General features: G+C 48.8%; 1 protein-coding gene, 1 long non-coding RNA gene and 1 pseudogene across 6 annotated transcripts; 1 reads left to right on the top strand and 2 right to left on the bottom strand.

Moving 5' to 3' along the window:
• Window positions 1-47,528: 47,528 nt before the first annotated feature.
• LOC107507567 lies at window positions 47,529-235,330 on the bottom strand. 3 transcript variants are annotated; one of them, XR_004954555.1, is made up of 5 exons: window positions 235,174-235,330; window positions 214,019-214,415; window positions 51,009-53,004; window positions 48,588-49,963; window positions 47,529-47,994 (listed from the first exon to the last, which is right to left on the bottom strand). It is a non-coding gene; the product is annotated as an uncharacterized LOC107507567 (long non-coding RNA). The 3 variants fall into 3 exon arrangements; XR_004954556.1 differs by having other exon boundaries at window positions 47,529-49,963; window positions 51,009-51,381; window positions 51,596-53,004; XR_004954554.1 differs by having other exon boundaries at window positions 47,529-49,963.
• Window positions 177,208-177,325, bottom strand: LOC118612110 (annotated as a pseudogene).
• Window positions 235,331-235,558: 228 nt separating the features above from the next.
• On the top strand, window positions 235,559-254,974 carry RIPK2 (receptor interacting serine/threonine kinase 2). 3 transcript variants are annotated; one of them, XM_016138678.2, is made up of 11 exons: window positions 235,561-235,929; window positions 238,666-238,819; window positions 241,104-241,259; window positions 244,019-244,176; window positions 244,992-245,041; window positions 245,428-245,589; window positions 249,333-249,418; window positions 251,027-251,113; window positions 252,185-252,281; window positions 253,775-253,906; window positions 254,405-254,974. In XM_016138678.2, the coding sequence occupies exons 1-11, from the start codon at window positions 235,757-235,759 to the stop codon at window positions 254,782-254,784; spliced, it is 1,635 nt and encodes a 544-aa protein (XP_015994164.2). In that variant the 5' UTR covers window positions 235,561-235,756; the 3' UTR covers window positions 254,785-254,974. The 3 variants fall into 3 exon arrangements, with proteins under 3 accessions (XP_036088636.1, XP_015994173.2, XP_015994164.2); XM_036232743.1 differs by lacking the exon at window positions 251,027-251,113 and having other exon boundaries at window positions 235,559-235,929; XM_016138687.2 differs by lacking the exons at window positions 249,333-249,418; window positions 251,027-251,113; window positions 252,185-252,281 and having other exon boundaries at window positions 235,559-235,929.
• The last annotated feature ends 3,094 nt before the right edge of the window (window positions 254,975-258,068 follow it).

Here is a 258,068-nt window from a genome sequence, read left to right as displayed (position 1 = left end):
TAAATAAACCCAGCATCACATTAACCCAAGGAGTCAGGAACATACATTATGTCATGGCTTAGATGCTTAGTTTCCACAGGGCAACCAAACGCACTGCCCAGAGGGGCGAGTTAATTGTTGCCATCATAAGATCTGGAACAGGAATGTACACGTGGAAATGCTTTTGGAATTTTAATTTATCCATATCAAAGGTTCATCTGCATTCACTCATTTTTAATTACTTTCACTTTAAAAAAATTCTTAGTGCTGTTATTTTAAAGATAACTTTTATTTTCTATCTTTAAAGAATCTTTACTCAGATGCTTGTTTGACCTTGGACAATAAGATAATAAAATTAGCTAGATATTGTTTACATTAAAAGTTGCTTAATTTTCAATTTTCATTTAAATTGGATTGAGATCAAATGTCATAGGACTGTGAAGATTCAACTGTTAATCCAAAAATTACAGAACGCTTCGTTGAGGGGGAAAGGGGTGGATGCCTCATTCTGTGCTCTCATCCAATGAAAAGTTCATTCTAAATATTCCTAATAAGTAAGCAGTCAGAGATGGGAGTCTGACTACTTTACAAAGAAAATATTGAGTGGTGTGTCCAAGGGCACAGGACCATTGGGGTTTTGATCAATTTGTCTATAATCTGTCCAAATTGAAATTGTACAGTTTTTCAAATCTAAAATATTTTTTAAAATATATAATACCCTATCATCAGAGTCACTCAGGTATTTCCATTTAAAAATAAAATTAAAAACAAAAATTCATGATTTTGGATACTGACCAGGAGCAGAAAAACATATGTGAAATCTGCTTACAAACTTACAGTTGGTTTAAACAAGATAATCCATAAATTGTTACATGTCCCATAAAATGTTAAATCTTAAAATTTCTGATGACATTGTAGATAGCTATTAGTTCAGTTTCCTATCCAAGATTTGAATCCTCTCTATAATGTCATCAAGTTCTTTAATTAAAGAAAACACTGTTATTACAGAATTATTTAAATATGTATAAGATCTTATTAAATTCATACTAAAATTGAATGTAAAATATTGTCTATGTAAATGAAATCTATATTTTCATAGTACTGTATAGTTATAGTGCTTGATCCTTTGTTATTATAATGTATTGGCTTAGGGTTATCAAATTTAATTTTTAAAAATTATCCAAGTTTTGTCATTGATATGCACACTTAGCTATACCATAACATTAATAAGAATGTGAGACCTTATTTCTTGCTTGTTAGGATATGACTATATTCTATAGACAATAAGATTAATACCTTCCGTCGCGGAAGAGATTATAGATTTCCTTAATGAGTATTAGGTTCCTATGCAGAGCCACACTCTTCTGCTCTGTTTTCCTCTTCTAGCAAATGCTGTGATCTCTAGCAGAGGTACACGAGTGGGTATCAGCACTGCACTGAGACGGCCGTCTGCAGACTGTTCTTAGTCCTGGCGCTGCCAGGACCAGCTGACAGAATCCACAGAAGCCTGTCGGCCCTCCATCGCTCTGCATGTTCTATTTGTGAAATGAAGAATTTGAATCACATGCTTTCTGAAGTGCCCAAAACTTCTCAAACTCTGTGAATGCATAAATCAATGTTAACTCAAAAGTCATAATCAGTACCTTCTGGCTATGAAGTCAGAATTTAAAACATTGGACTAGATATAAATATATTTAACCTAAAATTTTTTTCATGAGATTAGTAAGATTTATATCCTGACAGTACTAAGTAAACAAAAGTATTTTTAGATTACCCTGAATTAAATTCAGAGCAACACGCGGGTTGATGGCAGCGAGGTGAGTTTTTATGCCTACACCAGGCTTCGTGATTAAAAGCTGATTTGCATGTGTCCGGTTGTGCACGTGGCACGTTTGCCAGCTTGGCCACTAGGGGTCACCATAACGCGATGTCTCGAGGAGGAAGGTTTAAGCAGGCCCCTGCTTTTTGTTTGTTTTGTTTTTTGAGTAGGTACAGCAACACATGACATCTACCTTTTAAATGAATTTAAGAGGGAACCTTGAGGTAAAAATAGCGTTCATGTTGGCATATGTGTGAAATTGTTCTACCATAAGAACTACTGTTACGGAAAGAGAGAAAAATCACGTTTTGTTTCCCATCCCCCATTTAACTGCTTCAGATTTGGCATCTGCTTCTCATTACAAACTTCCTGTATTTGGTTTTTCTTCTGTATTATCGGTTTTTTAAGGAAATCAATAAAATTTCCAAGCATCTTACAATAACTCAGTATGCTGGTTTATTCTCAGGTAGCTATTTATCTATTTGTAAACAAATATCTGATTTTATTTTCAAAAAATTGAATTAGAGATCAGTGATAATAAATAATGCTATGTAATACTCAGGTACTATAAGAGTGAAAATAAGTAGTTTTATGGTGACAAGTATAATATATATCAATAAGAATTTTGTCATTAAATTTGGCAATTTTCTTGATGTAATATTACTCATAGCTCCTGGTAGATAACTGAAAGTTTTAACTTTCAAAATTATAAAATGATTTTTTAACACTACTTGATTGAGAAATCTGTTTATCAGACCTGCAAAAAATACTTAAGATGACCAAATTCAGTAAACAAAAATACAAGATTCATGGTTCAGTTTGAATTTCAGATAAACAACAAATCATTTTTAGTATAATGATAGCCTATGCACTATTTGGTACACACACTGAAGAATTATCTATTGTTTATCTGAAATTCCAATTTGACTGGGGATCCTGTATTTTTTACATGGTGACTCTTCTTAGGATATAAATATATAGAATCAGTTAAAGCTATCTGAACTAGACATACATATATATCATATGTGAGCGTATGTATTATATATGTGAGATAGAGTTTTATCTCAGTTTCTGGAAGTCAAACTTTTGACTCCTTTAAGGCTAAAGAAAGATGTACAGGCGGAATTACAGACAAATTGGCAGCAGAGGAAGGAGACTGGAAAGGAGGGAGGGAGGGAGGGAAGGAGGAAAGGAAGAAAGGAGGGGAAGTAGAGGGAAGGAAGCAGGAAGTAACCACATCTCCGGCTCTGCAGAAGCGGCCTGTGACCACCTGGCAGAGAGCGTGACCAAACACAGAGTGAGGAGCAAGGGACTGCGCCTCGCGCTCCACAGCGGCTCCAACGCTGACCAGAGAAGCGACCCTCGCATCAGCGAGCAACTGCACGAAACCTGAGGATGGTACAGAGGAGGGGCTGGCAAAGCAAAAAGGCCAAAGGGGAAGTGATGGAGGCAAGATGCCAGGGAATGACAAAGAGCCTAGGCGATGACCACAGGTGCGGCAGCCTGGCCAGGGTCGGAGGTCCAGTGACTTAAGCCAGCCCAGGCTCTGTGAAGGTGCGCGGGGCGGGTCAGCCTCTCCCTCCCAGAAACCACCCCAAGCATCGGTACACCGTGGTCAAGCCATATTGTCGCTGGCCCACTCTATACCACAGTAAGAGCAGAGATCAGGAGGGTGACGGCAAAAACATTTTTAGTCCAAGTAATCACCAAAAATACAAATCTGTCTTGCCACAAATCTAAACATTTCGATGGTATAAGCGAGGCTGTGTAACTCGCTGAAAGTCACACAGCAAGCAAAGGAGTAGTCAAGAGGCGACTCTATGTTTTACAAGAAAGTCCCACAATTATTTCAGTTGGCCTGATTATCATACCAAGCCAGGGATTTAACCATGCAGGAGCGACAGTCACCGAGCTAAAACAATGCGGTGGAGCTGTGTGACCCGCATGGTGCTTTACTCGCAGAGAGCAAATTCAAGTTAACCATGTGTTAGAACCCAACTAGTGGAAAGACTAGAGAATATCGTTGCCGTGATTGCGTTCTAAGGGAAAAGACAGAAATGTTTCGTGTGAGAATACGTAGGAGTGAGTCCTGTACGCAGAGATCCTAGGACAGCCGGGGAGGTGCTGGATGTCACTGCATCGCGAGTGGTGACAGCGTTGCATGTGCCCAACCCACGTCCCTTCGACACTGAGCAGGTGCAGTTCCGAGTGTGCGCCAACAAAGCCGTTCAGAAGAAGCGCTCGGTTGAAACACTTCCATTCAAGAAATACAAAAAAAAAAAAAAGAGTCATCAATTTTTAAGAAAAAAGGAAAGTTAGTTTTAAGTGGAGAGAAACAACTATCAACCCATGAAATTATAGAATTATGGGCAGTTCGGGAGAAACTGAATGTAGAATGTACAAAATGTTGGTGAATTATTGACCAACTGGACATGAACTAAGGCTGCGATTATTAAGTGTCCTCAGCATAGTTTCTGCCAGGACCACAAAGCCATTACCTACATGTCTCGCTATTCATAGTTTGGGTTATTCTCATATCAGCACTTAACACTTAATAAATCGTATATGGTTTATCAAATAATAAGTGTCCAAACACATTGACTAATATTTAAATTTACTGTTATGTTGAAAGAATACTTTAAATATTGGTTAATAACACCACCTGAATTTTTTTTTTTTAATTTAATAGAGATTACTGATCATTATCCCAATTTCTACCCTTGGAAGAAATTATCTGTATTATTTTACTACAGTTTACCTAGCCTGGTATCTTTCTTTTAAAACCACAGCAATGACATATTTAACTTGCTATCCATGGTGCCTTGGACTTTTTCTTAGGTCCCGGCCTGAGGCCAGCATGGCCTTCTTGTATTTCTGCAGAATGTTCTTCTCTCTTCTTAACCTGGCTACCTTCTATTCATCTTTATGGATTTTATCTGGATTTTATATGCTTTATGTCAGCTGAGGTTGCAGAAATCACATTTGACCTTCTATTGTTTAAATCTGCAACTTTAATGGATGAAGTTAAAAAATAATAACCCTAGACTTTGATTTAAAGCATCTAACCTTTAAAATTCCACTGCATCCTCAACATCCGTAAATTAAAATGCCAGCCGTTTTGCAGCAGGCACAATGTAAGTCTACTCAATGAATGGCACCGGGCTGCAAGATATAGAGCAAAGCAGACAGCTGACAGGGACCGGACCCGAGGTCCAGCGGGGGCCGCACCCGCGGGACCCGCCAGCACGGGCGCCGGGCGGACGCTGGCGGCACGTGCCGGCCGCGGGCCCTTCCTCGCCAGCTCCTCGGTCTGCGTGGACGGAAACCGCACGTGTGAAAGTGGGTTTATCCTCGTGCTCTCCGTCAGGCCGGCAGGGAAATGAGGAACTCTCAGGAGAGAATGAACGCGATCAGGCGCGTGACATCGGTCGTTATGGAAACGGTCGGTCCGCATCATGCCCGCCGCAGCGACGAAGCCGCGCCGCCCCTCCCCCACCCCGGCCACCTGCGCCAGGTGTGGCGCATGCGTGGTCTGAGCGGAAACCACCTGGCAAGCAGGTGTCGCGGCCCGCGGCGGGCTCTGCGCGTGCGCAGGGGGCCGTGCAGGCCCGGTCCCCGGGCGGAGGCCAGCAAGGGCGACGCGGGGACCGCCCTCCGCACGGCGCCCTTGGGAAACGCCTCCCCGCCCCCTGCCGGAGCCCCGCTCCTGGCTGCCTTGAGCGGCCGACCCGTCCTCGCCCCTGACGTGCGGTCCCGGGCTCATCCCTGACCCCGCAGCCGGCTGCCCCCCGCTCTGCCGGAGCCTCGGCGAAGGGTCCCCACGCCTGGAAGGGCCGAGGAAGAGCCTGGTGCGGGCGCGTGCAGGCGGCTCCCGCGGGTGCAGGGACGCACATCCCGAGTGGTCGGCAGCCTGCGACCCGACGGAGGCGCGACGGCGGCCCCCAGGGAGGGGGTTCGCCTCGCCGGTAGGCGGCCAACCTCTTAGTCACCTCCGCGTGAACAGATTGAACAGTGCGCACCCGCCGACGCCCCGCCGCCCTCTGAGGGGAGACGGACGCCGTCCCCGGTTTGAAAACGAGGTCGCGCGGAGGCCCTCGGGGCGGCGGGGGGCGCGCGTGGGCCCGCGGCCTGCCGCCTGCCACTGTCCCCCCAATGCACGAAGCACGCACCCTCCGTCCGCGTCTCCGGATTCAGATGCCGTATTCCATCTCGATGTTTCTCAAAACTCGTCCCTCCTACCCAAACCCAATGCTATTCACGGTGCAGATCCTGACCCCACCCGAGAGCAGCCGAATCAGCACCGCGGGCAGCAGGTCGGAGGTTCGCCCTCTAGCCAGGTCCTCCTGAGTTCCCACGTACACCCGAGTCTGAGCATCACTACTGCTGGGCTTCGGGTGAGGCAACGGGCCGTTAGCGATGATAGTGATGTCCTCCATGACGTGAAAATATAACATCAAGAAAGGAGGCCAAAGGCAAAAGACAGAGTGAATTTGCATTAGCTTAGAGTGGATCACTGCTCCCTCTGGGAGAACTCTGGGCTCCCAGAGGTTAGAGGTCACCTCTCCTCTTCTTTGACTCTGAATAAAGAATGAAGCAAGAAAAACAGGCTAAGGAAAACTTTTTTTCTTGAATGTGTTCAAGACATTAAATTTAACAGAAATTGTCTTTAGTGTAAATGCTATGAATTATGTAAAATTTCTCATGTTCACTGATCCTTTTTTTACTTTTATAAATGAAAACTGAAACCGACTGGAAAGCAGACTGTCCTTTGAGCTACAGTAATTACCTGAGAGAAGAGACCTACATAAAAGGAAGAAGGAAGGAAGGAAGGAAGGAAGGAAGGAAGGAAGGAAGGAAGGAAGAAGGAAAAAAGGAAATGGGAAAACTTTGTATTTCTGAAACGAAACACTTTTCTTTCAAATATTATCTCATTAATTTTTTCCCTATATTGTCAGACCTTCTTTTCACCAAATCTCATTATTCTAGTCTTGAAAGAAAAATTTCTTAAACATCAGTGTTTTGGAACATTAATTGAAATGGCGAGTTTCAGTAAATACTCGATTACAAACTGAGAAACAAATAAGCCCACATTTATCTAAAAACACAATCTTTATAATTCCTATAAAGAGACAAATATAAAAACATTATATTCGTTAAACAGGCGCGGAAGACTTCATGGAGGCTACAGTAATGGGAGAAAGACTGAACTGAGCTGCGCTGAGATCAAAGACAGGGGCGTTTGCCGCTGAGGGCAGCTCCTGGAAATCCCTGTCCCGCCTTGGGGGTGGGGCCTCGATGCGACAGGCCTTCTGTGTGTGCCGACTGCCATTCACAGAAGTTAGGCTCCTTCCCTCCCACAGAGACTGGGAGACAGGGCTCTGTCTTTCTCGGTAATTACATTTCTAAGTGACAACCCCTGAGTCCTCGAGAAAGATGACCCCTGGTCATAAAACTGGCTAAAGCCTGAGAGAAGACTTACACCGTAAAGGGTCAGAGAAGGAATTTACAATTCCAAGTCTTCCAAAGTAATGCTCTGTGAAAAGAGAGGTCAGGGGCCTCGAGTCAGAAAGAAACTGTCTAAAGTTCTGTCAGTCCGGGAAGAATGTTAAGGCCATCTTGGTCAACTCTTTTGAAGCTTTCAGATGACAAAGAGTTTTCAAATGCATTAATTCATGTCTGTAAATCTTCGTAAAACAATGAGTTGCATTAGCCCAAACTTTGTTCCTTCTGGGTCTTATGGACATTGACTCATTGCTTAAGTCTACAGGTAATCAGCTCTATCCAATTACGGATTATTTTCAGCTATACTAAAGTTCCGTTGAATACCTAACTTGCCTTATTGTTGGTTGATTTGAGCAGAAATTGCCTCCTTAAAGATTATGATTTTTGGTTAAAACTAGCATTTGGCAAACAGTGTCCCTAGTATAGCCTCTCCTGATCTCTCAAGAAAATTCCCAAGAAGACACCAAAAAAAAAAAACATAAACTGTCACATCAACTCCAGTTAAGGAGGAGGAAGGAAAGTCTGCCCTTCAAAATACTCTGGCAGGAATTGCAGGAAACTGTTCCTACCTTGTGTCCTTGAATTGAAACACGATAGCTAAGAGAGAATTAAAGTCACCTGCCACACCCCCGCTAACTGTCCCCTGGCCCCCAAACCCAGGGTTTGTAAAGAAACTTCAGTAGCCTTCCGTCCTGGGAAAGCATTGCTTTCTGAGACAGTGAGAACATGATTTGCTCATTCTTCCCATCACCCCCACACATCATTTGGACCTTCAAAGCTCAACAAGTGACCAGGCAGGAAACAGGATAATGGCCACAGCCCTTTGCACTCTAGGGAAGGTCCCCAAGGACAGTATCATCAAGCTCTGCAAAGCGAAGGGAATTTGGTGGCAGAGCGTCAGCACCTAACTCTACGAGCTGACAATGGCACCACTCGGGCCGGAAGCTGTGCGCAGGTGAGGTTCCACACGCCTTTGTCCCCCAGCACCCGGCGAGGGTTCACGGTCGCTCCTGAGGACCCCAGGCAGAAGCACCCCTACCCTCAAGGGCTGGTCTCTGACATTTCACACGGTTGATGTTAACGATTGGTCTGCAGCTCCTGCTAAGATGTGGTATATGAAGGGGACAGTGTTGAACTTCACCTCACTCTTCTCCTTCCTCTGTCCCCCACCAGTTGACTAACCCAACCAGAAGCCACTGGGCAAGGAAGCCTGTTGACAGCCCAAACTGATCAGGGGTCAGCGAATGATGGGCCATGGACCTGTGCACCAAATCCAGCTGGCCACCTGTTTTTGCATGGCCTGCAAGCTAAGAACGGTTTTTGCATTTTTAGAGTCGAAAAACATTTTGCAAAATATTTTACAACATGTAAAAATCCTATGATGTCGGCATCCATAGCCGAAGCTGTGTCACACAGCACAGCTGTGCTCGCCGGTGACGTGGTGCGTGTCCACCTCTGGGCTGCAAGACGACTCTGGCCATCGCAGCGGAGACCACGCAGGGTGTTTCCCCCTCTGCCTGGCTGCTTGGAGCACTGCAGTCACAGGGACACAAGGTCACACGGTGACTTGACAGGCTACGAATGCCACATGCACCTGGGTACGGTGCTAGTTTATTATTTATTCACTACCAGTGCACACTCATCATGTCAAAACAAGAAGAAAGACAACAGTGAACTCTAAGCGACGTGCCTTCGCGGCAGAGTGGTATGTAAATGATTTCGTTATAGAATTAGATGGCGAAGATGTTGTTTATTATTCAATGGCATTATAACTGTGGTAAAAGAATACAACACACGTTGATGTCACATAAGCACTGATGACAATTCCCAACTCACAAGAAAGTGACAAAAAAATTAATTAGAAAATTTTAAATGGGGTATTTAGTAATGGTAGAATGTCTTCATAAAAAAAAAAATCTGAAAATGGGGCTATAACAAAATAAGCTTCTAAGTGGCTCATTTGTAAATCAAGCAAAAAAAAAAAAACACTAATAGATAGTGAGTTAAATCGTGTCTGACTGCTATGGCCAAAGGTACCCAGAAAAAATAAACTCAGTTAAGGCTCCTAGCTTTTTGGTGAGAACAATCGTTCAGAGGCTTGAGCACTTGGGGAAAAGGCCAATAGTCGATTAAAAGACATAGCGATTAATTTCAAGTGGTTTCCCTTAGCACCTGGTGCATCAAGAGGTTCATCTGGTCCTGCCCAGATGTCATTGTTTATCTGGGGAGGCAATGCCAGGTTTGAAGTGGCTGAAGAATCAACCTATAGGAACATTCTCTGTGGACACGTAAGAATATTTTCAAAGACATTGAGAAAACAGGAATTCGGTACAACCAGAAGGGCAATCTGTGAAAATATATTATGATAGCGACAAAAACCTATGTGTAGTAGAAAAAGGACCAATCAGACAAAGTTTCGGAACTTGCGAAAGCGTAACGCGCTTAGAGTCTACGGACACTTACTGTCGCTCTCATGCAGGTACTTTGCAGAAACGCATCTGACCTCCATAACGTGTGACTGTTGTAAATGTGAGCTTCATTTGCTCTTGTGAACCTAACTACTGTCAGTTCTGTCCATTTTTGTTAGAAATAGAAGCTGCATAATCGGACCTGCCTGACTTTACAAAGGTTTAAATGCCTTGGTGGTAAAATCTCACTGGGATCCTTTGAGCACAGGAACAAAACTGATTTCTTCTGAATGAACATAACTGCCTCAACCACTATCGGTTACAGACATGAGAATATTTCTTAATGAATTCAACATAAATTAAAAGGCAGAATGCTGCTTGTGTGTGGAGCTTATGCTGCAACAGTCATATCAGCAACAACCGGTGCTGTTGGAATCACGAGTAACGTCAAGCTGCTTTACACACTTCTCACGCTGTCAAAAATTAAAACAAGCAGCGAGATCTCCACTCCCATGCAGATCCGTAGTGGATCTATTACCTAAGCTCCAACTACGGATCCAGCTGTGTTTTTTGTAAAAAAAGAAAACCTGTATTTCAAAATACATTTAACCATCCAATTGGGGAAGTTCCACCTAACCTTCAAGTAGAAGTGATTAATCCACAATATAATAATACACTAAAAGGTGAATATCAAGAGTCTTACAGAATTCTATAGATGGCTTTCGAGTGGTAAAGATGTTTAATTAAAATTATAAGCTTGTAGATATCAGTATTTAAAAGTGCTTATTTATATGGAAAGACATTTCTAAAATGAAATACGTGCATTATTACATAGTAGCATTAAACACTAAATTTCAATCTCCATTAAGCAAAAGGTTACCCCCCAAAAAAGCTGAAATCAGATTTTAATTTTCATTTGTTACTTCTAATTTCTTCATGAATTTTCAGATTATTTTCTTTTTCTTTGTTTTAATTCTGTACCTTTAATCTTTCCTTTGAACTTTCCAAATTTTTATGTTAATATCTGTTCCATTGTATCTTCTAACTTTTCTTAAAGTCCCCTCCCAATCATCTCCTCTTCCTCTGATTTGAATTCCTGTCCCCAGCTTTGCAGTGCAGCTGTCATCATGGACTCCAAGCTGAATCTCTCCACCTTTTCCCTTCTCCTTGTATGGGTCTGAAAATGTCTTTGTTTTGCCTTCACATTTGATGACCTTTTGGCTCGGTATAGAAATCAAGATTGGAACTTTTCTTTTTCATTACTGAGGGGTTTTCTCCACAACCTTTTAGTTTTTACTAAAATAACAAACACACCTGTCATTCAGACCCACATGTATTAATGGATATCTCATGATGATTTATATTCAATCTAGGATATTTCACTTTTAAAAACTTGAATGCCAGCATTTTACAATCATAGACCTAGATGTGAGTCTCTTCTGCACACAGCTCTGGCTTCCAGTCTCTGCTAATTTCTATCTCTCTGATAAGTAGTCAAATACAGGCCATCCTGTATCATTCCTGAATGTCTTCTATATTTTTTCTAAAATTATGTTTCCCAGCTATTTGTTTTTGTTCTACATGTTAGGAGAGTCCTCGAAATTAACTTCCTCTTTTGCATTTTTATGGGTTAATGTCTAGTTACATGTTTCGTTTCTTAGAACTCTTTCTGGCTCTGCCTTCACATCTCTGCGTCCCCCTTTGCCGAAGCCGTTGCTTTCCTTGGTTTCTTCCCTCAATGCAGACACATTCATTCGGATGCTAGACTGGCCTCCTCTGCTCCCACTAATCAATCTGTAATAGTGATTTCCTTGTACTTTTACAGACATATGTCGAAAAATGTATTCAGTAATGGAATACCTTTATGTTTCCTTTGTTTTAATTCCTTCCATATTTTTAGTGGGTATTAAGAAAGAAGAAATGAAGTCTCAGTCTGCCATACTGAAATAGAAATACATATTCTTTATATATTTATCAAGCACCTACTGTGTGGCAGAAATTTCCCATATTTTTATAAACAGAACAAAAATGGTCTTTAACCTCATAAGTTTTACTTTCTAGTAGACATATAAATTGGTAAGTAATCAAATAGTTACAATATAATTAAAAATTATACACAACATGAAGAGAAAGGACAGATAAGGAATGACAAAAGAGACCAAATCTATATTTGACAGCCAAGTAAAAACCTAAGTAGAAAGCAATTAAGTCCAACCTTAAGAGATAAGCAGGAGGCAACTGCACGATGAAAAAGTGGGTAGAATATTATAGGGAAAAGGAAAGGATGTCTATTTGCAAAGGTCTTTAAACGGTAGAGTAGAAATGAGTCACTGAGAAGCAGCCGAGAAGTCTGAGCGTGAGAGAGCAGCCAACCAAGAACAGTTTAGAGATGAAAGCGGAAGTCGCACCATTCAGATCACTGTAAACCATAGAAGAGTAAGAGTTTATGTTCTTTGAAACATTTTATTCAGGGATAGAAAATAATTCATGTTTTAAGAAAATCATTTTGCTTTTCTGAGGAGAAAGGTTGCAGAGGAAAGGTGGGAGGTAGAGACGAGTGGCAGGAGCCCATCTCAGCAATTCAGGTGAGAGACAGTGGAGGCCTGAGCAAATATGGCAGCAGAAGGGAAAGACAGGGCTCAGATTTCAGTGGGTGTGAGAGAAGGAAGCACCAAGACTTACAGATGGATTAAAGTTATGAGGGTAGAAAAGAGAAGAATCCAGATGACTCTCAAATTGTTTACTTCAAAACCAATTGTCACATGGAATTTTTGTTGAGTGGGGAAGAATTTTGGACTCATTAAGTTTAAGATGCCAATAAAGCATTCAAATGCAAATGCCAAGACAACAAGTCTAGACTGAGAATTTAAATTTTGTTTTATCACTACATATGTGATAACAAAAACCACGTAACCCAAGAAGAAAGGAGAGGAAGAAAAAGAGAGAACAGAACTGAATTCTCAGGTCAGAGAGAGGCCGTGGAGCCAGCAATGGAGACTGAGAAATAATGTAATCAGGAAGGTTTAGGAAAAAAGCCAGGAAATTCTGAAATCAATCGTGAAAGTGAATTTAAAACAGAGTTCCAAGAAGGAAGCTTTCAAATGTGAGGCAGAGAGGTATGAATTAGATCTATTGATTTCTGATGATGGCATTTGAGAGAAGGCAAGTTGATTGGAGCATTTTGAGGAGTAAATGAGAGATAAGGAAGTGGCTGGAAAAAACATGTAGAAAATTACTTAAGAATTTGAGATATGAAGGATACGAGAAAGGAACGGAATGGGTATGTGGGGTACCGGAGGGTTTGCACATCTGCTTATTTGTTTGATCATGTGATGGAAGGTGTTACACGTTATCACGCTCCGGAGGGCCTGAGGCAAGGGCAGCCACTGCCGTAGGACCTGCACAGCCTCACCGGCTTTGCCCAGTGCGACCGAAAATGATTATATAACTTTATTAATGATTCAGGAAGAGGAAAGAGAACCAGAGACCACATCACAGAGCAGGCTGCATAAATGGGATGCCCTACCACCGCCTGGAGGAGGCCCAGGCCCCCTCTGCGTCCACTGAGACAGGGAAGCAGTTCCTGGCAGGTATGGGTCATTTGCAGATTTGGGCAGGAGAAGACGATGGGCATCTTTTGGAATGATTTCCATCCTCCATGTAAGATATGAGTCAAAATTATAACATGAAAGCGAGGAGGGAAATGCAGGGCATCGGGAGAGCAAGGAAGACGTGCAATAGCTCTTGAGAGGGAAAGAAGTGCGTTACTTGGCAAGACGGCTGAGCGCCCTTTGGGGTGTTCCTCTGTGCGGGACTGCTCTGATGATGCCGACGCAACCCCCCAGGCGCAGGCGCAGCGCCCTCTGTTTGTGAGGCGTAGATTTCCGTTCACCGACAGTGCGGACTCCCGGACGCCACCTCTGTCCTAGGGCCATCCCTGACGTGCTGCGCAAAGAAAGCACAGCGTACACACTTGTTCAGTGAACGAAACAATGAACAACAGCCCCAGATCCTACGAAATGACTTTATGAGACCAGGACATTGTTCAACGCACTGCAACACGGCTTGTCGAAGGAAAAGTTACCTTTTGTCCAATTATTTATTTCCTCCATCTTTTCCTTCTGTATTGACTTCCTTTAGTCCAAATAAAATAAAACACTGGAACTTCCATTTCTAGCCAAATCCTTTTTTTAAAAAATATTGCTCCCTAATGCAAAGGTTGATTTTCAGCCAAAATGCCTATAACTGATTTAATTGGACAAATATTAGACCAGATTGAAGTTTTTATCATAAATCCTCCAAGTCAGAACGGCCTTTCCAGCATACTTCCGCCGGGGCGGGCACTCCGCGCAGAAGGCCGGAGTCAGCACTTTTCTGGGCCGGGGTCCCACACCCCGCCGCACGGCTTCGGCTCGTTGCCTCGGCCAGCGCTTCTGCTCCGAGGCAGGCAGCTGCCGGGGAAGGGGCGGGGTGCATACTGACCGCTGTCCTTGCAGGTATACGAGGGGCCCGAGCGACGCCTGAGCACAGGTGCCGGCCGCAGGCCCTAACCACGCCCAGCGGGCGCACCGGGTGGGGCGCGGGCAGCGCCTCCAGCGAGTGTCGGTACCGAGCCGGCACCCACGTGGCTCTGCTCCCGGCTGCTGCCGGGACAAGGGCTCCGTCTGCGCTGAGGGGTTCCGCGTGTTGGAACTCCCTGTCTAAACAAGCAAGCGGGTGCCGCGGCATGTTTCGATCTTCCCCAAGTGACCATACAGCCATTTTGAGCAGTCTTGTGATTCCTTAGACTGACAGGACCGGGGCATGGCTTACGGTGCTAGCCAGAGGGACTTCGTCCTCATCGGCTACCTGGAGGTCTGCAGGCCGGCCTCCCACTGGAGGTGCTGTGTGGGGGGCCTGGCTCAGATTTCAGGGAGAATGTGCTCTCCCAGCCTCCCTGCCCTACCCCCTGTTCGTGAAAGAGAGCTGCGGCCTTGGGGGGACCTCACCCCTTCTGTGGCAGCGGAAGGCAGCATCTCTCCTGCCCTCGAGCCCTTGGGGCGAACACCAGGGAACGCTGTGTCAACCATGGCAAAAGAAGTCGTCCGACTACACCGAGTCTGCTCCCCTATCGCTGTAAATCACAGAGGCCAGGCTAAAACCCACCCTGGGTTGTTGCGCAACCTAAAATAATGGAAATTGGGAGTCTTATCTGCAAATATGACAAATTGGATCCGATTATATCCAAATATAAGTGTACACACTTTTCATGCTCTGTCAAATAAAAATATTCTGAAATATGATCTTCACATATTACACTAACTAAAAAATATCCTGCTTATCAAAAATCCGTTTATATTAAAAAAGTTCCAGAAACAGATCTGACAATTTCCAAATAGTGCCTTAATTCATTCTTTCTTAATTTCACAACTTTTAGTATTTTTATGATTTTTGCTAATTGATGGAATCAAAATAATATATGAAAAAGTCCAAACCACTTAAGAAACAAAACATTTCTTTCACTTGAGTGCACAGATATCGTCTAACGTTAGAATAAATGCTGAGTGCCGGGTCAAATCTCAACAGCTGAAAGTGTCCCCTCTATGATCACAGCGTCCGACTTCAGAGCCACAGTGGAGGTCAGAGCTTCACTGCGCGTCAGACAGTGCAATAAAAAATGACCTGGAAACACCCGAGTCACACTAACGCCAAGCGTGGATCATTATAATTATTATGCATTTGTAGCTACATTTATGCAGAGATCTGGATTATATTTGATATTAGTTAATATATCAATATTCCTATTTGTAAATAAAGGATAAATTATCCAAATAATTTATCTAAGAAACAATGTAAAACAAAGCTGATTATATAATTCATATATAGTATATATAAGGTTTACACATAGTTTTACATATACAATTTTTATTGCTATTACTTATTAAATAGAATTTGAGTACTTCAGATGTCACTAATAAGTGTGTATTCTGTAGAATTTTGATACATTATTCTCATTTTTTTTAACAATATAAAGCTATGTGTTAATTCATAACTTGTTTGAAAAGAACTGCCAAAGATGCTTCTATTGTTATACTTTGAAACAGGCATGTATTCAAACAACTGCATTTAAATGATCATGTCTGACACCTCAAAGTCTTTTTGTTGTGTTATCCATCACTTGGCCAAGAAATTGCATTTGCACATAATTTTGGTTACACGATTAGAGAAATAGGAAAATTATTATTAGTTACTTAGGAGAAAAAGAGCCCACAGGGGTACTTATTATGAAAACGAAGCCGACTGGGCCTATCTGCTGCCTTCTCTGCGTTGGCCCTGGCCTCCCCCTCCCTAACAGCACCTGGTTTTAGTTTCAGATTCCCACGTGTGACCCACTGGTTTCGGGGTCCCACCCACCCCTCCTGGTACGGTGACTGAAACATACATACACACACACACACACACACACATACACATACACACACACACACACACACACTTGTAGAATTTAAATATTAAAAAGTTTAGACTATGACTTGATAGGTAATAAACGTTCAGATGTTTTCTAGCAGCTGCAGTGATGTTAATGGCCACAGAATAAAGATCGAATGGCTCCCATGGAACGTGCCAGGTGCTGCCTGCATTTGCTGCTTTATGTATATTCTTATTTAATCATCAAATGTCACTTTAATGAAAGAGAGGTGGCATCCTTATTTTGGGATGAGAGAATTAGAAAACAGTGGTTAAGAAACGTTCCCGAGTCCAGAGAGCCTGGTGATTCTGCGACATGAACCATGGTCTGCCAATGTGGAGACTAAGATGGCGGCCACCACTCCGGGCCACTTTCCTTGATGCGGTCTTATTTGGGCCGGATAGGTCACTGAGTCTCACATAAGGAGACATGACTCTCATTTGTTCATACACAAATATTCTATATCCTTTGAACACAACATATTCCTTAAAATAGAACTTGCTCCTTGAGGAAGCGAATTAATGATAGCATCATTTTTAGGAAACTATTAAACCGTTGCTATGATTTAAATGGTGTCAGAAAAAATGACAGGCTGTATCAGTCTGCGCGAGCAGCTTGCAGACATGTGACCGCAGGCAGGGGAAGCGCAGCGAGGCAAACTTCCATCTGTGCCTCTGCTCCCTCGGAGTGCAGGGCCAGAAAATAACTTGTCGGGTAATGAAAGCAGGTAAACTCGCCCAAATCCGCACCTGAAGCACCCCTGATGAGGCGCTCACGCAGTCACAACTACGGAGATCATCGTGGGCACGTATTTGACCACCCGGTCTCCCAGGACAGAGCCTCCCTCATCCTACTGTCCCTCACGACATCGCCAGCATCCGTGCACTGCACCCCAAGGACACCTGCGCCCCAGGAAGTCTGGGGACGGCAGCAGGCACGCTCCCGGACCCAGGTGGAGCCACCTCTCAGCTCTGTGCTCAGCTCCCTTCCTGTTCATTCTTCTCTAGGATATTGCTTCTGAAATTATGTTTTTTCTCTCCTGCATCAGCAAGTTCTTTTTCTCTCTTGGCTGGATCATTACAATTGGCACACAACAAAACTTAATATGATCCTTCTTTTAAAAGAAGTTGTCACATAGCCTCACATTCCTTCTGGTCACTGCCTTATTTTCTTCTTCCTCTTTCACACAAAGCTCCTGGGAAAGACTTGCTCTCCCCACTCCCGACTCCCCGCTCTCCCCTCAACCTCCCCAAGGAGGCTGCCCTGTTCATGGCTCCGGAAAAGCAGCTTCTCCAGGTTGTGAATGGTCAGTACTTTCTGGAAACGCACACTTCCCTTGCCCTGAGGGACCCAAGACGCCTGGTTTCCTTCCTACATGGTCAAGCGCCCCTCCCTGGGGCCCTGCCCTACCACCCAGGCAGACGTCACAGGGCCCGGCACCTTCGCCACCAGCACTCTCCCACCAGGCCACCTCCTCACATCTCGTGATGGCAGTCACAGTCTGTGCAGAGATGACACCCAGCTTTACCTTCTCCTGGACCTCATGACCCAGTTCCGGTTTACGATGGCCAAACTGGTTTTCCAAGCCCTCCTCGTACCAATAACTGCGCCATCCTACTGAAGCCCGTGTTTACTCCCCAGAGCCCCATCATCGTGGATTCCCCCTTCCCAGCACCGGCGAGTCTCCCTGGCTCCACCTCCAACGAGCTCCCTTCATCCACTGCTCTGTTAAACCCGAACCCACGAACCCACGTCGCGTCACGCCTCCCCGGGACTACGGCATGGTCCCCGCACAGCACCGGCTCCTCCGCCCCGGCCTCATCCCATCCCGCCAGCTACGCAGCAGCCACACTCTCCTTTCAAAGGCACGATCGGATTACGTCACTCCACTGCTCAAGCTTTCTAATGGCTACACCCGATCCTTGGAAAAAATGGGAACTCGTGATGTGTGACATTCCTGTGTGGCCCTCAGGACCACACATGACCTGGCGCCTGGCCGCTTCTCAGGCCAGTCCTGGGAACACGCGCTCGCTCTGTTCTAGTCACTCCGGCTTTCTTCACAGAAGACAAGCTCACTGCCACTGAGGGTTGACCGCAATCTGACTGAAAGCCCCTTTTTCATCCCATTAAATGACTCACTTCTTCAATTAATTTATCCATGTGGGCAGGGGACCTACCCAGAATCTTTTCCTGATGCTCTAAAGCAGCTTACCCATCACTTCCAATGATTTCACCTGGCCTCATTTGTTCACAGCATTTATCACTATCTGAAATTAAGCTCTGTGCTGATTCATTCGTTGTGCTACGTGTATATTTACTCACTCGCTGCACCATGCTGATCCTCAGCCACTGGAACGTTAGGCTCATGACCGTGAAGATCTTGTTTCATTTACTCATCTCTCTAGTCAGTGGACAACAACAGATTCTTTGTAAACCTAGGGATCAAAGGATAATCAAGGGAAAATTATGGAGAGTAAAATAAAGAAAAATAGAGCATCATTGCTACTGAGAAAAAATAATAGCCACGTAATTATGTTAAACTTAAAACTCTCCGGATGTGTGCACATGGAGGCATGGTCCGGACTCATCACTGCTGGGTCACCGTGATGAGACCGGCAGCCTCTGAACACAAGGCACAAACACGGGGGGACAAGGCACTAGAAGGGCGCGGGGCATGGAGCACTGGGAAGGTAGACGGAGCCTGGAAGCAGCCTTCTCTCTGCCTCCGTGCGTCTTTTTCCTTTAGAAAATAGTTTTCTGACAGCATTTGATCCCACTTGATTGATCCTCTAGATATTTAGGCCTCAGTCTTCATCATCATTCTGAGAAGAGGTAATATTTGTTGAACTCTTACTAACTTTTTAAATTCCACTAGATTTTAAGATCCATATAAAAGGATCTTGGTATATTTAGCTTACCATTACAATTCTGCTAATTAACACAGCTCTTAGGACCTGAAATGTATCAGAATATTTCAGGAACTCTGTTCAGCACTTTATTGTGCTGTCTCCTTATCTTCATAAAAACAATATAATTTAGATTCTATTGTTTTCTCTTTCACCAAGACTGAATGTGCCAAGGAAACGGAAGCATAGAGAGGTTAATTTGCCTCATACAAATGACATGCTTATAAATAAAATGGGACTCCAATTAAGTTGTATGCTTCTAATGACTCATGCTTTTAATCACTAACCCAGTAATTCTCAAATTGTAGGGTGCATAAGAATCATCCACTACTTCTTATAAAGGCCGATTCCCAATTCTCAACTCAGGTGTCCCCTTCAGAAGTTAGTGGGCAAGGCACATGGGTCTGTACTTGAATGAGGTGATACTGACCTCACTGCAGGAGGGAAGGGGACCACTTGGAGGAACAGTGTAACGACTTACACTAGCCCATGGGACTTAGACACATTGTAGGAATTAACACTTACTACAGAAAAATAATTTGGGAAAATGGAGTCTTTGACATTAAATCGCTTTTCAGCTTAAAAATATATCAAGCATTCTCACAAATATCTTCATGTCATATACGACATATCGAAAATATTTTATGAGCAACAGCAGGAACACTAGCATCAACCCTTCCAGAAAACCCTGCTCATAACACCACAGGCTTCCTCTTCAGACAACTGCCACGAAGCCTCACGAGCCACACAGCTCAGAAATGGACATTAGCCTCGCTGCCAGCGCACTGCCAGAACCTTCCCACACCACCCTACGAGGGAGCCCACGGCCCCATATCCGTGCCCTTCAAAATCGCATGATGGACATGAGGCAGACCTAAGTGGTCAGTATGCTTTTTATTTATTTATCATTTTATTTTTATTTGTATTCGGTCATATTCATATTTCACTACCTTCATTTGACCTACTAGAAGACTTCTTTGCTGATCTGTAAAAACTTTTCACTCTTGGAAATGTAGATCCTAAATAAAAAAGATGTAGCACAGATTGAGATTGTTATTTTAGGTGTTTGCCTATAAAAAAGTTATTATCAATGTTGAATTTTTACTGCATAAAATCAGAAAGAGTTCATAATCAGAGTTTAAAAGCTTTTATGGTTATGTTGGCAGGTAAAAAGAAGTCTAAATATTGTCTATTTAGGATCCATGTTGGATAAAGGCAAACCCATTCACTCAAATGATGGTTAAAGTAGGAAATAAAAGAGCCTTACTAACTCAGAGAGCAAAGGCATAAATCATGCCTCTAAATGTGGAGAGACAAAGCAATAGATATAAGACAAGAATGCCATCATACTGTTTATAAATATCTCTAAACTAACAAGCATACGAAGTTCAAATGTAAGCGAGGGCCTTTGCAGTGTCCCTGGAGAGAATGCAAATATATTCATAACCTGCTAATTAAAACGATTCTTTATTACAGGGTACAAACTTCCTTTCCTCTGCTCTTTTTGTGTTAGTGATAAAGATAAACATATAATAAACACAGCAGGACAAAAAAAAAAACCTGCGCCCTAATTTTCCATTCCTGAGAAGCCATCTGTAATTTTTAAAAGTACTGATCAACTGATAAATACTAGCCAAGAATCAAACATGCCATGTTTGTCATATCAGAAAAAAAACAGAAAATACAAAACATATTTTCCATTGTCCAACAGCTTAAAGATTAGTTGAAGCACTTCATTTTGTATGTTTTATGTTCTAATAAATTAAAGGTAAAATGAGAAATAAAAACAATCGTATTATAGGAAGGAAGAAAGGTATGTGTCAGGCTAGAAATGTCCTCATGGAGAAGGTAGCACTGAAGATGCACCTCGCAAATGAACTTTGAAAGATGGTAGCAGGAAGTTGTATGTGAAGCAAACACATGGGCAACGTCACAAGAACATACAATGAATACGTGGGGCAGCGGAACTGGCTGCAGCCGTAAACGTCGGCGTTTAGGAAACTCCAAAGAAGAGTTCAAGAGGGGCCATGAGAGAGGGTTCCACCTGTCAATCTAAGGAGGTAGGACGAGCACTGGCACGGAAGGACTTCGAGGCTGGAAGTGAGTCTGAAAGTACGACGGGAACACGTGAATGTGGGAAAACTGTGGGAGAGGGGAGCAGCAGGAACACTTGGGGACTAGAAGATTCCAGATGCAGGAACGGTCAGTGTGGAAAGGAAGGAGAAACACGGCCACACCATGCCACCGAAGATCTTTTGGACCATAACCTAAGGAGTCCCGAAACCTCAGACACTGCCACTCGAAGATCTTCACTTAATTCCAAGGGAATAGAGGGCCCTCACGGATAACTGTCACCCTCAAGGAAGCAACCAAATGTCTGAGACTTTCCCCCACAAGTCTCTAACTAGGATTAACAAGAACCAGCCTCTAATTATTTTGTTTAGGTATCCTGCTTTCTTTGTCTTTGGATGTATAAGCCCCCAAAAATAAATTATGGAGGAATTACTTATTTTTTCCCCCACAATAAAAAAAAAAAGTTGAAATAAATTTCACTATAATTCCATATTTTCTACTCTAGGCACAATAATACCAAGAGAGCAAATGTCCTCTTCTTTGCTGAGTATCATCTATAAACCCTAGATCATCTCCCTTAGTTCTATTCCACTCACAGAAGAAGGTGTTCTAGCTCAGTGGCCTGGGCCCTTGACCATGAACTGTCCTCCTCAGAGGCCTGAGGGGTGAGAACAACATCCAGACCTTTGTGGACGTGATTGGGATTAAGGGGTATGTGAAACTGAACTTTTTATCTCATTAAGAAAATATACTCAGAATCTGGCCCAGACTGGAAAGGCATCCTATGTTTAGCAGTTCCCAAAACATCTTACAAATAAAATTTTAAAAAGAGAATTAGTTATTAAATTAGAATACTAAAAAACATGGGATATTTCAGATCTGAGCATCTGGGGGAAAAGCAGAGACATCAGGAGAAACAACAGATTTTGAGTAGACACTAATGAGTTCATTTTGGACATTTCAAAAGTGAGATAGTGAGGAAATATCACGCGCTAAAATATAGAAGGAATTTAAGAGCGACGAAATGTTAGCAGAGAGATACTGAGATAAAAATGTTGAAGTCACCTACACAGAGGTTAAAATCATACACCTGGATAGAAAGAGAATTTTGAGAAAGATTGGCAATGATCCGCAGACTAAGCGTTGATGATTTTCCAATGGGGAGTGTAAGAGGAGCTGTTATTAGCAGAAAGGCCTGGGAGGAGAGAGGAGAAGCGGCATCTGGTAGGGAAATATTTGTTCATTACCTTTGCCATCTTCTGAAACTTTCTTTAAGCAATACTAATACTTAATATGAAAAGCTGTAGTTACACATAATTATATTACGGTAACTGGTTTATGAGTGAACATGTGAAAATTAATTTGTAAAGGAATCATCACCATTACTGTTACAATCTTCAAATGCTCAAAATGTGCTCTAGGGCCACATGACACCATCAATCTGTAAAGAAATGCGTCCTAGTCTATTTCATGCACTGTCGATAGTGGAAACCAGTTACAATTTGTTTTTTGTTTTTTTGTTTTCATTGTTTCAAGGCTACAAAGAAGACATGGTACAGAGTTCTTGCCACATAAGGCTAAATTCCAGGGCCTTGTATCTGGACATTGGTTATCCCTGCTCACAGAAGGCAAGATTTTAAACAAAATGCCCAATCTAGCTCCCTGGAAGACTAAACCCACACACTCTGAGGAAGTGAAGCTGAGCCTCAATCTCCTGGAAAGTGAAGTTGTCTGTGACATTCTACATTGCAGGAGGAAAACTTTAGTTACTCTAATAGACACATGGTTCTGGTCATCATGTTTTCAGCAAAATGCACAGCCCTGTGTCTCCTACAGTACAGGAAAAATGCACTATGTTCTGGGGAACCCCTAATTTGTTTAAATACAGACTAGCTTTTCTATTCCCTGTAAACTGACCTGATGGTGACTGACTCCTGCATACAGGAAATCTAACAGCATGACTGAGTATGATGTGACCTTAAGAGTATTTTAATTTTCTATTTAACTCTGAAAATATCAGCAGAAGTGCCCTTTGATTTGTTCTGACTCTCAAGGTTAGACATAGGTGCTGCCCATAAGGTGTCACCTTCAGCCACCAAGGGGACTGCAGCAGACAGTGGGCTGAGGGTCACCTCCCTCACAGGATACATTCCTTGTCGATTTTCTAGGGCCTGAGTTAGTGGTGATACAAATTCAACTCAAGCCCCTCAGAAACACTTGAACTCCCCAGGCTTGGTCTTTTTCAGATGAGCCCTGTCTGACTCATCTCTTTGTACTGATGATAACGACATTTCAGTCGGTCTGGAGGGATTTTTTCTCCTTTGGTTGTACATGATGATCCTTGTACTGAATTACAAAACTAAGTCCAGCAACTCCTACAAACAAAACTGAGAAATATATTGGTAGCTTTGTAATTTGGTGCATGCTAATATTCACATTTATATTCATATGTAATACATTTCTGAAATGTTCAATTATTTTAGAATGACCCTGCATTTGACCCCCATAGGCACCACATAAGCAAGTGCAACAGACAGCCCAGAAGAGACAAGTATAACTTTGATTGCTGTATTACAAATATATGCAAAAACTGATTACTCTTAAAGGTATTTCACAAAAATATTCATATCGTTTAGTTATAGAAATAAATATCTTAATGGGTTACATTCTAATGTATGCTTTTAGTCAAAGCAAGGTTATTTTCTATGATACTCTAAATTTCTTATTCTAAAAATTCTCGGCAAACTAGGAGTCATCTGATGTCACATAAAGAGAAATTTCATAATTTCCTAGCTCATCCTTACAGGTGAGAACTATTATAAGATCAGCAAACTCTACAACAAAGATTTTATTTCAACTCCTTTTGTGCCTACCTTCGCAAAAAGAAGAAAAAAATCCTGCCTGATTAATATGTGAGGCCTGCTATCCACCTTTTATAGGCTAATAGATAATCAAGACAAAAAGGACTGTTTTATTATTCTATTTCACAGCAATACAATAGCAGTCCTGGTGAAGGCCTTTATAGGATCTTTAAAGGCTCTGCTATGCCCTGCCCCTCAATTCGTATGTTGAAATCCAAAGCCCCGAAGGTGATGACACTAGCAGGGAGGACCTTGAGGAGGTAGTTAGGTCACCAGGGTGGCACCTTCATGAATGAGGTTAGTGCCCTTATAAGGAGACAGCGCACAGAGCTCCCTCCCCACTTCCACCAGGTGAGGACACAATGAGAGGTCATCAACCTGAAAGAGAGCCCTCGCCCAACCATGCAGGTACCCTGACCTTGGCCTTCCAGACTCCAAACTGTGAGAAATTAATTTGTTGTTTTTAAGCCACCTAGTCTGTGGTATTTTATTATAGCAGCCCAAGCAGACTGAAACAGGTTCACACAACAACAACAACAAAAAAGAAAATGGGCTGAGACATGAATGCAGTATTTCTCCTCATTCCAAGGATTTAGTCACTACAGGCCACCTATCAGAAAAAAACTGGGTCAGGAGAACTTGAGGATACTTATAAGCAAAGAATTAGAAATGCTGTTTTCAAATTTTACACTTGTATGCCCAATGTTAGATTCTAAGAACATAGATTCAAAGACTGTCAACGAGCAATGATTATAAATACCTTGTACATAAAACAAGATTACAAGAGAGGGAAAGTTCCTTCCTTAAAATTGTTCAGTACTTGCATTTTCCAAAGTGGTTGCACATATAAGTCTGTTAGAAGAGGAGTCAACTATTGCTATATCTCAGATTTGTTTGTTTTCTTGAATGGCAAAAAAGAAAGGTATTTGCTAGAATCATTACAGTTGGTATTGACATCCCCTGAATTAATCATTTTAGTCTCACAGAGCTAGAAATAAAATTATGGTCTTTCATTGTCATGTGCCTACTCATCTTCCATTAGATATATATTTTTTCAAAATATTTTAATACATATTTTTCCTGATACAAATAATATTACTTCAATGAAACATTTGCGTTCCTAAAAAATTCCTTTTTGAAAATCGAGCACTGAAAATATGAGCGTAGGGGAAAACACACTTGTGTGGATCATTTAAAATCTACACAACTTTGTAACCACGGCTCAATCAAAAATTAGTACTAATTTAGAACATTAACACCATTGAAAAACACGTGAGCCTCTTTCTGCATGAAGCAGTGGCCCTGTGGCACGGGCGTCACCTAGGAAGGCTTTAGGAATGCCCATTCCCAGGCCCGCGGAGCACCCGGGCTTCTGCGTTCTGTCACCCCCCGGCGACCGCCGAGCAGTCTGGGCTGGCGAGTCCCCGCGCTCTCTGACTGTGAAGCAAAAGGAGGCGAAGCTGCCGGATGGCAGCACAGGAGGGGACACGCCTCAGCCTCCTGGCCTCGGCACCTGCGGACTAGCCCGACACCGTGACCCATGGATGACAACACAGCAAAAGCAGTGGGACAGCCCTTCGGAGACGAGCTCTGTGCGCTTCTCGTGTCCTTCCTGCTGTTGCTACGCGCTGAGCGGCTCTAGGGAGCGCCACCTGGCGGGGCACCGGGCCAGTCAGCGCGCCCTGAGGCCTTCGGCCCCAAGTCCCACCGCTGACACCACGACAGCCAGGGCGCCTTGAGGTGAAGTCCACCTGGGGACCCAGCTCAGCCGCACTGGTTCCAGAGCCACAGCACCTGCTAGAGTAGCGGTCCCCAACCCTTGTGGCACCAGGGACGGTGCTCCCATGCGACTCTGGTGCCTGAGGACCTGAGCTGGCGCTGGGGCTCGCGGCCGCTCACCTCCTGCTCCGCGGGGTTCCTAAGAGGTCCCGGATGGCACCTGTCGGCGGCCGAGGCTCAGGGACCGGGCACTTAGGCGAGGCTCCTGTTTCCAGGCCAGGTGCGTGGCGCCGCAGACCCGCACCTGGGACCGCCTGTGGCACGGGCGCGGCTGGCATCGCTGGGCGACCGGCATCCGAGCCCACACCCGTGTCCGCACGTGCCGCACGTGCACGCGGCCGCTCCGCCACGCGACGAGGCGCTGGGGCCCCGGGGCGCACGGCGGCCAGGCCCCGGGGCGCTTCGTCAGGGTCGCGGGCCCCGCGCGCCCCCACGCAGACAGCGCAGCTGCGGAAACCCCGCCGCCCCGACGTCCCGGCGTGGGCACGTCGGGCGTGGGCACGTCGTGGCGGGAGGACGCCCAGGCGGTCCTGTTCCCGCGTCTCCGTCTATCCCTCGCGCCTCCGTCGGCCAGAAACGCCGGGGCGTCACCTGGCGGGAGCGTGCCAGGGACGCGTCCCTCTTCCAGAGCGGCAGGACCCCTGGACCGACCCCTGCATCCCTGAGCTTGCAGGGCGCCCTTCGGCGACCACCACGAGGGCACCTGAAGGACAGCGGCACACTGCCTACCGAGGGCGGGAGTGCGAGTGGCGGGCCAAGGCCGACCTGAGCGGTGAGCAGAGCGCATGCGCGCGGCAGTCACGCCTCATTGGTGGGCTTGGGGCGGGGCCTCGGCCGTGGTCGCTCCTCATTGGTGGGCTTGCGGCGGGGCCTCGGCCGTGGTCGCTCCTCATTGGTGGGCTTGCGGCGGGGCCTCGGCCGTGGTCGCTCCTCATTGGTGGGCTTGCGGCGGGCGCGAACTGAAGGCGCGGGAAGCGGGAGAGCCAAGGCTCGCACGCAGGTGTGCGAAGGAGCCAGGGTCTCCCAAACGGGCACCGTGGTGCGGGCGCAGGGGCGGCCAGGCTCTCCGCCTGGGCCTGCCCGGCGGTTTGTTTGTGCGGACCGTTCAGTTTGGCGATGCATCCTCCACGAGGATGCCGCTTCGCAGTGAGCGGCGGGGGATCCACGCTGAGGCCAGGCGCAGGCCGCAGCTCGCTGCGTGCTTGGGTGGCCCTGGGCGGCCACGCCGGGCGCTCCGGCCTGCCGCCGGGTCCACGGCAGCACCGTCTCTGGCTGCGCCGACGTCCCTGCTCCCCGGTTGCGCGAGCTAGTTCACGTCACAGAACGTGAATTCTATGCGGAGTCTGCTATGCCCCTAAGAATGGCTCGTTAAAATGCTTCTCACTTTCTAAAGTTTTCCCCACCCCTGTGACCCCTTTATGGACCGTGTCCCGGGTGCGACAGGAGAGGTGTCGTGGGAGGCTGCCCGCGCCTGCCCTGGTCTCCGGGCCTCTTCAGGAGTGGCCGCGTGCACGTGACCGCAGTCTCTCTCTCTTCTCTCTTTCGTTTCCACTCTCATGGAAAAGAGTTCGTTGGTAGAATGTTAAGGAGAAGCTTTTAGCATAATAATGCATCAAAAAAGGCTCACTCTTAACAGGACAAACAACAGGACTTGCCTCACGGTAGCAGGAGTGCCACGATGTCCCAGACTCTCCTCCTGCACGGCCAAATCTGTGTCCTTCCAGGAAGGAGAAAGGCTCTGTCTAAGACCAGGCACGGGTGGGGGAGGGACGACGCAGGTGAACGTGGCAGTAGTGCGACGGGGACTGAGACAATGGAAGAGAATCCTAGGCACATTTTTGAGGAGGATTCTGTGCACAGAAATGTGACTTGGTGGAAGAGAAGGAAATATTTTGCATGACATTTTGGGCGCTCTGTGTGTTCACAATCAGTGGTTAAACGCTGTGTTTGGTTGGTTGGTTGGTTGGTTGGTTTTTGGTTTTCTCATGATGACCTACATATGCACAAAGCTTTCCAGACACCGTTAAATCCTCTGAAGAGCAACCTATGTTCTATTTCCATCATTTCTTATTCACTACTTTCAGATGCCAAGTTGTAAATGCATTAATGAGGCTCGTTTAAAGGAGATAATGTGTGCAAAATATTCTGAGAGTGCTCAATAAGTATGAACGGTTAACGTCATTATTTAATTTTAGGATAATGCCTTCAAGTTTAAAGATATGACTGCAGCAATTCCGTAAACTTCAGTCTATTAGCATCCAATTGAATAAGCTGACTTTTGTTTTTAATCTACGATTTACTATTATTGAAATAAGCTAATAATAGGAAGCTAGCTAGTTTATACTTCCTACAAGAAGAATCTGAAACTAAGGGAAGCCTGCCCTAGGTATGATTCTTTAGGGATTTAGAAGTTTGTACTGACGGCCCCAGCGAGCAACAGGAAAGACACTTGGAGTCAGTGACTCTTTCTTTAAGTCAATAGCATTTATTTAATACCTTCTATGAGCCAAGCACTACGCTAGAAACTAAGAAAAACAAGAAGACAAAACTGACAAGGTAGCCCCTGACACCCTTCAGCTACGTCTGGAGAGGAAGCCAGACCTGAGTAAATGAATGCAGGCCATTAATGAAGGAACAGGAAAGCGAAAGTACTTCAAGAGTAACGCGCTTGCGCAGCACAGGACTAAGTCTGATTGCTGCCCGCCTGCGCCTCCAGCAAGGCCAGTGGCTGCGTGTCGGAAGGGGCATCGTCCTCCCGAGCCATGGACCGAGCACCTCTGGCCCTCACTGTGAGGTGCTCTCTGATAATGAGGAGGCGTGCTCCTCCCTTTTTCAGAAGGGACTGTGGCGGTGTCCATGGGACCCCCGGGAAGGACCGTAGTGGAGCCGCCACCTTCCTACTGCTTTGGGAAGGCTCGGTCTGGTCCTAGCTTTTGCGTAACCACTCTGGTGTCCTCTGGTCTTATTCCTTCTTATTTTGGGGGAGAACCTGGGGCAATTAAACAACTCCTATCTCATCACTCCTGAATCTGTAAGCCTGTACTTCACCACAATCATCACCTGCTTCCCACCCGCTACCACTCCACCACCCAGGCCTCTCTTGAGTGATGGATGAGACTCCAGTAAAGAGCTCGCCTTCAAAGAGGACAGTTTATCTCCATCAGTAATAACATATTTTTTAAACAGATTCTTGGTGTCAATATGCATTCAATTTAATTATCCTAACTTCTACAATTTTAGTATGATTCTGTAGTATGATTAATGATATCGAAGGAGAAAAAAAGCATCCAAGAGCACTAAGAAATGGAGAAATAGATTATTTTCAGTTCATTTAAAAGTACTGCCTAAAGCTAGGAACTGGAGTATATTTTAGAATAATTTTTAATAGCAGATTAAAATCAGTGGTATTTTCTGGCTTATCTACTATTCTGTCTGTCCCCTCAGCTACTCAGCTAATCAGAGTTAATGTAGTAATATGAAATTAATATAGGAATTATGTTTTAAGTCATGAATAGGTTCCAATAGATTGTTATGTTATAACTGAATCAATTTTATCAGACTAATTTTTAAAAAAGGTTGGAAAACCCATGTAATATCTTGCAGGATAAGCAGAGTCAGCATTAATTTGGAAGTGCACTGTGAAGCTTATGCTGAGAATAGATAATGGATATTAATTCAAAAAACACAATGACTATAAAGTGCACTCTAAATGGGGTACTTTTTACCATTTTAACTACAATCAATATTCAAAGTTTGAGGTTTTTTCTAAAGAAATAAAAAGGCAAAAAAATACAGTGTTTATATTTTAAACAAAAGGCTTGAATATAAACTAGAAATTTTAATTTAAAAATAAAGCATTTATTTTTTTTCTGAACATTAAACCTAATAATGACCACAACTAACAGTCCTTATTTCAGAATGAAATGACTCTTGGCATATATGCTAAACTAAAGGCATATGATTTTATACCATTTTTAACAGAAATATTGAGTTCAATAATGAGTTCCAAGAGCACTTATTATAATATCACTGACTCTTTTAAACATTGAGATAGATGCAATGTGTCTGCTGGGCTCATGAAATCGGCTTCTTGCTTTAGATTATAAATCCTAGATGTGAGGAAGCAATGTTGGGTTGTAAAAAGTAACATAAGAAATTACTTAAAATTCTGTATTTTAATTTACTTTAGTCTCCCTGATCTAAATGTTAACACTTGAATCACACACAGAGCTCTCCGTTTGCTAGAAAGAGTTATGGTATTGAAAGTCCTTTGGAATATAGGTCAAATCTTGTAGTGACAGAATAAACTTTAAAAAGAATGCATTTGACAGGCTTGACCGTCAAAACGCACCACGGTGCTTGTGAATCACACTTTCAAAACTTGTCCGCAACCACAAGGTGGGCACTTTCGCCGACTGCCTCACTCTCTAGAACGTGCTCCGTTCCTCAACCAACGACTATTCCTTTTATCCTTCTCAGCATTGCTGAGTGGCCCCCTAATGACTTTATGCTGTGCAATTATATCTTTGAAAGCTTTACGTTTAGAGCACTATCTTTCCTTGTGAAGACATACTCGAAGAGCCTTCTTACTTGTAGATTTAATAGTTGAATTAGTCTCTAAACTTGGCTGTTTGTTCTGTATTCCTTATGTTTTTGGTATCAGAGAGTATCTCTTATTGCTTTTAAGAAAGAATGTAATTTTAAGAGGGAAAGGATAAGGAAAAAAGAACCGATGACATTTTCACTGCCACAGTCAAACTTGTACATGGGCTGCATCTGCCAGTCGCAGAAGTTAAAGAAGAACTTGGCCTTTCACGTCCAAACTGTTTCCCATTAAGTTTCTGCCTCTTCATCTCCCTTTCTTTATGCCTCTGAAGTTTCTTCTTGGAAGCTATTAATGTGGTGGAAAGAGAAAAACTTGCTTTAAGCACTCATCATACAAATTAGATTTTAAGTAAAAGCAATTGGTATTGCTGCTGAGTAAGTTCTTCCTGTAGATTGCTCAAACACTCTGCAAGATTGCCTGCTGACCTGCTGCCTGGGCCAGAGATGCCAGTGGCCTGGTAGCCAACAGTATCTATCACAGGCGACGTTTATGGTGGAGCGCTGTGCAGTCGTGCCAAAAGTACACAGCAAGTGCAGACAGGCTATTTGCGATGAGATGACATATTAAATTATATGCTGCACCTTCGATTGAAAAATGGGCATCCTGGAGAAATAAAGCACTCCTGAAAATCAAGCTGGAAAGAAATTAGTACTTGAAAGTAGCAAAGTCCTTTTCTTATCAAAAGTGTACGTAAACATGCATAAAAGTGGCATGTGCACGTTCGTGACATGTGAAGTGTGTCCATCCTTGCAATTCTTTTTTAGTTTTGTGGAATCTGCAGTATCATCGCCATCTACAGATGAGAAAACCGAGGCTTAATTAAGTGATTTGTCTGCATTAAACCAGCTCTAAAAAGGGATCACATGAGTAGGACGTGCTTATTCAATTTGATGAACATTTCTTTCCTTGTTATCCTGTTTTACATGACGGAGTATTATTTAGTTCCAAAGACTCTTGTTTATGAACTGTTCCCTGAGAATGAAAGTGACTAAGTGTGCAGTGTGATTTCAGGGGCATCAGGAAAGTCCATAACTCCCCAGAGCACCCACTGTGTGGAGATCCGATGCAACAGACCTGGGGTAGATGCAGCAGAACACATCTGGGATTCTATCGGGAAACGTCGAAACTGAAGCTGCCCTGATGATTCACACAGTTCTGCTCTGTCCTTTTACCCTTGATGGGTCCAGGGCCAAAACATCTTGCGTAACCTCACTTAAAACTTGGTTTCAGACTCAGGGATAGAAATAGTCTTAATTTTAAATTTCGAGTTCTTGTCTTTGCTTCATACCATTTGGCCTTATCAGTAATTTATAAAAATTTGATGTAGATGCTCATATGTCGAGACTTCGGTGAATTCATTACTGCAGTCTGACTTTTTCAGTCTTGATGTGGGACTCCAGTAACAGTCCTTGCAAGAGACATGCTGAAGTAAGACCCACTGCTATATGAATGAGGAAGAATAGGTTGGCTTGAATAATTCTTTAAACTTTGCTCAGCCTCAGAACCACGTGACGGGAGAGTTGTCACTTATATTTTAGAGCTGCACTTAATACTTGTATTTAAGCTTTCAGTAATGGGAAATGAAACTAATCAGAGATGGGGACATGATTATATATAATCAATTTCCCTTAGATCTTTACTAAGATACTTATAGGCGTGGCTTTTGTTTATTTTTGCTCCCCAAAGAGAATTCAGTTTAAATTAACCAAATTTTTTAATGTTCTCAGTTACATTCCTAATGTTTGGAGATGCCTACTATAGAAGTGACAATGGAAAATATAATCATCCAGAATTAGCCCTTTGGAAGTCATGTGTGTGACTTAGAAGGGGACAGCAACATAATCATGAATTGCCGACCCCGTCTTCCAACTTTCCTCTGCTAAAGAGTGCCTGCTCACATCTGCACCAGAGACCCACACGCCATCTGAGATCCAGAGGGCTTGGGAGCAGTACCACTCCCTGAGTTCTGGGCAAGAGCAGAGGAAAGTGAGGAGGAAAAGGATGCGTGTGTCTGCTCACCGTGTAGTTTCTTCCCACTGCAATACCCAGAGGTCCCTGGGGGCCTGTGGGGACGCTGCTCTTGGAATGGATTGCTTCTGACTCATGTAGCTGGAAAGAACCACCTGTAGGTGCCGACATCACAGACCCCTCCCCCTTGCATCTCCGCAGGGGAACAACAGCTGACTCACTCCCCTGCTACCGACCGCATGGTGGAAATCCGCCACGTCCCCCGGATGCGTGACCGGCTCTTTCAGGAAGCCCTGAGTTTTAATTATGCTGCCGAAATCTCAAACCACGGATGACTAACAGCCAGCTGAGGGAGCAATAGCAAGATGAAAAATTAGAATTGTTGGCTCCTAGCATGGTAAAACCAATGAAAAAATCGAAATATAATTTGAGTAAGAGATCCCAAAGGAATCCAGACGAAAATTTTTAATTGAAAAGTATGATTTCCAGATTTCAAAATTTGGGAAAAATGTTCCGGCACTTTGGTGAGATAGGCGTGGAGGGCGCGAAGACAGCCACGACGCCAAACGCAGGAGAGAGGAGGCGCCCATCTGCGGGTCCCCGTAGCCTGCGACCTTGCGAGGTCCATTTCAGGCATATGTGAACTCAGGCAAGTCTCATCAATTGGTGTAAATGCCTCTGTGATTGTTATTTTTATCATTTATGTCACCATAGCTGCCAAATAAATCCCTACTTTTTATCTAGCCTATGCAGTGGTTTCCTGGTGGGCCGACATGATCTCCAAGCTTTGTCTTATGCATTGACTTTGTAATAACATAAAACTTGTTCATGTAAAATGCTCTTGAAAACACCACTCACTTCTAGTCCAAATTTGAGTAAGAAAACTGTGAAAGTGTTCTCATGGGAAAAAAAAAAAAAAACAATGGAGTTAAAGCCAACAAAATATAATAATAGGCAAAATAATTTTAATTTCTATATTATTCTGGCACTTTTACCTGACAAAATTTAATCTTTTTACTATCAGATAACTTATTTGTACAGTGTTGTTTAGATAGCAATAGTGTTTGAATTTCTAGTATGTAAGGTCAAGTATATATGAACCAAGGTAAGAATTTTCTTAATGTTTTCAATATCCAATATCCAAATTCAAAGTAGAGTTTCAATTTTATAAAATATATGACTTAACTGGCTCCCATGCCAAAGTTAAATCTTAAAGTGGTTGAAAATCAGATAGAAAATTCATAAACTCTTGGATGGCAGGTCTGTGTGAACTCGTTTGTGAATAGTGGCCCTGGCCTGAGGCAGGAGAACATCCAGCATGGACATATGAGGAAAAAGCAGGAAAATTTTTGGATTTCTAGTCACGCTTTCCCCCAGCCATTGCCTTGAGACAACAGAAGTCACTCAAAGCTCTTGCTCGGTCAGATATCCTCAGGAGTCGCATTAGGATGGTGCTTGAGAGGCCTTGAGGATACAGGGTGACTGCCTTTTCTCACTCACTAGCATCCCATTCTAGCCCTCTGAACATCAGGGGTGATGAATTAACTTTAGGATTGTTTTCTCCTCATTTGGGGGTCAAGGGGTATTATAAAAGATTTTAGAAAGCGTGAAACTATAACCCACGGACTAGTCTGGTCAGTAGAAAGCAGCCGACTGAAACTTTCTGGAGCCCAGGTTGCTGGAATGCATGACCCGTCCATTGGGTTGACCATCCATTGCCCACTCCCTGAGCTGTCTGGGGCTAGGCTGACCAACCCCCATTATTCCACAGGCCTCTCAGAGTAACTGCCAAAAAAAAAAAAAGGCATTTGTAAGTACCATTTTATCAAATAACACACAAAGAAAAGATTTATAGAGTCTTATCAGAAGTGAAACTATTAAAGCATAAAACTTAGAAATTTAAACTTAGCTTCGAAAGCATGCAAAAAGACAAGGGGAGATAAAATATAATTAGAAAGCATAAAACTGAAACATTAAACATGAAAGGATACTAGTCGAAATACACAACTTAGGACAAGGAGAAATAGGAAATATTAGTAGACCTCTACTGATTTAAAAAATTGAATTCATAATTTTAAAAAAATTCACAAAGAAACTTTTAGGCCTAGAAAACTTTACTGGAAACTCTATTAAACTTTTAAGAAATTATACTAATCTTAAGCTTTCAGAACACAGAGAGAAAAAAAAGATTTCCTGATTTATTTTATAAGGCCAATACTGCTACGATATCCAAATCTAACTTTGATAATTTACTTAATAATGAAAAATAGCATGTCTTCCCTCCAAGGTTGGAAAGGACAAAGAATGCCTGCATGCTCCACCTCTATTCTATATCCTACTGGAGAGTTTAGCTAGTGCAAAAAGGCAAGCTAGAGACATACAGATAAAGTTCAGAAAGAAAAAAGTAAAACTATTTACAAATGATATAATGTATAAACAAAAAAGCCCATGGAATCTACCCCCCAAAAACTCCCTGGAACTGATAAGTGAAGGTATCATGATCACAGTATATAAGATTAACATCCAAAATCAGTTTATTTCCTTATATTAGCAAGTTTCAAAAATTAGAAGTTTCAAAAATTACCACTTACAGTAACATTTAAAAAATATTTAGAAATAAATTAACAAAATTTGTGTAAGACTTTACTTGAAGGTGAGTTAATATTATTAAGATGCCAATTCTCTTGATATTGATAATTTCAATATAGTCCTAATCAAAATTTTTGTTGGCTTATCTGTAAAAATTCACTGATTCTAAAATGTTGCCATTTTTTTGGCAATCTCTCGTAATGTGAAACATATATCTACTCTATGACCCAGCAGTTCTATCCTTAGGCATTTATCCAAGAGAAATGAAAATATCTCCACAAACAAACAAGAAGTCCCTGAAAGATGATATAAAACATATCCTTTTTATAAATTAAAAACAAAATAATTTATACGTTCAGTTCTCTAAATTTAAAAGTGATTAAAATAATGTGTTATTTTAAAATTCTTATACTTTCCAGGAGTGTGTATAGATACGATGATGAACACAGTCCAAAATAATGCCTGCCACAGGTGGGAGCAGACAGAGGACGCACAGGCCCCATGATGAGATCGTCGCCATGTTCTCAGTTTTGTGCTTGAGGTTTTTCTTGAAACCCACCAACAAATAAGTACATGAGCATCAAACTGTGCCTGGATCAATCATGAGAGCACCACAAAGCTAGCTAACTAAATGTGTAGCATTTATTTATTCAGAACCTCTATCCTGCTGAATTGTAGTTAGAATGAAAATTTAACCCGTGATTTTGAATAACTCATTTCATCTCGTTTCTGCATTTCCGAGTTATTTTGTATAGTCTCTCTATAGTGGCAGGCCCTAGGGTTTGATCTCTGGAACATGTATTCTCTCTGATTATTGTCACCTATACAAAAGTACCTCTAATTTTGCCATTTCCGCCCTAAATCTGTATTCAGTCAATAATAAAAGACATGAACAATATTGAAACTGGACAGAGTATTTTTGGATAGTTTTAAATTTACAGAAAAGTTGCGAAAATGGTAGACTTTCAATGTACTCCATCCCGTTTCTCTACTGTCAACATCGTGTGCTGGCACGATGCGTTTGTCACAGCTAATACAGCGGTATCAGTACGTCGCTGTCACCGAAGCCTGTTCAGGCCATCACGGTTTCACCGATGCTCTGCCTTTTCCTGTCCCGGCGCCCGCGCAGGACATGGCGCAGGCCGTGCGCGGGTCTCCCTGCAACGTTTCTGATTCTCCTGGTCTCTGATGGCCGGGCGGCTCAGAGGACGGGCCGGGTCGGGAGACACAGTCAGTCTGGTGGGGGGTTCGTGCAGCGCTTCCTCACGGTAACTCGGGCTTATGGCCTTGGGGAGCAAGACCGCAGAGCCTGCTCCGCACGTCACACCGGCGCGCGGGGCCGACGGGGCCCACCCGGGCTGGCCTCAGCCTTGTTCACGGGCCAGGGACCTGTGTTCTGGGCCCTCCGCTCGGAAGTGACTGCGTCCCCGTTTCTGCACCTGCTCCCGGAGGGGACACACTTATGGGGTGTTTTGAGGGGGGAGCGGCTGCATTAATCATCAGGGATTCTGCGCGGGACGGCTGTCTGTCCTTCATTTCCTTGTTGGTTCGATCATTCACTGAGCGAGTGTAGGTTCACTGATATCACTTTGACACCTTGGGCTATCATTTAACACACCGTTATAATGCTGCTCGGATCGGTCCAGCTTTGGCCCAAGGGAGCCCTCTCTAGTGCATCCCTTTCCCACGCCCCCACGTGTGTGGTGTGTTTGTGGTGTCTGCTGTGTGTGTGGTGTGTGTGTGGTATGTGCCACGTATGTATGTGTGTGCTGGTTATGTGTGTGTGGCGTGTGGTGTGCTTGTGTGTGTTGTGTGTGTGTTGTGTGTGTGCGAGTGGTGTGTTTGTGGTGTGTTTATGTGTGGTATACGGACTGTTTATGTGTTTAGGTGTGGTGTGTTTCTGTGGGGCATGTGTGTGGTGCATGCTGTGTGCATGGATGTGAGTGTGTAGTGTGTATGTTGTGTGCGTATGGATGTGTGTGGTGTGTATGTTTGTGTATGTCGTGGGTGTCGGCGTGTGGTGTGTATGTGGACATGTGTATGGACGTGAGTGTGTGTGGTATATGCTGTGTATATGGATGTGAGTGTGTGTGCATGGATGTGTGTATGGACGTGAGTGTGTGTCGTGTGTGTGTGTCGTGTGTGTGTGGAGGTGGGTGCGGGCGTGTGCTGTTCGCTGGGTCTGGGTGTGCGTGTGTGTGCGCCGTGTCTGTGTCTGAGCACCTTCTTCTTTTCCGCTACTATCAGATGCTCCAGCCTCGACCCAGACATCCCAAGCCCCGGCCAGAATCAGCAGCTCCTGCGAGGAGCCCTGGGTCCTCCTCCTGAGGAGGAGACGCTGGCGCCCAGGTGCAGGGCTTGGGTGGGCCGTTGTCACCGGGGCTCGACTCTCTCTTTGCAGTCTGACTAGAGGTGTTGGTACCATGAGATAAAAGATAATTCCACCGATTTCCTTCAAAAATCAGCAAACCCCACGGGGCATGAAGTTTTTGTTTCATAAAGGCAACCAATGTGGCTGTGACGTGTGACACGGTTAACTCTAGGGTCCGCGACGTGCTTACATGTCACAACATGCAGAAAGGCAGCGCCGTCCGCAGTCTGAGCGATGCGCGCTGGCTGCTGGGTGTGCCGGACCCTGCACGGGGACCAGCGGTCCCAGTCTCGCTGACCAGCCGCTCGGCAAAGCCCAGCCTGTCCCCCTCGAGGGGACGCACTTTGGTCCCCAGGATCTGTGACAGCAAAAGCTCCTCCCTGGTCGCGTCTGCGCGAGCATTTTGCTGCGCATTGTGTTTCTCTGAGTTCTTGCTAGATCACTTGTTCTTTGGGAAATATAACATAAGGATATATTTAATGGATAAAGGCAACAACTTTCACACTGGGTTTTATGTTTAAGGGGCCTCGATTCTGAGATTTTGACAATTTGAATCAATCTTAAGAAAAAGATGTATCTACCTCAAATCTATATAACCCAAATATTTTCCTTTCTTTTTCCATCCTAGAAAATGTGTATGTATGTATGTGTGTGTGCGCGCGCACACATACACACTTTTTTTGTTCAGTCATAGTAAGTTCTTGAGAGGTATTTTAATAAAGATGCGACGAAGTGTACATGGCATGGGAAGAGCGGCTGGGCGCCGTTTGCTCACCTGAATGGGGCTTCCTCACTTGAAAGGCTATTTCCACTGAGTCTCGGCCCACCGCAGTCCGCAGTCTCTTTCCCTCCGAGCTACAGTCACAGGCATCTGGTGTCTTGTCATTTGGAACGCTCAAGAGATAAAGCAGAAAACTGAGAAGTAAAAAAAAAAAATCCTTTCTTGCATCAGGACTGGCCATCACTGAGATCTATTTCAAAGTCTAGGAAATATTTCACAGCAGAAATAGAAAACCAGGATGTGAACTAAACTTTAAGCGGCCGGCTGGGACCTCTGCCAGGCTCAGGGAGGGGCGTCGCCTTTCTGTGACCAAACTGCTACCCCAGCCGAGGACGGACGGAAAGGAAGCATCACCGAAAGGTTCCTTCCCAGTGTCGTGCGTCTCCTTCCACCGATTCTGGCTCCCGTTACGTGTGGGACGATCGGCTGACGCGGTGGGTGGCCGCGCCAGAACTGGTTACGGCTGTGGCTGACGGACACGCTCTGGAATTTGCTAAGAGGGGACGCGGCCGGGAGGCTTCCTTGGGGACTGTGAGAAAGGCTACCAGATGTCTCGGAGGTGGAAAGGTAGGGTGTCCACAACCCGGGGAGGGGCGCGAGCGCGCTCGCCCAGCGGTCGCGGGGGGCGGGTCAGCGTTCGCTCCGCTCGGCTTCTCGCGCGGACCGGCGGCGTTACACGGCGCAGCTCGCAACTCGGGGAGCGGTTTGGGTGTTACGAACAGGAACTGCGCCGCCGAGGCTGCGGACGCACCGAGCGACGGAGTTTCACCCACGTAAGTGAGTGATCCACGCGCGCGGAGCCCTCGACACGTCCAGAAACACGGACGGGAGCGCAGCGTCAGCCCCTGACCTTCCTCCGCCTCCTAAGCCGTCTTGGCCAAAGCTGCTGAACACAGCCGGACGGACTGGCTCCCCCCGACGTGGTGAGCGTTCCGACAGGCTCTACCGCTACTGCCGGTATTGACGGCAGGATAGTAGCAATTTATGTCGCGGCATTTCTAAGTTAATCAATTAGTGGAACCAATTCTTGGGAAAGGTTTTTCTAAGTAAATTTGGCAAAGTTTATATAAAATATTTAATTAATTTTGTTCTTTGATATGAAAATCTTAGGGACTGTTTTATCCATGAAACGTGTAATTATCTTTTGAATAACTGAGAGCTGGATAGTGTAGAATAAAATATTCATTATCGAATCATTTACATTTCAAAAATGTTTGTCTGAAGCAAGAGATAGTAGTTCTTTACAAGCCCAATTCTTCTTCTTCCTGTCGGACCAATCTGCTCTTCCTTCTGTATTGTCTCTTCCTCATCTCTTGCTTCCCCTCCTGGTTTACCGTGTTTATTTTCCTGTTATGTGGCAAGCGCTGAGTAAACACCAGAGAAGAAGCCGGCTCCTTCTGCTGCCAGCTCGTCCTCAGTCTTGGAAGTGTTCCTTTCCACAGGAAATGGTTTTCTTTAAAGGAATGAGAACTCCAGGCAGACATTTCCTGGGGGGGTGGAACACGTCCACGCCCCCTTCGGCTTACTGTTGCCCCCCCATGCCCAGGACCCCTGTGCCCCCTGCGGCGCCCTCTGCCCTGTGCCCCCTGGGATGCCCGCACCCATGGGTTTTGGGAAGGCGACCTGTCTAGCATTTAATTCTTGCAGACGCACCAAAGTGCACGCTGTGAACAGCCTGTGTGCAGTGATTACTTTTCAGCTGCCTAAGGCTGTCTCGTCTTGAAGTTTTTTCTTCTTTTTGAAAATAACAATGAATCATGTCTGAAATTAAACTGAGGTATTTCAAAGCGATTCGACAAAATACTGCTGAGCTCGGCGCCCCGATGGTGTCTCAGGATCGAGGCGAGCGGTCGAGGCGGCTCCGTGCGTTCAACTCAGGCCTTTCCCCGCCGCTGACCTTCTGTGCGGTTCCTCGTGACAGAGACAGAGACTCCGAAGGGGCTCGGGACAGGCTCCTAGGATGCGCCACTTCGGCGTATGGACTCACAGGGAGCTGCTCTTCCCTCTCCCCTGGAGGATGTGAACTGGGCCTCCCCGCAGCGAGAGTCGTCGCCAGAAACTGCTTTGGTGACCCACCCGCAGGGCAGGGCACCCTGCTTACCACAGAGCACCCGCCCTCCTGTGGCCCGTGGTGACCTTCTCTGCCTCTGACACCCACCGCTGGCTCAGAGTGCTGGGCACGCCTGCCTTCCCGTGTCCCCGAATCTCTCAGGTATGAGGGGCTCGGACTCCCCGCTTTGTGTGGGGCTCCCCGGCGCGTGTGCGTGGATAGGTCCGGTCCTTTTCTCAGTTGACCTGCTTCATGCAGACTCCGTTATCAGACCAGACAGAAGGACCCTGAGGGCAGGGGACGGCCGCTCCCTCCCCCACATGCCCACGTGACGTTTTCCCTGTGTACTTTTCAATATACACAATTCACGTTTCATTTCATAGCAATATTCTGTCATTATAAATATAGCGATCTGCTTCACGACAAATGCATCTTTTAATGTTTATATTTATTACCATTTGAAATGAATTATTTCTGTTTTACGTATGTGAATTCATATTTAATACGACCAAGCCAAGCTGATACACTGAGAGTATGATGCTCATGGAAAGATTTTCTATTCACGACTTAGAGCAATTGAAATTTATTCTTCTTTTACAATGCACACTTTATTTTTAGTAACACATTTTTAAGAGAAACTGTTATTCATTGTAATGAGCCAGCAGGCCGCTTCCATCAGCACGGTGTCCTGAAGGTTGTGCTGATGCTGGGGGCCGCGGACTTGGTTTGGAGCGCCTGGCCATCGCGAATGGTGTTCCAGAGGCACGGCTCACACAGCCGTGGACTAAGAAAAAAAGAATCCCAAAATAAAAAAGAACCCCCTGAGAACACCAGATTTAATCTCCCTTTATAAAGGGGGGAAAATTAATGGGTTTACTGTTGAACAATTAATTTTTGTCACCTTCAGGCTGGAAGCCAGTTTCCTTATCTCCCATGCCTCATTTCATTTTTTCCTCCCAGGATTATGCATATTCAACTACAAAACCAAAAGGCATAATATCTCAAATAACAAAATTCATTTTTAGTTCTTACTCCGCTCAAATCCCAATTTTAAAATTAGCTTTTTCTTCTGTTTTCCCCTTTGTGCCCTCATTTACCATCCCCCTCCCCTGGAAAAAATAATTGTAATTATTATCCTATTGTTTTATGAATTATAAAACAGTGATCTTTGAAAGTAATTTGGATAAAATGAAGCTTTCTGTAAAAAGCAATTTCTGCCAACTGGGATTATGTAAAGAACAAGGTATGACGTTCCAGTTTAAATTTTTTTATCACATTTGTGTGGGCTTAATCAAGTGGCAGCTATAATGAAGTTGCATTTTATCGAACGCGTCCTCTGCATGTGTTTAGATTATTGTATGATATTCCTCGTTTTGTTTGTTAATACGATGAGTTCCCTGGGTGATTTTCACATGCGTGAACCGTCACTCTGCCCGTGCCCTGTGCCCGCCGCGCCAGCGGCCCCTCCCGCGGCTCTTCCTGGGCTCGGGGTGCTTTCCTCGCCCATGGGCACGCGCCAGTCGTTGGCTGAGTCCTCGGGGCAGACCCTCCCCATGTCCCGGGGTCCCTTCTGTGCAGCTGTGTCCTCCTCGGCACGGCGTCTCGAGGACGCTTGTCACCTGGTCTCCCGGAACCGTCAGCTGCATCTCTCAGCCCAGGAGACCGCTGGGGCCCCTTCTTCCCGCACCGCCAGGCGACGGGCTCGCGGGGACCGGGTCCCATGCTCTCATGTTGCAGCTGTCCCAGCCGTGTTGCTCCCTCTAACTTTCTGATACCTTGAAGAAATATAGCTGGCATATGCTAATTTTTAAAAACCTCATATCTTGCCACCTTAACGTTTTCTCATTGGTTCCTGAGTTGAGGGAGGGGCTCCTTCTGAACCTTTCCGTTTGGCCTGTGAATCACTTCTGCAGCCAGAGTCCCCCCAGCTGGTTTGGCCATCGGTGGGTTCATGATAAATAGAGCGCTCGTCTCCTAGTGAGTGTCTGCATACCACGTGAACAGCTCATGGAAAATTAATACCCTTCTGTTTCCTTCCCTGACGTTCTTGGCGCCACAGTGCCATGCACCCCCCCCCAGGAAGCCCTCCGAACTTACTCCGTCTGCAGAGTACCCCGAAAATAAACATACGATATTTGCAAACCTGTCTTTGAACTCACTTCATAATGGACAGTATTGATCATTTCGCAGGCCATTCAGAGTCCTTGACAATTTCGAATTCTGAGAACATGAATTGTATCGCCATTATTAATTTTCACTTTTATGTTACATATGACTGTAGTCGATGCTAACAACATAGTAGAAATTTGTGGCAAATGGAAACAAAAATGTACTTATGAACACACTATTAATGGATGATTAGAGTTAGGGGGAAAATAAATTTCATGATAGCTGCCACTTGATATTTAAAAAATCGATTCTATGGAGATCGACATTTATCAGGTCAGTTTGTAATTCATTATTCAACATAAATTAAGTAGTAAGATTAGAGAATCTTCAAAAAGTAGTAATGTCTAGCTATTTATTATACACAACTGCTTTAATATTTTCTCCAAAATTGAGTGGTTTGTATTTGCTCACCTATTTTCTAAAAACCTTGTAAAAAATATCTTTATAGGAAACATTTTTTAAAAGGATATAGGGGCAAAATAATTTATATTTCTATCCTTGAATAATCTTTATCTAGTTAAATGCAATTAAATGTTTGCCACACAATGTTTTAATCTATCATTCTACTTCAGTACTGTTTGTCGTCAGGGAACTTTTTACTGCAATTTCACAGAAATGTGGGTTTTTGGCAGGATGGGGCAGCACATTACCGAAAGATCATTGCACATATTTTCTCATTGGAATCCCTCTTTTCTCAGAAGAAATTAAAACTCAAAGTGACCTCCTGGTTTGGTCCAAGGAGATTAAGAAACTACTCGTTCTTCAAATTGAAATTTACTTTTTGAATTGACTTCTGTGGAAGGAAGTTAAATGGCAAAAAGGATTTAGGAAACTCTCATATTGCCTTGGATATACTGATTACGTTGGATAAAATATAAAAAATGTGAAATTTTGGCATTTATAAAAATAGTTGGTTAAAGTGAACTAGTGAGCACACAAGTCAGATGTCATTTTAAGGATGAGTAGGACCAAAATATTTCTTGAGTGCCTGAAACAGGTAAAGCATTTTACAACTCCTTCCGTTCAATCTCACTTTTATAATAAATCAATCCCTCCCACGAGTTCGGTCATCACGCATAGGCACTGCTTGACGCCCTGCTCATTACTGATGCATCGCCCACCATTTGTGCCGTCGATGCCGTCGCACGGCGTTTTCTCCGCGTCTGCCGCGTGCCGTCCGCACGGGGCAGACCACGCCCCCGCATGAGGCAGGCCACGCCCCGCACGGGCAGGCCACGCCCCGCACGGGGTAGACCACGCCCCGCACGGGCAGGCCACGCCCCCCACGGGGCAGGCCACGCCCCCCACGGGGCAGGCCGTGCCCGCGGGGACCGGTGCCCCCTGGAGAGATGGCCGATTGGGTTGGGGGAGGGAGAACACGACGGGGCTGGGAAAGCAAGCGGCGGAAACGTGCCACAGGACACGGGGACCAGTCAGAAGTCCCCGCTGGCCGCGTCTGGGGCAGTGGCGGGTTCAGCACAGAACGAACCAAGTGCCCGCGAATGCGTGTCGATACGGAAGTCGATAAAATAAATAAAGGAAAGTTCTTTGTGGTAAAAGTCCACTTAATAAAGGTAGTAAGATGCTGAACAGGAAAATGGCTTGGCAACGCCACTGTCACACCAGTCCGTTCTGATCTGAGAGCGGCTCTGCGGACGCACAGCGTCAGGTGACACGCGCCCCCGCGCCGGCCCGCGTCCACCTGCAGGACTCCGCGCTCTTGCCCGAGGCTGCTTGACAGTTCGCTGCGCGCCCGTCGGGAGGTTCGGCCGCTCCCCGGGACCGCGACGCTCCCCTCTGGAACCCCGGCTCCACACGCCGTCTCTCTCACCTCTTACGATTCACCGCCTTATCACTTTTCCGCCATACTTAATTTAAATGTCTGTCTTATTCTTTAGAGACCATAAACCCTCCCAGGAATAGAATTCTGGTTAATCCCATGTATATCCTTAGAAATAAGTACAGTGCTTGAGACAGAGGCTTTGAAATTGCTAAGCGCAGACTACACATCCAACATTTATAATTGCTCGCTAAACATAGCAATGGATGAGTAAATTCGCTGGCGCAACACGGAGTGATACGGCGAGGCCGGAATCTGACCATGTCACTCTTGGAGACCATAGAAGGGAAGAGAAAGACATACAGAAGGAGAAGATAAGTAATTTAACAACGATCCTATGAGACTGGTTTCTATATGTGTGTGCTTTGAGAAAGAGCCGAATTCTGTTTTGATTTTGCCTTAGGCAGTCAGATATTTATGAGTTCAAAAGCTTCTGACTGAATCCGCCTCTGTTTATGTTAGTGTAAATCCTATGTACCCCTACCCCAGTGTGGTTGGTGTGAATTTCAAATTCTTTGAAACTTGGAGTTCAAGTTTAGACATCACTAATTAGGCAGCAAGTTTGGATTGTCTTTTCTAGTGCAGATAAATGGAGTTGTCACTGTGCGCCTCGCTTTTAAAACACTTTTCTGTTTGTCTCCATCATTCCACTGAGCCTCGCTTCATCGCAATTGTAAAATTGGTGGTATGGGGTCACTCTGGGTATCTCTGCTCTTCCCCAGCCCCACAATAATAAGCAAGTGATTATGGTTTGTGGTTAACTCATGGTGGTTTAACCACAGAGTGATCCAAGCACAGTGTTCTCAATAAGCGTTACTCTGTATGTGATACAATATTAGGAGGAAGTGACTACTTACAACATTCAACTATGCAGCATGAGGACGAAGGGCTTTGGTCAAATCACTACGGTCCTACTCTGTCCTTGAACGTGCCTGCAGAAAATAGACGTGACACGGATACTGGGCTCTGGAGTCCCCACTGTAGACTGTAGCCCTTATTTGGATAGATTTCCTCTCACTGAAATGTGTCTTCATTTAGCTCGAGTGTCAATGATTTTAAGTTCATTATATTTTTAAAATTTGAGTAAGTTTTAATAGCCACTGTTGAAATACACTATACATTCTTTTTAAAAATTTAACAAGAAAAATACCCCATGGAGAATTTCAGAACTTAGTTTCCGTTTTTGATGTAACAGCTTGCTAACATTGTTAAAGCGATTGCTGAAGGACAGATAATTAGCTCCACCGTGGACCCAAACAAGAGGGAGGTAGAAAAAGAACTTCCGAAAAAAGGGACATGCAAAATTAAAATCAAGACATAAATGTCCTCATGATGGAGAAATTGAACAAAATTGGATGCAGGCAGCTAGCTGAGCTCATTAATCAGTAAACTGAATCCATTTTATTTAGGATGAAGAGAAAACGAAACGTAGAATGGGGTAAAGAAAATGAAAATGCAGGCTCACCGACTGAGATAATTATGCTGCTAGATTATTACCAAAGTTTCTGACAATTCCTTTACAACTGCTACAAAAAGCAAAATCACTGTAAAGTTTCTGATACGGGAGCAACTTTTCAGTTATACACCAGACACATGAGACAGTAATCAGGACAATAACGTGAGGTTTAAAAGAAGTACCCTGCAAGCACGTGAAGTTTACCACAGTTAATAAAATCCAAGGAACGACCCGCACATTAGGAACGTCACTAAACACAAAAACGTTTTACAGAGTAATTTTATGTCATTACTCAGTTCTGCAAGTATACTCTTATGAGAATTCTAAAGCTAATTTTACATAATTTAAAGCAATATTTGGGTTTTCTAGATTGTGAAGTCCATTTACACCTTAGCAGAAAACTAGTTTCTTTGTGGAGTAAAACTTAATTTACACACTATTTAGTAATTTACTTTCTATACTGCTTGTTGTGGACAAGCAGTTGTACCGAGGTCATATTTTATTATTTATGAAGGAAAGCTTTTCTATTTAAGAATTCAAACAATAAAGATAAGTACTTTTAAAATATTATTTTTATGTTATTTCAGCTGTGTTATTACAATAATATGCTGGAAGACAATTATTTTATTGCTGCATTAAAATTATACAATAAAGTTCTCTCCTTTTTATTGTTAGAGCACATTTAGTCTTGGTCTAAAATAAACTAAATTTTATTTCATATCCTAATGTGGTTAGGTAAAATAGAAAATATCTTTCAAAAAGTAAGTTTTGCTGAACACAAGTTGTAAAAGTTCTAAATTTTTAAGTTACCGAAAATGAGTGATACATTTGCATTTCACCAATACTTAACAAGCAGAAATTAAGTCAATATTTTATCAAAACAGGGATTCCTCTCTACAAATTAGGCATACAGTATGCTTCTCTTTAAAGTTAAATTATCAAGTTCTCAAATAGCCAATACTGAAACTCTCGAACCCTGAAAGGTGAAACCAGTGACTTTATCATTATAGTTGAGGTAAATTTTGTCTCTAGTCCTCAACCTCAATGTCTGTTCTGATGAGGGTGATGAAGTGGAGTAAGGAGGAGCAACACAATTACTCATTTTTCTTTTCAGGAAATAAAAATAATAAAATTCTATTTACCTGTCTCAGTTGAAAGCTGAGGTCCTGAATACCGCCCAGTAGTGTGTAACAAAAGGCACATGCCCACATTTCCATGAAAGTTAAGGCATATTGAAAAAATAGGTCTCTTTTGTTAAGAAGATACTGTAGATCACATTTTAAAACACTTGGTGGTAGAAAAAATGGTAAAAATGTCAAGTTCCTTTTCTGTTAATGAGGAAAGAGAAATTGTTTCATTACCACATTGGGAAGTAGAGAAGCACAATGCACACAAATGTGACCGTAAGTGTGTATTCCTTTCAAATTCTCACAGAACCAGAACACTCTATCTAAGACTCCTGGCAAAAGGGAATACATAGCAGCTGGGTCAAGTTTCCACTTTGCCAAATTGGAAAGAACATGAATGTGGAAGAAACATAAGCCGAAGTCTACACGCCAATTCAGACACACAATTCCCAGTGCAGTAAAAACAGTTTTAAGAAAGTGACAAAGAAACGAGGGAAACAAAGCATGAAACGAGACAATAGAAGACAAATATATCCTTGTACAAAGGAACAAAACGCAGTTCTAAAAATAATGTTCACATTGTGATGGAACGTGGGAACAGTACACAGAGGCAGAACACTCTTTTAAACATCGCCGCCCTCAGAGCAAAGCCGGAGCGGGTCAGAACCGCGCAGGCGCCAAGGCTGAGTCTGCCCAGGATCTGACCCTGGCCCCGCCACCGGAGGAAACCTCCTCTGAGGCCTACGTATAGAAGCTGGCCACATTTGTCCCCGCAGTAAACACCAGCAAGACGTAATCCAATTTGTAAATCCTTGAGCTTTATTTTTGACCATTATGAAATAAAAGTAAAAATAACAAATTTCTAAAAACGCTAATTAGAAAGAGTGCCCTGCCGTTTTCCATGCCGCTCGAGCAGTTCGTTACTGCTGAACACGGCACGTTCCGGATCTCTGCCTGCCTGAGGACGGCTGCAGTGAACATCTTTGGACATTGTGAACTGTCACCGTTTTCTACGAGGACTCCGCCCGTCCTTCTGTGAAAGCAGATGCAATTAGCGGGGTGCCGCTGTCCCTATGGAAGCCTTGCCCGGACGTGTAGCCGGGCCCATGCGGGCCACGTGACCGCGGGGCGGGGGGGCTTCCAGGTGGCTCCGCCTGCACTCGCCTGTGCCGGACTCCTCAGGTGTCTGTCCATCCATCTTGTTCATAGAAATAACAAGAGGATTGTTATTTCTCATTCTCTCAAATATTTCTTTTTATTCTCTAAGGGGAAAAAAGGAAGAAGAACGTAGGTTCCCATGGTCCCGCGCGTGGGCGCTGAGCTCGGCCGTGCTCACGGGCGCTGGCGCGGGCCTTGGTGGCCCTCGCCCTCGCGGGCCAGCCCGGCCACCGCACGCTTGTCCCGCTCCCGAGCGCGGCACCACTCTGCATTTTTAGGTGGTTAAAAAAGCTTAAAGAATAATATTTCGTAAAATAAGAAAATTTAAATCGCGTGGAATTTCAATCGCGATGCCTCTGGATCAAGCCCCGTCGGGGCGCAGCCCGGATGGACCGGGGCCCTGACGCCGGAGCGGATGGCGCCCGGTGCTCAGGGCCGGCGCGCTGGGAACACTGGGCCCATCCCCGCCGGCTGCCAGGCGGCCACTGGGAAGCCTGCCCGGGGCCGCTCGGCCACCGCCGTGTCTGGCACAGCCAGAGACCACAGGGGGAGGCGCTGGTGTCTCGTGTGACGATGAGCAGGAGGTAAAAGAAAGTGAAACCCGTAGCCAGCCGCCTCGGCTCCCGAGTTCCCTGAGCGCCCGGCGTTGTGACTCCGTGTTGAGAGGCATGTGGCACGTCCGGAAAAGTGAGCTCACCTGATCATTTCACCTGCACGGTAACGTGTCAATGTCGATTGCTCCATTTGGTCAATATTCTTACTATAGGAAAAAAATGTAGCAAACCGGAAGTGTTACATATCTGTGGCACCACAGTCTGACACTGCGTACCTCTCTGGCTTACATCACACGAGGATGTCATTCTCTGCCCAGTGGTAGTTAACAACAATTCGGCCATACTCCTTCGGGTTCGGCGTGAGTGTAACGGGTCCGTGCCTTGTGTTCTGACGTATCTGATGACAGCGAACACTGCCACGGCCCGGCGGTGCCCCAGCTGCAGAAGTACCGAGTTCTGCCGACTTGATTTCCAACGGCATCTTTAGCCACCGCTCCTTCAGGGAACACTCGATCCTTCATCTTCTTCTCTTTCCTGGGCTGCTCCAGTTTCGTCTATTCTTCAAGCACTGGCTAAGGAGAGCCACGCACAAGAAACCTCTCTGTAAACAAGCCAGAAAGGTCTGTTTTTGGCTAGTGGTTTAGACGACGCCCCGGTCTGCACGTGGGACCAACGTGGCTGTTGTGCAAAATTTCCTCTTCATTTTCCTCTAATTGTGGTCCACTTATCTCAGAATTGCTCAAAACCGAACCCTTTGAAGGTCCGGGAACGCTCACTTTCAGTAGGAATTCCTTCCACACTCATCTCTGAGTGCCCGCGGCACGCCTGTGGCAGGGCCGTGCTCAGCCCCAGGCTTTCGACCCTGCCACATCGCCCATTCGTGTGGACTAAACAGCAGTTACAGGCCTCTTGTGAGTTTGGCACCTCTGGGTGATTCTGTGTAACGTTTGTGTGCTGCAGAAATGTAGACATAGTTCCAGAATTTTTGCCGAACAATGTTGAGATGTCGTTCTTAGCTGAGAGGGTCCGTGGAGTGCCGGGAAGTGGGTGGGGGGCAGACCCTGGGGAGGGGGAGCTGCAGTGAGGGGGAGGCTCACGGAGAGCTCGCCACGCCCTGCGGCAGTTCTGTCTTAATCTATTTTATGTGCTGAACGTTCTCGGGTATGTTTTATATTTCATATGACGCTTCTTTTGGAAACGGTGCTGTGCTCTGAGATGGGAGAAGGTTTGAAGTGGGGGGGAAGCCCCCAGCTGTGCCTTTAAATCTGCAGGTGCTGTCCTTTGGAAGGCAGAGAATGTGTTCACTGCACCGAGCTGGAGTTGCAGACGGTAGCGCAGCACTGCGTGAACCATCCCGGGCACGGTGGCCAGTCACCATTTGGGTCAGACCAGTGCACTGCGGTCGCCGTGGCCGCCACAACCTTCCGGACACCCGTGGCCCTCGGAGCATGGCAGGGTCTCCGGAGCTGCTTCCCATGCGTTGCTAGAGGTGGCACTGCGGGTTCCCTTTGTAGACCTCCTGTGTTTAATTATTAAAAGAAACACGTTATTCCTGTTGTAGGATAATACTTATTTTTTGTTAAAAAATTTTAGGGAGTTGCTGCTGAGTTAATCTGACCACCCAGAGATAAGCATTAAACCTACTTTCTGACATTGACACAAACGTGCAATATTTTTCATTGTGCGTGCTTCATGGAACATATTTCATATATTTTATATTATGTAGTTCTTAAAAACAACGAATTTATTTTCAAAACCCACATTACAAACAGAATTTTTGTTTACGTATATTTTAAATAAAAATACCATCATCACTAAAAAATGTCATCACATCTTTTTAAGGCATACATTTTCTTTTAGTATAAATACCTTCTTTGTCAATTTTTGAGCACATAATTTTTACTGGCTGCATTAACTTCCATTGTATTGACGTGTCTTGATTTATTTAGCTATTTATATCTCATATTGGATTATTCCCATTGCTTTACTATTATAAATATTACCTCGATACACATTCATCTTATATAGGTTTACAATATTGTAGTAAGATGTTTTCCTTAGAACAGAGTCGTGGTGTTGAGGCGTATGTGATTTTGTGGCTTTCGTAGTACACTGTATCGACTGACTCCCACAATGCTTGCACCATCTTCTCTTCTCATCAGCAGTGGATAATATTTAAGGCCAACATGGATTCCCAATTAAAAAGAGATAATAATACCACAAGTGTCACTAGACTTTTCAGGATAAATGATCTATGAAATTTTATGGAAAGATTATTTGAGTAAAATAACCTTTACTCTCTAGTAAATAGAGAGGTCGCCCTTTAATGAGTATGTTTTATAGCATTTAAGTAAAATTCGTTCCTTCTGCTATGCTTTGTTACCCACAATCCAGAAGAGTTATTTTTAAATGGATGTCAACATTGTTCCTAATTGAGAAATATAAATCATCGGAAAAAGAATTTTGGTAAAAATATATGGCAAAATATATCGTTCCAAAAAGCAGTTCTACCACATAATTACCTCTCGCACTTTAAAAATAGGTCTAGGTGTGAAAACACTTACAAATCTGGAATGTGCCTTTCAGAATTCCGGTTGGTGAGGGACACGTCCGTGGCAGGAATCCTCGGGCTTCCTTGTCACTAATTAGGCACAAAGGAAATTTCCTGATGGGGATGAAGGCAGCCGAGCAGGTTTCAACCTAAATGTGTGGAAATTGTCCGAAGAGACGGTGCTTGGAACTGTAATTCAGAATGAGTTTCTCAGCCAGGGTGTCGCTGAGCCAGAAAGCTCCACAGTCGTCGCTTAACTGAACATTCTTCAAGCAGGTCATCTGTCAGCGAGGCTGTGCGGGTGGTTTCGTCCGGGCCTCGTTGTTTACTGCCTTCGGATCATAGTGAGCACGTAAAGGATATGTCTCATCACAGACAGGCTGCGGCTGACACATTTGGAAAAGCAAGCGGAGAGTTTGTGTAATTATGAGAAAATATAATGAACTACATTTTTCACTTGATCACAAATAGTGTCAAGGAAATTATGTATATACGTATGCGCTTTGTTAGTTACGGATGTATATAAAAATACACACATGTTGACATATTGGACATCGCACATGTATGTTTATCCAGGCGTCCTTTGTTATGTATATATACCTAAGAAGGTAATTCGGAAGCACACATGTCAGGATTCGTGTCTTGGCAAACATTACACAGAAATCCGAGACAGGATTCTCTCTGTCGGCCAAGGCGGGAGCCCCACGTCGGCCTGTGAGCATTGGACCGGATTGGAGATAATAGATGAAAATCGTAACTGCCGCGTGTTCTGTTTGGGGTGTGACGGCAGCAGTCACGCTGCTGGGCTCTGGTGCGACTTCTGTTACATGAGCAGCGAGTCGCCCGTGCACCGCTGAGCTGTACCCCGCAGGGCAGCGAAGTCGTCGCAGGGCTGCGGGAGGGCCCCGGGGCGGGGTGGGGGGCGGTGACCTGCTTGGGTCAGCAGGTGTTCTCTGGGGAAAAGTGCTCGGACTCGTGGGGGAAGAGGAGCGGGAGTGTGACACTCCATCGGCCCGCGGAGGGGCTTCAGGGGACGCCACGCGGCAGTGAGGACAGTGTCTGCCTCCGCCTGGGCGCTTCGTGGGGCCCTCGCACGTGCACCGAGCCCTTCAGGCGGGGGCTCCTGGACTGTCGCAGGAGGTGAAAAAGCCTCGAGTGAGATCACGGCCCTCTGGGGACAGGACGTGGGGGCTCTGGTCACGCAGGGAGCAGCGAAGCGCGGGGGACCAGGCGGTGCTGGACTGACGTATGGAGAGCACACTCGGGGAGGACGGGGGTGTGGCACGCAGGCCGTCCGCACGGCCCGCGCGGCCCCTTTCATCAGCGCGTCTGCCGCCGCGGCCAGTGCCCGCGTGCGCTCCAGCGTCAGAGTCATTCCTCGGAGCGGAGCCGCGTGTGGGACCGGACACGATCCTCATCGCTCATAGGGCTCACGTCACCGAGGCATCCGGCACGGTCATTTGAAAGAGGCCGCGTTCTACACGGGCACTGCTCATCCTGTTCTGTCACCAATTGTGGAAAAACAAGGTGCAATTGACTCGAATTAATTTATGGCAAATAGACCGCCCCCCAGGACCAGAAACCCCGCCACACATTCTAAATTGTCCTTGTAATTGCAGGCTTAATCTGAAAACCCAGATGCGGGTCTCCAGGTCTAAAGGCAAATGGGGCCGGTTCCCATTAAAAAGACAAGAAAAAGATGAACAAAATGTCTAGACTCAAACTAATTCCCTAATGCTGATTGGGGGCTTCACGGCGACTCTGAGCGGAGGACTCAGGCCACATCTCTGGGACGCCTTTGTGAGCGTGAACTAGAGGAATGCGTGTGACAAGGTCACAGAAGGCAGAAATGCAGGGACGAAGAGGGTTCCAAGGGGGACTCCAAGGGGGCCCCCAACGACGTCTCGGCAGCGAGAGACGCTCAGCGAAGCCAAGAGCGAAGTCCAGGCATCTCGTAGACGCCGAGAAGGTGTTCCGTCGGTGCGGCGTCCCTCCTCAATTAAACAAACCTACGTAAAATAGAAAAAAGTCACCACTTTAATTGGATTAGGGTCACTTATTTCAAAATACCCGTGAGGGTTACCAGAAAATGCTACCCCAAAATATAACTCTTTGGGTTTGTGCGAAAGCCATTGAGAACCAGCAGGAAAAGCTGTAGAAAGAGGCAAGTTTTCTTTCTTGTAAAGAAAATTTATATTTATTAGAACTTAGCATTCATCAAGGTGTCTCTCTCTGCAGGACGAGGAGGCGGCGGCGGCGGCCTCGTGGGGAGGCGCAGACTAACTCCGCGGAACAACCGGGCTAAGCGCCCGCGCCCCCCACTGGAGGCCGCGACCCCTCCTGCCCTGGGTGCGCCTGCGACGGCACAGCCCGGGTGCTGACGGCGGCCCGCAGGCTCGTGTCATCCCTGCCCCCCCGCCAGTCTGCCAGGGCCCCGGGGCGGGGGAGTCCCGCGGGTGCTGCCCCCCAGGCGCTGCCCAGAGGCGGCCGCGCCCCTTCTGAGGCTCGCAGCGCAGCGCGCACGCGTGAACCGGTTCAGACGCCTCGCTCAGACCTGAGCCGGCAAACGAGTCTCCTCTGCACCTTGGAGTCCTGAGTCATTTTTCTTACTGCGACACAACTTCAAAATCTCCCATCCTTTTGTGACGCGGTGTTGTGACTAATGCATTATGCAAACTGCTGACAAACACAGTTCCAACCTTCCAGCTGCCGCGGCCGCTGCCAGCCCCTGCCGGGCCTTCGCCCTCCCATGTCCTCGTCCGCGCGCCTGAGTCACCACCCGAGTCACGGTTAATGGAAGGCCCTTGTCACAAGGTTAGACGAGGCTTTAAATTTCTTACAAAATCTGGTTAAACTTACGTCATTAGGTCTTAAGCGTTCTGCACTACCGCACACACAGAACCAATCACCTCTCCTTTGTTACTAATTTCAGATTAAATAAAAATGACTCAGACCTTTAAAGATTTTTTTCCTGGCTTTGTGGCTTTTACTTGAGTCATGATTTCTGGTCTAGAAACCCTTATAAATCAGGCAGATGAATCGCAACCAGAATCCTCCACGGCCAGTACCTGCCACTTACGGCAAATGCAGTGACTGCTCGTTTTCATTCCCCATCCGAGAAAAGGAATGAAGGAAGGAGGGGTTCGTGTCCTCTTCAGACCCGGCGCTGAAAAAACTCCCACTCAGCCCCCCGACTGACGGGGAGCGGCGTGGAGACGCAGCCTCGGCACGTGGCGGGGCCGAGGACGGTCACCGCGTCGCGGTCCCAGCGCGGGAAGGCGGCGGCAGAAGCGCGACGCACGCCAGGGTGGCCCGCGGTCCGCTGGCCACGTGGAGGGAGGAACCTGGCTGTGTAGACACCGGCGAGCCGAATCGGGAGCGTGTCCGGGCGGTGCGGGGGGCGGGCGCGCCACGAGACGCCGACCACGCGCGCCCGGCTGCTGCCCAGGGGCGCGGCGTTTTAGCAGAGAAGGAACCCCCCCCCCTTTTCCCGTCCGCGGACGGGTGGACGCTGCCGGGCACGCGGTCGCAAGGTCGGTGAAGCCCGGACGCGCCGCGGTCCCTCCGAGCGCGTGATTTCCTCTCCGGACCCTTCAGAGGACCCGGGGCACCGACCGCGTCACACGCACGACGGGGCGGCACGCGACGCCTGGCGCGGGGTGACCGGAGTCCCCGGGGGTAAAAGGGGCCTTTTCAAGGCAGCGGCGCGGACGAGCCGCTCCCGCGCCCTCCCGGCCCCGTACGTCCGGAGGCCGCCGTCGCTGGCCCTGGCGCCTGCCCGCGGGGGAGCGCGCACTGGCCCCCGGCGGGCGCTCGACGTCTCCCCCGGGAGCCGCGACGCCGACGCGCCCGTGCGGGGCTCTGCTGTGCGTGTCCGCCGGGCACGCGCGTGACCATCTTTGCGCAGCGCCCAAAGCCCCGTCCACGCGCGCTGCGGGGCCCTGCGGGGCCCTGCGTTAGGGCGGCCGCTCCGCGCGCTCCACCCAGCAGCGCCGCGTCCTCCGCGGCCGCGCGTCCAGCGACCGACCGCGCACCCGCGTCACGGCGGGTTCGTTTTCGCGTTCAGGTGGCTGAAGAACGTGGACGCAGATTCGCGTCGCTCATGGCATTGGAAAACACTTACTTTGCGGCGCGCCTTTCCAAACCCACTTCGGTTCAGTGCGTTGTCTTTTTTGGTGTCGACTCTGACTCACATGTAAAATCATTTGTTGGAAATGAAAATTGCAAATAATTTTTCTAAGTCCATAGCTTGCCTTTGAACTCCATTAACAGTGCCCTTTTAGGGACTATTTAACATTAGAAGTTCTTAAGTGAGTCTGCTTTATCACATTTTCTCCTTATGGTTAGTGACTTTTAAGAAAAATTTTCCCTCTTAGTACTGCTTTTGCTGCATCCCATAATTTGGGGTATGTTGTGTAATCATTTTCGTTTGACCCATTTTTTTGTTTAGAAATGCGTAGTTTAATTTTCACATATTTTTGAATTTTCCAGTTTCACTGTTACAGATTTCTAGTTTCATGACGTTGTCATAAAAAAGGGATTTGGGACAATGTCCATATTAAGTTTGTTAACACATGTTCTGTGACCTAACGTGTGATCTATCCTGGAGAATGTTGTGTGTGTACTTGAGAAAAATGTGTATTTTGTTATTGGGTGAAATTATCTGTATATGTTAATTTATTTGGTCTGTCGTGTTATATATGTCCTGATTCCTTATGGATTTTCAGTCTAGATGTTCCAACCATGGCTGAAAGTGGGTCACTAAAGTTTCCCGTCATTATTATATTGCTGTCTTTTTCTGCCTTCAGTCCTGTTAATAGTCGCTTTATATACTTAGGTGTTCTGATATTGGGTACATATATGGTTACGATTATTTCTTTCTTATGAATTGATCCTTGAATCATTACCCAATTTTCTCCTTTATCCCACGTGACAGTTTTTGACTTAAAGTCTGTTTTGTCCGATTTAAATGTGGCCACCCTGTCCTCTCGTTTGCCACTTGCTTGACCATCCGTTCACATTCATTCTGTGTGTCACTGAAGGGAGTGTCTTGTGGAGAGCATATAGCGGGTCTTCTTTCATTACCTACTCAGCTCCTCTGTTTTTTATTGGAATGTTTAATCCAGTTACATTTAATTATCATAGGGAAACACTATTGCCATTTTGTTCATTATTTCCTGTTTTATAATTTTTGTTCAGATTTTCCTTCCTTGCTATTTACCTTTACATTTGTTGATTTTTTTGTTACCGTTGTAATAATCTTTGATTCCTTTCTCTTTCTTTTGAGTAACTTTGAGAGTCTATGTGTATAATTACCACGAGGCTTACATAAAACATTTTTTACTGTATCGTAAGCCAATAACAATTTAACATACAAAAACTCAGCATTTAGACTTTTATCCCCCCATATTTTATCATGATTTGCATCATTTTATATTGCAAATCCATTAACAGCATTTTGTAGTTAGTTATTTTTCATATTTTTGACTTTTAAATACTAAGAATATTGTAATACTGTAATAGTAGTGTGTAAAGTTACACACCACCATTACAGTATTACAATATTCTTAGTATTTTTATTTCAGCACTTTGAATATATCGTCCCATTCCCTTCTGACCTAAAAGTTTCCGCTTAGACAATCACTGATAACGACGAAGGCTTTTTTGTATGTGACGAGTTGCCTCTCTCACCACTTTCAAAATTCTGTCTTTTAATTTTTACAATTATAATGTGCCTCAGTGTAGACTTCTTTGGAGTTCATATTGAGTATTCTTTCAACTTTATAAATCTGAATGTCCATCTTCCTCCCCAGATTTGAGAAGTTTTCAGCCATCAATTCTTTAGATAATTTTCCTGCCCCCTTCTCGCCCTTCTCCTCCCGGGACTCCCATGATGCATACGTTGGTTCTCTTATGTGTGCGCCGTTTAAGTCCTGCAGGCTTTCTTCGCTTTTCTCGTTTTGCTTGAGTTCACTCATTTTCTCCTCCGCTTGACCAAATCTATTGTTGAAGCTCTGTATTGACGTTTTGCGTTCAGTCACTGTACTCTTTTGCTGAGGAAGTCATTTCATTTTATGGTTTCTATCCCTACTGATAGTCACACTCTGCTCATGTGTCACTTTTTATTTTTATTTTGTCGAGTTGTCTGTGTTCCCTCATAGATCTCTGAGTTTCTTTTAGGTGATTATTTTGGATTCTTTGTCAGGTAATTCATACATCTGTTTCCTTAGGGTTGTTTGGCAAACTCACCCGTTTTCTGGTACCATTGCATTTCCCAGATTGTTCACGTCCCCTGCAGGTTTGCGTCGGTTGAGCATTGGAAGCAGCAGCCGCCTCTTCGCGTCTGCTCGGCCGGGTTGCAGCGGGGGGACCTTCGCCAGTCGGCCTGGGTGGAGACTCTGGGGCCTCTCACATGTTTCCTGCGGACGGGCACACCTCCCCCCACTGCCGAGGGAGGAGCTTCGAGGTTGCGCACCTTCCCCCAGCCTTGCAGAGCCATGGCGACCTCACGGCTCCTGTCCCTTTGCTCTGGAGCAGGGCATAGAAGTGCAGGACCTTGTGTGCGGGTCCATTTCTCCCCCTTCCTGTTAAAGGAGAAGATTGTGTGCGCCTCCCCTCTTCTCCACTGAGCTGCGCCAGCTTCCGAGAGCCGCCTGCCCCTTCTCCCCGGGAGACGCTGACATGCCAGCGTCGGGACACGCCCCACTTCTGTCCTCCCTCCCCGAGGACGCGTCTCGGGCGGTGCCGCTGGCTTGCGTTTTGGCTGGTCCGAGCCTGACCCACTCACTTTTCAGAATCGAGCCTGCTACACATTTCCCATTTCCTGCTGCTTGTTCATTGGTTATTTCCAGCCCCTAAGAATCTACGAAATCCTGTTAAGTACCTGCCGCCCAACCGTTCGTGCTCCATTTTTCTTAGTTTTTCTCTGAAACCTTTGTGCTTAGGTTGTCACATCTGTGGCTTAGACTTCCAGCCCCACACTCCCTTGTCCTGGCCGAAGTTTGAACTCCTCTCTGTCCCCGTAGAGATACTAAAGTATCCCACTTCAGCCCCAGAAGTGTTCTAAGACATCTCTTGAATTTTCATTTTTTTATCACAAGTGAACAGAATTGCAGTAGCATCTGTGCACTTTATTGGTGTTTCACAGTCTGGGATAAGTTCTACCCGTGCTCATGGGAGATGTGGCACCGGATCCACGGCTCCCCAACAGCAAGATGGCGCCCTATGGCGCACTACTAGGGCAAGACACTGAGCTTTTATGCTACGTGCATATCATCGAGACAGGTGCAAGTTTTTATCCAAAAGCTGACATTTCACTATGATTAGTTTGTCAACTCACTATAGCTCATTATAATAATAGAAAAATATTATGGCTTTGTAAAAATGCAAATAACATAACAAGATGAGTGTCATTTTTTAATGAGAATTAGTCACATCGCATATAGACCTCACCAACAGTCCCAGGGGGCCTGTGAGCAGGTCAAGGGCAATGAGGAACCTGTTGTCTGTAAAACTAATGTCACAGTCACATCGTCTAGCAGGAGGGTTTTGGGAATCGCCTTCGAAGGAATGGATGTGACATTCTTTGCCACTGAGAACCGTGACGAACCATTGGCCCTGTCCCTCACCCTCGCTGCGTCTCCGCCACTTCCTCAGAGCCTGACCTCAGCCTCCCTCGAACCTTCGTCTGAGCTCGGCTTTTCCCCAGACTCCTGAAATACGCGTGATTTAATGAGTTCCCAGTTTCATCGTGATTGATTTGGTTTCAAATGTGAAGTTTGGATAATGCCAAAGATCAGGGGAAATATGTTAGAAGGAGAAAAGTCTATAAGGAAAACTCCAGTAAGTGGTTTATAAAGATACAGTTTTGTAAACACATAGGACCAGGCTCAGCGTCTCCGACCGGCTTCGGCTGCTGTCCCCAGCCCTGCCTAGTCCGGCACTCTGAGATGCCGCCGGCCTCTGTCGCTCCCCGCAGCGTGTGCGCCCAACCCTCTCACACCCCCTCGCTCCGTCCCGCTGCCCGGCTTCTCCCAGCACAGAGCTGTGGGGCGCGGCGCCCCGAGGAGTACCATTACTCGGCTTTCGAAGGCAAGACGCCTCAGACAGGGACTCAGCAAGAGTTCAGGGAGCGCCCGCCTGAGGAGGCGCTGGCCGGGGCGCAGGCTGTGGCGGGCACGGGGCGGACGTGACGGGGAGCCACGCTTGGCTGGGGCAGGGACCGGGAGGCGAGGCGGCGGACCGAGAGGGGACTCCAGCTGGGTGTGTCCACCCAGACGCCTTTCACAGGGGCACGTGTCATCCTTTTAACTTGCAGCTGTCCACATAGGTCAAGAACATTGACACAGCCCCAAGGGCCCCGGATTAGCAGCGGGGACGTGCTGGCGGCAGGGAACACGGAGGTTAGCAGAACAAATATGTCCTTTTGCCAAGAGAAAGAGAAGGAGAACGGGGCAACTTAGCACTTCTATTATTTGTGGCCACGTCAGAGTAGTTTGCAGATTTACCTCATAAACGGAACAAATTAGGAAAACGATCGGCGAGAGGGGCCTGCAGCTGAAGGAGCCCAGGGTCCCGGCCGGACCGGCGGGACGGATCGGGCAGGGAGTGTCCAGCTGTCAGGTGGCGGCAGAGCAGGTGAACAGGTGAACAAGGCTGCGTGCTTGGGGACAAAGCGCCTTGTAGCTCTCACCCCCTCCGAAATGAAAGTGGGCGACGGCGCACGAGGGCGAGGGAGCCCGGGACGAGCACCCCGTGTCTCGCTCACTCGCTGTTCCTTCTCGAGGTTATGCCAATGAGATTGTTCCAACGAGAGCTAACGGCGTTGTCCCGTCACAGTGCAATAGAACGGCGGCTCGATCCACTGGCGAAGGCTTAACTCTGCGTGGTGCGACGTGCGCCAGGAGGCGGTGACCAGGACCCGTGGGGCGAGCCGCGGGGTGTGCGGAGCGGCCGGTAGAGGTGCCTCGCGGCCCTGGGCACACGCAGCCCCGACCCAGGACCCGTGGGGTGTGCTGTGCGGTGTGTGCAGCAGCCGGTAGGGAGTGCCTCGTGGCCCTGGGCACGCGCAGCCCCGACCCAGGACCCGTGGGGCGTGCCGCGGGGTGTGCGGAGCGGCCGGTAGAGGTGCCTCGCGGCCCTGGGCATGCGCAGCCCCGACCCAGGACCCGTGGGGTGTGCTGTGCGGTGTGAGCAGCAGCCGGTAGAGGGTGCCTCGCGGCCCTGGGCACGTGCAGCCCCGACCCAGGACCCGTGGGGTGTGCGCAGCAGCCGGTAGAGGGTGCCTCGCGGCCCTGGGCACGCGCAGCCCCGACCCAGGACCCGTGGGGTGTGCGCAGCAGCCGGTAGAGGGTGCCTCGCGGCCCTGGGCACGCGCAGCCCCGACCCAGGACCCGTGGGGTGTGCGCAGCAGCCGGTAGAGGGTGCCTCGCGGCCCTGGGCACGCGCAGCCCCGACCCAGGACCCGTGGGGTGTGCGCAGCAGCCGGTAGAGGGTGCCTCGTGGCCCTGGGCACGCGCAGCCCCGACGGCCTCCATGTCGCTCACTGCCAGCGGCAGGAGGCGTGGCGTCTAAGGAAGCTCGGCTCAGGTCGCCGCTCAGATTTGGGGGGTCCCTCAGATGCCTGTGCTGTGGTCCGTCCCCTTCACCCCGCCGAGTGCATTGCATTTTTCCCTGAGGGTCCAGAGCTCATCAACTGTTAGTCCCTGAGGGCGGGCTGACCATGGGTCCAGGGGTGGTCCCAGGGGCCAGGCCTGGCTACTGAGGGCATTTCATTCTCCTAGCCGCAGACTGGGTGGTGCGTGGGTGGGAGATGACGCCACCGATTCACAGCCTGCGGGGTTCAGCTTGTGGACCGGCAGGGCGGGACGCCTGGACGCGAAGCGGAAGCCAGAGGTCCCCGGCTTCAGCCATCCGGGCAGAGCCGCCGTCCCCTCCGGAAGTGGCTGCCGCAGCACAGAAGGGGCCACAGGGACACCCGGCTGTATCCAGCTGCCGGAACCTTTGCCCAGGGGACGAGCCGAGCTCGCCCGTCTCCCCGCGACTCTCTTCCTCCATTCTGACCGTAAGAATGTTTGGGGCGATGGCCACCCCCTCTTTCTAATGTGTCACCGATGAGGCTGAGTAAGATGTATGTGTTAAAAGATAACATCCCAACCACAATGGTGTTGATTCTAAACTGACCCCTTAGTGCAATTAATCTGCCTAGTCCAATTTTTGAATCTACCCCCGTCTGCTACTCAAACTTCATTTTCTTCATTTACTCACCAGCGTGATTTAAATATAATCAGAGCTTTCAAGAGCAGTCACACCAGATGCAGCTTCACTCAGAATTTATCAGATCAACCCTGAGACCACATTAAATGAGGTATAGAAAGGCCATCCTCGCTCACGATTGAACTAGAAGAAAGTCCGTGTGTGATGTGTCATCTAGAACTAATTACACAACCACGCCACAGGCAATGGTCTCAGTGCAGGCAAAGAAAAGCAAAGAAAAACCAAACGAGACTGTGACGTCTGTGAAATATTTGCGAGTAGGAGCCAATGTTGTCGACCCGGGTAAAGTCATTAGCTGATTATCCCACCTAATGAGACACTCGGAGTGGACCCTCGACGTCCAGTTAGTGCGCCGAGGAATGACAGGCGGGCAGCACAGGGCCCCCCGCGAAGCTGAAAACACTGGAGCGATTTCTCGGTCGACTCCAAAGCTGCTTTGATCACTGAGAAGAAATGGAAATTGATCCCTTCTGATAAAGCTTGGGCTTCAGACAAGGAGCGGTTTTTTGCATCACGTGGAGTGGTGAACGAAACCTTTTAAGACTCCTCAGCGCGGCTCCGTGGCTCCCAGCGGCTGCAGAAGGAGCTCGTGCTGCACTTCTATCCAGACGTGCGGCAGGCCGTGGGCTCCCTGCCGCGTCCCTAAATCAGCGGGTGGACCTCTGGGAGCAAGCCCTCTGGTCCTCCTCCCGTGGTCCACACGCACCCTCTGCCCCCAGGACTCTGGCCGCCGTCAGGGACCGAGCCCTCGGCAGGACCGAAGCCCTGTGACATGTGACTTGCTCCTTGCTCGGCTCTGTTGAACCGTGCTGCGAACTCATTAGCATGGTGTCTATTCCCCCGTAGATTCAGAATAAACGTTAGCCACTGTTGCCGTCGTCACTTTTCGGTCTTGTGTATGTGCTTTAGTAGAAAAAGGAACAGGCAGTGAGGCCCGGGCGTCCGACCCCGCGGTCTGAGACCTGGCTGTGACGTTGGAAAAGCCACTTTGTGACTCTTAATCTTACCTCCCACAGCTGCAAAGTGGGGACAATAAATATTAGTCCTTATCTGGGTTAATGACACAATCCACCCAAAGAATTTAGCAAAATGTCCGACCTTCAGAAGCGTTAGTAATAATAAAAATATGATTTTTTAGGCTATTTCATTTTAATGAATATAAAATATTTATAAATGTTTTGACAGGTTGACTTGGAACCTAGCTCTCCGAAAAGGTTCTCTGGTTTCGTTTTGCTTTAAAAAAGAAATAGATCTGACAATTTGTCTTTAAATTCTTTCCTTGTTCTTTCCGTTGTCTTCAGGAATCCCACCTGAAGGTCTTCTCTCTATATCAAAATCGAAGTGTGAGGCGGCCTCTGTCGTATCCTCGGACGCGGCAGGTTTCTCTGCAGTAACCAGGTCTCCTCCACAGCCTCAGCCGTGTGAAGGTCCTGGACGAGCGACTCTCCGGAGAGCAAAAGACGTGTCTGAGACGTGGCGCCCCGCGGTGGGTGGACGCGGGCCCTGGGCGGCGGAGCAGGGCCCGAACTCGCCCATTCCGTGTCGCGAATGCGCATGAGCTGCTGACGGCTCAGTCTGTCACTGACGAGCGCATGTTTCTTCAAGACGCATGCATACGCTGTGGTGGCCTGTGATGATACTTGCAATAATCGCTTAGAGCACAAAACAGTCACCCTCATACTTGCCTACCTGGTCCTCGGTGAATGACGACATTCTCGAGGACAGGGGATGGTGGTTTTTTCTCACTGCCCTTTTCGCCCTTAAGTGTTTTTATTTTATACCAGCTGTAATAAAACATAATTTGCATACAAGAAAATCCAGCCATTTAAATGGTACAACTTAGTGTATTCACAATGTTGTGCAATCATCACACTCTGTAATGAAAGAATATCGTCCTGGTCTCAGGAGACCCGCACCCCTTCACGGTCACTCTCCCTCCTGCCCCCCTCAGCTCTGACGAGCCCCAGTCCACTTCCTGTGCCTGTTCTGGTCACGTCACGGAAGGGGAATAATGCGACGTGTCCTTTTTGATTTGCGTCTTTCACTTATCCTAACGTGTTTTAGGTTTACCCGTGTCATCACATACATTTGCATGTCATTCCTTTTTATGGCCAGATAATATTCCATTGTCTGGGTGTGTACATAGGAGCGGGTTGCAGAGTTGTGTAGTGACCCTGTGTTTAACATTCTGAGGAACTTCCAGACCAGATTCGAAGTGGCCACACCTTTTACAGCCACTAGCGGTGCGCGAGGGGTCCGATCCCGCGACATCCTCAGCGACACTGTCGTCCGCCTTCTCGATCGCCTCTACCGCAGCGCGCACGAAGTGGGTCACACTGTGGTCCCGATTTCCGCTTCCCTGATGACTAGTGTTGTTGATCATCAGTGCAGATGCTTGTCCACCATTTGCATATCTTCTCTGGGGAAGCGTCAGTTCATACGATTCACCCAGTTTTAAGTAGGGTTGCCTTTATTGTTGAGCTGTAACAGTTCTTTGTATATTTTGTATGTAAGTCCCTTATCCAAAATGTGATCAGAAAATATTTTGTTCACGTTTACAGGTGCCCCCAGCACCTGATGATAAGCGCAGAGCAGCAGCTTTGCAGTAATTAATTAAATCGATAATCAGTACCGTCCTACTCAGGGCATCCAAGGCAGGGCGTGCCTGCCCCCAAGAGTCACTCCATGTCTTCTTCTCTGAAAGTCAGAAAGCCACAGTTTTTGTGGGCACCTTGCCTCCCTTCTGACAAGAAACATTTCCACTTTCTCTTGCCGTAAGTGACTGCTATTGTCATTAAGATGTGAAACTATGTGTAGAAATGGAACAGGAAACTCTCTCCCACGCTGCCGCCTGGACGCGTTGCATGGTCTGGAACTTCAGCCCTCTCGCGTCCAGGAATCAAAGCCACACCCAGGGTCGCAGAGGGACGCTGGTCCCTACTGTCCTCTTGGAAACTCCAAACCAGTCTGCGTAGTTTACCAAGATATTCTTCCACCCGACAAAGAAATTCCAGTCATTTAAGCTGTCTTTATTGTGTATCTAAGTCAGCACCTGAGAAAGTACCAAAACTCTTTATTTAGACTAAAGCGAGCCTCTCTCCAGCGAACGGGTTAAGTAACAAAGCGCAGGCTTCGCCAATTTTGCGCCCAGCCCAGACTCCCATGCGCCTCTCGCTCGTCCTTGGTGGGTGGCAGCGCGCGCCGTGTCTAGCTCCGTATTGATTCTTCTGCGCCTGGAGGAAGCCTCGCCTGGTAACGACGGGGGCGGGCGGGGAGGGGTAGAAGGGGAGAAGGGGAGCCTCTCAGCAGCTGCATTAAGACACAGCGGAGCCTGGTCCTCCTACCTGAGAAGGTCTCGCTAAGAAGCGCGCTCTCTCGGTAAGTTTTAGTTTACCGAGGCGCAAAAATCGATGTCACATCTAAGCCTGAACACTGGGTCCGAGTGAGGGCGGGCCCCGCCCGGTGCTCGCGCAAGGGTTTCTTTTGCTCCCGCACTGGTCTGCCACGGAGGAGTCCCCTCCTCCGTCCTCGCCCCGAGTCGGGCTGTGGTTAGACTCATTACCGGCTGGAAACCCATTCGCGGGACTGTGAGGCGCGCTGACTGCATGTCTCCTATAGGTAAGAAACGGCCAGCAAGAGGGAACTCCAGCCCGAGCGCGCTGGGTATCTGTTAATTGTTAAATGGATTTAAAGAGAAATTGTCTGCTTTTAATGTTGGTAGACTTTGTGGTTAGTTCAAGAACAATTTCTTGCATGTCTGTGCATCCTGGGCACGTTCTAGCACTTAAGACAACAGGCAGTATTGTTATCCCGCGGAGCAGCGGGCCCCAACCTTTGTGGCACCAGGGACCGGTGCACCTGCGAGCATCGGGTGCCTGAGGAGCTGAGGCGGCGCTGAGGCGCCGCTGGCGCTGGGGAGCGGCCGCAGACCCCGTGGAGCTTTGGCGCCGGCCCGCCGCCCCCCAGCGCCAGCGTCACGTTTGGGTACGTGCGGGGACTGTACGCTACACACGGACCGACGGTGTTCAGTGGAACAGCTCTAGTGATGTTTTTCAGTAATTCTCAAGAACTCCTTCTTGATTTTAGCAGACTAAAACTCGGGGAATAAGTTCCTGTCTACCCTATCCATAAACGTCACGATTTTAAGTCCTTATCTACTTCTCCGCCTTTATCGCTCCAGCTGGAGTCCTCATTTGTAGCCTGTCAGTACCGAGAAGGCTTCCGTACCCTTGATCAGCAGGAGAAAGGTTAAGCTTCACTTTCTAAATCGAGACCTGAAGGAACTTGATAAGAGACAGCCAGAGTCAGGGTCGTTAATCACTGCCATGCAAAAAAAAAAGAAAAAATTGAGAAAAGTATCAAGAAACACAGCATTTTAATTTGGTACCTTTCTTTCCTTCGTTTTTCCTTTTTCAAAATTTGAACAACGTGGGATGAGAGAATTAAGATTAAAAGAATTTGGGTTACTAAATAAGGTTATGATGGAAATTTGTATTTGAAGTGATAGTTTTTCAAAACAGTACAGACTTTATAAAAGTTCATGAATTTGGAGTTAAATCATTTCTCTTCAGGCCTAACAGACTCACACAGACTTGAAATTCTGGAATTTTCTTCACATCCCTCCACTGCTCCCTCTCCCCATCTCCCCTCTCCCACGAGCACGGCCTGGGCCACCAACAACATCCAGCACCTGTGCGAAACACCTGCCCCACGCGTTTGCGGTCTGAGGGAGAAAACTCCCAGGACCCTCCGCGCGCGCTCGGCTTGGAGCAAAGGCCGAGTCACTGGGGCGCCGCAGGAGCTGGACGAGACCGCGGCCGGAGCAGGGGAGGGGCACGGGGCGTGCGTGACGCGCAGGGCCGCCCGGGGACGAGGACGCCGTGTCGTGGGAGGGGAGGCGCCCGGAGCCCCGCTGGCTTCCACTGGGACGGCGAGTCGGCGAATCCTCCCTAGTGACCGCGTCCCGCCGCGCCGGCCTGCGCGCGGTCACCCCGCGAGGGGCTCAGTGTCCTGCGGCGTGGACGCTGGGACGCCTGGACGCGGAGCGCACACGACCCGCGGCCAAGGTGGTCAAGCCGGACGTGTGTGGAGGTAGGAAATGGCTGACACGGCCAGAGCGCGCGCGGCCCCGGGACCCGCCCCGCAGCGGGCCGGCCGCGGCCGCGGTGTCGGAGGCCCCGCCGCGCGGAGCGACAGGTGCGCGCGGAGCGACAGGTGCGCGCGGCCCGACTCGTGCGCATGCGCGACGTGCAGCGAACACCAAGGCCAGCGCGTGCCACGGGGGCGCGACGGTGGCCCCGCCACGGTGGCCCCGCGCACGCAGCGCGGGTCCTCGCCCAGGGCCAGGGCGAGGCCGGCCCGGCCTGGTCCGCGCGCGGACGTGGCGCGCGCCCAGCCACCGCGCCGCGCTCGGCCTCCCGCGCGTCTCTCTCAGCGGTTCACAGTGTAAACGCATCATCAGTTCATTTTGCGTTTGTCATTAAGTATGAAAACTGAGGTTACGGAGTTGACAAAGTCGCATTATTTTGCGTGTGTGGCTCCCCTGCTGAATCTTTTGGATGATTAGTTCAATCGACTCAATTCCAACTCCTTTATTTCAGGGCTCACTGCATTCTAGAGACCACAAGTCTAAAACTCCTGGACCGCTTCGCAGTTTCTATGTCCAAGCCCTCGCCAGCCTGACCCCCGCCTCGAGGCGTGAACGCGGCAAGCGACAGGGCCGCCGCGGCCGTGAGTCCCACGCCCCGTGGCGGAGGCCGCGCTGTCAGCAGAGGAGGGACCAGGCGGCGGGCCCGGACCGGGCTTCGCCGGCACCGCCCAGCCCGGGGAATCGCGTCCGGGACGTTTCCCGACCCCCGGACCCTGGAGGAGCCGGCGCGAGGAGCTGGCGGCCCACCTGTGTCCCTGGCGTTGGGACTTCTCCCCGCAGGCGCGTTCCGGGCGTTCGTCGGGGACTCGCTCCAGAGCTCCTTCTGGAGGGTTCGTCCCCGGCCGGCCAGAGCAGCTGTCAGGATCTCCGGGCATCTTACTTGCCTAAGTACTGTCCGAAGACGCTTGCTTTAGTGTCGAACTTTTCCGGCCCAGTCTAAACACACGAACGCTCCCTCGCGGATACGAAGCTTGCCTTTCGCATCGGCGGTAGCGGCTCCCGGCGCACGCGTGGACACCCCGGAGCCGCGCGGGTCGCCATTCCCCGCGGGCAGTGCGGTCCCACGCTGTGTACTGCCCTGTGCCATGTAAATCATTGCATTCAGTTTCATTTTTACTATTTTTTAAGAAATCGGTAAGCATCCTGTGTTCCTTGCATTTTAAATAATAGTTCCCAGTAATCCACGGGAAGCACACACACGAGAATACTTCCGAGCACAGAGCCCAGGCTGACGCGCTCGACAGCAGGTGTGCGAGTCTGCGCACAGGCATTTTGCGAGCGTCTTCACGCGGGCGAGCGGTGGAGCCGAGGCCTGGGTGGAGACAGCGAGAGAGCATTTGCAGGAACATGTGTGTGTTTAAACTGGGCCGAAACAAACATTTGTTTTATCGTAATGATGGAAATAAACATTTTAATTTAGGTAGTGTTTGACACCAAAACAAGTGTCTTCAAATAAAATAATATTTAGGAAAGAGTCTTGCAAATATGTTTCTTGGCTGAGCATACTTTTTTGCCAGCACAGGTGCGACCGTGCGTGTTAAGTAAAGCGTGGGCATCACTCTTCGTGGTAAAATAAGGAATATTAACCTTTGTTAAAATGCCTTTGCTGACTACGGCGATGTTGAGTGACAACGGCGTTTTCGATGAGACGTTAGCACGGCGGTCAAAGTCCTAAAGTTGCGCTGTGCTTCAAAACACGTCGGGCCAGGCGTGTTTGATGTAACCGTGCACATCTGTTCACGTATGTGGGCTGAGCACGTGTTCCATTCACAGCTGCCGGAAACGATCTTGGGGGCGGCGGGATGAGTGCGCGAGCGGCCCTCGGCTGGGCGGAGCTTCCGGCCTCGGCTCCCACCTGGCTGCTGGGCGCCTTTGTGCTCCAGTCCCCACCCGGTCCCGGGTCCCGGGGGTCGCGGAGCACAGGGCTCCACTGGTCCAGAGCACAGGGCTCCACTGGTCCAGAGCAACTCTGGTAAGGAACCAACGACACATGTCGGGACATCCCTGAGCCAGAGGAGCCTGAAGACCATCACCACGAGGACACGCAGCCGACCTCCACGAGGCCCCCGCGTGACCTCCACGTGGCCCCCGCGTGCTGTGGCCGAAGCAGGCTGCTGGGTCGTTTCCAGTCAAGAAGGGACGATGGAGTCGCACTTCACGCCCTTCCTGGTCTCGAGTAAGAGGAGAAACGCAGACAGCGCCTCCGACGATGGAAGCTGCGGTCACAGCGCTCCTCACGGGGATGCTGCGAAGCGCCCTGCAGCTCCCTCCGCACGGGCTTGGGGGGCGCCATCAGACAGCCCCCCACAGATCCCCGGGGAGCTCCCGCCCTGTGGACCTGTGCAGCGGGCTCCCCACGCCTGGGCCCCCGCCCCAGCTGACTCCCGCCACGTCTGCAGACGGCTGGGAACACGTACAGAAAGGCCGAAGGCGCGGAATTGGGGAAAAGCTCACAAATGTGAACATTTTAGGACACGTGCTATAGAAACCAAAGCAGGAGTTCTCATTACTGGGCCGTCTTTGTAGGATGGACAGAAAGCATACAATTTTAAGAATTTACCCCAACTATGAAACAAGAAGTGTGGGTGGTACAGCCATAGAAAAGTTCTGAAAAATTCTCAGGATCTCTAGCCAGACTGACTGGTGAAGATACTCCTCACCCCGAGCCAGAGTTGGAAGGGTGGGAGTGGTGGCTGGTCCTCCGAGTGTGAATACAGGATGTAAAACTTTAACAAACATGAAAACATCAAAAAGACACAATGTTCTAGTAACTTGCCTCCAAAACGGAGATTATGTGCCTGACAATTCAAAATACTGTTCTAACGAAGCTCAGTGAACAAGAAAACACAGACAACTCCATGGAATCAGGAAAATATATGAACCAAACAAGAGGCTCAACAGAGAAACAGAAACCATAAAAATAGAACCCAGCAGAAATCCTGGAGCTGAAGAATACAATGAATGAAATTTAAAAGATGCAAAAGCATTAACAGACTCCATCAGGCAGGAAAGAACTATCCACTAAGTTACCGGGGACTATCCGACAAAGGAGAAAAGAGGGTGAAAAGGAGCAGAAGAAACAGCCACCCTCGAGAACCAGCTGAAGTCTGGCTAGCAGAAGTCCTGTACCTGGGGACACACAGCAGAAGCCGCCTAGCGAACGGAGGCCACAGGGGTCCCGCCAAAGGAGCGAGGGGTCCCGGCCCCGCCTCGGGCTCTCAGGCCAGGGTCTGAGGGCTGAGAAGGGAAGTCTCCACGTCTGGCTGTAGAGACCAGCAGGGATCCCGTCTGGGGCGGGCGGATGGAATGACAGGCATCGCCCTGAACGGCCCGCGCAGACTTACTGGCTTGTGGACTCACTTATTCCGAGCCTGGTGCTGGGGCGGCGGCTTGCAAGGGGCCGGGACACGCTGGGGCAGGAGTCGTCGGGCTGAGGGGCAGCGTCCTCCCCGGCAGAGGTGCGGGCGAGACCCCCCCGCCCCGGCACGTGGGCCCAGGCACCACCACCCCTGAGTCTCGGTCAGCCTGGCTCGCGCTGTTCCCCACCCCCATGTGATTCCTTAAGACCCACCCGAGCTGCGTCCAGGGGTCTCATGCAAACAGCCTGTCTGCTTCGTTTAGTAAAGACGTCTGAAACACGCTTAGCACGTGTTTATGAGTGTACGTGAGAATCACATTTTTAACTCATTAGAAGTCATACTTTGGTGACGCTGAGAGAGGGCTTAGATCACAATGACGAAGATGAAATGCACAGAGAGTCGGTGGCCGGAGCCGGCGTCAGACACACCGAGTGCAGGTGCAGATTCTAGCTCATTCTCAGCCCCCAAACCTGATAGGCACAGCTCGGACCGATCACTGGTTCCAGGAGGTTCCTTGCTCCACAGAGACCCCCACCCCCACCAAACACTATGCTGACCGTGAGCGCACGGTACGGGCCTCAAGGACCTAACAGGTGGTGGGACCAAGCAGGCAGCTCTGGGCTCTCAAAGCAGCCTGGTTACGTCAGCGGACGAGACTGTTAACGGACCTGATGCCACTGTCTTGAGTCATGCAGATGACTGGGTACTTAGATAAGTATCAGATCAGTTACATAAAAATCAGCCTTATTTTCTTTGTACAGCTGGACAGTGAATGATTTTGTGATTTGATTCAGTATAATAGAAAAACCATATGGGGAAATAGATCTCAACTAAAGGGACCAAAAAATAAATATCAGTTAATTCAGATAAAAACCGTTGGGTGCACGGAGGAGACAGGCACTGGGCTGCGTGTCGTCACGGAGACGAGAGGCTGCGTTCAGCAGAGGAAACCCTTCCTGAGACATGCGTGTGAAGTCACGACGTGCACGGGCAGCCCCACACATGGCTGAGGGCACGGGACGCCTGACCTGACCCAGAGAGTGACAGGAGAGGCTTCCTCAGCGGGGCGGTGGGCAGCTGAATTTTATAAAACTAACAGGAATGTTTTAGGAGAATAAGGCAAAGAGTAGGGAGGGGACATAAAACGAGGGTGTCACCGACACACAGTTCATTCCCCAGAGACTTGCTTCTGCAGGCTCTGGGTCACCCGAAAGGGAACAGTGACTTGCGGTTCAGGACACCGCAGACTCCATAAGCTGCATGGTGTCCACCCAGTGCTTTGTCTCTGGGGCCAGACGATGCCGTGAAAAGTCTGTGTCATCTTCGACAGAACCCATCCAGGTCTTCCTGTGCCTCCCATCCCGGGAGGAGTCCCCCCAAAACGAGGAGGAAGGCTCTCCACGAACAGCATGTCCAGTCACCAGTAACATTCCGCAGCTTTCCATCGGCACGTGCAGGACCCTGCTCTGAATATCGATTACTCCACCGACACTGTCTGCATCGTGTGGTCAGCGTGCCAGAAAAAGTAACACCTGACTCTTGTTCACACCCACAGAACGAACACCACCAAGAGTTAACGTGCACCGTGGGCTCCGGTGACGAGGACGGGGCAGGGCGGGGTCACCCCCTCCGGATGTCCCCTCTGGTGGGGGCGCCCACACAGGGCAGGCTGTGCCGCCCAGAGGTGACGGTTGCCGGAAACGCTGCTCTGCCCGCTCAATTTCGCTGTGAATCTAAAGCTGCTCTAAAAACTACAATCTAAATTAAAAAAAAAATCATAAAATGAAAAAGAAAGAAAAAATACAATAAAAATAGCAGGAATGCTTAAAGCAGTTGAGAGGCGGTGGGAGAAAGTGCTAGGGAGAAACTTTTTAGGGGGAAGTAGAGACATTTTTATCTCTTACCAACTTCAAAACAATAAATAAGGCAACTTAATTTTTCATCCTCTGTGGACAATGTGTGGCTTTCAACATTTTCTCAAATATAATTCACAGCTTAGAAGGAGGAAATCTTTTTCTTCAAATATTTTCATATTTTATTATTTTTTATCTTAGAACATGGGCCTAATCATTTTTTTACAGAAAGTTAGTGCTCATCCAATTTCATGGGGTTACTGGTTCATATCACAGATGTAAAACTTCAAGTGTTAGTTATTTCATCTTTTCTAAAAATACAAACCACTGCGGCTCGGGGAACGGCACGTGGCTTATCTCTCGAGCACAAACAGAACTTGCGGACCACTGATGCATTTGAGGGAAGTGGCTCCAGGAACTGCTCCTGTGAAACCCCGAAGTTATTACTGTCTTCTTCCCATTCCCTCTAAATAATTACCAACAATTGCCAGACTGCTATTCTTTAAATTAAAAAGAACAGGTATTACTTCCTACACTCTGCACCTGCAAAGATTAATTTACTTACAGCAAAAGGCAGTACTTAAGACTGATTACAAACCATCCCAAATCTTCTTTCCTTAAGCTCCAAATTATTTTACTGATAATTTACGTGCCAGACTGAAGGTCACTATGTAACTGATGAGAGTTTGGTACGTGTCCCATACTTGTCCCAACAAATAAAACCTACGGCGGAGTACAGCATGAGGGAGACAGCAAACCCTATAATCCCTGTGCGTGGTGTCGGGCGGTGGCAGACGCCGCGGGGTCACTTCATAAGCTGTGGAGACATCTAGTCGCTGACGTTTATGTCAACTCTAATTGGAAAGTAAGTTACTTTTTAAAAAACAATGTAACGACGATAGCATAATAATGGCGCCTTTACGAGACACCTGGTCTGCCCAGCAGTGGCGGAGGGCTTGGTCTTGCCTCTGACCCTGGGGTCGGGCTTGGCCACGGGCCTCGCTCTGGCGGATGGACCCCGAGCAGACGTGACAACGTGCCGCGCCCCAGCAGAAGCGTGTGGCCTGCAGCCCTGCCCGCCCTGCAGCATGGGGACACCTCGTCCCAGGGATGACCCCTCGCTGAGCCTGAGTTCCACAGCGAGATGCCGTGGCCCGTGGGGCAGCGGCCCACCCCTAAACTGACCGCGGAAGAAACGTTCTCACGTCCCTGGCATTGGATTGATTTTGAGGTAGAAACAGCTAAATAACATAGCAATTTATGCTGGAAGCTGACGACGCTACAACAAAAGTCTCTAAAACGCGAGTGTCTAGGTTTGGACTGAGGACAGGTAAGTGGTGTGTCAGGTAAAACCGTGGCGGCTTGAAGGGTGGAAAACGCGCCTAATGGAATTGCTGCCTTGGACAGAGCTTTCTTTAAAAAACGCTGGAATGAGTTGGTTCTCCTTAGCTGAATTTGAAGTGCTTTACAGGAGAGAGATTAGTAAGAAAAGGACTGGCTTGCTTATAAGCAGGAATAAAACACAAAAGAAAGTCTAGAATTCACGGGGCGTTTCAGACTTGAAAGCTGCCTGTTTTCCTCCCCTCTAGCAACGCTACACGGTGACAGGTTCTCAGGACGCGGACGCGAACCACGGTCCAGCCCGGAGGACGCAGATTCAGCCAAGGGCGCGACCTCCGACCCCTCTGCGAGGGTCGGCGAGCGGGTGCGTGAACGTGGCTCCAGAGAGCACTTCTCGGTGGACAAGCGGCCCAGGGGAAAGGACACGGGCGCCCGAAGCCGGAGGCTTCCGGGGCGCGCACACCCGAGATGAAAATCGCGACCCTCCGACCCTCCGAGGCGCCGCCGGCTGGGTTTCGAAGGGGCCGCGGCGGGTTCCGAACGGCCCGCTGAGGCCCCGCCGCCCGGGCAGGTGCGGCCGGAGCCGCCCGCCGGGGACGCGTCGGTGGCGGGGAGGGGCGGGCGCACGGGGCCGCGGGGGACCAGCAGAGTCCCGGGGGTGTGGGGGGGGGGCGACCTCTGCGTGCCGGACGCTTCCAGCCTGGGGCTGCGGCCGCCGCGGGCTTGCCGAGCGACACGCACATGCGCGCGCACGGGGTTCGCGCCGCGCCGCTCCCGCCCCTCTGCCCTGAAAGCGTCGGGATTCGGTTTTCCTGCGACCGCGCGGGGATTTGGGTCGACCCGGGTCGCCGCCTCGTTTCGGGGCGGAGGGGCCGGACGCACGTGCCGCGGATGCCCGCGAGCCAGGCCGGCCAGCGCCAGCTGCTCCCCGGCCGGCGGGCGGTGGCCGTCGCCTGGCTCGTTTGCCGAGTGTCCACTCACTGTGTGCCCACCACGTGGGCTCTGCGGTCAAGCCATGCAAGGAAAAAGTGCTCGAAATTACTCTTTGTAGAAAACACATAGGACGGCGTGAAAACATCCCTTCCCCGTGGACATCCACAGGACTCTGCTGGAAGCCTCTTACTTCTCAGGAACTGTGACGATCGCTGTGCTGTCACTTGGTAGGCGTGATTGAACTGCAGGGGACAGTCCAAACCATGGTCATGTCACACGTTTGTTGTTTAGACTATTGCCAGAAACGATATACACGTGTGCGTGTGCACATATGTGCATCGTATGTGCACGTATGTGACTGTTAAATTACACACACAATCTGTTAAGCAGACGTGCGGGTTTTTAAGACTTCACTCCATAGGAACTAGATTAAATCTCAATGCCAAAAAAAGCAACTCTAAAAAGCAGAAACAGGAAATTCTTTAGCTTTCTAGAAACTTAAAGAAAATACTAAATAATCCTTGAGTGTTTAACCCCGAGACAGATTTGGCTATGTGGCCCCCAAAACAGTTCGCCTGCGTTTGCAGAGAGAAGACGGAGGCCGTAAAGTCAGAAACTGACGATGAGCGACGTCGCCTTCTCCTCTGAAACTCACGACCCGTGGGGAGACATTCTGCGTGACGCGCACCGACCTCCCGGCTGAGAGGGAAGCTCTTGAAAGGGACGTCACTCCTGGTGAAACGTCACGTGCCCATCGTCAGCAGCTGGAGTAAAGCGTTTCATTTTCAGTCACACACTTGAAGTCTGCTTCTGCTCGCGAGAGCGTGGACGGATCGGGAAGGCGTGCGGGAAGAAGGGGCCCTCGGAGGACACTGCGGGCCCTGCCAGGAGCGCTGTTCCCCTAGGCTCGGAGGGGACAGGTCAGGGAGACCGAGCGCTTGCTCCGGGCCACAGCCCGATGGTGTCACCAGCCATGTGACCGTCATGCCAGTCCTGTTCCCTTCCTATCCTCAGGATGCCTGTTTCAAACGTTATTTTAGAATATTGCGTATACATTTAAAGTATTTTTTTCAGTTTCTCCTTAAAAAAGAAAATGTAAGTATGAGAAAATTACCTAGTATTTTGAACGAAGTTGCATGCACATAGCATAGATACTTATACATAACTCACATCCAACACTAGACTACTTTTTCCATTTGTCAGGTTCATTTTACATTTGATAATAGTTGAAGTCATCATTTTGGCCTATTTTTTATATAGGAAGAAAGACTCAATGAGAATTCCAGAGACGGTAAGTTGTTAAACAGATGTATTGATTTTCAAGGTTTCACTCCACAGGAACTAGACTAAATCTCAATGCCAAGAAAAAGCAATTTAAAAAGTAGAAACAGGAAATTCTTTAGCTTTCTAGAAACTTTAAGAAAATACTAAATAATCCTTGAGTGCTTAAGCCCAAGAAAAATTGGTTCGTGTGGCTCCCTAGGCCTTACTCCCCTCATCCCCCAGGCGGGGACAGTAAGTCACCTGTCAGGGACGCAGGGAGGGCTAGGCGGGTGGCTTAGACGAAGGCGGGGACAGTAAGTCACCCTGTCCGGGATGTGGGGAAGGCTAGGCAGGCGGCTTACAAGAAGGCGCGTGCTGAGCTCTTAAGGAACGGCGCTACTTCCCCCCAACACCCCCGGGGCCAGAGGCTGCTTCGCCGTCCCTTGGCCCCACGTGCGGCTTCAGATGGAACGCCGTGCGCTTACTCATGATGCAAGACCCCCTCATCAGTGTGAAGCAGGTGGGCTGGGCCGCTCAGATACTTGTGTGTGACCACCATACTGCCATGCCCCCAAAGGTCCCTTGTGTTCCTATCAGTCTTGAGCGACCATTGAGCCGCTTTTAAAACCATTAAATTATGATAAAGCCCAAGTTATTTCCTTGCATGGCCCACGCTTGCGGGCACGCCTCTATGTGGACCAGACGAGACACCAGGAAGGCAGAGGGCCCCCCACAGGCCTCCTGGAGCATCGCACTGCAGGACGCACGTCCGCCGATCCCTGGGTGTGGCCTGAGCCAGTCCCGTGTCCTGTGCATCGTGACAGGCTTACTACATCTTGGAATGAAGTCCTCGAACTCTGTCCTTCATGTCAACATTGTTCTGGGCATTCCAGATTGTAAACTTCACAATCAACATGATAATTTCTCCAAAAAGCAAAGTAAAGCAAATATATATATATATATATATATATATATATATATATATGGACAGTCACATGCAAAAGCACAAAGCAGGCCACCGTTTCACACCACACGCAACCGTTAACTCGAAACGGATTGAAGGCTAGAATGTAAGAGCTGACACTATAACATCCTAGAGGAAAACACATATTGCAAAGCATATACCTAATAAGGGACTAATATCCAGAATATATAAATAACTCATACCACTACTACTCAATAGAAAAAAAAAATTTTTTTTTAAATGGGAAAAGGACCAGAACAAACATTTTCCAAAGAAGACATGCATTTGTCCAATGGGTACATGAAAAGATGCCCAACATCACTCATCAGCGGGGAAATGCGAGTCAAACCACAATGAGACCTCACCTCACACATGTTACGATGATCGTCTTCAATAAATCAGCAAACAGCACGTGCTGGGTGAGGACATGGAGAAACAGGAGCCTCGTGCACTGCTGGAGGGAATGCAAATCGGTGCAGCCACTACGGAAAGCAGTGGGGGGCGGTTCCTCAAAAAAACTAAAAATGGAACTGCCTAGGACCCAGCAATCCCACTAATGGGTATTTACCCAAAGAAAACAAAGACACATATTAAAAAAGATAAATACACCCCTATGATCTCTGCAGCATTATTTACAACAGCCAAGATATGGAAGCCACCTAAGTGCCCAGTGATGAATAGACATAGAAAATGTGATGTGTACATATACAAGGAAATATTACTCAGCCATAAGAAAGAAATCCTGCCATTTGTGACAACGTGGATGGACCTTGAGGACGTTATGCCATGTGAAGTCAGAGAAAGATAAAAACTGTATGATCTCATTTATACGCAGAATCAATAAATAAACAGGCAAACAAAAAACAAGCTTATAGTTATGGAGGACAGATTGGTGGAGGCCAGATATTGGGAGTGCAGGGCCGACAATATGGGTAAGGGAGTCTGAAGGTACAGACTTCCGGTTACGAAATAAACGGCATGGGAATGTCACGTCTAGCATGACGACTATAATCACTAATAGTATATTGCATACTTGCAAGTTGCTAAGAGTTTTCACCACACAGAAAACCCGTAACTATGTATCGCCACTATGTATCATCGCGGATTTCACCACTTGCTGTGGCATCATTTTACAACATGTAAAAATATTGAATCGTTACATTGTGCACCTATCACGTGTCAATTATGCCTCAATAAATACAAATAAGTTTTTAAAATCCCACAGAGATTTTGACTGGCATTGTGCTGACTGGACCAATTTTAGGATATTAAGTACCGTAAAAATGCATTTTCTAATTTATAAACTTGGTATATCTCAGCATTTATTCATGTTTTCTTCAGTTTCTAACAGTAGAATCTCATGTTTTGTTACACAGGTCTTACACACAGTTTTCTAAATTCATCCCTATGTATTTCTTGTTTTTAATGCTATTTTAAATGACATTTTATTTCATTTTCTCTTGTTCCCTGACAATATAGAAATATAATTGACTTATGTGTGTTGACCTTGCCCTATGTAACCTTACTAAATTACAAATTTTATGTCACTTTAGCGATTTCTTTGGAGTTTTATCCGAAGACTGTCTATCATGTCATCTCTGCAAGTAAATTTATTTCACTGTTTTCTTTCCACTCTCGAGGGCTTTCTTTCCTTTCTGCTTCGTCGCACTGACATAAACCTCCACTGGGCCACGGGGCTGGGGCTGCGGACGCGAGCTCCCTGCCTTCGCTCTGGTCTCCCCACTGCGTGTGGCCTTAGCCGCGGGGTCTCCGCAGGTGCCCCTGACCAGGCTGGAGAAACGCCTGCTTCTCTGGCAGCTCCCTCACCGACGCGACGAGTTTGTGAGACGCTTTTCCTGCATCTAGTGGGACGCTGACGGGGTTTCCCCATCATTATGTCAGCATGATTAACGTGTGAGTGCCTTGGTCACAGTGGAAGTGGGCACGACGGCCAGCGACTCTGACTGCAGGTGACAAATAGTTTAGCCTACCCCGGAGTGACTCCCGGTATTGCATGTGTAGGTAATCGGCCAGCACCCCCTGAATCCCCGCGGAAGGGACAAAGACTCATTCCTACAGCCTTCCGGGTCCTTGGGGTTCTCAGGTGACTTCCAGGTGCCAGGCGTGGGAGGAGAGCCCCTGACGAGGTCAAGGCACCCAGAGCGCACTCTCTTCTCTCCGACGTGACAAATGCTGGGTGGGTGTGAGGACCCCACTCGCCGCTGAGGGAAGGGGTGTGAACTCACTCCTCACACCTGGGAGCTGAGGGTGGGGAACATTCTACCACGTCCGGGCTTCAGCGCTTTCTCGCTGCTGCTGGGCCCCTACTCCTCAACACAGCCCGTTCACCTCCTGCTCAGCTTCCCCGTGGCTGAGGAGCTTCTGTCCGGGACACCCTCCCCCAACCCTAAACCCTGCGTGTCAGAACCCAGCTGAGCTGCAGAGCCCGGCGAGGCCGACGGTGCGGCACGGACTCTGCCCGGGAGACAAGACGGGCCCCCGGGAGACGGGTCCAGACGAGCCGGCCCGGGAGACCGTGGGCTCGCCCCAGCCAGGCGGACGGCCCGCATCAGCGACGCGGCGCGGCGCCCACCGTGCGCAGCGGGGCTGAGAAGCGTCCGTGACGCTCTCGCTAGCTCTCTGCAGCTGCACCTGCCGCGCAGACGGACGGGAACCTCCGCCACTCAGTGCTCCGCGCCGAGGACCCGCGGCAGAGCCCAGTGGCCTGTGGACCAGTCAGACACCTTGGGCGGCAGTTCTGGCCAGTGATGATCCCACGCCCAAGCGAGCTTAATGATGCGGGGAAGGGAAAGGACGGGCCTAGGTCCCTGCGTGGGGCAAAGGCGAAGCCAGCCTGCTTGCTGCCTAAAAGACATCTTCTAGGTGAAATTCAAGCTGAAGATTTATACAGCTCCTTCTAGGAAGGATTAAATGTGTGAAGTGCTTATGCACAGGAAATAGTCATTTAATCAGATAATTTTAGGGACGTGAAATGACTTAAGAAAAAGATTGAAGACTTTCTACATTGATGATTAATTGTGGGAACCTGAAACCTTACCTTCCTTCTGTGATGCATTTTTAATTTGTCACCAGAGCCAAAACACAGTCGATACGAATAAACACGGCCATGGTGCCGGAGAGAGGTCCGTATCCGTGAACTCTGGGGACAGTGCAGAACACGCAAACGCCCTGGAGCCGTCACCGCGAACGCCGCAGGGCCGGCCCAGCTTCGTGTCTCTCAGTGACAGATTCCGGGGATTAGCGGGTTTAGTGACCGGGAGGCCGGCGATGCTGGAAGCTTAGCTGTTCCCCAAATGCTGAACTCACTTGAAGATGAATCGGCAGCCACGTTCCCAAGGACTTGCGCTGGTCTCAGTGTTTCTGTTTCCAAAGCGCAAGGCTTTAGCGCCTTGTAAACTGCGCCCTGATGCTTCCCCTGTCGGCGCCTGCTGCGTCATGAGGCGGCGTTAGCAGATACATGCTTCAGAAGTACCGGAAAAGGCACACGCTGTGTGCTTGTGTTATTAAGGGCATCTATTTACGATCTCTAACTGGGCTCTCAGGTCCTGGCGGGGCAAATCTGAATTGCGTGGGCAATAACATTTGACACATACTGGAATATGTGGTTGGAATACGGCCTGCAGCACCTCGTAAGAGCCCCCTTCACAATGACGACATAACTGGTATTTCCCAGAGGCCTCTGCCTCGCGAGCGAAGGCCCTAACGGACAGCTCTGCCCCTCCGCTGCTCCCCACCACCGTGACCAGGTGTGCCGTGCCCTAGACATGCGAGGCCAGCTCAGCCCACGAAGACCGCCGCACGGTCACGCCCCTGGCCAGAGAGACCACGGCCGACGCCATCCCAGCCCGCGGCACCCTCCTCCGTCGGGGCGTTCCCGCGACACCCCCCGGAGTGTCGCTCTGCGGGTCACTCGTCTTCTCAGTTTTAATGGGCTCGAAAATGTATTGAACCCACATGTTGAAAATATTTTTGTTGCTTAAGAAGTCTCGTTTGGCCATTTTCTCCGCAATGTTTCAAAGCTGTTCCTCGCCGTGCCCCGTGCGGACTGTCACCATGAGGGGGCGCTGCCGTTCTCAGGTTCGTTCCTGGGTGTGTCACATGGCACCATCTCTTCATCTCTGGCTGCTGGTCCACAGTGTCTCTTCTTAGCACAATTGTTCCGTTAATGTACACTTTAATTACAAGGTGCCCTTTGCCGTCTTTTGCATGGGCTCCGTTAAGCTTGTCGGGCCTCTAAGTTTATGGTTTATTGAGCTGGGGGGCATCTGGCATGGCCTCTCCATGTCTGCTCCCCGCCCACCCCCCTTCCCCAGCCCGAGCACGTGACTGCTCCAGGATCTGCCCACCCAGTGCAGGTCCGGATGTCGCCCGAGCTCTTTTACCATAAAATGGTGATAATAATATTGAGCTCATGAGAACAGAGCACCTGGTAAATCCCTCATAAATAATAGCTATTATTACATAAGGAAATGAAAAAAATATCCTCATAAATATGAAAGTCACGAATGTAGTTTAAGGGCTCAGCAGTGTTTTCTAAGGGCGTAGTCAGGAGCCACACTCAGAAAGAAAGCTGTTTGTTTAAAAAAGAAATTATTTTCTCTTTGTTTTTTTTTCTTTTTTTTCATTACTCACCATCTCTGAATACTAAGTTGTATGGATTTTAAAATTTATATGTTGCCAAATGTCAACAAGAAAGTGTCCAATCTTCAGAGACCTCTAACCCTTAATTAATAGCACACGCATGTGTTGGAGGGAAAGTTGGAATCAATTCCTAATTTACTTCAGTCATCGAAGAATTAACTGTAAAGCATTTTTAGAGCCCTCTGCCATAGCTTTATATGACTCTTAATTTTATTTAAAGCAGTAATTATCTCCTTAGTGTAACAACAAGTGCTTTGGACAAAAGTCTCCCACACAGACTGATCAGAACGATAGTTCTGGAACCCCTCCCCCATATTCCAGATTTTTTTGGGGGGGGTCAATTTGCATCAGAGAAAAGTCCCACATATTTTTGGAATTTCGAGATTAAAAAATAATGTTGAACTTAGAAAATATTGTTCAGGGTTATAAGGTTCCAGTGTGTCACCACAGATTAAAAGATCAGGCTCTTCACGATGTACTGATATAAAGGATAAGGAAATGACAATTGAAGAAAAGGAGATTTTCCTCAAAATAAAACCCATGATTGGTCTTCACTTTCAACCTATGTTCTCAGATCGAACGAACCACAAACCAGAATAATCTTCATCACACCTAAATAGCAACAGAGAACTTAGAATTAAGCTGGGTTAAAAAAAAAAAAAAGAAATAAATAAAGAAGAGAAAAGCCGGCACATGCTCATTTGTCATGAAAAATGCATCCCATCCAATTTTTTTTAAAGAAATGAATATGACGGGTTTTACCAGGGAAGTAATTCGACACCACGTCCCTGTATACACCCGAGCGAACGTTTCCTCCTCGTCGGCGTCTGACAACTAGGAATCCCTCGGACCCGGAGAAGCGCCCGCGGGTGCGGGGTGCGCGGAGGAGCGGGCCATGCGCGGAGGCAGGGGCCCCGCCCGCCCGGGGCCTGGCCACGACCCGCCGGCGGCGGCAGGGGGCGCCTCGGGGACATCGCCGCTGCAGGGGACATTGGCCGCGACTTCGCGCCTGAGCGCATTCCTGGGCGGCGTCTCGTGTGCAGTGGGACAGCGAGACAGCGAGACAGCGAGACGACAGCGAAAGCTCCTTGGGGGCGTGAGCCCGGGACGCTCGCCCGGCTCCGCGGAGGCTCCTTCCTGGCCCCTGGCCCCCTGTCCCCCTGCCCCCTGTCCCCCTGCCCCCTGTCCCCCTGTCCCCCTGTCCTTCCTGTCCCTCTTTACCCCCGTCCCCCCTGACCCCCTGCTCCCCCTGTCCCCCCGACCCCTGTCCCCCTGTCCTCCTGTGCCCCCTGCCCCCCTGCCCCCCCGTCCCCCCTGTCCCCCTGCCCCCTGTCCTCCTGTGCCCCCTGCCCCTGTCCCACCTGCCCCCCTGTCCCCTGTCCCCCCTGTCCCCCGTCCCCCCTGTCCCCCCTGACCCCCCTCTCCCCCTGTCCTGAGTCCCCGCCCTGGGGACAGGCGGCCGGGCTCCAGACCACAGCGACTGCGCCGCCGCGCGGGGAGCTGGCGTCTGCCCCGCTGTTCTGACTTCTTTATTTCTGAATTTAATTGTCGTTTAAAACTTTCCCTGAGAAAATTCGATCCTATCGCGTTACGCGCTTAAGGCGCCGGGACAGAGCCGCGCCCGGACTTCCCGCGCTGCAGGCGAGCCGAGGGCGGCCGCAGCGCCTGGGACGCGCGCGGTCCTGACCGCGCGGCACGGACGACGATGAAGCGGCCCGTTCTCTTTGCTGCAGCATCTTTCGGACCCCGCGGGACGCGCGTGGCCATCGCCGCGGCTGAGCCAGAGCCGGGCCCGGGCGCGCGCTCCGCCGCCATCGGCCTCAGCCTCGGCCGCTCCGGGCGGGCAGCAGCCCCGGCCTCCCCGGGGACGGTCCGGCTGCAAGGGGGGTCCTCCGCGCCCGCGCCCGGCCCGCTCCACGCCACGCACGAGACCAGAAGACGGCGACACGGCGACGCCCGTCACTCCTGACGCCCCGAAGACGAGCGGCTCCCAAGAGCAGAGTCCGCGCCCGCACCGCACCGGGCCGAACCCGAGCGTCGCTCCCGCCGCGAGACGCCGCGCGCATCTGTCCCCCGCCTCCGCGTGCCGCGCCCGTCGCGGAGTTGGCGGGCGGCATAGGTATTTTACGTATTCTTTTTTTTTTTTCCCAACCATACTTGGGATATATGGGGTTAGATTCAAATCGTATTGCTCTCCAAGCAGTCTAGAGTTGTATTTTGAACCTCTGGCTGAAACGAAAGAAAAACCTTCCCGGCATTTCTTTTAAATCATCTGAAAGGTAAATGTCAGGACAAATTTTGCCACGATTGAGGATGAGCACTTTGCAAAGTGAGAGCAACCAGCCGTCTGCAGGTAGTAAACGTCCCTGACCCTCTACAGTGATCGGCCCTTCGATGACCCGCCGAAACTTGGACCTGAGCGCCTTTTCTCCAATAATATGTCTGTTATTTGGCACCAAATCATTCCGGAAGTATTCTCTTCATGAAGAAGAAATAAATGTGAAAAACAGACACTAGACACAAAGGGTAATTTCCTTCTGCAAAAAAATTACTGTGCGTGGAGAGCGATCGAAAAAATACCCTGCCCACGAAAAGAGCCCTTTGCTGTGCGGTTTTGCAATGCAAAGGCGGCTGAGACCCTGCGGTAACTGAGGAGCGTCGTCTCCGTGGTTTGGGGAGGACGTCTCTAGACGGCAGAGTCATCAGCGTTCCTGCTCCTCTGAGGACGATTTTGCAGTTGTTCTGAGATGGCCGTGTTGGTGGGACACACCCTCCTCTCCCGGGCAGGGCGGCCCGAGTCAAGGAGGCGGGTCAGTGACTCACCTCCGCTTGTCCCTCGGCTGCACTGCGTGAACATCTCCCCTGCCCCGTCCTGGATCCCCAGAAACCCCACCCGGCCCCCACCTTCCGTCTCGGGGGGCTACCAAAGGAGACTTTTACAGCTTCCCCGGTCCAGTCGTCGGGACTGGATCTTGCCACTGCTTCCTGAGGCTCAGGCAACGAGACGGCATGGCGGAGGCCCCTCCATCCACGGCCCCGGCGCAGGGGACGCCGAGGGGGCGTGCCGACAGGCAGCGTGTCAGCCCGGACGGGGCCCTGGACCAGCGACACCCAAGCAAAGCGCGGTTCCGACATCCCCTTGCTGATTCTGACAAACACGCACAGTCCCATAAAATGCTGGCCAGTCCAGGACGGACACAGGAGGCCACCGGCCAAGCTGGGGTGGACAAGGCCACGAAGCAGGGGCCAGCGAGCCCTCGGCGGCCAGTGCTGAGGGCCGTGAGGGGGCCGCAGCCGCCGGCAGAGGGGGCACGTGGCGAATCCGGGGCGGGCGGCGTCGTGGCTGGAGAGGTCGTCAGCGGCTGGATCAGGAAACGTCTTGGCTGCCACAGATGCTGCCCTTTATCTCGAAGGTCAGAAGATGCCACCGGCAACCCTTAAGCAGGAAAATTACAGGGACAGACGCTAAGTTCTAGGACAACAACCAGCCACAAGGCAGAGAGCGGGTCAGGTGCTGGAGACTACGGCCGAGGCCCTGTGCCAGCTCGCAGAGGAGAGGAGCGAGTGGTCACTTCCACCCGCGGTGCCAGGGAAGGGGGGGGGGGTTCTGCTGGGATCGGGGAGAAAAATCAGCGAGACTGTGCCTGGCTGACGTGGGTGGGGAGCGGGCGCGGTGAAATCTACTTCCCGAAGGCTAAAAACACGGTTCAGGCATTGCTCCTTGCAAGCTGGTGCCCAAAAACACTAGGTAAGATTTTAATTCTGTCTGCACCACGATGTCCCGCCTTTCGTCACAGGGATGGAGTGTCTCCTCGCCGTGCGACACTGTCTTCCCCTTAGTTCACACTCTAAAAAGCAGCTTCACGGACACGTGGTTGGCCGAATCCGCGGTCGCGTGTGCCCCGTCTTTGCCCAGGGCCTGGTACTGTGCTGGAAGCCTCTCCTGGTCGTGGGCGCGGAGTGTGTCAGCCCCCATCTCACAACCTGCCACCTACTTCCCGGGCGCTGACCACGGGGTTCGCCCCGCTGGGGTCCGAGCTGAGGGCAGCCCCCTCCTTGCACGACTGCTGGACTCCCTGTGCCACAGCAATGGCTGTTCGCTCTGTTGGGGGGGGCGGGGGGCGGGGGCCGCATATTTTTGAACCCCTGGTACGGTGGACTACATAAACACGGTACGAGGAAAAATTTAAAGTAGTATTTTTATGAAGAAATACAGCAATCCGCATCCTACGAACAGAAGTCCTGAGGAAAGGGCAGCCTCCCCTTTGTCTGCCGGGAAAGGCTAGATTTTACCGGCTTCAGAGTCTGTGGAAAGTTACAATATGAAATGGAGTTTTAAGTGTCCTCCCTTTTATTCTTTTAAAAATCAACATTTTCCGCCTCTTTATTTTTTAAGTGTTAACCCACAAACTGAATACAGCCTGTGCTTGGCAAGTGAATATTAAATGCTTTTTCCTGGAAAATGTGTTTGCTCATTAAATTTGACAGTCATTGCTTATGTGGTAAATGTTGTCAGTGCCAAGAACTCTCTGGCGTGGCTGCTGGCTACAGGTCCATTATTTTAATTGCCTTTAACCTGTAATCAATATTTACTGCTTTCCATGGAAAGAGACTGCACAGCTAAGCAGTATGAAAAGTGAGTCTGCTCTTCTGCACCTCAGTTTCTGCTTTTACATCTAAAAGATAACATGAAATGCTTCCTCTGGGTCCCACTTTATCAAAACTGTTTCCTACCACTTATTTCGTGAAACCCTCACATCAGCCAAATCATGTCTATTTGAAGTGAAATGCTTTGAATTCCCAGCTAAGTGAGACGCAAATTCTGCCTTGCTGTGACGTTATCTGTGTGTTTTGGTTTCTGTCATTGGAAGCAGGTTCTGAAGTTTGATAGCGTTCACTGGGGAATGCATGGTCCAGGCACAGAATCGCCAGGGTTTGCTCTGGGACACTGGAAAAGAGCCCGCGGGTCAAACTCAAGAGCCACTCGCTGGGAGGACAGGGCTCTGAGGCTTTGAGCACGCAAGCTGGCAACAGGGAGCCACAGGAGGTCACAGAACCGAGGGGTCCATGACACAGTGCGTAACGGGAAGAGAGACGGGACGGCACCGCCAAGAAGATGGCACAGGGTTTGATATGAACAAAGGCAGTAACTCAAAGAAATACTGCAGCACGTGCGTCACAACTACGAGTGGGTCTGTGTGTGTGTGCAGACCGAGCCCCGTGAGTCTTCACTGAGGGTTTTTAGTACAGTGACAAATACTTGCAAAGAGCTCGAATTGTTTAAAAAATCAGAGATTGGTAAAATAAACGTGCCACGATCCAGTTCTATGAAGCCTTTGAATTTGATTCTTAAGATGTATATTGAGCGGCATAAAATAACAGTCACGACACATTAGGAGGAAGCTCATGTGCACATGATGTATTCCCATCACCTGTGAGTAAACGCATCCAGAAGGAAACACGAAAATGTTACCGCACATGACTTGTCGCTTTAATTTTCTTTTATTTAGCTTCATCTTCCAAATTTTTGCGGTGAGTGAGCCTTGTGCACACACTACCTGCAACCGCCCCCACGATAACAGATGACAATACTACGGACGTGATCATGAAACCTGACAGAAGGTCGAAAGCTTGGAAGTCGATGTAGGATTTAACTGGAATCTGATGACCTTGAATTCACTTGGGTTTGTAATAAATTTCAAGTGTTTGGCCAACATTACCACAACGAAGCTCTACAGTGCACTTACCCCTTGAACGTAACCTGATGCATGTCATAACCTTAGCTAACATCGAGGCGCTTACGTCTGGTGACTTCCGGCAGCCCAGCCACTAGCTACCTGGCATAGTTACTCTCAACAAGGAGAATCTGTCACCAGCAAACCAATGAAGTTTCAGCCAGTCAGAAATGAGTGTCGTTTCAGCTCCCTTATATTCCAACAGAATTTTCAGCTGAAATGGACAATGGATGAAACAAAGTATGGCATCAGACAGTCATCACATAAGCTTGGTGCAGAAAAAAAATGATGGGCTCGAGTCACAGGCAACACACATCAACCAGTGCATTGATTATTCAGAAAGTTTCGCCGGCTCTCACGGTGCAGCACTGGGCTGAGCCCTGCAGAGCGTACCTGAGCTGCGAAGTGCGCCGGAGTGCGGTCGGATAGATGCAGTGGCAGAAGAATCGACAGCAAGAAAGCGGGGTGGGCACGGCGAGACTCTCAGAAATGTGAGACCCAAGGAGAACGGCACGGACACGTGTTTGTGAGAAAATGCATGCGCTCAAATCAATGAAGGAGCAAGAAAAACGCGTTAGTCCAATTATATGGACCTACCCGGCTATACCTAGCCACGCTTGGCTGATTTTAACATCCTATCCCGCATAAAATATCTGAGCATCTTGCAGTGATAGGAAGTTCTTTAAAAATGTATCTACATCTTCTGTTCGCAAAAGACACATATTCTTACAGAATATTCCATCATTTCAAAAACTAATTTACCGAAGATACCAGGTTTATGTCACTCTGTGGCCAAGTTAGGATCTGTCCTAATCAAGAAAGTTTAACTTTAGACACTTCTTATTTCTCTCAACATTCTAGTATAAAGATTTTCAAATTTCAGAAAATGAAAAGAATAATATAATGAAAACCATGTACCTTTTACTTGAATTAACAATTATTAGGATTTTGCCTCGTACCTTCTTTTTTGCAGAGAAATTTGAAAGGATGCATATAAAAAGTACTTCATTCCTATTACTCCAATGTGACTTGTTCTTCCTAACAGGAAAATTTCCAGTTCTCACCGAATTATTTTATTTATCTAATAAACACGAAATAGTTTTAAAATTACAGTACTAAGGTCTATGAAAAAATAAAGCTACTGAATAGAAATTCAGGATTTCTTTGCACCCCTTTGTACTCAAAATATACCCCACCACGTATACATGGTCAGACTGCGACTGAGTTACTTGAATGTTTTTTCCTCCATGTACATGTAATAGCAACTTGCTACATAAATAAGTTTCTTTCTGATTTTTTTAATCTTGAGGGTTTTAACATTCGATTTTAGTCTTCATTTTAAATAACAAATTAGAGCAAATTGTTGCTTCCATCTCTATTGCCTCCCGCCCATTCGCTCCGACCCCGGAGGTGGTTTTGTCATTAGTGCGTGGGTGGCCCCTCCCTCCCGCGAAGCCCACCCTGCATTTCCCTTTGCAAAAACGAGCGAAGGCGCGTAGAGAGAGATGCGCATGCGCACACATGCACAGAGCCGGGGACGCGGCCCCTGCTGCAGATGTCTGGCTCGTCCCCGGTGTTAAACTCCGTGCGCACAGATTCTCTTTTTCCAGAGGAACACCTTCAAGGTAGATCTCTAACGGTGCTGATTTTCTTCCCGTTTTACCGAGATCTAATTACAAACGCAATTCTAAGATGCTGTCCCGCGTGCTGATTTGACGTGGGCTCGCCCCACTGAGTTTGGCGACACGCGTCGACCTTTTCTCGGTGCGAACACGGAGGCTCTGTGCTCTGGGGAAACACCGGCTCTGCGATCCGCGTCCGCCGCGCGACCCTCGGACCTCGCTCGCCTCGGAGCTGAAAACTGGCTCCCCGCATCTGCCTCCCCTGCTTTCACGCTCTCCTGTGTCTGTGAGTTTAACTGAGAGGTGCAGATGAATTCTTGAAAATCAGCTGTCCACGAATCCAAGCCCCGCCTGCAGGAAGCCCCGGGGCCCTGGTGCGCGGCGTGCGGGCGGGTTTTCAGGAGGACAGTGTCGTGGGCAGGGGCTCCCTGACTGATCTCGCCGAAGAGCTTTCCCATGAGCTTCCATAGGCCCCTCTCAGAGGGGGGATTACACGGAGCAGAGGCTCAGGGGAAACTGCCCAGTCAGGGGACTGTAGAAACAGGACAAAGAGCCAGTCTTTACACTTTCCGTCCATGGTTATTTGACACCATTCCTGGCTACACAAAACCTAAAACAAATAAACGCCTCGACAATGAAGGGAAAGAGGCAGGGGCCCAGGCACCCAAGGGCACCTCGAATTGGTGAGCAGCCGAGCCACTTCCTGCGGAAACACCTTTAGCGGAGGTAGTAATTGGATCCATCGTGCAGTGTCTGGACCCTGGAAATGCCACTGCGTTTCGTTTACAATCAAACCGACAGGGTCTGAAATGACATTAACTGTGCCAGATGGGGAGAAATCCGAATGGGTTCCTACAGAACGCCATTAACTTGGGAGCGGTTTGGGGAGCGTCTGGCATTTCACACGGGGGCTTCGACGCGCCGAGTGAGTTGGAGGGAGGGGGCGCTGCGTGTCTTTGCCATTTTAACGGAAACGTCTGTCGCTTAGGAACGGGGCTGAGCTGCTTCAGTCCCCGCCTTGTGGCCTTCGCGCTGTGATGCGGGCAAGTCCGGTCTCGCTCCCGCTTCTCCCGCGGGCGAGGCTTGTCCACCTGAGCAGTCAGCGACAGCAGGAACGGTGAGGCAGTGACGACGCGGCCACCTGCAGATCGCCTCGGCCTTCCGCACGGAGCCTCGGCACCGCGCATCGGGGGCGAAGGGCTCCGCATGCTCGTCTGGAGGCAAGTACACGAGTGAGGCGACAGCCATTTTCGTTCATGAGGCGGCACCAAGCGAAGAAAGAAGCAGAACTAGCAGAAAGAGCAGAGTGCAGGGGGCGGGCGCAGGTGAGCTAAGAAGGGGAAAGCATTTCGGAGAACAAAGGTCTGAGGCGCAGCAGAGACAGCACCTTGGTACTGGGCCACCCCGACGACGAGGAGATGCCTGTGCACCGCCTGAGTCATAAACGCCCTGAGTTCTGCCACGTGTCACGTGGGAGGAAGCAGAACTCTGGCCTGGGGCTTCAGAGATGTGGGTGACAGTCTCCAGCTCTGACTGTGACCAGGTGGGGGCTTCGGGCGAGGTGCTCAGTCACAGTCACTCGTTGTCCCCTGCTCTGAAAGGCACACAGCCAGGTCATGGCGACTGTCATGGAGCTTACACATGGGGAGGCGGTTGCATGGCGGACAGACGGTGAGAAACACACACACACAGAGAAATCGCAGGAGTAAACAGGCTGGTGAAATGCAAATGACAACTTGGTGTCAGCTGAGCGGCCGCTGAGGGCACCTCCGGGTTCAGCGTCCCGGGTGCGGAGTGGCCAGGGGGGTGCTCGGCGCGCAGGCCCTGAGGTGGGGAGGGAGGCCCGGCAGGGGGGCAGGCTTCACTGCCACCCGGACCTGTTCTCACTCACAAAGTGAGGTGTTTGGGCAAAACGGGCCTCAAGAACTTTTCCAGCACAAAAGCCTCTGATCCGGTGATTTCGATGAGCTCTCATGAGTGCACGGGAGGAACCAGGGGATGAACCAGGAAAACTCAGGATGCTGAATGGAGGAGACGGGAGGAGAAACAGACAGTAGTGGCCGTGGTTTTGAAGAACTGTCATCAAGAGGTTTAACTATAAAGCAAAATGTAATAAAAATGCAATGCATTACATAGTAGCGGCTTAAACAAACCAGCTTTGCTATATTTCTTCCTTGGAACTGTTACATATGAGGTTACATTTTATTCGCAAAAGATGAAGCTGCTTTGTCGTCATCGAATACTCCACAGCGTAACGCATTTCGGTTCAGTTGCTTATTCATCCCTATCACCTGATCTGCTGGACGAAGGCGGAACGGTCGCCAAGGCGCTCCGCAGAAACGCCCATCACATCCTCAAGCATGCCTTGCGGAACAGGGGCTGGGGCGTGACACCACGCGGGGACAGTGCCCGCCTCTGGTCCTGCGGGAGAAGCTGGGCGCGCAGCTGCCTGGGAGAGAGGAAGCGCGTGGGGGGAGGGGATCCAACCGTGGCTGCTGCTGCCTCTCGAGAGGCTTCCGCCAGCTGCTCTGGGGCCATGGGCTGACCTGTCACTCACAGTTGTCCCAGACGGAAACAGGAGCCCGCCCCTTCTCATCACCCCGCCGTCCACTTAGTGGGTGTGGGCCGGCCCCAGCCCGGGGGACAAAAAGGCAAGGCAGCTTCCTCTGCCTGAGGACAGTTTACAGAGAGGCAGCTCAGGGCCCCCCGGGAGCCGACATCCCGCAGCCCGGACGGAGATGGGGCCCGACCCGAACGCACCGCGCACCTGCCACGCCTGGCCGCTGGGGGCGCCAGAGGGCAGCACGGCGCAGAGCACGCTGCGCCGGACCTGCTGGAAGGGACCCGGCCCTGCGAGGCTCTGCGGCAGGCGTGAGCGGCCTGGCCTGCTTCGGGCTTCGGAGGGAGATGTCGTCGCATGTCAAACAGCTCGTACGAAGACCACCTCTGCCCCCTCCCTGCTTATGTCACAGTGGAGAGCAGACGTGGCAGGCACCTCCTACACTGCGGGAACTCGCTGGAGCGTCCAGACGGCTCCGCGTGCCTCCCACAGGGTGCGGCCCCCCTTTCCTCCCACCGTGAAGGGGTGACAGGTGAAAGCCAGGGAGAACCAGACCCCTCCCGAACGGGCACCAACGCAAACGCCACCCTCGCTGCGCCTGACGTACAGGGAAGACTCCGTGCCGGCGGACGCGGGCATTGTCACAGGGTCTGGGGCTCCGGGAGGGGACAGGGCGGGCCAGCCATTCTGGGCTCTGCAGGAAAATCCTGCTCAAGAAGCCCCTCCCGTCCACTTAGCCCAGCCTACCACATTCCTAGAGCCAGGCCCAAGGTTCAGGTGTTTAGAAGAGTCAAGCTGAATTCCCTGTGAAACATTTTGTTGGTATTTTAGTCTTCTGAGTCGTTGAATCTTCAAGTGCATGTTGAAGCTGTCTATGGAGGTTCAGAAGGCACGCATCAAACACTCTCCTCATACCAGGCCCTGGCCCGGGGACAGTACAGTGACAACTCAGAGGCAGCCCCTGTCCTCGAACACCTCCGGGGGAACTGCGAAGGCAGACCACGGCGAGAGGCAGAGTCACGATCGTGGGCACGGAAACCACTCCTGCCCCCGAGCTGACTCTGCCCCTAAGGCAGAAGCAGGGAGACCGGCCAACGGGTCTGCCGGATAGTTCTGCTGGATAGTTCAGCCCAAAGACAGCGTCGGGTGGACTTCACAGCGGAAGACAGGCGCTTGGCAAATTACGGGGTTCTGGACATATTGTGAAGGTAGGCTCGATAAAATGGGCAGACAGAGAGATACAGACAGACAGAGAGAAAGATCCCACTATTAAATCTTCTTCCCTTGCAAAACCAATCTTGAATCTGGCCATTTAAAAAATAAGAAGAACGTTATTTTTCTTACTTTTTTGCTTCATTCTGTCATACCAGTGACAGTGCAGACATTTGGGGAACCAGTCTGAATACAGCATTCTAACTTTTCGAAGCTTTCTTAGTGAAGAGTTTTACATGAGTTTTAAATTTATTTCAGAGAAATAATAAAATAAGACAAGTTTTGGCTTTTACCTATCTTTACTAAAAATATTATTAGCCAATTTTCCAGGAATTCACAGATAAAACTTGAAAACAGTAAATTACATGGAAACTGTGCCTTGTCGGCTTTTAATAATTTGGACTATGGTGGAGAGGAAACAGGTTATTGTGAGAATCTCTGAACATGTCCTTCTTGTCCTGATGGGAAACGGAAATCAAGCTTCGCTCCCTGCTGGATGCAGACTTCGTGTGACGGCCAGACACGGATCCTCTCCTCTCCGGCCTCACGCATCTGTGCCCAGAATCAGCCCGTGGGCTTCCACTTTAAACTAATGTGCTTTGCTTTTTTTCTTAACTAATACTTTTCCATTAATACTGACAATGGTTCCAAAAGACCTTTTGATTTCTAGGCAGCCAGTTTTTGGTTTCCAAATCCAGTCAGTTTCCGAATCTCCAAACCAGTGTGGCGCGGCTCGCCCCGGCCCCTTACTCCGCTTTCAGAATCCATTCCCACGGGTTTTTTACTCTTTACAGTTTATCAGCCAACAAAACGCATCTTAGCGGAAACAAACCGGCAGCTTTCTCCTACGACAGCCCCGGAGATTATTTCAAGATTCAAGATGACAAAAGAAGACGTTCGGGAACTGAAGTTTTGAACTACTTGAACACAATGCATTATGCGATATTATAGTTTTCTTTTTTCAAGACGTAGGGCTGTACAATGTGGTCCAGGCCTGGGAATGTACATCACAATCGCAGTGACTGCGGCCACCACCACGGCAATGGCCTCCGAGGCGCACGACCTCTGAGCGCGGAGAAGACGCCAGAGGCCAGAGGACGCCGCCCTCCTGACCACTGAAGAGCTTTCCGGGCGCCTGCGCGGGACGCCGGACGGAGCCCGCGGCCCGGAGCCCGCGTCCTCTGCCGCGCCCCGTCACCCCTCCTCGTACCCGCGCCCGCCGGTCCCCCCGCGGCCACGCCGACGGCGCCCACGGCCGCCGCGGGGCCCGAGCCGCCGCGCCCCGGCGTCCCCTGCACGTCCCGCCCAGGGCCACCCGGCGAGTCGCCCTGCCGCGGCGGTCTCAGCGCCCCGCACCCCACCCGCCTGCGGCCCAGTACTCGGAAAAGAGTCCCTCACGCGCTTAACCGCCCTCGCGCGCTTAACCGCCGCGGGCCGTTTCGTTTTGTTTCGTTCGTTCGATGTGCGCACCTCGCCTCCCTCCGACCTGTCGCCTCCTCCGCACCCCGTGCTGTCCTCGGCTCTCGGAGCCCCACCCGGCCGGGCCCGTCTTTCTAACCAGCACCGGCCGCACTGCCCACTCTCAGAAGCTGCAGCCCAGCATTTTGCATCACCTGGAGTCCGATTGCGGCAGACCCTGTGCTTCTGCGAGCTTCGATTGCACCTGGGAAGTCCGGCCTTTTTCTGGCCAGAAAGCAACGACCTCTCTGGAGAATTTCTCCTCGTCCTTGAAGCCTCCGAGTGATGAGCAGCTGGCCCGGGCAGCCCAGCTGCGTGGGCTGAGGCAGCCGGCCCCTCCATGGTCCTCCACATCTCAGGCACTCTCCCCGCACAGGTACCATGGCCCACGGTCCTCCCGCACAGGTACGCACGGCCCACGGTCCTCCCCGCACAGGTGCGCACGGCCCACGGTCCTCCCCGCACAGGTGCGCATGGCCCACGGTCCTCCCCGCACAGGTACGCACGGCCTTGGGGTCTCAGACACCGCAGTGTCCAGCCCAGCTCCCGTGGCCACCGAGACTCCAGCGCAGGCTGGCGTGTGCGGGCAACCCGGTCTCTACCCTGCCATCTCACCGTGCTGCTGCTCGGCCAACATTTGCAGAACCAGAGGTGAAGCTGCAGACACCTTCCCGGTGGATTTTACCTCAGAAATGCAGGTAAATCTGACACATGTTTTCAAAAAGGGACAATGAAATAAGCATGCTTTGGCTTTAACGAGAGGACGTTAACAACAATAAGATTATGATAGTCACATATTCATGACAACGAGCTTGGTAATTAAGACAGTAATCACAGAATGCCAGCGTGATATCCAGGACATTTACAGAAAGGAAACGGGACGATCAAGACACAGTCCCTCGGACCACAGTGAGGGCTGCGACGGCAATGCTGGGGACCTTTCTGAGGGGTAGGCACCAGCCGAGAGAAAATGACACGGTATTCTTAAATAAATGAAAGCTTTTATTTGTGCAGTTCTTATATAGTCGCAAGTCCTCTATGCTTTCGTTTCAAAGGAAATTGTGATTGTTATCTGGCTCGACACTGACAGCACAAGAGGAGTTTTGGCTTCAGGGCGGTTCCAAAACAATATCCCAATGAAAACTTGCGTATCAGCTTTAAAATCCGTTTTTATGAAACTGCAAAAGAATCTTCCTTCAAATAGTCAAGATACCAAAGAGGAAATTGAAGATACAGCGGTGAACTTTTATTCATACTGTCAAATCTATGCACCAAATAACAGATATTGGTAAACTTACAATCAACTTTAAAACACATGACTTTAAAATATTACTTCAAATAAGGAAAACTCATATCACTTTCCAAAGGATTCAAGACACCACCCAGAGCAGGCGCCCACGTTCTGCTCGTGACCTCCCCCCTGCCCTGCTCCCAGGGGCACCGACATCACGCGGCCACCTCCACGATCCAGCTCCCTGCGCTTCTGACCAACAAGAGACCTAATGACCACTTTTCACCAATTCAGAGGTGCACTGTTCTGCATTTTAACAGTTCTGAATTGGAAATGCACAGAAAAATAGGCAACAGGCCATGGTGAGCTGGCAATGCTTATTCACTGGAGGGACGTCACCGTCCCAGGAGAGCTCGAAGCCGGGAAGACACCGCTGAGCGCCTGGATCGGGTCTCGTTCTCGCCGTCAGTCCAGGTTGTGATACCTGAACTAACATTTCCAGTTCGTTCCACCCCATGTCACAGGATATATGACTCCATCTCCTCCCGTCATTCCAAGAAAAGTCCATCTGAATTTCTAATCACTAGTTCAGTAAAAGCTAAATGGACATACGGCTTTGATTCTGCAGCCTAACATAAGCATCACCGCACTTCAGGAAGGCCACCGGGATGCTAAGAAGAAGCGGTGCCACCTGAGACGGTCCCCGCGCCGCGCCCCGCCCCCGCGTCCCCTCCCGCGCTGGCCTGCAGGGCACGCGCTGGTGCTGAGAAGGCCCCGTGGGGCCCCGTCCCGGCTGTGACTCCCGTCACCTCCCTCACCTCCCCTGTCACCGTCCCAGCCCCTTTGTCCACGATGCTCCGCCCCACACCGCCCCGGCTTGGTCCCTCCTGGCCTGGGGCTGTCTGCATTGAATCTTTCCGTTGTTTCGTGAACCACGTCCTCCCTCCCTAGGCTCAGCCGTCAACACAGCAGGAGCCGTGCTGCGAACCCCCACCCCCCCTCCCGCGCGCGCGCACACACGCACACACAGGCTGGTTCTCAGGCTGCTAAGGGACCTTCAAGTGCAGCCACTCCTGCTCCATCAATCGGATGTTTGTTTACACTTTTCTCATGTAAAATACCTTGAATACAATCTACCTACCACTTTAGAAAGAAATGTCCAAGAATGGAATATGTAAAGATTAATCTGATTAATCGAGGAGCTTCTGATGTGTATATTTCTGGGTTGCTTCCTATGAAGGGAATAGAAATATCACTTCCCACCACTGACCTGTGCAGTTCTGTCCTCACTTATCTTTAATATCACTCGATATTGAAATTTTTAAAAGCCTTTGGGAATTTGATAGGCTTAAAATATATTTTGCTTTTAATTTGTAAGACTTGATTTAAATTTGGCTTAAAAATATATCTTAATTTTAAATACCTCATTTACAAGGATATAATCAGTTATAATTTTACTCCTGTCAATAGCCTGATCTGATGCTTTAATCATTTATCCATTTAGATTTTAATATTTTATGCTATAATTTGTATAAACCCACGGTAGCATAACATTTTGTCAATTTTTAAAATTTGTTTGATTTCTGAGTATTTCCTCATGAAAGGCTTACATTTATGTAACATATTTCTTAATTCCATCATGATTTTTAGGCACCGAACGTCCTTCTACATCTGGAGAGACAGTACACGTTCCTATGTTACTCGTGTGGCTTTATTTCCTGAGTCTAGCTCTAAAATTCTCCTGAAACTTATCTTGTATGAGCCGCTGATCCTGTTCTCAGGGTTGTGGGGTTGTGACCAGCTGCAGCTCAGCCGAGGGTGTCGGATTTCACGGAGATTCTCGCCCCCCAGACAGGTTTCCACAGTGAGGACAAAGGGGCCCAAATCACAAAACCTACGAAGAGGCAGAAGAGGGAGCAACACGGGAAACCGGGAAATCGGGGGAGCAGGGGGGAGTCAGTGGGTCTGGGAAGGCAGCTGAGCCGTGCAGCGGGGGGCAGGAACCTCGCTGCCCCCTGAAAGGCCCAGGGCCTTGGGGCCGGAGGCAGAGCCTCCCCCCGCCCCCGGCAGCGGGCAGGGCAGAGAAACAGGCCTCAGTGAAAACGCCGCCGCTCTGGCTGGGAAATAAGCAGCACCGAACCTGGGGCGGCCGAGCCCTGCCCGGGGTTGCTCTTGGCCAGGGCCTCCGTCCCGGGGCTCAGGGCAGAGCTAGTGACCACTGCGTGGGAACGGGGGCTGCGGCTGTCAGGGACATGGAGCCAACAGGGCGAGTGTGTGTGCGCTGAGACTCACTGAGGGCGCCCGCCACAGTCACGGGGCGGGGGACAGGGGGTGACGGGGGGGGGGACAGGCGGGTGACCTGGGCGGGGGACGCGGGTCAGGACGCGGCGCCGCTGGGCCGATGCGGAGCGAGAACACACGCCAGCAGCCCCTGCTCGACGCCACCCCCGGCTGGGCGGCGAGGCCCATCACTCTGGGAAAGGCCGTCTGCTTCTCTGAGCCCCCGCCAATGCGAGCCCCGCCAGGGGCCCCAGAACACGCTGCAGCAGCTACCGGGGGCCCCACGGCCCGGTCAAGTGGACACGTGAAAACGACCACCCGATGCCGACAGGCTTTCTGTGAACCCCGCAGCCCACCCCACCCCTTCCACAGAGCTCCCAAACCCCACACACTGTCCGGGCCTCAGGCAGGAAACAGGGTGCCCTCTGGTGACCAGCCGAAGAGCCCAAGACCCAAGATCACTGGAAGTGAGGATTCGCGGTGACGGTGCCGCTGCAGAGAATGTCACTGTCCACAAGCCCCGCACGGACGGGGGGACCCACACTCGGGGCCGTGGGGCATTACACGGGGACAGACTCAGAGCCGAGCCTCCCACAGACGGGGACGATGCAGCCAGGAGCGCATCGGGCTGCGGTGCCTTCGGTCGGGTTCCCCGTGGCTCCCCACCGAGAGGTCGCACGTGAACACGCGGCTGCAGCTCGCCACCTGGGGCCTCGCGGCCGCGGCCATCACTGCCGAGGGCAAGGGCCAACGAACAGCGACACTCAAAGGTCGGTCTGAGCGAAGCAACGCCCTCCGCACTGGACGGCCGCCGCCGCCGTCCGGGCCGCGCTTCTCCGCCTGCCGCCTGTGCCCCCTCGCGTGGCTCTCCCGCTTAGCGACCCCGGACTCGGGCGTTTGTACAGACGCGCGGGACGAGTCAGGGGAAATTCTCCCGGCGGATGAGAGCAGGTGGGGGCCTCGGCGCAGGCCGGAGAACGTGTCCGGGCGGACGACGGGTGGTGAGCAGAGCTGGACACCGAGTCCCGTGCCCAGTGCCTGCCGCCCGCTGGGAGCTGCTGCCACCAGGTCCCCCAACAAGGGGGAGATGAAGCCCGATGCTTCAGGCTGCCTCGGCACACACATGCTCAACAGTGCTCGTCGGCTCCGCCTGGGGAAGAAAACTGACTTTTCCCAGAGTCTCACATTCCTGCCCCAAAGGAAAAGGGGAGTGTTTCCTTGCGTGTCTAGTATCGTGCTAGATATATTCATGTATGGGACCGTGTCGGTGACACGGTCGTAACTGTGCTCGGTGCCAGCCGGGTCGCGAGGGGCGGGCCGGCCCCCGCTAAGCCGTGTCTCCCCGCCGCGGGGCACCTCTGGCGGTGCGCCGTGGGCTCCCGCCTGTCCCCCAGCATGGCGTGTGAGGGGCGCACGTCTTCCCGGACCTGGACGCCTGCCCCTCAGGGACCCAGCTGTCACCTCTGCCCGACACGCCATGCAAAGCAGGAATGGGGAGGCCGCTATGAAGCGCAGGAACGTAGAGGCAAAGCGGAGCACGCCCTGGCCTTGAACGCTGTAAAACCAGACGAGCGCGGCACCTGCCTCGCTGAGGGGCCGAGAGGAAATCGAACCGACGGGCACGTCGGGGAGGACCGCAGCAGGGCCCGGCCCAGCGGCAGGGCCTCGCCGAGCCCGCGCTCCCCCTCCTCGGGGGGCCCTCCGCAGCCCCCGCACACCCAGCTACCGCGTGAGCCGTACCTGCTCGTTTTCACCTCCTGCATCTGGAGGCGGGCGGCCCGGGATTTCACCTGTGTCCACCCAGCCACTTAGTCAATAACCACTCTCTGAACAAATTAAACACAAATAAAAGCCCTTTAATTGGATAAGGTTTGTCCCTAACGAATTACACTTTCAATAAAGCCGATGGGAAACTACGTGCAAACTCGGGTACAAACAAGGCCGCTGCCTTCGGCCCGGGCGGCCTCTCAAGGAGGTGCTTCGGGCTCCGTCTCTAGACACATCGTCCCCTCTACGCACGGGCCTCAGACATGGTGCCACGCTGTCACAGACTGGAATTAATGCAAATCAGATTTCGGAGCGTAAGGCAAACTCACCCAGGGGAACCGGTGGGGAGGCCTAGCTGCTGATCACGATCGTGACCTGCGGAATCCCTCGGCAGGAGTCCTCCTGCTTTACAGAATTCGTTTCTATTCACTATCTAAATACACAGCCAGCAAGCGTTTCTTTTATAAAATAGGATTCAACAGCCCTGTTTACATTTACATAAATATTTACATGAACCCGGCACTGATCTATGTGACTGTGTGGCACTGGTGAATAGGACTGTCCTCTACTGAAAAGCAAACTTAATCTGGGACATTCTGTGCTCAGAGCAGAATGTTGGGGGCCTGTCGCCCGCTCCGAAAAAGGCAGGACTCGGCCTGGAAGCGGCTCGTTCCGCAGCTGGAGGAGACAGGTCGCAGCTTGTGGGCACCCGCTCACCATAAAGACTTCCATCACGCGAGCCTCCTCCATCAGAGAGCCTGCTTCCACGTGGGCCATCACGAGGGGTGGCCACGCACCCAAGGACAGGGTTAGGGTGGAGAGTGTCCCGCCCACCTCGCCTGCACGACCGCCTCCTGTTACCGCCACCTCCGTCTTCATCGATCCCCTCCGGATCCGATCAATGCAACACGGGCGCATCTAAACAGCGCCAGCTAGAGCCCGCGATGCTGACGCGCAACCTGTGGCTGTAACAGCGCCAGGACATCGGCTACTCCGCCCCTCATCGCCGGGCCAAGCGCTGCCGGGGGAATCTGGCGCTGGCTTTGTTAGGTGGGTCTGGGCGAGCACGCCACCGCAGAGAGCAGGTGCACCCCGAGGGCCCTGGGAGGGAGGGCAGTGTCGCATCGGACGCTCTGGGCGGCCCTTGCGCCTCAGCAACTAGCAATCCCCAGCAACAATTGTGAATAAATATTTTAAAAGCCGATTCATAAAATATTGACAGGAAGAGGAGAACGGAGAGAAGCGTCATAAAGGTCTCGTTTATACAACGTGTTATGTCTCCCCGCCCTGCTGTCTTCCTCCTGTTACCTGCCACAGACATCCATTTCGCGGCGTGATGTCTCATGCTACCTGCTTCCGCTGAAGCGTGTCGGTTCTACACTTGGATATAAATCAAAGTGTCCGAGTTGTGTTGTGATTAAAGGGAGCTCTTTTCCCCTTGTTTAAGTCGTTCCCACGCAGCGAGGGCCTCGGAGTCTCGGCCTGGGCGTCTGGGGCGGCGGCACGATGCGCCGGCAGACGCGCGCGGCCTGGCAGGTGCGCGCAGGTGGCCGGCGGCGGCGTCACGACGCGCCCGCAGACGCGCGCGGCCTGGCAGGTGCGCGCAGGTGGCCGGCGGCGGCTGCGCAGAAGCGTCAGGGCCCGGAACGGAACCAGGGACGTCGTTGCCACGTCACGCCTCAAAAGCCCTGGCAGTTTTCAGGCCTCGGGCTGAGAACGGTGCCTCAGGCGACCTTAGATCCCCTGCGAGCGCCCAGAGGCGGCCCCGGAGAGTCGGTGTCCCGCGTCTCTTTGTGGCCCACGTGGCTCGATGAACGTCGTCCTGTCCCTCCGTCTGTCCGGCCGGCAGGCCCGCGGCGAGGTGACCACCGCGCAGACGCGCGCAGGCCCGGCGGCCGCCCCCGCACCTCCCCGGACGGCGCGCGCGGGGCGCGGCGGGGGCGCGTCTCTCGCGGGACGGGGCGCCTGGCCGGGGACCCAGGGGCCCTCGCTGCGCTCCGTGTCCGCCCCGGACGCCGTCGCCTGCACGACCCCACGGGCCGGCGAGGCCGTGGCCTTCGTCTCTCCCCGACTCCTCCCACGCGGCGCGATGACCCCCACGTCCGTCCTCGTGGCGAACGGCGGAGTGGTCGTCTTCAGGCGGAAAAGCATCCGCCGTGTGCGCACCCCGTTTTCTGTCCGCGCCCCCGGCGGGGACGCCCAGGCTGCGTGCGGGGGAGCGAGGACGCCGCAGGGGGCGCGGGGCGCGCAGCTCGGGCGCGGGGTGCGCAGCTCGGGGGCGCGTGTCTCCCGAGGACGCGCCCGCGCTGGCCGGTCCAGGCAGCCGGCTGGGGCCGAGGCCCCTACTGCCCGTCTCCGCGGGGCGGCGCCCCGACAGTCCCGCCCGCTGCGAAGTGGCCCCCGCCGTCGGGCGCCCCCGGGGTCCGCTCTTTTCGGTGACCGACAGGCTCACAGCGGTGGTTTCGCTTCCCGTCTCCCTGACGCTTAGTGCCATGGCGCATCTCTTCGGGTACCTGCTGGTCGCCCGTACGTTTTCTGTGGAAAAATGCCCATTCAGGTCCTTTGCCCATTTTGTCAATTAGATTACTTGGGTTTTTTGTTATTGAGTTTTATATTAAACCCTTATCAGATACACAGTTTCTAGATATTTTCTCCCATTCTATAGGCTGCTTTTCATTTTTTGATAGTTTCCTTTGTTGTGCAAAAGCTTTTAAATTTGATGTAGGTGGTCGACAGCCCCTCGCAAGACACAGAAGCAGCAAGAAATAACGGCCTCCGGAGACGGGGCCCGACGTCATGGCGGCTGTGGGCTGGGGGCGGCCACCTGCCTGTGCCCACGCAGGCTGGCGGATCCGGGCTGACCACCTGCTGCCCGGCCACGACACCCGTAGCTGAGAACTAGGTGTCCCTGTTCCTTAGTCTCTCTCTGTTCTTCCCACTTCGAGGAATTGCTCTTTGCTTGAGAAACTATTTTTTGATTTAACCATTTGCTGGACTTCTTCCAACAGTGTTTGTCACATGAGACTGCAGGGTGAGTGTGTGTCCCTTGAACCACCCAGCTCACCTCCCACACACTCTGCTTTCACATGGAATGGGGTTGGCCCCCAAACTCTTCCTGGAGATGCTTTCCCTGCGAGGCGGCCAGACCTTAACGTAGCTGTCCCCACCTCCCGACAACGCCAGAGAAAACCTCTAACGTCCCTGCGTGTGAGCTGCTCCTCGCCACTCTGTGCAAACAAACAAACGCAAGAGATGCGCGCAGCTGCAGGTGTGACCACTGACCACGCCGCATTTTATTCTTGCTAACGAGTAAATGTGCAATCACTGTCATTAACCCAGAATACTTGAACCGTGAAAAAGTGACCTTTACATTATTATAAACCTCACCGTGTCGCTTGGGAATTATAATAGAAACATTCCAAATATAGATAAAAATATTGCAAGTACTTAAAAATGAAGAACTCATTTTGATAAAATGTTGCTAACAGTTCTACTCATAAAAATGAAACACATATTTAGACATTCTACAGTAAAATACCTTTGGTGTAGTTAAGTAGACATAAACATTTAGTAACCACAGTAACCACATTTTAAATTATTAGCCATTATATTATTTATCAACTAAATCTTAGGGGATATTTTCTGCACAACTAGTAGAAACTGGAAATCTTATATGTTGTAACCCACATCCTAAATGACATTATTAGGTCCTGTCTGAAGCTCCAAGACTATGTTTTGTACCAAAAAAAAAAAAGAGAGAGACAAGCTTTGTCTCAACAGCAAAGCCAGTTGTCCCCACAGACATTTTCGAAGCTGCCCTCAAGCGCCCCCAGTAGCCGTGCAAACTGGGCACGTCACCGTACTCCCCTGGGCTTCAGACTCGTTGATTGGAACACACGCCTCTCGGGGTGCTCCCTGCAACACACGCAAGGAGCAGACGTGGCACCCACATATCAAGGAGCAGAGCAATCCACCCAGGTCGCCTGATGCCACTGCGCCGGTGGACCCCGCCCTGGGGGACCTCCCGGTGACAGTGCGCCCCGCCCTCTGCAGTGCCCCCCAGGTCCCAGTGCTCAGCCCCGCGGAGTCGGTAAGGCCTAGGTTTCCCTTTTTTTTTTTTTTTTAGGTTTATTGTGGTAACATTGGTGAGTAAAATTACATAATTTTCAGATTTCTTCTTGGTCAAACAGGTTCTCTGACAGAACCCTCCAGAACTATAGAGAAGTGCATGATAAATGTGTAAGACAATCAAAAGGACGAGACTTCTGCGTCTCACGCGGCCTCGCAACCCGTGTGGCACGTGTGCTCTCTCGACTTCGCTCGCCCAGCGCGGCTGTCTGCATGACCCTCAGACACCGGGCTTGCTCTTAATTCGATTAGTTATTTATTATTCTCTCATTTCGGTTTCCCCAACAAATGCGATGCTTTTTGAGAGCAGGAAAGATTTCATGCATGCGATTCCTCGTGTATGCACGCAGCGGACGTGTACTGGGACTTGCCGTGTGCAAGGCGCACGAACAGGCAGGGAGCGTCGAGGCTTTCGGATCCACCCAGACTCATCGACCATAACGTGAAGGCTGCTCTTCCCGGAGAGGGAGGCTGGACCGCAGGACAGTTTCCCGAACGACGAGAAGCGCTGGCGAGACGTCTCCCGCACAGTGACGCGTTTCGGGGACGGTGACGCAGGCCCGGGAACCAGCCCGTTCCTAACAGGTGGAAACGCGTCGGGGAAGCGGCTCGCCCCCCGTTTCCCGTCGTTGAGGACGCTGGCCCTGCGCGCACGTTTTCTCAGGTCGCTCGAAGTGGCGGTTTGTCAGCTGATGCGTCACACCTGCCGACCTGCACATTAAAATATCGATGTCCCCACTTCTTACCGTATTCGTGTTATTATGGCGTTTTCCCTCAAGGACCCACTCATGGGTGGCAGCCCACATGTCAGGCAAATGTAATTCACGTACATGAAATAAAGTGCATTCCAAAGAGAAATGCCAAATAACGCGAAAGGGACGTAAACCATTCCGTAGCTTGCCGCACTGCCGCTTGCTTTCGCATCTGGTCAACGTACTTCTGGCTCCGGCCACACCTGGCCTCTGTGTTTTTGTCGAGACGACACCTCCCGTTACATCACGTAGCTCGCTGCTAAATGAGGCGAGGTGTGGGCCGGGCGGGCAGCCAGCGCACGCCTTAAGTCTACCGCGGTGGAGCCGGATGAAAGGTTTTATCACCAGCCTCTCCGATTTCAAGACAGAATTTAGTGGAAATCAATATTAGAGAATGCATAATTGCTAAATCTTCTTAAAATAATAAACTCATTCATTAACACAGTCTTCCGCCAATTGTTACACTGTAAGTTATTGATATTGTCTAATTATTTAGCAAGGAGCAAATCCTACCTAGCTCTGCTGCCTCGGGCAATTATAAAAATTATAAAACACAGTCCTGAACTTGAATTAATTTGGGTATGCATATAAAGTGTGTATCCATACATTGATTAGAGGGACGATGGGTACGCAAAGAGGAAAATGGTAGCAACTGCTGACACTTGGCGAAAGTTCTGGAAACCAGCAAGCTGTTTAACAGGACCAGAGCGGGAAATGCACCGACAGGCTGCTCACTGAAAAATAACAGCAATCTTACACCTTCTGAATTAAAAGATACTGCAACGTGGGTCAAACTACGTGCAGCGTGCACATGCATTATCTGTGAAAGAGGGGACTCTCCATTTGTGCTTTCATAAGCAAGATTTCTGGCCACAAAAAAGAAAAAAGAAAAGAAAACCCTCTTTAAAAAGCTCAAAATGCAGGAGACTAAATTATCCTCGAGTTAGTTTATCATATAAACGTTTCTTCATGGGCTCGGATGTTGACGTGGTGGAGGACAGTGTGCAGGCGCCAGCGGTGACGGCGGGCCAGCCTCTGCGGCCTCGCCTGCTGGCCTCCCTGCCCGAGCGCAGTGGCGGGTGTCCCCACGGTCAGGGTTCTGCACGTCCCACGCTCGTCTGCGTGCAGAGAAGCCCCTCTCGTTCATCACCTCCCGTCAGGGAATCGACCTAAGCCTCGCCGCTCACCTGGGCCCAGAACAGGCTGCTTTCCGGTACCGTCTGGACCGACGGTAGCTGACGACGCAATTAAGGACGCGTCCGTGTGCATGGACGCGCGTGCGTCCATTCATACACGGGTATCATCACCGTGTATTTATCTGGGAAAAGCTACAGAGAGATAGATAATTGGGGACACATACCCCCAAATAAATACCTCACTGGGAGAGAAAAGCGAGATGACCGTGTGGGAGGGGTTCCCATGATCTGAGTGGCATGTGAAACCCCGGTTTAAGGCTTACCTTCTATCGCGTTTCCACGGAGGAAACTAAGCAGCGGCCGTGCCGGGGAGTCCTGACTTCTCACGGTTTATCCGGGAGGATCCGAAGTGTGCTGTGAGCCCTCCCCTCACTCACCCCCCTGGCAACTCCACTCCCACACTTGAGTGTGGCTTGGCTCCCGACCCCGTGGCCACGCAGGATAAAGCGGCCACTGCGCCAGAGATGCGCGGGGCACCAAGGCGCGAGGAGGAAGGACCACCCGTGGCAGACGTCCTGGCCCAGCGGGAGTCACCTGTGCTTTCGTGCCGTAAGATCCATCACCTTTAATGTCTCTGCTAATTCTTGAAAAACCGACCCGTCGCAGGGCACCATATGAGATTACACACATGTAAAGACCGAAACTTAAAAAGCAAAGTCCAGGAAAACCAGCAAAGCGCATCGAACAGACGGTCTCCGAAGCACATACACAATGACGGCACAGAAACTCATCCGCGACTCCTGAACTATTCTCTTCATGGGGCGCTTTGAAAATGATTCGCATGCAAACAGTAGTAACAATGGAAGAAGGTAAAAAAAAAAAAGAAAGACATCGCACCAGATCCTCGTCCCTTCTCCTCTGAACCCCAGAATCGCCATCTCTGATGGCCAGCCCCACGCCAGCCCCCACAAACCAGCCTGGTCACAGGACAGGGGCCCCGACGTTCAGGCCTGGCGCTCGCCCCGAGACCCCACTGCAGCCGCCGGCAAGCAGAGACCCCAGCGCCGTTGCCGGCACGTTGAGCCTGTGCAGCGGCCGCGGGACGGCGGGGAAGGGGGGGACGGCGGGGAAGGGGCCCCCCGCCGCCACACTCTCCGCCCCGCAAAGCCTGAGCGACTCTACTGCCCTCGGAAGACTAGCGCATGATGTAGCAACAGAGACGAAGGGCCTCGCAGGACACGTCCTCTCACTGGACTGTGGGCCGAAGCCAGAGGCAGCCCGCGGGGCTGACCCGCGCGGCGCCCGCTCCACCCGGGTCGGCCCCGCCCGCATTCCACGCCGCTGTCCACCCCGCGGCCATCGGGAGTCAGATCCCAGCGTCTGAGCTCAGGTCCCCTGACCTGTCTTAATAACGCCACATCCACGGAACTTTCATTGCGGTACCTTAATACGTATGCTGTTTTGTCATGAGCTGCCACTCTGGTCACTCGCTGTGGCTTTGTCACGGGTGTGCAGGAACATGGGGTGGGCGCTGCCGGGGCCCGGACGGCCACCGGGTCTGTCTGCGCCTCTCGGCCGAACCCGGCCGCTGCCCGTCGTGCCTGGCGTGAAGCAGGTGCTCATCCAAGGCTGTGTGAACTGTCCGTAAGCAGCGTATTAAAAGACTAAAAGATAAAGTCTTGTTTCAAAGTCCTAGGAAAACCTGAGTGATAAAACATGGATATATTCTTTTACTTGATAATAAATTTCCCCCGAGGAAACTGCAGCCCTTGCAGGGAGAGCGCTCATGCCCGTGGGGGAGACAGACTTCATGGCAGGTGACTGCAGGTGGCCTGGCACTTCCTGCCGCTGTGACATCTTCCCGAAAGCCAGATTTACATGATGAAGGGGCAGGAGCCAGTGCTGCTTCTGATCCAATTGTGGCTTTTTGCGACTCTAGTCCAATCGTGGCGCACGGTGTATTTTGCAGTAAGTGCCAAGGTGGCTCGTGTCAGAAGCACTGGATTCGGGACAAGCTGCCTCATTACTTACTAGCAGGGAAGACAACAGAAATGCCACCTCCTCACCACTCGGGTTACGGACTAGACTGCCACCCGACAGCGTGGACTTGCGCATGGGGACCTTCTAAGGCAGTGGGAGCAAAACCCGGGCGGCCCACGTGCTCACGTGGCCTTTATCACATGAGGATTTTACTGAACTCACTTAATAGTTCCAGTAGTTCTCCGTAGACTATTAAGGATTTTCTATGTGGACGATCATGCTGCTGCGAATAAAGGAGATTTTATTTCTTTCTTTTCAGTCTATGTCTCTATGTCTTTTCTTTCTTTTTCTTGTCTTATTGCACTGGCTAAAATTTCCAGCACGATTTCGGATAGAGGTGGTGAGAACGGATGCTCTTCTCGTTTTCTGTTTCAGGTGGAAAGCATCTAGTCTTTAGCCCAAGGGTGGCGCTGAGTGGTTCGCGTGGGTGACCTTTTAGGGTCATTACAGTCTCTCTCCAGCCCTCGTTCATTGAGTTTTCATCTGGAAAGGATGTTGACATTCTCCAAATACTTTTTCTGCATCTACTGAATAGGTGATCACGTTTCACTTTTTTCAGTCTGTTGCTAAGGGGGAGCCTGATTGATGTCTGAATGTTGAACAAACTTCACATTCCTGGCATACGATCCCACTGGATCATGACCTACTGTCATTTCCATACATTGCCGGCTTTAATTATATCGTGTTAATGACCGTTCTGTCTGCTTTTATGAAGGATACCGCTCTGCAGTTTCCTGGTAATGTTTTGGCGTCGTTTTAATATCTTAACACTTGTGGCCTCGTTGATTTAATTCGGTACTTCTCTCTTTTCTGGAAAAGCCTATAGAAAGGATACTGTGGTTCTTTAACTCTTCGATAAAATTCACCAGTGGACCCTCCTGGGCCGAAGTCTTCTGTCGTTTTGTTGTGGTTGTTCACAGGAAGGTAAAGTAGTTACGAGTGCAGCCTACTGAGCACAGAGGACCCCTCAGATTGTCGGTCTCCTTGACTGAATCTGGCAAGCGGATCTACCGAGGAATCTGTTCATCTCGGTTACCAGATCCGCTGGCACGAAGTTGCTCCTAATCTTCCGCGTGACCTGACCATGCGTGCGGGATGTGCACCGATGTCCCCTCACTCATCGCTGGCATACGTAATGTGTGTCTTCTTTTTCCTCGATCAGTCTAGCTGGAGAGCTATAATCACATGGATCGTTTCAAGGAACCAGCTTTTGGTTTTGCTACTTTTCGCTATTTTTCTATGTTCGATTTCTTTAGTATCTGCTTTCATTTTGATTCTTTTCCTTAATTTACTTTGGGTTTAATTTGCTCTGTTTTTCTAGTTTGAGGAAATTTAGGTTTTGAGATCATATCTTTCTGAGCAAAGCACTGACTGCTATGCATTTCCCTCTGAGCACGAATTCCGCTGCGTCCCACAAGTCTTGATACGCTGTGTTCATTTTTCAAAGTCTTTTCTAATTTCCTTTTGGTTTACTTTTCATCCATGTGGTGTGCTTTTTAGATTCCGAATATTTGGAGATTTCCCAGATAACTTTATTATTGATTTCTAGCTTAATTATCTTTTGTTCGGTGAAAATACCCTGGATATATTTTTTCTTTTAAATGTATTGAGGTTTGTATTATAACAAAGTGTGGTCTATCGTGGTAAATGTTCCATTTCCACTTGAAAAATGTGTATTTCGCAGTCCTATGGAGTGTTCTGAACACGGTCGATTGTGCTGTTCAAGTTTTTATATTCTTTGTTCAGTGAGAGACGGAGAGGAGGGTCGCGGTCTCCAACTACAATCGTGAATTGTCTGGTTTCAGTTCTGTTTTTCGCTTCTTGCATATTTTGAAGTGTCGTTGTTAAGTGCACACACGTAAGGCTGCTGCCCCTGCCCGAGGCACTGACCCCTTCGTCACTAGGTGATGTCCGTCTGCATTTTCACCCGCGTTCCTAACCCTGAGACCTGTTTTCCGAGGTGACAGACACGCCAGCCTCCTTTCGGTTAGTGACCGTGCGGGGTAGTTTTCCCACCTTGTTGCCTTCATTTTCGCCTTGACAGTTAATGTGGGTTTCCCGTAAGGAGCACGTAGTTGGGTGTTGCTTTATCCTCTCCAAGGCGAACATTTCCTTCTGCCTTTCGATGGGTTTTCCAATCGCTTACATTTAACGCATCGTGATCATTGGTGTGGGTGGACTTTACTGCCTCGCAGCTGTTTTCTAACTATCCCACCTGTCTCCGTCCTTCTTTCTCTCCCTCGTTTTGGGCTGCGTGTTTTTTAAGGACCCATTTGGCATCCACTACGGACTCTTCATTGGTTTGGGGCTGAGCCAGGGCTGCAAGATGAGCTGCGAATTCGCCGCAGCAAACTTTCGATGCGCCCAGTTCACGACGTTCTGCGCTCCCGCGCCCCCCTCGGCGTCCGAGTTAGTCCGGTCATACGCTTCCCTGTACGGTACGGTACGCACATCGCACGATAGCGTGCTTGTATTTTAGGTCAAATATCTTATGAAGCTATTAAAAAGAACAAAATGGACTTACACTTACATTGTTCTCATTTTCCCCATTTCTGACATCTTCATTTGTGTAGATTTATATTTCCTTCTAGTACCATATTCCTTCCACCTAAAATGAACATGTCTCTTACATTCTAGCTGACATGATTTGCTCTTTATTCTCACATAAAAATTTTGAATTAGAAAACTACTTTAAAGCATGCTATTCAAAGAAATCAAAAAAAAAAATATTTTTCCTACTACAGCCCCGAGCCTCACCGAGCCCTTAACATTACAGATAAATTCACCGCAAAGGGCACGTGACAGAGGAGGTCCCGGGGGTAACAGTGCAGAAGGCGACGACATCCTCTGACCAGCCGGATAAAGACTCACGCTGACAGGACCGGCAACGTCAGCTACGACGACTAGCCCTGCCCCGCGACGCAGGAAAGCCTTGAAAGCTTCGCTGGAACGCACCGCGGCAGCCGCTGGGGGAACCCCGCCTTCCCGCCCGGAGCCCGCGGACGCCCGCGCCTGATGCCCGGGAGAGCCTCTCGGCGTGTCCCTCGGCAGCTGTGCTTCAGCCGAGCGGGATCGACTGGGGCGCACATTCTAACACCCCGAGCGCGTCAGGGGAACCCCACATCTGCTCGTGCCCACCACCCGCCAGGAGCCCCGCCAGGAGCCGCCAAAACACAAAGAAAAGGGAAACGGGGGGTTCGGCTTGTTTCATGAAACACCAGGAGGCTGCAGATAACAAGAACGTGAAGAAAATGTGGAAACCGGGGCAGAAAGCGACCAGGAATACGTTGCACTGACTTCGATAACGGTGCTGGTCAGAACAGTGTGCCGCCGCGCACGCGGGCCCTGCTTCCCGAGCTTGCTGCGGGACGCGCGCTCAGCGAGCACCTTCCACCTGGTCGGACTGGCCGAGCGCGACGCCGACGAGCCGCTTCGGCTGACGAAGCCTCAGTGAAGATCGCAGGCGGAACTTGCGAGGCTCCTTCCTCCCCGCCCTAAGGATGCTCAGCACTGTGTCAACGGACACGGCGGTTGTCCCCGCGGTGGCCTCATGGAACTCGAATTACGACGGTGGACGAACACCGTGGGCGCCGCAGCGGACACCGCCCGGCGGGCTGCACGGCCCTGTCCCCGGCAGGGCGCCTGTCGCCTCGTCCGAGGGTGCCACCGTGACCGTGCGGGACGGGGCGCGGCCCTGCTCCCCCTCCGCGTACCGCCACGTCAGCCCCCTGCCGGGCGCCGTCCAAGCAGCTGCCCGAATCGCGTGGCTCAGCACTGCTGCGGCGCTGGCCACGCACACCACAAGGACATTCACAGTGGTAGGGTCAGAAGCACCTACGATGTTTAAGAGAAAACAGCATCGCTCGTCTATCAGCCACCTGTGACAGGGGCCTGGACCCAGGTGCCATCAGCACACGGGTCCCCACGCGTCTCCTGACACAGACTTTCTTCTTTTCTGTTCAGCCCGAAAAGGGCTGAAACTTAAATGAATCACGTGCAAACAAACCCATGTCCCCCTGACTCTGAGTATGTTGTTGAATTTCTGTTCTCTACTCAATGACCTTGTCAGCCAGGACCAGGAGACGGACTTGGCTCACTGTCTTCAGGATGCCCTGTCTGCACATGGTGCCTAATTTAAATGCACGAAGGTACGCAATCCTCCTTATAAGGTTCAGAGGCTAGATGTGCGACACCGAAGCACCCTAAACCATTTGCTTTTACTATAAACACTCATAAATTCAAGCAGGAAAATTGTGGTAAGTGGCCAGCTTTCTCTCTATTTTAATAACATTTAAAAGTACTTTTTAAACCTGGAGAGATATTCTTTATCCTGCAAAGTGTTTCCTGAATATGCTATCTATAAGAAAGAATGTATTTTTCTCTAGAACTCTCTTTAGAAAAGTCACCGTAACTTCGGTTCAGGGTTTAGCTTTACAGTTTTAGAAAAAATCCACGACTAGAATTTACGAGTTATATTTGTCTTGAATGATTTTAACACTTATAACAAACCACAGTTATCTAATTGTGACATAGTCTTTCAATGCTGAAACCAGTTCCCTGAAAATCTCACTGTTGCCAGCCTCAGGGGCAGCTAATTAGCAACTCAGAAGGAAGGGACAATCTACAGACTACAAAGAACTTGTTTTAAGAGGTAATCAGTCCCCAGGGATCCCGGATAGGACAGCCATAAGCAAAGACGGGCTTCCCCTCAGCCTCGCTGACTTTTACCCTGGTTCCCCACTCTCTGTTGTTCTGCAACTTTCACAGTAGATTGACACTTGGCATCAAAAGTATTGTAAGTGCCTGCGTCTACCTTTCCGATTATTTTGGGTTACACTGTTTTCCTTTGGAAGCAAAGACTGCAAAGTCAAACTGATAACCTTGAAGTGCATTTGTGTAAGAGTTTGTGCTTTTTTGGTGTGATTTCTTCCTTTCTGCAAGCTCATCAAAATGGCCAATGTCACCAAAACAGCAAATTTGCCAGGTGCATCTGCTCTATGTTAGCAACACACACGAGTTTGGAATACTAATGTCTTCTAAACATTTTGGGCAGGATGCCACAATCCGAGGAAAACATTTTTTTTAATCTACAGGTTTATAGCTTTTAAGAGACACTCGATATGTCCAGGATGCCGCCGGTCGCTCCAAGCCGACGGCTCCCTCTCACGCCAGCCGGGGACGCGTTCTTGACCGGGTCAGGCGCCAGGAGGCAAAACACCGTGCGGAATGCACTTTGCATCTGGGGACACGAAGGAAGGAAAAAGAATTCTTTTTTGACGTTACAGTCAAGGCGAGGAGGGAATTGAAGTTAAAGAATAAAAGTACCATTAACAATAACATCAAAAGAAAAAACACTTAGGTATAAATCCTCCAAGATATGTTTAGGATCTCTAGACTATAAACTACAACACAGATGAGAAAGATCAAAGGAAATTTAAATTAATAAAAGATATATTTATGGATTGGAAGATTCGATATTCTCAATAGGTCAGTTCTCCCCAAATGTATCCCTAGAGTCAAGGCAATCCCAATCAAAATCTCAGGTCTTTTTTTTTTTCAGATAACCATAAAGTTATTCTAAAATTTATGTGGAAAGATTTATCCACTTTGAAAAGAACAAATTTGAAGGACTCATCCTACCCAATGTCAAGACTTCCCATAAAGTTAAGGCAATGAGGACATACGGTATTCATGATGGAAGGGCAGAAACAGAAAAACAGAACAGAATGGAGTCCAGAGAGAGAACCATACAATATGGTCAATTATTGACAAAGATGCAAATGTAGCTGAATAGAGGAAAAAATGGTCTTTAAAACAAATTTCGCAAGAACAATTGAAGGTCCATATGCAAGGAAATGACGCTAACCTTACAGAAAAATTACCTGAAAATGGGTCGTAGATATACATGTAAAATGAAAAGAAAAAATCAAAACAAAAAAAACAATTTCTAGATGAAACAGAAAATCTTCAAGACCTTGGGTTATGAAAGGTTCTCAGGAAATGATACCAAAAGCATGAAATCAAAAGAAGAAAAATTGGACTATACCGAAAGTAAAAATTGTCCTCATAGACACTAACGGGAATAAACAAGTCAGATTATCAGAAAATATTTGCAAATCACATTTGTGACCAAAGAATTATATTCAAAATACATAATTAAAAAAAAAAACAACTCAAAAAACACAACAAGAAGACAATCCAATAAATGAAACTGAGCAAAAGATCTGCGCAGATACTTCTCCCAATGAACACACACGGACGGCACGTAGTACATGGAAGGGTGCTCAGCATCCTGGTCATCACGAGAACTGGAACTAAAGCAAGACACCAGGACATTACAATAGCTATGTTTTTAAACACTGACAAATACCGAGGCCCGGAGAGTACACAGAGCACCTGGAATTCTTCTACTTTGTTAGTGGGAATGCAAAATGACACAGGCAACTTTGGAAAACAATTCAGCAGCTTCTTATAAAATTAATCGCACACTAATCATATGGCCCAATAAACCCTCTCCTAAGTATTAGCCAGAGGAATGAAAACTCTCGTTCATACAAAAATCTGTCCATGACGTTACGAGCTTTATTCATAATTGCCCAAAGCTGGAAACAACCCAGATACCGCTCGGCTGTTCGAGGGATAAACTAGCACACTCACGTGAGGGAAAACTCATACACGGTTACGCCGATGAGTCCTCAATGCGTTCGGCCACGTCAGGCACAGGCGTACATATTTTCTGATTCTATTTATAAGACAGTCTTTAAAAAGCAAAACTATGGGGACAGAAAACCAATCAGCAGTCATCGGGGCTGAGCGCAGGGAAGGGTTAAGCCACGGGGCAGCAAGGGACGTGGGGGGGCGGAGCTGGCTTTGCAGTCGCCAAGGTCTAGTCACGGCTGCGTGAATCTGCCTGTGCAGAGACGGGGCCTACATGAGGCTTGCGCAGTACAAATCGTGTTTTTCAAGTTTTTATTCATTTTTTTGTAGAATTTTATAGAGTCCTTCCTTTTCAATAGCTGACACTAAAGAAAAAAAATATTTTTACGTTTGGAATAGAGAATAGCATTAAAGGCGTCTTGCTTCTAAGGACTTAAGTACCACAAATGGTGACTGTAGTGTTTATAAATTAAAAGACATCAGTGGGAGTATGGAGTGGCAGTGAGAGGCCCAGAAATGGAATCCAAACTCTAACAAGTGAGAAAAACTTAATTCAGCCGAACTTCCCCAGCCCGGCGTGGTGTAGGACGGTGTGCTCCCGACGGCTGCGCGGTGACATGTGACATGCATGTGTGACGTGACTCTCCCCAGGACTATTTCTCTACCGAGGCATGAGTTGTCCCACATTTGGAATGCCCGCCCAGTTTGGGGATCATTTACCAAGTTCATAGTTCTTCACGGAAACAGCAAGTATCACTTTGAGCAGTTAAAACAACTCCACGGAGCTTTTCCTACCTGACACAGGTTAAGAGAAAAACCTGAAGTCTGAAAGAGCTCTAGATATATCCGCGTTTCTCTGAGCAGGAAACAACGTTGGAGCCTTTAGCCAAAACTTCCGTGGGAGTTGGAGGAGGGAAGACGTTTCTGACGATGGAGTGTGAGAGCCTGGGACACAGATGCGGACAGCTGTGGGGAACTCAGGCCTGGAGCGGGGCAGGCTGAGGGCCGGGCTGAGGGCCGGAGAGCATCGCCTCACACACGCAGCTGAGGCTGGGAGGGGGCTCACGCATGGCGGGAAAGGGGTGTGGGGATCGCTGGACGCAGTGGTAGAAACTCCAGGGATGTTTGTATTTATTTAAGGAACAGAAGCAGGAGGACAAACTATTAATTAAACATGAGAGAATCAGGTAAATAAGAATAAATTCAGGACCACACAGAAGAAGTAGAGAAACAAGGAGGCATAAAATCTAACACTTTTCCGGGGCTTCACATGTTTCAAATTAATGCTCAGGACCACACTGGGTTCTGTTTGAGCAATGTAGCCTTAGACTTAACTTTCTAACTTTTTAAACTCTGCTCACCGACCCGATAAACCTGACCCCAGCGTCATCACTGCACTGAGAGTTTTAGCAACAGAACCTCCCGAACCACCCTCCCCCCCCGGAGGAACCCTATGGGGTACAGCCCCCATGGACAGTGCGTTCCCAGGATGACATGCAGTGTGTCTGACCCCACGGGCTCAAATGCAGTTCCGTTCTGGGGTGCTCTAGGGACTGCAGGCTGCCCAAACACAGGGCGGCACTGCCGAGCCAGCCTGTCAGCCCACACCACGGTCCCAACTGCCACAAGCTGCCAGCGCGCAGCTCGGCGGTTCCTTCTTTAATTGGCTTGTAAGTCTTTTGCTGTTTTGAAATGAAGGGTTCGGCTAATTAACATTCTTGTGGGTCCTTTCTTGTTCTCTAGCTGGAAATGAAAATGACTCATTCTAGTTAGTTTGAAAGAAGTTAAAGGAAACTCCTGTCTGGAAATATCTATTACAAACTTTACCGAAATGAACTTAAAGAGCTGACAAATTGTGTGTGTGTGTGTGTGTGTGTGTGTGCATGTGTGCATGTGTGTGCACGTGTGTGTGTGTGCATGCGTGTGTGTGGAGGGGGAGGTTGGGTTTTGATGTGAGTAACACCGCAAGCGCACGAGGCAGGGGTACTCACTGAGCAGAGTGTACTAAGTGCTCTGGTCGCACCAAAAGGCATAAAGTATACGACGTGGGTCAGGTCCTCGAGGACCTTACCGCCACCTTGGCCAGGACTAGACTAATAACCATAAAATTTAGAGCAACTTCAGGCGCAGTCATGAACATTTACAGCCATGCCGCCACTTCCCAGGACCTCGCAGGAGCCTCCACGTCGGTCTGTCCTCCGCCCCCGCATCCGAAGCCGGGCCCTGCTCACACGCGGTGCAGTCACGTGCGGCCAGCAGCCCGGAAACCTACAAGGCCCCCCCTCTAAGGGAAAGCGGATCTCGCCTTCTGGGGTGGCACAGAGTCCCCCGTGACCTGGCTGCTGGCCACCTCGCACGGCCATTTCCCAACCACATAAAATATGTGCATTATATGCATAACAGATACGATGAATATTTAAAAATATATACATTACATCAAATATAAAATATACTTATGTCATATATGAAACATACTATATCAAATATAAAATATATTAAATATTTTACGTATACTAGAGAAACGTATTTTATTACATATAGTGAATATTACATATAAAATGGAACTATTCATATTGTAATCATCATGCACATTGATATGTATAATGTGATTATGTTTGGAGAGAGAAATGTAGACACAATGTCTTTATATGCAGTATATATAAAACCAGGATACAAATATGGTTAATCACAGTAGTGCAAGGCTGATTTAATTCAGTGTATTAGCAAACTGAAAAGGGTAAACCACACGATCATCCAGACAAAAGTACGGAAAGCACGTGAAAAAGGCTGCCATCCATCATGAATATGCCTCGGCACCCTTGGTGAGTGCCACACCTACTGCCCAGGTAAGTCCTGCCAGGTGACATGGGCTAGGCTCGCTCTCACCACCGCTCTCAACGTTTGTAAATACTGGACAGGGCAGAAAACGATAACTTCCAAACGATGACGCAAAACTATATATTTGCAGACATGAAAGTCTATGTAGAAAATCCAGTGGCATCTACACATGAATCTACCAAACTAAAGAGTGAATTGTTGGGAACCAGGCCAGCTGCTTCTAGACACCAGCAACAAGGAACCGGAGTTCGCAACTCAGGAACAGCGCCGCTCCTGACGGCACCGGAGGCTGAGTGTCGGGGAAGTGCTCACAGCGAGCCGGGCCCGCACGGACAAGCCAGGACCCAGGCACGCGCCGAGACGCGCCTCCCTCACGGCCGGGGGCTCTGCGCTGTCAAGCTGGCCGGTCCCACATGGTCCCAGTCAAAACTTCAACCGAGTCTGAAACGTGTGAGGAGATGCGGAGGGCCTGGGAGCGCCACGCACCCGGAGGAAGAAGCCTGAGGTCCCACCGCCAGTGCCGCCTGATTCCCAGATACCTTACAAAGCTGCTCTGATGACAACCGGGGGGCATCAGCTCAGGATGGACCAGTATGTCCACGGACCAGAAAAGTGAGTCCCGTAATAGCCCTGCTCATGTGTGGAGGTCTGATCACCAACAATGGTCCAAAGGCGTATTTCTGGGGGAAAAAATAGTAGTGTTTTGTAAAAATGCAACCAGAATAATTGGATAAATGTGTGCAAAGAAAGTCTATCCATGCCTCATGCCATTCGCAAAAATTCAAAATGTATCATAGACCTAACTATAAATCTAAAAATTATAAAACAATCGCCTCTGTGACCTTTGGCGCCGCCCCAGACTGGCAGTCTCGGCCACTGGCCACCAAGACCCGGCTTGGGGTGGCCGGGCCTGTGGCCCCTCAGGCAGACCTCTGCGAGGCCCTCTTAGTCGGCCAGCTGTCTGTCTTGCTGTGCTGCTGACGATCACAGCACAGCTATAACAAGCAGCAGCATCCAAGTGTGATGTTCCGAAATCTAAAATAATCATCGCAGACTCAGTCATGTGCCGGCTGCTACGCGATCCCTTCTCCTGCGATGTCTGGCCGTCTGCACTGACAGCTCGTCCTCCGCAGCCCTGGTGGGTGTAGACCACCTCCGCCTGTGACTGTCTGTAACTGAATGCTTTCACTGTACTGACGAGATTTTAAAGAAATCAATATCGTTCTGACTGCAACTTAGTGAACCTCTGATTTCATTTGTAGCTACCTAATTTGGACAATTCTAAGTATTTTCTTATCAGTAACAACCATTTTATTTTGGAATATGTTTGGTTATCCCTAATGCAATAGAATACGAATGTTTGTAACTGCTCCGGCGAATTTCCTCCATATTTTAAGGTGCAACCATTTTTTCCCTCGGCATGTTTATAGGTGTATTACTTGATTTGTAGCTTCGCTTTTATGAAGTTATAAACATATGATAAGCAAGCACCCCAGCAGATTTCCAGACAGCGCCCTCCTCTACTGTTTACGCACTGTAAGTCCTCGTGCGGCTGCTTCTAGCCCGTTCCGCGCCTACCCTGTGCCGTAGCCCTTCTCCTCCCTCGCTTAGCGTACGCAGAAGCTCTAACGTGACTTGATTTCTCGAGCATATTCCGTGGATCTATCGCAAAGAGCCAGCACTTCTGCTGTCGCCAACAAACTGCCTAATACTTTTTCAGCCTTTATTCCCCTTCCGCACTGTTTAAACCAGGATAAGCACAGCCACGTGGTCGAAACTCGAACACTGCCGCGTTGGTCAGAGAAACTGAGAACTGCCTCTTTAAATCTTAGTAATTCACCCTTCATTAGTTTAGAATTTGCAAGAATACAGTCCATGCTGAGTTAGAGGTAAAACTTACAGTACATAAGACTTGTTATGCAGAAGAGTTCTACAAGCATTATTGTGATGGAAATTTTTATCAATTTAAAACAAATTTTATGTAATTGTAACATAAGCACGATACAGTCCAACTTAAACTATCGCTTTGTTATGCTAATTATAGCTTTCTAGCCATTGTATGTATTTAGTAAGAGGGGTGCGCATTCTTAGAAATTGTAACTGAAGTTATCTTTTGAGAGTAAAAAAAAGGCAAAGAACATATCAACAGCTACATCTAAGTATCCGAAGAATGTGCATAGAGCACTATTTGTATGTTCACGTGCTGCCAGGAACTCTGAAATTTCATAAAGGTGAACAGAAACACTTAACCAAAGAAACCTGTTACCTATCCTATTATGCACCAATATAGCCGATGTAATGACATTACAAACATTTTTACAGTGTGCATGGTGTATGTAGCAAGCAAAGGTGGATCATAGAGATTTTCTTTCTAGAATTCCCATGAGACTCACTGACAGCTTGCTCCGTGATCCTGCCTGAGGGCAACGGTGACACCTGCTGGGTGGGGGCCCAGGTGTGCAGAAGGGGACATGGTTTACTTGGCTCCTCCATGGCCCAGTTTTATTTTTGAAACACTTGACCCCATGTGATTGCAAACAGGTTCCCTAAGCTCTAGGATATTGGGCCCAGGGCGGCCTTTGTAAGGAAGGTAGAAATGTTTGCTCCTGGCTTGGAAGAGCATGCTGGCGTCCGACGTGTAAGTCAGTCAAACGTTCAAATCTAAGAGGCCTCGCAACGAGTGACTGCGACCAAGCCGCCCGCCCGTGGGTCCAACCTGAACCACCGAGGCCTCCTATGGCGGAGTGTTTGTCCAGCCTAATCCTGTGCCCACAAGCTAGAGAACGACTCGACAGCACGTGATCGCACACGTGAAACGCGGCACCGTGTGTCCGCCTTCCGACCACCGTCCCCCAGTGGCCGTGAGCAGAGGCAGCTGCGCTGAACACTCCGCTGTTCCACGGGGCCGCGTTTTCCCACTGGCTTTTTCTGCTATGTGAACGCCACTAAACAGATCTAAAAAGCGCACGAATTCAGTGTCTGGAAGGTTCCCAAACAGGCTGGAAGGTGAAGGAGAGGACGCAGGAAGTGGCTGGAAGACGAAGGGACGGGGAGGGAGGACGGCGGGGCGGCCGCCGCCCGCGCGGGGTCGGGACCGGTGCAGACGCCACCGAGCCGGCCCCTGCCGCCCTGCGCGGCGGAGGAAGGAGACGGGACCTCACCCACGTCTCCCCAGACCGCGTTCTCCAGGAGTCAGCCACCTGGGGTGCGGCGTGTCTCCAGCCGAACGCGAGGCTGAGCTTTGTCCCTGGGCCGGGCGACACCTTTGCGGGGACGGCAGAAGGGCAGACCCCCGTTCTGAAAGTCCTGAACACCGGCACTCTCTGCTCACGTTCATGGCTTGACGGAGCATTCAGCGATCAAGACCCACCGGGTGACCGATTTGGTTTCCAAGGCCAGGGAGAAATCGATCAGCCGTGAGCAGCAGGCAGGTCGCCTCCTGCCTAACCCGCCGTACCCCTTACAACAGATACAGCCCCCTCGTGCCCGCAGTGGGTGTGGCCTGGCCTGAGGCTGTTGGTGGCTGCCCCTCCCCCAGCGGCCTGGGGCTGCCCCTGGGAGGCACACGGAGCAGCAGAGGCTGCAGTGGTGGCCGCAGCCCGAAGCGACAGCCTGGTGCTGGGCTCAGGCCTGAACCGCCTGATCCTGCGACCAAAACCAGGCAGGTCCCTCAGGACCTGTGTGTCGCTGTCACGGGCTGAGGGAGAAACCACGTGACCCTCGGTCCCTTCTGAGCCTTACAGCCAAGTAATCCGGCCGCGGCCAGCCCACCACGGCCACGTTAGACGGAAACAGCCCAAAATTGCTCCCCAAGCGCCAACGGCCGGGACCGCAGGACGGTCCTGCGCGTCTCCTAACAGGGGCCGCGTTCACAGAAGTTAAAGGTGTCCCCCAGCACCCTAGATGCTCCGAGCAGACAGGGGGCTCCCCCAGGTCCCGAGGCCGGAGCGCGGGGGGCTCAGCGCTCCTGGGAAGAGAGACAGGGAGCTCCGCCGCCCACCCCACCGGCCTCTCCCCTCTCTCCACCACCGCCTGGGGACCCAGAGGACGGCCACCTGCAAACCAGGAAGAGGCCGCTCCAGACACCAGATCTGCCCGCACCTTGACCTCGGGCTTCCAGCCCCAGAGTGTGAGAAACGCAATCCCGTGGTGCGAGCCCTGTCCACGTGATTTTTACAGCAGCGCAGGCTGGTTCAGAAAGACAGAAACACACGTGTGAGTTTGCAGTCGGGGGAGGACTCAGAGCCTTTCTGCTCCTGGCTCGACTCTGCTGAGACACAAATTATGTAAAATAAAATGAAAGCATTTTACACGCGGGGTTTGACACACGCACGCACGTGTGCGACCGACACCAAGACCTCGGCGGAGCGCACCCCGCCACACAGCCGCCGCCCCGGGTCCCCCGCACGAGTTCCGGTGGTGGCCGCCAGGGCCCTGGCCTCGGGCGAGCGCGGGTCTCTCCCCACCTCGCGGCCGGTTTGTCTGCTCCAGGGTTCCCTGCACCCCGCGTCGCGCAGCAGGCCCGCGCGCATGCGCCGCCTCCCTCACCCTGGCGGCGTGGCGACCAGCGTGCCCCGCAGTGGGGGGCTGGCCGTCCAGCTGGGGCCCCCCCGGCAGCGCACGGCCGCGCCCCACCTGTGAGAGCCGCCTGGCTCTGCTGCAGCCGCAGCCGCGAGGCAGCGAGTCTTCGTCTGCAGACGCGCCCCGTTTCTCCCGGGGAGATGCAGCAGCGGGAGCGCGAGGTGTCTGCCCACGCGCCTGGCACAGGGCTCAGGAAGCCGTGGGCGAATCCAGCAGAGAGTGGGCGCCGCCCGGCCTGCCGCTGACCCCCGCCCACCACACCTGGCTGTAAGGGGGCAACACTCCCGCGGCTCCCCCGCTCCTGCCCCTGCAGGCCAGTTTGCCTGTGGTCGTCCCAGCCCACGGTGAGGCCGGGAGGTGACTAGAGCCTGGCTGGGGTGACGAGTGCAGTCTGCTGCGCTCTCTGGGCCTCGGCTTTACAACATCTTTCTTCAGGGTTTATTCCCCGAGCTCCTGAGACTAAGCGGGTCACTACAGTGTGGCCGTGTGGCTCTTCTCTCTCTACGCTAGTCATTCCGTTGTTTGCCTCTTACTGTTTCTGGTCCTTCACCGATACAATGGACACATAAAACGTGCGTTAAAGCAAAAAAAGCACAGCCAGGTTTTTCACCGCAAAGACAACCGAACGGTCCCTCGAGTTAAACGTTTATCTCCCGCATCTCCCCCGCTTAGCAGTTGGCAGCACTTCCGGTCTCATTGAATTACTTTGTTTGTTTAAGAATTGACTGATTTGCGGTTTCTACGCACACGCAAGTCTTTCTTTCCCGGGGAAAACGCGTACAGAAAGACGGCCACGCGGAGGCCACTGCGTGGCAGGTCACCGAGCCTCGACCTGCCCTGAGGCCCTGGGTTTTCCTCTTCCTTACTCGTTCCTGCTGCGTGAGGTCGATAATAAATGAAGGCCAGATGCAATGCAATATTTCCACTTAAAAAATATTTTCACTTCGTTACTTCAGGGAAATGGAAGGTATAAACGCGCATGCACGGTCCCCACTGAGTGAAATCGGGGAGCTCCCGCCAGCTCCTGCACCTGCTCAGGGGGTGCTTCTCACGAAGGACAAATGCAGGGGACGAACGTGTCCTACACAGCAGTGAAATTCTCAAGGTTGTTTTCAGCACAACTGTTTTCTCCCAACAGCAGTGTCTGCACTTTGTCGAACTCGACTGTATAAGTAAAATGAGCTTCTGGGAAGTCTGGACTGCAACGAAGTGTCACGTGTGAAATACGTCGGGAGCACTGGTTTTGCTGGAAAAATTTTTGTCAAATTTTCCCACATTTCGAAAGTTTTTCAATGTCTCAAAACGAGACGTGGTCGTAAGTATTATATTAAAAGTTCTTTAACGCAGAATGCTGTGCCCCGCCCCCGTCGGTGGCCTCCCGGGCTGGTCCCCACGGCCGCGCGTCGAGCGGACAGCCTTTCAGCTCTTGCAGTCACCCTGCCACAGGCTGAGACATGAATTAATATCAAGATGGTTTTTCATCTGTGAAAAATGAACTGTGACTTTTTTAATAAAAAATAAATCGGGCGTTATTTATTATATTTGACAAGCGACTCAGCTAGCTGGGCCACATTCACAGATGTCCCCAGATAAAGGTTTGTACGACACTCTATAAATGTATGAGTCCCTGGTGGATTCTTAGGACTTGGCACTGTGTTTAATTGTTAGTTTCGTGTCTGCCTCTGAAAAATGGCAAAAAATGAATCAGTTTGTTAAAAGGCTGTCAACCAACTGAAATCCAGCAATGGACTATGACTGGCAACTAAGTAAATACTACCTTATTTTAGTACATCGGACACCTTAAATAGGTTGCAAAAATTAAACAATAAACTTAATGTATTTTTTCAAATCGACTAACAAAATACTGCACAATATTTGAAAGAAATGACTATAGTTAAGACTTGGAAATTATTCCCGAAAATGGAAATCGAATAAAGCACTCAAGGAGCTTCTCCCTGCCTTCCCTCACAGCCGGCAGTGTTGCTTTTAAAAGCTGCTGGATAAAAGTCATCGTCTACCTTCCTTTCAAACAACGTGTGAAGAGCGGGCGCTCGCTGAGCAGTCACACTGCTAGGAAGCCTCTAGGGTTGCACATGCGAGGTCATGCTATCCCAGGAGGCCGTCCCTCCAGTGTGCCCCCCACGCCGCGGGCCCCCACGGGCACTGCCACACCCCGGACGCAGTCAGCGCAGGGCCGCGAGGTGCAGGGACCCGGGGGCCGTGGAGACTGAGCCCCACGCTGCAGGGCTTGCGCTGGAGAGAGGCGCCCCCTCCCCCACATCCTGCCCCAGGCTCAGGACCAGGTGCAGTTCTGAAGGGCAGGAGAGGTGGGGGCGAGGGAGAATGTGGGAGGGGCACACCGGGCGGGGAGGAGGGCGGGACGGGGCAGAAGGGCAAGTTCACTGTCACCTCTTGACCCCCGGCACTGTCCAGCATTCACCTGTGTCTATGATGTACTCGTCTGTCCACACATGCCTCAGTGTCCACGCCCGGCCCCTGGGCACATGAGTCTCCGGCCCCTGAGTGAAGTCTGGTGACACTTACGAACCACTCGAAGGGGACGGAGAGACCGGTGAGTGTCCCAAGGGCTGTTAGGGTCATGAAACGTCACGGGTGAGCCCTGGGAACGCCTGCGTGAGGCAGCCGGTGCTCACGGGTGGCCGCGGGGCACCTGCACACGCGCCTCTGCCCCCCCGGGCCAGCCACACTTCTCGCGCTTTCCCTCACCCCCCGTCAGACCCAAGACACCCCCGGGTCTCCCTTCTCCCTCCACCCGCGTGATGCCCTGTCTCCCGCGGCTCCTCCTGCCTTCTCACCCTCCCATCGTGGGCTGCACCCCCGCTGGGGACATTTTCACCCCTTCATCCGTAAAAGAGAAGAAGCAGTACTTAGACAGAAATGATAATTAGGATGCCGCACGTCAGAACTTGTGATTTGCACCTTAATTAAGACTTAGAAAATTACATTCTTACATGTTCACGTTAGAATATAACAAAGATCAAAATTTAAATTGTTGAATCCAACTTGAGAACTCTGAAAATAGATGACATAATAATAAACCAAAGAAAAGAAAAAGAAGAAAATTAAGAAAGTAAATATTAATGCAATATTTGCCCAGCATGTGAAATCCAGAATTTCCGCATTGCGTGGATAGCGGGGGTTACCTGCGCATCACGCGCGTAAGTTTAGAACCGTGTGAACTCTAGAGGGCCCAGCGCCCTGCGCTTCCCGCCACGCTGACAGGTGCGGCTCTGACCGACCAGTGTGCTTCGCGCCGTTTGTCCTGCTTTCTCCCCTTGTTTCCTTCCTTTGGAACCTGTATTTTTTTTTCACTTCATTCTGTTTTTTCTTCGTACTGTTTTGTAAGTTACGCACCCCATTCCCACTCTTTCAAAGGTTCCCCCAAACGTAATATGCACGTCTACTTAACAAGTCTACATTTAGCCAGCGTGTTCACTCGCCTCCTGAAGGGGGCCAGGATTTTAAATGCTCAAGCCACCATCGCTCTCTCCTCGAATCCCTTACCTCTGTCCCGCGCTCCTACCCAGAACAAGGCGCCCCTCGTTTAACATGTTTAAAGTCACTGGATGGAGTCAATCGCAGAATGGCAGTTAAGGGAGGAAATGATAAACTTGCAGATATATGAAGAGCAATCGTCCAGTATGAAGACGAGAGTAAATAAAGATTTTTTTAAATGAACAGAAATTCGGTTCCTGTGAGAAAATATCAAAAGTCTAGCATTCATGTTTTTCTCATCTCAGAAGAAGGAAAAAAAGATTGGCACAGAAAAATCATGGTGAAAAAACTTTCAATATTTGGTGAAGGACACAAATTTACAGAATCGGGAAGCTCAAGGGACTCCAGAGAGTACAACACAAAGAAAGTCATGCCCAGACACAGTGAAATCAAATCGATAAAAACTAAAGACGAAGCAAAACTTCTGAAAGAAGCCAGGAAAAAATGACAGATAGCCTCTAGAGACGAACCATTTTAATGACTGCATTTCTCAAAAGAAAAAAAAAACAACAAAGTTCAGATGACAATGGGTCAACATCTTTAAAGTAATGAAAGAAAAGACTACGAACCCATCATTCCATATCCAGCAGCAAGATCTTTCATCGATGGCAGCGGAATACGACTATTCTCAGACGAAGCAGAACTGGGTACATTCGCTCCCAGGAGAACTGCTGTAAAAGAAAGTCAAAAAGAAATCTCGAGGGCCGAAGGGAGGCGACAGCAGTGGCCAGCCTGGAGCTTCATGGATAGAGGACAGCAGACATGGCGGGCCTCTGGGTAAACGCGGCGGACCGTTTCTCACCTGTCGATGCGTGTAGGTGTGATACACAGACAGCTATGCCATGACACAGGAGAGAAGGGGCCTGTGTGGGAGCAGGGCTCCCACATTTTACTTGAAGCAGAAAAGTATTAACTGTAAACCTCAGGATACCCCAGATGTCAGGATTATCGGACTGTGAATGAACATATTTGGGATTCTCCAGAGAAACGGAACCAATGGGGGAGACAGACAGACAGACTGCCTGAGATCATAGAAACTGGCTCACATCATCATGGAGGCTGAGACGTCCCGTGATCTGCTGCGTCCGAGCTGGAGACCCAAGAAAGCCGGCTGTATAATAAGAGTCCACAGGCCCACGTGTCACTGGGCGGATGGCTTAAATCACAGTCTGAGTCTCAGGCCCCCACACCAGGAGTGCCGTGGCCGAGGGCAGGAGGAGGAGGCCTCGGCTTACGCAGAGGGCACGAACTCGCCTTTTTGGTCTGCGTGAGCCTCAGCAGTTAGATGACTCCCGCCCACATCAGGCCACCATTTCAAATGCGAATCTCCTCGGGACGCGGCCTCACACGCACACGCGGGAACACCAACGCACCAGCTAATGAGCACCCTTTAGCCCAGTCAAGTCGACAGTAAACTTAGCCATCACAGGGGTATGTATGTATGCATGCATGCATGCATGCATGTCGTAAATCCCTAGGGAAAACACTGAAAACTAATGCGATGATAATTAAACAAAATGCCAACAGATATATTTAAATGTCAGTAGCTATGATAGAAATAAATGCGAAAAATGTTTGAATAATTCAAAAGAAGGCCAGATGGAGAAAGAGAGGACAAAAGAAGGGAAAAAAACCAGATGAGACGAACTAAAAAGAAAATTAAATGATAAACAAAAATCCAACCGCATTAATAATTACATTTAATGAAAATGGTCAAAACACAATTAAAATGCAGACTGTCAGATTGAGTAAAAACAAATCAGAATCTAAGTACATTCTATCTTCAAAAAAGCCAATTTAAACGTTAATGACATACAGATATAAAGGATGGCGAAAAAATTAGTAAACACAAATCAAAGGAAAGTCAGAGTAGCTATATTAATGCCAGAAAAATAATGAGATTTCAGAACAAGGCAATTTACTGAGGAGGAAGAGGGCCATACAAAAGTTCAATTTAGCAAGAGGAAATAAAAGTGCTACATGTATATGCACCTAGCAACAAAACTTCCAAATTCATGAAGCAAAAATCTAGTAAAATTGAAAAGAGAAACAGACGCGGATATCCGAAGAGCAGCGGCCACCAGGGCCGGGGGGCGGGGCGGGCGGCACGCACAGGCGCCGGGGAACTGCGGGGGTGACGTTTGACACCGCGAATCTTTCAAAATCCATGGGAAAATCCGTGTTTAAAATCAGCTTTTCTTTTGTTGCTAACAAAATGGCTCGGGGCAGAAGGCGTTCGCGTGAACAGCGGCTGCTCCTGCCGCCAACGCGACACGCGCGCACCGCGGCCCCCGCATCCGCGGCCCCCGCGTTTGCGAAGGCGGCTGCCCGCTGAACGTGCGCGTGCCCTCGAGTCAGTGCCGCCGGCACGGCGCAGGCCCCTGTGCGCCCCGGAGTCCCCGGCACGCGCATCCCGGCCGGGCCGGGCCGGGCGGGGCGACGCTCGGCCTCCCGCTCCCTCGCCCGCCCCGCAAGCGCGTCGCGTGGCTCGGCGCCCTGCTCCCCGCATCCCTGCGCCCCCGGCTGGCGTCCCGGGGCGAGGAAACGCACCTCGTAAAGTAATTATTTGTTGCTCTTTCTAGAAACAGGAAGCTCTTCCTCATAAATGAGGGCTCGAAAGGACACCCCGGAACAGCAAAGCTGGCAAAGCTCAGCGTCCTGGATTTTTGATGGACGCCGCGCGCGCACACACACACTTCCTTCAGAATTTCTAGAAATTACTGCAAAGGACTGGGATTTCAGGTGCACGAGCAGACTTTAGAGATACCTGACTGTCAGTGTTTAACAACTTGCCCCTGTACCCCTGGGCTCAGGAGGTGTGTCGCGGCCGCCAGGCGCCGCCCGCGGGCACGCTGTCTCAGTAAGTGGCACCCCGTCCGCCCGGAAATCACGGCTGCACCCCCGATTTATCGCTCTTCCTCACCCTTCACGTCATCTGAAGTCCTGTTGCTTCTACTTCTGACAAATCTTGGAACCCCTCTTCGCTACATCCGCTCACTCCCCACGACGCGCGCGCCGCGGTCACCCCGCTCCCCGGTGTAGCCGGCGCAGACTCCGTGCGGACCGGCCCTGGGCTCCCCGCCTCCCCCCGCGGCCCGCGGCCCCTTCTGCTCGGCGCTGCAGTCGACTCTTTAAAACGCCCGTGGATCGCGACCCTCTCTGCGCAGAGCCCTTCTGTGCTTTCTCTTCCTCCCACAGACCAGGCCGAACTCCCCGCCTGGCACTGGGTGACTCAGGCTCCGTCTCCCTGGCGGACCCTGGGGAAGACTCCCTGGCCGCACGGCCAAGGGGGAACCCCAGCATGCCACACTCTCTCCCCCACCGGTGGGTGCTCAGCCAGGTCACGGTGCACGTGACTATCCGCGCCACTGTTCACGGTCTTTCCTGCTGAACTGTAAGCTACTCATAAACCTGGCTGCATTTTCCCTCGGTTCATTCCCAGGGGGCCTAGGCAATGCCTACATTGATGCTATAGCAGACAAATATTTACTATACGAATGAAAATGTCGAAATAGCGTGCACGCCCCATAAGCAGCTGTCACAATGGAGGTCTGTCCCACCTAATCCATTTGCACTTTCCAGCTGGGAAAAAAAGTTGTATTAAAGAGACTTTCAAAAATTTTAAGTAGATTTTATATTCTTTCTAGGAAAATTTATTTGAATATTCACACCTTCTTCTGCCAACATGTCTCAAAGTCACACGCTGAGAAAAAAATCTGAGAATTCGGAGAACAGCTGGTTAGCATATTTCTTGATTTCTTTAGCTTCCAGAGGAGAGGAGTACAGATAAAAGCCAAGAAGATCAAGCCTGAGGACTGTCTTCTCACAGACGAGAACCTGCGCAGAACCCTTTCGGCTGAGTCGGGTTTCAAGACGCCAGCACTGACAACTTCCTCGTGCAGAGGCCCGTGCCGAGGCCCGTGCCGACAGGAGGCCCCAGTCCCTGCCCCATCGTTCCACGGGAGACACGGTGAGCCGCGCACACGGAGGCCACTGAGGGCCGGCCAAGCCGCTCCAGGGAGCAGAGCCAGTGCCCGGGGCAGGCGGGGTCACGTGCCCCCCACTCACGCCAGGGGTTTTATTGCTAATCAGGGCGAAAGACAAGAATAAGAAACACGGCAGCCTTTCAGGAGATCAATTGAGCTTACAGTAATATCTAATCATAAAGAAAGAGAAATCCCTAAAGGAATTATTTTGAGTCCCTTACACGATGATGCTGCTGGATGTGATCTGGGGGCTGCTGCCTCACTGGCATTGTGTGGACAGGTGTAAACAAACAAGATGCTTAAGAAGGGGAAGGCGTGTCACCACGGGCGCCCGCCATGGAGACGGCTCTGCCTCGCGTGAGCAGGCCTGAAAGAAAGCACGCTACAGCTGGTCCCGTCAGACAGCGCGCGCGGCCGGCCGCTCTCCACGACTGCCCAGCGACGCCGCACGCTGGGGGCCTCGACGGCAGCTTACTTCCTCGCGGTCTGGAGGCCGGGAGGCCGAGGCCAAGGTGCCGGCAGGTTGGTTTATTCCGAGGCCACTGTCCTGGGCTTGTAGAGTTCACGTCTTCTGCTGCCTTCATCAGCTCTCCTCTGGGCCAGTCTGTGTCCTAAACGCTTCCTCTTATAAGGACAGCAGGACTGGACCGCGTGGGAAGCCACCTGGACGACCTCACTTCACCTTCGCTACCTCTCAGAAGCCTGGTCTCCAAGAGCAGTCACCCTCTGGGGGCCTGAGGGTGGGGCCTCCATGTAGGAACTTGGAAGGGACAGAATCAGCCCATGACGGCGTGTCTGTTTAAAAAATGACCTCAGGGTTTCCTTCTACTTTCCATTTGTTTACCTTCTTGAGTGGGACGTAATGCACGCGCCACGAACCCCGCCGTCTGAGGGGCACGATGCCGCCGCGGGGTTCTCAGGGATGCAATCCGCGCACACCTGCCCCCGGAGGGGAGCTCCCTGTTGTCTGACGTACAAACTTACAAAAACCCAGCAGCTGCGTAGACTGATGTGAAGAACGGAGTTGGGGCGCGGGAGACAGCGAGGGGGTGCCATGCAGTATCAGCCGCTGAACAGCATTTTCATACACATCAAATTTCGAAATGGTGACTTCTTCTATGTTCTGCATTTAATTTCTTACTTCTTCTGCTCAATGGTTTATTTAAATGTCGGAGTTCAAATATACATGAATTTATTGCCCAGACTCAACCACCGATTGGCTAAATGGTGGCAGGCGTGCCAAGGAATGGCCCGCACCCACTCGCCTCCCATGACCGGAAGGTGGCACTGGGAAGTTTGCGAAGTCAGGGGGTCAAATGCGAAATGGGGGTAGAAATAATGAACAAACTCAGAAGAAGTCTCAAGGGTCACACCCTCTGCCATGGACAGGGAACAGCTCCTCAGGAGGATGCTGCCTGAAGCAAATGTGAGGTCACTAAATGTTTTCTACAGCAAAAGCTTCAGAGCATGCAGGCGAATGCCTCCTCTGCCCTGCGGCCTGTGTGGGCGCCGCTGCCGACCCCCGTGAATATATTCCTTCTAGAAATATAGCCTAAAGTACACAAAAACGAGGATAATGAGAGAAAACTTCGGCTGTTCCACGAGTCCCGCGCACGCCTCCCGCTGCGCCGGTAAGCCCTCCCACGCGTTCCTGGAGTGCGGAGCTGGGTCTAGCGCTTTCCGGTCCCATATGCTTCTGTGCACTGAAAATCAGCATGGATGGGGCTTTATCATCCTGCGTAAATTAGGGGTGTGATTTGCCAGGATGACTAGGCAACAGTCCAGCTGTCTTGAAGAATTAAGAAAAGGAAGAGAAGGAGGTATTTTTTTCTTTCAACCTGGGAAGGGAAGACACAAGTTTGAACTACATGGAATCATTTAGTATCTCAAAGTCAAAGTACCGAAGCATCTGTGGCTTTGGGGAGGAGGAAAAGGAGAGCCATCTGGTTCAAGCGGCAGCCAGTGCTGGGGACCGATGTTGAAATGCCTATGCCTGGTCACGCTGTGGCCAAATTTTACACCCACGTTTCCTGGTCATCGAGCAGAGGATGGTACGGGGTGTGAAGGAGGAACCTTGGGGTACAGTTTCCTTCTCTCTTTGGGTTTTATACCCTTGAACATCATGCCGAAGTAGAGGCTAAGGAAACCTGGTCACCCCTCGTGTGAAAACTCAAGCGCACCTGGCATCGGGAGGGACGCACGGCATGGGGAGCAGGGGACGCCTCGACCCCCCAGGAGAGCCCGCAGTTGCAGGGGCCCGACCGAAAACGACCAGGTCCGCAGCGAGAAAAGCTACTCTCACGTCGCGCGCTTCATCCGCGGACCTCGGAATCCCAGCTCCGGGGACGGCGGCGGCATCCTGGTCAGTGAGCCGGTCCTCCCGAAGCCGCGTGACAGTCACGGAGGCAGAACACCACAGCCTAGGGGACGTTCCTCCAGCCCACACGGTGCTGCCACCCAGCCAGTACTCGAGGTATGCAAAAAAAACCCACACCTACCCCACTGATAAGGTCAGCTGCCTTGGGTGGGGGCAAAATGATAATATCAGTAAATTCCAATCTCACATTTTCCTGTAAAATTCATTTCTGTGTCGAAAGCAACGCTGTGTGAATGACCCGTGAATGAGGCATCTGAAGTCCATGGGCCGTGGTTTTTGAAGAAGCGTTCAGGCAGGGAAAGCAAACGCACATCAGCCTATCTATCCGATAACTTCCCGCGGGCCAGGCGGGGCTGCTCTCCTCGGCTCAGGGAGAAGGTGCGTCTACCTGCCACTGTGAGGTTCAAGTCGCTCTGCACCATTAAGACCAGCCCGTGTGGTCCACCCGTCTCCAGGGCCCTCCTCCTTCCCAGTCGATCATTCCAGCAGAAGAAATCCCGAAAGGCTGGGGTGGCTTGTGATTCAGCCCTGTGCAGATCAGACCTTGGGTCTGGTTTTAAGAAATTCTGTGGGACGTGCGAGTTCCTCTGAGAGCAACCTCAGAAGCTTTCTTATCCCGCACCCAGACCTTGACCCAGAGATTCGAGCCCTGAGCTTATGTTCACTGTTCAGTTCCCAGTGCGTTCGCAGCGACTGGCCATCACCAAAGCAGCCGCTTTCCCCGCAGAGCTCGGTCCGCAGCAGCGGCAGCCGTGGGGAGACGCACGGCCTCGCCTTCTGCATGCTCTGTTACAGGTGATAGCTTAAGACACTACGTCAACTGCCAGTGTCCCCTTTGCTAGTGGCAACGAGAACATTGGTGTCTGTAAATCTAATGGGATCACGGGACCCGGCGTAAATTACCGTCTTTAACACTCTGTCCCCCGGAGCCGCTCCAGCACCCGCAGCCGCAGCGGTCAGGGTTCCACCAGGAAGGAACCCGCACGGTTGTTTCGAGTCAGAGACGTCTCAGGGGAGTGAGAGCGCCGTTAACTGCTGAAGAGGAAGAAGTCCCGGGCCAGAAGGAGCTGCTGAAGGATCCGTGAAAAGGGCCTTCCCGAGTCAAGCACTGGAGTGAGCGGACCAGCGGGAGCTTTCCCAGGAATCCAGAAAACCAAGAGGCTATCCGGCCGCCGGACGGGCCACGAGGAAGCATGGAGGGAGAGGGGCCGCGTTTGCTTGCGAGTCCGGAGTCTCCGCTGGTCAGGACGGCGTTTGGGAAAGAAATCTGGACACGAGCGAGGGCGTGAGGAGGCACCTGCAACACGCGCTCGGTCGGTGGCCACGAGGACCTTCCGCGCATAACGGCTCCGTTTCACCGCCACCCTCCCAGCCGCGCAGAAGTCTCTCTTTTGGCCGCCTCCAACCGAGAGCCATATGGGGAGAGGAGTTCTGGGAGAGAGCTCCAGCTCAGCCAAGTTTGCACAGTGTAAAAATACCACAGCATATTTTCCACATTTAAATCCTATTAGATTTAAGTCATGTGTCACTGCTCTTAAATCACGGGCCTGCTGGCTTTTAAATCATGTGCCAGCTCTGACTGACTAGCCCTGGTATTGATCATGATGGTTCTGGTTGCAGGCCACAGACACGGACTCGGGCAGCTTCGGGGAGGGGAGCTTCCTGCAGCAACGACTTCGGGCAGAGCTCGCAGGTCTGGCGAAGCCGCGCGGAGGTGCCTGGAAGCCAGGGAGAAAGCGGAGAAGCCGCGGGACGCCCTCCACGGCCTCGCGGGGCTGCTGCTCGGGAAGGCACACACCGCTTCCTTTCGTTTGGTTTCTTCGATCTGGAACGCCCAGTGCCCAGGGGCACCCCGGACTTCCTGCAGCGCCTCTGGGGGCTCCGCCGGACCGACACCCGTGACAGGCTTCCCAGGCTTCCCCTGGGGCTGCCGGCTTCGAAACCCAGAGACCAGGGCGGACCTGGACCGGTGTCCACCTGCCGGAAGCTGCCGGCAGCTGCAGGAAGCGCGGAGAGAGGCCCTGTCCCCAGAGACGGTGCGTTCATCACAGGGAGCCCGGCAGAGCCGGCCCGGACTGCTGCCGCCACCTGCCTCGCTCCCCCGACGTGACTCGGCAACACTGGTTTGGGTTTTGCTTTTTGGGAGGCGAGGAGCGAGGACCCAGTCCGCCTGCCTCGAGAAGTCGGGAGCTGACTTTAAGGAGACGTGGAGGCGCAGCCGGACCGCGACGGCGCCGAGGTCGGGGGCTGGTGCCGCTCGCGGGAGCAGAGGCGGGCGCAGGCCGCGGATGCGAACCGGGGCGCCCCTGAGCCTCCGCGGGGACCTAGCTCAGTGCCCGCGCTCTGTATGTGAAACACTTTTTGATAGTGAACAGCTGAAGCTTCCCGTCTTCATCAACGCCGGACACTGAATCCTGTCACTTCGTTCCCCGGAGCCTGTCGGAGGCTCCGCATGCCCCACGCGCCACTCCTGCTGGGACAGCGCGGGCTCTTTCCACAGGGCCTTGGACTCGTTCCATTTTAGAGGCGACACTTACGCAACTCGGACTCCCTGGAGAGTCTGAAGCACACGCCCAGGGGGATCGCCAAGTCCCCGCCATCGGCTTCCTCCCCGAGTGCCCGTCACACAGACCCGCATGGCCGCGGAGCCACCAGACACCTGGCAGGACGTTAGAAAAGCCGACGCAGACCCGCGGGGGTGGCGCAGCGCTGCGACGGCCACAGGTGAGTAACCGACAGCGCCCCGCACCCGGGTCCCGCGTCCCCCGCTCCCGCGTCCCCGGCTCCCGCGTCCCCGGCTCCCGCGTCCCATCTCCGAGTTCCCCGTGGCCCAAACGCTGATCGGAGTAGAACTTCTCCTTTACTGCTCACTCTGCTGGTTCTTTTCCCTTGACATTATCTTCTCAAGAAAGAGATAATATTGCCTAATTTAACCTAAACTCAGGAAATTCTTATTCCGGGTCGGGGTCTGTGGGTGAGAGGTGACGACCGGGGGGAAGGTCTGTGTCCCCAACGCACTCCTGCGCCGGGGACACTTGCAGCGAAGTCAGCGCGGCGTAAGGAGCGCGGACGGCCGGGTGCCCGGCCCGATGCCCGGCCAGAGACGCTTCCAGGGCCGCGTCCCCGCTCCCCACGCGGTGTCCCTAACCTGCCTCGATAGGATCCTGGTGACGACGTCCTGACGCCGCAGACTGGTACACAGCAGCACAGCGGCCGCACGCCTGCCCTGCGTGCGGCCCACGTGCGCCCGCTGGCCCGGGCCCACCTCGTGCTTCCAGCTCCTCGCACTCGGCCCACGTCCCTGCGGGGCACGGTTTCCTGCCGGCCCCTCCCAGGTGGACAGCTGGCCCGGAGGCGGACCAAGCCCGTCTAGTCACCGCAGCCCGGGCCCCCACAGGACGCGGCCTCGAGGGCGCGCGCGGAGTCCTCAGCCTGGCCCGTGGCTCAGCGAGGCCAGACCGCGCGTGCGGAGCTGCCTTCGCAGGCTCTCATGCCCCGTGAATGCCCGCCACCCGCCACCTCGGCCACCACCGGCTCGCGCTCTCCCCGAGCTCCCTCCCCCACCCCACATGCATGCCCACAAGGACCTCTGCATGCCAAGAGCCGTGTGCCTGTCCATCTCCTCCATGAGGTCCTAAGTCCCTTTGCCTAGGAGCCAAGTCCCCGCTCCAGAGTCCACCAGGTGACGCTCGCCAGCAGTGTGGTCACCCCGCAGTGCTGGTGAGGAGACAACTAATAAAACGGTTTTTCAACGAGTTAAGGGAGTGGCTTTCCGGAAGCAGGATTTAAAGCTGGGCCCTGGGTATCATTTGCCGCGTGTCTTAAAAGAGCTTGCCGCCCCTTAGGTTGGACTCGCTCCGCCAGCCGGTGCCCTGACCACATGGTGTCCTTTCTCAGTGAAGCTGTCAATGCCCAGCTGGGCTGCTCGGCGCCTGTCGCGCTGCTGTGACACCCTGTCAACATGACACTCTCTGCTCCTGCTGCAAGATAAAGTCAGTGTCTGCGGGGAAAAGAGAGCCACGCCACGATTAAAACGAAGAGTTTTTTTTAACAGAAGTTTCTACAGTCTTTGGGGACAGCCCAGGACAAGACCATATAAACTTCTAGGGCCACTTACACTTAATTTGCTTATCCCATAAATATGAAACTCAAACCCAGATTTTGATAACTAAGGATGGTAAGAGATATTAGCTTTAACTTTAAAAGAAACATCCAAAAAGGACTTTAATTAGAGACGCCTATAGCAATATGATGCATACTCACGTTCTCAAACTATTCATCTGCCACATAACTTACATCTTAAAATCCAATTTATATCATTTAGGTTTCACAAAGTAGAAATGCTAGCCAGTTATTTATAGCACGATGACTGTTGTTAAACATCTCAAACATGACAGTGACCTTTACGTTACTCTGTATTACTACCCAGAAAAGGCAATTTATTGCACAGCCTACTGAATATAGAAGCCATATGCAGATACATCTAGCTTAAGTGGTAAAATTGCAGAAAATTACACATACAGCATGATAGCTTTTTTCCTACTCTAAGAAAACCACCTAAATGCCCTCAAATTCTGTAAAATCTTTGCTCTTTTAGAATCGGTGATTTCCTAAATTATCATAAACTGTCAGATTTTACAACCATATGAGATTATTTTATGGTTAATACATATTTATTAATGTCCCTGATTTAACGTAGACCATAATCAGAAACACTCTTGCCTAGGAAAATCTCATATGATTACATCTAGCATCATGCTGCTGAGAGGGGAGAGAAAAAGGGAAGAAATGAAGTGAGAAAAACATCCCTCATAAAAATAGCCTTTTTGAAACCCGCAGTAAAGAAGGCCCGGGGGAGGGGGGCATGATCCGCCCGCGGGACTTCTACCCCTCGTACCCTTCACCTCTAAATTCACCTCAGTTCTCTAACTTTATTAACTATGCTGTGCTGCATGCTTCCCTCATAAGTCCTTAGAATGACGACTTACGAGCTGGACAGGTGCCCCGTAACCCTAACGCTCAGAGGTGGAACCAATGCCCTGCTGATCCTTTCAGTGTTGCTGATGCGCGAACTCTTGGTCTTCCATTCATCAGCATTTGGCTCCTCCAGCTGGAGTTCGATATTTCCATCCCCTCATCTCGCAGAGTGTAAGACTCGCAATCTCCTTGATCACTTAAATCGCCCTTCCCGAGAACTTTCTAGCTCTTTTAGTTTCTAATCACTACCTTACGATTTTAAAACCTGAAGTTATGGATTCTAAAAGACGGTGTCCCTCTTACAGAACAAAAAATGGAAAAAGTATTAACCCAGGTTCCTGAGTGCTAATGCTTCATCTGTGTTAATTTATCCTCACGATACCATTTATACATATAAGAAAACTGAGAGCGAAAGAGACTACATAAGACACGGCTGCCAATAAATAATGAATAGCATGCAGTTGCCAAGCAACGGAGCCAAGTGGGAACCTGGGTGTCGGCATCGAGCGTCGCCTGTCACCGTGACACGCTCCCACGTCCCCGACGGCAGCGTGCCACTGCAAGAGTCCACGTTGCCAGTCCTTCATTTTGGCTGAATCCATTAGTTGCAATGGGCAGTGATTTATTCTGACCTATTCATTTCTCTGTGATGGGATTCATCAGAGCTATAGATTATCTGGCCCCTGGTCCCTTAGACAATCATTTTAGCCCATATCATTTCCATCAGAAGTTTTAAAGAAATAGAACCAACAACAACCCATCAGATTTGTATGGAACCACAAAAGACCCCAAAAAGCCAAAGCAATCCTGAGAAAAAAAGAACAAGTCCAGAGGTATCACACTCCCTGACTTCAAACTATACTTCAAAGCAACAATAATCAAAAAGCTTGGTATTACAGCAAAACAGACACACAGACCAGGGGAGCAAAATTGAGAACCTGGAAATAAACCCACATATATAGATAAATAAGTTTCAGAAAAGGAGCCAAAAATATACAATGGATAAAGGAAAGCCTCTTCAATAAATGGTGCTAGGAAAATTGGAAACCCACATGCTAAAAAAAAAAAAAAAAAAAATGAAACTAGGCTGCTATCTGTCACAATACACCAAAATTAACTCAAAATGGATCAAAGACCTAAATACAAGACCTGAAACAATAAGGTGCATAGAAGAAAACATAGGAATTAAACTCATGGACTTGAGATTTAGAGAGGAGTTTATGAATTGTCCTCAAAGGCAAGAGAAGTAAAAGCAAAAATAAAAGATTGGGACTATATCAAACTAAAAAGCTGCTGCACAGCAAAATAAACTATCAAAAAGACAAAGAACCAACCAACTGAATGGGAGAAGATATTCGCAAACGCCTCCCTCCGATAAGGGACTCATATTCATAAGATATAAAGGAGTCAACTCAACCACAAGCTCAACCACAAAAAAGCAATTTAAAAATGGGCAAAGGTCCTGAACAGACACTTCTCCCAAATGGCCAACACTCATATGAGAAGACACTCAACTTCGCTAGCTATTAGGGAAATGCAAATCAAAACCACGATGAGATACCACTTCACACCTGTCAGAATGGCTGTCATCTACAGGACGCATAATAACAAGTGCTGGGAGGTTGTAGGAGAAAGGAACCCTCGTGCACTGCTGGTGGGACTGCAAATCGGTGCAGCCGCTACAGAAAACAGTATGGAGGGTCTTCAAAAAACTAAGAAGAGAACTACCAGGTGACCCTGCAATCCTGCCTCTGGGTATGTGCCTGAAAAATGTGAAAACATTTACCCGTAAAGATATATGAATCCCGATGTTCACTGCAGCGTTATGCACGGTGTCCAAGACATGGAAACAACTGAAGTGCCCTTCCACAGAGGACTGGATGGAGATGTGGTACATATGTACAATGGAATATCCCTCGGCCGTAAGAAAAGATGAAGCACTGTCACTTGCAACAACGGGGATGCATCCTGGGATTACCGCCTTAAACGAAACGAGCCCGAAAGAGCTGAGAACCATATGATTTCACTGAAGTGGGACATAAAACTAGAAGCAACAAATGAACAAACGAGGGAAACAGAGACTCATGGACACAAATGACCTTATGATGGTCACCAGAGGAAAAAGGAGATGGGGGAGGCAGAAAAGGGGACAGGGGGTCAAATGCAAGGTGACGGAAGGTTTGACTTCGGGTGGTGGACACACGAGGAATACGCAGGTGATGTAACATTGAACTGTACACTTAAAGCCCATATAATTTTATTACCCACTATCAGCCCAATATATTTAGGAAAATTTTTAAAAAGAAGTTTCCAAGCATGGGGGCGCGAAGAGGGGTTGGAAGAGGAACAAAGAAAGGAAGTCGTGCTTCGTGGGGTAGTTCTGGGCGACTCACACCAGTCGGATTTCCCTCACGTCCACGGGCCCTGACGGGTGGTTGGCTCCACCAAAGGGTCGTCTCCAGAACCGAGACAGACATCTCCCTGTCTTCGTCACCTGGTCTGTCAGCAAGGGTCTCACTCAGAGTGTAGCTGAAGTTTCAGTGAAACACACATTCCTTGCGTAGCTTCAGAGCTATGGCTGGGCGAAAATGACTGAATTCTGAAATCGTCTGTTGTACTTTGTCTTCTGACTGGACAAAAAGACTTTCTCATAACCAAGAATCTGTCATTTTATGGCTTTATAAAAATTCAGTTGTCAACAAATTCTCCATCAAAAGCGCTCCTCAACCATTCTATTGCACTCTTAAATAAATCAGAAGAGCATTCTACTTCAAATGAAAAACAGATTGAATATGCTATAAATCCCTTCTTTTATGTCAATTTTCCCTGGAGCTGTGTTTATCAGTACCACTGAGATACTGCAAACTTTTGTTGCAGATCAAAAAGCAGAAGAGCCGATACAGTGACCATATAAAGCTTTGTTCTCCTTTGTTTGAACTTAGAAAGAACAATGTGGTATTTAAAAAGTAAAGTAAAGGAGACAGAACCACTGGCTAGTCAATAATTTAAGAAAAAATAATAGGCCAAGTCCTTTCCTCAGGCCTTCCGAAACAAAAAGAAGAAAAGAAAAACAGCCAAATAAAGTTCTGACTGGATCAAAGATGTAAATTCAAGAATAAAACCATAAATAACGGAAAAGATATGGGCACATTATTTTATAATCAATGGCTGTCCTAAGTATGATACCAATCCAGAAGCTATAAAGAAAAAGATTGATATGTTTTACTACAAACAAATAAAAATTTTAAATCACAGCAAGGTCAAAAGACAAAGAATAAACTAGGGAAAAGGTCTTCAACAACTGTGAAATATATGGAATTATGTCGATTTTTTAAGATCCCTAAGAGTGGAATGGCGAGGAAAACAGGGAAAGCAAATGTCCGTATTTCGCTAAACATCCTTCCGAAACAGAATTCTTACAAGGAGCATGTGCTTTTCTTATAATTCAGAAGGAGAGAGAGTAGTAGAAGAGGTCAGATAAGAGTGGAGAGAAATAACTTTCCAACACATCGCATCCCCCATGCATAAAAGACGGTGGCAGTCTAACGGTCCTCGGCCATGTGATCGCCAACGGCCACCGCGGCATCCAGGGGCGGCCACATCTGGACTCGGTCAACGACACAGGCCCATCAGCAGTCTTGGTTTTTTCCCACATTGCTAGAAACTTATCTCAGATCACACTTCTCAGAAAAACAATTGGATTCTAAACTTCATAATCAACACTGAAGAGGGCAGCCAATGAGATCAGATTTCAGAATGACCAACAGAAATTGTAACCTCAGATCATGGATCAAGTTTTGTAAAGCAGATATGACAATTACAAAGTCTGTGTCATGAGGAGGTAGAGAGAGATCAGCTCTGGGAAAGAAATCAATTTTTTTTCAAATTTCATCTCTCAACTTCCTTTTCATACTTGTCTTACAAACATACAGTATCATGTTTTAAAACATAAAACAAAAGAAGAACACATGGCTTTATAAGTGTAATTATATGAAACCAGTACTATCTTGGAAAATCCAGGATAAAACATGAAGCAACATTTATTCTTCTAGGGTTAAGTATGAACTCTAATTTCCAACTTTGCCAAGGGATATTTCTTGAACAGGTAGATATAAAATCGATTAAGAAATAGTCACAGGACAGGTTTAGTTATGTACATGAACCAATCTTAAATGACTAATTTGAATCACTATTGCACTATCAGATTTTGGTTATATTGAAACAAAATTCCTAACTAAAGCGATTTCCGTATTTTCAATTGTATGTATATTCCAATGACAAAGATCCAGGATCTGCAATTCTTTTCTCAATGGTGAGGACTGTCTGTTGAAAAGCACCTTATCACATTTGTTTAGAAACTTCTGATTCCATTTACATCTCTAAAATATACCTGCCTATTCAGCAGAAGGTCATATTATCAAAACAAACTTTCACCCGAGACATTTAGATACATTATTCTCACTGTTATCAAAATGGCAACAAATGCTCTTCCAAAGAAGCACATTTAGATTAAAAGCTTAAAGACCGCTCTCTTGGTATGGCAGCTGATCATATGCAAGATTTTGGTAGGAATGGGCTTTTCTCCAATCTGCTGGAAAGCGTCTAACATCGTAACAGATACATCCTTTGAACTCTTGCCCAGAATGGGATTGCTAAAGAAAAATGATGCTGAAGCAACACTGACTTTGAATATTTTTTCTTGGAGACCATAAGACATGTCAGGGATTTTTTCCTAAGCGAACTTCTTTGCTTAGACGAGGACGTGTCGCGCATCTTGCTGACAAAGTGCTGACCCCGCGCCCGACCGCCCAGACGACACAGACTCCTCGACCTGGTGACGCTGTCCGTGCGAGCGCACATCGAAACCGACTGGTTCAGTCCGTCTCGGCTCTTTTGTCCGTTAATGCTCAGTGTCACAAATCCAACCAGCGAACTCCCCAATTTTCACCAATAATTACAAACAACGCCAGGAACTGTGGCGGGCGCTGAGCAGACCTGCCCCGTCGCCCCCGGGGCGCTACTGCGGTGCGACCGGCCCCGCACTCAGCGTCTCTCTGGGTTAGTGCGGCTCAGTTCTCCCAATGAGTGCCTTTCGGTCCGATGAGACACACGCACCCCTCCCCAGGTGGCCAGGGAGGCCCCTTCGGCCGTCCTGCAGACGCCCCTTCTGAACGCAGAACGTCCGACCCCCAGGCTGCAGGAGGTTTGCTGCAGGCGTGGGGTCTGCTCTGAGACGCCCCAGGGTGGTTTTTCAGAACATGACCCCAGCCCTGTGAGCAAATTCACCTTTTCTGTTGAGAGAGGAGGGAGGCCTCAAACTGCAGGCCCCTATGTTTTAGGGGAGAACCACGAGCCATCGCTCATCAGATATTCTGTCTGGATTATTTCACATAATCCTCAAAATAGTACTATGCAGTGGTATTTTTACCACAATTTTGCAGAATAAAAGATGGAAAATTAAAGAGGTAAATAGACTACCTGAGGAATTCTGGGGTTCAAACACATATTGAATTGTACCGCCATAAACAAACAAACGAACAAACAAACAAATAAATGAGAATGAAGCGAGCCCGTTTTACTGCTGTTACACCGGGTGTCCTGACAACAGGACAGCAGATGCAAACGAGTGCGCCGGGTGCCGTTCCCCACGAGGCCACGCGGTGCAGATAACGCAGACCCCTGACCCAGAAAGCGCACCTGGGCGTGTGTGCTCTCTTGGCCCGGGGACCGGGCACACACGCCGGAGCGAGGGAACCCTTACGTCACGGTGGGTGTAGGTGTCAGGAATGGAGGGATTCAGGGCTCGACATCAGTGAAGGGACCGAAATGTGCCCTCCGGATCCTATGGGATGAGTCCACAGACGCGTGCCCGTTGGTCAAAAAAACTCCACTGCACACAGGTCAGGAAAGGTCTCCAGTGAAAATGGACATCCCGGAGTGGGGCACTCGAAGCTCATGGTCACCTAACTAACAGCTTCGGTGATTAGAACCGGCTAAGGTGACTAGAAGTGTTTAGTTTCTCTGGTCAATTTTTAAATATTTATTAAAGATTTACTTAACACATCAATGAGGGAATTAGCAAACTGGCAAATGGAGTTCCAAAAAGAGACACTCGTATTTGTAACCCCCAAAATAAAGAAGGCTAGGGTAAAGAGATGCCAAATAATATACAAACCAGCTAATGGCTCTAGGGCAAACTACTGTAAAATGTATCTTGTAAAGTCTCTGATAAAAAAGTTCTACTAGACAAAGTTCATTTGCATGATTATGTTTTCCATATGTTAACGGTTAACCTTACAGAGGTGTGGAACACCCTAATCAACAGGCAAATAATACGCCAACCAGACACAAGTACACAATCCGGAACCAGTAGAAAATTCTTAGGCGGACCCATCACATTATGTTCAGGAAGAACATTGAAAAGATATGCATTTATCCTTTTGCCTACTTCCAAATTTTGGATTTTTTCCCTTAACGTTCCCCTTTGTGATAGAAAATGATCACCAACGATTACTGTTGATCACAACAATGCTGGACTCACTGTTTTTTGGCTTGCTTTCCGGACACAGGATTGCAAAATTTGTTAACTTGCACAAGCCTCTTAGCGGCATGGCCAACAAATCTAGAGTTACAGGATGATGAGCAACTGCTTTCCGCAGGAAATTAGCCCCTATCCGAAGGTTCCATGAAAACGCGGACGGCATTTCCAACAGTCTCCATCGGCAGAGGTTCGTTGCGAGTCACTTGGCACTTGCGAAGCCCCAATTCCTCGCCGGTCCCTGTGTCCGGATCCCCTCCATGTGACTGCGCTGCTCGCCCTGCGCTGGCCTGGCAGGTGCGCAGGTCGCGGGCAGGGCGGGGCCGGGGTGAAGTCCGGGAAAGACAACACACTGAGGAGCGCTCGGCACAGGAGGGCGGGCTCCGTGCCGAGAGCGAGGGGCGGGGCGTCCCCGGAGCTCCTGAGCTGTGTTAGATGTGACTCCTGCTTCGCGGAAGCAGCTCTGGGTGCCTTGTGGAGGACAGACGGCGGAGGTGGCAGTGGGAAGGGGGCTCACTGGGGGGCTGTGGAAGCTGCCACAGCCCGGACGCGAAGGGAGGGCGGCGGCTCAGAACTGAGGAAGGGGTCGATTTCATCCAACACTTCTGACAGTCAATGGAGTGGAGACGACAAAGAAAGCAAATGTAAAATAATTTGACAGCAGATATCTTCGGAAGAAATATAAGGAATTGTATTCAGAAGCTGTAATGGAAGATTGATATATTTTACGATACAAAAATAAAAGACAAAAAAAACTTTTCAAAAGCAAAAGATACAACACATATAGCCAAAACAAAAACAGACTGTGAAAATAGTTTCAATACCATTAATACCCGTAATATGAAAGAGTTTTAGCGAATCAATAAGACAACCAGTAGAAAGAAATGAGTAAATGTTATAAACTGGAAATTTACACAGTTCGCAAATCAGACATCCATTAAGCATATGAAAAGATTCTCACCCCTACAGGTAGCGGAAAAACAATGAAGATAAAATGCTATGCTTTGGGAGGGGAAATTTTTACAATTTTTGAAAAATAATCTGCTGTTTTCAGTTTTTCCAGATCTAGAAATCAACCTCATATGGAAAACACACACCCACAATTTTAATTGGTACGTAGATCTAGATAGTTTAGCACAGATCTGGATTCTCCATTGAAAATATATACATTTAACTCAGGTAAAGTCACGTCATCCCACACATCACAGTATCAGCATGTTACATGTGGTATCTGCTAGAGCATCGTCCCAAAGGTCAGGTCAGGGAAGGGTCAGAGGTACCAGTGGATTTGAAAGAGCACATGCAGGCATCTTATTGGGACGGTATTGACAAGGTCATAAGAAAAGGCACGTAAAATACCTAGATTAGAACCAATTTATAAATGTCATTTTAATTCTCGAATGGTCGCTTGCCCACGGACTTCAACTGGCATTACATAAACGAGTTCGTGAGTTTTCCAACATTCTCCTAAAATAGGTCATTTATTTCTAAGAGTCCTAACAATTTTTTTGACAAAAGAAGAGAGGATAAAGGGAAATATTTCCAACTATAGTAAATTAAAGTCGGATTCTGACATATAACAAAAAATAGCCTAAAATGTTTACTTCAAACAATTTATTTGAAGTGGCCACTTATATCAATTTTCTTCTCTCAAATAGAAATATAAAAATAGAAAATGATATAAAAAATGGTCTATAAGAAACACAATCAAATGATCATCACTGATCCCTAATATTAAATAATCTAGTGACAGCTAAAATAACCATCGTAACTTGGCTCTGTTCAGAGATGGCGTTAGGTTTTCATTTCATTCATTCAATATTGCAAAATTGCTCGGTAGGTACATTTTCATGGTTCTAAATACCTGCAGAGTAAACCTCCCAGGTGTGTGATTAAGCAGGTGTACAGATGTCCTCAGAGACAGGCCCTGGATTAGAGTAGAGACCAGTTCTCAAAATCACCCACCAGTCCCTATGTCTTTGCACTGATCAAGGTGACTTCCGAGCAGAATAAAAGACCACTTGCAACCAATGTCTCCAATGTATTTTGAGGCATTGATTTCAAATTAAATAATTATTCTAATGACTTCTTGAAATACACGACAACAGCGAGACCGAGGCGGTGACATCGTCCTTCGTTCCCTCCCGTCTCCACTACCGGCCCTCCCCAGACCCCGGGGCCGCCAGGGGCATCTCTCCATAACCTAGCGCTCAGTGTCTCCGAGACAGCAACTGTCCACAACTGCCACAGACAGTAGCTAATGATGCTCCTATTTAAATTTCACACAAGAGTCGAAAATACGAAATCCATTAGGGTCCAAACAAGTCGTCTTGAAATGCTGTGATTTTTAACACGACATCTATGAGCATATTTTGGATGTACGGTTAATACTTCTCACTCATAAAAATGATAGGTATGAAAATTTGTCATAATAGTCATTCTCATAACTTGCGATTTACTGTATAAGAACTGGCAAAGCCTCTGCGTTAAATAAATTCATCCATTTAAGGCACTTAGAGTCTGGAATGCAGTGAACACTTGGTAAGTGTCAGCTATTAGCTGTGACATTTGTTCACACCTAACGGATCTTTCCAGATCCCGTTGGTCTGTTTTACTTTACACGCTTTATTCGGAATTATAGCAGCGACTCGTTCATTCTGTAAATATTCAAGGCAAAACAGAAGCATCTGAAGTGACGTGGGAGACTCTCCCTTCACGCTCCCGTCGCGTTGGCTAACACGGACCCCACAGGTTGATGGAGAAGGAAATGGCGTCTGTACCGCGTGGAATATTCTTATCCAAGAACAAGAACTGTTTTCCGCATGCTCCACACCTCGACTCAGCAAAACTATAAATTCCATTTTTCATAAAGGTTCTACACATTCTTTATTCAATTTATTCCTTTTTGTTTATGTCGTTTGCTGCCATTTAAATGGTATATTTTCTTCCATTGTGTTCCGTAACAACTTGTTTGTAAATAGAAAAATCGTTGTTAATTTTTGTACATTATTTTTGTAACCGACCTTCTTTCTTAGCTTTCTTACAGTTGGTAAATGGATCTCAGTGAAGTCTGTTATGTGATTGCTTACAATCATACCACCTTTTAGTAATGCGCATGCCGAAAGCTGTGTCGTTTTCCTGAGCAGAGATGTAATTGTATGCCATAAACTGCGATACGCAGTGTTTTCATTTTCTGTATTTTCTAGATATTTCTAAATCTTTGTTTTGAATCATTGCTCAAACAAAACTTGCTTAACGAGAGGCTTCTGCTTGTTTTTTCTAACTTTTAGCTGGCTAAGGTTCTAGGTTCCTATTTTTGATATTTCCCTCTACTTTTATTTATTCATGGTCTGCACTATTTTTACTATTACAATTTTACTATTAACAACATTATTTGGGGCCCAGTTAGGGGTCTGACTTTACAACCGTGGTTTCCAAGAGCTGTTCTCTGAATTCAGGGCACACTTTGGCGCGTCCCTTGGAGCTCCCTGGTGACTCTCCGCTGATGTCCCACGCCCGGAAGTGGCCTCCTCTGCCTTCCTTGTCGCGCGGCGTCTGCTCCGTGAAGGCCATGCTCTGCTGTGGCACATTAAGACTGAGGGCGCAGCTCGCTCGTCCACTCTACCCTCCCGAATGTTCTGTCTTGAAGCCGCCCTTGTCTGACGTTCGTCTTTGTGTTTGCCTCTGCGTTTCTGGCTTTCCTTCTCACGCGATCTTTACCTTGCTTGACTTTCTTCACCGCACCACACTCTATGGTTTGTTGGGCTCTGATCCCACGGAAACTGCAGATCCGAAAGGCTGGGACCACATCCACCCCCAGCACTGTCTCACCTCGCAATTATGGAAAACAGCGATGACCAGATGGCCTTGTTCGAGTACAAGCTGCCCATCTAAACTAAGTGCCATACCAATGCAATTTGAAAGCGATCTATTAGCAATGCAAATGTCGAGCCACCTCTGTTTTTCGAAAGCAAAATAAACAAAATAAATGAGCCATTAGGTGTTGCAGGTGAGACGCCCAGGCGTGAAAGGCCCCGCTTTGATTACCTCGAAGGCAGAGCAAGGCAGGTAACAAGTTTCTCCTTGAACAGAGTGTGTTTATTCCGCTCAGTGCCAGGCAGAGGAAATAGCCCTAATAGTTTTGAATTGCTATGAAAAGTTGTACTTGTCAGATTCATGCACGTAGGCCATAGGAGCAGAAGATTCTTACAGAGGCATTTTCCTATTCAGCAATGTAGCACACATTCGGGGTAGAGAAGAACGGCGAGCTTCGCACACACCACAGCATGTGCCCGCATGGCCTCTCGTTCATTTTTCCACCCTGAGACTTCCTCTGCAGCCTCCCACACGAGCTCGAGGATTTCTGCCTCCAGTGAAGCATCTTCTGACACCTCTGCCAGCTGACGGCCTGGCGACAGGTACGTGCGTCTGTCCGGGAACCGCTTTGTCTTGGGACTGTTTACTCACCTCTCTCTCTCCATTCTGTGATCTTTTCAAAGCAAATACTGCACACTATTCTTGTCATCGAACTTTTCATAGATGAGATACTAACTGTGACTCATCGCTACCAAAATCAAGACTAGAAAAGAGATAACCCTTAATTCTTTAAAGTTTACTGACTTTTTAGTGAGCTCGTGGTGGTTCTTAGAAATTAGATAAGGCAAGCACATTAAAAGATAATTGTCCAAGAGGAGTAAAATAATGACTCTCATAAAGATATAAAATGAATACGTATTAAATATTTTATTTAATTATTAATGAGGTGACCAGGTAGATGTTCCAACTGATTCAAAGAAAAAGTCAAACAAGCACAAATATATATGGAGCAAAATTTCCTCGGTAAAGAAATATCAAAATGAATTGACAAATGGAGGCAAAGGTGGCTTTTTCCCGTGGGAGGAGAGGGGAGGGAAGTCGATTGACCCTGCACCACACGGAATTCACTCGCATGTCTAAGAACGGGAGTTACTGTGCATTGCTATCAGCAATCTACAGTTTGCAAGGCTGCAGAATAGCTCGAAGGTGTGAACGGCTAGGTGCCACAGCCCTGACGCATGCTCTAACCTAAACAGGCGTAGTCTCCCACTGGGGACATCAGCGATCTTTGGGGACATCGGCGATCTTTTGATGCTTGTTCCAAATTTCCTTACAATTATACATATCATCTCAAAGATAGAGGGTGGGTGTCCCATGTTATTTAATTAAGGGATCAACTCATGATCAAAACTTGGTTTCCTCAGTTTGTAAGCAAAGAAGTCTAACCTTCTCAGAACACGTTCAGTCAGATCATTAGCCTTTCCTTAATAACACGCACTGAACACAAAAACTAACATTTATCAAGAGCTCACTATTTGCCAGGGAGTGATTCATACTTCACCTGGAGCTTCTTTAACCCTCATATCAGCCTGATGGAGGAGGATTTGACTATTCTCACTTTATAGAGGAGGAAACTGAGCATGAGCACAGGCTCTCCGTCCCACAGCTCGTGCGTGGCTGCGCCGAGCACTGAGCAGAAAGCTCTGGGTTCGTGCTGTATGACGCGGTAGCTAACAGCCACACAAGCCTCCTGAGACATGAGGTGGCCAGTCCGAACTGCGACGTATTGTGTATCTACACTACACACTAGATTTTTAAAACTTAATATCTATCTATCTATCTATATGTATGTTTTGAAACGATAGTACTTTGGATATGTGGAAGAAGAAAGACTTCCCTCTGGCTTTCTAGGTACTCAGAATTGAAGGAGAAAGTTTTCCAGACGAGCAAAGCTAAAGGAGTTCATCATCACTAAACAAGCCTTACAAAAAATGATAAAGAGACTTCAGAATGTGAGTCTCGGCCCTGCCCTGTCCTTATGGACACAGAGCTCACTCACTCTGGGCCTGTTTCCTTGGCTGCCAAATGCTGAAAATAATCCTTTCCAGGCTTGTTCCCAGGGTTGTCATGGGGACTGAATGAGATGCAGAAGCATTAGTGTTTTGTGTTCTCATTACAAACTATACAAATGAGAGTTGCTATGATGACTGTAACTATTAACAAGAAAATTTTTGACATGAATGAAAATCAAGGAAAAACTTTTCATAATCATAGAAACGTTACATAATGACCGATTTGCAACATCGATCAAATAAGGTGATTCTGAAAACCATCAATATGACTACTAAAATGTCTTCTTCCAATTATAAAATATTCAATGATAAAGAAAAAGTCTAGTAAAATATAGTACAGTACTTAATTAATTTGTAAGTATCAAAAATTATGAGAGAAAATGGAAATCACAATACCCTCCCCCTTTTTTACTTTACTTAACTAAGAAATAAATGAAGCAAAAAAAATTCATTCACACAAAGACACCAGGAAATATTCTCCAAGGCCTACCTTTGGAATGTCAGGAGGATATTAAAGCTGGATATAAAACAAATGAGTTGTTGCGGTAGAATTCTGTCATCAGGAAAAAACTACGGTCTTTCCAATCTCGGCAGGTGGGCAATTCCACATTCTCACCTAAAGCTAGATCTGTTTTTGTCAGATCAATAAAAGCAAATCAAACAAGGCCTTTTTTTGTTAATCCTGTTCCCACAGTGGCCCCAGCCTGACTCTGTCACCAGCAGCCCAAGTAGAAGAGAGACCAGACTATGATCCAAAAGAGGATGCTTAGAGGTGGACGCTGGAGCATCACGGGAAGGAACGAGTTCTGAGTGTCTGGAAGAGCTCCAGAACGCAGGACAAATGTAGTGGAACTGCCACCTTGCACTAAGGACAGTGGAAGGTGGACAGATGCTTTCCCAGACAGCAGCACAGGCTAGGAGGTAAAAATTCTGCAGCATTATTTTCTAATTGTCTCATTCTCTTTCTAATGAGACTCAAATGCATACGATTCAACAGGAGGACTTAGAAAATGATTGTTAAACTAAACTGTTCACACCTTTTGGATATTTTTGGTAGGCAGAGTCTAGAGTAATAATTAAAATTTACTATGGAAAAGTCCATTATATTTGAAATCTACAAATAAAAAATTTTATATCATTATAAGACTACAGTTTTCCATTCCCATTCTTTTCTTCTTTATCGCTTGCCCTATAATGTACCATGAGAATATAGCATTCTTTGGGGAGAAAAAGGGGGGAAAAATAATTTCCACAGTCTTACTTGTAACTGTGGCCTCAAGCAATGGAAGAATTTGAATGTGCCAAACAGTTAAAAGTCACCGTTGCGCCAAGCGAACTGGCCTAAATGGAATTCCACCTTTCATACCTGGTGGAACCATTACATCTCCCTTCCTGAGAATGAGCCCGCTACTGATAATTAATTACACGTAGATCCAAGTTAAATCACACATTAATACTAAAATATATTTGCCACTAAAATTCCTACATTTATGAAATCATCCCTATCTAATTAAATTGATTCCCACCATTGCTCAATGAACACCGCCTGCTGCAGGCAGAGCCCATTAGGAGAACAGCTCCACCGGCACGGACCACAGAGCCAGGGAACATGTCCATGCAGCATGTGGAAGGGCAGGCTTCAGGCCGACGGGGGGGTTCGAGCGACTGCCTCTAATTAAATGTTAGGAGCAAAACCGAGCTGATACTCTCCTAGATGAGCAATTCTCTCTGTTGTCATAAAGGGTCATGTAGTGTGTGTCTTACTCATTTCTTTTTTAATAAATAAACTGAGTTAACCGTCAACGGCATAGCTTAACCCCTGCATAAGGCAATGAAGACAGCTTGACCAGACAATGCATAAGTATACATACGACGCGTATTCTAAAATAGAATACACATAAGGAGACACGCCACTGAAGACAGAACTAATGAATGCCGTCACAACGAATTTTTGTTCACAGTACTACCCTCAAATAGTAAATAAATCTAAATTTGTTTTCATTGTATTAAAATGGTATGATAGTTAACAAAAAGATTGATATAACTGATTTTTAAATTGTGTGTTTATTATATTGGTGGGAGGTATTCAACACAACTCAAAGAATCACACTTTTATTCATTTTCCATTTTGAATGTTTAACCAGGTATCTTCTTCTTTTGTTCTGATATTTCAACAATATTGAACTTGGTCTGGAGAAGAAAGAAGGTTAAAACGGGCTGGCTCTCCCGTACAGAGGCGCCACAGGACGGCAGCTGCGCGCATGGCTCTCACGTGGCGTCTTCAGGTCGACGGAGAGAGCGAGGGAAGGAAGGGGGCAGGGTGGGAGCCATGTCGCGGCCACGCCCGCTCATCAGAGGGCGAGACGAGCAGCGCGAGTGAGAGAGGGGAGAAGGGTTGAGGCGAGGAGATGCCGCCCGGAAAGGAGCAGCCGCCGCCGAGCGCCCTCCCGGAACGCGCCCCCTGCACGAACGGCGTGACGGCGCCAGCCTCGGCACCGGGCATCTCGCGACTCCCCCACCCGGGCGCCAGACCCCCACCGGCCCCGCACCCCCGTTCTCGGCCCCAGGAAGCTGACTTATTGCCCAGGCTCCTTCCCCCTCGGCTTCCAAGTGAACCGGCCTAAATGGAATGCTGCGGAGTGGCACACTGTGGGCAGAATTCACGCCCGGACAACTAGAGGCCCCAGCCCCCGCCGGCAGTGAGAGACGGCTCCGTCACGGGGGCTGCCTCACGTGGCCCCTCGCCTCTGCCAAGCCAGCAAGGGACAGTCTCTAGAGTAAGTCTGCTCGCAAGACGGGGTTCTACAGGACACAACGGGGTCGCAGGAGCACCGTCCCATCCCCTTTGCCAGTCCCGCTGGCGAGGGGCGGGTCACAGCTCCACCCCCACGCAGGGGAGGGGCTGCTCAGGGTGTGAGCGCCAGGCTGCGGGGACCACGGACCCTTACAGTATGCCCCGCAGGGCCTGCCCTCTGACCCCCGCGATTGACACCCCTCCCTCACGCACACCGCGCCCATCCGCCCAAGCTTCCTGTCATGGCACCCCAACACAGCCCAGGCCGAAGCCCCCCAGCTCCTCACCTAAATCAGCCCAGGAGAGGAGGACGGTCCTGGGTGTGATGGTCCTGGTGTGGCAGCCGCCGGGCACGACGCCTCTCTGTCTCTGTCGGCGGGCCTGGGAGACTAAGACGCTACCTGCCCTCCGTGCCCTCCAGCCGAGGTCTGCTCGGGACGGGAGACCAAGCCGAGCTCGTTCGGGGTTCTACTTCTGCGTGAGCGCGGCGCCTAACTCACAGCAGAGGCCGCTGAAATGCCGCTGAGCGGCGAGTGTGACCGGAGTCTCAGCGAGCAGACGGCCCGCTCCAGAGCTCTGAGGAGAACTGAGACCCAGAGAATGAGGCTTGAGGCTGAGAAGCAAATAATCAGAACCAGGAAATAGTTTACACGTGAAACGAAGGAGGCGGGAAGGGGGGAGGGAGGGAGATGGAGAGAGAGCAGGACCGGAGCGTGGGACCAGACGAGACCGGAAGCAGAGCGCGCGTGCCGCGGCACCAGGTGCTCACGTTAATCGACGCCTCTGCGGGCCTGCTGTAAAGCTAAAACCCGTGGTACCCGGGCTGCGACGCGGAGCAAGGCGCCGTCCCTGCCTTCAGAGAACCTTCTGCCCAGTGGAGAGACCCAGCGCGAATAAACAGAGGGCTAACGAAAGCGCATGGCACAAACGGCCGCCTTGGCGCCAGGGCCGTCACGGTGAAGACCACGGGCCCACAATGGCGGCACTGTGCTAAAGCCCACGAGGCCAAACCCAGATTTAATACCGACCTAACTGCGGTTTCAGCCTCTGCCTGCCAGAAACTGCTCCTGACCACCCTCTGGGGTTTCCTGGTCCAGCGCAGGAAAGTGACCTGGCCCCTGGCCCCCTCCACCCTACGGAAAAGGAGGTCCCTGAAGGATGACACCCCGGCCGTTCCCCTCCCCCAAAGGAAGACATCCCCTTCCCACGCTCTGCCGACGCCTGCCCCGCCCCACACTTCCTCCCAGAGCCTTCGCTGTGCAGACCCCTGGAGCCCTGGCTCACGCCCCATGGGCAGCAGCTGGGTCATGAACCCCCGAACAAGACAATGAGATCACAGATTTACTCCATTGAATTCTGTTCTTTATCAGGGTGTATCAGAGAACTTGTCCCTGGAAATATGGCTCCTAACTGCGGTCTCGAAGACAAGGAGGAGCTAACAGCTGCTCCCTGGGTTGTGCTGGGAAGGGGAAGGGACGTGATGTTCCAGAAAGAGAGGCAGACGATGCTGAAATCCTGCAGCTAGCGGGAGCAGGGCGCGCTCAGGGACTAAGCGGGCTGGGGTGTCGGCAGGTGAGGCATAGTGCTGAACGGTGAGGCCGGACACTTGATTAAAGGGGACCAGATCACGATGTGAACTTTTGAGGACAGTGGTGAGCCACTAAGGAGTTTCGCATAAGAAAATAAGAGATCAAATTTATGTTTTAGAAAGGCCACTCTGATTTCAATGGGGAAAATCAGCCCAGCGGGGAAGACCTCAAGGTGGAGGCCAGCTGGGGACAGGGAGCTGGGGCTCGGTCACAGCAGGAAGTGGGGATGCACTCTGTCTGCAGGAGCTGGGTGGAGGCGGCACCACCTGCCGTGTAAACCAAGAGACAGGGCTGGGGGCTGGGCGAGGGAGCCGTGCAGAAAAGCTTAGTTCTGAAAAGCGGTTCCGGAGGTCACGGGAAGATGCGGGGGTCCGGGCCAGTGCACCGGCACGTCCCTGGCGGGGAGAACGCGGCTGCAGGGCCCGCGGCCTAACGCAGGGCCCGCGGCCTAACGCAGGGCCAGCGCCGGAAGAGCGACGACGCACACCGCCCGCCGCCTGCCCAGCTGCTCCTGTGGCCCTCAGCGCCCGCGAGCAGAGAGGACGGCCGCGCGGACTTCCGGCCGGATGCCAACGGTTTCTGTACCTGCAGTGCCAATGGCGGAGAGATGGCAGCACCATTCAGAGAGAGGTGTGAATCCTAAGAATAAAGGAAGGACAGGGGACAAGAGAGTCACGCCAACAAACGTCAACGTGTAGAGAGAAGATCTGCGGTGGCCACCGACTGGGAGAGGCAGCCAACGGGGCTCCCAGCAGGACACGGTGCCGAAGGGCAAAGGGCGGGCTCGCCCGGACCCCTGCGGGCGGGGCCTGAGGTGCCAGGTGGCTGCCCGGCCACGGGACGCACTGAGCGGAGCGGAATGGGATGCCCTTCCTCCCATCCCCGCCCCACCCCGCAAGCTTGGTCATGTCACCTTCTAAGTCCCAAGAAAGCCAGACGCTTGGTGTCTAAGAAACTGTCCCCGGGGACTCAGCCTGCTGAAGTGAAAAAGAGGGTTATGTGTGAACACGTCTTTGGGAATAGTAATTTGCTATAAGCTTTAAAGCATTCTTCTATTATTTAAGTATTACAGAGGTAATAATTCCACGGAAGTTTTAATTTGCCTAATAAAGACGATCGAGTCATCCAGGAAGACACCTTCATGTGATTTTTTTTCTTATATTTTGAAGGAAGAAACATGCAGAGCCACCCAGGGTTCAGGGCGGCACGTCCCCCAGCGGCGTGGGAAGGAGGCGCAGAGGCCCGGACCCAGGTCTCCGCAGCAGGGGGGACCGGGATCCGCAGGCACCCGAGTGCCGAGTCCCCGATGTCATGGATCTCCTGGAGTCCTCAGCCTCCGGTGGAGGGTTCTCCCCCGCCAGGGCCTGAGGGGGTGGGCGGAGCTGACGGGGGCAAACGGGGTGCGAGTCCTGCTTGCCCATGAGGGCTGTGCATCCCTCTCAGCTGCATGCCAACCCTGGGCTGTCACCGCAGGACACAGACGGTGCTGCCGGCCGCCCTGCCATCCGAGCTGGCCACCCCGTTTCCGTGTGTCCTGGGACCCCAGGTATGAACAGTGGCTCCTCGCCTTCGCCGGCCTCCCTGGAATCCAGGTCCCCAAGGGCGCTGTCCGAATCAAGTGCCGCTCCACCCCAACCCAGACAGCAACCCCCAGGCCATGCGACTCTGCTCAGCAGCAGGGGACAGAGACGACCCTCCGCTTTTAGCTACATGGTCTCGAGCAAGGCGGCCACCGTGGGTACGTTCCTGCAGTTCCTGCTGTCACGGTGGAGACCCCGTGCCGGAGCCTGCACGCCAAGCCCCCCTTCTAAGTCCCTGTTTCCTCGCGCCCGGTTAACTCTCCGTCTCTCCCCAGATCCGCCCGCTGCTCCCTGCGCCCCGTCTGCCCCTTCCGCAGCTCATCCCAGCGTCTTCTTCCCCCTAATCACGGGCTCTGAAATCACACGCCCAGAAGTGCTCCTTCCCGCGGCAGTGGCACCGTTACCATAGAGACGTATCAGTTTCCTATCAAGTGAGGGAGATGAGTCATGGCTCATGAATATTTATTTCATTTTATATTTGATTATTCCATTTTTAACATCTGTGGCAAAAATGGATATTTTGTTTTCAACATCTTCTCAGTTCAACTTTTTCCTTTTAAAGATAGCACTCAAAAAACAAGGCAATGAAACTGGCTAACACTACATGGGCCATTGCACTAATCAGCTAATTTCTCGATAAGTCGATAGAGAGTTAATATTCACAGGTTTTTGGCACGCCATTGAGTATGACTCGACATTGTACATTTGTTACCCAAGACGCTCGCCCACAAAATTATACGTTATTGGTAAAGACTCTTCTAATTAATGACAAGACGTGTGTGCCTCTTACTTGCCTAACGACTCCTGAGTTGGTGTGCATGAAGAAACTCAGAGAACACCCCTGAATCAGAGTACGCCAGCCACACTCCCCAAGTCTTGGGGGCGATGCATGGCTTTCACATTCCTTCCCTTTCTGGATCACTTTTCCATTCGCGAGCCCTTTCACGCATGTGGCAGGGTCTGAGCATTCGATCTGCTTCGTTACAGAAGTGACTGTTTGCTCATCTTTCTTTCTGTGCTCCGTTAGAAAGACAGCTACGTATTTCCCCACGCTTCCCAAGAGTGCTTGACGTTGAGCTTTTATTGACGTTGAAGAAATAAAACCAGCTTTTTGTTTGATGCTAATTCTGGCTTAATGGATCACCGAGGACTTTGAGAGAACAAATGAGAATGGAGGGTGTGGGAGGGGAGGAGCTTTCGTGTGCTAAAGCAGAGGCCGGGAGGGAATGAGGCAGAGGAGCAAGGTTCTCCGATGACCTATGACCGTTTGGGTCTCCGGGGAGTCCGAGGAGGGAGAAAGGCCTCGGTCACAGAGAAATGCAAATCGAAACCACAGAGAAGTTATACTACACACCCAGCAGAATGGCTAAATTTAAAGGCTGAAATACAAAGCGTGGACGAGTGTGCGGGACAATGGCAAGACTCACACTACTGATGGGAGTGAAAATCTGTACAATCGCTTGAGGAGCAGTTCAGAATTTCCTACTAAAGTTCAAAATACACACACCCTATGACCCAACGGTTCCACTCCTAGGCACATACCCAACAAAACGATAACACATACGTACCATGAGTACCCCCAAGAATGCTGACGGCAGCATTCTCTCTTGCAGCCAGAAGAACAGCTGAATTATCAATACTTGTGGAAACTTTGAGAGAAAAAACCTTATTTTAAGAAATGTCCAAGCTTTTTGACCATGCAGCAAAATTCTCTTTTGTAATACTTGCTAAACTCTGCATGCTAAAATTGTAGAATTTACAATAGTTCAATAACTCTTTAATTGGAAGAAATTGCCTCACTGATGAAGACTTCATTTGTAAGAATCAGAAATTTTCTAGGAAGGGAAAAAATGTCATGTCGCAGCTGTAAAGTATAAGGGCTATGTTTCACCCTGAAGAAGACACAGAAATGACTGTTTTTAAGTATGGAAGCTACCCAGGCTGTTACAGCATTTAAGTGACACACACTAGCTGGTATATAAACACTAGATGCCAGGATAGTCACCGAAATGAGTCTGACATTTTCCAAAGGAAGAAATGAGCTCGGTGGCTTGCAACACTGTTATCTACCTATAATTTCATTTTTTATTGGTATATTGCACTTACCTATATTTTAAACAGAAACACAGAAGACCACTTTTGTAGGAAGAAATGCATCAATAAAGTAGTAAAGACTTGTCGCCCTTTCTAAATGCTGTTGCTTGAGAGGAAAAGACAGCTCAAAATCTATTTAAAGACACATCCATGGCCACTGCTGCTGAAAACAGGAAAGTGGACAATCAGAATCCACCGTAGTGGAAGGGAGCCTCTTCACCCTGCTGAGATGCTGTTGGCCAGGCTTAAATATTTTAAGAGAAAGAGCAGAGAGAGAGTGCTTTCATGTTCAATCCCTAAATGTTTGTCAAATATGTTAAGAGAAAGCAAGAAGAAATAAAAATAATGTGCTAAAAACCCCAAAGATAAGGAGTAGGGAAAATGCTAAGTCTTCTTTTTGATCCCTCATCGACTGACTCACTGCCGAGGGGTTTTGTAGTGCTGATCCCCTGAGAGAGAGCCGCCCACCGAGAATGTATAAATTAGTAATGAGTGAAGAATCGGCAGATGGAAAAAAATCATGGAAAAGGAAGTAAGAAGTATCACTTTGCACAGATTACAAAACAGAAAGTTAGATATTTTCCCAAGGGAAAGCAAAAGTTGAACTGGCTTGCTAAATCAGAATTTCCACCATAGGAGCAGATATTATTCTACTAACGAAACACGAAATCATAACACTGAGCGTCTCCCATGATGTGAATACTGGGCCACGCTTCAGGCAGCCCAGAGGTCTGGTTAAACTGGGAAAAGCGTCATGACTTTGCGACGTGCTTGAGCCTAGCAACACTCTGTCTATGGCCAAAACAGGCACCTTAATGCGAAGAAATGGAAGCCGTCTCGGGAGCACAAGGCATACGAACGTGGTTGGCCATGACCGAATGAGTTTACCAAGACACAAAACTCCATCGGCATCACTAAGAGCACCACTTTCACCAAAAAGACCTCGTTAATTAACACATTAGGAAATACAGGGAGAGCATCATAACCACTGGACACCCTGCGGCTGGTAGAAGCATGGTCATAGATAACTAGCTTCACTGTAGCCGTTAGCAATAAACTAACTAAGGAGAGCTATGAAGAATTAGGAGAGAGCGAAAAGTCCCAAAGGATAAAATCGATGGGCAGCAAAATGAAGCATTTTTAGGATATCACCAAGAAACCAAGTCTAAACTCTAAAATTAACCCACAAGGGACAAACGAGCAAGGGGCAAGGTTTTCATACAAAGTTTCCCAAAGCAAAATAAATAAAGCCAAAGACAGCTGGAAATGCCCTAATTTGAGAATACTGCTACCTCCTCCTTAACATAGAGTTGCTAAACTATTCTGAAATACAAATCTCAGATAAAATCTCGTAAGACACATAGGAACTTGAGAAATTATGTTATCCAATGAAATTAGTATCTAAAGCACATTCTGATTAAATAGATAACCTAAAAAATTTTAACTGGACAATTCCAGCAGCTCCACCCATGATAGAACAATTGGCGTCAGGCTTACTCTCCCGCCTTCGACAATCACAAATATGTAAATCAGTCATTTAAAATAATTACGACGACAGACGTCCCAGGTCTGTGATCCTTAAAGGAAGGACACATGGTTGCAAACGGCAGCACAGAAAAGTAGCTTGAACGAAAAGCGCTGTTCTTGCTGGGCCGGGGAAATACATCCAAGAGTTAAAGCTGCTGAGACAACAGAAACTTCTGGATGAGATACTGGAGGAAAGTAAGCTGTGCAGAAAAGGATCTCCAGACATCTGCACAGATGTCCGGTTGGATGTTTGGGCCAAAACTAACGGGCATATGTTCAGGGCAAGACTCCATCCACGAGGCGCTGTGGAGAACAGCACAGAGGACTGTGAGCTGCGTGAAGGACCCAGAGACCCCACAGCGCTGAAGGCATCAAAGTTCTACTCATCCAGAATAAGTGGCTTCCCCAAACTCCTCATGCACGCAGCCGAGGCCCCAGAAAGACCAGACATTAAAGGCAGTGTTATTTTGGCTCTAGGTTAAGATCTACTCTAGACCTAACAAACACAAGCCTCACATAGGAACTTGAGAAATTATGAAACTTATCAGCCAGGAAATTGCTGCCAAAAAAACCCCTCAACACTCTAATAAAAATCACAAAATATGGGCTCTCAACGATGTACCATTCATAATGTTCAGAATAAAATCAAAATTACTCAGCATGCAAAGAAACAAGAAAACATGACACACAATCAAGAAAAAATGTTTGTTGAAAAATAACCAAAGAAGACATGTATATTGGAATTAACAAATACTTTAAGGTATTAGAAATGTCAATGATTTTAAAAAGTATGAATATAATAAATAAATGAATGGAAAATCTCAAAAGAAATAAAAATTTACATAGATCCCAATGGCAATTTTCTATATTTGAAAATTACAGTACTTTAAATGAAAAAATATTACTTGATCTAGTGACTAGTGGATTGAACGCTACAAAAGAAAAGAAAGGAAACTAGAACCTCGGTGATCAGAACAGTATCAAGGGGCCTCACGCACACGTGGTGGGAGCCCCAGAAACAGAAGAGAGGAAACGGAGCAGGAAGATACTTTAAAAAGTAATCTTTGATAGGTTTCCAAATTTGATGAAAATTATAAATGCACAAATCCAAGAAGCTCAATGAAACACAAGCAAAATAAACAGAAATAAAACACCACCAAGGCCTGTCAACCAAATTGCTGAAAACCAGTGATAAGGAGAGAATTTTAAAGGGAGGAAAAATCACATTACATAGAGGGAGAAAATGATGAGCTAGTTACCTTTTACTTCTTATCTGAAACGGTACACAGCAAAAGTCAATGAAATGACAAAAATAAAATACTGAAAGAAAATGAATGTCAGCATTGATGTCTACACCCAGCAAAAACATTTTTCAAAAATGAAGGTAAAATGAAGACTTTTCAGACAAAAATAGAGTGAATTTGTTGCCAGCAGACCTGCACATCAATAAATGTTGAGAGAAATTCTTCGGGGGAATGAAAGAAACAGCAGACGAAAAACCAGATCTATACAAAAGAATGAAAAACGCTAGAAAGAGCAACTATGGAAGTCGACAGAAAAGACATTTATTTTTCATTTGTAAATCTTCCTAAATTATAATCCATTGCTTAAATCAAAACTAGTAACAATGCATTTAGGGAGTTATGGCATGTAGAAGTAAAATGTTTGGCAATAATAGCACAATAAACAGTAAGAATAATTGGAGTTTGTAGTAGGCAGAATTATAACTATGCAGATTTCCTGTGCTAAACCCCGGGACAGTATTGTGAAAATGATGAGACGTCACGGCCATGAGTCGTCTGTTATGTGGCAAAAGGTATTCCGCAGGTGTGACTGTGGTTACCAATCCCCTGACCTTGAAATAAAATAATTATCTGCATGAGCCGACATAAATCACATGAACCCCTTAGAAGCAGAGTTTTTCAGACTTCTTCAGAGCAAGACTCTGAAATTCAAAGACCTCTGAAACTTGAGGAGTATTAGTCAGTTTGTTGCTGACTACAAGAGGGAGGCCATTGCTTCCAAGGAAGGTGGGGGGGGCGTGGACGCCGAGCTGACAGGCATGACGGAGACGGGCCTCAGAGCGCAGAACTGACTTTGGCCAACAACCCAGACGAGCCTGAGCGCCAGTCTTTCCCAGAGCTTCCAGAGAGCAGCGGCTCAGCCGGGCTGACAGCCAAGCCCGGCTCCCGGGCAAACCCCCGGTCTACAGAACTGTGCGCTGACACACGGGTGTGGTTTCAAGCCACCAAGACGTGGCCATTTGTCAGGCAGCAATCAAAAACTCGTAGAGAGTATGCTTCGTGATGTTCTTTCACTGCACTTGAAACAACATAAGATGATTTAAATAACATTCCCGATAAGGTAAATGTTCGTCATAAACCCTAGGACAATCTCACTCAAAAAGAGAGTGGTGTGGTTAGCAATACAGTAGCTGAGATACAATGGAATATTAAATACCCTCAATGAATTCAAAAGAACGCTTCAAACCTTCCCAGATGGGAGTCGGCACTTTGCATCTCTTAGTTTAGGACAGGATAGGGCCTGGCATACAGCAGGCAGTCTCTAAACCTCTCTGGAACGAATAAACGAATCCATAAAGAATGGTCAAATCCATGAGTAAAGTAATAAAAATCCATTAGTTTGGGTTCTAGAATCACAAATACCCAGATGAAGGCACATTTTAGCCCCTAAGCAGTATAAAGAACAATCAGAATGGAAATCACCACTGAGGCAGAGAAAACAGCGAAGATTTGAGCTTTTATTATTTGTACTCAATTTAGATCTAAAATGGATTTAAGGTCCCTGAGAACAGTTAAAAGGCTGCACCAATAATCCATATGCATAATGGCTGCAGAAATAAAGACAGAAAATCAATCTCACATTTAACTGTAGAAGAATCCATTATAAAGACGACATGCAGAGACGCCCGTTCACAGACAGGAAACAAACACGTGTTCCGGGCCCGGCTCTCTCCACGCTGCATTTTTGTCATCACACCACACACATGAAGAATGCGTGCAACAGCTGCGAATCTAACTACCATATGCACGGTGGACAGCAGCCCAGGGAAAGGCTTAGCAGGAGTGCTCGTATCTCCACGGACACAGCAGCTCTTCGGCAGAGTGAGCCAGGGTTGTGCGAACGCCATGTCGCTCAGCCGGCCACGTGTGACTTGCCGCACACCACAATCTGTAGCAGACGGTGAGGCGCAGGGTGAGAGCGAAGGAACAAAGCCACCCGTGTGCGTCCCTGGACAGGAGAGGACTCGCTAGAGGCTCGCCGAAGCGTCGCGTGTGCGTCCTGCCCCCTCCGGGGGAACACCTGGCACAGGGTCCTGCTCACGGGGCGCCGGCCGGGCCCCCGTCCGCCCTGGGCGCAGTGGCCGGAGATGTTCAGTTACTCTGGGACCAGGACTCGGGCACCGCTGTGGGGCTGTGCAGCCGCCCCCACATCCACGTGTCCCAGGTAAGAGTCCACAGGGCTCAGGTTAACAGGCTTCGGACACACGGTCTCCACCCCAGATGACGCGCACGAAGGCCTCGGCCCACGGCAGGAAGAGGGGGAGAAGGCAGCGGGGTGAGGGGGGAGGCGGGGACCCCGCTGTGGTGCCGCCTTCCCGATTCCGGGTGGAGAAAGGACGGAGGGATGCGGGGTGCCCGCTTCTGATGCAAACGTGAGGCTTGCGGTTAGGGGCGCAAGGACTCGAGAGTGGGCCCTCCTTCAGACGGAAAAGACAGCGGGAGGACTGCGCATCGGTACAAGGAAAACACCGACGAGAGGAAGAGGACGAGAGGAAAAATCAAGAGCAATGAGATGAACTCTTTTCAAATTTAGACCAGAAAAAGCAGATTTTCAAAGGATGCCAAGACAGTATACAAAGAGGAAAAAAGTTCATTTAAATGTAACTAGTGGAATGACAATAAGGAAATATCTAAAAGTGAAGATTTATCTGTCATAAAATAGGGTGAGAAACTCAGAAGTTGTCAGAAAAATTTGGCTGAATAATGAAAGAGAATGTTTGGAAAAGAGAAAGCAGGCAGCTCCGAGCGATGGAGCGAAAACGTCCTCAGACCCGAGGGCACAGGTGGGCGGTAGCCTGGGACGGGGCCGCCGCGGACGCAGTGGCAGAGTGGCGTGACGGCTGCCCAGGCGTCCTGCCCGGAGAGGGCCGCCCCCCGGAAGCCCCTCTTTCCGACTCACTGGTCGTGGCTCCTAACAACGCTGGAGAGGAGCGGCAAACAGCAGTGCCGTGAGGCGGAGGTGACTGAGTTATCTCTGAGACAGGTGACGCTAGATCTCTGCACTCTGGGTGCCCTTCGGCGTGCTGCGAGGCCGCCATCCTGGACTGGCCCAAGGAAGCTGCCACGCGGTGCAGGGAGGGGGCGGCCTCACGCCCAGGCGCACTGCGAAGGAGCGAGCCGTGGCAGAGGGTCTTGAGGGCAGTGCGAAGCCTCACGCCGCCGGATGCTGCGCAGGCACTGCTCTGCTCAGTGTGCGTCACAAAGTTAACGGTCCCAGCGAAAGGGCTGCTCCTCGGGGCCAGGACGCCTGGCACGTGGACACGCGGCATGTGCGCCAGCCACGCGGAGCTTGCTCTCTGCCCCACCCGCTCTGCGACTTCCGCCACGGGCTTGGCTTTATGCGCATTCAAAACCTGGCTTCATAGCAGCGTTGGTAACTGTGACAAATACGTCCAGGCAAACGAGATGCCCGTGGAAGCTTCGAGCGAGTTCCCTTCACTAACGGTACATGTCGTTTTGCCTCTTGAGGGAGAGTTCATGTGTTAGGGTTCTGTATCGTCAGCATATTCCTTTCAAAATGGCATAGTATCTAACAAGTGTTTAAAAGTTTGTAATCACAGCCTGACACAATGGGCTGGACCTGGGACTGTCCACGCGGATTTTAACTGGCCAAAGTCGCAGGTTTCTGCCTTAGGTGGAAGCTGGTCAGTAAAAGCCCATTTATCTCACAGCAAATCTTCTGCCTACCACGTACCTAACGGCAGGTCCCGACCACACGGAAAGAATTTCCGACCTCCAGCCTTCGCTGTACGACTCCCGACAAGGTGGAACTCACACACGTTTGTTCATGGGCCGCCTGCGAATACACTGCATACAGCGCCCAACCACCTGCCCACGGCCAGGGAAAACTGTGTCAGAGCTTCACGTCACCTGGGGTCTGAAATGACAAAGCTAAGTCCAAAATAAAATGTACTGAGTTGCAAAGCAAAGTTAACTGTATTTCACTATATTTTTAATTCCATGAAAGCTTTAAAAAATAATTTGTTTTATAACACACCATCTGTTAACTCATTGAAAGCAGGGTTTTAGAAATATTTTGAAATTGCTTTAGAATGGTTATCTTTTTAAACAAATGAGGGAAAATTGATTTTATTACATTTTCCACTCGGAGTCTAGCTTTCTTATGCCCCTGAACCATTAAATGCGCTTATTTGCGAAAGACAATTTAGTGGTTACACAGTTAAGTCTGTGCCCTAATTAGGAGCCAGGAATTTAACAGAAAAGCCACTGTTAAACTGGTGCCCAGGGAATATTCGCAGCTGGGCAGAGAAACCGAGGAGGGACCGGGAGGCCAGCCCAGCACTCGGCCGCAGCTTGCACTGTGGTCTCCCGCGACCAGCAGAAGGGAGGGGCCTCGACAGCGCACGAGCCTTGTCCAGCAGTTCACGCCTCTGTTTTAGGATAAAGTGCTCTGCCGCGGGGTGCGAAGGACCGAAGGACGTGCCAGCGCGTGGACCCGTCAGGGTGGCAGGGCCATGCACGAACAGGTGGAAAGCTCGACGTTTGATACTATGATGCTTGATGACTGGTTTCTGTTTCACTGTCTCATTTTAATTAATTTTTAACTATGTAGAAAATAAATTTACATCTAAAAAGTGTTAATTGACCAAACAAATTTAAAGTATCTAATAAAATAATAATAATACTTTTCCGTAAGCAATAAACTTCCACTTGGCGGTACACAAATACTATTTTGAAATAAGAAAATTTTAAAAATACAGAAATGTATTTCTCTAAGCTTTCAAATATATGGTCTCTTTGATCAGCTTAAATTTTTCCCAGTAAATGTGCCCCCTTAACGAACCTTAGAAGCTAATATTCACATACGAAAGCACAGCTCCGCGCGTCTGGCAATCACCCTCCTCGGATGGAAAGGAATTTCTCAAGTTCCTAACACTTGCACATTCTCTCCCATCAGGCACTTTCTTCTAAAGACTGTTCCCGTGGTCACTCTGCTTGGCCCTGCTTTTGTAAAAATGCTCAGATGAACTTTCATACTGTCAAAAATACAGACCTCTGATTCCGAATCCTAATTAATATATGACGTCCCAATCTCAGTCTGGACTCTTATTCTGCATTTCATACAATTCAGTTCTGCATTTAGAAGACATTATTATTATACCATTCAGTGTCCTGGATATAAAGCCCCACATGAGAAATTTATTTTAGAATGAGGGAGAGTCTCCCCAAAAGAACTGAGATGTTTCCTCTTTTCCAATAACAAGGGACACTTCTCTTTTTGCTCTGATGACCAGGAATCTCAGAGCCAAATTTAAAGTCCTATCGCAAAGATATTATGTGCCTGCTGCGATGCCTCGCCTCAGCGCCCGGCATCTACGGAGCACCGACCTCGTGCTGTGCACTGGGCATGGCCCGTCACACGCTCTCCACACCCGTCCCACACGGACACCGGGCGCGGGCTGCAAAGCGCAGACGACCACCCAGTGGTGGGTCCGAGGTTAATTCTGAAACGGATGCTAGCCATCACTCGAGGTCTGTTGTCCTCGGTGTGTTCGGCTCACAGATACCGGTAAAGACAAAATTGTAAGCATTTATTCACCTTAAGGATACTGTGCAGACCGATACTCATTTCAGCTCTGATGCTGATTCCAGAGACGGTGTCCGTTTCTGGAGGTCACTCCCCTGTGTCACTTTGGGCGGGAAACAAAAGCCGTTCTAACCACCGGGTATAGGGAGAGGTTTAAACAGGACTTAACGCAGAACCCTTGGGAAGTGACAGGAGCGCGTATTGGGGAGAGTCTCCCAGGCAGAGGTCAAGGGCTGAGGACGGCGTCCTCCGAAGGGCTCCGCTGCCTGCAGACCAAAGGGACAGGCCCTCAGGATGACGACCAAGAGTCACGGCCTGACTGTGACGGTGCCCCAGGCCTGCCCACACTGCGACCGACACCAGTGGCCACCGCTCCTGTGTCCCGGGCCTGTGCCTGAGCCTCTGACGGGCGGACTCTCACTGGCGCCTGCCGGCCAAGCGATGTGGTTCCCAGCCTTGTCCTGCTCCCGCGGAAGCAGAGCTGACAGTGTCAGGGGGGACTCCGAGACTCGGCGACAGGCGGGGGAACGCCCCGCTGTGCCGATTCTATGTCTAGCCACTGTCTCCGGCCCATCGTTGATCTTCCAAACAATAACAACATCGAGGACGTGCTCCCCGCTAACAGACATACAACCACCTCTTTTACTAACAAAGACACACTCAACCTTTCTCCCAAAGAAGACAGAAAGTCCCCAAAATTATTGGATCACTGTCTAGATACCGTTCTTTTACTTTCTAGGTCAGGGACAATCCTTTGATAGATGGCTTGTAACGTTAGCAACAAATAAGAATGGCGATCACAACCAGTGCACGCGAGAAGGTAGAGAAGGGGGAGAACCCGTCACTACGTTCGCGCGTGCACGTGACGCGGGAAGGAGAACATGCCGCGCACTGGCCGCTGCCCTTGGTGCTGAAACTGCCTCGTTCCGCAGTCCCTTTTGCCTTGGCCTTTGCCCTCACCCCGCACCTAAGCTGGTCACTGGGCGACGGGGCCATGGACGTCCCGAGTTTGGACACGTCCTGCAAGCAGAGGCCTGGCAGCCCTAGTTCCAGGACTGCAGTTCTCAGGAGAGCGGCGGAACCCCAGTCCTCTGTGCGACCTTTCCGGACGTCCCTTCTGCACCCCCAGCTATCACAGTGACTTCTGCTGGTCCGAAGGCCCAGGCGCTGGGCACCTCCCCTGCCCGCAGGCCCTTCTTGCGCTCTGGGAAGAGATCGGAGCTGGAAGCTGCCTGGTCACCCACTCAGTACATCGGAGTGGCACGGCCCAGTGTTGCCCAGTGTGGTGCATGTCGACCCAGAGACTGTCAGTTACGTCACAAACCACATAAAGCCGTGTGTGCACAACTCCAGGGACCGGGTCCACCTCCGCGGGGCCGGGGCTCGGCGCGCCTCATCAGGGCGGGCCGGGTGGGCCTGTGGCTGCAGCCAGCTCCACTGCGGCTCCCCCGGGGACCGCACCAACCATGCAGACTCGCTGTGTTCGGCATTCTGAGGCGCTACGGGAGACTGCTGGAGTTCCAAGCGGAACACACAGAATAAAATGGAACCGTTTACTTCCTGGTTCCTCTCTTCGGGGCACATCGGGTAAGCTGTATTGAAGCACCCTATGACTGAAACATTTGTCTTCTGTCCGAACACCAGAAAGTACAAGAATAGAAGCCTTAATGCAAAAACCATTCTGAGATGATCAGGTCTTGATAAGCACTGAAGTTTCCATGTGCATGCGAGGTCCATTGAGAATCTAGTGAACGCTCCATTGCCCGAAACCTTCGTTCTGGACCTACTGTGATTCCGGGGTAACTGCTTCCAGACGGCAGCACTGGTGACAGCTGGGAAACACTGCACACTGTACCTCTCTCACACGCGGTCACTGGGATTCTCCCACACGATGGCCTTATCTCGGAATCAATGTCCTTCCTCAGGAAAGCGGAGGACCGTCAGTGCCCCGCGGCCTCAGGTTGTGAAACAAATCATCGTGCTCGTTCCTGAGCCCTTGCTTTGGACTCAGAAAACAGAGTCGGTCATCTTCACCTCCGACCTGGAAAATCTCCCTGAACAAATCCTGCTGTAATCACACCAGCAACATGGCATGAGGCGCTGCTGATGTCTGAGCGGTTTTCAAAAAATGTCAACATGAGCAGCAGCTTTCTGAGAAGTGGCACTGAAAGACGACATCTTCCTTTGCATATCACAGAACGGAGGTCTTCTTCTTCTTTTTTTTTTTTTTCAACGTGTCTTCAGGCAGTGGTTACCTTCATTCTAACCTATTAGCTACTGATTACGTGGCAATGAATACTGATCGGCTAAGTAAGCAGGAAAGGAATCTCCCAGATTAAGTCGCTCTGACTAGCTGAGTCAGGTTTTGGAGGGAACGTCACTCATGAGCTGACCTTGCCAGGCAGTACTGCTTACAGACCACGGCCGCCTTTGGGATAGGCATATAAAATAACTCACTCTTAAGTTGTCTCATGTCAGTGAAGGATGAGCAAAGTGTTTCCGCAGAGAGGGGAGATTTTTAAAGAATTCATGACGGATTATTGAGTTACAGTATCTATCTTTACAAATGAGAAAGATAAGTCACAGATGGCCATGAAGATAAATGCTGTCATGCTTCATTTCATATAGATCATTAAGCCTAATATTCTATTGCGTTCTCCATTCTTTAAAATTCATTTACATTGAAAAATTTCCCCTTTAAGCACCAAGATATTAAAGCAAACAACCACCACCACTATCAGAGGAAGGCGTGCTAATAAAGCGAAACTGAAGCAAGAACAAAAAGCTCTGCATTGGCTCCTCGCACCTTCCTGCCGGCTCCGTCACGACGTACAGTGAAGACAAAGCGGTCAGTCCGCTCCGAGCCTGTGTTCCTGCCCCTTGAAACTGAAAGTAATGAAATTATCATTTTAAAACCTATTTTGCTTATGAGTTTCCAAAGTTTACTTGGAATAGATTGTGTTCTAAAACACAAAGCTTCTTTTCCAGCAACTGTGTTAATAAAAACACAAGGAGGGAGACATCCCTGAGTAGCTCCTTTAAACAACATCGTGCAAATAAGAGTTTGAGGTCGGAGTAATTTGCAAAGTGTTTTAAAGTCGTTACTACCAAATAAACATGAACTCAAAATCAGAAATTTCCCAAACAGTTCAGATTTCAGTGAGGGTCTCGTCGTTGCCATGGTCCACTTGTTTGCGTGACTCGCGTGTCTAAGGAAGTCTTCCTCGTTTCCGCGCCGAGGGTTGAAGAAGAAAGCACATATCGTGGGAGACGCACGTCCAGACTGCATCCACTCGTTTACACGGCGCCATGTCTCAGCTCACGGTCCCTGGGACCTCATCTTCCTGGAGGGTGCCTGGGGCGGAGCTTCTGACGCTTCAGCCGCCCTGCATCCCGCAGAACAGGGCCCCCTCCCCGGTTCCAGCGCAATGGGATCCGAGGCAGGTCCCCGCATGCATGCCGATACCTGGGCGCACAGCGCAGGAAGCCAGTTTAGACATCACCCGAACGCACGTGCTCCCAAACGCCCACTCTCAGACACAGGAAATAGCCAGACCTGGTTGCACAGAAGGATTCCTGGATTAAACCGTTCCACTTTTAACCCCCGAGTGCTTTTAAAATCTTTCTAAATTCTACTGGTAAACTTCACTTTCTCACCGCAGTAAGGTCACTTCCATGACATAATGGATGATTAAGATCCCTGGGACCTCAAGGGAGTATGAAGACACACATCAGAACTTGGAGAAAAGGTCCCTACATGCAGACGTAGACAGATAAAGATGGGTTCAAGTCACGCTCCACAGCAAATGCTGAAGGTCTCCTACAAACAATTTCACCAACCTGAGCTTGCTTCCCCTGCCTGCCTACTTCCACTACTTCCAACAATAAAATTGCTGTCGGAAACACATTAGACCAAGGAGCCGGTGACACGGCCCGAGCTCTGACGATGGCTCTACCACAGCCACGGCCCCTAGGCACCTATATCACCTCCCTTCACGGGGACCCTGGCAACAGGAGCCAGCATCCCAGCGTCATGGCGACGGGGAGGGAGGCCCAGGAAATCCACAGCCGACAGATGAAAGGAGCAGTCTGTTTCCCAAGCTCCTTATTTCCAGCGCCCACGGCGCTCTGTGATCTAGTTAGCCCGCCAGCCAGGAAGGCTTTCGGCATTATGAAAATACCATCTGCAACTGACCTTTGCAAGTTTTTCAATACTTTCATTCATTTTTTTTAACATTATTTACTGAGACGTTTGTACCAACTTTGTATCAGTTACCATGCTCGGCACGATAAATCCAACAGTGGGCAAGACATGATCTGTACTCTCATGAAATCATTTAGATTAACCGGAAAAAGGAAAGACGACCGAATGGTCACACACAGTCAGAACCGCTGGGAAGCGGACAAGCAGGAACGCGGACCTACACCGTGTGGGCGTCAGGAACCGGCCGGGGGCGGGGCCCCACCTCCCCAGGACTTGGGGACGCAGACCGATAGGACAGGCGAGGGGCCGCGCCGAGACCGCTATGCAGGAGGCCGACCGACCGGCTGCAAAGCCGCGCCGGAGAGAAGGGAAGCGCGGCCGCCTGCGCCCCGGAGCCCGGGAAACCGGGAGACCCGTCGTAGGGGACACGGCGGGGCCTGCAGTCCAAAACCCCCACGGGGGGCACGAGGGGCCGGGCAGGGGCCGTCGTCGCGGCTTCAGACGTAGAGAAACCGAGGCTCGAGCGAGGCCTGGGCGCGGGGCGCGCGGCGCGGCGGCCGCGCACGTCCCTCCGCTGCGCGCCCCGCGGCCAGTCTCCCCGCCGCTCCGCACCCGCCGCCCCCCGGCTCGGGGCGCCCGGTCCCCGCCGCGGCTCCGTCACAACTCGGGGCGCCCGGTCCCCACCAGCCGAGCCGCATCGAACCTGCAAACGCGCGGGGCGCGGCGGGTGCTCGGGGCGCTGTCTGAGCAGCGGCCACACGCTCTGCACAGAGGCCGCGCCATGTCCGCCCCCCCCCCCCCCCCCCCCCCCCCCCCCCCCCCCCCCCGGCACCGCGGGGACGACCAGGGTCCCCACGGCCCGTCCAGCGCTGGGGGACAGCGGGCCGATCCCCGCCGACCGAGGGTGACCGGAATCGCACGTTCCCTCCTGGTCAGGGCTCCGTAGTACGACCGAATCTATTTTCTCGTATTTGTTATCACTCCAGTATGAATGTGCAGTCATGTTGAGTATACTGTTTTGGAATGATCTAATAAAACTGGAATAATAAATAAGCCAAATGCGGTTTTTAATTTACTATCCACCATCTGTCATTCTTTAATTATCCTGCCATTTCTAGAAATGAATGGTTAGAAAAAGGCGTTAAACCTGTGATTCATTTCACCTTAGGAATTCTTATGGGGCCTAATGCAGTAGACAAAACTCCCAAGTAATTGATGTATAACAGAGTATTATGTCTAAAACTTGGGACAAAGATTTTGAGATTGTGAGGACACAACCTAGAAAAAAAAGTTATCATTTAAGAGCTGCAACATTTCCGTCTCAAAGTAAAATGCCCGTTTCCTCTGAGGGACACTTTCATCATCCCAAGAAACCAGCTAACAGGCTCCGAAGTTGCTCAGGCTGAAAACAGCACCTGCCGCATTTGCCAGCGGAATCCCTGGCTCAGGGTCCCCTGTGTGGCTCGGGGTCACGATGAAGGGACTCCTGCGTGCTAAGGCGGAGCCAGGTTGCCTGCCGCGGGCCAGGCTCCTGGCTGGCTGCACCAGCTCGCACTGTCCCGCAGTCCCTGCTGCCCGCCACCACCTGCATGAGCTCAGCCTGCGGGCCACAGACCCGCCCCACGGCCCAAACCGCCACTGTCAGGCACTGCTGCGAGGCCAGGGAGGAAAGGCCAGGTCACTTCTGTGGCTACTACATCTCAGAACTGGGACAGCAGTGAGGACCCAGAGCTGCCATTTCAGAAAAATTATCTTTCACAAAACACTAGGAACAGTTATCATAACAAATTCTTAAGTGTCAATAAAATATGTTGTTTTATATTTTTAAATCAACAATTTCATTTTCTCCATCAAAAAAAGAAAGCGTGTCGAATGCCAACTATGCCTGAGAAATAAAGCCATATACGAAACTCCAGGTGAATTTACGAGAACGAGCCTGTTCCAGGTACCTCCACGTGGAAGGGTTTTGAGATTCGTTACTGGGACTCATATATCTACCAGACGGTCTTTCTCACACATGAAATCTGTCTGACGCCATGGATTTAGAAATAAAAGTCTTCTTAAATAATAATTATGCATGTAATTCCTACTCTTGTCTGCTGCAATTGGATTGTAAGTCCTTAATTTATACATTTCCACAAATCTTTCCTAATTGTTATTTTATTAACCTCCCTATTTACTTTCAAATTTTATAATTTTCATATATATTTATTTTTGACATATCTTAATCTGCATGATTCTCAAAAACTACACAGTTTATTTTGACTTTTCCTTACTTAGCTAAACCAAGTTATTTTTAAGGGTGGGGAGCGCATACTTGTTCCATGGGGACGCTTGATTCTCTGCGAGAACATATAACGTTCCAAGTGATCAGAGCTAGTTTTTGGAAATTCGCTTCCACATACCAACACGACAGGAGTATTTTCGTTAGCTCTGAGCCCCGTTCACATCATCGCAGAACAAGGATTTCAAGGAACAATTAGAGCTTTAATCTCAGAGTTCACAATTACAATCAATTTTACAAAAACATTTCTGAAATATGCTTCTCTGTTTTGACTTAGAGTAAGATATTATTTATGAGCTTTTAAGGTTTGGTGAGTTCTCAGCTGTGAATACTAGACCAATATTTAAAAGAAACATTTAACTAAACTTTTGAAGTAAGTGATTCACAAAATTGCTTAATATATGCTCTCAGGATTTTTTCCTCTTCACTTTAACTAATGGCACTGTAAATTGCAAAATTCTGTCACTGGCACGAGAGTAATTGCTGATCGGATCAGGAGCCATGCTGAACTATGAGGAAAAAGGCACCAGATGAAAGCTGCGATTTCGGACCTGACCAGTCGCGACGGAGCTGAGTGGAAAGCGGAGGTGGGTCGCCCACGTGGCTCGTAGCGACCAGCGCTGCGGGCATCAGAGGTGACCCGTTAGCGGAACGGCAAGTCACATCGATATGCACACCCAGGAGGCTCTTCTAAGAACCGTTGATCTTTTGAAATAGTTTCACCTTCAAGGCGTCTTATTATACCAAGTGTCATCGGAAATTCTTAGCCTTTCCTTTTGGAGCTCTCTGAATTTTTGCCCTGGTTTGGGTTCAACGGACCAGACCCATTAAGAAAAATTGGTACGTGTTCCTCCCAGGACACGACGCTCACACTCCCCTCGCTCCTCCCGGCGCAGAACAGCTGCCGCGCCCTCGCCAACACCTTCCTCGCGACTCTTCGACCCCGACGCTGCAGGCACGGACAGCGGAACGGCAGACTCCCGCGTCAGGCACGTGCTTCTTTGGCTTTACACATTTAAGGACATTTGCTCTCACCTGCCTTTTGAGATCATCAGTGTAGCGAAAGCAGAGCCAGAGTCACGAGAACGTGACCCCTACGATCCTCATGCGCAGCAAGACACAATGACCCTCATGAAAATACAGCCACGTTGTCTGAACCAGCGTCACGCTTCCTGTTAAAAGGCCAAGGCATCCTGTCTAAGTACCTTATTCCCTGGAAGATTTTCCTAGCATTTTATTTTCGTAATGACAGCAGCATTTCTACTGGAGACTCGCAAATGACTCTGTATTGTCGTCTGTGCTCATCTTCCTCCTCGGGGTGGCTTGTCCAAAGAGGCATCGGACAGACGGGGCGCCGAACACAACTGTCACGGAGCCCGGACTCACCGACAGTCCGCCTTGAGTGTCCCTTTGAATTCCCCCTTTGAAACAGAGTTGGAAGTTAGGAACTTTTTCTCTAAAAGTCCTGACATCATTTTCCTCAAAAGCCTCCACTTACATCCTTCCGAGGGTTTTATCCACTGTCCTGTGCAGACGGCCTACATCCCTTCTGAGGCCCAAACTGCTTGCACTACTGTCAAAATTCACACAACGCGGTAAGTGCTCTGTCCAGCTGTACCTGTCCTATAATTGTGAAGCTAGCCACCCCAAACTTTGTATGAAAAACTGAAATGGGGCTCTCTGCTTTGTACTGACCATATAGAGCGGCAAATCTCTAAAATCTGAGTATAGATTTTTAAAGTGATAGGCAATCGTAAAAAATTATGATAAGGTCTGGCAAAATATTTATGTTTTGTTACAATGTACGCAGTGTTTTTTTCCGCTTCCACCGTAGCATTTTATAGTTTGCGATGGCACACGAACATTGCCACACTCGATGTGTCAGATCATTGTTTGAGATTCAGTCTTCATATCTATGATATAGTTTTAATCATATATATTTATTTTTGACATATCTTAATAAGTCACTACCTATTTTGTTTTTTTCTTATACATTTTGAATTTTCTCCGATATTTTTAAGAGTTGCCTTCTCAATATATCAGGGAGAACTTTTACTTTTAAAATATTTCCTCAAAAAAATTAATTATTCACAAACATAACTTATATGGAGCATGTTCCCTCTGAGCTAAATGGGGTTTTTATCGCATGGTTTGTATCTAAATTGATTTCCAAAGTATCGAATGTCTTGTCCTTTGCTGCGACATTGTTGCCTTTCCATTAAGTTCGTTTATTGGCACAACACTCGAATTTAGAAAATATAACAAAGTATATTGTTACATTTCATGAGTTGATATCTTCAGAAAGCAAAATGCTAAGTAGTGAGGGTGTGCACAGGCATTTGGAAGATGACTCAGTTTTCCCACAGCTCTGTCATGACACGGGTGTGGTCGCCACGCCGGCGAGCTGAGCGCAGTGCACTGGGAACGTGTTTGCCGAGGTCCTGTGGTGTGTCTTCCGGCACCTTATGAGGAACGATGTGCTGCTTTAACTACACAATAACACTCTCGTAATAAACGCCCTGACTGCCAAATGTGACTACTAAAGAATTTCTGCCCAAAAATCTCAATGAAACCTAACACGAATGAGCCCGTGCGCAATAAGAACATTAAAACAGTGGCCACTGTTACCGAGGCCCAGGCCTGCAAGCTTTGTCCGATAAGCTCAGGGCCCTAACCCACCCACGCTCTCTCACCAGGACCCGATTTTATTTACTGACTTGTTCCTGCGGACCGCAGGACTAGTCTCGTTGGATTACAGTTCACCAAATGCACTGTCTGTTGGTGCCAGTAAGATCCGAGGTTATCAAGGGTGGGACAATGTTTTTCATCTCTGCACTCATATGAACTAACAGTGTCTGAGACAGAGAAAGCACTAACATAGCGACTGGGGTGAAATGGAGTAAAATTCTTACACTAAGGGGCATGAAAAATAGTCTGTATGAAGGTATATTATTGTCGTGACCATGGATGTCTCCAAACACCCACTACAGCGTCTCTTAGTGTTTCTAGCTTCACCCAAAATCCCCAGATTGGTAAATTGGGGATAATCTTGCTGTGTTCAGCAAGATTCCGTGGGAAGCAGCAGAGCCTGCAGGACCTCTGAGGAGGTGACCTACGAGAGGACATCCGTGACGGCCGGCCTGCCCGACAGAGCGCGTGCCCTCTGGTGCTGACGCTCCCCAGGCGGGACTGCGCGGAGCGCTCGGCCCAGAGACACGCGGGAGGTGGCCGTGAGTGCGCGCCCGAGCCGAGCGCGAGCCGCCAGCCGCCGGGCAAACACCTTTCGCCGTGCTGTCACCGGACCGCCCGGCGGTTACTGAGAACCGCGTTTTTCAAGCAGCTGGGAACCCATGCGTCCTTGTGACAGGAATAACAACCCTGACGCTTTACACACCTCAGAAAGACCTCATCTCACTCGCGTCCACAGACGGCGTAAGTCCCCTGTGTCACACTTGCGACAGCAACTTAGTTATAACCACCCATTTATTCTTCTATCCAGCAAAGATTAAGGAAGCACCAACTACGTTCCCAGTAACGTCTGGCACAGGTCACAAGCAAACGGTCCTCTCTCGCTTAGAGCGGACCTTCTAGGGGAGGGGACAGACAATTAAAAGCAAACAAGTATTGAGACAAGTTCATCTCACACGACAGTAGGATGGGGCTTGAGAAAGCGGCTGGCGTGCAGTGCAACATTAGGGGGCGAGACTGGTGTCGCAGAAAAGCTCTCTGGGGTGACATTTGCTCCGAGGCCTGAGCGCGAAAAACAGCCCCAGCCCTGAAGCCAGGAAGAGGCGTCTGGAGAAGGAGCAGCAAATTCACGCAACTCGTAAACACAGAGCAGAAGATCAACTCGGCCCCTGCTCCTTCCGCAGCACCCCACTCTCTCCTCTCACCTGAGAAAGAACCAGCTGTGACCAATGAGTAGCAACACACTCCCAAGGCCACGGTAAGACTATCGTAATGAAAGTTATTTGCAGACTTAAAAAAAATCACTATTGAAATAGTTCATGTGTTCCTTGCAAGATCTAAAGATTGTAATTTTAATACATATAAAATCGTTATAATAGAAAGCAACATCGGTGTCCTTAGTAAGGCCCATATTTGATATTTAAATGCAATTTTTGTTCCGCAAAGTGTTTTTATCAGCTTATCATTTGTATTTCAGTAACCTAAGAATGAATATACAAACCCTAGGTAAAAAGATAGCTTCCTTGCTGTGAACCTAAAATGACTCTAAAAAAAACCCTATGCAACACATATAACATAACCAATAAAATAAAATATTATTGCCTCAGAAAAACCTTAATGAGATTTAGGAGTCTAGAATTCTGTAGTCTAAATTTCACCCCACTGATAAAATTAAAGGGTGGGACAAACACCTAGAGAAGAAATCCCAAAAATGAACATAATTTTCGTTCTTTACTTTTCTATAATTTCATAAACCTGTACACTAAAGAATATATAATTTTAGTAAAAGTAATCTGGTACATCATTCCCCAACATGAATTCTTTAGGTTCAGATCAGAACTTACTTGCAAAGAGAAGAGAAAATGCAACATACGTGATTATACGCAAAACCGAAAGTACCGAGAACACACAGCAGGAGCATCAAAGCCAGAGGCTCCCGCAGGCGGCCGGGTGACAAGAGGTCTGGGTGGGCACTGAGTGGAGCTGGCATCTCGTTTGACCTTGGGAAAATTGATTAACCTCCTTGAATCTCAGTTTTTTTACCCGTAAAATGGGCATACAAATCTTTGTTCTACCTTCCAGGGTTGTCATTATGTGGACCAAGAGCAGTAATGTAAATCGAAGAGTTTTCAAAACATAGTATCGCCCAGTTTAAGTCAGGGAGAACTGCTAACCCCCTGCCCACACATACATCCTCCTGCTAAAAACACCACCTGGACCCACGGCCGATGGAAAAGCAAAATGTGTTGACATGTTTTTTTCAAGTTCACCTACAAAAATCAGGAGTTGCACAGTAAACTATAAAGTTTATGCATTTTATTTCATGATATTTGTCTAAAGCTCTTCACTAATTACAGCAGAATAATTAGAGAATCAAATTCATTTGCAATTCTAGACCGCTGGTTCTTTAAACACTTAAAAGATTTTCAACGCCCCCTCCTCAACATTTCAGTAAGAGGATTGGCTTATGTGCTGTGCGCGTCTGTGACTGACAGAACCGGCTTGGTTTTTTGCTGGCTCTCCTCGCTGGGGCTGCTGTGCACTAATCAGTCACTCTGATGCCTCATCGCCTGGGAGGAGAAGCCTCGGGTTACACAGCCTGGGGCTCAAGGGACACCGGGAGCCTGCCTCCGACCAGCGGGGAGTCGCCGTTCTCTCCTTCCATATGGGAACAGGGCTGTGTTTGGGAAGCTGGACCGTACTGCCAGTTGTCATCGGTCCCTCGTGGACAACGTGCAAAACCAAACTAGACTTTGTCCTTGCCTTGCCAGTCTTTTTATCCTAGAAATGTTTAAGGAAATGGTATTCACAGAAACTCTTTATTTTGAAACACCGGTAGCAATAAGCTGTTTTGCAGAAGCAGCTGCTTAGTAGTCAACTCATGTGGCTTTACCCTTGAACCCTTTGAATCTTTAGTCCTAAGTATCATCTGGATAGACTATGAGGCTCTTCGAGGCAAAAAATGGATATCTTTTATTCAACTTTGTATCCTCAACACGTCACCCAGTGCTTGTCACATCAGCAGGCATCCTTGTTCAATCAGAGATTTTAGGAAGTTGAATGTTAATTACCGAAGTGACCTACAGTCAAAGCTTCTGGAATGTTCTGCCTTCTCAGACTTTGACTAACATATTTCAAGAACTAGATTCCTCACTGTCAATTCTCACTAAAACTAAACAGTTACCATGTACATAATTACAATTTTAAAAAATGTTTGTCTAAATGAGGCTGAAATTTCCGGATAATGGGTGTGCTAGGGGTGAATATATAAATTTGTTGTATTGAACCATTTCACTGTGAGAAATTTTAAGAAAATGTGGCTCTATCTTTAACCAGTGTAAATTTCCTAAAGAAGATATCTATATGGTTTCAAGTATCGATCTTTTCTGGTGGGGAAAGGCCTATTCATTTTTAGCTGATGATTTATCACTTACATTAGCTACTGTTTTGTTTTCTTTACATACATGGGTTTTCAGGTCTCCATCTTGGTTTTATTTTATTTTATTATTTATTTATATTTTATGCCTACAGCACCCGGTATTCCCAGGCGGTCTCTCATCCAAGTACTAACCAGGCCCGACCCTGCTTAGCTTCCGGATCAGACGGGCTCGGGCGTGTTCAGAGTGGCATGGCCGCAGACTCCATCCTGCTTTTGAAGTGGGTATTATGTTAACATAAAGAGGGACTGTGACCCCGCTGGCTTGGTAACACGGAGTACCAGGAGCCTGAGGCCACGTGCAGTGCGAGACTCTGCCACCACCCCTCCCGGACCCCGGGCCCCTTCCCCTCACGCCCAGGAGAGCACCGCGGTGACGTCGGTTCTCACGTCTGACCGCTGACGGCTGCAGCCACATGCCCCCCTTCCCCTCTGTCCCCGCGCGCCTGGTGAGGGCGAGCCGATAAGAAAGCACAGGCTCGCCGTGCACGCTTTCTGAATGCATGCGTGGATAGCATCGCTCTCGATATCTGAACCAAATTTCGGGTGGAGGATCCATTTCATCTTAGCGAGGTGAACCCAACACTTGTGCCAAGGAAAGGCCAGAATTCCCAGAGAAAGCTGCGTCCAAATGCGTGAGAAGACATGAGATTCCTGCGGCTTCTGAGCAGCTCCTTATAGACCTCTGACTTTCACACCACATATGGAGACAGCTGCTAGAAGCTTCCAGAGGATCTCGAGATTTGCAGTGGCCCCCAAGTGAGCCCTAGGAGCCACCCACTTCAGCGATGGGTGAGTGGTGACTTTCCTTCCCTTCTCCCCTGCCCTTCCAATGACTGTCCAAACCTCAAACACCCTACCAGCCCCCTCCCCCGCCCCGACACTCTTGGAATGCGTGGGGGACTTCCGCACTGACTCCACTGGTACCGGGGAGAGCTGAGTCTCAGACTGAGCGCACCGCAGGGCACTCAGTAAACACCTGCCCTACAAGGGGGGACAGCCCCTTTGTGCATTAGAGTGAGTCTGCAAAACGAGGCTGTGCAAGGGAACCCCAGCAAGCAACCCAGTGCGGCAAGCCCGGGTGGTTTTGATCAGGAATCTACAAGCACAGGGCAGGTGATGTTTCATGGGCGAGATCGAGCAGGAAGGCGAGGAGGCTGCACGCTGAGCTGGCGAGGGACAAGGTGTTTCTCTGAACACGGCGCATCTTTGACAAGCTTGTGGAATAGCTCGCCGTGGGCTGGCCAACTTTCCTTGGCCAGCACTCAAATCTTGCAGGTCTCTCCCAGGGATCTACAAGCAATCATACGGCTCCCGATTTGCCTCAACCATCACGCCCTGCGTGACAAGACCCGGCAGACGTGCCCAGGAGCAGAGCCAGCTGTGGGCGCCCAAGGAAGCCTGGAGGTGAAGTGTGCTTACACAAAGTCTCTGGAACTGATCGTCAGAGTGTAAACCCAAGACGAGAACCAGAGAATCGACCTGTTTCCAGACTGCGATCCTCTTGCTCTTCCGTGTGTGAACTCTGGGCACTCCACTGCCGCCCGGGTTGGCATTACACCCACGAGCCCCCTGCGGGGAGGCTGACTGAGGTCAAGGCCGCTGGGTCACTCCTGGTGTTGCTCTGTGAACGTCACAGCGCCTTGGCTCGCGGGCCTGCAGAGAGCGGCACCCACCCTTCGCGGCATCCGCGAAGCCATCTGCTGCTGCTGTGAGCAGTTGTGCTGCTAAATATACCAGTGACTCAGATCTTCATCTGGTGTCTTCATGGCAACATCGCCAGAAATCGTCTGCTGGTTACCTTCCCCGGATTCCTCCCCTCGCACTTCCCCACATCTGCTCCAGCTTCCAGTCCAAGACCAGTGGCTCCTCTTCTCCGAGCTCAGGCTCTGTTTGACACTAATTTTCTCCTCATTCACGTCCAAGACAAAGAGAGAAGGTGCTAGAAATCGCGAGATGTTCTGGTTTAAGTCGCTGAAGGAGCAGGTGTGGGCGAACCGCGCAGGGGGTAGCGCGCTGCCAGCTGCGGGCGGAGCTCAGCTGGGAAGGCGCTGCGCACAAGAATAAAGGAGTCGGCGGTGACCGCTGCCGGGGCACTGGACACACCTCCAGCTTTGTCCTTGGCTCTCGAGGGTGAGGCCGCCACCGGCGTTGCCCTCTGACTCCTGGCCGACCCGCCGTCTGCGGAGTCTGAAGCAGCACAGACTGACTGATACCATTTAAGCTCCGTCTTGGTCAAGGTGAGTGGCCAGGATGGCAGAACGCTAAGCAGGATCCCGGCAATCAATACTGGCAACCAAGCGTTTTAAAAACAATAACTTCACACAAATACGTAAGAACATGGCCTCCTTCCCACGCAAAACGCCCACCTGAATGCTCTCTGATATAGTGACCTAGACACAGAGTCACATGCGCTCGTGCTTGGCCTCAGCTCACGTTTGCTCACGTGACATAGGACGGCCCAGGTAAGTTCAGAGCAGAGCCCCCTCGACCGCACTGACTGCAGTTCGCAAACCCCTGGGCACACACGCGTGCACATCCAGGCCCACACGACCCCAGCACACGCCCACGCAGACAGGCGACGACGGGGCGGCCGCACACGAACCCTCCCTGCCACACACACTCATCTGCAGGGCAACTGTGCAACGCAATCGATGTTTCCCTTAAGTATTTTGTCTCTTGTTCCCATAGAAGGTTATTTTGGCAATTTTATTGATGACAAATTAATAAAAACTGAAGCACACTTCAAATGTCTGAGCACAAAACACTGAATCATCTTTCTCTGCCGTGGCAGTGCCGAGTCACGCTCGGCCCTCCTCTCCTCCCCTTCTGGACGTCCCATCGTCTGGAGCACCTCGGGGCAGAGCAGCCATCTGAACAGGGCGCCTCTCCTCTGCCGTGGACTGCGGGCTGCGAGCTGGGACGCACCCCGCCCTCAGCAAAGTATGCAAACACTGCAGGCCACCTGCCGGCATGCGACACTGCTCTTCGATTTTAGGAACTGAGAACCCTCGAGAAGAAGTAAACACTTGTGCCAATAAATAGTAATGACTGAAAGAATTACGGAAAAAACGGTCAACTTGTAATAAAATACATGCTAGAAATTTAGGAAAACCCCACAACTTGTAGAAATAAAGATCTTCAAGTATAATAACCAGACTATTCAATGGACATTGTTGGCCCTGATAGACCAGAGCGTTTAGCCAAAGGTCCTTTCGTAGGGTTCATTCTAGGTTTTGCTTTGTATTAAGAAATGGAATTTCATATATGTTAATTATGCTATTCCTCTGCTGCTTTTAGCGCTAATGCAAATTCATAAGGCCTGATGTCCCTTCAAAGCAATTGGGATTTCAACCTTCAATTCACCTGCTGACATCATTATGTCTCTCTTTCTATTTATTTATTTCTATGGTGACATTGGTTAACGAAATCCAGTAAGTTGCAGCTATACACTACAACAGTAAGGTGTGTGTGTGTGTGTGTGTGTGTGTGTGTGTGTATACACATATATATGTATATATATTTACACTGTGTGTCCACTTCCCATAGTTAGATTTCTTTCTGTCACCAGCCTCTGTTTCCTTATTTCTAAATAAGGATGATAACCGCCTCACAAGGCAAGATCTATTAAATTAGACCTTATAGTCTTTCCCAAAATCAAGCGTAGAGTTGGTCCTCAAAACATTAGTCTCTACTCTTACACAGATCATGTCATTTACAGCAAGTTTCCTTCCAGGAGTGTTAAATACTCAAAAAACAGTATTTTCCCCCTTTCCTGCTCACAAATATAATCTCATTTAAGTTGTATCTCTACTGAAGAACACGTATTAATTCTCTTCTGAATCTATGAATGTAAGCACCTACCAGACGACACACATTAGGTTATCACTAAATGAATTTGTTAGTGTGTGTCCAAACATCGCAACATGATTATCAGTTTGTAGCCATCGGCCCATGTGCTTACTCCTTTATGCATTATGTAGAGAATGTCAAGGGAAAACACAGCTTACAAAACGAGGGTTTGTAATCCAGACACCATGAAGCTGCCCAACCACTGAGCTACCATTCACTGTGAAGAGCTAAAAGCTAGTGTTTGCTGCCTTTCTCTCTGACAGTTTTTGTACTTTAAACATTGTAACAACCTTTGAGGTGGTAAAATAGTCAGGAGTGTGTCGGGGTCCGGCCACCTCCACCACTACGGCCCTAGGTGTGTACACAGTGGCCTCCTTGAACTTCGGTCACACTCACACGCGAGGACACCCAAAATTCCTATTTGATAAGGCTGTTGAGGGGGCCCAGCAAGCCACGCAGCCTTGTAACCCCTCTCAACGCAGCACGCTGGGACTCCTGACTCCCAGGCCGGGGAGCGACACTTCCACTAAGCAACCTGCTTTGCTCTGCTGCTCTGTGCCTTGAACTTCCTAAAAACCAGATCCTCGCTAGGTGCGCCGTGGGCCTAGAAAAACACCGCTGCTCTCCCCGACTTTCTCCCGTCCCTCTTCCCCTCCCTGAGGATTCTGGAATCCAGGACCTGTGATGCTGCTACCAGATGTGTGTCTGCCTTAAGATGTCCCACTGTGCACCAGAGACAAAACAGAAGGGAACCTGTCCTGGCAGGGCCCCAAAGGGTGCGCCCAAAGCCTGCTGGGCAGACAGCCAGGTCAGGTTCCCCGTTAGCATTTCCAAGGCTCCACCCATCAAGACAAGTGCCCAAGAGTGTCCTGATGAGCTGGCCTTGCTCATTCTCTCCCGGTAGACGAGCCCACAACTGTCGACAAGGGCACACGGGGACACTCCTCGTGGGGCCTGAGCCCAGCTCTAGCTGTAAGGGGTGAGTAAGACGCCCTCACCCCATCTCGGGGAGGTCACAGTCCAATACCAGCAGCTTCGTGCAACCCGCCCCCCTCCACGCCCCTCTCTGCTTTTCACTTCTGTTTTGCTGGCGGGAAAATGTCCAAATCTAAGTAATGCACATGGCCAGACCACAGTCACTTCGCTCTGCTTTATGTGTTTTGACCAGGACTTCCCTAGAATAATACTGGCCCTAGAGCTGTTATTCCAGTAAAAATCTGGATTCTGAGTGAAAACTTGCTTCTCTCCTCCACGCCCAGCCTGCTTGTGTTCGGTTTCCCAGCACTTACCAGAGCTGTCAGAGACGACGTTCTGTGGCCCCCGATCAAAGATTCCTTCCGGGACTCGAGCCTCCCACAGACCCCTACAGGCTCTGCTTAGGTGGACCCTGGTGTCATAACTTCATGAGAGCAAATGCTACCTAAAGGAAAAGCAAGCTGGGGTCGACGGAACGATCCAGGGTTCGAGGCGCGTGAGGGTGTGTTCCCCGTCCAGACACTACACCTGACATTTCACCACAGAGATGTGTTCCCTTGGTCGCCTTCCTGGCCACCTGCTTTCAGCGCTAATTACGTCACGCTGACCCACACTGAAGAGTCACAGGGTTATGTTCCAGCAAGGTCTTCGCTGCCGCGGACGAGGGTTTTTCTGACAGCCTGCCGCACCCTAAGGCACTAGGCAGTTCACAGTTCTGTTGTTTAATCCGCACACAGTCCTGTGGGACTGGAGTCCGCGTCATCCATATTTTACAGATGAGAGGAACTTTAGGACAGCAGCGACAGAGGAGAAATAGACACAGTAAAACTTTCAAGTTCATTACTTACTAGCAATGTGTCCTTGGGAAATGTATAGCTCCTTCGCCTGTAAAAACAACGGCAATGGAATTTTTCTCCTGCTCTTGCTATAAAGAGCAAATGTGCCCGAGACAGAGGCAACATAAGGGTCGGAAAGCAAGCCAGGGCGCGGGGCGAGCAGGCTGCCCGGTCACAGCCCACGAGCCCCATGGCCTGGCCTGCCCACCACGGCACGGGGCCTTCGCGGCGAGTATGCGCGTCTCCAAGCCTCAGAGTCGCTCTTCCAAAACAACCTGGGTAACCAGACACAAAAGGGGAAGGCAGCAGAGACACTGTGACGGCCCCCACCACGATGGGGGCACACGCGCTGCGGGTGGAGGTGGCGCCGCCTCGGAGCAGGCCGTCCGCCCCGGCCCCGCGGCGAGCAGCGCCGCCTCCTCCCCGGCTGCACGTGGCGCGTCTGCTCGTCCGTCAGGGGCTCTGCGAGTCGGCGCCGATGCCAGGGCTGTGCCACGCTGGCTGAGTGGGGACGCAGCCCTGCGACACTGGAGGAGGCGACTTCAGGTGGCCCGTGCGGCTGGCTGAGGTGTCTCCTCGCCGCTGGCTCCGGCCGCCAAACCGGGATCTGCGCAGCCGGCGCTGCGCGGCTCTCAGCAGACTCCGTAAGGGCTGCGTGGGGAACGACACGGAGCAGGCGCTCGTGGCCCGCGCGGACAAGACCCGCCACCTTGCTTTTGAGTTGGTTCGGCTCAGCGCCCCGGAGAGCTGTTCACTTCCAATTCAAACTTTTCAAGTGCTCATAAAAAGACTCCCTTTCTCCCTTCCTGACATCTCTTTTTTCTCATTTATCCATTTATATTGCCCGCACAGCTAGTCTTTTGTGTCTGATATTTATTTGAAACTATCGAAATGACCAAACATAAATTCCGAGAGAAACCTCGCTTTGCCCTCCTCTCTCCTATCACCTCCTTGGGACACGAGAGACAGTCTCTCTCCGTCAACAGTTGTAGACTGTTCTCACAAGATCTTCCTCCTTATACGCGAAGGCTGTGTTGTAATAGTCACTAATGTGACTTCTCAGGCTTGAATGAGTCTGATAATTCAGCCTCCAAAGTAAGAAAAGAAAATAGAAATCATCAACCAGTTCTCTTCTTACTGAACATTCTGTTTCTTTGAAGAAGAAACCTTTTCATTGGTAAAAAAAAAAAAAAAGAAAGAAAGAAAAAAGAAAAAAATGCCAGTCACTTCTGATAAATACTTGTGAAACTCGTGTCTTCTTGAAAATAGCAAATATCTAAAACCTCACAAAATTTTTCGCAGGTTATAGGAAATTAGTGGCAACAGGTTCGCTCTTAAAGGCCAAGCATCCTGGGCTCTGGCCCGGCCTTCCCAGCTGCCTCTCCCGCACCCGCCGACAGTGTGAGCTCTGCGTGTGGAACCCTGGGACCTCCGCCCGGCATGTCCCGGCACCCCCTCCCCCACGGATGCCCGCCATCAGCCTCCCCACGACCTCCGCTGTCCAGCGGCGCACAGTCAGCCCTCAGCCTCGACAGCTCTGGCCCGTCTCCTCTCCACTGTCACGGTGTGGCCCTCGCCACCTCTCAGATGACAGGAACCTGGCAGCGGTCTGCTTGCCCCCCCCCCAATGTCCTTCGTACCAGCGCCAGCGCGGTCCTCCGAGAGGCGAACGGGGTCTGGCTGCCAAGGGCGCGTGGCGGGGGCGTAACGGGCGGCGCTGCCCCTCCGCACTGGCCGCACCTCCGCGTGGCGGGGGCGTAACGGGCGGCGCTGCCCCTCCGCGCTGGCCGCACCTCCGCGTGGCGGGGGCGTAACGGGCGGCGCTGCCCCTCCGCGCTGGCCGCACCTCCGCACGGCGGGGGCGTAACGGGCGGCGCTGCCCCTCCGCGCTGGCCGCACCTCCGCGGCAGCCGCCAGCATCGCCGCACCGCACTGTCCTCGCGACGGCCGCCCCTCCGCCCGGACTCTCCCCCCGCACTTGTCGACACGCCCGACACGGTCAGGCCCGCTGTCAGGCCCCAAGAAGTGCGCTTCCTCCACAGTCCCAGCTCGGTTGCACGAACCGCACGTCCTTCCCGGCGGGCACCGCCACCGACGGCGGCCGTCACCTCGCGTGCGGACGCTTGCTTCATGCCTCCTTCCAGCAGAGCGCAAGCTCCTCGAGCGCGGGCTGCTTATGCTTTTGTTCTCTGCTCAGTTCGCAGCACCTGACTCAGAGCCTGGCGCACTAAATGAATGGCGTCGAGTAGAAAGAGCTAAGGGGAAACGCAGCATTCAGCACGGATCGCCTTCTACCTCAGAAGTTGTGCGCCCGCACGCCTCCTGCCTGCCTGAGACCTGACTATATATTAATTATATTTCTATTTCCCACAGCACCTAGCATATCCGTTGTCATAGGGTTCAATAAATCTTCCTGACGAGAACTGAACAGAGTCCCTCTGCCCTCCACTGAGCTATACTCATCTCCCCGGAGGCGAGAGCAACGGGTCCAGGAAACCTCGGCCCTCTACCTGCCATGTAGAGCAGTGTGACCACTGTCAAGTTGCTTAACTTCTCTGAATCTCTGATTGATCATATGAAAAACAGGGATGATTCAAACGCCCCTTTCTAATTCATGAGGTAGTTGTGAGGATTAAATGAAATCGTGATGTGCATTTGTCTCGGATTAAAGTATTAACTATTCGAGGGCAGAGCTAGCGCTTGCTACTTCTTCGCCTCATCTGTACTAAATAGCCTCACTCTATGGCACACAGATCAATCAATAACAGCTATCATTTATTGGTCACCTACTCTGTGACCAAAGTTAATAGGCACTTTTCCAACAACACCTTATTTAACTCAGCCCTCAAACCGCAGTGGTATCCCTGGTTTGCAGAGGAGAAAAACGACCTGCACGGAGATGGGGAAGTTTGCACAAGGCCGTGCAGTTAGTCACTGGTCATGCCGAGACTGGACAGCGAGTCTGTGTATACAACTAATTTTAAGTGCTAATACGTATTTATCTTTTTTCTTTAACTAGCAAGATTCACTCCTTTCCTGAGAGTTCTCGACGGCCCTGATAAATCCTGGCGTCTGCCAGAAGCCCAGGGGAGCCCTGCAGGCTCTCCCTCACCCCTCCCTCTCTAGGACAGCTGAGGGGCCAGCCCACCGCCCGAGTGCGGCCCCGTCCTCCCAGGGCACTGAGTCTCCATCAGGGTGGAAATGGATGGAGGCAAGAAGGAGCTCGCTCTCACCGGCGTGACCCTGGCCTGCCATCCCTCCACTGACCTCGTCCAGGCCATCTCTTTTCCATGCCACGCCTGGTCCTCCAGCCCTCCCCTTACTACAGTGAGTCCTGCGACTGCCTTCCAGTAAGTCGTTTTTGCTCTCAAATTTGCCAGTTTCTGTTGCTAGCATAAACAGAACTCCAACTGCTATACTGTGCAAAAAGAAAAATGATATGAATTATAATTAATTCTCAAAAAACATTATAATGAATAAATAATAAGTATGCTAATGAATGAATAGAATATCCCTATTCATATGTCAGTATGTAAAATATTAAATAATAGACTAAGTACCACATAAAAACACATCGCAAAGAGGAATGCCACAAGACAGCGCATGATTAATTGCCAAGTGAAGAGCCCGGGCCGCGGACGCCAGAGGAGATGGGAGGAGGAAGGAACGGGCAGGCTGGGCCTGTCCGGGAGTCTTCGCTGCTCAGCAAACACTCGCCGAGCCAAGGCTGGATGTTTCCGATGCGACCTGAGGAAATAGGGGGACGCGGTCCTCGTTTCAGAGACACAAAGGGCGGAAGTGGGAATGACTCAGCACACGTCACTCCACTGACTCCTCAGGACTGTGCGACCCAGCAAAGCCCCGCCGAAGGGCTCTGTGTCAGTGGGCACAGAGATGCCGTGAGTCTCACGAAAACGGCATGTGGAGAATGGCCCGATGGGCGAGGAGGCTCTCAGAAGGGACGTTACCCATGGGGCGCAGGACGGCTGCTCAGCCAGGTCTTAAAGGATGGATCGAATTGACAAAGAGGTGGCAGCGGAAGGACACCCCAGGAGACAAATATGAGCAAAAACGGAAACGAGAATCAGCACGGTGTGTACAGGTGTGGTGTGAGGCAGGTGTGACAAGAGATTAGGTCCAAGTAGGAAGCAGGAGACGGACCATGGAAGGTCCTCACGTGATGACACTGTGGACACGAGAATATAAACCCTCACTGACCACACCGGAGTCTGACGCCCACCTCTGGAGGGTGGGGAGGAATCGGTGTCGCTCGAACTGCGTGCCGCACAGTGAAAGGGGAGTGGTCACCTGAGGATGACAGGGGGCTGTTCCCAGGAGGGCAGACGGCACTCAGCAGGAAAGAGCTGGCGATCCCTGCTGCTGTTTCTCTGGAAGGGCGTCCTTCAACAGCTCCATTGCACACTACTGGGCCGAAGAACTCAATAATAATTACGCCTCCTACTCACGAACAGTAACGTAAGCATCACAAAACAAATCTGTGTAAATCTGCCGGACAGAAGGCGCCACTGGGGCAGAGGCAGAGTCTGGCTTTAACTACGACGCCAGGGCACAGCAGGTGCTCAACAGCTTGTTTGTAGCTGAGTGGAAGGATGCACGTGATGCCCCATTTCACGCTCACCATCAATTTTATAAGGTGGACATTTTTATTTTCACTTCAAAAATAGTTGAATTATTTAGATAATTAAGAAAATTTTGGCAAAGAAATATACAATCAGATGACTTATTTTGAGGACACTGAATAAAAATAAATGATTCAGAATCCAGAAGACAGAATTTTGAGTGTATTTATTAAAGAACATCCTGACTATTAGGCTTGTGAAAAGCAGAGCTGCCTCTCAGAAAGGCCGCAGACTTCCTCGTCCCAGGGATTTCAGAGCTGGCTGCATGAAGACTCTCACCTCAGAGCAAGGGGATGGACATGTGGAGCCTCCACAAGGGAGCGTGGCCTCGCTCACCCTGTGGGGATGTATCCTGGGGAAAATGCCTCTGCATGGCTGGTTTCCTTTGCTATAGTGACACCTACTGTCATTACCAAAACTTTGTCTTTAGTAAAATATTTGGAAAATAATGTTTGAGAGCTAATAAAAAGACTGTTAATATGAATTCTTTATTTTAGCAGCTTAACTTATGAATTATAATATTTAAGAAGGTTCAAATAAAATGTATATAATGTATACACCTTTGAAACATGTGTGGATGAAGTGTTATAAAATACTATGAACTTACTGGCTTAATAAAATGGTCCTTACCAGATCTACATACATGTACATGTGTACATTCACATTACATGTGGCTGTAAAGCATTTTAAAGAGTAATTCCAAAATGAACAAACGAAGCAGAAACAGACTCCCAGGTGCAGGGAACAAGCCAGCGGTTGCCACATGGCAGGGGTCTGGGGGACCGGGTGCAAAACGGGACGGGATCGAGACGTACAAATTGGCAGTTACGAAATAGTCACAGGGATGCGAAGTGCAGCACAGGGAACACAGCCGATAAAATCACGATAACTGTGTAATCGCGATAACGGTCCACACTAAGGTGTATGTCTAACCACTGAGCTGTACACCCAAACTACTACAAAATAATACTGACTGTCAACTGTAACTGGAAAATTAAAATGATTTAAAAATAAATTTAAAAAATAGTGATTCCAATCATCTTAATACTAAGCTCAGGAAACTTCATTTTGTCAAATTAGCGAGACTTACACGTCTCACGTGTTGTCTTAACCAGTAGAGTGTTTAAAGTGTTAAAAATATCCTAAAATGTCCATTTTGAACAGTATTAAATATATCCTACATACTCATTTATGTTCACTTTAGTAAACATCTAATTTTTTGTTCTCTTTTTTAAGGACTGGAAGGGGTCGATTCGCCCAGGGGGGTAAGTGCCCCTGTATTTCCATAGCTCGTCGGAAACAGAAAGGGGACATCTCTCTCATGTGGTAAATATCAGTGTTTCGAGACATCTTCTTTGGGTTTCCATCTAAGTGAATGAACACAATCATCTACCTCAATGGTCTCGGTTAGCTGAGCGCTAACGCCATTAGCTAGCTCGCTGACGCTCCTTGTCAGAAACACAAACGCCATCAGAGCTAAAATGGAAAAAAAGCTCAGAGCTGGGGGGTCTTTCCCAGCATCTTGGGAAAGAAACAGTAAAAATGAAGAGTCCAGGAAACATCCTGCAAAGACAGACTTCACAGCTATCAGCGTTTTATTCATTCGAAGGAATTTCCCTGACACAAATGTATTCATAGACATGTAGACAAATACATATGATGAGATCTATATGGAAATCTATATCTGAACTTGGCCTTCCTGCCTGGTCTTCCACATTACCACAAAACTAGAGTAATAAGAAAACCACCAGTCAACATGCGTATTTTGAAGAGAACAGCAGGCAGGCACCAGGAAGGACAGAAGCAACTCGAGGACGAGGACGAGGAAAGGACAGAAGAAACTCGAGGACGAGGACGGGGAGGCACGCGAGGCACGCGGGCAAGTCGGCAGACATAATCTTCCCCTAAAAACAAGTAATTAACAATAGCGGACAGAAAACAAGCTTTCGTATGTTAAAGAGTAGAATTTGGGAAAGAATGACAGCTTCTAATGTGAATTGTCACAGAGGAGTTCTAAACAGGGCTGGACTAGGAACTGAATTTCTTTTTATTGACTGTATTTATAGAGACAAAGAACAGGAAGAACTTTCTGGGCCGGGTGGTGGTGAGGAGTCCAGTTTGGAAACAACAGCGTGAAGTCAGGACTGTTCCACGTGCATTCTGAAACGGGTTTGCTGAGGATCCCACAGAGGCTGCAGGATTCAAGTTGGAAACGGTGAGTCCATGACTCCCCATGAAACATGCTGGATGCCGGGCAAGGGAGGCAGACTCCATGCTACTAGATTTGGAAAGATTCTGACACAGGGATGCCTCTATGAAAGCAGTATTTTGGGAATAATATTGGTAGAAATGGAAGAGAGACCAAGGAGGAGAGAAAGAGAGATGCGGCCCACTGAAGGCTGCCACATTCGCTCAGGTATGAAATTGTAAGCGTCTGGATTAGGTTGGTCATGCTGCAGGTAGTAAGGAAAAAACATGAATGTGAGAGACGCTGCCAAGACTGAATTTAAAAGATCTGGCAAGTAGAGAGCATCTTGGTGTCTGGCTCTAGCGTAGGTTCAGGCTACAAAGAGTGAGAACAAAGACCGCAGAGCAGTCGCTCTGGTAGATCAGCTGTCCTGTAGCCCCAGCATGGCGCCCAGCCAGGTCGGGCTAAGTACCCTCGGAAGATGAGAGGAGAACAACAGCAAAATTGTTAGTAATGGAAGAGCTGAAAATTATGCAGAACATGTAAGGATTGGCCGAGTTGTTCCATAGAACGAAAGGATATTCTCTAAATAGTAATGACTAAGAGCCAAGCCAATTTGTGCAAAAGCCAAGCCGTCTGGACCAAGCAACAGAAAAAGATGCAGAAGAGAGGAGAAATAAGAAAAATACGCAAATGGCGAGCAGCCAAGAAGACGAGCAAAAGCAGCGGCAGGGGAGAATGGAGGCGTGGGAAGTGGCAAACGGCTGCCACCTTGACGAAAGAGAAGAGCGGAGTTAACGGTGGAGACGGAGGTGCTAGCGCAGCTCTGAAGTCCAGCGAGACTACGAGGTTAAATGGCCGTCATTCAGTCGCCATGACAGCGACTGTTTCCAGCCTCAGGAACGAAGAGCCCATGTGGTCACCCGTCCAGGCTTACTTATGGAGAACACTAGATACCTGACATCGGACGTCCAAGAGGGGGGAGGAGAGAAACGAACGAAAGGAGAACCCAGGCTGCGCGCTTCACCTGCCAAGGCCCTGCTGCCGCCCTGGAGAGGCGCCCTTCCCTCCATCTCCCCGCAGCTCACGGCTTTCACTCAGCCCCTGCACGAACGCCACCTCCTGACCTCGCCAGCTAGATGACGTACTCTCTCGCGGCCCAGTCGCCCTGTAACTCCCTAATGTTTGTTTTCTCCGTCGAACTCCCCGCTACCTGAATTTATGTTATACCTTTGAGTGTTTTATTTTCTGCCTTGTCCTAGGTCACAGGAGTCCCTGACACCCGGGCTGTGATTGGCACCCATCTATGGCCCGTTAGGAACTGGGCCGCACAGCAGGAGGTGAGCGGTGGGGTGAGCGAGCAAAGCTTCGTGTGCACTTGCTGCCGCTCCCCGGCACTAGCGTCACCGCCTCAGCTCCGCCTCAGATCGTCAGACGTTAGAATCGCACAGGAGCCCCGGTCCCTGGTGCCACAGAGAGTGGGGACCGCGGCCCCAGGACATAAGCTCCATAAGGGCAGGCACATCACCTCTCTTGTTCCTTGCTGCGTTCCAGCACTTTGAGAGGCGCCTGATGCTTGCTGAGTGAGTGGGCGAGCACAGTTCCACGCTGATGTTCTGATTCACAGGCACCCAGGTGGGGACTCGGCCGTCTACAGGTACGCGGTACACACGTGCTCTCTTTCTGCCCAGCATATTCTAGAGAGCCTCCCGTGTCCAGTGACAGTCCAGGTGGCTCAGGAGCCCGGCCTACCTTCCGGCTCCAACGGTGGCGCCTGAGGCAGGTTGGGTTGCTCAGAGTCCAGTCACCCGGCCACAGGGCTTGGTGCGTGGGTTGGCATGGCCTCCAAAGTAGGTGAATTCGGACTCAACCCCAGGGCTCTTCCCAAAGCTGGGCGACCCATGTATTCTCTGGGGTCGCATCTAAGCATAACCTAAGCCTGGAACCACCAGCAACCAACCTTGTTACCGAGTGGGAAGTAAAAATGAGTCTGACACGGAGGAAAAGCCGAGTTATGTGAAAAAAGAGATGTATTTCTGATGACAAGGTTGAAATCCCTGGGTCCGAAGATACCTAAAAGTTAATCTTTTCAACTTTCCAACCTTTGAACCTTTGAACAGGAGATAATCAAAGCTCTTATTTAAGCTAATTTGAGTTGGATTTCTCTCACTTACAACAGAAAGAGTCCTGACTAGTGGAAACTGTGAGGACTTGGACAAGTCTCATTTCAGCTATTTGTGAAACGGTGATAATAATACCTACTGTGTGTGTGCAAAATTAGTAAGAGTTTAAATTGCAAAAATAAATAGTGGCTACTTGATAAGTGGGGAGGCGGCTCGTGGCTGCGCTTGGGGCAGCAGCAGAGCTCGCTGCTGGAACAGGGCTGCGAGCACTGGAAACGAACGAGGCAAGGAGCGTGATCGTCGGCTCTGTCCACAGAGAGGGCTGACGCGAGCTACACTCGGCCCTCAGCACGCGAGAAGTCTCAAGACCACACCCGCAGGGAGAGATGGTCACAGAAGATGTACGGATGGAAGGAAACAAAAGAAGGCCAAGACTACCCATGAGGTAAGAAAATTAGAGACACTGAGTTGTTAGGAAGTCAGAGAGAAGTCAAGTTTGACAGACTGGACACAAAAAAATATTCTGAGGTACGGGCGAGGGAGGGGTAGCTGAGAGGGTATCGTGGCCGTGTGCTTTGATCCTCTCATGGGGACCCTGGGCCGATTCTCACAACCAACAATATGTCTTTGAAACATCAGATACTTTGTTGTACTATATCTTGAATTAACTCACCCAATTAACAAATCAAGCTAGGTACCTACATCCTCTTCAAATGCAAATTCCTTTCCTTCCCAAGCCAAGAGCTGTAGACCTCACCCTCACTCGCAAAGCAGGAGCGACCGCCTGCACGTGGCTTGAGAAGAGGCAGCCTGGGACCGGCTGACGTTCAGCAGCGCGCGGTCTTCCACGTTGTTCGACATCGAAAGGGCAGCTTGTCAAGGCATCTGTCATCTTCTCATCAGCTAGACATTGTTCGGCATGACTGTACCAAGCCATCATGTGAGCAGTTCTCAGCGAGAAGATGGCTGTAGTTCCCTATCGCATGTTCAAAGTTCATTGAGAATAAATGCAAATGTTCATATGAGCAAACGCAATTAATGTATTGACAAGCATTTTCGGAGCAGCGATTTGGTGTTCTGAAATGAGACACCTCGGAGAAGGCTAGCAGCATCTCGAAGGGAGTCAGAAAACTTTGAGGCCAAAGAAGCACAGCTTTCCAGGGAATCCAGACGCATGTCAAGACCTTGCTCGCCCGGGAAGTGCCGTGGGCGCCAGTCCCCGGGAGGCCTTTCCGGCCCCTCCCCCAGAAGACCTGGTCTCCCCCGCAGCCGCCTTTCCCACGTCAGTGCGCTGTCTGCTGCACGGGAGTTCTTCCCTTTGGCCTCCCGACCCGCCTCCACCACACACCCATCCCAGCGGCGCACCCTTCCAAAGAGCGCACCCCTAAAACCCTCAGCTCTGCGGAGCGGGGACCAGATGAGGGACAACAGCGGCCCTATAAACCTCAGCCCTGCAGAGCAGGGACCTGCAGGTGAGAATGAGGGCGATGGCCGAATGACAGCCTATTTGAAGTGTTTGCATCGCTACTCAAATGATTCTGTCGTCATCCCGACAGCTGCCAGTGACTCAAGTTCACCCAGATTTTAAAAGAACGAAATTGAACTGCTTGTCCCAGCACCTGCTAATCCGGAATTTCTCTGAACTTAGACAACCCCCTCCCCTCGGAGCTTCAGGACATCTTCTCCCTGCGGCTCGCGCAGCGCGAGCCCACTCACGGACGCACGGCCAGCGCTTCCCATGTCTGAGCGTCATGTCCCGTGTGGAGCGGACGGGAGTTGGCACTCCAGGCCTGGCCGAGGACACTCAGCTGCTCTGCGGCCACGACATGGAAGGGCTCCCCCCGAGGAAGCGGGGCTCCTGTCGGTATTTTTAGCATTTTCCCACTGCCCACTGTTACCCCATTGATTCAGCCAATGGACCAGAGTGTTTTTCAAAACATGAATGCTATTCGGCAGAGTTCTGAGGAACGTTGCTTCATCTGAAGGAGTAATGGGAGTTCCGAGCTCATTGCAATATGAAAGACATAATTTCTGGGATATCGCTTATGCTTAGAAGGCCATTCAGTCAGGTGTTATGGGAAACTCAGGGAGACATTATGGGAAACTGAGGTCAGGTTGCGGAACAGCGACAGATGGATGAGTGCTTGAGGCGCGGGCGGCGGAGCCGGTGCGCCTGAGCCCAAACCACCACCAGCAGCTGTGGGACCTGAACATCTCTCTCGATAGCTTCGTCCTCTGCAAAAGGAAAGCAACAGGAATGACCGTCTCCGGGTTGAGTCCGCCGGTCCCTGGGGAGCGGGCAGCCGCACATTCTTAGCTGATGCTGGCGTTCTTAATGCACCATGGTTCTGCAGGTGTCTCAGGCCTGGGGCTTAATCAAGTCCTAACGCCTCCTGATACACACGTTGGGATGACAGAGGTTGACCCTCCTTCGCACCATCGGAAATCTCCAGTGAAGTAGACATGCTTTCTGAGTCACTAACAAATAAATAGTATAGAACTGGATAATATTAACAGATGAAAGGACGCTGGCATCTACACGGAAGACATAAAACAGGAATTTTTTCCAGGCGGTGAGAGGACCGCCTGCAGCTCAGAAGCACGGAACGCGGAGCCGAGCGAGCGCTGACTGCCAGCGTCGCCGGGAGTGTGCGCGCCCGCAGGCGTGACTGCCGGGTGCGTGGGGCGTGCGCTCGGCGAGTCCACCTTTCATAAAGGGCGCGTGGGAGGCGCAGACCCAGGAACGCCGGGCAGGGGTGTCCGACCAGCAAACAGAAGCAAGGGGCGTGCAGGCGCGGCTGCGTCTTAGATGCGTTAGCACAGGCGTGCCCCGCGCAGGCCTCTGCGTCAGCCTCCTGGAAGGTGGGGGGCTCTACATCAGATAAACACGGTGCACCCTGCCCCAGACCCAGCGGAGGAAGGTGAACTGTGTGAAAGCGCCTCATTAAATGAGGCTCCCAAAAACAGGTCAGAAAAAAGTAGGGCATCGTCAGCACGCCCGCCTCGGTGGAGGAGAGACTGCAGGGATGTCCTCCAACAGTACTGCCAGTTCTGAGACCACGGAACACAGCAGACACATAGTGGGTCTCAGTAAACACATTTTTATTCAATAATTAGAAATGAAAGTATCATTCAACTCTAAGGTCCCTTTCTCCAGGAAAACGGCAGTACACCTTTGTGTTCAATTGGTACCGAAAAGTTGGCAGTTGTTCAAGAAAGGGCCCTTCACTTCCCCGATTCACAGCTCCCCCAGAAGTTTTTGAAAACAATTCCCCTCCCCAGCCTGGGCCCGCGCCCCGGAGGCGGGACCCCTTCCCCCACCCCCGCGGCTTTCGCAGTCCCAGGGCTGCGAGGGAGCCAGACGGTGTGTTCGGAGCTGAGATGAAGCCCCCGCGGCTTCCAGCGAGCCGGGCTCTGCCACCCCATCACCATTCGGCACCGACGCCACGGGAAGAAGCAGGGGGCGGCGACGCTATGGCGATGGCTGAATGACCGGCATGGGACGCAGGTCTGCAGTGGCGACAGAGCTGGACGCTCGGCCACACGCGACGCGGCGGCACAGAGCGCACCTGAAATCGGGCCCCACGTGGTGATAGGAGTTTCGATTTTCTGACTTACACAGAATTCTGTATTATGTTTGACAGCTCTGTTTCACTCCAATGGCTGGTTGCATAATGCTAACAAAGTACAAAGATGAGAAAATGTCACTAAAAAAAAAGAATGCAGAAAGTATATGCAAGCTTGAAGCCGTAAAACCTAACTTCCTGTGGAAAATTACCGTTCTCTCGTGGTGATGGCATTTTGGGGGGACAGCAATGGCAAGTCTGGCTCTTCCCGCACGTCGACTGGGACCGGGGTGGGCGCAGTGAGCTGGGGCTGCTGCCCAGTCTGTGGTCGCCCCCACAGCACCTGTCCGCCCGTGCCCTGCTGTCACCCCCACATCCGCTCTGAAAACCCAGGACTGTCTCATTCACTACGAGGGTTTTTCCCCAGTCAGGTTAAAGCATGATATGAGGTTCCGGCAAGACAGCGACAGCAGACCAATGTCATTCATTGTCCCCTCCACCCGGCTCCAGCAGCGTCCACATGTGGAAGGAACTGAGCCAGGCTGCTCTGCAGGCGGAGGTGAGCAGCCAGCTCCCTGTCCGATGACTCATGTCCCCAGGGCGGCTGTGGCTTCCTCCTTGCCCAGCCACACTATCCAGAGCTGTCCCCTTGGTGCCCAGTGCCTGTGATGCGCAGAGTGGCCCTCCCCTGGCTGTGTACCGCAGGGACGTCTCCAAGGACACGCGGAAGCGTAACAGGGGTCAGGACCTCTGAGCCCATGCCATCGCCTCCGCCTTCTTTTTGCTCTCCGGCTGTCTTCCTGCATCAGCCAAATCGACACCGGCGCCCTGGGTCCCCTGCTTTCCGGGCCTCCCGATTCACGGCTGGGCTCCTCGCTCCTGTGCAGCCATTTGTCAGGCTGATTAATTATCTGGTCACTGCTCTTTGATGGGGCCTCCGGCCCCGTCCCGTGAGCTGCTCCCAGGGGCGGGGGTTCTGTGCTTTCCTGGGTCTCGCCTCCTGATTCTGGTCCCAAAGGCTTGGAGGTGGACACCTGTTGTCAGTTCATTAAGAACGATGCCTCGTAAGAAAAATTCACTTCACAAGGAGGCAGGACAGCATCGTGGGCAGACTGCAGGCCTCGAAGCCAGACAGTCAAGCTGCGGAATCCTGACTCAGGCCCTAACCAGCCACGTGACCTCGGCAAAGGGATGTCACCTTCCCCATATTCCATCTCTGCCCCTGAAAAACGAAGGTCGTAAGGCCGTGCCTACACAGACAGTAGCGAAGCGAAGATGTGTGGAGGACGCGCGGGAGCCGCGTCCCCCGCTGGGATTGCCGACTGCAAACTGCCTTCCACTTTATCATGCCTCTGCCTCACGCCGTCCGTCCTGAATGAGTGCCGGTGAGACGGGGCCCACCGTCCACCCACTCATCCTCTGTGCTGCTGCTTTGTACACGGATGAACACTTTTTTCTGCAAGGCTGTTGAAGCACTCAGAGTGACTCAATGGGAAAAACCTAATGATTCCATATCACTGCCCCAGTGGAATATCCGTGCTTATGAAATGCGTTAGTCTCATGGGTTTCCTGCCTTTATATTATTAAATGTAATTTTAATCTTCTGACAAATGAAAGGTTATTCATTATTAACAGCAAAGATCTTTTATTTAAAAAGCAGCAGCCTGGTTGCCACGTACGTGGTTGCTGACATGATCTTAAGTCACTAAGTCCTGCTGTGTTACGGCCACTGTCTGCGCCCCGCCCCCGCCACCTATGCCACTAAAGGGGCGCAGCAGCAAAGCCATCGATGAGTCACGCTTCCACAGAAACCCAGGCCACGAAGCACCTCGACCGCAACGTGTAATGACCTTACAGGGGTTGGTCACACTGTTCCCTGCCAAAAAAATACCCTCCTTTAGTCCCTTCAAATGTTTATGGGAATCCCGTGTGTCTGGGTCCCGGGCACTTGTCACCAATAACAGGAGACACCCTGAGGAATAGAGACCATGTGGCCAGAGACCATATATCACATTCCCTGCCAAGAAGTCATTCCCAGAAACACTTCCTAGAAAGTGCATTTCTGAAAATGGAAGCAATCCAAAATATATCGCCGTCATTACTCATTGAGGCTAACTGCTGTAACGACCATGTATATCGCGCCATGAATATTTATTTTTATAGGGGTATTTCCATTAGCTTTCTGTCCCAAGCATGAGTATTTGAAAGCTTACTTGACGGGGCTATAAAAATTAGGGTAACAATAATAATAACTTCTACTATTGATTATAATAATATGTACCAGATATCCTTTAATTTGATCCTTACGACAATGCCAGTAGGAAAGAATTATTGTTATTTCTACTGCTTACAAAAAAGGAAACTTATTTTTATTTATTTTTACTTATTTTATTCATTTATTTTTTATTATTTTCTTCTTATAAAAAAGGAAACTGAGACTTACGGAAGATAAGTAACTAGTCTTCAAGGCTCCTGCTAAAGCCAAATTCAATATCAGGTTTTAAGTCTCAAGTTCGACTACCAGTCACACTGTTATCAGTTTGGTCATTTGAACAACCAGTTCTTCCTCAATTCCCAAAGCAAGGGTTAGGCCTGAAACGTCTCCATGAGTCGCACAGATAAACAAATGAGTTCGTGCTGCACAAATTACAGGAAACAGTAGGGTCTCTGGCAGCCCTGGAGTGTACGGGTCCCTCCAAAGATAGCCAGCATCTCCATGACACTAGCAATCAAACTAACCGCATCCAGCAGCCGCTTTGATCCAAGACAACGAGCTTAACACTCTCAGTTTCTAAACTGACTTTAGGGAAACTTCAGCCATGGAACATTCTTTGCTTTGTATAAACACTGAATCTCTGACGAGTGGAAATAAAGCAGATATGGAAACGGAAGAGAGTAATGCTAGCTTTCAAGGAATAGATGATTAGGAAAGAGTATCGGTATGGTCAGAAATGACTATTACACTCATAGAAGAGTCAACAGTAACCAGAGATACTAAAGAATAATATGACAGAGATGCAAAAGTTGATGCAAAAAATAATAAGTATTCCCTTATTTGAGACGGTTACGATGGTAAGCAGTTCAGCTTATTCCCAACTACCAGAAAGAGGTTCCTGTGGGAGGAGAGGAAGGAGGCGAGGTCGTTGAGGAAGCCACTAGCATGTATTGAGCACCTGCTGTATGCTATGCTTACACAAGAGGTTGTACCCATTCCGAGAACACTAGCAAAAAGACGAAAGAACCCTAACAAGAATTATGAAATCCCATGTCAAAATCCAAAGTCACTCTTAAAATTAGGAACACGTACAATTACAATAATGAAAATATTATTAGTTCGTTTGCCACCTCCTATAACACAGAGAACACAGCTAAAGGAAGCGTCAGGAAAACCTGCCACAGAACCTTGGGTACAAAATATTTACATTAACATGTTTTTACTGCAAAACATTTTATAAAAATCCTCCACAAACCAGCAGTAACATGTAATTGGTAAAATTTAGAAATAGTTGCCTTTTTTAACGGCTTCCTTTTAATGTCAAAAGATTAGTACCTTAATTTTCATCAAGTATTAGCTAATAGCACACCTGACCAACATCTTCATCTTACATTATCTCTGCATAAATGACACCTTTTCTTTTCATGATAAAAGAAGTCGACAGAAGTCCCACAAGCTTCCGAGGTTAATGGCTGCTGCATCGGGATCATGAAAAGCAAATGGGGCTTCAGAATTTGCCAAACCGAACAAAATTGTGTGTGTGGGGGGGGGGGGGCTCTTGGACACTCACCATGACGAGGAGTCATAGTGTCCAAAAAAAGACACTGAGGAAGATACCATGGTCACCAGGTAGAAAGACTAGCTTTTCCATTGTCAAAAGAGAGATGAACAAAGTATAAAGTGGGATGTTAATTATTATAGGAAAATGATCTATGAGGAATAATCTTCAAGAAGTGTCTCTTTTTAAATTAAATTTACCAGATAAAAAAGAGGGATTTTACCATATACTGTAATCCAACGAGGATAATTGTTTATGTCAATATTTTTCTATGATTTATATATTAAAATGATGCTAATAGCCAAGCTGGTAATTTAATTCACAACTCGAGGCTAAGTGACCAAGATTCTGGTTTTCACGAAGCCACATCTCTGCAGGATGTGCAGCCCTCCTTCTGCCTCCTGAACAGGAATAACGCTTTATTTTGAATTAAGCAAACCAAAGCACATCAAGCAAACTAGTCCTGCAACCCAGCTTTACCACTGGCAAACTGTACGACTCTAGACCTAAGCCCCTGCGTCCCAGGCTCCTCTTTAGTTAAATGGAAATGATGACAGTCAAGTCACCTTACACAGTCACGTAGACCAACAGAGAAAAGAGAACTGTCTGTCACACGCTCTGAGGGATTAACACACGAGTTCATGTGGGTGCTCATCCACGCAATGGATGAGTCCTGAGACCCTCTGGGAGTCAGACCCTGTCACTGGTGCTGGGGACATGGCAATGACAATTCAGGAACGGTCCCTGCATCGATGGAATGTACATTCTAGTGGGAGACACGGACAATAAATGAGAAAGGAAATGCATAATACGATTCCAGGCGGTGATGAGTGATTTGAAAACGTGAAGCGGGATGAGGGGGGCACGATGGGTGAGGGGGCGGTGGAAGCAGAATTCCTTAGCAAGGGCAGGAGCCGAGACCCGAGCTGTGGGAAAGAGTGCGCCCCGTGTGACCAGGAGGGAGAACATCCCAGGCACGGGAAGGGCAGATGCGAAGTCTTTTAAGTCTCGGACAGGTTTGGCGACAGAAGAAAGCCTGCAGCAGAAGCGCCATGATGGGGGGCGGGGGAGAAAAGGAGATCAGACCTCTCAGGTAGTCACTGGCCAGCTCAGAAAGGGCCACCTAAAGGGTCACGTTCTAAGAATGACGTGAAGCCCCTTCATGGTTTTAGGCAGCGGAGTGGGTGGCAGTGTTCCCTGAGTCGTGACTTTATCCATCGCTGACCCTAACTACCTGCCCGCATTTCTGAACCCAGGGGTGGCGGGGGGCGGGGGCACAGTTCGGAAGGGCACCGTTCACGGCAATGCCACTCATTAGCCCAGCCCCTCCGGAGCGTGTCACAGCTCCAAGCACCCTCGCTGCTGGGTGCTCCATCGGAGTAGACGGTCACACTCACGCCTGGACTGCGTGTGAGCAATAGTAGCCGTAAACTGGAAACAGCAGAAACAAAACTGCTAGAGAAAAAACTTGAAATTTGTAACCAAGTAACCGTGGTCCTCCATCTTCTTTGAAACGACTGTGACCCTTCCACCTGCTGAGAACCTATTAAATGACTGATATGCATGGGTTCAAAGGAAATATGCAATAACACTAACAAAACACACGCACCATAGACTTCTCTAGTTCTAAAAAAATGTGTTTGTCCCTTCAAAAATATATCTTTACTGCCTGAGGAGAAGGAAAATAAAGGTGTCATGCTGCATAATTTTGAATTCTTAAGCATTAAGAATAAATTTAATAATCTTGATACATTCTATTTATTTAGGTAAAGAAAGAAAACCATAAGACCCTAATAACATGCATCAATGAATAGGAACCAAGTGCAAATTACCTAATTTCGTGGGTTTGAAAGTATGGAAATAAAGGCAGTTTTAAAATCAAAGCTATTACGTTAACAACGCATCATGAAATAAGACTGTTAAAAAGTGGATCCCTTTCCCACTGTAGAATGTACCGGAAACAGTTGTTCAAAGCAACGCAGGGTCCGACGTGTAGCTAGAACACACCCCACCACTGCCCATCAGCAGAGGGTTCTGGGGTGTCTGCCCAGAAGGCACAGCTCTGGTCAAAGCGCGGTCTCCACCTCCGACCTCTGCGGCAGCTGCCGGCCCGGGGCACGGCGCGGGGCACAAAGGCGAGGACCCTGCAGGGCTGGTCTGTGGCCGCACACCCCCGGAGGACGCAGCCACCCGGGCAGGCCACTCTGCAGCAGCCTGATGCGCAGACCGCGGCAGGGACTTGCCCATGCAGATCCAGGGAAATCCCACCTACGGAACAGGGCTGAGTTCATTTAACAAGTCTGGAATTTACCCAGCTACCGATTTAACTTTTTGAAAACTATACTCCTGAAAACTGAAGGCAAACTGTGCAACTAGCTATTCTGATCACTTTGGAAAATTAAAGATAAAGACCATTTCAGAGCAGGGACTGGAAACAGGTTAGCATTCTCCAGGTTTACAAGGAGATCGACCCTTTCTGTGAGTATTAGAGCGAAGTTAAGGCCACTGGTTACGTAGTCCTGACTCCATCATCATCACCATCATCATCCTCCTCCTCAATAACAGTGATCGAACACTAAAGTAGTCCATGCACTGTCTCGTTGACTCACAGTGCCTCTCGAGACCGACACTGCACAAAAGCACACAGTGGGATAGATGTGCGTTAGCGAAACACATCATCCACGCGCGTGTGCAACTCCTAGGACCTCCTCAGCAGTCCTTGGCAGGCCCCACAGTGCTGACTCACACCGCCTGTGACACACATCTCGTTGTTTATCTGCGCCTGGGAGGAGTTCGGTTTTTTAAAAAGGCCACATGTGCCATTAGGAATGAAGGAGCGATGCAAGACCCGTTAGCACACGGTTACACGCGAATCAGGCTGTATCATAAATTCCGAAACATCACACTTATCGGTTAGCAGGTATCTGCGAAATGGCATTCTCCTCGGCCAGCTCCGAGTGTGTGGTACACACAGGACAAACGGGCTCTGCTGAACGTTGTACTTAAACACGTGAGACACACACTGAGATGGTCAAGAACACTTTTCAAAAGTGACTTTCAACGCATTTAAAGATAGCGACTCGAAGAGTGAACACTGATTTTAGACCCGATTTAAACGACCCATTCGGTGGCACGCCCTGACACTAGCGGTAGGAACAAGGGGCGTTTACGGTGAGCGTGGCGGTTGCCCTCCATGACATCAGCCTCGAAAGGCTCGTTTACTGTCGCAGCCGGGGTGGTTCCAACAACGGTCTGCTGTGAAAAGCAGCACTGGCGCTATTTCCCCTGCTGCGACCTCCTCTGAGCGCTACGATTTGCTGGCGTTCGGGCGTCCGGTGGGCCTGTCTGCACCGCACGTGTGTGGTGCGCCGGTCCACGGCCCGGTCGGCGCGGCTCCGGTGAGCGCGTGGACAGCGACCACGTCCCCGGCCCTCGCCTTCGGACCAGCCCGCGCGTGGAAGCAGCTCCGCCCCGGACCCGCCGGCTCTGCTCCCAGCATCTCTAGCACCACTGTGTCTTTTTCAAGTGGCAGCCGCTCGACACAAGACCTTCCAGACGCACGTAGTTCCGGTTTTTGTTTAGGCTAATGTTCAAAGAACTTAAGAAAAGCGACAGACACGGCCCTAAACAAATAATTGAGGTTCTTTACTCTCACGGAGGTAAGTGTTCCCATCTTGTTATTCTAAAATATTCAAAACACAAGCAGAGCTCTGCAAGAGGCTTGCATCATACTGTAAGCCCCGCAAAAAGAAGCCGAGTTCGTTTGTTTCAACCTCCAGCACGTAGCAGATCCTTTATATTTTTTATCAACTTAAATTTGTATTGTGTTATTTGAAACAAGCAGAGCATATAGTCCACAAGGAATTCATAAGGTTCCTGTTAACCTAAAATGTCAACTCTATCAGAAGCAAAGTATTTGGCATTTTACTTGATCTCCAAGACCGTATCCTTTTTTAATTAAAAAAGAAGAGATAGAGATGAATAAAATATCATCTATAAATATGAATAAAATAAAATATGTTAAGAAATGAGAAGGAAAGAAAGTAAAGAGACGGGCCACTGCACCCCCAGCAGTCACCATCTCCCTGCCCCCGCCCACGGCCGGCTGTGACGCGTCCCCCCGTCCACAGGAGGGGTGAGGCGACCGAACACGCGTGGAGAGGCTGCCCTTCCTACAAGGAGAGGCTCCTTACAGAACGGAAATCACAATTCACTTGATGGAATAATTAAGGAAAACACGAATGGAATTTTGGATATGAATAAAAGCCAAGAGATTCTAAAAGTAACCCTGGATTAATGAAAACTACTGTGACCTTCTCTCAAAATAAGTCCACACTTCAAAGGAGCAATTAAAAGAGCTCACAAAATGCAGACTGCGTAGCTAATGCCACGGAATGCAAGTCTGAGAATTTACAGGGTAATAATAAAAATCTCTAATAAGCTGCTGCACTTGAAAAGGCAAAAAGATGGTCAATGGGGTTAATCACCAGACTGCAGAATAGAAAATGTCTGCTAACGTGAAAACTGATTAAACAAGCGGCTTTGGCGAAGGCGACCCTGACAGTCCAGTAGCTCAGAGCATCTGAGCTTCATTCCTCACGTGCTTGCCCCACGCACGGACACCAGGGCAGTAAGGACGGCGCGGGGCAGCGAGGGCGTGCGCAGAGATGGCCAGGCCGTCTACTGTCCGCGCCCCCCGCCCATCCCCGCTTGTGCGAGCCCAAGAGCGTGTTCCCTGCTCCCATCCTGGCAGTGGGATGTGGGGGCTGCCGATGAGCGGAGGGGCCCTCTCTGCACATACAGGAGCACCCTTGGGATGCCTCTCTGCCAGCTACCCTACTCCCCAGTGCAGCCGTGAGAATGAGGCACCGGCGCTGAAGGTCTGGATCGACTGTGGTGCTGGACAGACCCACAGGAAAGAGCCCTCCACCGAGCTTCGTGAGGGGAAGAGAGGACACTCATCCTCTGCCGTGCAGTCGACAGCAGAGTGTCTCCCTGCGCCTGCTGGAAGCTGACGTCTCCTGTGGGGGCTGTGCCCTCAGTGGACCGCGGTCAGGGCAAAGGCGCCAGGCTCGGGGCTGCGACCCTGCAGAGTCCCCCGAGAGGGTGCAGTGGCCCTCACGCATGGCCCCCGGGGCTCTGCTGAAAGGAGGGGGAATGGGGAGGCTACAGGGAAGAGTGGGCACTGACCGAGCCACTCCTGGTCACTAGGGACCCAGGCTTCTCAGCGTCGGGCCAAGTTAAAGAAGAGAGAATATAAGTAAAACTTAAAAATGAAATGGAAACAATGCTCTTGCAGCTAAACGAAGCATTCTTTTGAAAAATGTAATACTATTTCCTTACATTCAAGTAACATGCATTCACCATAGAAAAATCAGAAAACCTAGCCTAGCAAAAGGAAAAAATGACTAAGAGACTCATAACCAGAGACAAGCAGCAGTAATCTGTTGGTCCATCTCGGCTTTCTTACACACCAAAAAACAGTTCCGTTGTTATTGTTTCATAAAATGGGATCAGACCACACGTACTATTTTATAATCTTTTTTCCTCCACACGGAACACCTATCCTGATCAAGTAATATACAGGTAACTCATTCTTTTTAAACGGTTATCTAGTACATCAATTTTTAGGTTATACACTAACTTGAAGATTCAACATTCCCAAAGTGTCTGACCTGAAGCGACCACCCTGCTAGACCCGGGGTCCACATGTTAGGAGGCCCGCGGCATCCGTGCCCCCAAACCACCATCGCGGCACACTGCCTAGCAACGTCTGGGGCGATCAGTCCTCAGAAGACTGGGGGTAAGGTGGCGGGGGCCGGGGGGAGAACCAAGCGTCGATCTGAGTCAGTTCTAAGACCCGGGCCCTGTCACTAGGGATGGGCTGTCACCGGGAGAACCATGAGGTTCAGAGGTTCTGCCTCCGTGGAGTAGGAGAGGCCAGGACCCCTTCCACCAGCAGGAGGAGTCTGGAGCCCCTGTTCTCCAGGGCAGGTAACAGCTAAGAGCCTGAGGCCGAAGACCTTGCAAGTAAGAAACCATCATTTTGCTAAAAAAAAAAAAAAAAAAAAAAAAAATCTAATTTCTAACAATTTCCCAGGTGATGACACTACTGATCTGGAAACTACACTTAGAGAATCATTGATTCGGGTAAAGTGGAGCTATTTCTGAGAAAATATGATTAGCTGACTGACTCAAAAAGAAGTACTAAAAACCTGAAATACCAAAAAGTTATTGAAGAATTATTTTTTAAAATAATTTCTAAGCTACATAATTTGCCTGTTAAGTTCTTTAAAACTAATAAGAAACATAATGCCCATGTCAGAACAACTATCCCTGAGCATTGAAAAATATAGAAAACTTTCCAATTCATTTGGAAACTAGTAGAACTCTGAAGGCAAACCCTGAAAAAACACGAAAGAAAAAACTGTAAACCTGAAGTTGTTCAACTGTTGATGCAGCCGTGGGACCTTGCCCACGCGAAACCTTACGCGGGAGGCCGACTCTGAAGCCACTGAGCGACATGCTAATTTGACACAGATGACCGCTTAGACTCTAGATGTTGTCCAGTTACTGCAAGGACAGATGCCAAGCCCTCCTCTCAGGCGAAGACGTTCTGGAGTGAGAGCGCGGCCTCTGTACGTCGCAGGGCGTGGCGGGTTTTTTTTTTGTTTTGGGGGGTTTTTCTGTATATTGGCTTATTTAATTCTTGCAACAGCTCTCTCTTGTCCCCATTTTATGTATAAGAAAATTGTAGTTCAGAGGGATCAGGTGACTTGCCTGAGGCGAAGCACACGTACAAGTGGGAGCCGCGGCTGGAGAGCAGGTGTTCAGGTAGCCGCTGGCTTTGGAATTGCGAAGGCTCCCGCACGTCAGGCTGAGAACAAGACAGAGAAACGGCCTGGTCCTGCCTCCGGCTCTGGTTGCCCTCGACTTCTGTGCGCTCCGCCTCCGCGGTACCCACAGAGCGCAAAGCGAGTGGATCCGCCGCCCAGAGCCACAGTCTCACTCCGGCGTCCGGGGTTACAGACCTCCCTGTCAACGGTAACTGTCAGACACGTCACTAGATGGGAGCCTTTATTCTGTTCCACAGTTCAGCTTTCAAACAGAAATAAAAATTTACCAGGAAATGGACTCCGTCTTTTTGGACTTTGCTAGGCACTGGCTGGGTTGGACAAACTTGACATACTTAATGCTTTTCTCGGTCTTTCCCTCTTCGTGTGCTGTGAATGTGTACGTGCATAGGGTTAACCTGTCGCTGGTAGCGGGCAGCTCGACGCGTATGTCCAGGGCCCCCGGGAGCCATGTATATGACAAGGGTGGCCGAGACAGGGGTGACACATCCTAGGGGTGATCTGTAACATGCGCTTAGGTGTGAAAGTCCCTTGGCAACACCCTGTGCCAGCCTGTCTATGTTGTCTGCTGAAGAGTCACAGTGTCACACGGTTGGGCCAGGGGCTGGAGCTATGTGACCAGTGGGATCTCTGATCTCGGAAGCCTGGGACCCAGAGATGGAGTGTGCCCTGTGCAGCAGAACGAGGCCCCTGGGGCTGCGCTGGACGTCTCGGACCCCCCAGAATCTGCTGTCTTTCTCCCGTTGCTGTTTTGAGCCCTTTGTCCCTATGAAGGCTGGTGACAGCATACTTGCTGGGCTCTTGTGAGTCCTTTCCATGAGATGACGCCATGTCACTGCTGCAGTATATATGCTGGTTTGCTCTACCAAAGCCCAGAAAAGCAGTGAATTCCGTCACATTTAAGAAAATGAGGGCAAACCATGTGTTTGAAGCATGCCTAGGGTTTGGAACCTGCCAGCCAGGTCTAGGACTTCAACGTTGACCCATAATCCCTCTCAGCTTTCTTCTTCCTCTGTTCCATGGAGGCCACACACACTTCTCATGTGGGATTATTTTAGACGCTACATGACATCGCACACACATGCATCCATATGCACAGGTGCTCCTGGAAAGGCAACGGAAATAACTTCTTCATCAGGTGGTACCGGATGAGCCGACACCCCATTCCCACCCCGTAAGGCCTCCTTTTATTATTAAACCAGTGCTGACAGAGCCTCATCTTACTCTTCAACTAAGCATTTCCTTTGTATTCCGGGTCTGTCCCCCAAAACTGACGAAGCGCTGGTATCATTTCCACGCTAGCAAAAACAACTTATTTATACAGTAGCAGTTCAACTGGTCACTCCCACTTGAACCAATCTGATGATCTTTGTAGATTTAAAAAATAATTTCTCAAAGGAGTTTTCGCGAAACCACACAAGGTCAAAATCTGGCCCATGAAGATGATACTTGGCGATGACGACACTGTCGGCTGCATCTGCAGCGGTTCCCCTGGACAGCTGGCTCTGCGCCAGGCCGAACGGCACGCAGTTGCCACGAGCTTTCCCATCGAAGGCCTGCAACGTGATGAGGCAGGCACTGTCACCCTCCTCATTCTAAAACCTAGAAGATCGAGGCTCAAGAAAAATTAAGGGATTTAGCTAAGATCCCCATTGGCTAAGATCACCCCATTCACGGAGTGCAGATCTGGGGTGCAGCCCATGGCAGTATGACCCTACAGCCCATCCAATCACCATGACGGCTTCTCCATGATACTTTAAAAAGTCACAGTTTAGATATTCCACCTATCCTAATGAGTTTTATCGGTGTCACATTGAGTTTTACCTCTGGTCGTGGATGCCTTATGGAAATATAAATTTTTAAACGATTTTTCACTGGATCTTTTCCTATAAGAAAAAGTTCCAAACACAAACCTTTCACGACATGAGTTGGCGGTATTTGTCTAGAACTACAGCTTTCCCTTCTATGTGAACTTATTAATATAAACACGATGCCAGCAGTACTAAAACTAAATCATTGCTTGGTCCCTTGTTTCCCCAAGTTTTATGGAGTTTTTACATAAGAGAGTACAGATTTCTCCTGCAGCAACATTTGTTGGCCTCTGAACGTCTGAAAGTGTTTAGTGAGTAATTTTAACCAACCCAAGGTTTTCCATGTCTTCACCAGATGTGCTGGTAAGTTGAACCTAGGTGTCATGCCAAGTACATTTCACATTGAAATATCTACATGGAATAACTACGTGAAGTAGAAACAGCGGCTGCACGTAGTAAATATGACGAGTCGCGTAAAGAATGTGTGAATCCTAATCAGGCGCAGATTCCTGTCTGGCGACCCTCCGCCAGCCCCGCGCACGGCCAGCGATGCCCCGAGCAGTCGGGTGAGCCCACCGCGGGAAGAGGGGCTCTGCGTTGTGAAGACATTCAGTGGGACGCTTCGAAAATGCAAAGGACAATCCGCCCCAGACGCCTGCCACCCGAAGCTCTCAGCGACCACCAGCTGTTAGCTAGAGAAGCGAGGACACCCACAGGGAGGGGCCGAGCCCCCACTTGACACACTCACAACTCTGAACGAGCGTGACGTCCAAATTGACATCACCATTTCTCGTCTGGACTCCAAATGGGCATTTTCGACTGCACAGAACCTGGAGACTTGGATTCTTGTTCTAAAAGCACTCGCCACCTCCCCTGAGGCTCCCTCTCTGTCCTGCTCTGATTGACGACAGCACCGTGTTAGCGACCCTGGGACCCTCCTGACGCCTTGCCCTCTGGCACCACCCGTATCCAGTCAGGCACCGACTCCTGTGAATTTTACCTTTTAAAAAGTGTTCCAGTTTTCGTCATCTCAACCCGAAATCTTTCCGTTCTGACCCTCAATCTCTTGTTCGGAGTATTCCGAAAGCTTCCGAGGTGGTTCTCCTCGCCTCTAATAAGACAGCCTCATGGTCCCTTTTCATCACACGACACACCCCTGTCTGAGTGTGTCCAGTGGCACATCTGGCTACAGGTGGATAGACAAAGTCCTGCTTCGGCAAAGCTGACGTGAGGATGAAGCCCGCTGGAATCGCATACCTGGCCCTTCCTGCCGGGCCCTGGTCCACCTTCCAGCTCTCTCCCGCCATCCTCCCGCTCACACTCTGTGCTGCTCACTGAAGCAGGGTTATATCCTCTCTCAGAACACTCTGCTGTTCCCTCTGCCTGAGATTCTCATTGCCACGCACCCTTTTTACTACCTGATAAATGTCTGCTCATCCTTCAAGACACAATTCAAATGTCACCTCCTCAGTGAAGCCAATGATCTTCCTTCTTCCAAGTGCCCAGGGACTCTGCGCCTCCCTCTGCTACAGCACTGCTCACGCCGCCTTGCCACAGAGGGCAAACGCGTGGCTGCCGTGGCCCGCTGGGCGGGGGACTCTTCCAGAGGACACCTACTTATCTCTGAATCCGAGCAGAATCCAGCATGCTGTTCATCACACAGCAGGACACCAAGACTTTGAAATGGTGATGCATAAATAAAGAATAAAAGCAAGTATACATTCTCTCTTATTCCTAACTCAGAAACAAAAAGGAGAAGGCATAAACAATGGGTATTTCGATTCTTTAGCTTTTTCTGTCAATTATTATCTAAAGTTAATGATGCAATTAAATTTTAACAACTAAATGTTTTTAAAAAGGATTATTTTATCACATGAAGTAATAATTGTCCATTTATTTGTATAATGCACCATAAAGCATTAAATTACAGAGAGAAGATCAAAAGTGTCTTTCAAAATGATAAACACCAAGAATATAGAGAAATACGTGCTGGCCTTACTCACCCAGCTCTGCCCCTGCGAGCTAGAAGCAGCGAACAGGACACACCTCCTCCCCGAGACTCTGGTTCATCACCTGTAAACTGACCAGCATGGACCCTGCCCCTTTTCCCTCTGATAATCGACAGCACTGTGACACTCCTTAGACCTGTCAGGAATGACACCAATGCCTAAAAATGAATACGAATGTTACTGACAAGGGACACTCACCCAGGGGCCTCCTTGACTAACGCAAACGTGACCACAGAGACACAGGATGACCTGAGGATTCCGGCAGAAACCCCAACGGCTCAGTGCAGCTGTTCCAAGTGTGCCCAGTGAGGTCGCCAAGGCTTAAAACATCGTGGGGAAGGGGAGTCTCACTGAGCTCGACCAAGTGACGCCAGGAGGCAAAGCTCCTCCGAGGACTTAAGGGGCCTGCTCACGCCTTAACCTCTCCTGGTCCTTGTCCACTGATGGAGGGGGAAAGTCCAAAGGCTGCGATTACACACTGTCTCTGCAACTCGCTTAGCATAATGTACCATTGTTTAGCCGCAGCTGGGCTCCTTCCGGTCACTGAAGCCCATGACAGTGAGTAAGGATTGAAGACGAGCAGAGGCAGAGCCTGACTGCAGCAGACCGCGCTGACAATCTCGAGAACCAGTTGCATGGCTAAACGTCTCTGGGTCACGTGTTCTGACGGGCAGAGGGACACCACTTTCTGAGTTTCCCCACTGTCCCTGAATGTCACGCCCTGTTCTCCCGACAGCTGTGCTGTCTGTCGACCTGTTGGCCTCTGAGCTGCTCGGCGTGTGACTGGTGGCCAGCGGAGGCAAGGGCGAACAGGGATGAAGAAGGCGGCAGGGCAGAGCCGGCAGCTGCCGGAGGGAAGACGTGCCACTGCGCGGTGCGTGAGCAGACGCGGCGACAGAAAACCAGGCACCGGGGAGTGGGACTGTCCCAAAGGTCGACCAGCAGGGGCCCCGGGCACAGGTCTGCACCTCCACTGCACGAACTCAGTGTTCCGATCGGCCTTCTGAAAGGGAACTCCGTTTCACTCTAGTCGGAAGGAGACGATCACTTAAAAGCAGCAGGAACACCAACCGCGCTCTTCCAAAGAGCGGCGTTCTGTATTTTAAGGACTCCTTTTATTCAGCTTTAGAAGCATAAAATTGACAAATAAAGCTGTAATATATCCAAAGTGTATAATACAATGATTTGACATACAGTCGTGCGTCCCTTAACCGTGGGGACGTGTTCAGAGAATCACCACCAGGTGATTTTGTCACTGCGTGGACACAGCTGGGTGGCATGGCCCGCTGTGCGCCGGGCCCCTGGGCCGCCGGCCTGAGCGGCAGCACTGAGCACTGCAGGCGGCCGCGGCTCCGTGGGCCACGGCATGTGCCTAAACACGTCTACACACATGGAGTTTCTAAGACAAGTGATTCCAGACCTCTCTGAAAATGCCCTGTGGCTAAGCGACTGCCCATGTCACTGCATGGAGGTCCCCAGCTCAAGAGCACACGGCCGCGTCCTTGCCCTGCACCCTTTCTGCCTCGCCGTCCCCACCCTTGCTGCCCTGGGCTGCAGGCCCAGCAGAGCGGAGATGCAAATTTTGCCTCACACCGTGAACCGTGCTGACCCCTGCCCCGCTCCAGGGAAGGGCCTGGAGACCCCGTGTTTTCCAGCGTGTGACTGGACAGCAGCCTGCTGCGGCCGGCGTCCGTCGCCGCTGAGCACGCGGCCCTCCCCGCCACCCGCCCGTGCCTCTCCCTCCCTCTCCTCCCTCCCGCCCATGTCCCCTCCCTCTCGTATCCCTCTCCCTTTCTCTCCCGACCCCAGAACAGATCTTCATACAGTCAGATAGAGGTGACAAAAGGAAGCTTTTTAAAAATGTAACCAATGCGTGTGACTACATAGGGTGACGTGCTAAATAGACAATAAAATGAAATAAAAACATTTAACGAATATCTACTAAAGAAAATTTTAAAATACAAATTCCAGGTGATTTGCAATGCAATCCATGTCAGTATACCCCACGAGTCTTGAAAGGATGGAGAGCACGACTTTGAGAAATATTTTCCCAGATGTTTCTAAATATATGTGCTCTGCACACTAACATTTGACACTTAATTCCACAGCACAAAGTGTTCTTGTAAAGATAAGAAAATAGACTTTGGCCTTCTTCATGGAGGTATTGTGGATTTTTTAAATTCTAGATTATCCTTTTCCCAGAGATTTCCAATCTCCTTTGCCTCACTGTGGGCTTAGAAATCCCATTTATTAACATGAAGAGTGAATGGGATTCACATTTGCAAGTTTGCTGCTCAGTCACTTCTTCCCTGTGGGTTTAAATAACCACCCAGTAGAGATTGTAGCTGCACTATGAATGCAACCAAGGAGGCTGACAAATTAGAAATGGAAAAGAAGAATTAATTGGTATTGGACATGAAAGGGGAATTTTATTCCTGAACATGTGTGCTGTAACCTCCTCTAAACTTTAATTAAAGTCTCTCAAAGTTTATCATCTTAAAATGCATTCATTTTCAATTTACCCACTCACCAGAAAGAGTCACTGAAGCTGTCAGTTTTCGACCTGAAAGCATTTCGTGGTCAAGCGACCAGTTCCAGTCATCATCCTTCTGACAAGGCTGGTCTTTCAAAGCTGACTCTTAGAAACTTCCGCACGACAGGCCGGCGTGAGTCAGTGCAGCCACTTATCACCACTGAGCGTGACAGGGGAGGGGCGTGCACACTCCCGGCAGGAGAAACTCATGCATGTGCCACTGGGAACCACGACGAGAGCTCCCAGACCATGGCTCATGGCAACCACAAACGGAAACACTCCAATGTCCACCAACGACAGAACAGAGACGTGAACAAATACGTTCAAACAGTGAGTGCTATGCATCAGCGAAAATCCCTGCGGCCCATGCGTCAGCTCCTAAAAGCATCGAGGTGGTAACACAGCGCCAAAGAAGAGGATCGCGTCATCCATAAAATCCAAGAAGAGGCAACATAAACGGTATTTCACTTAAAGATATAAGTCTGCCTGGCAAAACAGTAAAGAAGGCAGAGTAACGATCGACAGAAGACCGAGGCGACTCGGCCGTGACCCGAGAGGGTCCCTCGGCTCCTCACTGGGCTGCACCCGGGGACGTCCGCCCTGTCATCGCACATTTTGCATGTATATTCGGGAATAAACATTTAATTTAAATAAAAAGCGCCGTCAGCAAAGCGGAGATGTCGGCTTCCAAGCTCGCTCCCTCCTAGAAATGTCAATCGAACAACTACACAGGACGCACCTGGAGCCCCGGGTTCCAGGTGAAGGACGACAGCTCCTGGGGGAGCACAGAATTAAAGATGCACAGAGGCCGGCAGAAGAGAGACTCACGTGAATTAAACTCATTACAGCGTAAACTCAAAATCAACTCGAGACTTAAATCTAAGACCCAACTGCAGACTACTGTACGAGGAGGAGGACAACCCCTTGACAGCAATGGGCCCTGGCCACAGTTTTTCGAATCTGATACCAAAACCTCTGGGAATGAAGGCCAAAAAACAACAAGTGGGACTACATCAAATCGAAAAGCTTCTGCCCACAAAGGAAACCATCGGCGACGTGAAAAGAAAGATGTGTGGACCATCTCCTGATGAGGGTGAATTCCAAAGTACATAAGGAACTCGTACAACTCAATAACAACCCCCCAAAAAAATTGAATTAAAAATGGGCAGAGGGCTTACATAGACTTTTTTTCTGAATAAGACATACAAACAGCTGGTAGGTGCTTGAAAAGATGCGCCACATGCCAACAATCAGGGAAATGCAAATCAAAACCACAGTGGGACCTCGCCTCACACCTGTCACAATGGTGTCATCGGAAAGACAAGGAACAACACCCCCATGGCCTCTTTTCCCAGCGTCCAGCACAGGCACTGCTCCCCACAAACCTCGCACTGTAACCTCTCCTTGACATCTGTGTCTTGGAGGACCCAAAGGACTCATGTTCTCGGAGTCAAAAGCCTGAACTCTTAGCGAATGCAGTGTACTACCTGCCAAGAAAAACCTGTAATTTTCCAGAGCATTGCCCCACTTTTTAGCACAGAGATAAGCTCCCCAAGGGAACAAGGCTTTCGCATGACCGTCTGCCCCAAAAGTGCCCATTTCCTCCTCTCTGATGATGTATCTGAACACTGACGCACGACCTTCCAAGCCTGAGTGAAGATTTCCCCAGAACTTCAAGCCCAGGCCGGCGACTCTCCTTTCTCTCATTCATGGGGTCAGAATTTGTGGAACACTCACCGAGTAGAAGTCACTGTCCCAGGTCCTGAGGACGTAATGCTGGCAAGACTTGTGCTCTACACCCCCTCGCGACTCCCCGCACATCGCAGAGAAGTAACAGGAGTGCTTTACGCTGAAGAGAGCTGGACCGATGTGACGAGCATCCGGCAGGTCACGGAGACAGGCACGCCCCAGGGCTATCGGGTTCGCTCCCGGCCCCGGTCATGAAGCGGGACTGCAGCGAAGCAAGCTGTGGTCTTTGCGCTGGGGGAGGGCCTTGCCTTCGGTTTGTGAAAAACACCAACACCTGTGAAGCGGTGAGGCGCCGTCTGCCCGCAGGTGCTGCCTCTCTGCTCCCGTGTTTGTTGCTTTCGCTGCATCTCCTGGTAGTTACTGCGTGCCCAGCAGGATCCCGGTGCTGTGAGGTGACAAGATACTCTACGTAAATTTGTTTCTAGAATTGTCAGCTGAATATTTCCTATATATTTTGTCAAAATGCTTAATCTGCAATAAATCATAAAGACCCACAAGTCATGAACTGCATATGTTTACCCTTTGAAGACCAAATCCAGCATAGATGTAAAAAAGCAAGCTTCTGGATAACAATTATAAAAATGATGATAAACGTTTACCTAAAACACCTGTCTACAGTTATTCCCGGGTAAAGGCATGCCTCATCTTATTATATTTTGCTTATTGCTCTTCACAGATGTTGCATTTTTTACAAACTGAAGGCAAGACCCCACCCCCCACCAGCACAAAGATTATAATTCACTTCATTGGGACCCTTGCTTTATTGTGGTGGTCTGGAACCAGACCCGCCATATCTCAAGGTGGGCTTGCATTCTCTGAGCACAGAGGGGAAGAGGCTGGCCCATGCCCACCCTCATCGGGCCTCAGACCTGCTGACACCCTGACACCGTCTGTGTAGTCCAGATGTATTAACAGTATTCTCTTTAATTAAGAATTAAAAGATACCAGATACTGTGCTAAGTACTTTATACCTCTTAATTTTTACAACAAATCTTCCAGACAGAAATAATTATAGCTACTTCATAAATGGGAAAAGCAAAGGCCAGAGAGATTAAGTAAACAACCAAACTCATACCAGGTGGCAGAGACAGGATCAGAACTCAGCCTCACTCAGAGACTGAGCCCTTAGACCGTGCATGCTGCCCGAGACACCCCTCAAATGCACCATCTGGAAGAATGAGGAGCCCAAGCTACCATCATGTGTCAGAAGGGCGCATGACACCATATCAGGAGGAGAAGCAGTGCTAGCTAAGGAGCTACTGAGGGCGAGCAGGAAGATGGTGACTAGAGGACAGTGGACATGCCACCTTTCTCCCCTGACCATGGGAGCCTGCAGAGAAGTCTCCCGGGAACCACTCACGATGGCCCAGCCTCTGCCTGTGGTGGCAGGAGAACATAAATGACTGTTCCCTTGCTGCCAGGGGACACTGCCTCTCCTTTGGTTAGGTCAACTTACTGTGAAAGTAGTTTTTAAAAAGCACAAGACTTGTAAAACATACCAACAGGGGAAAAATCAGATCCTGAGTGACATTAAGCAGGTTTGGCAAAGCCACAGAGGCTCAGAGACAGGAGAATATGAGAGAATATACTGAGAAGTTCTTAAAAACGAATGGAATAGAAACCGAAAAGACAGTATTTTAGGTTTTGTAACTTAAATTCTTAAGAAGATGAACGGGTAATGATATAGGAAAAAAATAACCCAAGTAAGAATCTCCAAAACACACCTGCATGATTCCATGTTCTTCGAACTGCAGAATAAAAGCTGTCATTGGATTGCATTGGGAAGTCTTTTATTTGGATTTATTTTATGAGCAGATGTGTTGCTACAGATCTGAAGCCCAACTCGGATTCCACCTTCACCCAACTCCACCTCCTCAGAATCAACCCTATGTGCTTCCATCTGTGTGACAACAGTGACATCCAGTGGCTAACTTGTTGAAGTGCATGTTCGCGGAAAAATGTCTGTAGGCTCCCCTTCACGAGCCGTGTGCCCTTCCCATTTCCAAGTCACCCGCAGTGCGCACTTCGAAGGAGCGTGGAAAGGGTGAAGGGGAGAACTGTGCCCTCTGACCGTTCCGACCGCGTCCCCTCCTGCCTGGAGAGTGATGTGTGAGGCAGGGGCATCGCGCACACACACGCAGTGGGCAGCGAGCAGCCGGGAGGCAGTGACAAGCGGCCGTTTTAGTTGAAACACTTAGGCTTCCTAATCACTCACGCTGTCCTGTTTATCTGATCAGGCAGAGGGAAATGATGACGAATCGTTTGTTTTCTGTTTCGTTCTCTGACTTAGAGTTCCCTCTAACTATACGTGGGGGTCTGAAGACTAGATGCTACACAGTGGCATCACGGTCCTCGAGAGGAAGAAACAGAAACACTTAGTGAGGTGCGTTGATGGTCAGGAATCGAGCCGGCTGTGGGGGGAGGAGCCCTGGCAGGACCGACCGCTGCTGCGTGCGCACATTCGCTTCGGGAAGAGGTTTCACTCCTCAGTGCCTTCCCTCCAGTGTGAAGAGCTGAGAATCAAGCCTGCGAGGACCAAGCATACACGCTGGCCCCGCTCAAAACTGCAGGTGCCAGCAGGATGCTGCGGAAGGCTGGATCACGGTCCCAGCCCATCTCCAAGGCATTAGTATAAACGCGACACTAAATCACATCAGTGCGGTCCCAGGAAAGAGTGTCTCATTTCAGTCATGTGCACATATAACATAATCATCACTTTAACTAAAGCAAAATCTTACAGAATACTGATACTGTGCCATTTGGTGAGGGGGAGGGATGCATAAAGGGACAGACTACAGAAAAGAACGTCAGTCTGGGGTTGATGTGTGTAGCCAATGCCGTCCGTCTCTGTGTTCCCTGGCCTTCTGAGAGCACCCTTTTCTGTTTAGAAGTTGGCCCAAGCCCTCATGCCATGTAGAAGGAATGTCGCACGCTTCCTACCCCTTCCCCCATCACCTCGTAGGGTGAAAGCGTCTCTCATTCACCTCTTGCTATCGGGTCCTGCCTCTGCTGCGTTCTCCCGAGCTCTCTGCACCTCCAGCTCCGCTTCCCTCTCATCCCAGCCAGACTAAAGTAAGCAGTGGAAGCGCAGGAGCACCTTTCTAGAAATCCTGTTCCAGCTCTGCCCGCAGTGTCTACGACCTTCTCTCTTTTCTCATTGGAGCAGCTCGGCCGCGCTTCGCTTCTGTCTCCCTTCTCCTTCCAGACCGAGCCCTGAGTCCATCCACTCACACCCAAGTGCCTCCTCAAAGGGACTCAGTGAACGCAACGACGCTTCCTATGAGCAATTATGTCACCACAATGTTCTCTGTACTTGCATATGGTGTGTTGAAAACACATCTAGATATAGTGGGCTGATCTGTTACATTTTACCTCTTCAACAGAAGCCGAAACACACTCAGTAGAGGGAGAAGACGACCCTGGAGCAGTCTGAACACCTGTTCTGAAAAACAGATCTCCCTCCTCTGCACAATAGTCAGAGCACTCGGCACAGGCGGGGGCGGATGGCATGGGAGCTGGGGGTGGGAGGAAAGGGTGCAGTGGTGTCCTGTAAAGTTTAACAACCAGCTCTTCAAGTTTGGACATGAATGTTGGTTAATCTTTTCATTTCTGTTAATGAATGAGACAAAAATAAAACAGTAGAGATGGACAGCGGAACTCGTCTGTCAATGATACAAGTCACTCTTGCTAAAATACATACATGAACCAAATTAAGTATTTTGGGATCTATACCATTCTCTTTGTTATAAAACTGTAAAACCAAATTTTTAACTGTAAAGTGTCCTTTGTCACGGTACCCAGCCATCTAAAAATAAATGGCCTATGCTATATACATGCTTTAAAGTATTAGAATAATATAGCAGAATCTTTGTCTTTAACATGTACCTTAGAGTTTCTCTAAAACACAAACGAGATCATTTTCCTTTCTGCCAATAAATACAATTTTCTGAATATACTCTCAAGTGTTTCAAGTCTTATTTCATTATCAGCAGTAACAAGCCACTCTGCCATCTTCCTAATGACAATTTTCATTACAGAGATAAGAAAAGCCATTACATTTAGAAACTCAGCATCTGAGGTAACTCCTTTGTGAATATTTCCATCAGTTCACCTCGTTTTCCTGTTCGACATTAATCAACTCTTAACCTACAAACATGCTGTTTCATTTAGAGCTAATGTTTAAAGTTAATCAACGGCCTATGTCCTTGTTTCACGTCAGGAACCATTTAGGTATGCATCAGGGGGACACAAATATTAAAGCTGTGAGCACATTTCTTAATGAATTTATAGTAACATTTCATTAGCTTAAAGCCCTTTCATACAAAAGAAGTGCAGCGATAGGGAGAGCCCCATATTCCATCGAAGCTACTGCACCAGGAGAAGGTTTTCTGGGCACATTTGAAGAGCAACGCAAGGAAGGTCACCTTGACTGGGCTTGGGATGTTTTGGTCCCCCAGCTATACAGAATGGTTCCACTTTGATAGTGTTCAGTAAATAGCCAAACCTTTCCTTCCATAGAAAATTCAAAGCAGCATAATTGATTTTCCCACTTAGCAGTAATTTCTGACCTCACCTTGTCATTAGATCTGTCTCAGCATTCTAATTTGTCAGGTCAGTGTAGTATAGATGTCACACAGCGTCATAATGACTCTTCAAGGAGTTCCTAAGTCAGGAAACTGAAATCCACAACAGTGGGGCTGTGCAGGGTCAGTGCGCCCCACGCATCATTCACTTAACAAATGCGAACCGAATTGTCACTGAGCGCCAGGCACTGGCTGAGCGATACTCTACCTGTTCCTTGTAGACTGTAATTCCTGTTTACTTTATTTGTTCCAACATTACTGTTATCTTTTAAATGTCCACTTGAATGATCCGTTGAGTAATCTGGCTTCTCAGCTGATTCTCCCAAAGCAGATCCTGAAATGAGTACTTGGTTGCAGAGGTGATCTGCAGGCTGAACTAACGATAACACAGCACAAATACGAGGCTCCATTGCTATAAACAAATTCTCTCAACAGGGCCACCACCGTCCTGCGAGGGCGAGTCTGATTTTCAGTCTCTACCTCCTCTGAATCCAGAGACTACATCTAGACTGATGAAAACATTCCAGGATCCCAAGGAGCTTTCAAAACACTGTAAGAACTTTTTAACTAGGAAGGAAGAATATCTTTGAGGAACTTACTGCAGATTTAAAAGTTGTACAAACGGGAATTAAACAATCAAGGAAACTCTAGAAAGAGTACATGTTGGGACACTTGATCATTTAGAAGTCAAAAATACATATATATACACACACACACACACATATGAATAGAATTACACATAATATATGTGATATAATCGAGTTTCCTTCTATTTTAACATGCATCTCTCATATAATGAGAACAATGAAATTAGGTATGTGAAAGTGCTTTGTGACGTTTAAAGGGAATTAAGTTAAAAAGAAATGTGAAATTCATCGTTTACATCTTTAACATGATACTAGGTCAGGTGGCAGTTTACCTTGGCGCCCGAGAGAGGACACACAGGCCACACAGTTGAGGGGGCTGATGGCTGGAGACAGCGGTGTGGGAGGGAACAGAAGGCAGCTCAGTTCCATTAATCAGGGGCAGGAAAATTCTATCCCGAGGTCCACACCACGCGTCTCTAAACCACAGGCTCTCCAGCATTAGCGACAGGCGTGGTCCGAATGCCCGGCTTGGGAAAGCACTGCGCCCAGCCCAGCCGCTCCCCGTCTTCCAGCTTCGTTTCCGTGCTTTCTCCGCAATGGCCAGAAGGTGGCGTGCATGACGCTAATCCCAAAAGCATGTACCCTGCCGCCCGCATGCGTCAAGGAGTCCATCAGCCGGCATGTGTGCTTTCAGTTTTCGGGGGAGACAGCACAAAAGACGGATGAAAGTCTGAGAAAATGGACCAGAGAAAGGCCGCACAGACCACGACCACCATTACCACCCAAGAGCAGCCCATGGGCTAACACGCATTCTGAGAAATCCTTCTCGTGAAATTCCAATATTGACAGCATTGGCTTACAGATTATTCTGCAATTCATTCATTTTTTTTTTTTTAATGTTTGGTTACTTGCTTGCTTTTTAACTCTCTGTCACCTCCTAAGTTTTCCCTTTACAAATGGCAGTGATGGGAAACTAGACTGTAGCATTTTATCTCCACAGCCCACAGGACACAGCGTTCGTGACAGGCATCCCAGACAGGCCTCTGAAGTCAGCGACTGCTCGACCAGCAGAGACCCTCCTCGTCCCCAGGGAGGAGAGGGGACGAGCCACAGAGGAAAGGGCTGCAGCCTGGGCAGTGTGAGAGGAAGCGAGCTGCCCGCCTGTGCTCCGGTTCCCAGTGTCCTGTTTGGGAAGGACAGGTGCCGTCTGCTCTGCACAGTGAGCCTCGTTGAGGGATTGGCTGTCGCTCTTTCCAGTGAAAGTCTCTGCTGTGATCCCTGGACCTGCAAGAGGAAAGGGCAGTGTGCCAGCAACGCTGTGGTCAGGTCAGGAGGGCTCTGTGCCCTCGGCTAGGCCTGGGTGCTAACGATGGGATGGCATGTTGACAGCTTCCCTCAGGGCCTGAGGGTGGCAGCCCCAGTATTAGTGACTCAGGGCCGAGGACAGGAGCCTGGGTGCGTGGCAGCCGCCCACCGAGGATGGCGTGCTGGTGACCAAGGACACACACTGCCTTGGCAGGGGCATCACACTCTGGCTCTTCAGAAGTTCTGGAGGGTGGATGCAAACCCTGCATTCTCAGTACCCTCGGCATTCCCCATGACACCACACCTTTTGACAAGTTCCCTTCCACAAAGAGCACAGCATGTCCCTAAGGGTTCAAAACCATCGCCTTTCAGTCAGGTTACGTGAAGCAACGCCTGCTGGCCCTTGGTGCGGGAGGAGGGGCGCGGCCGGAATGGTGACAGCGCTCACTCTGGGCTTCCTCCGTAACGACAGCTGCCGCACGAAAGGGCTCCACTTGGCTTTTCGCGGACAGAGGGCTCAAAATTGAAGCCCAAAGTAACACAGAGCATGTGAAATATGAAAAACGTACCAGGAGAGCAAACCCTCGTACGAGCTGGCACGTACTCTGGCCCCCTCCCTGCTGGGAGCCAGAACAGGAAGGCGCACCTGGGAGCCACCGAGTGACTCGCACAGGCACGGAGCGTGCTGGACTCCCGCCCGCTTCTTTAGGTCTCGGGGAGGAGACTGAGGAGAGGCGGGCCTGGGCAGACGCCTGCAGTGTCTTCTGACCTTATCGTTGACATGGAGCTGGTTCCACACGTCTGGCCTCTCCAGCTGGTCGGGTGCGCACGTGAAGACTAAGGGAAACACACTGCTTGCTGTCCACGAGCACCGTGCAGGGCCACAGCGGGCACCCTTCCCTCGGGACACTGTCGGCGCATTCATGGCCCCACAAAGGCACCCGAACCTCTGCACCTTCTACTCTCCCCCAGGTCTGAGTCACTGTCACAGATTGCACTTCATGACGTTAACTCTGCAGTCACCAAGGTAGTCTCCAGTTCTCTTCTGATATACTAAATTATGATAATTAATTAGGAGATTCTGGCCACCGACAGCATAAATCTCCTTAGACTTCAAACTCAAGACTGGGCTTTATGAGATGGAGCAGGGATCTGCCAAGTGCTGCCACCTGCTCACCATGTAACAGTGGGAAGTAACACTAACTGAGCGCCAGTGACCGAGACACCATCCTAAGCCTTCCCTTGGACTGACCCCTCTAGTCCTCAAAAAGACCTGTGAGACAGGACCCTAGATGATGAGGAAACAGAATGAGTAATGCGGTCAAGATTACAGGGCTGGTAAAATGAAGAATGGGGGTCAAACCCAGGTGGCCCTGTAGCTCGAGCCTGTGCTCTCAACCACTTCACTGGTGGGTTTTACATTGTTAAATATAACCCACTGTAAGAATTACTTTTTAATATAATCCATTGTAAGATGTATGCTGCACAATACAACCCAGTACACACCATATATATAAAACTGAAACTAAAATTTGATGAGACTATACTTACTCTTACTTCATTCAAAGCACTAATATTTTCTATTGTTTTATGTTTAAAACTGCTGGTTACTCCCCACCAAACTTATTTCAAGATCCACTGAGATTCATGACCTCAAGTTTGAACAATAAGGCACCACATTTCTTTTCACCACGTAGGAGTTTGTGAGGATGCAATAGGGTGTTGTGTGCAGAACATGGAGCTCAGTGCCTGACACACACTGTGTGCTCAATGCACAGTAGAGATCATTGTTGGTCTTGTCAACTGGCTGTAATTACGGAGGCAGGGACACTGAAGGGGAAACCCTGGCCGGGCTGTAGATGAATATCTTGCCAGTTAGGATCTGGACCAGGCAATAAGACTGGGAATTTCCCCAGTATTTTTAACTTTTACTGTAATAGACATCCACATTCAGGAAGAGAGCTAGCTGTGGCTAAGTCCGGTTTCCTTTTCTCCCTCTGAAAGGGAGATTTACAGGTTGATGTGCCACCCTGCTGGGACCCTCCGTCTGCCCAGCTTATTGGTCTCTGTTTACACTCAACATTGTTCTGGACACTATCTGCTACACAAAACTGGTCTTCAGACAAGAGTTCAGCTGAGGAAGATCCACTCGTCTCCTTTACAAATGACACCAGCTTAGTGGCTTAGGCAACACAAATTTATTCTTAGAAACTTATTGCCTTCCGGAGGTCAGAAGTCTGACTGGTCTCACCAGGCTAAAAGTAAGGTGTCACAGGCAGCATTCCTTTCTGGAAGCTCCAGGGGAGGATCCATTCCCTCGCCTTTTCCAGTTTCTTTCCAGGGGCCACTGTATTTCTTGGCTCGTGGTCCCTTCCTCCTCCTCCAAAGCCTGCAACAGCAGGTCAAATCCTTCTCACAACAAATCACACCGATTCTGTCTCTTCTCTCCTCCGAATCTTCTGCCTTCCTCTTCCATCTTGCAAGGACCTTTGCGGTCACATTGTTCCACTTGGATAATTCAGGATCATCTCCTTGTTTTAAGATTCTTGATTCAATCACACCTGAAAGGACCCGTCGCCATGTCCGGCAACATCCAGAGGCGCCGGGGATTAGGTGCTGACATTTGGAAGGGAAGGGGGCAGCTATTCTGCCTACCCTAGGAGAGAAAGCACACACAATTGCGCGTAGATAGGACACTGACAATGACGCAGAACGCTGCGAGGCAGGTGTTGTGCTGAGCGCTCAACTCGCATCAACTACTTCCTTGTCGAGAAACCAGGCTCGTGAGACAATGCACTGCCCAAGTCACACAGACAGTTCACACCCAGGTTGCTTGACTCCGGGTCACGCTCTGGACCCTTTCACTGCATAACTCAGGACTCAGTGTGCACATTCAGTGGTGTGCAACTTCTCCTCATCACAGACTCATTTTACTCTTTTCCCTCATGAACGTTATTTTGAAAGATTTTGTGTATTAAAATAGTTTTCATTAATGAAAGACAGATTTCTAGTTATAACATCAGAAAGCTATGAGCTAATCTCTTTGCCTCTTCTTAGATTTATATACTTACAGCCAAAAATAATGCAACTTAACATTTTACTTAACATACATTGGCATCATTTTGGAATACTGAAAACGGGAGCTCAGATAACCCCCTCTTAGGTGGCCAGGCATTCAGAGGAGGGAATCGATGGGGTGGAGCAGTCCAAGAAACGGGGTCCGACCTCAGCCTCAAAGAAGCAGAGATTTCAGATAGATCAGAGAACAGAGAACGTGAATGAGATCTAGGACACTGGTCCCCAATCTTTTTGGCACCAGGGACTGGTGCTTCTATGAGAATCTAATGCCTGATGATCTGAAGTGGAGCCGAGGCAGTGATGTTAGTGCTGGGAAGTGGCTACAAATACAGACGAAGCTTTACTCACTCACCCACTGCTCACCTCCTGCTGTGTGGCCCGGGGGTTGGGGATCCCTGATCTAGGAGATGACATAGGAAGCCTGTTAGGGAGAACTGGAAAAAGAGACTGAAGGAGAACAGATAGCATCAGGCTTTGAAACAAAGGTAAGTAAAGTTCAATGCAGCCAAGCAGCAAAGCACAGAAGCTGAAAAGGTTCTGAGCAGATGTGCTTGGACTTTGGGAGGTCAATCATCTAGAACAAAGAAAGGAGGAGGGGAGAAAGGGCCTTGTAACTCACCTTCTGGAAGGAAAATTGGGGATCTGGGAGGCAAGGACGGGTGTGGAGACTAACTTCACTATATCCCCTTTGATTCTTCTAAATTTTATACAATGCACATGTATAAGCTAATGTAGTAGACAGACACATGCATGTAATATATATACAGATATAAGCTAATGTAGTAGATACATACATGTAATATATGTATAGTTGTAATATATAGATACATGCATGTAGTATATATTATATGCATGTGATATATTCTATATCATATGATATAGAATATATATGATATTCTGGAAACTGGTAAACATATTATATGATATATATATGGTATTATATATCATATAATATATAATATGACATATAATATATAATATGACATATAATAACATAACATGTAGGTACATGCATATAACATATAGATACACATGTAATATATGCTTGTAATTTATGAATGTGTATGTGTAACATACAGGTACATGCACTATATGCATGTGATACCTAGGCACATACATGTGATATGTTATAAATGCCTGCAATATCTCGATACGTGTGTGTAACATATACATGAATGTAGTGTATATACATAATATATAGATATGTCCATGTATATGACTATCTTTACTGGCCCAAAGTACCATACAGCTAACCAGGCATCTACTCTTGGCACACATATGAGCTGGGATGAATACTCCTCCACTCTGCTCCCTCCCCAGTAAAGCTACTTTAGCAATTTCTTCATTGTCTTAAAAAATTGCTTCTTTGGTCTTTGTCTACCTCCTTCATCCCTAAGCATCAAAAGCTTGGTGCCTAAGCATTTTATATTACTTTTGTACATCTGCCCAACTTGGATGAGAACCTACTATAGAACTGACTCAGAAATCTCACAGAATGCTGTCATTTACTTTCAGGGCCCGTGATCAGCTGTAGAGTCACAAGGCCCACGCAGCCCAGCCCAATCCAGGGGCCTGACTCAGACAACACCTGCCAGCTGGCCTCATCCCCACTCCAGGCTCTACGTCATCACCAGGGATAGACATTAGTATTTATCTTTTCATGTTAGTATGCAATTCAAGAGAAATTTTTATCTCACAGACTAACAGGTATCCTATTTGTTTTGTTTTTAAGAGCTAGTAAGTGAAATAACTCCATCGATGTTTTTGTGGGAAGATGCTGAACCTTTACACTTTCTGAATACTAATGTATGCTTGACTTATAGTATCCGAAAGCTCAACAGTCAAAGCAATCATCCATGAACCTAGGCAAGCACCTCATAAATCTGTTGCATTGGTGTGTGAGCAGAGTCTCAGGCAAATGGAGGTGTTAGGATTCCTTCATTGTTATGAGGTTTAGGGAGAGTTGCATGAGAACATAACTCCTTAATCAGGTTGCAACTTAATTACATTCAAAGCCACAGTGTTAAGCTCTTGCTAAGAGTTTAGATGTTACACACCAGCTTATATAAACAAGTACAAGTTACAGCAGGCATAAAAGAGGTACTAAACCAAAACTCAGTGCCCAACCAGATTCTAAAAGCGGCTGGGTTACTCTGCACATTTTGCCAATTTTCATGTGTGAGGTCACATGCTACATTGTACCAGCGAAAGTGTTACATCCAATTACCTGATTGGCCTGACTTCCGTTAGTTAGCTCGGAAACATTTATTGAGGTCCTCACAGAAGAGTAATTTTAGAAACTATGTTAATAAGAAAACGTCCAAGGATGGAGTAATTGCTAAGCTTCTAAAAATTGTTCTCTCCTCTCCTGGAACTCCTGGGAAGGCAGGAAATACGCTCTGTTTTTCTGTATGTGCCTATGAAGCACGGTGTTCGCCTTTAAACGACACGAAACCAGAATGACAAAGAAAACAGCAGAGCTGTGATTCAGAACTGAAATTCATGTGTCATGTTCATGAAGCACTTCCAAGGGTGTCATCCCATTCATCCCTCCCGTAACTCTCATGAATGAGAAAAGCAAGTTGCAGCAAGGACAGGCAACGTTGTACTAGAAAAGACTGGGCTTGCGACCAAGTACGACCCTGTTAACATGCATTTTATATGTGGGAACATCATGCAGATATTTAGAGCCTCTGCCCCCCTGCCCACAAATTACAGGTAAGTATTACAAACTCACAATATGGCACCGACTCTGAAAACATTTTGCCCAGAGGGCGGTAGGACAGATGTGATTCACCCATCCACCAGCAGCCCTGAAAAGCACAGTTCCTGTTCTAGGACTTGGTGGCCCTCTGTCAAACATACCAGAGTCTTTAAGGGCGACTCCCCTCCTTCTTTTCATGCCAACAAAGATCCAGTGATCGGCACCTTCAGATCTCATCTCCCTGTAGTTCTTCCCAGTCAGTCATACTCCCCAATTCGGTCCCTCACCCACTGCCTCTCTAGCAACCACTGTGCAGCAAGAACGTCAGTCACTGAATCTCTGCACAGTGTTGCTGTTAAATGCCTGTGTCATACACATATGTACACTCTGCTATGTTTCTGATGTAAGCTTCTTAATGACTGAAGTGTCTCGGCATTTAATTCAGATTACGCACCATTTTGGGGTGCTCACTAAATAGGAAGATTTGCAATGCCTTTGTTCTAATGAGTTCAGCGCCTCATCACAAAGCAGACAGAAAGGAAGCAGCAAATATATGCTGTTTGGCTCTGACTTTTACAGGCATGGGTCCCAGTTTCACTGTAATTCTCAGAGACTATATCATAAACCTCGCTCACAAGGACTCTGGTGCAGTGAACCTGAGTTAGACTATCTGGTTTCCCCCGAGTCCTACCACCTTCCAGTTGGAATACCTGAGGCTAGTACTCTGCTCGTAGGCTCAGTTTTCCTCTCTTTAAAACAGGAATTGTGTGGAGAACATTTACCACCATCTTGCCATTCTAGATCTTTCCTCCCCAGAAGAGAGTACTTTCATTAGGATATCACAACCAGCCCTCCTCTACACATCCATACCCCATCCCCCCCCAGCCTCACCCCCTGCCCCCCCCCCACACACACACACACTGGCCCATGCCTCATCCTGGGGAGTAGAAGAGTGTCTTACTTGACTTGTGAGTTTGGGAACACAGTAACTGGTCTCTTTCTCTTCGTTTTCTCATTGGAATCTTCCTGCCACAGAGAGAATACACTCTGCTCCTCAGAGCAATACACTGACAGGGCAGCCTCCATGGGGAAGGCTGGGTTTGTCCTTCCTGTGATTAGGTGGGTACAGGATCAGTACACCCACTTGCCAATACATCTAAAGCATGCTCTCCAAATTTCGATATAAAGTTCACATTTTGGTCTCCCTCTCTACTGCTCTTTTGCTTACTTCTCAGTTGGTTCTGAACTTTAAGAGTATCATCTATTAACCCCATCATATCTCAATAGGGGTAATAATTACAACATAAGATTGTCCTGATATTGTATTTGGTAGAATGTAAAATATTTCTTATGTATAAGGAGTTAGTATTTCAGTTTTAATACTTCTTTCATCTATCTCTTTTTTCAGAGATGTAGTTTTTAAGATTGATTTCTTCATCCAATCAGATGACTGAGTTTAGACTAAATTTACAAAAAGGAATAAACTTAATATTGGATTATGTTTGAAATAAAATATCTTCCCTTCGATGTTTTCAATGGTACATGGTTTATTTTTTAATGTTTAACAAACTTTTAGTTTTCTAAATAGGTGATAGAAAATACTACTATACTGGATATAATCTAGAATTTAGAGAATTATTGAAATATTGGCTGCAAAGATTTTTTTAAATCTGGTGCTTTTTTATAACTTTACCTCTGTGAACTACAATGATTTTTAAACATGAATTCGCAACTTTGAAAAGACAAAAACTTAAAATAAACATGCCAGATAATCCTGCATGCTTTTATTCCAAAAATTGCAGTATTCAGCTGGCCACAACATCCTTCCATGGCCTAAAGTAACAGTACATAGATTATTATCAAATTCATTTGTCTTCTGGGAACTAGTAAACAAAACAGACAATAGCCCTTATCTCCATAGAGATCACATTTAAAACAAAAGCATTGCTATATAGTTTTCCAATCACTTTTCAATATTTTATAAGCCAGCCTTGACAATTATCTTACCAGGCTGACAATTCTCGCTAAAACTAAAAGTTTCAAGGTGCCAACTACTTTATTTTGAGAAAGGAAACTAATATTTATTGGGCATAGCCTTATGGAAATAATCCTGTTTAATTCTCTTAATATCCTTAAGAATGGTATTATTTTCACTTTTTAGTAGATGAAGGAAGTGAGGCTCATTGCGATTACATAACACCCACAAGGTCACAAACTTTAGTTAATGAAGAGAGAGACTTCTAACTCACTGATTCCAAAGCCTTATGTTTTTCTACTAGAATGAATCAGTTAATGTCATTGTATCCCAAGTCAGTGCTGTTATTATAATGAGAAGAATTTTTAAAGGATAAAAATGGTGTATATAAAGACTTCAGTAAACTAATAAACTTTGGTAAACTATTTTTAAAGAGAAACATCAACACTTTAAGATTGCTAGATTGAACTTTAAAAGATAACTTTGCTCACATTTAAAATAACTCTTCATTTAATAATGTTGAGCTGTAACAAATCATTCACACTCCATCTCTCCGAAGTCTAACACTACTTCATGAGAACAGTTGAACAGATTCAGGATGCAGTAATATCTTTCCTTGATTCAAATCCTGCCTCTGACACTTAATAGCTGTGGAGTCTTCCACAAGTAATTAACATCTCAGTGTCTCAGTTTTTGTATCTGCAAAATGAGAATGAGAGTAGCATCTAGTGAACAGTATTTTGATATTAAATCGCTTAGAAGAGTACCTGACACATAGCAAGCATTAGATAAGTATTAGCTATTATCGCTATTGTTGTTGTTGTTTTAGAGATTAAATACCTTATTTCCATATCCCTATAATCCACAAAGGGCTTGAAGGATGAGATTATGGCCAGCCAGAATCTCTTCCCCAAGAGTTCTGGGCTCCGAAACAGAACCAACAAAATAAGCAAATCCCTGGAAAAGTCAGAGGAGCCAGCTCTCCAGTCAAGTTGCAGATAGGGAGGGCTACAGTCTGGGTAGTAACTGCTCCACAAGTTCATCAGTGTCCTCTATCCAGACCACCAGGAGCACATCCGCAGTTCTAGAAAGCTGGTTACTGACTCACTGTGAGGAGGAGAAATGTATACCATGGGAAAGCATGGGACATCTTAGTAAGAGGATTAGAAAAAACTTATGACAGGATTTGTGATTTATCTTATATGATGTGGGGAGCATTCAAAGAAACGGGTACCTTAGATGCTGTCCCAAAGCAGAGAGAATTCTGACTGGGTATCTTAATTCTTATCTAGACAGTGAGAGGAATGAAATCAAGCTAAAGCTACAATTGGTAAAGAAGTAGCAGCCACTTGTTATTAGTCAGCAAAGGGCGATGTTTGCTCATTTTTTGGTTTGGACTATTTCTTATTTCTGTCTGTTCAGACATGAGCATGCAGTGGTCTTATTTTTTCTTGCTCTAATATAGTCTCAAAGTGGTCTTGTCTAGATTGATGTTCTAGACATCACGTTTATATTCAACAGAACTTCACAGATTCACTGGGCCAGGTCAGCTCCCAGATAACACGGGCTATGTTTTATCTTTCTCAAACTAGATAAGAGTGTTTTGCTTAAGGGGCAGAGCTGGCCAGGAAAATAACAACTATTGTGGTTATTATTCACACATATTGACAGGTTCATAGTTTATAAAGTCCTTTCATAGTCATTGTATAAGTTGAGCCTCTCAGAACAATCCTGGGAGGTAAATAGGCCACAGGTCCGCACCTTGCACACCTCCAGAGGCCCCATCCATTATATATTTCATGTGAACAGCAGTCCCCTGGAGTTGTGCAACAAGGCTGTGCTGGCAGGGCAGACATTTCCATTCCTTCATGCAATTATGAAATTGAGTCAAAGAAGATTCCTGAGTGTTCCTGTTTCTCAACTAACTGCGTGCTCTCTAGCAACCTGCTCATCTGCTGACGTCAGATCCCTGATTCGGTCAGAGTTTCCATACCAGTCTCCCCTCTCATGACCTTGACTACAGAGGCTACTCTTTGTCTGTGCCTGCCCAGAACAGGGTGCTACAAAGGGTACTGAACTTAGAACCTCTTTCACGTAGCTCATTCCTAAAACAAACAAACAAAAAAGTATAGTGTATGTGTGTGTTGACTTAAAAAGTTAACATGCCTTAGTATATTTTGCTCAAAATATCCTGCTAAATGTAGGGGCTGAAAGTTTTAAACACAGACTGAGCTACTAGTAACATAGCTTTACACATTCTTGGAAACCTGCCAAGTAAAACATCAAAAGAAAATAAAATTTCCCATGAAATAGCCATTATTAATACATTTTTGCCCAGCACTGTCTTTTTGTAGCTGGGAAATTCCCTCTTGCTACTAAATTTCTCTCCTGAGACATAATATAAAATGAAACCGAAAATGGAATACCCCACTGATAATTGCAAGTGGTTGCTGGGAAGAATATGAGCATTGATTCAAACAGATTTGGTTCAGGAATCCTGTCTCTGTAATTTATAAACTCTGTGACTTTGGGCAATTTACCTTACCTCTCTTGCACTAAATTATGCATGCTTCTCTTCTCCAATATCTGAGAGTACCCAGACTTCCCTATCAGAACACTTATCATCCTCTACTGTAATTACATGTTCAGGTTTCTCTCTCCCTTAGAACACTACAAGCAGGGACCATGTATATTTGTTGTCCTTTTATTTCTAGTACCTAGAGTTATGACACATACAATATTTTTTAAATTTATTTGTTGCCTTAGGGGAAGTGGACTAGAGATCTGGAGAATCAGGAAGGCTTACTTTTCATTTACATATGTTTTTATAATTCTTGAATGTTTTACTATACCAATTTGGTACATGTATTTTTTAATTAAAAATCATATTCACATGAAAAAGTTTCTTGCACATAAATATGCAAAGAAATATTTGGTAATGAAATAGTAGGCATTCGATTCTGTCCAGTTTCCTTTCTTTAAGCATGGGATCAAAGTAGATAATTTTAAGACAAATTGTTTTCTCCATCTTCTTCTACATAATAAACTACATGTATAATTTGAAGGCTAAAGTGTAATTTCATTTGACTGTAATTTTTCTTTTCTTATAAAAAAGTGGTAGGCTAGCCACCTCTACCTTAAACCCAGAACATTCCAGTTTGATGTTCAACAGAGGAGGGCAGCAAGAGGGAAGATTCCTTGGGCCTTTTGCTTAGTATTCTAGTCAGCTAATCAGAGCTTTGAAAAGAAACTAAATTTCCTTTTTTTTGCCACTATTATCTGTCTGTGTACAGATCTATCATGACGCCTCATAGAATGGGAAGCCTGAGAGGCATAATGTAGCTGAACCCGAGTCCCTTGGCCTAATGCCATTGAATAGCACCAAAATCCCTACCACACCCACTTCAATCTGAACTTTTTTAGCAAGTTTCCCTGCATGAAATACTTCCAAAGACTTTGGCTGCTGATCATCATCCCCTGAATGACATTGGTAAATTCTTCAGTCTTTCCAGAAGACTTCTGTTTCTTGAGCTACACAGATCATGCTGATGTGAAAAGATTTGAGTCAGAATTTACATGCCAATTCCATGTTTTCTAACCAAGTTATGCTCTATATTTCTAGTTTTAAAGGCTTCAAAATATGGTCAATTTCAATGAGCAATTAAAATAAGAATCTGTATTCTTCCAAACATCGTGCTTCCTGGAAAAGACAGTCAATATAGTAAAATGCAGATTTAAGCAATTCATGAAAGGCTAGAAGAATAGACCTAAATAGATATGAAAAATCTTAATATGATTAAATTCAAAAATTGAACTATGTCTACAAATGAGCTATTACTTCACATTTACTAGATTGTTAAATAGTGACAATACAAATTGCTGATAAGGATACAGAGATATGGAACCTCTCATATATTGCCAGTGGGAATGTAAAATGATGTAGTCACTCTGAAAAACAGTGTGGCAGTCTCTTAAAAAAACTAAATATGCCTTTACCGTTTGACCCAGCAATCACAGTCCTGGGTATTTATCTCAGAGTAATGAAAATCCACATCCACACAAAAACCTGTACAAATTGTTCACAGCAGCTTTATTAGTAATTGCTAAAACCTGGAAACAACTAAAATGTTCCTCAATAGATGAGTGATTAAACAACTTTGGTGTATCTCATACCACGGAATACTATTCAGCAATAATAAAAGAAAAAAGAAGAAGAAGAATCAACTATCGATACAAGAAACAACTTGTGTGGATCTCAAGGGCATTATGCTGAGTAAACAAAGCCAACCTCGAAAAAAATCACACTTTCACTAACATAACATTCTTGAAAAGACAATATTATAGAAGTGGAAAACTGAATGAATAATGGTGGCCAGGGGTCAGGAATGGTAGAGGGTAGATGTGGGTGTGACTGAGGGGATCTCTGTGGTGATGGACTAGTTTTGTATCTTGACCGAGGTCCAGGAATCTGTGATGGTAACAAAATAACATAGAGCAATGTAGGCACATTGAATGAATGCAAATTTGATATTGTATTAAAATTATGTAAGATGTGACCACTGAGGAAACCGGGTGAAGGATACATGGGACCTCACCACATGATCTTTGCAACTCTGTTATTATCTCTTATCATCTATTATTATTATTATCATTATTATTATTATTATTATTGTTATTTATATCTCCAAATAAAAAGTTTTAAAAAATTGTACCTTGGGTGTTTTAGTTGTCTATGGCCGCCATAACAAAGAACCACAAACTTGGTAGCTCAACCCGCAAAATGTATTTTTTCCCAGTTCTAGAGGCTAGAAGTCCAAAACTGAGATGTTAACACAGTTGATTCCTTTAAGGGCAATGAGAGAGAATCTATTGCAGTCTTCTTTCCTAGCTTCTGGTAGCCTCGGGCATTACTTGGCTTGCAGATGGCTTTCTCCCTGTGTCTTCACAGTACTTCCCCTTTATGTGTGTCTCTCTCTATGTCCAAATTTTCCCTTCTTACAAGGACACCAGTCATATTAGATTGGGCCTACCCTAATGACCTCATTTTGACCCTGTTTCCAAATATGGTCACATTAGCAGGTCCTGGGGTATTGAGACTTCAACACCTTTGGGAGTACACAAATCAACCCATAGTACTGGGTCTAAAAGAATCAACTGCAGAAGTGTAGGAGAGAAAAACCGGTTTAAAGGCAGTTCATATTAAAAATTTAAAAAGATGCAAGAAACAAAAATCTCCAGTTTTATTTGACCACAGGCTCAACTTCAATCAACAGTTTGATAAGTGTTTAAAATATGAATACTGTCTTCCAGGGCACTAGTAGATTCAGATAAGGGAAGGCACTGTCTCTCTCTCTCTCTCTCACCTATCCTACACCATATGGAATTTTCTCGTCTATTTGGATGGAGGGGGATACTGAAGTAACGGAGATTTATAAGAGAACCACTGTCTGAAAACCAAGTGGAAGTAAATGAAGATGCTGAAGACTAAAGATGACACATCTGTATTCAAAGTAGTCAGCCATATTTTATATCCCTGATACCACTTTAAAGGGGTATCCCCTTTGGTTTGTTAAATGAATGACAAAGCGTAAAACTATCTAGGTAGAATCAGACTTATTCAGCGTAACACAACAGGCAATATTAAGAACAGAAGGACTTCCTAACACTTAGAGAATTGTAACGATAGAAATCTCTAAGCAGTAGAATAGGCCTGCTCACAACGTGGCGAACTCCCTTTCGCCAGGACGTGCCCTAAAGAAGCCAGGCAACGTCTGTTAGGTGTCCTAGCATTAGGTAGGACAGTGTACGAACTGCGTGTCTCCCACTTTTTTTCTTTTCATTACTTTCACAGAAACGTTAGTTTAACCTTCTTAAAATTTTTTAAAACATGATTTCACTGTATAACGAAATTACTTTTAAAACTGTCTAATGGTGAAAGCGATCATGAAAGCTAGAGGTTTGGGGCTGTGACAAATAAACCCAAGACAGCCCTTTGACCCCGGGGGCGCCCTTCGCCCCGCCTGCTCCTGTTTCCTGGGCGCCTCGTCCCTCTCGTCCCTCTTGTTCCCGCCTGGCTGCCGTGTCTTTCTGGAGCGCATCCCCTAGCGGCTTTCTCAAACACGAGGTGGCTGGCGGGGACGTACATGCTGGCCCCCTCGTGTCTGAGAACGCGCTTTCGTTCTGCCCTTGAACTTCGCGGATGGTCTGGCTGGCTGCGGATCGGGCCGGGAAGTCACCGTCCCTCGGAGCTCTGAAGAGGCGGCCCGGAGCGCGGGCAGAGGCGTGACGCGGAGGGGCCGCGCGGCGCCGGCGTCCCCGGCTGACCCCCGGCTCCCCGGGCGCCTCTCCGACGGGCGTCCCGCTTGCTTCCCGGTGTCTTCTCTGGAACGCCGGGGGCCCGAGCGGACGGACGGACGGGCGGACGGACTGACAGATGGGCGGACGGACTGATAGACGGGCGCACGGACGGGCGCACGGACTGACAGACGCGCGGACGGACTGACAGACGGGCGCACGGACGGACGCACGGACTGACAGACGGGCGGACGGACTGACAGACGGACGGACGGACGGGCGCACGGACTGACAGACGGGCGGACGGACTGACGGACGGGCGGACGGGCGCACGGACTGACAGACGGCCGCACGGCGCACCCACACAGCGCGGAGCGCGCGGCCCCGCGCGACGCCGGGCGTTCGGCGGGGACGCGCCACGGGGTGCCGGCCCTGCCCTCCGCGACGCGGCACCCGGCCGTCGGGAGCGCCGGTGGCCGCCGCCGCTGTCGCCTGGGCGCCCGGGAGGGCGGGCGTCGTCCGTCGCAGCTGCAGGAGGCCGGCCGCGGGAGGCGACCCTCTGAGGCGCTGTCGCCCCGCTCCGCCCCTCAGACCCTGAGGCGCCGCCGCGGCCTTACCTGGGCTCCGGACGCTTCTTCGGGTGCCGCCGATCGTGTGACCGCCGGCGCGGGACCGGGTCCTGGCGGAAGGGTCAGTCCGCCTCAGGGAGCCGAGCTGGGGGGCCGGCCTGAGGGGCCGGAGGGCACGCCCCCGCGCCGGGCCGAGACTGACGGAGCGCGCGGCTCCCGCCGCCCGCCCGCAGGGGTCGCCCTCCCCGAAGGTGTGGGTGGGGGGCGGGGCCTGCGACAGGGGCGGGGCGCGGGCGGGGGCGTGGCGAGGGGCGTGGCGAGGGCGGGGCGCGGGGCGGGGCGAGGGGCGGGGCGCGGGCGGAGCCGGGGCGGGGCGCGGAGGGGCTGTGGGCAGGGTTGGGGTGCGGGGAGGGAAGGAGGAAGGAGGGAGGAGGGAGCGCCCCTCGGTTGCCGCCTCAGAGCTGGCAGTTTCGATACGACGTCGGCTCGGCTTCGGAAAGGCGGCGGCTGCGCGCGGCGCGGGGATGGGCGGCCCGGCGACCTAGGACCCGCCGGCAGCAGGCGCGGCGCCGTGCGGGAGCCCGCAGCGGGCGGCTGGCGCGGCGGCCCCGGAACCCCGGTGCCCGGAACCATGAGCGCCGAGCCCATCTGCAGCGCGCTGCCCGCCGTGCCGTCGCACAAGCTCGCGGACCTGCACTTCCTCAGCCGCGGCGCGTCGGGCACCGTGTCGTCCGCGCGCCACGCCGACTGGCGTGTGCAGGTGGCGGTGAAGCACCTGCACATCCACACCCCGCTGCTCGACAGGTAAGCGCCCCGCCAGAGCTGCCCTGGCCGCCCTCGGGGGTCGCGGCGCCCGCGGGGCGGGCGATCGCGCGCTAACCGCCGCCCCCGACCCGCCGCCCGGTTCCGCAGGTCGCGCATGGACGCCGCCGTGGCCCCGGGGGTAGACGGGGTTGCGCCCCCTTTCTCCGAAGTCGGGCTGTTGGGCACAGGTGGCGTTGAGCTCGGAAATGTTGCCCTCAGACCCCCAGCACTCAGTACTGAAACCCGCAGTAGCTCGCTGACCCTGTCGTCGGTTAGGATGCCCAGAAATTTATGACACTGGTAAAATTCATTTCACGTGTCTTTTTAATGTGGCCAATAGAAAATGTAACATCGTATATGTAGTTTACGTTGATTGAGCAGCGCCGCTCCAGGGTCTGCGAGGTTTGGTATTGAGGTTTCTGCGGTTGCTTTTGTTTTGTTTCATGGCTTATCACGTGTAGTCAGGTAAGTTTAGACATCGAATCCAGCTGGCCACTCGGTTCTCATAGCAGAGCCTGTCCCAGAGGAAATATTTCCGCTAACAGTAAACTGAATCAGAACTGTGAAATAACCAAAAATTTCGAATGTCTCGCACATCCTGGGACACCTTCAGTGCATTAGTTTCTGTTTCCTGAAAAACATTTCAAGGGTATATGGTGGGCCTATGACTATGAGTCAGTGAGTCTAGTCACTAGCCGTACATTTTCCTCCCTAGTAGGGCCTGCATTGTTCCCAGTGAGTTGCAGCCAGAGCCTCTCCTCCCTGCCCTCCCCGCGTCAAAGTGAAAATGCCTCACATCAGGCCAAAAGCTGTGTTAGTATGCAGTATCAGATCAATTCCTCAGGTGCAGCCTGGCCAGTGGTAACTGCCCTTTGATCTGTCTGTGGCTTTTCTTTGCTACCTCTGTATATCAAGTTTGGATAGGCCAGATATCACAATAGGTTCTAGACATCTCTAGAGGTTGTTCCCACCTTTTGTATGCCATAATCCAGGACTCCTGATAAAGAGGGTGTGGTCTGTTTACCCTGGGCCTTGAATTCTTGGAGCCTGTGCTAGGCAAGTGTGTCTGTGTAAGCTGTCAACTCTGAAGGTTGGTGGGGTAAGGGAGGGTGGATGCAGTTTAGAATCAGCTATGCAAATATATGGAAATCTAGCACCAGAGAAATTATTAGGTATTCTAAAGCCAATTGATTTTCCATTTTGGATGCTGCTTCTCAAGATTTTAATTTATCTAAGTTTTGTGCCATGTGGAGGCCCAGGAAAGAAAAAGGAGTTCCCTTTTCATATTCATTAACAATTTTCATAATCAAAAACTTCACTAAATTGGGTAGGAAATGAATTGTCAAAAAAGCTATAAAGAAAGACCAGTGAAACACGTGTCTCCCTCCTCTTTGCTAGGATGTTAACATTAGCAGTGTGTGTTTACATAGTCTGAACACAGGGCTCAGCTATGCAGTTGACTCACAGGCTATTTCCTCACTTATAAAGTGGGAATAATAAATACATGGATCTCTTGGGCCCTGGTGAGGATAATGTGTGCATTGTTCTTTGGGATCACCTGAAAGAAGAATTTACGTGATGTTTCGCATTATTTTAGGGACCAGTGAGTCATTCTCTATAACTTGACTACTGCCCATTGCAGTGGACTTTCCCAACAGTCTCCCATCGCCTTACAAAAAGATGGGTCTGACTGGTTGTTCAAACATACTGTAGACACCAGAACTGTTTTTTGACCAGTAATTTTGGTGATATGTCTATAGGATCTGTATTTTACATTTTTATTTTTAAAAACACAGAAACCAATTTTTAAACTGTTTTGGCTTTTTCAGTTTTCCCACTCACTCGGTCTTCCCAAAATCTGGCTTCAAGAGCTTTCCTCCTTCTCTGATCACACACTAGAATGGAAAGAACACAGGCTTTAGAGTCCCACGATGGTAATTCAGATCTGATTCCAACCCTGCCGCTTAGTATTGTATGGCCATTAGAAAATTATTCATTGATTGGCGATTCAGTGCCCTCATGTATGAAGTGGGGACAATGAAACCAACTTTAGAGGGTTGGTCTTAGGATTAGAGTGCATATAAAGTGGCCGACACATAATAGGATCAAAATATATGTGTAGATTCTCCATAATGCTCACAGTTTATTCTTAATAAAAGTTCGATATTTATTTGTTTTATGTATGAATAAGCAAATGACCCTGGGGTCCAGTTACCCTAGCCATCTGCTGTAAGCATGTACCTGTTCTGTGTTCTTTTCCTGAGTTCCAGTATATAACAACTATCACCTAGTCATTTAAATCAACAACATTTAAATGTTTTAATATTCAAGATATTGAGGGAAATTTTACAAGGTATACAACCATAAAATACAATATTCAATATCCGAATCGAATCCGATCATTTTAATACAACATGAACTTATTAGCTCACTCACAGTCATTCTAATCAGACTTTATAAACTGACTTTTCCTTTCCTGGAGAAGTGCCCTAGTAATAGCCTGGGCGTAGCACTTTTTCTGTCAGTGGCTTCTAGAAGTTATTTTGGTCTCTAAACAAACCTGTGGAACCTATAGGGTAGGTATTAGTCCTACCTCAAATATGACGAAGTTACATAATTAACATGAGGTCAAAGCTAATTAATGAAAAAATCCAGGCTTACTTAATATCATGGGCATGATAATTATGTATTTTTTCATTACTTTGAAATAACTATGTTTTTTTTTTTTTTTTTTAGTGAAAGAAATGATGTCTTAAGAGAAGCCGAAATTTTACACAAAGCTAGATTTAGTTACATTCTTCCAATTTTGGGAATTTGCAATGAGCCTGAATTTTTGGGAATAGTTACTGAATACATGCCAAATGGATCATTAAATGAACTCCTGCATAGGGTAAGTGTACATTTTCAGTGGCTGTAATTCAAGCTTTGTAGCGCTTTGGTTTTACAGGTGATCAAACTGTTTGGGGATATACAGATAAATCAAAATAAGAATAAAAAACAATTACGGTGGTAAAGTTTCACCATGTATGGCTTCTTTTGTGTTGTTAAAAATAATGTGGAGTCAGGTCCTATATTCTAAGGGTCCTATATGATTTTGCTTATGTTGCTATTGCTGAGTTTTACACTTGATTCTAATATCCCTATGTATATATACACAGGTAGACACAGGAAAGAGAAAAGATAAACTCTGCACACTATACCGTCCACTCGTAGTTCAGCCAGATTTTAAAGACAATTCAGGGTTCAAATTAAATTAATAATACCAGTTCATAAAGTTCTGAATTAACAGGCCAAATAAATATATCTCTGAGTACCAAATACATTAGCTTTTCCATACTAGAGAATGGCATGAGCCACTTACTTTTTTTTCTCAAGGTACCAATTACTCTGGCTCTCATTGTGAATCTGCCTAGTAAACAAATTTGGGGATTCTCATTTCAAAATATATGTATTCATCTTGAGCTGATGTCATTACTATTATCTCCAACATGCAGTTTCTCTCAAGAAATCTTTTTAAAACACTCAGTCCATATCGTGAGATTTGTTTAGTTAAACCGGACAATATAAACAGTAAAATCCAACTACTGGATGCTCCTAATTCTGACACATGGGTGTTCTGCCACCTCTGCCACTTCCGCTCTCTGTTTCAGGATACGTCACGCTCTGTGGCATGACCACCTGAAACAAGGGTGGAGTGAGATTTGTGTAACCACTACAACTGTCACAATACAAATGTTAACCAAGTGTATTTTTTTCTTTTTGAAAATGAATATAAGTAGAATTTTTAATATTTTTTCTTCCATACCCCAGCACCCCAACAGATACTCTGGCACCCAAATCTGGAGCCCCCTAGAGATTCTAGAGCCTCCTTCAGGGGGATTGCTAACTCCTGGAGGGAACCCTAAAATACAGAGTGAGCACTTGACCGTGACCAGAAGCTTTCACATAACACTGTGCGCAGAGGCCTCCTTATTCCTTTAAACTACCTAATTTTCAGAAAAGTTACCTTTTTACGGATTAAAAGACTCAGTTACTCAAGTGGAGGAGGAGGAGGCTCTGTGTAAAGCAGAGTAAGTAATTTTCAACACAGTGTTTGTGTTTCCTTTGGTTTCTTGTACTGCATTATTAGGGTGAGATTTATCTTGAAGTACCACCTCCCCCAACCTCACAAAAGGTTGTTTGAAATAAATCAAAATACAATGTAAACAAAGTATTTTGGCTCACTTCCCTGCCAAGTTGCTCACTGGACTATAAATTGATCATTTGCAGAAAAAATTCTGAAGAACAGTTTGGAGCTTTCAGTAGAAGCATACTTTAATGTCATTTAGCAAAATGTACCCAGTGGCACGGTGCCCGATGAGTCACTGTCGGATCTTCCCAAAATATATAATTTTTCTGAGTATGTTTATTCTCCCAAGAGGCTGCATTATTTTTAATGTTCAGAAAACATTTATTTTAAGAAAGTTCAGAAAGATATCACTTGTAAGTATAAAGAAATATAAAACAGTATGTTTTCAATGTGTCTGTATTATATATGCTTTGGAAATGAAGATGATCTTTGTCTCCATAAAGACAAAACTTAAGGCTAACTTTTCAAGTTGGAATGCAAATAAATTAATTATATGATTAAAAGTGTGAGATAGTAATGCTTAGTTAACATATGGTCATTATTTTTAATTGATCCAATGATTATAATAATAAAGTATGGTTTTATATTCATAGGAAAATTAAAACGTTAATTTCGATTGAATGGTATGTACTGGAAATGTGTGTGTGTGCGTGTACATGTGCGTGTACACGCACACGAACAAGCTAGTTGATAAAAGCCACAGAACGGGGAGGTGGGTGTGGGTATAGGTATATGTGTCTGGGTAGTATATAGATTAAAAAATAATTGAAACCATGTCAACTGAAGAAAGAAGACCTAATATCATGTAGTCACATTACCAATATAAAAAGGAAATAGCAGTACTGTAAAGTTGTTATTTTCTCTAAACAGTGAGGAAAATAAGATACAAAGATGTTAATGTTAAATTGACACCATGTAATAAAAATGAGTATACGTTTTCACCTTAGTTTCTACTGTATTTCCTCAAACTGTTTCATTTTCTGAGTGGGAATGTTTTGAACTCTGGGCACTGATTTGGGTTTTGTTTCTTTCCATGTACATGAAGAAAACTGAATACCCTGAGGTGGCTTGGCCACTGAGGTTCCGCATCCTGCATGAAATTGCACTGGGCGTAAACTACCTGCACAACATGAACCCTCCTCTGCTTCATCATGACTTGAAGACTCAGAATATCTTACTGGATAATGAATTTCACGTTAAGGTGATTACTTTTAGAAAAAGTTTATCTACGTCTTTGTGACGAATAAGTTTAGAAAGACTTCTTAGTTACGTTTCCACCTAGCCAGTTTAGTCTCGCTCCCTTTTCCATAACCTGCAGTTCTTACCTTCAGCGTCCCACCTTCCTACTGCAATGGCTGCGTTACTCCCAGACCACAGACGTAGAATCACAGTACAAATTACAAAATCATTTTGTTCTTCAACGAAATTGTAGAAAGTGCCTTTTTTTTTTCATTTTGAAATTACTATAGAGTCAGAGGAAGTTAAAGCAAAGATGATACAGAGGTCCCACGCACCCTTCACCCAGTTCCCGCCAGCAGTTACATCGCTCCTACTGATAGTTCAGTTTCAAGACCGAGAACCTGACATTGGTACAATGTACGCATGTGGTTCTGTGGCACTGTGACGCACGTGCCAATCTGTAGAAGCACTTGGCGGGTACGGCTACGTCACCAAAAAGGCAGCACTCACATGGCACTTTCAGAGTCACGCCCACCTCCTGCCCCTCCCCCCTCGATCCCCGGGCTCTGGAGACCACCAATCTGTTTTCCATCTTTAAAATTTCATCATTTTGAGAATGCTCTATAAATAGAATTGCACAGCATGTTGTATTTTGAGACTCGCTTTGTTCACTTAGCATGATGCCTCTGAGACACATCCAAGTTGGCGCTTGCCTCAAGAACTGGTTCTCGCTCGCTGCTGAACAGTACCCCCTGGTGTGGGTGTACCACACTTGTTTGACCACTTCCTCGGGGAAAGTTATTTCAGTCTTCAGCAGTTAAAACAAAGCCCCCACGAACAATCCTGAGCAACTTTTTAAGGAACATCAGTTTTCATTTCCCTGGGATAGATGCCAGGAATACGGCGGCCGGGCCATAGCGTAAGGGTATGTTTGGTGTTTTCAGAAACGATTTTCCAGGGTGCTTGTACCGTCTTCTGTTCCACCAGCTGTGCGACTTTTCCACATCTTCACCAGCACTTGCTGTTATTGCAGTTTTTATTTTAGCTCTTCTAATAAGTGTATGGCAGTATCTCACCACAGCCTTAATTTGTATCTTCATAATGGCTGATGAAGCTGAGTACCTCCTCATGTGCTAATCTGCCATCTGTACATCCTTTTTAGTGATACAGTTATGGCTCAGATATGAGATGAGACCACACCCCAAATTTGTTAGCATTTTTCACCCTGGCACAAAAATCACCTTACCATGCCAATGCTTCTTACCCTGGCAGATGTGTGCCCGGAGTACTGCTTTGCTTTGAGAAGGTAGGAGGTGTGGACGCTGCAGTCCAGATGAGAGGCGTGGAACGCGGGGTCCTGGAGCCTTGGTCCCGCCCGCAGCAGCGCCACACTCGCCGATGTTGCCTGAACGAGAGCAAGCGTCAGAGATTTATCAATGTGGTCCAAACGCCAACCATTCTGACACGGCTCGTTTCGTTTTCTCAGTACAACTTTACGATACAGACACTGTCATCAGCCCCAAGCTATACGAGGGCGATCTGAGGCACACAGAAATGGAGACGCTCCCTCAAGGTCACACAGCTAAGGAAGGCGCACTGAGAACGTCCGCCTAACGTCCGCCTAACGCAGTCTAGGTTCCAGAACCCGCATCCTCAGTCAGCCACATGGTGCCTTTTGTAAGCAGCCCGGCCCGCACTCCCTGTCCTGGGGCCATGTTTTCTCTTGGTCTTCCCTGACACTTTTTCTTAGACTTGCCTTTAATTATAATAACGTGTGAAAGATTCATCCAGTCCATTCCCTCCCTTTTTGGAGGGGGGCCATATTTTTTTTTTAAATCTTGGATTCATCTACACACTGAACAAATGATTTCTTCTGTTAAAACCAGTAAAAATATAAGAATGAAACACCTGAGGTACAGATGGTGTCCTGGGCGAAGCCCCTTCTGCGGTGTTGACTCTGAAATTATTCAGTGAGAAGGTACAGGTAGCTTAAATCCAACGTCTTCTGAGTGCTCCCAAGCTCTTTTGACCGCTAAATATCGTTGGTTCTCATATTGTCTTCCATTAAAAAAAATAAGGTACCTTTTAAATATTTAGAGTTATAAAATGTTGTATAAGATCTGCACAATATTTACCAGTGACATAAAACTATAAAGGCTGTATCAAAAGTGCAGAATGTTTATCAGTGATCATTCTGTAGGCAGTCATTGTCATGAACATAAGTAGATATGCCTCTTCTAGCAGTAGGTATAAGTCATGTGATAATGAACAATACTATATTAGGATTCTACTTTTTTAAAAATCGAAGGATACTATTTTTAGGGCATTATAAATAAGAACGTGTAAACCTGAGTCGTAACGACGTCAGAGAAGATCTTATGAGATATGAGTTGTTCAGCAGTGCCATGAGGTTTGTTTAAATTTGAAAACCACATGCTGTGAAGCTACTTGTCATGACTTTTCAGTGTTCAGTGCATATGCTCATTCAGATTATAATACCAAAAACACTCCTCTTTAATTATTCAAAACGTGGTCTCCCTTTTAAATTTTGTATATTGTGCTAAACTGCAAGTCAGCATGCATTTCTCTTAGAGTGTTGGGCTCAGTGCTGTGGGATCCAATTCGTTAAGAAATTGGTGGAATATATAGAAATAAAATGTTAAAACATAACAATCTTTAGTCTCTTGTCTGAATATAATGAATATAAAAAAAGACAGTCAATTCTTAGATTTTTTAAAGAGAAATTTTTTAAGTTCAATTACTCAGTCTTTTCCCTTACAGATTGCAGATTTTGGTTTATCAAAATGGCGCCTGATGTCCCTGTCACAATCACGAAGCAGTAAATCTGCACCGGAAGGAGGGACAATTATCTACATGCCGCCTGAAAACTATGAACCTGGACAAAAATCAAGGGCCAGCGTCAAGCATGACATATATAGGTGCAGTATGTTACTTCTGATCAGAGCTAACTTGTCTAAAAAGCAAGATTAATCAGAATTTCAAAGCTACATTTTGGTGCTTCTCTCATAAGAGTGGTGAAAATAAGAGACCACAGTGATTAATATTTTTCAAATTAGAGATGTCTTACTTTAAGCCATTTGTACACCCTTGAAAAAATCCGTTAAGCTTATTTTACTGTCCTGTCAACTTATAATATAATACTCTGGAGTTTTATCACATGTCACTTTGATGGGAGTGTGGAGACGGTACGGTCACCACTTAACTCTACAAAAGAATACAGTACTTAGACCAGAGAAGCGTCCGTGGAAGAGGGCTATATGAGTCGGTCTTTGTGATTGCTCTCTCTTTTGTGTGAACAGTAAAATCATACAATTAGGGGGCATAGCTTATCTAGGTATTGTGACAGGCTCTGAGAATTCAGAGGTGAGTCAAATCAGAGCCCATCCTTGTCTCCCAGATGTCAAAAGTTTACTAAGGAGGTGAGGAACATGTAAAGAGTTGAGAGAAGGAAAGAATGATTATTAAATCATCCACAAGTTATTTTTGCATATAACTTCAAGTTTTGATAACAGTAATTCCCTAATTTTTCAATTTAGGATTAATTCCCTTTCAAAACAAAACTGTATATGATATCATCTTAGATATATGTGCCGATTCTTTATATAGCAATTCTCTACCTTATCACTTTCAAAAATGGTATCTCCACAGCCAGCTTTTAAATTTAGTGTTATTTTAGTTTATTGTGCATAGCTAGTTTATAATATACTCTATGTATATTTTTGTCTTAAAACAGCTATGCGATTATCATGTGGGAAGTCTTATCCAGAAAACAGCCTTTTGAAGGTAAGTGGACTTTGAGTTCCTCATCCTGACGTCTTGTTGGTAGGCCACACTCAGAAGTATCTAAAGCTCGTGTTATCTTAAATCTGTTTACTGTTCATTTTGTGGAAAACACACTGTAAAAACATAGCAGTTTATCATTTGTGAATCCACTACATACTGAAAAACATAGTAGATTTAAGGATCAGAAAAATTAGATTCTAATCTTGTGCCGACAGTAATTAGCCCCATGATCACCCTCAGAGGCAGACACGCCCTCCCCTTACAGGGTGGGGAATGAATCAGTCCTCAGATTTTAAGAGTCCTTCATTTTCTCTTGGTTTCAGAATGTATTTAGTATATTGGATCGCAAAGTATTTCTAATGAATAAAATGTATTTGTTTTGACAGAAGTCACCAATCCTTTGCAGATTATGTACAGTGTGTCGCAGGGTCATCGACCCGAAACTGATGAAGAAAGTCTGCCATTTGATATACCTCACCGCGCAGTGATGCTCTCTCTCATCGAAGCTGGGTGGGCCCAGAACCCGGACGAAAGGCCGTCCTTCTTAAGTGAGTGCACAGCCTCACTCCGGGCCTTCTGAGTGGGTGCGCTGCGTGTCAAACACTCGAACAAAGTTAGATGACAAGCTCAAGGTTTTCATTCTCTTCACTCTTGTTACTCATAACGTTTATAAAAGGGTGAGTGCCCCTAGAGCAGAATTGAGAATTCCTAACAGAAAAGAGAAGTCCTGTAGAAGTCATAATTCCATTTACACATGCAGCGAGTATGTACCCAATACCCACCTCTTGCTGTGTCCTGAGGTGGGACAGAGTGGTGACCAGGAGCATGTGGGTCACGAAGTTCTGGGACCTCACCTCCTAACTGAGAAGGCCGAGAGCAAACACAAACGAGTGAGAGACCGTGGAAGTCCTGTGAGGAAACAAGCGAGGTGGCAGTCGTTAAGGGAGGGGGAGGTGAGCCCTGTACTTAGGAGCAAACGTGTGAGGTGAAAGTCAGAGCTTGGGAATGAGGCGGCCATGCTGGGGCTGCAGCACAGCGAGGGCGGAGCTCTGCTCTGCGGCGGCGGAGAGGGAGGGTGCCAGGGGGCCCCTTGGGGAGCCAGAGGTGTGTCCTGCAGGGGACAGGCCTGCCCCACCGGTGTGAGTGCAGGACTCACTCCCACCGCTGGTGGGAGAGAAGCAGGGAGACCAGCCAGGAGACGCTTTGGGCCGTTTTCCGATTAAGGTGACGATCCTACAGATGGAAAATTGGAGTTAAGACTGGACCATTGCCTAAACGCAGACATAAGAGGAAACTGTCAAGACTTTGGGTGAGGCAGTTCTAGGACATGACATAGAAAACAAGATCCATACAAAATTGGTAGCTGGACTTCAAAAATATGGAAAAGTTTTGCATTTCAAAAGATCTATTAAGAAAAATAATAAGCAAGCCACAGACTGGAAACTTTCATTCCAACTAAACAGTGAAATATATTTTCCATTCAAAGCTTATGTCCAGAGCCATTAGAATTGTATTTTAAAAGTCAAAAGCTGCTAAAATATTGGGCTCACATTTTATCTTATTTCCCAGAGCCATGTGGGAAGGTATATCTCTCCTTTGTCCCTAGTGCCACTTCCAAATGGTCATTTTTCTCCGTTTCCCCAAAATTCGAGCTCCATGCTGCGGCTTTTCCTAAGAGATGCTGAGCGTAGGAAGGGAAGACGGGCGGCATGTCTTGTCCCTGATCCTCCCTCCTTAAGCTGCTACGCCCACGCGCCGCCCTCCCTTCGGGCTGATCCAGGTGTCACACGGTGTGGGGAAAACACAGACCAGGAGAGGGGCTCCCTCGCCCTCCCCCTGCCAGGCCTGCAGACCGCGCTCCTGTCCGCTGGGCGCGTCCGCACACTCACGCCGCGCGAACCGTGTTGCCGCATCCCGCAGGCTGCCCTCTTCCCCTCTCCCGCCCCTTCCGTGCCCTCTCAGCTCTTGCACTGCCTCCTACGTGGAGGGAAGATCGTGGCCCCCCACCATTCCTCCCTGCCCCCACTCAGCTGAGCACCTCGGGGACTGTCGCCAGCCCCCGACTCACTCGAACGGCCTCTGCCCATCTCCTGCTCACGACTGGAAACACTGCATGCGGCCTCCGCGACACCGACACTGGGCCAGCCTGCTCGCTGGGCTCCCGGGGGGTCAAAGATGACTGGCCCCTCTCTCCTGGACACTCCCTGGGGCGGCCCCCAAGCCCCAGGAGCCCCACCCTCCCTCTCTGCTCTGCTCAACTCCTTACTGGGCGAAACCCTCGGAGCTCCAACATGGGCCCTTAACTCCTCACTGTCCCCGCTGCCTCCCGAGTGAGCCAGGCCAGACCGTGGCTTTCCATGCCACCCCGTGTTAGGGACACCAGCTTAATATCGGGGCCCCGGCCTCTCTCGGAGCAACGAGTTCATTGGCTGTTGTAGTAACAGCAGTCATTCTGATTGTTTCTACTTGTTGGCTACCACGAATAATGCTGTTCGTTTGCTGGGTTGTAAGGTACATTTACCTTTCATTTTTAAGAAACTGCCAAGCTGTTTTCTCTCATGTTCCGTTTCCACCAGCCAGGTATGCGATTCCCTGGGTCTCCGCATTGCCGTCGGCTCTCGCTAGCATCTGCCTTTTTAATTACAGCCATTTTAGTGCGGTTGGCATATCTCATTGTAGTTTTAATTTGCACTTCCTCGTGACTGATATTAAACATATTTTCACGTGCTTTTCATCTATTTGTATATCTTCTTTGGTGAAGTTCAGTCTTTTGTCCATTTTCAATTTGGGTTATTTGTCTTATTAAGTTGTCAGAATTCTTTATATATTCTAGATATTAGTCCTTTAGCAGAGACATGATATACAAAAATGTCTACATCTGTGGTTTGTCTTTTCATTTTTCATAATAGTGTCCTCTGAAATGCAAAATTTTTAATTTTTTGAAGTTCGATGGTCAGTGTTTATGGATCCCATTTTTGATGTCATATCTAATTCGTGGCCTAACCCGTTGAACTGCCTTAGCAATTTTGTCAAAAAGCAACTGACCATGACTGTAAGGGTTTATTTTTAGATTGTCAATTCCCTTTCTGACCCACCGATCTATACGCCTCTTTGTTCCCATCCCCCCCCCCTTGGCAACCATCAGCTTGTTCTCTGTATCTGTGGGTCTTTCTGTTCTGTTTGGTCGTTCAGCTTTTTTAAGATTCCACATGTGAGATCACGTGGTATTTGTCTTTCTCTGTTTGTCTTATTTCACTGAGCATACACCTTCTAGGTCCACCCATGTTGTCGCAAATGGCAGGATTTTATTCTTTGTTATGGCTGAGTAATGTTCCATTGTATATATGGACCACCTCTTCTTTATCCATTTGGCGATCAGTGGGCACTTAGGCTGCTTCCACACCTTGGCTATTGTAAGTAATGCTACAGTGATCGTAGCGCTGCAGATATCTTTCTGAGCAAGTGTTTCAGTTTTCTTCAGGTAACACCCAGAAGTGGAATTGCTGGGTCACGTGGTATTTTATCTTTGCTCTTTTGAGGAACTTCCATACTGCAGCGGTGTGCAGTCCCACCGTAGTGCACGAGGGCTCCCTTTCTCCACATCCTCCTCAGCACTGTTTGTTGATTAACCGACAGTAGGCCCTCTGGCAGGTGCCAGATGAGAACTCATTGCGGTTTTAATTTGCAGTTCCTGATGATTTGTGACGTTGAGCATCTTTTCATGTCTACTGGCCATCCATATGTCCTCTTGGAGAAAAGTCTGCTCATGTCCTCTGACCATTTTTCAATTGGATCATTTTTTTGGTGTTAATTTGTATGAGTTCATTGTATATTTTGGATGTGAACTCCTTACCAGATGTATGGTTTGTGAATATCTTCTCCCATTCAGTAGGTTGTGCTTTTATTTGTTGTTTTGGTATTTGTTATTTTGGATTCCTTCACTGTGCAAAACCCTTTTAGTTTGCTTTAGTCCCGTTTGTTTGTGTTTGCTTCTGCAGCCCTTGCCTAAGGAGACCGAGTAGAAGACACTGCTAAGATCTATGTCAAAGAGTTTACTGTCTGTGTTTTCTTTCAGGAGTTTTATGGTTTCGGGTCTTACATTTAAGTCTTTAATCCACTTTGAATTTATTTTTGTTTATGGTATATATGATACCTTTATGCCTGTAATAAGTTGAATGTCATCAATTTGTGGGAAAATTTATTTAAGGCCTTATCGGTTAAATATTAGCATTTATATTGTTCCATCTAATGATTAGAAGCCATCTGAACTCAATTTATTTTTTTTATTTAGAATGTTTAATAGAACTTGAGCCAGTTCTGAAAACATTTGAAGAGATAACTTTTCTTGAAGCTGTTATGCAACTAAAGAAAACAAAGGTAAACTGCCAACTGAAATACTGGAAATCGGACTTTAAACAACTATATGTCAGTCATGGAGATGTTCAGTCCAGTTTATAGTCTTTATCTATATACTTTTCACAGGTATGCTAGAGTATTGGGGCAGGAGACTCTGAAACCCATCTTTCCTTGTCATGAGAGGGCTTTTCCATTTCACTCAAATGGCCACCTCTGGATTTCAAAGACATCGCTTAGAACCCTCACATATCAAATTTAAGTTTAAATGCGTAACGGACGCCAGTGTGTGCAATGAATGCCCTAAATCAGCTAGGGGTTCCTTTTAGTCTGTATAGATTTCCCTAAAGTTTTAATACATACAGAATGACAGATGTCTGGGCACCTGCACTTTATCTAGTGTTCTTGGGCTTTTTTGAGATTTAAGTTAAGCTGTAGAATTTTTTATTAATAATGGAAATCAAAATGCATATTTTCAAAATTGCTTGTTTATCGTTGTCCCATTCACTTCATGTCGCAAAGAACAACGCAGCAGTGGATAGGGGTCACCTAGAGCAGTTGTCTCGTTTACTCACGCTGGCTCCTGGAGGTCAGAGCTGACGGGCCCCATTACCACAGAGCTTCTCAACCTCATTAAGTTGTTTGCAAAGCAACCACAGCCCCTGAGGGACAGAGTCAGCACAGTTTCGCGCTTGCTGGGTTTCATTCGACTGCATGTGAAAGATAATAAAAATCATTAGTTATTAGCCAAACTCTTGGGTCATAAGCAAGCATAATCTGCAGTTACTAATTGCCACGGGACTCTTGCGACATAGAAGGGACGTACGTGCATAAAGGGAACAGCTACTCGTCACCAAACTGAACACTGGCGTGGCAGCACTAGGAGCGGAGAGGAAATGTGCTAACTCTTTGGCTAGCTTTTCACTGACTTCCCCACTTCTGGGTAGGTAGTCTTTGCCAGAACATTCTGATTTCTCCACTTCTCAGTAGACACTGACTTCTGAGAACATTTCTTTTTGCTTTATCTTCTCAGTCCCTTTTCTCTGCTCACAACTTTCTCTTCTTTCAAGCAGAGGTCGATAAAAGGATCTGTTTTCTTAGTTATGAAGTAGAAGAGAACCATTCCAGTTCCTTTTTTTCTCCAAATAACTTAAACACTGAGATCTATATTTAAAACTATTCATTTTTAGAGCAAATTTTGGCTTTTTAAATAAAATAATTCAAAGTACATATTTTTAATATATATACTAGGATATCATTTAATAATCATTTAATAATAGTATTGGAATGACATTTAATAATAGCCTTACTTTCTTCAATGTTTTTAAGTTGCCATATTATTTTCTCTTAGAGTTGTTATGTATTTTTTAAAATCCTTTTATCAATTCTGTGAACTCGGCAGGGCAAGAATCTCATATCCATTTTATAGGTGAGGTGACTGATGTGTAGAGAGGTTAGTCACATAACACCCTGCACTGCCAGCTCACGGCAGGGCCAAGAGTGGAACGTAAATTTAATAAGATGTTTCATAAATTTCTGGGAACGAAGGTCGCCATTTCGAGTGAGTTGTTTTGTTCAGGTATTCTACTCACACGATTCCCTCATCACCTCCAATCCGTGTGTTCCCTGCAGCTACGGAGCGCTTCAAGTACTGTCCCCCTACATGACAAGAAAATGGAGTTATCTCTGAGCGTCTCTCTAAATCGTGGTCCACAGGAGGTAAAAAAGAGTTATGTGGATAAACTCACAGTGTGAATCATTCAGTCTAAGTCCTTGTACAGACGGGAAGCTGAAGCCGCGGGGCTCTGGGAAGTCGGGCGGCCCACGGCAGCCTCCAGCCGGAAACCCAGCTCTTGTGATTCTCGGGTCGCTGTCTTGTCAGCAGAGACAGCTCCGGCTTCCTTGTCTGCCACTGGCTTCTGTCCCGGTCGTTGTTCTGTGAAGAATGGTGTCGGGCAGTGCGGGAAATCACTGATGCCACCCTGCCAGCCCCCATACGCCCTCCCGTCCCAACGCAGAAGAGCTGTCATAGCCGCCTGTCCCGTCCCTGCGAGGCCGCAGTGACTGGCAGCAGGGAAATGCCGACTGTGTGACTATCCTCAAAGGAAGGTCTCATTCAGGCTTATTTCGTTTACATTAGTCATTTCTTTTAAGAGTATACAGACTCAGAAAATGCCTTCAGGACGAACCCTGAAGCACAGCACATTGTCCAAGTCACCGCCACATACACCGTCTCACTGGGTCTCCGGGCCCACACGTGCCGAGTCACGTTCACGTACACTGTCTCGCTGGGTCTCTGGGCCACACGTGCACAGTCTTAGGTAGGGACTGCAGATATCACAGAAAAGAGCCCGAGGGCCAGAGGGTTAAACGCCTCCTTGAAGGCAGATCAGAACTGCGTGAGGAGCTAGCCGAGGCCCGGCCTCCGTCGCCTCCGCATGGCCCGTCCATGTGGGTGGGCCTGAGGCCCTGAGAACAGGAATCCCATCTAAATCACAGGTGACCAGAGCCTCTGAGATCATACGGCAAATATGAAAAAACTAATGATTTCTAAAATAATTAACTGTTGCAGTACCATGGCCCGGTTATTCAAGTTGATAAAAAAATCAAATCAAATCCATTTTTGTTTATTCGATACACGTGCTTCTTTAGTTTTGTAAAGTATAATCTGTAGCAGTTTTGATTTTGTATATAATAAGCCAAAAGTAAGAACTATTTAGAAATTAAAGCTGTATAACTTCAAAAGTGTTTTTTCATTGACCTTGATCGTTTGCCCTCTGCTGACTTTAGGAATCGTGTGGATCATCACTTCAGCCCCCTAAAAGCGGGGGTTCCCCCGGAACCTCCAGGTCCCTGTCAGCTCCTCAGGACAGTGAGCCTTCATCCAGTATGTGAATTTTTCAGTCACTATTACCCGCAAGGTTTCCATTTTCTGTCAAGATGAGATTCTTGGCAAGCCACCAGGGTCTGTATAGAACATGTCTTTCATTTGCATTCATAGCTCGTTTTTTACAAAGGGCCAGCATCTAAGGGCAGGGAAACAGTAGTGGGCCATTTAACAAACACGTTCACTATCGGGGGCATTACATTAGGCCCTAGAGAAAGAAACGGAAACACCTCTTGTGAGGAGGAGGAGAGAGGTGTCCAGGTAGCCGCGGTGTGCGGGGGGGAGGTGGACACCGCGCTGCGGGGGACGGGGCAGGGGCGACATCGACACAAGGTGCTTTCACGGCCGCCCTCCGGTGAGGGGGAGGGTCCTCGTTCATAGCCTCTGAGATCAAGACTCCTGGGTCACGAGTTAGTAGCTGACACATCCAAGACTCGAAGCCCAGTCTTTCCACAAGTATTTTCATGTCACTACTACGCCGTGATGTCATCACAAAGAACTCTGTCTGACTGAAGGCTGGACCTGTGGTTGCACAGGGTGGGCATTGCAGGCAAGGAGCAGCGCAGAGGGCGCAGAGCAGTGAGCAGTCCGGGTGGTGAAGAGTGTGGCTGGAAGGCGGCAGGGCGCAGCCTCGCCATCGTGAAGTCTGGCACGGGGCCGAGCTGGCTGGGCCGTCACCGGGTACAAAGCGGCCACTGCCGATGACTGAGCAAGGAGCGACATGCTCAGATTCGTTGCTCTAGGGGACTTCATCCTGGGGTGTGCAGGGTGTTCTGGGGGGACCCAACGAGGCGGGAGACCAGTTAGGAGCCGGTGGTGTCTTCCTGCGGCTCAGCTGAGAGGGAGGCGGCCTGATGGGTGTCCGGTGGGAGCCGCTGTGAGGACACTGACCAGAGGTGGAGAGAAAGCAAGCAGGTTATGCCTGGGACTGGGTGACGTGGGTGCCACTGACGGGAATAGGAGTCGAACTGAGTCTTGGAGCTAAGACGAATAATTAAGTTTTTAATGTTTTTCTTTTAAATTTGAGGTGCTTAGCAGCGCATGTGAGGATGATGTCCAGTGGGCTGTTTAAAATGTGAGACTGAGGGGTTCCATGAAGTCAGAAAATCTAATGACATGGACTTGGGAAGAGAAGTGACAGCTGAGGCCCTGAGGTTGAACAGGAGAACGTAAAGGCACACGTCATGCACAGATTTAGAGGACACATTTAAACTGCAGGAGGAGGAAGAAGACAGGAAGAAATAGGGGATGTGTGAAGAAGTAAGAGTCCATACTTGTAATTTACGTAGAACAGAAGCATAGTGAAAAAGCATTCAGCATAAGCCCGTTTTTATTCAAAAAGATATCTACCTGTGGACTTCGGTTCATGAGCCAGCTTCGGTAGCAGTGAAAATTAAAGGTGTTGAACGCTCTGTATGAGCCAGACGTGGATATTTTAGCGAACGGGAATAGCTAAGGAATGTTCCACCTCTAACGAAGATGCTGTTTTGTAGGAAGAAGTCAGGACTGTACGCAGCATCAGCAGCTGGTGAATCACAGCTGGGACAGCAACGTGTCTGCGGCGCGGAGGGCCGCCCCGTGCTCCTTGGCAGCTGTAAACCCACTCTCGGCCGGGGGACATGCAGGTAACCCGTCCGCGGTGAGACTTCTTGTCAGCGACGCCAGCCAGGCACGTCTCCACTCAGTGCCCAGTAGATCTGCCACACAGCCAGCGTTGTTCGGCCTTATTTCCCCCATGTGATAAATATATGCCTTCTTAAGTCGGGAAGCACGTGCGGCCCAGAAGACAGGAGGTTGACGTGGCGCGACCGGCCCAGTCGGTGTTCCATGACTGTCTCTAGGGAGGGGTGCGGGGAGGCGGTGGGGCCCGATATGTCACTAAAGGTAAAGTTATTTTTGTTTACTTAACGAATATGCAGGTGTTTTATAATAAGAAAAAAAAAAACCCTGAAAAATAAAAGTAGTTTTGCGGTGCTTTTTCTGGGAGGGGAAGGGAAGAGATCACCCAAATCTGAATGTTTCCTGAAAATTAACAGCATCCCCACAAAATACTGGTTTTCCGTATGAGCATGATCATAGTAAAATTAGGTTTTATGCCTCTTTCCATCTGATTTTACTCCTAGCCACACGTCTAGCCTCCTCTTTGACTTGTCACACCTGTGCAGAGGGTGCCCAGCCTGGCGTGGCCCAGCAGTGGGTCCAGATGAAAAGAGAGGACATTGTGAGCCAGATGACCGAGGCCTGCCTCAACCAGTCGCTGGACGCCCTGCTGTCCAGGGACTTGCTCATGAAGGAGGACTATGAACTCATTAGCACCAAGCCCACGAGGACCGCAAAAGTCAGGCAGTTACTGGACACCACTGACATCCAAGGAGAAGACTTCGCCCGAGTCATAGTGCAGAAGCTGAAGGACAACAAGCAAATGGGTCTTCAGCCGTACCCGGAAATGCCGGCGGCTTCTCACTCTCTCTCTTTAAATTTATTTCAAAATAAAAGCTTATAGGTGATTCTTTTTCAAGAAAAAAGGTCCATTTATTAAAAAGTATTTTATATTTCTCTCGCCCTGATCCTATTGTTTTTATGAAAATCCATGTATTAGAAGCTTTAATGAAGTTTCTTTTCCAGGTAAATATGAGTCTCCCTCCGTGACACTACGGTATTTTTTAAAAATTAATAGAGCAAAAACATTGGCATTTTGCTACATAGTTCAATTTTTTGTGTTTGGTTAATTGAAACTATTTTGTAAATGTGATAATTATATGCATCTTGTGCACAGCCGCGCCTTCGGGCATCACGCGTTTCTCCTGGAAACCGTCTTCGCGTCCACTTCCTTTGTGGATTATTTGTGGCTTGTCTGAGCTGCGGGTTGGCGGCAGAGCCGTGCCCTTCACCCCTGCGCCGGAGGGGGCGCGGGTCCGCACCCCTCCAAAGGGCTGTTCGTTACGCCGTGACCCAGATTACGTTCTGCTTGTTGATTTTTTAGCTCTCGTCCTTTTTTTTTTCCCCTAGCATTTGTTTTTATGGTGACATTGGTTCATGAAATCCAGTAAGTTGCAGGCGTACGATTCGGCGGTAAGGCTTGTGTACGTTGCATTGTGTGTTCACCAGCCGTAGTCAGATTTCCTTCTGTCACCACATATTTAACCTGCTTTACCCCATCTACCTTCCCTGCTGCCCTCCGTTAACCACTAGTCTATTGCCCATGCCCATGAGCTGCCGACATTTTTAAATGTTATTTTTTTGACTCTCGATGGTTTTCAGCTGGCGCTCCCTCAGTTTGATGGTGTGGTCCATCTGGACTGGCAAAGTAAACTTGGCCCTTTGTTTTTCATTTTATGCCTAGATCTAAAACTGAGCTTTGCAACCAGTCTGTATGGGACATGCTTTCCCGCCACTGTCTCCCATACTTTAATTAGGGGGTCACACTTGTCAACCATCGTTACGGCTCTGCAGACTTTTTATGCATGGACGGCAACGTACTGACAAGAAGATGACGCTGAAGGTCACGGTGGCTCTGCAGTGAGCCCCCTGCCCGAGCAGCGCAGCCGCAGCCCGGCAGCCATCACTGCCCACATTTGGCGCCACAGCGATGTCTCGGGTCAGGTGAGGCGTGTGCCCCGTGCGGCCAGTCAGAGGGGCGCTGGCTGGGGGAGCCGCCTTCCGCTGCCTCTGCGGGGACTGGCTGGGCCGCAGAGGGGAGCCGGGGACGGGGAGAGGAGGGCGCGTCCCGGGAAGCCAGGGCAGGCGCAGCGAGCAGTGGGCGGGCTGTGTGTGGACCCGGCGCGAAGTGGCATCGGGTGCCAGGGGTGGAAATGCTTTCAGTGTTTCCAACCTCTAATCAAGCAGGGGCCAAGGTCAAAGAGAACAGGCTTCGGGCTCAGAACTTCAGAAACAATATTTAGCAAGAATTTTACAAATTTTAAAAAAATTGTTTGAAAATGACCTATATATGACAAGTAGTACTAGTTTTCTATTTACATGGTTTCATTTTATAACATCCCACTAAAAGGATAATTCGAAGGACTACATTATAAAATAGGCATCTGTGGATGTAACAAGACTCTTAGAAGTAGTAGAGAATGAGAGTCGAAGATTCAGTCACTCTGAAAGGGACCTAATCATCTCTAATCATCTGCTTTTTAAGTGAGCAGGACCAGACAAGGCAGTGCATTTACACAGGCCACCAGCACCACGCCCCGCCTCAGGCTGTCTGCGTCAGCCCCCGAATCTGGTAACTAGCCCTCGGGCCATTATTCCTGCTCAAGTTCTAGAGCCTGTTTTGGGAAGCGCCATAGAATTGTGCCTAAAATAATTTCTCTTTAGGTTCACAAATGTTTTCTTTATGTCTGGATGCCACATTTGTCTCAGAACTCAGGTTTGATTTTAAAATATTCCTTTTTTTTTTTTAATCCAACTTGAATTCCCAAAACGATTTTGGTCAGGTTTTGTACTTTAGAATGCCCACTTCACTTAAAGATGATCCTCGAGTCAGCAGACTAGACTCTACAACGCAGCTCTTTGAGGAAGAACTCCGGAGGGGCAAGTACTCGGATGACGACGGCGGAAGCAGAGGCGAGTCCGACTGCTGGCGGTCACACGAGGCGTGAGGGGACTCTGTCCAGAGCAGCCGTGGGGCTGGACTTCATCTCCCTCCCTGGTCCGTGGCCCTCGGCCCTCCCTCGCCCCCTCAGTCAAACACCCAGTTTCCTAACTTATGAAGGACAATGACATCGCACGCACGGGGAGGGGAGAACGGGAGACTCAGGAAGTGCTCACACGTGGCTGTCCTCGCCGGCCTCTCTTCAGCTTCAAAATGCATGTCTCCGGGGAAATGGCGCCTGTTCCCCGCAGAGCCTGGCCCCGGCCGCCTCCACTGGGTTTCCCCTGACGACAAAACAGCAGCCTGCACTTCCGTTAACAACACGACTCCTGCGCTTCCTACTGTCCCCGCGAGCCCTTCTTCTGGAAAATCACTTGTTACCAACTTTGTCCTTAATCATTTAAAATTTGATGTCGTAGAATGAATGACTAGGTTGAAAGGGACAACTATGCATTGGCCGTGCCTCAAACTCCTCTACTACAAAGATGTTAAGTAGACATGTATCTCGAGACGCCGGGGGAACTTACTGCCTGCTCAGCAGTACCCTTCATCCGCGGACAGTTCCAGCAGGTGATCTTTCTGCACTGATTTGAAAATCGGTTTCCCTAGAGCAGCGGTCCCCAATCCCCGGGCGGTGGACCAGCACCCATCTGTGGCCCGTCAGGGCCTGGGCCGCACAGCAGGTGGTGAGCAGCGGGCGAGCGGGCGAAGCCTCATCCGTGTCTGCAGCCGCTCCCCAGAGCCGCTCACCGCCTCAGCCCCGCCTCAGGTCCTCAGGCGTTAGGTTCTCATGGGAGCACCGGTCCCTGGTGCCAGAAAGGTTGGGGACCACTGCCCTACAGTATATATCTACTGGCCCCGGCTCCAGTCCTCGGGATGATAGACAGAGCAAGCCGGACGCCTCCCCCATGTGACAGCCTTCATGTGTTTGCAGGCAGCAATCCTGATCCTGATGACTTTTTTTCCTGCTTCAAAATAACCCATTCTTCCCTCAATGGCGATTTAAGAGGTGTGATCTATATCCTTATTCAAGTGTGGAATGTACCTGGCACGATGCTCTAACGTTGTTAGGGCTCGCCAGTACCCCGTACAGTTAACACGCCATAGACCCATTAACAGCAGTCCTCGTTAAATTGGTATTTAACTGTCAGCTACAAATCCTCTGTTTTTTACTATGCTGTTTTGCC

Source organism: Rousettus aegyptiacus, unplaced genomic scaffold (genome assembly GCF_014176215.1).
Source record: "Rousettus aegyptiacus isolate mRouAeg1 unplaced genomic scaffold, mRouAeg1.p scaffold_m13_p_15, whole genome shotgun sequence".
Lineage (NCBI taxonomy): Eukaryota > Metazoa > Chordata > Mammalia > Chiroptera > Pteropodidae > Rousettus > Rousettus aegyptiacus.
The sequence above is the reverse complement of the archived record's forward strand: the minus strand, read 5'-3'. Positions and strand labels throughout refer to the sequence as shown.

Coding starts and splice junctions, on each gene's coding strand:
- RIPK2 (XM_016138678.2), top strand. CDS start 235,757: ATGAGCGCCGAGCCCATCTGCAGCGCGCTGCCCGCCGTGCCGTCGCAC. Junction 235,930..238,665: donor CACACCCCGCTGCTCGACAG/GTAAGCGCCCCG, acceptor TTTTTTTTTTAG/TGAAAGAAATGATGTCTTAA. Junction 251,114..252,184: donor TAAATCGTGGTCCACAGGAG/GTAAAAAAGAGT, acceptor TGCTGACTTTAG/GAATCGTGTGGATCATCACT.